General features: G+C 38.1%; 1 protein-coding gene, 1 long non-coding RNA gene and 1 pseudogene across 6 annotated transcripts; 2 read left to right on the top strand and 1 right to left on the bottom strand.

Moving 5' to 3' along the window:
• The first annotated feature begins 45726 nt into the window (after positions 1–45726).
• LOC110129129 (uncharacterized) lies at positions 45727–71560 on the top strand. The gene is made up of 5 exons (XR_002311387.2): positions 45727–45939; positions 54263–54339; positions 69173–69386; positions 69492–69773; positions 71350–71560. It is a non-coding gene; the product is annotated as an uncharacterized lncRNA (long non-coding RNA).
• Positions 71561–78355: 6795 nt separating this feature from the next.
• VPS13C (vacuolar protein sorting 13 homolog C) lies at positions 78356–248226 on the bottom strand. 5 transcript variants are annotated; one of them, XM_070469190.1, is made up of 85 exons: positions 248029–248222; positions 236514–236557; positions 235824–235866; positions 232117–232212; positions 229490–229591; positions 224663–224725; positions 219706–219771; positions 219296–219405; positions 216380–216439; positions 214205–214264; positions 213060–213140; positions 212104–212161; positions 209150–209277; positions 207490–207596; positions 206770–206941; positions 205577–205639; positions 199276–199405; positions 198620–198714; positions 192825–192967; positions 191470–191662; positions 189979–190093; positions 188908–189044; positions 187834–187957; positions 186122–186239; positions 184404–184533; positions 181624–181702; positions 180811–180950; positions 176539–176692; positions 175552–175631; positions 173955–174014; positions 172502–172664; positions 171694–171810; positions 170588–170691; positions 170233–170400; positions 169320–169624; positions 166873–167020; positions 166005–166113; positions 161905–162041; positions 159519–159675; positions 158060–158139; positions 157519–157578; positions 156685–156841; positions 154928–155044; positions 150128–150231; positions 149552–149719; positions 147871–148175; positions 146580–146727; positions 143955–144105; positions 140226–140335; positions 135968–136137; positions 134388–134635; positions 133133–133362; positions 131497–131589; positions 128840–129205; positions 128360–128446; positions 126475–126630; positions 126039–126303; positions 125261–125421; positions 124138–124259; positions 123343–123637; positions 121362–121751; positions 119860–119964; positions 118979–119143; positions 115877–116005; positions 115460–115593; positions 113326–113452; positions 109149–109384; positions 107007–107148; positions 105731–105871; positions 102715–102796; positions 102534–102603; positions 101796–101907; positions 101577–101690; positions 99281–99420; positions 97599–97680; positions 96275–96388; positions 95401–95476; positions 94818–94981; positions 93465–93510; positions 91848–91971; positions 91020–91134; positions 85673–85761; positions 81995–82118; positions 80549–80632; positions 78356–80259 (listed from the first exon to the last, which is right to left on the bottom strand). In XM_070469190.1, the coding sequence occupies exons 1-85, from the start codon at positions 248126–248128 to the stop codon at positions 80158–80160; spliced, it is 11259 nt and encodes a 3752-aa protein (XP_070325291.1). In that variant the 5' UTR covers positions 248129–248222; the 3' UTR covers positions 78356–80157. The 5 variants fall into 5 exon arrangements, with proteins under 5 accessions (XP_070325291.1, XP_070325292.1, XP_070325295.1 ...); XM_070469191.1 differs by lacking the exons at positions 219706–219771; positions 224663–224725; XM_070469192.1 differs by lacking the exons at positions 78356–80259; positions 80549–80632; positions 81995–82118; positions 85673–85761 and adding an exon at positions 86431–90294 and having other exon boundaries at positions 248029–248226.
• Positions 248227–260738: 12512 nt separating this feature from the next.
• Positions 260739–262615, top strand: LOC110129131 (C2 calcium-dependent domain-containing protein 4A-like; annotated as a pseudogene).
• Positions 262616–288358: the final 25743 nt, after the last annotated feature.

Below are 288358 nucleotides of genomic sequence, written 5' to 3'. Positions count from 1 at the left end.
AGCAAGCAGGCTCCACAATAAAGAGGAACCATAAACTTCCAGCCTACAGAAAGGGCACCACAACACAGGGATCTAAACAAAATGAAAAGGCAGAGAAATATTCAGCAGGTAAAAGAACATGATAAATGCCCACAAAACCAAACAAAAGGAGGTAGGGAGTCTACCTGAAAAAGAATTCAGAATGATAGTAGAGATGATCCAAAATCTTGAAAACAAAATGGAGTTACAGATACATAGATTAGAGACAAGGACTGAGAAGATGCAAGAAATGTTTAACAAGGACCCAGAAGAAATAAAGAAGAATCAATCAATAATGAATAATGCAAGAACTGAGATCAAAAGCACTCTGGAGGGAGCCAACAGTAGAATAACTGAGGCAGAAGATAGAATAAGAGAAGTGGAAGATAGAATGGTGGCAATAAATGAAGCAGAGAGGAAAAAAGAATTAAAATAAATGAGGACAACCTCAGACACCTCTGGGACAATGTTAAATGCCCCAACATTCGAATCATAGGAGTCCCAGAAGAAGAAGACAAAAAGAAAGGGCATGAGAAAATACTTGAGGAGATAATAGTTGAAAAACTTCCCTAAAATGGGAAGGAAATAGCCACCCAAGTCCAAAAAACCCAGAGAGTCCCAAAGAGGATAAACCCAAAGCAAAAAACCCCAAGACACATACTAATTAAACTAATGAAGAACAAACACAGAGCAAATACTAAAAGCAGCAAGGGAAAGCAACAAATAACACACAAGGGGATCCCCATAAGGATAACAGTTGATCTTTCAATAGAAGCTCTTCAGGCCAGAAGGGAATGGCAGGACATACTTAAAGTCATGAAAGAGAATAACCTACAACCCAGATTACTATACCCAGCAAGGATCTCATTCAGATATGAAGGAGAAATCAAAAGCTTTACAAACAAGCAAATACTGAGAGAATTCAGCACCACCAAACCAACTCTTCAACAAATGCTAAAGGATCTTCTGTAGACAGGAAACACTGTAAAGGTTTCAAACCCAAAACAACAAAGTAAATGGCAATGGGATAGTACTTATCAATAATTACCTTAAATGTAAATGGGATGAATGCCCCAACCAAAAGACAAAGACTAGCTGAATGGATACAAAACCAAGACCCTTATCTATTCTCTCTACAAGAGACCCACCTCAAACCAAGGGACACACACAGACTGAAAGTAAAAGGCTGGAAAAAGATATTTCATGCAATTGGAGACCAAAAGAAAGCAGAAGCAGCAATACTCATATCAGATAGAATAGACTTTGAAATAAAGGCCATGAAAGGAAACAAAGAAGGACACTAGATAATGATCAAAGGGATCAATCCAAGAAGAAGATATAATAATTATAAATATATATGCACCCAACATAGAAGCATACGTAAGGCAAATGCTAACAAGTATGAAAGGGAAAATTAACAGTAATTTAATTACTGTTAAATAATAGTGGGAGACTTTAATACCCCACTCACACCCATGGATAGATCAACCAAACAGAACAGTAGCAAGGAAACACAAACCTTACATTATACAATGGACCAGTTAGACCTAATTGATATCTATAGGACATTTCACACCAAAATAATGAATTTCCCCTTTTTCCTCAAGTGCACAGGGGACATTCTCCAGGATAGATCACATCCTGGGTCATAAATTTAGCCTTAGTAAATTCAAAAATAATTGAAATAATTTCAAGCATCTTTTCTGATCACAATGTGGTAAGATTAGATGTCAACTACAGGGAAAAAGACTATTCAAATTACAAACATATGGAGGCTAAATAACACACCTATGAATAACCAACAAATCATGGAAGAAATCAAAAATGAAATCAAAATATGCATAAAAACAAGTGAAAATGAAAACACGACAACCCAAAACCTATGGATTTCAGCAAAAGCAGTGCTAAGGGGAAGGTTCATAACATTAAAGCTTACCTCAAGAAACAAGAGAAAAATCAAATAAATCACCTAAGTTTACACCTAAAGCAACTAGGAAAAGAAGAAATGAAGGACCCCAGGGTTAGTAGAAGGAAAGAAATCATAAAAATTAGGGCAGAAATAAATGAAAAAGAAACAAAGGAGACTATAACAAAAATCAGCAGAACTAAAAGCTGGTTCTTTGAGAAGATAAATAAAAAAGACCAACCATTAGCCAGACTCATCAACAAAAAAATGGAGAAGAGCCAAATCAACAAAATTAGAAATAAAAATGGAGAAATCACAACAGAGAAATACAAAGGATCATAAGAGGCTACTATCAGCAACTATATGACAATAAAATAGACAACTTGGAAGAAATGGATGAATTCTTAGAAAAGTATGACCTTCCAAAACTGAACCAGGAAGAAATAGAAAATCTTAACACACCCATCACAAGCTTGGAAATTGAAACTGTAACCAAAAATCTTCCAACAAACAAAAGCCCAGGACCAGATGGCTTCACAGGTGAATTCTACCAAAAATTTAGAGAAGAATTAACACCTATCCTACTCAAATTCTTCCAGAAAATTGCAGAGGAGGGTAAACTGCCACACTCAGTCTATGAGGCCACCATGACCCTAATACCAAAATCAGACAAAGATGCAACAGAAAAAGAAAACTACAAGCCAATATCACTGATGAACATAGATGCAAAAATTCTCAACAAAATTCCAGCAAACAGAATCCAACAACATATTAAAAAAATCATACATCATGACCAAAAGGATTTTATCCCAGGGATTCAAGGATTCTTCAATATTCACAAATCGATCAATGTGATACACCACATTAACAAATTTAAGGATAAAAACCATATGATTATCTCAGTAGATGCAGAGAAAGCCTTTGACAAAATTCAGCACCCATTCATGATAAAAACTCTCCAGAAAGCAGGCATAGAAGGAACATAACTCAACATAATAAAAGTCATATGATAAACCCACAGTAAACATTATCCTCAATGGCAAAAAATTGAAAACATTTCCCCTAAAGTCAGGAACAAGACAAGGGGCCCACTCTCACCACTACTATTCAACATAGTTTTGGAAGTTTTAGCAACAGCAATCAGAGAAGAAAAAGAAATAAAAGGAATCCAGGTTGGAAAAGAAGAAATAAAACTCTCACTGCAGATGACATGATCTTCTACATAGAAAACCCTAAACACATCACCAGAAAATTATTAGAGTTAATCAATGAATATAGTAAAGTTGCAGGATATTAAATTAACACACAGAAGTCCCTTGCATTCCTATACACTAACAATGAGAAAACAGAAAGAGAAATTAAGGAAACAATTCCATTCACCATTGTGACCAAAAAAAAAAAAAAAAATACTTAGGAATAAATCTACTTAAAGAAACAAAAGTCCTATATATAGAAAACTATAAAACACTGATGAAAGAAATCAAAGATCTCACAAATAGATGGAGAAATATACCATATTCATGGATTGGAAGAATCAATGTAGTGAAGATGAGTATACTACCAAAGCAATCTATAGATTCAATGCAATCCCTATCAAACTACCAATGGTATTTTTCACAGAAATAGAACAAATAATTTCACAATTTGTATGGAAATACAAAAAAAACTCATATATCCAAAGCAATCTTGAGAAAGAAGAATGGAACTGGAGGAATCAACCTGCCTCACTTCAGACTATACTACAAAGCTACAGTCATCAAGACAGTATGGTACTGGCACAGACAGAAATATAGATCAATGGAACAAAACAGAAAGTCCAGAGATAAATCCATGTACCTATGGACACCTTATCTTTGACAAAGGAGGCAAGAATATACAATGGAGAAAAGACAATTTCTTTAACAAGTGGTGCTGGGAAAACTGGTCAACCACCTGTAAAAGAATGAAACTGGAACACTTTCTAACACTGTACACAAAAATAAACTCAAAATGGATCAAAGATCTAAATGTAAGACCAGAAACTATAAAACTCCTAGAGGAAAACATAGGCAAAACACTCTCTGACATAAAACACAGCAGGGTCCTCTATGACCCACCTCCCAGAGTAATGGAAATAAAAGCAAAAATAAACAAATGGGACCTAATGAAACTTAAAAGCTTTTGCACAATGAAAGAAACTATAAGCAAAGTGAAAAGACAGCATTCAGAGTGGGAGAAAATAGTAGCAGATGAAGCAACTGAAAAAGAATTAATTTCAAAAATATACAAACAGCTCATGCTGCTCAATACTAGAAAAATAAATGACCCAATCAAAAAATGGGCCAAAGAATAAAACAGACATTTCTCCAAAGAAGACATACAGATGGCTGACAAACACATGAAAAAATGCTCAATATCACTCATTATCAGAGAAATGCAAATCAAAACCACAATGAGGTACCATCTCATGCTGGTCAGAATGGCTCTATCAAAAAGTCTACAAACAATAAATACTGGAGAGGGTGTGGAAAAAAAGGAACCCCCTTACACTCTTGGTGGGAATGCAAACTAGTACAGCCACTATGGAGAACAGTGTGGAGATTCCTTAAAAAACTGAAAATATAACTGCCATATGACCCAGCAATCCCACTGCTGGGCATACCCACTGAGGAAACCTGAACTGAAAGAGACATGTGTACTCCAATGTTCATCGCAGCACTGTTTACAATAGCTAGGACATGGAAGCAACCTAGATGTCCATCGGCAAATGAATGAATAAGAAAGCTGTGGTACATATACACAATGGAATATTACTCACCTATTAAAAAGAACACATTTGAATCAGTTCTAATGAGGTAGATGAAACTGGAGCCTATTACACAGAGTGAAGTAAGTCAGAAAGTAAAACACCAATACAGTATATTAACACATATATATGGAATTTAGAAAGATGGTAATGATGACCCTATATGCAAGACAGCAAAAGAGACAGCTATAAAGAACAGACTTTTGGACTCTGTGGGAGAGACGAGGGTGGGATAATTTGAGAGAATAGCGTTGAAACATGTATTTTACCATATATGAAAAAGATCACAAGTCCAAGTTTGATGCATGAAACAGGGCACTCAAAGCCAGCCCACTGGGACAACCCAGAAGGATGGGATGGGGAGGGAGTTCGGGATGGGGGACACATGTACACCCATGGCTGATTCATGTCAATGTATGGCAAAAACCACCACAATATTGTAAAGTAATTAGCCACCAATTAAAATAAATAATTTTTTTTAAAAAGCTAATCAAGGAAGTCAAATGTAATACTTAAATGTAGCCAAATAATAAACACAAATTTCAAAACGGTAGACTTAAAGCCAATCACGTCAATAACTCATTAACTGAAAGTGGATTAAGACTCTAATTTAGAGTTAGAGAATATCAGACTAGATAAAAAATAAAGATCAAGCTATGTGTTGCTTATATTTTTAAATATAAAGATATATAAAAGTTCAGAGTAAAAGATGGAAAATATTACACATGCAAACCTACTCATGTGACTTTGTAGGCAACAAACTGGTCCTCAAAACAAGGACCAGAGATAAAAAGGGACATTTTATAATGATAAAGGTTTCAGCTCAGGGAGTAGATATAATAGTCTTAAATATGTGTATATCCAATAACAGAGATTCAAGGTATAGAAGCAAAAATTGATGGTATATGAAGACATAACTGAACATACCACCTAAAATTTATATGATATCTTTACACACCTCTCTCAGTAAATCAACAGAAATAGACAAAAATCAGTAAGAAAAGAAATATGAGCAACATTATCAATTAATTTAGCCTAACTGATATTTATAGAATGCAGCACCTGTATAACAGCAGAATGCACATTCTTTACAAGTCAATGTGCAACTGAAGTAGGCCATATGTTGAGTCATAAAACATAGCTTTATAAATTGAAAAAAGTAAAATCATAAAGAATGTGCCCTATGAGCACAATGAACTTAAACTAGAAAATAGTATATAATATACAGAAAGTCCTCAAATATTTGGAAATTAAGCCAAACATTCCTAAATAACATATGTCAAAGAAATTATTTTGGTAGATATATATATTTCTATATCCAGATTTACCCTAGATATTATAATATATGCATCTTCCTATCTTACTATAAACCCTTGATAAATATTCATTTACCAGTGCAAATATATCATTTTTTGAGTTTGTAATTCAACAAATCATGTCCTTCTTTTTGGATATATTGACTGTTTGGGGTTTTCTAAAATGTCTGTAACTCTGCATGAATGGATTTATGCATAATGCTTTTTCTTTCATATTACTTACAAAGGATGGTAGTAAGATAATTAGTTGAAAGGACTTAAATATTTTTAAGGCTCTAGAAAAAGACATGGAAGAATTACATTCCATTAGGATTGTTGCAATTTACATACCTATGTAATAGCTCCTAAAGCTAGAAAAGTTGGGTTGAGGATATAGTCTAATTTCTGCACTGAGTGGAAATATAATCTGTGTTAAATGCTGACTTAAAATCTTAAATTCAAGGGAAATTTTAAAATATTTAAAACTGAATGATAATGAAAACATATCACTTGAAAATTTGTGAGATATAAATAAAAATGCTGTAAGTGCTTGTATCAGAAAGGGGGGAAAGTATAGAACCACATATCTGAACTTTCTTCTTAGGAAACTAAGAAAAGAAAAGCAATTTTAAACCAATACAAGTAAAATGATGAAAGGAAAAAAAAAAGGCAGAATAGAAGTCAATGATGGAGAAGGCAATGGCAACCCACTCTAGTACTCTTGCCTGGAAAATCTCATGGATGGAGGAGGCTGGTAGGCTACAGTCCATGGGGTCACTAAGAGTCAGACACGACAGAGCGACTTTACTTTCACTTTTCACTTTCATGCATTGGAGAAGGAAATGGCAACCCACTCCAGTGTTCTTGCCTGAAGAGTCCCAGGGATGGGGGAGCCTGGTGGGTTGCCATCTATGGGGTCGCACAGAGTCGGACACGACTGAAGAGACTTAGTAGCAGCAACAGAAGTCAATGAAATAGGAAATAAACAAATGCTACAATAAATAAATATAAGCAAATATTAGTTTCCTGAAAATATAAGAAATGTTATAACCCTTTTAACTAGATTGACCAAAAATAAAAAACAAAACAAAGTCACCAGTATTTAAAATAAAAGATGACATCATCTTAGATGCCATAAAACAATAAAGAAACAAAATAGTAAAGGAATATTAGGAAAAACTTCACACCAATAAAGTTGATAAATTAAATGAAATAGACAAATTCCTTGAAAGATATAAATCAGTGTCACTGACATGAGAAGGTGCAGATAATCTGAATAGCCCTTAATTTAAGAAATTAAATTATTAGAAATCTTTCCACAATAAAAAGACCATTTCCAGATGCCCTCTAAGTTTAATTTTATCAAACGTTTAAAGAACAAATAAAATAGCACCAACCACACATGATTTCTTTTGGAAACCACAGAAGAATTAAATTTTTCCCATAAAACTATTTTATGAGATTAGTGTAACCCAGATATCAAAAAATGAGTTTCATAAGTGCAGCACAAACCATGAACATAAAACAAAAATCTTTAATAAAATTTAAAGAAATCTATCTAGAAACACATAAAGGGTTAATACATCATGACTATGACGGTTTCCTACAAGGAATGCAAGGTTGGTTCAACATCTGAAAGTCAAAATGAACATGGTATATTTTTCAATTTGATTTAACCATTCTCAGCAATATTTTGTAGTGCCTATTGTGCAGGTCTTTCACATCTTTCCTCAAGGTTCTTCCTGGATACCTCTTGTTTTGATGCTCTTATAAAATATAATTATTTTAAATTTTCCTTCCCCAGTTGGTCACTGCTAACATTTAGAAATACAATTTATTTTTGTATATTGACTTTGAAGTCACCAGTCTTGTTAAATTCACTTATTGGTTTTAGTATTTTTTTAGATTCTTTTAAGTTTTCTATGAAGATAATCATGTCATCTGCTAATAGCAACAGTTTTGCTTGTTCTTTTCTAATTTCACCCCTTTTATTTTTTTCCTGGCTTTTTGCACTGGAAATAAATAATGAAAAACTGTCTAGAAGGTATCAAACTAACATTATATTTGGGCCTGAAATTTAACTTATATTTTCTGACAACCAAACTGACAAGGGAAATATGCAGTGATATGTTACATTTCTCTCACTGTCTTTAAGCAGTAACATACCATTCCTCAAGGAAGGGAAAAATTTTCCCCTGCATATAACTAGTAGTTTGACTTAATGTTTATAAATATCTTTGATTCACAAATATGTTATAGAAATCTTATTTTTTTATTGTTCTATAGGCTCCTAAGGTTGTGTATATATTTTTTTATCTTTTTTTCTCCCCATTATTCAAATTGGATAGTTTCTATTGATCTATCAAGCTCACTGGCTTTTTTCTCTGACAAGGCCATTCTGCTATTCCATAGGGAAGGGCTATTGTATTTTTTAGTTCTAGAGACAGGGCATGCAAAAAAGGGGGGATATCCCAAAGATTTCTCCCACTTTCTGTAATCTGAAGATACTCTTTTCCTGCTCTTCAGACCAGAAGAGAAGAGTTCTCTTCAGTTTTTGTTTCCACACCCAGTATGCATCTCTAGGCTTGTGGCTACCTTTGAATCCAAATATGTAGCTATCAGAGGGAAATAAAGAGAAACTCCCTCACCACCAGTTTGGTTGAACTTCAAGTTCTGGTCCCTTTCACAATCTGTCTACTACCATTTACTTTTCAGAGTCTTAAAACAGCTGCTTTATGTATTCTGCCCAGGATTTCTTATTGCTTTTAGTGGCAGAGACAGGGTAGAGTGTGTTAACTCCATATGCCTTAGGACCAACATTCACAAATCTTATTTTTAAAAAGTTTTTATTTATCAAACTCCTGTAAAGCATGTTGACATGCAAATATGCTACATCCCAAATTTTAACTTAAAGGAAAATACCAGCATGTTCACTGGAGCTTCCAGGTAACTTCATTTTTATTGAGCCCTCAGAATAAAGCTTCCCTGACCTTTCCTTTTAGAGTATTTTGAGATTGTAAAGTAAGCTGTTAGAAAACTTAACAATTTTCAATTACTGACCAAAGTAAATGTGGCTTTTCTTGATACAGTATAACCTAAATATGGAAAAATAGAAATAAAGTGGATGCTGAAACTGATAAAAGACCACAACTGTCATCAGTCACTAGCAGTTTCAAATTTCTGTGTTCCCCAAACATATTCCTGCTCTCACTGATTAACTATATCAAGTAATGACCTTAAAAAATACATTCTGCTATTAAAATACTTTCCAATTTATGTTAGATATGTTAGTTTCTTATGAGATTTTGACAACAGGTTTCTGCTACTTAAAGAAAAAACAAACCAAAAAAAAATATCTTGGAAATCCATGACACTAGAAAAGGACAATTTTGCTCAGGTTGAGAGCGCCCATCCCCCACCTCTCAAGGGCACACGGTTTTTCACACAAATACAGACACACACAGAGGGTCAAAATTCCCATAAACAAAATACATTTTTATCAGCCGCTAACTCTATCACTAAAAATCACCCCCTCTGAGTTGAAATCAAGTAGCTCTAAATGTTTTCTAAAACTAAACTGAACCCATTATTCCTTTCAGCCAGGACCTTGGCTCAACAAACACATACCCCAGGGGAACTCAGAGTTCATGGAATGACAATGTCATAAACAAACTCCCTTCAAACCTAGGTGAATAGGTCTGTAAAAGATTAATCGTGCACTTCCTACAGGAACTCCTAAGGTAGGAAGTATGGTGGAAGAAAAATGACAGTGAAGTCACAAAAACGACAGAAGATGCGGGTGTTGTACTTGACACAGATGAAGGTCATGGAATCGGATTTCCTTAATGCATCTCAGTTCAGGTTGTTTCCTCATATCTGTTTAAATGCTGTGGCCATGTGCTCTGGAAGCACTCTCCTGTGGATTTAGACTTGAAATATGCCCAGTAGCTCTCAGAAGGACAGGGTCAAATATCTGGGAGGCAAATGCAGGCTCTTTCTTCATGTGTCACATGGCCACTTCCCTTTTGCTGGGAAATAAACAGGTTGACTATCACTCTATTCACCAGTGTGAAGTATGGACACAGAGGGAGCATTTATCTTCCCAATCGACCTTTATCCAGGACAAAGCCCTGTTCTTGCCTTGCTTCAAAGTCACCTACTTACACACACATTTCCTCAGAAGTCAGAATCTTTTGCTTAATAGGGGAGAGGTGAGTTGGCTCTGGAAGAAAAAACCAGAAAGCTGACTTGCAAGGCACTCGGTAAGCCCTTCCCAAAGCCATATGCACACACTGGGCTTCACTTCTCTCCTTCACAAGGGCACAGGATCACTAATAGCATTAATGAAAGTTTCTCACAAGCAATAAGTGCTTAAAAGTAGATCCCTTAAGGCTAGCAGATAGTAAAAACTCCTCTAGAGTTGGAGTAGAATCAAAGCCTACTCTTTTCCATTAAAACATCCTGCTCATTGAATTATTTCTTTAGTAGTCCTCTTCGAGGAACTTTGCACAAATGCAAGTTTCACACCATGATTTATGAACTCTTGGACATGAAATAACCTGGGTCAGAGAAAAAAATGTAGGCCTGTATATGAGGAATGGTTTAGAAGCTTCTTGGTAGAATAGCATCCCCTGGTGGCATAGGTAGGGAGTGAGTGAGGCCCTACGAGCCTGTGGTGGCAAAGAGTACCAACACCAGGAAATCTACAACTTCAGGTATTCCCACTCTGTCATCCTTAACTACCCCATTTCAGTAGAATTCTTTCATGCTGTGTGTCCAGGAATTTTGTCTGGTAGACATTTCTATCGAACACTTGCCCAACAAGAACTTAGTTCAACTGTGAAACAAGAACTATGCTAAGTTTCTAGTGACTGGAAAAAGCGTGGAACCTGCATTCATAAGCTAAGACTTACAATTTAATATTCAGCAAGTTCTGTGTTCAAGGCATACATGGGGCACCATAAGGACACACAGAAGGAAGTGCTGCCCAGATAGAAACTTCAGGAAAGCCTTGCCCAATGGTATGCTTGTACAGTGTCTATAAGGGCGGCTACACCAGTTAAGTGAAAAGTAGAGCAGGAGAATATATGATACAATGGAGAGTTCTGCATAACTCATGCTGAGAACCACACATTTTTCATACAAGCTGAAGAAATACTGTGAGGTTACAGTGCACAGGGTGTTTATGGGAGGGTGATGATAAATGAGAATAAAAAAGTAAAGGCCAGAGCAGGAGGAGAGGATGGTGTTAATCCTATAGGCAATGAATGTTGAATACTGAACATTTCTGAGCATGACAGTGCCATGAGGATGTGTGCATTTATGATAGGTCCACTCAGCAACAGTGGAAGCATCAGGACCCATCAGAGAGATCCATTCTAGCATCAGAGAGAAACATCAGGGTTGTCTCTTTAATACAGGCAAGTGATTGTGTGGACCAAAGAGAAACAGTGGGTATGCAGAGGTAAAGAGAGATGTAGGAGTTTAAAAAAGAAACAATTTGTTTGACTTTTTCAACTGCTTGTTAGTGGTGTTGTAGGCAATGAATCAATTACAATACAGCTATCAGGGTTAGGACCCAGGTTGGAAGGTGGAACCAGTTCCTGAAAAAGAGAACACAGGAGGAGAAGCCATTTGGAGGTGCCAGAGAGACACTTTAAAAAATCTTTTTTAAAATTTTAATGTGAGATTTATTGAGGTATAATTTACATGTAGCAAATGCACCCATTTTTGGTGTTCAGTTCTGAGGTTTGACAAACATAGTCATGTATCTTCCGGTACCGTCAGGTTATAGAATATTCCCATTGCCTTTCTTTGAAGTCACTCTCTTTCCCTTACCCCAGATCTTGCAACCACTGATTTGATTTCTATCCTTACAGTTATTTGCATTTCCAAAATTTCACAGAGTGGAATGTATGCAGTCTTTTGTTTGCCTTTGCACTTAAAATAATGCTTTTGAGATTCATCCATATAGTTGCTTGTATCCAGTTTGTCCATTTATACTGCTGTGTAGCTTGCCATTGTATATACCATAAGTTGTTTATCCATTCACCAGTTGATGAACATTTGGGCTATTTCCAGTTTGGGGCTAATATAAACAAATTTGCTGTGAATACTCAAGTACAAGTCTATATGAATATATTTTTCCATTTCTCATGAGTAAAGGCTCAGAAGTGGGACTTCTTGGTTTTATGGGAGGTATATATCTAACACTATAAGTTGTCAAACCTTTCCATGGTACATGCGACACTGAACCCTCACCAGCAATGAATGAGAGTTCCAGTTGTACTGCGTATTTACCAAAGCTTAATATTGTCAATATTTTGTGTCAGCCTTCTAATAGGTGTGCAGCAGTGTCTCACTGTAATTTTTGCTTTTAATTCTTTTTTTTTTTTTTTTTTTGGCCACAGCATGTGGCATGCAGGATCTTAGTTCCTCAACCAGGGATCAGACCCACACCCTCTGCTATAGAAGCAGAGAGTCATAACCACCCAACCACCAGGGAAGTCCCTTATTGTTGCTTTAATTTACATTTCTCTAATGAATAAGGGTGTTGAACAATTTTCACATGCTTATAAGATCATATCTCTGGTAAGGGTTATTCAACTTATTGGCCCATTCTTTACTGGGCTGTTTGTTTTAGTAGTGAATTTTAAGAGTTGTTTATATATTCTAAATACAAGTCCTTTATGATAAGTTATTTGCAAATATTTTCTCCTATTCTGTGGCTTGTATTTTTCATATTTCTAATGATGATTTCAAAGAGTAGAAGGACTTAGTTTTGACATCATCAATATACTTTTATATCAGAAAGAGGATTGTGAATCCCTAATTCAACTATAGTGCCATCAAGACAGAGATACATTTTGCAAAGCTTCTGAAGAGTTTCCAGGTGTTTTCCGATTTCTTTTCAAAGAAAAATGACAGAGAATTTTGTATCTCAATTTTACCTTGGAAAAGAAACTCCTCCAGCTATTGTAAGCTTGCAAGGACACTGGCCTTCATTTTGTTGTTGTTTTTTTTTCTGTATGAGTAGCTAAAGGCAAGAAAGTTTTTTCCAATTTTTCAGTAACATCTACAATGATAACTTCAAGACCCTGAATTCAAAGATTTCTCCTATTTATATAGTAAAACATATCTTCAGGGTTAAGTTAATTCATGGATGAAATTCTTTCAGAAAGGTTCAAGGATGTTTTGTTTTGTTTTTTTCTTTTTCCTTGAGAAAAGTATTTAAAATTTTGGCTTTACTTTGTTAGCTGTGGCCAGCAGTCTCTCTCTCAGCCAGAGCACCTCTCTGTGGGAGAAAAGTTCTTCATATCTTGCTCCTATTTCTGGATAAAATATCTTTCAAATACTGTGATCTAGAGACCTGCTCCTGATAAAGCTGATGTCTTTATGGCTATTTATCAAACTTCTTTCAGGATTTCTGGAAGCATCTAGACATGACATAAACACATGTCTGTGTGAAAAGGAGTAAGTGACACAAATGAAAGGAGCTTCTAGCTTCACTATATACCAAAAGCAGATGCATCATCAGGTATACATAAGCACCATCTGTGCAAAATCTGAAGCTTTGATTCCCAGGCAAAGTTATGTTTGGGGGGAAACAAAACTTTTTACCATTTCCAACAAAAAGGAATTTAAAGGGGTTATTCTAATGGCCAGTATACATGTGCATGATCCCAAAATCTGGGAGTAAAATATTCTGCTGATACTCAAAAGAAATAAAGAGGAGTAGGCTTCAAATCCAAAATACTTGCTGGAGTGCCATTTGGTACTCCCCTGTGCAGTGGTCTTGATCAATGAACACAATGAAAACAAGATTGCCAAGGCTTCTGATCTTACGGGAAAAAGGTTCTGGTATCTCGAGCAATAAAGTAAGTTAAAGAATCTCATGTAACCTATGGGTCTGGAAAAGGGTAAAGGGAACGTGGAATTGTGGTGAGAGAAAATAAATATGATTATCACTGTGAACCTGAAGACTAGCTCAGAAGCAAAGACTGGAACATCTGTAATTTAAGTTACTTAATATTTCATGTCTCCCCTCCCCCTGTCCAAAACTACCTAATACAAAGAATATCAGCAGTGGCTAGTAGGTTAAGATTCCCGTGTAAGTAAAACTGAATTGATGAATTTTTGCATTCGCTCCTTTAGGAATATTAACTTTTCACACACAGAGAACAAGAATGGATTCTGCAGGACAAAAGAGGTGGACTGCACTTAGTATTTTCCATTCCTCCTCCAGATCTACCCTCCCTCCTCTTCTGTCTGCCCTGTTCTCTGCCCCAAGCTGATCCACTTGAATCTCAACAACGAAATTCCCCTGTCTTCTGACATGTGGTTGGGTGTTGACTAATGGGGAGCTTTAGCAGGAGATCACAGGAAGGGAAGAGAGGGCATCCAGAATGTCTATTTGATTAGCTAGGCCTGATTCTCTCTAGATGTCCTTTTACACATAACTTTATGCTTTTAGGTTTGAATTCTGGGGGCTTCTCCCTTTCTTCATCCTTTTGGACTTAAGAGATGCTTATATGCTGTCCATTTTTCTTTGAATGAGCCTACTCATTGGAAAAGACCATGATGCTGGGAAAGATTGAGGGCTGGAGGAGAAGAAGGAGACAGAGGATGAAATGGTTGGATGATATCACTGACTCAATGGACATGAATTTGAGCAAAGTCCAGAAGATAGTGAAGGACAGGGAAGCCTGGCATGCTGCAGTTCATGGGGTTGCAAAGAGTTTGACATGACTGAGTGACTAAGCAACAATTCCTCTCTGAATAGTACCTCTATTTCTATTGGGAACTTTATTAAACCCTCCTGAAATTACTGTAATGCGAGCACACCCTTTGTTTCCTTTTGGATTCTTGTGTGATACAGCTTCCCTGAGGAGGTGAACGTCAGACTGGATCTTTCGGGGTACATGGAAGATTACCAGGACAAAGTGCATATGACAGAGAAAGGCATCTATTTCATCAACATTTTGGGACCTACAGGACTGACAGTGCCAAATATGTTCTAGAAACCACAAAGTTAGCTAGGGCATGATCTTGGCAGGAACATGATGGAAGATGAAACTGGAAAAAGCATAGACCACGAAGAGACTCAGTGCCAATACATGGGATGCCATCCTAGGAGGGGCAGGAACAGAATCCAAAATTGTTTACTTATTTTTGTGGCTAAAAATTTTATTATCTTCTGAAAACCATTGCCTTACTGGAAATAAATCCTCATAATGAATAAAAAAGAAAGTCACTTTTAAAAGGGCAATGACATCCCCTGTATATTTGGCTCAGAAACGACTCTTACCCTGTCAGATGCCAACATGATACATGGAATCACCACGGTCCACTCCAGTCTACACCAAAAGAACAATTTCCCCTCTTTCATCTTCCCTTCTCCATGGAGCAGCTGAGCAAGCCCCTGGGAGAATCCTGACTCTCTTGACTTGGCAGGATCTACAGACATGTACAGAATAGCATTCTTCGCTTTGTTTAGAAACATCTGTGGGAAATCATGGGCATCAGTGCGGCACTGATGGCAAGAGCTCAGGCTTCTGATACAAAGCCCTTTCTCTGGGCTGAGTGGCAGCCCCTGCAATTCTCGGGATTCCTCTGGTAGACCGTTGACTATCTCTAATACCAGCTGGCTTCAAAGCCCTCAGCTGGCTTTTACAGAGTTCCTGGGCCAATGGGTCTTAAGTTCCCATTGTGCTTTCCATGCCAAGCATTTCTGGACTTTTGAATGTCACCAATATCCTTCAAAGTACATGGTCTACTGAGGGAAGCAATTGTCCACAATATTCTATTTACTAAATAATCCCCTCTCTTGGTAAAAAGAGTGTTTTTCCAAATTCCTAAATGACCATCTGCATCCCATTACCTTGGGCAAATCTGCGGATTCAGGGCCCTCCATATCATTCACATTACTTGGGAGCACAGTTATTCTCTTCAAGGTGCTGGACCACAGGATCAGTGTGGCATCCAGATTCTGGAAGCCAAGGCTCTGATCTCTAAAGCATCCTCGGCCACCTCTGCTGCAGAGTGGGCTTCATCGCATTAACGGCCCTGTTTTTCAGCTGTCCAAGGACTTGATTTAATTACATTGCAAGTCTCTGTCTTCATTGGAAGTCCCCACACACGCCGTTTGCTCCATTATTATGGATTGCGTTTCCTCTCCGCTGCAATGTCTCATTCTTGTCCTTCCTTGGGCTTTAGTGGCTCGTAGACATTTGCATTAATTTTCATTTCTCCTGGTGCTTAATAAACATCCTCTTAGGCATTCATCCTAGAAGAAGGAAATCATCTAGTTCATCCAGAAAGCTGAACTTCAGACTCGGACTAGAACCGAAACCTATCTCTCAATTGCTATGGTCCCCCTACCTCTCACATCATCCAAGGAAAGAGTTCAGGGACCTCGCAGAGACAATGTCCTTGCCTAATATGCTTACACCCTGCTGAGGTATTCTGGTTGCCTTTCCTTAGGGCTTCCCAGGTGGTTCAGATGGTAAAGAATCTGCCTTTAATGCAGGAGACCCAGGTTCGATCCCTGCATCAGGAAGATCCCCTAGAGAAGTGCATGGCAATCCACTCCAGTATTCTTGCTTGGAGAATTCCATGGACAGAGGAGCCTGGTGGGCTACAGTCCATGGGGGGTCACAAAGAGTCGGACATGACCGAGCGACTGACACTTTGCTTAGTGTACCTTGTAAAAGTCACACACATGCATGCAAACATACATACTCTGTGTATAAAGTCCATTGCTGCATCCAGTGACCCAGGAATGGTTAAGTAAACTATGATACTCATTCTACAGAAGATTGTGCAGTTACTAATATGATATATATAAAGATTACATAAAATACTGTGAGAAAATATTCATGTTGTACTGTTAGCAGGAAATGAAATGATACATACAGCATTATCACCATTATGTTTTGAAACATATATATCCCCATGCCTAAGAAAAGGACAGGAACGTGATATACTAAAATATTTACATTGGTTGGGCTGGGATTAGAATCTCTTGGAAAGAATTCTTTCTTTTTCCTTCCGTTCAAAGACAGAATATTTATTTATTTTTAGGACGGAAAATAATAACCTTAAAAAAAAGACAATAAACAAATATATTTTCTCATCATTGGAGATCCCAAATAATTAAGCTCAGTGGATATAGAGGATGAAACACAGAAAGAGATGCAAACTGGGACCACTGGACAGACAACTAGGAAATTTAGGAAAATGAGGAGCAGAGTCTTCAAATCAAGAAGATTCCAAGAACTTTATTTAACCCCAAGATCTGTCTCTTTTGCAGACATACCATGACTGTGTTAAACTATCAGTGGAAGGAGCTAGAGTTTGCTGCCCTCACCATTATGTAGAGGAGAATGGGGGGTGAGGTTACAGAGAAAACCATTCCTTAGGAAAGAATGGGACAGGAAACCAACATCTATAATAGACAGCCCTTCAGTGCCTTTGACTACAAGATTAAGAATACGAATATAAGTACAAAAATGAATATTAAAATAAGAGAAATCACTGTAAGTTATAAGAAGTTGACAAATACAAAGCACCAGAAAATTCATTAAAAAAACAGTGTTTTTCTTACTTAGCTATTTGTTTTCTTGCTTAACTTGGGTGTGTATTTTCTACACACTCGATAATATTGTTTTTCCTGCAATTTTGACTGCATATTTTGTCATTACCACTTCATGGGACAATTATAATATTTCCTAACTAAAGATTACAAAGGTAACTCAATATTTCCTCTGGTGCAGCTAACTGAAAACTTAAAACACTTATTTTGAAATAATTTTAGACTTACAGAAGAGTGGCAAAAACAGCAGAAAGCGTTCACCCAGCTTCCCTTAATGTAAACGCTCCATATAGCTATAGGATAATCATGAAACAAGAAATTAACCCTGGTATAACACTATGAATGAAACTACGGACTTTCCTCGGATATCACTAGTTTTACCATTTGCGTCCTTCCTCTGTCCCAGGAGTCGATCCACACTGCATTTAGTAGCTGTTCCTTTAGTCTCTTCCCATGTATGGCAGTTTCTCAGCTTTTCCTTGTCTTTCATGACCTTGAGCTTTTTGAATGGTACTAGTCAGTTACCTTGCAGAAGGTCCCTCAATGTGAATTTGTGGAGTTTTCTCATGATTAAACTGAGCATCTTCTTTACTGAAAAGAATTCCACAGAGGTGATATCCCTGGTGTATCACACCAGGGGGACTTGAGTTGTTCTGCCTTACAGGTGATATTAACCTTGATTCTCGGTTAAGGTGGCACATACCAGACTTCTCCACTGAAAAGTAACTATTTCTCCATTTGTATTTAATAAACATTGGGAAGAAGATACTTTGAGACTATGCAGAAATCCTGATTCTCTTTAAACTTTCCCCCTCTAATTTTATTATCCATTGGTGGAACTTATGTATAGAAATTATTATCATGGCAATACAGTGATTTTAAACATGATTTTCTATTTCTCTCATTCTTTATTAAAGCAGAATTCTTTATTTATTAAGTAGAATTCCCTATGAAAGCGTTATTTCCCCATATTTATCAGTTGCTTTTCATGTGATTATGGACTCATGCTTATTTATTTCATTCTTTAGGATATAATCCAGTGCTATCCTAATCAATTTTTTGTCAAAATTTTCCAGCTTTGACCGCTGAGAGTTCTTTGAAATTGACTTCTGTACTCTTCAACATAATCCCCCTTTTTTGGGGGGGTGGGTAGACTTCCATACTTTTTGTTATAGGCTCATCTTGTTTGTTCCCCAAGCTTGCTCTGGAATATGGCACTTCTCCAAGGAACTCTGACTTCTTTCTATGGAGCAGTGTTTAAAAATCAAGATGTGGATAGCAGGTTTGCTCATTGCTCCTGGGATGTCACTGCTCTGCTTCCAGGTCATGCACCACAGAAGAAAGTTAAATGCATATACATTAACCCTTGTGTGCACACACATCTATATTTGTGTATCTGTGTATTTACATGTGTATGTGTATGTTATATACACACTAAGAGTTACTAATAATTTTCTGAATTCAATCCAGACATGACAGTATTCAATCTACACTTTCCTCACTTTTAACTTCTTCCTCTTACAGTAAGAAAGCTCTTGTTCTTGACAATACTTGTAGTTTTTTGTACCCGAGTGTACACAGAAAGCACTTCGGAATTGCTAACCCAAATCTCCGTGGGAAAATCCCATGTGCATGAGCAATACTTTCTGTCTTTAGCTTTACAGTATCAAGTCAAAAACACAGATTTCCGAAAGTACTTAAGTCAGCTCCTTTCTTCTCAAACCCCCTTCACTGCAGTTATGTCTGTGGTTCTCAAAAGGAGCTATTTTGCCCCCAGGAAATGTGGCAATGTTTAGAGATATGTTAGGTTATCACAACCAGGGAAGTGACACTAGTATCTAGTGAGTAGAGACCAAGTATGGGCTTCTTTGATGGCTCAGCAGGTAAAGAATTTGTTTGCAATGTAGGAGACACAGGTTCAGTCCCTGGGTCAGGAAGATCCCCTACAGGAGGGTATGGCAGCCCACTCCAGTATTCTTGCCTGGACAGTTCCATGGACAGAGGAGGCTGGCGGGCTGCAGTCCATAGGGTCACAGAGAGTTGGACATGACTGTAGCGAGTGAGCACACATAAACACACAGAGGCCAAGAACACTTAAACAGTCTACAATGCCCAGGAGAGCTACAAATAAGAATTATATGGACTTAAGTGTCATTAAACTCGAAAATATATCTATTTCTCTTAAAGATATCTTTTTAATAGAATCTGGATTTTTTTTCTTGCATATTCTAACATCAGGAAGTAGAGAATTTTTATTGATATAATTATATATCTTATTGCATTTGTTACAGTCTATTAATCTTCATCTGAATTTTCTCATAGTTCTTTAATAAATGAAGACTACAAAAGAAAATAAGCTTCTTATAGGCCCAAATCTGGAATCCATAAATTCTTACTTGTTTATTGCCATATTCCAAATGATCTTTACAAATTGCAGTCAGACTGGCATAGTTTCAGACAACTTTCCTTTAGCAGAATCCCCAGCATGTTCATGGCCACCCCAGGCTCTCTGGACACAAAGGGAAGTGTGATAGAGGAGAAGCTGAATGGAAACAGACTGGTTTTAACCAATGGCTGTTAAAATGTCTTAGTTTTACAAATTTTACAAAAACATGTGAATGTGTTGTTAGGGCTTCTCCTAAGGCCTTGGATGAGATCTGAGACAAAGTATCGTCAAAGCTTACACTTCATTACTTCCAAAGAATTCTTTTCCACCCAAAAGACAGAGATGGTTACATGAAATCCAGGCTCTCAAGGAGCTTGTGCTCTAGGGAAGAAGGCAGATCCTGTTCAGAGGTGTCTCATGAGGCCCCTGTATGAGGGTACAGCCCGTCTCTTGCCTGGGTCTCCTGCATTCCAGGCAGATTCTTTACCATGAGTCACCAGGGAAGCCTCCATGAAACTCAACCCCTGTGAAATCTCTGAGTGCCCTCTCCTCCCCATCATCCACCAACACACAGCCTCCTCACACTGGCACCTAGGTGGCTCTGGAGGCCAAGGCAAGGCCGGCTCCTGAATTTTCTTTTGTCCTTTCATTTTTACACAAGAGTGCAGAGTAAAGTAAGAGCTTGAAAGAGGATAGAGTACATCAAAAATATCATCATCCTAAATACTGTGATTTGAAGTCATTTTTCACTGCCAAGAAAGGGGGAAAAAAACACAGTAGTCATGCCTCTGAAGGCAGTGTTTACTCTTCCAGGAAGAGGACATATGGGAGAGCTTCTGACAAGACTGTCAAAAGTGTGTTCAGCAATTTAACTAGTAATAATAGTGAAAAACAACAAATAAAGCTTTGAATTAATCCAGCACCTTTCATCTCCATTTATCAAAGGGTGTTGCCAATGTTCCTGATAACGACACGTCTGTGAAACACAGAAGTGGTGGGCACCATCATTCCCGGTGACAGATGAAAGAACAGAGAAGCTGAGAGACCCTCCCCTAGTGAATCAGCCAGGGACCCCAGGGCTTAGATCAGCCCCTCTCCAAGGAATCAGCAACACCTCCCTGGGCTGTCGGAGCTCTTCCTCTAAGGGATTTGGGTTTGAGAAGGGCCTGAATGTGAGCTCCACAGTGCATCTGTGGAGGGCATCGAACCTCTGTTCTCCAGAATGTGTCAATAAAATGCATCCATGAAGATAGCTCTGTACCTCTGCAGGTGGGTCAGCAAGACTTTTTTAAAGGTCAGCTGTTCATGGATCTGGGAAGGCACTGGCCCCACAGAGCCTACTGTTGGGGAGTTTGTGATACATGGAGCCAATAAAGGGAAGATACACACATACCTCTCAAACCCCACACTCCAGCCACAGGAAGCTGCTTGCAGTTCCCTCAAGTGCAAAAGCATGAGCTTCTGTGCCTTTGTTTATGCTGTTCCCTCTGTTTTGCTCATCCCCTCTACGACACTCTGGAAGTACCACTTACTCTATCAAACCATACACACACACACACACACCTTTCCTTCCTTTCTGTATCTCCCAGATTCTATACAGATCTCTGTCAAGGACCCTGTTAACTCTTGCAAATACTTGCTTACATGTCTGCATTCCCTACCAAATTCTCAGCTCTTTGTTAGGGGGGATGTATTGTATCTTCATATGTCCGGTGTCTAGCACAGAGTCAAGCTCATACCAGATGGTCAGGAACTGTTTCTGGAAAGAAACAAGGAAGGACAAGAGGAAGGAGTGACAGGGAAAGAAGGGGAGCTAATATCTACTGCGCAGCTACCATTTGTGTGCAAGGTCCTGTGCCAGACATACATTTGTTCAGTGTTTAGGGTGCACTTCTCATCTGACGATTTGTATCTTTTTTCAATTGCAGAATTTTCTGAGCTATTGTTTTGTTTTTTTTTTTGAATCAGTTCTAATGAGATGGATGAAACTGGAGCCCATTGAAAACTGCTTTTTTTCTATTCCTTCAATTCCCTATTTCTGGAAGCCCATCTGTTGGAAACTCTGTCTGTCCTCCACGTCTCTTTCCTGTTTTCACCTCTTTGTTTATGTGCCACATTCAGGTGATCACCCCAGTGTTACTTCCCAAATCACTGATGCTCTCTTGGGCACATCCAGTCCAGGGTTGATCTTGTCCCCTGGATCTTTCTTTACTCCAATTGCTTGATTTTTCACTTCCAGTCCCTAATTTGTTCATTTTCACATACACCTGTTCTTGATTTCTACCTGCCTGTTTTTGTTTCATGATTTCCTGCTGTTTAGGTGTTCTTCCTTCCTTTATATCTTCAAGGATCTCAAATGTACTCATTTTAAAGTAATTTTCATATTGCTCTATTCAGTTTCAATGGGAGTGAATTCTGCTGATTTTTGAGTTGTTGGCTGTCTTTCTCGATATCAGTTTACTCCATGGGCTTTGGGACTTCTGTTGGTAGGTTCATTTGGAATGTTTTCCTCCCATCATCCCTCACTCTCCTCTCATCCCTCCCTGTCTGGAAGTTGATCAGTTCCCCTCCTAGGACTCCTAGCCCAGAGTCAGCTCTGGCAATGGTAGCTCAGGTTTCCGTTTCCAAGGTGATTCTAGGGGTAGAACAGATCTAGTCACTGGGCCAGCAGTAGCTCCTGAGGTCCTGGTGGTGTGGTTTCCTCAGCTTCTTCCCTCTACCTAGGCATTCAGCTCTGCAACATCCTGCATCTCTAAGCAGTAACTAGTTTCTTCTAGTCCTTTCTGAAGAGTTGGCAGTGAGCCCTTCAGTTTCACCCAGTGAGCTCAGGTCGAGTTCCCAGTCATGAGTCTAAAACTTCTGGTCCCTGCCATCTCACAGCAGGTGTACTACAAGCCTCCTCTACCTATTCCCAAGCCCAAGAGCCTAGTAAGTCTAAAGTGTTGTTTCTGGCCCACAGAGGTGTTCACCTTATTGAACATGGCTGTTTGAGTTCTTTTTAACTATTTCATCTCACATTGCAATGTGTTTGACACATTGCAAGGGAATGTGACACATTCAAGGGAACTTTCAAGCATGAACTCCCAACACCGTCTTGACTTCAAGTTCCAGTCTAGACATTTTCACAGGGTCAGTGAGTCCATGAGAAATGATCCCCAGATGACCAAGATGTACCCAGTCACCTATAGGCTCAGTTCTCCAGGCCTTGGTCCTGGGCCAGTGAGAGCCAGACCTGGAAACACACAGAGCCCTACCCATGAGTGAGCATCATCTGCAAATAGACCCCAGCTCTCATGCCTGTGCACCTCAAGATGGAGCCAGCTCAAGTCCCCACAGAGAACTCAGCTACAGCACCCACAAAGCAGGAACACAGCCTTTGTGCCCACATTGCCGAAGTCTGCCCCAAAGGCTCACTCCCCTTCCCTCTTGCCCAGCCTTGTCTGGATTTTGTCAGACTCTCAAAAAAAAAAAAAAAAAGTATTCCCACTTAATATTATCACCTTTAGGACCTCTCAGAAGAGACCCCCAGAGCACTGAACTTGAATCTACTATTCCCAGCCTTGGTCCAGACACCAGGCCTTCTCTCAGACCCACCCTATACTCCTCCTGGCCTGGTCCTAGCTGATGCCTTCCCCTGGCAGCTCTCACCTCTATGAAGATGTCTACGCCAAATTACATCGTGTGTGTGTGTGTGTGTGTGTAGGGGTGGAAGTTCCCACACATCCAAATAATGCTCCCCACCAGCTGCGTGCATCCGTGCCCAGCTGCTTCACTCATGTCTGACTCTATGCGACCTCATGGATGGTAGCCCGCTAGGCTCCTCTGTCCATGGGATTCTCCAGGTAAGAATACTAGAGTGGGTTGCCACACCTGCCTCCAGGGGAGCTTCCCCATTCTGGGATCAAACACTCATCTCCTGCAGCTCCTCCTGCAGGTGGGCTTTTTACTTCTGAGTCACTGGTGAAGCCTCCCCACCTCCTGGTGTTCCTACAGTTCAACTCAATTCTGACCCTGTCTCCCTCCCTGGAGACGGGATTTGATCCCACAGGTGAAGGGCTCAGTTCTAACCAGACTGCCCCCACCCTACTTCAGACGCCAATCTCAAGCCCAGGTTGCCACCCATACTTCTGGACGACTTTCAGTCTGGTCAAGGGTTCCAGTAACCCCCTCCTTGAGTTTGATTAATTTACAAAAGCAGCTCACAGAACTCAGAGAGATACTTTACTTACTAGATTACTGGTTTATTCTAAAAGGATATAACTCAGGAACAACCAGATGGAAGAGATGCCTGGGGCAGGGTATCGGGAAGGGTCACAGAGCTTCCATGCCCCCTCCAGGCACACCACTCTAAACTGGGGGGTTTTATGGAGAATTCATTACATAGCAACAATTGATTAAATCACTGGCACTGGCAATTGAACTCAATCTCCAGCCCATTTTCCCTCCCCAGAGGTTGGGGTGGGGTCTCGGGGGAACTGAAAGTTCAAGTCCCTTAATCACAAGGTTGATTCCCCCAGCAAGCAGCCCCTATCCTTAGATGCTTTCCAAAAGTCGCCTTATTAACATAACAAAAGACACCTTTATGGGTCTCATCACAGACAATTCCAGGGGCTTGGGGAGATTTGTGCCTGTAAAGGACACAGAGAGCAAATATATACACATTTCTCATTACATATCACAGCATCACATCCATTCATCTGGGACTGGACAAGAGACAGCGACCATGCATGCATGTTAAGTCACTTCAGTCATGTCCAGCTCTTTGTTGACCCCATGGACTGTAGCCCACCAGGCTCCTCTGTCCAGGGGAATTCTCCAGGCAAGAATGCTGGAGTGGGTTGCCCTGCCCTCCTCCAGGGGATCTTCCCAACCCAGGGATTGAACTTGTGTCTCTGACATCTACCTACATTGCCAGGGGGAGTTCTTTACCACTAGCACCACCTGGGAAGTCTACGTTCAAGCATGCTCTTATGTAATTCTTACCACAGTTTTGTGAGTAGATATTGTTACTACTTTTACCTATCATAACTACAATGAGTAATATTTATTGTCTGCTCAGTGTTCCAGGATCTATACCTACTACCTCACCTGCAGTTCACTTAATCCTTGCAGCAATCCTATATTGGCTACTACTATCATCTCCCCATTCTCGCAGAAGCTGAGACTTAGGTTTAGTACTACATCTCTAAGACCCTAGAAATACTAGGTGCTGGAACAAAATTTTGAACCCCAGTTCATCTCAACCCAAAGCCCATGCCCTTAGCCAAATGTGTCTCTGTCAAATCCGTCTAAACATTGATCTAAGCTCTTTTAGCAATTGACACTATCACTGGTGCCTGCCTTCTAGAAGTGCCCCCTCCTTTATGGGCCTCCAGGAAACTGACCTGGACAGAGTTTCCTCTCACCCTGATCTCTTTCACAGATGCTCCTTGTTCTTCCCACAAACCATGATGTTCCCCAAACTCCCACCTCAATTTCCACATTTTAACATGTCCCATTCTCAAAAAACCTGTATGCAGGTCAGGAAGCAACAGTTAGAACTGGATATGGAACAACAAACTGGTCCCAAATAGGAGAAGGAGTACATCAAGGCTGTATATTGTCGCCCTGCTTATTTAACTTATATGCAGAGTACATCATGAGAAATGCTGCGCTGGAAGAAGCACAATCTGGAATCAGGATTGCCGGGAGAAATATCAATAACCTCAGATATGCAGATGCATCACCCTTATGGCAGAAAGTGAAGAACTAAAGAGCCTCTTGTTGAAAATGAAAGAGGAGAGTGAAAAAGTTGGCTTAAATTTCAACATTCAGAAAACTAAGATCATGGCATCTGGTCCCATCACTTCATGGCAAATAGATGGGGAAACAGTGGAAAAAGTGGCTGACTTTATTTTGGGGGGCTCCAAAATCACTGCAGATGGTGACTGCAGCCATGAAATTAAAAGACACTCCTTGGAAGGAAAGTTATGAACAACCTAGACAGCATATTAAAAAGCAGAGACATTACTTTGCCAACAAAGATCCATCTAGTCAAGGCTATGGTTTTTCCAGTAGTCATGTAGGGATGTGAGAGTTGGGACTGTAAAGAAAGCTGAGTGCTGAAGAATTGATGCTTTTGAACTGTGGTATTGGAGAAGACTCTTGAGAGTCACTTGGACTGCAAGGAGATCCAACCAGTCCATCCTAAAGGAGATCAGTCCTGGGTGTTCTTTGGAAGGACTGATGTTGAAGCTGAAACTCCAATACTTTGGCCACATGATGCAAAGAGCTGACTCATTGGAAAAGACCCTGATGCTGGGAAAGATTGAGGGCAGAAGGAGAAGGGGACGACAGAGGATGAGATGGTTGGATGGCATCACCGACTCAATGGACACGAGTTTGGGTGGACTCTGGGAAGCCTGGCATGCTATGGTTCATGGGGTTACAAAGAGTCAGACACAACTGAGTGACTGAGCTGAACTGATTCTGAACTCATTACTTATATCCCCACTTCTGTTCCTGGCAACATCATCCACCCAGAAGTCAGAGTTGGCCCTACAAGGCCTTGTCACTTCATCTCACAGCCCTTCAATGGATATGGCAGCAGATTCTGCCTCCTGAGCACCCTGAGGCTGTCCTACCTGATATCCCCACCACCTACAGAAGATAGCCCCAAGCCTCCTCCAGGCACTCAGGGTCCACTTTTCCATCCCCACCATTCACTCCCACCATCCACACCTAGAGCCCTGGAGCCCTAGCCAGTCTCCATCACCTGCCACGTCCCACATGGGAAGTGGGGCTCTCATGGTCCCAGGTCTTTTCCCTGCTGGTCCCTCCACACAAAGCATCATCGTCCCTTGTCCCCCCCCACTTTTAACCCAAATATCCTCTGCTCCATGAAACCATCCACAAAACCTTTCTCTCAGGTTCTGAGCAAGGACAGGGCAGTGATGTCTCTGCCCTCAGCTTCCCAGCGCCTCACCAGGACAGCCTGGTTGGACCTCCCTGTGATCCTCCTGCTCCAACAGCCCACTCCAGGCATCAGGACCCCTCCATGTGGCCAGGAAGCATAGAAACTCCCCCTCCCTTTCTGTCTCCAGCCCTGCCCCACTTCTAGTCTTCATCCAACATTGAGGTAATTAACTGACAACCGGCAACAGATACAAAAAAGCAATTTCTCACCCCAATGGGGGCATGTAATGTTCCATTCTATTTTTCTAAGGGCAGTGATCAGAAGCCTGTGTGCACAGAAGAGACGCTTTGACAGAGTCACCAACATATGAAGTCAGCAAGGAGGCTTAAATAAAAGAATTAAGAGAAACAGATCTCAGTTGGAGCTCTACACAGAGGGCTATGATGCTAAAATTTGCATTTAATAAGGACCACATGGCAGAATCATTCTATCATAACTAAGAGTGCCACAGAATGATATCAGAGGTGAGTCCTCAGTTCCCTAAGGCTGTGTCCCCGCCCCACAAACACAAAACCCCCCAGACATACGCTATACCTCACACACAACCCCCCACACAAACCAGAATGAGTCAGTTTCAAACTTCTGACTGACTGGCCCCCAACAGGTTGTTAAACTACATGTCCTGCTAATCCCAGTCTACTCCTTAGCAGTACAAATCCAAAAGTTGAAATACTTCAGGTGGAAAAGGTAACCAAAAAAGAAATACAAATGGCTAATAAACTTATTTAAAAATTCAACTGTAGGAGTAATGAAAGAAATACAAATTAGGATATGATACTATTTTTCATCTATCAAATTGGCAAAGCTAAAAGCAATGATCAATGAGGAGAGGATGTCAGTCACCTCCCAGTTGTGCCAAGTGTGGGTGATGAAGGAAGCACCCATACCGCTTGGCAGAAGAAATTTCAGTACCCCTTCAAAGGTCTTCAAGTCAACTCATCTGTCCTTAAACACTTCACTGTCAGCAGAGCCTTGACGAGCATGAGGTAGGTTACGTGTATGCTTGGGAAGGGTGAAGAGAGGAGTGGAGGGAATGATACCCCTCCAACACACATACACACACATAGACATCCACACTGTCTGACCATGAACGGGGCCATGCTTCATCCCACCCTGCCACACTGATCTGTTACGGAGAGCATGACCAATTCTGCCTTTATAGGCTTACAATTTAAAAGTGGAGCCAAGACTCATACCCAAATCCATAGAAAATAGGCAAACAGAATTAGATGCTGTCAGAGAAGAAAAACTACTGGGTACTTTCAAAAAGAGAAGATTACTTTCAACTAGGCCATCAGAGGGAACAGAATTTTATCAGCGCTATAGGGAGAAAAGTAGGGGCAGAGGAAAGATTAAGGTCACAGACAAAGACGTTTCCATATGCATTAATATAATCACTGAGGTCCTTCCCAGCCTTTACATTTTTATGATCTGATACTTCCCCTCCTGTTAGTTGGGTGAGTTCCAAAGACCCCCAAAAATGGATAGACAGTGCTAGACACTGTCCTTATACATTGTTCAGATAAGCTTGGTTAATTCTCAAAACAGCTTTAGAATAAGTATCCTTAGAACTGCTTTACAAATAAGGAATGTGAGGCTCAAAGAAGAAGACTTGAATTGCCCAAGATCAAGAGTTTGCCAGTGCTGGGAGGTCAGACATGAACTAATGTCCACCTGACTTGACATCCACCTGACCTCCATTCTTTCTTCTATACCATACAGCCTCACTTCAAGACCACTTTCCTTTTTTAAAAGTAAAGCCCCCAAATCAATCTATAAATTCAATGCCATCTTGATCATATCCCAGTAGGCTTTTTTGGTCAAAGAGACAAATTGATCCTAAAATTCATATGATAATTCAAGGGACCCAGAAGAGCCAAAATAATCCTTAAAAAAAACAAAGTTGAAGAACTCACACTTTACAACTTCAAAATTTCCTACAAAGCCACAGTAATCAACACTGTGTGACACAAAGTACTGACATAAGAATACACATATAGATCAATAAAGCAGAACTAAGAATCCAGAAATAATCCCACTCCTAGGCATATACCCTGAGGAAACCAGGATTGAAAAAGACACATATATCCCATTGTTCATTACAGTACTATTTACAATAGCTAGAACATGGAAGCAACCTAGATGTCCATCAACAGATGAATGGATAAAGAAGTTGTGGTACATATACACAATGGACTCAGCCATAAAAAGGAATGCATTTGAGTCAGTTCTGATGAGGTGGATGAACTTAGAACCTATTAGAGAGAGTGAAGTGAGTCAGAAAGAGAAAGATAAATATCGTATTCTAATGCACATATTGGAGAAGGAAATGGCAACCCACTCCAGTGTTCTTGCCTAGAGAATCCCAGGGATGGGGGAGCCTCGTAGGCTGCCATCTATGAGGTCACACAGAGTCGGACACGACTGAAGCGACTTAGCAGCAGTAGTAGCAGTAGCAATGCACATATACGGAATCTAGAAAAATGGCACTGAAGAACTTATTTACAGGGCAGCAGTGGAGAAACAGACACAGAGAATAGACTTGTGGACATGGGGAGAGGGGAGGAGAGGATGAGATGTATGGACAGAGTACCATGGAAACTTACATTACCATATGTAAAATAGACAGCCAGTGGGAATTTGCTCTATGGCTCGGGAAACTCAAACAGGGGCTCTGTATCAACCTAGAGGGGTGGGGTGGGGAGGGAGCTGGGAGGGAGGTTCTAAAGCGAGGGGATATGTGTATACCTATGGTTGATTCATGTTGAGGTTTCACAGAAAACAACAAAATTCTGTAAAGCAATTACCCTTCCATAAAAAATCTTTTAAAAAATCAACATCTTTAAAAGGAAATTGATTCTTGACAAAGGTGCCAAGACAATTCAAAGGGAGAAAAAAGACAGACTTTTGAACAAATGGTGATGGACCAACTAGATGCTGTGTTGTGCTTGGTCGCTCAGTTGTGTCTGACTCTTTGTGACCCCATGGGCTGTAGTCTGCCAGGCTCCTCTGTCCAGGGGAGTTCTCCATGCAAGAATACTAGAGTGGGTTGCCCTGCCCTCCTCCAGGGGGATCTTTCCAACCTAGGGATTGAATCCAGGTCTCCCGCATTGGAGGTGGATTTTTTGCCTTCTGAGCCACCGGGAAAGCCCATACTCAAATGCAAAAGAATGAAGTTGGAACCTTACCTTACATTATATAAAAAGATGACTCAAAATAAGTCAATATAAATGTAACAGTTGAAACTATAAAACTCTTAGAGGAAAACATAGGGGTAAATGTCTGTCACCCTGGATTAGGCCAAAGTTTCTTAGTATCTAAAGGACAAGAAACCAAAATAAATAAATAAATTTGAATTTTGATAAAAATTAAAAACTTTTCTCTTGCAAAAGATATTTTACAGCAGGTGAAAAAGACAACCTAAAGAATCTGAGAAAATATTTGCAAATTGTATATCTGATATGGGTATAGTCTCCAGAATATATAAAGAGCTCTTATAATGCAACAATAGAAAGACAAATAACCCAATTTTTAAGTGGGTGAAGGATCTGAATGGAAATTTCTCCAAAGAAGATATACAAATGGCTAATAATTACATGAAGAAGTATTCAATATTGTTAATCATTAGGGAAATGCAAATTGGAATTACAGATACACTCAATACCCATTAGGATGGCTAGAATAAAAAAGATATATAACAACAAGTATTGAGAAGATGATGAGAAATTGGAACCCTCATACATAGCTGGTGGGAATGTAAAGTGGTAGGGCTGCTGTGGAAAACAGTCTGGCAGTTCCTCAAAAATTTAAATAGAGTTACCATGAAAAGTGAAAGTTAGTCACATGGTCATGTCCGACTCTTTATGATCCCATGGACTGTAGCCTGCCCAGCTCCTCTGTCCATGGAATTCTCCAGGATATGATCCAGCAATTCCACATACATGTAAATATACCCAAGACAACTGAAAACAGATATTCACACAGAAAGTTACACATTAATGTTCATAGAAGCATTATTCATAACAGCCAGAATTTAGAAACAACCCAAATGTCCATCAACCAATTATGGACAGAAGAATGTGGTATATCCACACAGTGGAATATTATTCAGTCATAAAAAGGAATGGTATATCAATACATGCTACATGATGAATCTTGAAAACATGATTTCAAGAAAGGTCAGTCACACAAAAGCACCTACCTATCATATGATTCCATTTTTAAGAAATGTCCAGAATAGACAAACTTAGAGATGCAAAGTAGGAGTTGGGGGTGGATGCAGAAAACAGGGAAAGTTTCTCAATGGGTACAGGGCATCTTTCAGGGATCAGGCAATATTCTAAAATGGATTGTGATGACTGTACAACTCTGTGAATATACTAAAAAACACTGATTTATATGCTTTAAATGGGTGAATTATATGGTATGTGAGTTATATCTCAATAAAGCTGTTTAAAAATAGGCCAAAAAATTCTATAGTAAAATAGCACATGCTCACTGACAGTTGGAATATAGGGAAAGATGTAACAAAGGACAAAGAAGTCACTCATGATCACCAGAGCTAAGTGTTGCTCACGTTTTGGTTTCTTTCCTTCCAAAATTTATTTTCAATGGTTATGTTAATATTTGAAATTACAGGTGGACACTGTTTCACCTGAATTCACTTCTTGCCTCAGAGTACCCCTAGGTGCTCTTGTCCTTAGACACATAGTCCAAAGTTTGTCCCCATCTCTGCCCCGCCAGGTCCTGAGGACTGTGTTCTAATCTAGATGATGTCCTCTGACTGGAAGGCCCTTCCCCTGATCACCTGGCTGGAAACTAACTCCCTTTTCCCTCACTGCCTGCCCTAAAATCTCCTTGGCGAAAGCTTCCTCGGAGTCCAGCATTTGCTTCTATTGGTATGTCTCTCATTGATCACTCTTTGTTCCTACCACTGGCTTCTGACCCTAAGTTGGGCTCCTCAAGCACAAATTCAGGATTTATTCCCATTAGGAGAGCTGAAGGGAAGGAGAGCATTTGTGGGAGAGTATGGTATAGGATGGAATTCCAGTTGAGCTATTTCAAATCCTAAAAGATGATGCTGTGAAAGTGCTGCACTCAATATGCCAACAAATTTGGAAAACTCAGCAGTGGCTACAGGACTGGAAAAGGTCAGTTTTCATTCCAGTCCCTAAGAAAGGCAATCCCAAAGAATGCTCAAACGACCGCACAATTGCACTCATCTCACACGCTAGTAAAGTAATGCTCAAAATTCTCCAAGCCAGGCTTCAGCAATACATGAACTGAGAACTTCCAGATGTTCACGCTGGTTTTAGAAAAGGCAGAGGAACCAGAGATCAAATTGCCAATATCCGCTGGATCATCAAAAAAGCAAGAGAGTTCCAGAAAAACATCTATTTCTGCTTTATTGACTATGCCAAAGCCTTTGACTGTGTGGATCACAATAAACTGTGGAAAATTCTGAAAGAGATGGGAATACCAGACTACCTGACTTGCCTCTTGAGAAACCTGTTTGCAGGTCAGGAAGCAACAGTTAGAACTGGACATGGAACAATAGGCTGGTTCCAAATAGGAAAAGGAATACATCAAGGCTGTATATTGTCACCCTGCTTATTTAACTTATATGCAGAGTACATCATGAGAAACGCTGAGCTGGAAGAAGCACAAGCTGGAATCAAGATTGCTGGGAGAAATATCAATAACCTCAGATATGCAGATAACACCACCCTTATGGCAGAGAGTGAAGAGGAACTGAAAAACCTCTTGATGAAAGTGAAAGAGGAGAGTGAAAAAGTTGACCTAAAGCTTAACATTCAGAAAACTAAGATCATGGCATCTGGTCCCATCACTTCATGGGAAATAGATGGGGAGACAGTGGAAATAGTGTCAGAGTTTATTTTTGGGGGCTCCAAAATCACTGCAGATGGTGACTGCAGCCATGAAATTAAAAGATGCTTACTCCTTGGAAGGAAAGTTATGAACAACCTAGACAGCATATTAAAAAGCAGAGACATTACTTTGCCAACAAAGATCCGTCTAGTCAAGGCTATGGTTTTTCCAGTAGTCATGTAGGGATGTGAGAGTTGGGACTGTAAAGAAAGCTGAGTGCTGAAGAATTGATGCTTTTGAACTGTGGTGTTGGAGAAGACTCTTGAGAGTCCCTTGGACTGCAAGGAGATCCAACCAGTCCATCCTAAAGGAGATCAGTCCTGGGTGTTCATTGGAAGGACTGATGCTGAAGCTGAAACTCCAGTACTTTGGCCACCTCATGCGAAGAGTTGACTCATTGGAAAAGACCCTGATGCTGGGAGGGATTGGGGGCAGGAGGAGAAGGGGACAACAGAGGATGAGATGGCTGGATGGCATCGCCGACTCAATGGGCATGAGTTTGAGTAAACTCCAGGAGCTGGTGATGGACAGGGAGGCCTGGCGTGCTGCAATTCATGTGGTCATAAAGAGTCGGACATGACTGAGCTACTGAAATGAACTGAACTGAATTGATGGTATGGGAAGGCTGAATCTCCTCTCCTCAAGAGCCCCTCCTCCTTCCTGGCTGACGTCCCTCCAGGCACACGAGGGGAGGGCCCAGCAGCCTTCCCCTTAGGTAGGTCTTCCTAAGACACCCCTTCCCACCCTCTAGCTCTTCCTGGATTTTCTGCCCCTGCCCCACCTAGACACTGAACCAGTGGCTGACAGGCTGGCCTCCCCTTTCCCTCTCTCTAGGGCTGATGCCCGGTCAGCACTGGTTTGAGGGGCCTGGGAAGAACCCAGACCACAGGCTTAGTGGCCCCACCAACCCCTCAAGTTCCAGGAAAGGGGCCAGGTCAGTCAGACTGAGTCACCTAGGCACCTTCTTGACCACAGAACTCTGGGCCCAGCGTATTACAACTGCAACAAGAAGTCTCCCCTTCTCTCTCAACAGAGATGGAACATACTCCCAGATCTCAGCACTCAGGAAATAGAGCCTATCTCCTTGTTATCAGTGTAAAAACTCAGCTGAGCTATTTGTGATCTAAATCAAAATAGAACTGTGCCTGGCAAACTCATTTTTCTCAGGCCCCGGCAGCTCCCCAAGATACATTGTCTACTGATGGGAGGGTGAGGAGGGGACAGACAATGGCAACTGCCAGGAGCCATTGATCACTTGTTTCATGTGCAGAATGAATCCTTAATCACTGTCGCTTCAGAAAGAAAGGGGAAATTGAGATGGATTCCCAAGTGCCAAAGGCAGGGAGCTTGGTAATTGTAGCTCTTTCATTAAAACTTTGGAGCGTAATAAGTTAGCCAGTGGCTGTGCATCTCTGTCCACAGAACTCAACTTGGCTCATTGCTAAGGAACAACTAGGAGGAGTCCTGAGAGACACAGGTAACTCTCCTCCTGTGAGCTAAGGCGTTCAGAATCTCCTAGGTCACTGAGACTGAACATTTCAGGCTGGCAATTGGAGACCTACCTAATCACTGGACCCACTGACCCATCCAATCCTATCCCTTACTGCTCTCTCAGCCTGGTTTCCTAATTTGTGCATGCTAAGTAACTTCAGTCATTATCTGACTCTGTGTGACCCTATGGACTGTAGCCTGCCAGCCTCCTCTGCCCATGGAAATCTCCGGGCAAGAATACTGGGGTGGGTTGTCATGCCCTCCTCCAGCAGATCTTCCTGACCCAGGAATTGAACCTGTGACTCTTATGTCTCCTGCAGTGTTGGGCAGGTTCTTTACCACTAGTGCCACCTGGAAAGCCCAAATTTGTAAATGAGAGCAAAGCCTTGCAGTGCCTCATTCACCTATGCTATATTCTATTCTTCTGCCCCATTTCTTGCAGTAGCTTTTTCTACTGGTGGGGACACTTATTTATACATTCAGTCATTCTGCAAATAATGATCAACAGCTTATTATCAGCTTAAGAGTTAGCAGGAAGAGTCTCAATAAAAGGCAACGTTGCCCTTTGGTTCTGGGGAGCAGAAGAATATCACCACTCTTTTTATATATGAAGCCCAAGCTTACATGCAGTACGTACAGAGATATGCAGCCTCTTTTTACTTTCCATGAAGGAAGGTCAGAATGATTAAGAAAAAAAATGTCTGAAAAGGTTCCTTAGAGGAGAAATAATGAAAAGAAAGTCACTTGTCCACACTGGCTTACAGTGACTTTCTCCCCTTTTCATCTACCTCATGAGTCAGAACTCAATAAACGTGTCTGCCTCCAAGAAACTTTCCCCAGTTGATCTCCAATTCCTCTTTGCTCCCCTCACGATCTTCACACAGTTAGTTCACAACATTAACCTCGGTGCACCCAACTATGACTCTGACCCATGGCTCCAGCTCCCACACTGGTCTAGAGGATGCACTCAGACAAGACTCTTATCTTGGTCAATTTTAAATCTTTAGGGCCTAGAAGCATAGCCTACATAGTAGCTGATCAATAAATATTGAACAAATGAATCAATAAGTGAGTGACAATTCATATTTCACTTTGCTGTTCTGAAGGTACAGAAAAGAGGGGTTAAGGGAACCAACATTTATTAAGACCCTCCATGATAATCCACCAGAGAAGGCAATGGCACCCCACTCCAGTACTCTTGCCTGGAAAATCCCATGGATGGGGGAGCCTGGTGGGCTGTTGTCTATGGGGTCGCACAGAGTCAGACACGACTGAAGTGACTTAACAGCAGCAGCAGTATGATAATCCATAGCACTGCCTACTTCATGCCCATATTTACCATAATCTTGGAGATTCCAAGGCAGAAATTATTACCTCTGTGGAAATGAAGATTAAACAGTATTCCATGCAGCAGTGAACAGAAGCCAGCCCCTGTGACTCACCAGAAGCTACTAAATTTTCAAAAAATTTTCAAGCCAGTTTTTAAACCATTGACAGCTTGAAATCAGCCATGATGAAATATTTACACCATGGAAATTGGCAAACATTATAAATCAAGGCCATTTCTTTCCCCTTTGAGACCTAGTTTACTAGGTTCCATGCCTGGCCAGAGGTCTCCAGGAGAGAGTAGAGTTTTTCCATTGTACTATGTGACCTGCCTCTCAGTTGAGGGTGGGTGGTCAAAGGGAAATATCCATCTTTATATCGTAGGACTTCATCCAGTATCTCACCTGATACCTCTTGTCTTTCATTGAAATGCCTTTCCTTGCCTTTTAGTTAATTATTGTGAGGAAATGAACAAGGACCCTTGAAAATTGCCCTTTTGAAAATATAGGATCACCACCACTTTCTAGGAGGCAGAGAAGAGATCAGATGGGAGAGTTCTGGAACCCTCCTCCATAATTGATGCCCCGAAGCCAAAGTCCAACAGGCCTGGCAGTTCCCTCATGGGGAGCACTGCAGAAGCCTCGCCTAGGGACTGCAATCATATGTATATATATTTTTTGCCCACCTCTCTTGAGAGTATAGGTTCTTGAGGGCAGGGACCAAGGGTTCTTGACCTCTACACCCACCCCTAGAATACAGCTGTCACAGAGTTGGCACTCAGTGCCTGGGTGTGTTGGACAACACCCACCTGATCCAGACGCAGCTCATCAGGGGACTGTCCCAAGCTTAATCCAGGTAGTCCAAGCAACGCTCCAGTGGTATTTAACCTACTGAGTCAACCTCAAAGCTCAAACAACTGCCTTAATTCCTTGACCCTTTTGCATTTCCCATAAGACTCAAATGAAATTTTAAATGCCTTGAGAATGCTCTAGCTGTATGTTCTAAATGCTAAATGTCTTATTAGACAAAGGAGTTTGGGTCTGAATACAGATCTGCTCGGAGTAGCATCAGCAATACCTGGTGTTTCACCACATCACAGTATCATTAGCAACCAGACAGAGTTATTCAGCACATACCTTTTAATGTCGAGTCTCCGTTTTCTGACTGCTTGACAAGCCAGGGAGGATAAATAAAACAGGCTCCTAGGGCATCTGGTTTTCTCTCACATTATGTTCCGTGATGGGATCCCTGATTTAAGACCAGGATCCAATTGAGAAGCTGTGCTGATAGCACGATAAATAATAGGGAAACATCAGACCTGAACTGGCATTCTGTGTTAGTCCAGGACCATGCACTGTGTCATTATTTATATCAAGCAAACTCTTACTTTGGTTTCTAGAAAAGGGCATCATAGGGAGAATTAATATTGAAAATGGAAAGAAAAAGGCATTCATGGGAGGAAGAGTGTTTGTCCTTGTTGAGGAATAAGAATCAACAGGTAAAAATATTTTCTATGGACGTGTTCAAAATATTCATAAGGGACAGAAAAGGTTCTGCTTTTCCCGGCTGCTTTTGTCACGATTTCTACCTACAGCCTCTTGCAACTGACATCAGTAAAAAAGAATTAAAAGGATTCCTTATCAACAGTGATCAAACAGTCTAGAGTTTTGTTGTTGTTGTTGTTTTTGCACAATATTCCAAAATGCTTTGAGTCTTTGAAACAAAGATTATTCATTAAATTATACCAAAATATAGTTCAATTCTGTCCTTTCGTAAGACATTTCACAGAAGTATAGTCACAAATCAGAAAAAAAATTCATTATAAGCTAGTTTTTAAAGAACTATATGGCCTCCATATTTTTATTCACCCTTTGGCTGGCCTCCTCTCCTTTTAAAAGTTGCATAACAACCTGTGGGGTACACTGAGAGTCACAGATGAAGGTACTGGGGTACCCCTCTGCAGGGGTCAAGTTAATTACACGAAGTCTCAAGCCAGCAGGTGCTGAAGGGGTCTTCCATTCCTCAGTGACTGTCTCCAAGCAAGGGGCCCCCTCATCCTCACTTCCTCCTGCATCCCAGCCTCTGAGACCTCTCAGTCCCACTTGAAGGAAAGTTAGAGGGGCCCTAGAGATGCCCCTTGCCTCTTTCTCCCACAGGGTTCCTGCCACTTCCCAGAAAGCCTGGGTCCCACATCTATTAACCCAGTTCTTCCTCACAACAACTTTCTACAGTAAGTGGAATTGGAGGCCCCTGATTTGTATAAGGCAAACGAAGCTCACAGGAGTGTGGAGTCACTTCCCACAGTGAAAGTCACTCAGTCATGTCTGATTCTTTGTAACCGCATGGACTATACAGTCCATGGAATTCTCTAGGCCAGAATACTGGAGTGGGTAGCCTTTCCCTTCTCCAGGGGATCTTCCCAATCCAGGCATCGAACCCAGGTCTCCCACATTGCGGGTGGATTCCTTACTAACTGAGCCACAAGAGGCCACATGCAAATGGCAGAGTCAGGATTCAAACCTACCTTGGGGATTCCAAGTTTCCTCCATTTCTGCGCAACAGTAAAAGGTCCCCTGTGCAGGCAGCTTGTAGGGTGGCGGCTGCTTCTCCACACCTGTATGGTTAGGCAGACTGCTGACTCTGGAGTTAAAAGCCTAAGGGCAAATACTGACTGGAGACCAGGGCAAGTTGCTCTGGGTCTGAGTCCCTCATTCCTCAAGAAAGGCAGAAACGCCACTGGCCCGGGCTGTTGAGAAGCCCTTGGGTGACACCCCTGATACCCCAGCAAGGCCATACACAGGGGGTGGGGTGCTCACACGTCCCAGCCAGATCCCTGCCTCCTGCTGGGAGCTGGGGTGTGTTTAAAGCAGCATCCAGACGCGAAGCCTCAGCCTGTTAGAAGGAAGAGTGGGCACACTCCGGCCCCTCTCACCTGCATGGAGTTTCTTCTGAGTGCACTCGTCCAGCTCTGACAACAGGCCTCTCCTCGCAGGAATATCCCAGCCGGGAACCATCTCTCTAACCAAGGAGGGAAAACGAGGGAGCCAGAGCCAAGCTGACATGGGACACAGGGGCTGGAGATGTAGCACAGCCGTCGCTTGGGGCCTAATTATCCAGCAGTCAAAGCCCTGGTGACATCTGAGATCCCTATCAGCCCTGAAATACCCTCCGTTGCCTTCCAAGTCTGAATTCTCTCTCCAGGCATCCAAATTAAGCAAGGCACGAACGAGGTGGCTATGTAGTGGACTCCAGGGGCTATTTTCTAGCAAGCACCCTGTAACTCCCAGGCTCCTAGAGAAGCTGCGGGTTTGGGCCTGCAACAGAGAGGTGCCATCAAGCAGGAAAGACCCAGAGACACAGAACAGGAGCCCAGAACACATCCAATTAAACTTCCTAAATTAACAGGTGATGAAACTAGGGCTGGGAAAGGGAGGTAAAAAGCACAGCTTAAGCAGTGGTGCAGCTAAAGCCAGAGCCCCCAGCACAGCTTTTCCAGCAGGGCTCTTCCCTCCTCCACGTTGACTCTTTGTTACTTAGATTCTGCCCTCAGCAGAAGCCTATTCCTCCACTTGGAAGCCATTGCTGGATTTGCCATCACAAAGATGCACTTATGGCTCACTTATACCCTGCCATCCACTGCCCAACATGTCCAATGGCTCTCCCATGAGCTACTCAGTAAAGAACAAAATGCCTAGGCCAGCATTCAGGGGTCTCCTTTAGTGCAGCTTGATACAGTATTTCTAGCCTTATTCATTCTTCCTCTTCATTCATCCATTCCACAAATATTTATTGAGCAGTAAATTGAAGCAGACACCAAAGGATAAAGCATTCAAGAACAAAACTCTTTCTGCCCTTGTAAAGCTCCTGTGTGTGTGCTAAGTCACTTTAGTTGTGTCTGACTCTACGTGACCCTATTGACTGTAGCCCGTCAGGTTCTTCTGTCCATGGGATTTCCCAGGCAAGAATCCTGAAGCTGGTTGCCATGCCCTCATCCAGGGGATCATCCTGACTCAGGGACTGAACCCACATCTCTTATGTTTCCTGCATTGGCAGATGGGTTCTTTACCATCTGGGAAGAACTAGTGCCATTACTAGTGCCAGCTGGGAAGCCCCTTCAAAGTTTCTAATTTAGTATAAGAAACAGCCACATTAACAAAAAAGTACCATTATACTGTATTAAGACTCAAAGACAGATCCTTGCAGACCCATGAACCCAAAGAAGGAATTCAATCTGAAGAAGGAGGTTATATCTAGGAGAACCTTCCAGGAATAAAGATGCCTGAGTTGAATTTCAAAGTGAGCAATGACCAGTTATCAAGGAAGGACCCGAGAGGCACCACGAGAGGGCATAGCCGAAGCAAAAGAAAGCCATGGAGACTGTAAAGCCCACATCACATTCTTTTTCACCTCTGTGCTTTTGTGACTCAGAATCTAAGAAATTTGCTTCTTCATAAATGGTCACCAGGTAAATGGATGAGGCATGTGAAGAGTTTCAGGAAGGTCGAAGCTGTTGTGACACCAAGGAGTGGGACAGGTGGACATGACTACAGGTGAGGCAAGCAGCAGGGCCACAGGTGAGGCTCTGGAGGGCTAGGTGTATATTCAGAAAGGCTTACACTCGATCATTCAGATCAGGAATTTTTTTTAAATTTTTTGAAATACAGTTGATCTACAATGTTGTATTAATTTCTGCTGTACAGCAAAGTGATATGTACATTCCTTTTCACATTCTTTTCCATTTTCACAGAATATTGAATATGATTTCCTGTGATATACAGTGGGACCTTGCTGTTTATCCATCCTGTGCATAATAGTTTGCATCTGCTCATCCCAAAGGTCAAGGATTCTTGAAGCCTGGCCTTCAGGGTCCGGGTCCTTTCCCCTGAAGCTGTTACAAAGTTTTATGCATGAATTCAGCTTTTATCAGATTTCAAAAGGGATTCATGACTAAAGCATGCAAAGGATAATTGGGACAAGGGTTGAAACATGTTGGAAGGTTGTAAACCAGAAAGAGCCAGGGTGAGATTTATTATTTACGTGGATCTTGCTGATTTATGAAAATGGGGTCTATGTCTTTTTCACTGTTGTATTCCTAGTACCTATCGCCACGCTTGGCACACAATAAGTGTTCAATAGGGAAAGAACGACAATATTATGGAGGATGGGCTTGAGGACAAGGACCAGAGGCATGAAATCTGTTAGGAGGCTGCTGGCTGCTGAGTGGGGGAAGGGAGAAAGGATGGTTGTTGGTATAGAGTAAAAATGACATATTTGAAAATAAGTTTTGGAAGTAAAATTAATAGGACCTGATAATTTAATGAATATGGTCGGGGGAGGGGGGACAGGCGGTGAAGGAAACAGAGAAGTCAAGGATGATTCCCACTTGTCCAGCTTGAAAGCCTAACTAAATGGTGGGGCCATTAACAGAAATCATGGCTGGTATTTGGCTCTGTTGGGACGTGGCCAACAGGGGGTGCCTGGGTGTCATCCAAAGGGAGATACAAAGTAGGCAGTGTCCATGAGGCTGAAGTTTGGTAGTGAGATTTGAGCTCAGGACAGAGAGGTGGAGATCAGGAATATAAAACCATTGAAGCCCTGAGATTGAGTGAGTTCACACAGGGACACTGTAAAAGGAATAGGGAACAGTCCAAGGATAGAACCTTCTGAAAGAACCAGCATTTAGGAAGTGTAGAGAGGATCAGGGACCTGTAAAAGAAAAAAATTTCACAGGAAATACAACAGAAGCAAGGGAAAGAAACACTTGACAGAGGAGGAAGCATCCAATTCAGGCTGATGAGACTGAGGGTTCAGTAGGCTAAGGATAAGAGCTAGTCAGTGATTTGCCAGTAAAGAGGTTATCAATGGCTTTAAGGAGAAGGATTTCAATGGAGCAGAAGTGAAAGTCAAATAGTGTGTGATTTGATGGACAATGAAGAAATGGCTATCATTCAAAGAGCACCTCTTTTCACAGAGTTTACATGGCCAGAGGTAGAAGGAATTAGATTACATCAAGAGTGGACCTCAGGATAAAGGATAAATCTTTTTCAGATGAAAAGAACTTGACTTCTTGCTGTATTTCTCTCACTATATTATAAATTCTTTGAAAGCGAGGACAGCAGTACTTTTTTAATCCCCCTTCCTGTGATATCTAGTAACATCTGCAGAGAAAATATGAGCGCCTATTTATTCCTTCTTTATTTATTGAGCATCTACTATATGCCAGGTACTGTTCTAGGCACTCAGGCTAAGTCAAAAACCAACAAGATAAATTGCCTTCAGGACGCTTAATTATAGGGAAATGGTAGAATTTCCATTTTACCATAAGAGTAGGAAGCAGTGGGCCTCATTGAGGAAGCAAGATTTAAGCAAAGACCTGATGGGAACAAAGGAATTTGTTTGCCTGGTTGGAATGTTGGAGAAGAACATTCCAGAGAAATGTAGGACGATCAATGGCCTCAGTTTGCCCAGGACTGTGGGGTTTCCCAGGATGTAAGACTGTCAGAACCAAAAGCCTAAGAAAGAGACCAGCTAAAGGGCCAAGGCAGGAGTATGGGTAATGTGTCCAAGGCAGGAGTATGGGTAATGTGTCCAAGGCAGGAGAGGGATGGGGTTGGCGGTGGGGAGAAGAGGCAGCACAGATGCTCCCCAGGCCCTGGAGCCATTCATGGCCCCACAGCAATGAAGCCCCTATGTGTGTCGGTATGTATACAGAGCCCAGAGAATACATCCATTAATAAAAACAGGGGGGATATAAGCTGCACACAAGGGTGAAGGGCTGCAATGAACCTCAGGCAAACATACTTACCTTTCTCAGCAACTTCCAGACACATTTTCCCCTCCCTGGGCAGCAACCCCATCCCATCCCCGTGGGCTCCATATTCCACCCTCTTAGTGATTCTGCTGTCCACCTTCTTATCAGCTCCTTGGGGGAGACGGACTGAGCAGCAGGGCCAGCCTGACCCAAAGACAGAGTGGGACATCACCCGTCACACACCGTACCCTCTATACCCCACTCTGACAGCCTCCACTCTTCCCAGCTGCATGGCCCTTGAGGAGAGACAATGGTTCTTAAGATTTTTTGATGTGGACCATTTTTAAAGTCTTGATTGAATTTGTTACAGTATTGCTTCTGTTTCGTGCTTTGGTTTTCTGGACATGAGGCATGTGAGATCTTAGCTTCCCACCAGGGATAGAACACGCACCTCCTGTGTTGGAAGGTGAAGTCTTAACCACTGGACCACCAGGGAAGTCCCAAGACAACAATTCTTACAAGGGTGACCCATTCAGATGGCAGTGAGGAGGGTTTCTTCTGAACTTTTCAAGATTTCAAATAAGACACAGAAATAAGGCCCACAAATGTTCTTTTGTCTTATGAAGTATAAAGATGCTCGCATGTGTGGAACCAATTCCTACGAAGTTTGCTTCTTTCAGAAACATCTCATAGAACACGGGGCTGATAAGGAGAAGGAGGGGGGATGGATCCCTAGGTGAGTTAAAACTTCAGCTAAAATGGAAGTGTAATCTGAGAAAGGTAAATGCATTAGGCGATCATCATTTATTAACATCGGAGTGTAGATTAGCTGGTAAGATTAGCTGTTCACACATCAAAGATTCAAGTAGTACCAGAAAGGGAGAGAAAGGATGACTGGAGAGCAGGAAGAACCCAGACAATTCCAGATAGGAAACCAGGAGGAGATGTGGACCCAGCGTTCAGAGAAATATTCTAAAAATAGGGACTTCCTTGGTGGTCCAGTGGCTAAGACTCCACACTCCCAGTGCAGGGGCCCCAGATTCAATCCCTAGTCAGGGAGCTAGTTCCCACATGCTGTAACTAAAAGATCCCATGTGCCATTACTAAGACCCAGCTCAGCCAGAGAAGTAAGTTTTATTTTTGAGTCCTAAAAAAAATAACCACAAAGTGGTTTGACATTCTCTACTTCATTTGCCTCTCTCATCCAGGATGGCAAGAATTATATTATCCTCCAAGGAGTAGTGCAACATGGCAGACCCAGAAAGTGCTAGTCACTCAGTTGTGTCCAACTCTTTGCGACCCCATGGACTGAAGCCCACCAGGCTTCTCTGTTCATAGGGATTCTCCAGGAAAGAATACTGGAGTGGGTAGCCATTCCCTTCTCTGGGGGATCATCCCAACCCAGGCTTCGAACCCGGTGTCCTACATTGCAGGGAGATTCTTTACTGTTTGAGCTACCAGAGATGACCCAGACTGGATCTGACAGCCCAGCTCTGCCACTCAGCTGAGCTGTGTTATTGGGTAACTTACTTAACTACTCTGGGTCTTCTACTTCTCATCCTAAAAATAGAGATAATTATAGTACCACTCTTAAAAGCCTGAAACTCAGATGAGCTAAGTCATGAAACACTCTACAAACATGCTTGACACATGGTAAACACTCAGTAAATGTTATTTACTTTTAGCTGTTATTTATAAATGAGGATACAAGGCATCAGAAGGTAGAGATATTTCGCGAAGGCCACCAGCAACAAAGTAGCAAGACCTAGATTAGGAGGCTTCACCTTTCCGGGAAAACATCTGGGAACCTAGTTATGAGATGCAGATTCCCAGGCCCCACCCTGGACCTTCTGTGTGGGTAGAGCTGATGAGCAGGTGGAGCAGGTAGACTGTGCCACAGGAGGGCAAGAATCTACATTCACTGAGGACAGGTCGAGCCCAGGTGATTCTGCTAGAGAGGATTGACAGAGAACAGTCTGGGAAACCCTGGCTGGGACTCAAAAACTCCTCCCATGTCATGTGTCCCTGGACCGTGGGGCCGAGGCAACCTCCCCCGCCCCCTTGACCCTGCTGCTCCTGACTCCCTGTCCATTTTTTGTTTCTCTAGTTTCTAAAGGGAAAAGTGCTATATGATCATTTTCAGAGTTTTCTCCAAGAGCTTTCAAACCAAGCCCCACTTTAGAATGGATTTTACCACCGGGTTCTGTAATGGAAATGCTGACCTAATCTTAATTATGAGAGAATTTCTCTCAGATGGAAATATGGTGACCTAGAAGACACCATTTGCAAGTCCTCCTGACCTGTAAAAGAAGATGCCTGGTGGAATATTTTGGGTAATATATTATGCATCTACTTATCCTATGATCCCCATCTGTGGGCTTTAGCAAGGCAGTATTTTGAAGAAAGGGAGGAAAAAAAAAATATGAACACCAGGCTTGAGAACACTCGCCTGGATCACAGACCAGGGTGAGCTTTCTACTCTGCAGTGTTTTGCATTTCATATGAAGCGAAATCTATTTCAGGTGCTGCTGAAAATGCAGGAAAAGTACCAGGGACTAGAGCCCTAGGAATTAAACTGGCCTCAGCTCAGAGACACGGAGTGGTCTCATACCATCTTTTCTGCATATTCATAATTCACCAATGTGAAGAGGTCTTTGTGTTACCAAAAAAAAGAAGAAAGAATGAAACAAAGTTCCTTGGGAAGTATAATCTCATACGATTCCCTTCACCCCAGCCCTGGAGGTTCCCGTGTGTTATCAGCATTTGACTTTGTGCTATACCCCTGGCAGTCACTTCTTTGTCAAGACAGGGATGGTGTGGGCTGCAAGTGGCATATATTTCTCAGAAACCAAGGCTGCTTCCCCAGAGAGTGGGGCAGTATTTGCGTCTTTAGCTCATGGCTAGGATAACAGGGCAGAGCCCCAGGCAGGGATGGATGGCCACTGTGATTCTATTGCATTACAGAAAGCATAAGCCCCTGAGGCCATGCCCTCCTGAGAGCAAGGAGTCATCAGTACCCATATTCGATGGGCCACAACTGTTCTGAAAGCCCCCAGCTACATCACCTAAGTAGCATTAAGTCAACCCAAGATTTTTTTTTAAGTACACAGTTCAGTGAATTTGGGCAAGTCTATATGTTCATATAATAACATGAGAATGTTCCCATCAGCTCGGCATGTTCCCTTGTGCCGTTTTTCGGTCAATCTCCCCCTCTCCACGGGCACCACCATTCTGATATCTATCCCCACAGATGTATTATGCCCGTTCTAGAACAGTGACGTCAATAGAATCAAGCCGCCTGTGCTCTTGGTGTTTCTGCTTCTCTCATTGAACATGACGTCTGCGGATTCACCATGCCGTGGCGTCTGTCAGCCACTGGCTCTGGACCACCTTGTAAATGTTGGGAGCTCACTAGACAACCCCACTGCCCACAAAGGCACTTGCGTTCCTGAGCAAACAAACCCTTGGCATACCAGGAGCTCCGAGCACCAAAGCAGCAATTCTAGTTGTAGAGTTCATGGGATGTGAGGGACCTCGGCCTTCAGTGAGTCATTAACTTCCTGCCTCTTCTCTATCCTTCCCCACGGCCGCTCCCCAGTTCTGATGCAGAGCAGGGGTTTCCCAAGCAGCCTCTTGCAATCCCCAAGTAGTTCGCTTGGCGCATGCGCCGTGAGCAAGGAGGGTAAGCATGTGGAGGCGCTGACGGTGAAAGGTTTTATTAGCGGTGATAAGAAGCCAGTGGTGGGGACCAGGGAGGGCACTGCTTTCCAAGGCCTGCAGAGTCTGTGCTAATTTATCCTTCCTCTCAAATTGCCTCCAAACTTCGATAATAAGCACGCTGGTAGTTCGCTGATGAAATATATTCTTCCAAAGCAATTTTAAAATAATCGTAGTGTGTGCTAAACCCTTCAAAAAAAAAAAAAAGGGAGAGAGAAAGAGAAAACCCTGCAGCCAAGTCACCCTAGACTGAGCGGCAACGACAGAATTTCATAATTAGGAAATGCAGTGTCATTTCTGAACGTTATTGCACCTTTGAAAAACGGTATCAAACTGAGGCCTGCATATTTGATACCCGATTGATTTCAGATTGCAAGTCAACTGCAGCAAAATAATGAGCTGCCTCTGCCCTGAGCGGCTGAGCTCCAGCTCAGAGGGCCTGGGAGGGAAGATAGGAAGGGGGACCAAGCCCCAGGGCTCCAAGGCCTCTGAAACAAAGCTGGGGGCCACTGGGCTGGCAGGCAGGCAGGGCCACACACTGTCTTTGTGCTAATTTTTTTTGCCCAAGGGGCTGATTTTGAACTCTTCAACTGTGCTTCAATTTTGCTCACCAGGGCTGATGTTGGGAATCAGAGGATCAAAGCCCTAGATGAGAATGGCCTGCAGTTCTCCCGCCTCTTATTCAGGGCTGGCCCCAGCCCAGGGAGCCTGGGGGACATTGTGCACAGACCTCCAACCCTTCTCCATCACCACCAGGCTTGTCACCCAGTACTGGATGCTTCAACATCCATTAGAGTTTCATTCATAAAATGAGAGCATCTTGCACCTGGAAAGGAATAGCGTGTCGTTCTTTCCAACACCCTGATCAAAGCTAGAATGTCTCCACAGCGTTTCCCAGATCGAGTCCCTCAGGTCCTTATGCTGGGGGCAACACAGACTTGTGATGTCACCAATTCATGGAGCTCCGACTGCCAGCAAAGGCCTTGTTCCTTTCACCTCAAATTTGCTTCCTGTTGTTCTCACCCACATCACAGCCCTTCAAACATCCGAGGACCATTAGATGTCTGTACGGCACGTGTTGGTACCACATCTGTAGAGCCTTCCCACTATTGGTGTCCCAGTTGCGGGTCTGGGGCTCTCTCTGAAGCCTTGGCTTGACCCTGAGCACAGCCCCCAATCAATGACAGATGCCCCAGAGAGCTCACCCCCTAGATGGGATCACTGAGATGTACGTTCTATGCCATTTCCCAGTTTCTCTGCAGAATTAAGCCCCAGGTACCCACAGTGGGAGCTGGCTGGCTGACATCCATCACTGGCTGCCTCACCTTCACTGTCTTCCTTCCCCACTCCCCTCTGGGGTTTCTGTACTTCTCAAATAAAGCACATGCACCCAATACTTGTCTCATGGTCCATTCCCAGGGAACCCAACTAAAATGATGCTCTATTTAAGTGCTCTTCCTCAGGTTGAATAGCCCTCATACCTTCTCCTGTTCCACATGTGATGCTGTTCACAGACCTATAACTACCCTGGCCAAGCCTCTTGCTGACCATTTCACTTGCCAAGTTCTCTCCTACAATGTGGAGCTGAGCTGGAACACGATGCTCCCAGGATATCTCTCCAATACAGTGCAAGTCCTGGGGCACCTCATGCTCTGAGCACACTCTTCTCTTCCTGGTCTTTCATGACATCACACTCAGGGGTTATAATCATCTCCTTCTTGGTGTGACACTCCCAGCCTTCTGCCTTGAACTGATAATATGCCCAGCCTTATTTTACACTGGACTGGATGGCCATGCTCTCTGTCTTTATACAAAGATTTGATGTAAATGATAGCTAAGACAGTCTCCAAGACTTGACCCCACGGCACAGTACTAGAGATCTTAGGATGGCAGCAATTCATTAACCACATCCTGTGGGAACAGTTCATCAGCCTATGACACTTGTAACTAATTTTTATCATCAAATCCACATTTTCACTATTGGATACACAGGATATCACAAGAGACTTTGCAGAGGCCCTACTGAAAGCCTGGACCATAGTCTCTAAAACACTAGACAGAGAAAGAGAAATATCATATGATATCCCTTATATGTGCAGTCTGAAAAGAAAGGATACAAATAAATTTATTTACAAAACAGAAACAAACTCACAGACTTAGAGAAAAAACTAATGACTGCCAGGGTAGGGAGTTTGGGATGGACATGTACACACTGCTATATTTAAAATGGATAACCAAGAAAGACCTCCTGTAGAGCACAGGGAATTCTGCTCAATGTTATGTGGGAGCCTGGATGAGAGGAGAGCTTGGGGGAGAATGGATACATGTAAATGTGCGACTGAGTCACTCTGCCATGCACCTGAAACTATCACAACATTATTAATCAGCTATGCCTCAATACAAAATACAAAGCTTGCAAAAATAATATAAAAGCTCGATTTTCACTCATGTCCTCCATGAGTAAAAAATCTAACAATAAACAAAAGCTAGAATAAATCCCAGAAAGTTCCACCATGCCATGTGTGCTGTCTCCCCTTGTCTTCCCATGCTGCATGGTGTCACCTGCCACCAGCTATGCCAATATCAAAAGTGCTTTTTATATTTTGTTTCCCAGGTTCTGACATGGTTCCATAAATGTTCTCTGGTAGGACAGTAATCGTTAACATAGGAGCCCTAAAAGAACTGACCACAAGGCTAGAGAACAGAGGTCAGCATATTTTTTCTGTGAAGGGCCAGAGAGTAAATATTTCAACTCTGCAGGTTAGACAGTCTCTATCACAACTACTCAACTCCATTTTTCTTGCCCCAAAGCAGACATGGACGGTATATAAACAAAGGGCATGGCTGTGTTCCAACAAAACTTTATTTATGGGCACCAAAATTTGAATTTCATATCACTTTCACATGTCGCAAAATATTTTTTTCGCAACCATTATAAAATCCATTCTTAGCTCACAGAACATACAGAAATAGCCAGGGGCCTGGATTCAGCCCATGGCCATAGTTTGCCAGCCCTGCTGGAGAGTAAGAAAAAGGAACATAAGCTCTACTGATGTCCTGGGTCCTAAATGTCCAGCTGCGGGATCTCAGGCTGACTGTGTCCATGCACTCTGACTGTGCTTGGCTCCCAGAAGGGATACCGAGGGGAATAAAGAAAGGCAGCCCCGTGCCAGGGCTGGGAGGGTGGGGTGAGGAGTCTCTGTGCACAGGTGGGTGCTCCATGTCAAACCTGTTACCCCAGGCTACCTCCTCCCTCTGCAACTGTTATTTCTAAATGCTCAGAATTTAGTTTCTGAGCAATTTGGCTTGTAATTTATTTTAGAAATTGGCTAACGATTTATATCCAGTTATGTTCCCTGCATGAAAAGCTGAATGCTACCCTGCATCCCTCTCATCCCCTCTCGGCTCTCTGTGATCTCTCTGAATTCTCGACAGGCGTTCACCAAGCACATCCCCAGAAAGTTGCAGCAGCCTGAGTCATAATGGGTCTCAGCCGAGGGGCTGGTAGACTTCAAGGTGCACAGGTCTCTCTTCTTATCTTCAGCCTCAAATCTCATTTTTGATAACCTGCTTTGTTTATTTCACCAAATGTTGTAGACAACATCCATTCATTAAGAAATCTTCCTATGATTTTTAATGGTTGCACAGTATAGCATTGCACTATGACAATATCCCATAATCATTCCCTTAATATCCTTTTCTTAAGATGTTTAGGTTCTCTGCTTGTCTTACTACTATGCACAAGGCTTTGCAACAAAATCTTTGAACATATCCATGATGACTCCCTCAGGAGAAATTCAGGACTGTGTAATATTAGTAAAATGTAATTTAAACAAACAGAAAACACTCTGTTTCCCAGATCTTCATTCTTACATACAAGCTGAAGCTGATGGTTTTCAACTCTGCACTGTGACATGCATTGGAAATAGATCAGTAACTTTTACCACCTTATGTGGTATCAGATTTCTTTCATACTCACAGGCTTTCCCTATCCAGGTTACAGAGATTCCTCCTCAACCGAGAAGAAAGTGATCTGCATTCCGTTATACTCAGTTCCCTCTCTATCCACTGCACACTAATTCTCAGTGTCCCCACCGTGGTGTCTAGATGTCCTTTCAGCCACTTCCCACCTTAGCCTTCCTGGGGTTCCTCCTATGGCCAGGCAGTGTTCTTGAATTGGTCCTTGGCTACATGTTTCTGGTGATGGTTACTTACTTGTCAGTAGGGCTAAGTTATGGTGCCCCATGTTTGGGTCAAACTCCAGTACTGATGTTGCCTAGTTTTTAGATGAAAGTAAGATTTAAATCAATACATTTTGAGGGAAGGGGATTCCCCTCCATATTGTAGGTGGGCCTCATCCAATAGGTTGAAGGCTTTAAGGGCATAGACTGAGGTTCCCTAAAATAGAAGGAATTCTCCCCCAGACTGCAATGTAGGAAACTTGCCTGAGTTTCTAGCCTGCTGCCCTGAAGAATTTGGACTCTGGCCTGCAAAATCAACTTTCGTCTGAACTTCCAATCCAGCTTGTTCTATGGATTTTGGACTTTCCAATCCCACAGTCACAGGAGTCAATTCCTTAAAAGAATTATGTGGATGTGTGTATATAGGTGTGTGAGCAGGTTTGCGCGCACACGTGTCTGTCCTATTTGGAGAACTCTGACTAAGACATTCCTGCTATCCTTTTCCCTGTGGCTGTACTGGCTTCTTTGTGAGCCTTTTCCTCCTCTTTCTTTCTAGGTCACTTATGACTACATAAGCCATCAAGAGGCTCCTGCCCTTGCAACTAGGATCACCCTTTAATAGTTTAGGGAGAAGAATCACCTCTCTGCTCTCTGACACCTTTGCACCAGGTCCTGCTCACGTATGACTAACATGCCCCTCCATTCTCAGCCTCTCTTCCCTCCTAGATGGACCCCAAGGCTGGAGCCGCAGTCCTCAAGGTGCCTGTCTTCTCCTACCCCAAATAGACTCCTTCTTGTCCCAATTACCAGTTTTCCTCTTTGCTTTCTCTCCCTTTGGAGATGAAATTGTCAGCAAGGCAAGACAAGACGTTATCTGTTTTTAGCTGCCTGAGACTCCGACTGATGCCCAGATGGCTGAAGTCTTCCTTTACTCCTGGATCCTGCCTCCATGCCAGCTTTGTGTTAGGCCTTTAAAAAGTATGATCCATAGACTCTGAAAATAGGACTCCTGTTGCTCTCCACCAGCACCCTTCCTCCAGGTTGGGATGTGCACTCCAGTGAAAATTTGCTAGATTCCCACTCCCCTTCTTTGAGTTCTGATTCTATTAAATACATTATATGATATTCTTTCCTAGTATTCCATTGCTGAGTCCCAGAATCAGAGGACCCCAAGGTTAGAAGATGTTTTACAGTCATCAGACCCTGGGATTCCATCTTCTCTGTTAAAACCCCATCAAGAGGGACTTCCCTGGTGGGCCAGTAGTTAAGAATTCCCCTTCCAAAGCAGGGAAGAAGGGTTCAATCCCTGGTCTGGGAAGATTTCACCTGCGATGGGGCAACAAAGCCCACGCATCACAACTGCTGAGCCCACATGCTACAACTGCTGAAGCCTGCACCCCTAGAGCCTTGCTCCAAAACAAGGGAAGCCACTGCAACGAGAAGCCCAAGCACAGCAATGGAGCCCGTTCACCGCAACTAGAGAAAGCCCAAGAGCAGCAATGAAGACTCAGTGGAGCCAAAATAAATGAATAGTAATTTTTTTTAAAAGAATAACCTTAAAAAAATAGAGAGAGAGACTTCCCTGACAGTCCAGTGGTTAAGATTCCGTGCTTCCAATGCTACTTCCAAAGCTACTACCGTGCTTCCAATACTTCCAGCCCAAGTTGAGGAACTAGCATCACACATGTCATGCCGTGTGGCCAAAAATAAATATATAAAAATAAAGAGCTGTCTTCCACTGGAAATCAGGCTCTACCATCACCCAAGACATGTCGATCAAAGCCAATAAAAACTCAACTTTAAAAAACAACACATTAAGAGGTTTGAGCACTTCAGTGACTAGGAATTCACTTTCTGCCATCCTGTTGTGGCTCCTTCCTTTTTTTTTTTTTTCAAAATGACTTTTTCTCACCAGGGCTTGACAATAGTGGCACAGCCTAGAGGAGGACAGACAGGGTGCTCACAGTTGGAACACTCAAGCCAAGGTTTCCAAAATTAGTCTTTTCAAACCTAAAGATGAATAGAGAAGGTAAGAAAAGACTGGAGGGCTTTTTGCATTAACTTCCCCCATAACAAAATCTGGCCAGACTTCCACTTGGCAACACCTATGAAATGTATGTTTCTACTTTGTTACATTTTTTTTTTCCACTTTGTCACTCAATCTCTATTTACTGGTATCTCTGAGGTCCTACAGATTTTTCCTAGCTTTCTGCAGCATTAATTTAAATACAAGAATATGGGCAAAGAATTCAGCAAGGATGGTACATTATATAAAAACTCAGGAATAGAGAAAACTGAAATGACTTAACAGATTTTGCCAGATCAAAATGAAAACCTTATTTGAAAAGTAAAAAATATAGTAAAATAGATTATAATGCTCAAAGTGTTTAGATATCTTGCATGAAAAGATCTGTAACACATGTATAATAAAAGCACTTTATAGAAAAACTAGATAGAGGATATGAACAGAAGAGGAAATTTAAATGGCCAGTAGACACATAAGAAGATGCTCTAATTCATGTCAAAAAGTAACCAAAAACAATATAGTGAAAGTGAAGTCGCTCAGTTGTATCTGACTCTTTGTGACCCCATCGACTGTAGCCTGCCAGGCTCCTCCATCCATGGAATTCTCCAGGCAAGAATACTGGAGTGTGTTGCCATTTCCTTCTCCAGGGGATCTTCCCAACCCAGGAATTGAACCCAGATCTCCCACACTGCAGGCAGACTCTTTACCGACTTAGCCACCAGGGAAAAACAATGTGGAGGTTCCTTAAAAAACTAAAAATAGAGCTACCATATTTTCCAGCAATCCCACTCCTGAGTATATATTTGGAAAAGGTGAAAACTCTTACTTCCAAAAGATATGTACCCCGCGGCATTCATAGGAGCACTGCTTACAACAGCTAGAACATGGATGCAACCCAAGTCATCAATGGATGACTGGCTTAAGAAGATGTGATATAAAAAAAGAAGAAGAAGAAGAAGTGATATATACACACATATATATATTATTATATTACTTAGCCATAAAAAATAAAATATTGCCATTTGTAGCAACATAGATAGACCTAGAGATGATCATACTAAGTAAATCAAAGACAATTATTATATAACTTACATATGAAATCTAAAAAATAATACAAATGAATCTATACACAAAACAGAAACACATTTACAGACACCAACAACAAACTGATGGTTACCAAAGGGGGAAGGGGGGAAGTGATAAGTTAGCAATATGGGATTAACAGGTACAAGCTACTATACATAAAAATAGATAAGCAACAAAAACTTACTATGTAGCACAGGGAACTATACTGAATATCTTATAATAAACTATAGTGGGAAAAAATGTGAAATACACACATATACCTGACTCACTTTGCTGTACATCTGAAACTAACGCAATATTGTTAATCAACCACACTTCCATTTTTCAAAAGATCATTGAAATGCATATTCAACAAAACACCAGTTTTCACTTGCAAGTTCAGCAGATCTCTTTAAAAATGATAACGTCCAATAATGTCATGGTCTTGGAGAAATAGAATTGCAAATAAAAATTAGTAGTATCTTTTTGCATATTAATTTTTCAGTATTTATGAAGATCAAACTGTAGCTAAATTCTGGTCCAGACACCCCCATGTATAAGAATTTAGTCAGCAGAAAGATATGTAAAGATTTTTTTACATATGCAAAAAAGATTTAATAAGGCATTGTAATAGCAAAATGATAATAATAATACCTGAAACAAGTAAATTACCAATAAGCAAGAGGTAGAAAAATTATGTTGCATTTGCACATTGGAATGCTAAGCAGAAGTTGAAAGAATCAGGATCAATATTCAACAATCTGGAAAGTAGGATGTCTATATATGCTAAAAACAAAACAAGACAAAAATAGTTGCAGACCAAACGTGTGTTTGAAAGACATATCTGTTATTAACATAAATATATCTGTGTTGTGTAGGGGAAAGTCAGGAAGTTCAAATCCCAAACTGCTGCCTGAGATCCTTTTGGAACATGACACTGGATGGCCTGGTGAAGGTAAGGGGCTCTCCTATCTAATTTCACAAAATCATACCCACCACCCTGGAAGAGCTAGGGATTACAGGACCTTTTAGTTTAGGGTGTTTTTCTCGATTTTTCAAATTATTAAAAAATCTTATCACAGTACCTGGCATAACACAGGTGTTCAGAAGAGAGTAGCTATTCTTTTGACCATTATTGTTTCTCATACCAGCACAATTTCATTCTTCTACACAATTCACCTGGTCAGCTGCTGTATTCCAAACACTACTGTCTTCTTAGTAAGCAGCGTCAGTTTCTCCCTGAAGAGGCTCAGTCTCTGACTTAAGACTTTGCTTCCCCTTCTCCATCCCCCACCACCCATAGAGTTGGTGCATTTCTTTTCCACGTATCAAAAAGAAAGGGAGAGGGGACAATTGGTTGGATCGATGACTTTGGTAAAGACTTCATGTCACATCGGCAATGTCATTTAGTAAGACAGCCAAGCTCCAGGTGACACCAATCCTCTCCATTAACACAAGCTCTAACACAAGGAGTCTTGGAGCAGCCACTTTTGGGCTCTTGCTTCTGAGGCTTCCTGGCGCACTAAAGTGACCAGCACATTCCAGTTTGTCCAAGGCTTTCCCCATTTTAGCACTGAAAGCTCCACAACACAGTATCCCTTAAGTCCCACGCAACCCTGGCCAGTGAGTCGTCTTTTTGAACACCCATTACATCTGGCTCTGTGTTCAGCATGGGAGATGGCTACAAAGATGACAATCTCAAACCGTCCAGTGCCCTGAACAACCAGCCCCTTCCAGACGGGATTCCCCTAGTGGAGGCCCAGGTGACATGCCCTGGAGAGGAACCACAGGGAGGAGGTGAACTCTGCCTTCTGAGATCTGATCTTCCCCATGTTCTTGTCCTCCTTCCACCATTACCTCTTTCTCCTGCTGGCTCAGCTCCTGAGTCCTTCTCCCTCGGCACCTCAGGCCCTTGGAGAACGGCTCCTCCAGTCAAGCCAGCCGCTGCCTGTGGGAGAGAAAAGGAGTCAGGCCCTGGGGGTCACTGCAATGGTCCCAGACTTCTAGGTCTCTCTCTAGCTAGATTCCTTTGAGGGCTACCCTAGGGGCTATGCCTTGGTAAACTGGTCTCTGGGTCCCAGGATTTCAGCAGGCCCAGCCCCAGCTCCTTATCCTCTCCCTGGAAGCACAATTAATTCATTTGCATGATCCACCAGGGCTCAAGACTGACTTTCTTTAATAGACACCGTCTCCTCTCTTGGAGACAATCTTCCCAAAGGCAACCCTCACTTCCTCCCTGTGTCTGTTGTCCCTCCCCCTTACCAGTCCATCCTGAAGGAGATCAGTCCTGGGTGTTCATTGGAAGGACTGATGCTGAAGCTGAAACTCCAGTACTTTGGCCACCTCATGGGAAGAGTTGACTCATTGGAAAAGACCCTGATGCTGGGAGGGATTGGGGGCAGGAGGAGAAGGCGATGACAGAGGATGAGATGGTTAGATGGCATCACCGACTTGATGGACATGGGTTTGAGTAAACTCTGGGAGTTGGTGATGGACAGGGAGGCCTGGCGTGCTGTGATTCATGGGGTCGCAAAGAGTCGGACACGACTGAGCAACTGAACTGAACCCCTTCCCAGGGCTTCCCTGGTGGTTCAAAGATAAAGAATCCACCTACAATGCAGGAGGAGCAGGAGACTTCGGTTGGATCCCTGGGCCTGGAGAAAGAAATGGCAACCCACTGCAGTATTCTTGCCTGGAAAATTCCGTGGATAGAGGAGCCTGGTGAGCCACAGTCCATGAGGTCATGAAGAGTTGGACACGACTGAGCTACTGAGCACGGCTGCCCCTTCCCCCACTGATTAGCAGGCACTTTCAGCTCTAGGCATCCTCCCTGCCCCCACCAATTAAATCTGAGTCACAGGGAAAGGACTCAGGCATAGGTATGATTGAAAGCCCCCCAGGTGATTTTAATGTTCAGCTGGGGCTGAACTCACAGGCCTAATGCTCTTCTGCTTCGTTGAAGGGTAAACCGCCCAGGTGTGGTACCTAGAGGGCAGTGGTGATGCACCTGGGCTCCTCCTACCTGATGACTAGATGACTGAATGCTGTGTCTTCTCACCTGTAAAATGTGGCGAATGCCAGCATTTTCCACGAAGGGTGATTGGGAGTAGTAAACAAAATAATGGAGGTAAAAATACATCCATAGTGCCTCAGTCCTCTACTCTTTAGTATGAACGCATGTGTAGACCTTTTCTGACAGATGGTCTTGAAAGGGGAGGGAGAATGAGGAGCCTGTGTGTCTTCAGGAGGGAGCATCCCAATCAGGAAGAAGGTGAGGGCAGGACTGCAGGCCAGCTTTGCTGATGTCACAGGTTTGGCTCAAGGATGTCATTTGCACTGATTTGCTTTGTCGCTTTTTCAGGTCACCTTCCCTCTCTGGTTCCCTCATTCTTTATTTATGATTTTTTTTTTGACCCTGTGGCACCACATGCAGGATCTTAATTCCCCAACCAGGGACTGAAACTGGACCCTCTGCAGTGGGAGTGGGGCGTCTTAACCACTGGACCACCAGGTTTTCTCATTCTTGAGAGTAAAAGTATTCCTGAGGTAGAGAAAATAATGAGAAACAATGTCTTTTCTAAGGAGAATTATCGGCAGGGCTGTGTTGATGGGGGCTTCTCATTTCTGGCTTGTGAGGTCATTCTTGTGGACAAAGAGAAGAGACCAGAACTTGGCCGGCCAGAGACCCAGAGGCACCAGGCCAGTTCTGAGCTCAGTTTAATTTCAAGAGCCACGGATCTTTTTCAATGTCGTCCAACATATTACAGGCACTTGATGAATATTAAACAATAACAATAACAAATCACCATCTTCCACCTGCAGAGCCCCCTTTCAGCTCCAAAACCAGAGCTCGGTCAAGCATTTTTGGAAGGAAATTCTGCTTAGCTCCTTGTCCTCCCAACACTCTACCCAGGGCCAGAGAGCTGCTAGGCTACAGTGATTATGGACCATGGCCTTGGCCCACAGTGGACAGGGTCCAGCCCCTGCAGAAGTGGGCAGACACCCAGAGAGGACTGAGAAAGGAGCACAGCGGTGGCCCCAAGGACTGCCACCCATGACCAGAGACAGTCCCACAGTCAGTCCATGAACCCCACCATCAGCCAGAAGGCCTCCATCTGCCCAGCCACCATTTTGCCTTGGCTTCCCCTCCACCCAGGACGGCCAGTTCATTTCATACCACCTGTCAATTCTGATCCATCACTCATACTTGTCTGGAGAACGGAACCAAGAAGGAAGTTGTGGTGGGTGGGATTTCCTGGGAGAGGGGAGCGAGGTGGCTTGGGAAGCCAAGATGATACAGAGAAGGACCCTGTGGGGCTCCTGGGCACAAGAACCTTCTTGTGTCCCCCGTCTCTTTGATCATAGGCAACAGACTTCATTCAGCCTCCATGACCTTCCCTGAGTTCCGATAAGTGGGTTCAAACAATTGCTAATTATGAAAGGGAGGGGGTTCGAGACAAGGGAGAAATAGTCAAGAGAAACAATAGTGTAGCTATGGAGCAAAGTCCTGGTTCCCCAACAAGGGGATACACACAACAATATCTTTGAGCTGTTTTGCTGAGACTGAGACCCTCTCCAGGTGTGAGAAGTTAGCAGTTAAAGATGGGTATGCAGCCCACAAGGATGTAGACCCCAGAGTGTTAGAACCAGAAGGTTGATGAGGCTGATTCCCAATTACCTCACCACCAACCAATCAGAAGAATGCCCACGAACTGATCACGCCCTCTTCGGACCATTACTATGGAACTCCTCACTACCCACTCCAGCTGGGATGCATGGTTTTGAGGGTATTAACCCACTGTGGTCCCCTTTGCCTGGCAGAGTAATAAAGCTATTCTTTTCTATTAATACTTCACCCAAAATTAAATCTGTTTCTGAGATTTAATTTCAGTGTAGGGTACAGAGGCCAGACTCAGCTTCAAGGAAGGCATCTTGCTTGAAGATGAGCATCTTGCTTCTGGTCTGCCTGCACTTTTGCATCTTGCTGAGGTTTGAGTTATGGGCAATATAATCTTTTTTTTTTTAAAATTCAAATGCTTTAAAGGCAGGATGGAGAAGTTGCCTTTAAGAGAAATGGGACAGAGAACTGTGTTCTGTGGAGGGAGGGGCACAAGACAGAGATTTGCTGAATTTTAGGTTCTTCTTCATGGTTAACCAGAAAAAAACAAAAAATCCTGGTTGAGTTACAGATGGCAACGTGTGTTTGTCTTAGATCCCACCCCCTCCCTGTGCAGACTTTCAAATCAAGCAGAATCCTCACCCATCACTAATGAAAGTACCCCACCTCTGCCCTGTGGTTCTGCTTCTCCCTCTGTGCTCAGGGGAATAAAGGATAGAAAAAATAATCCAAGCAGGAAGATTAAAAAATAAAAGGTTCAGAAGAGGCAGGAAGCAAGGGAAACCAACGTTCAGAGTTTAGAAAATGGAAGAATGTGTCACAAAGGAGCAAAGAAGAAGAAAAAAAGAAAAAGCCTAGTGCCCTAAGGCATCAGCTGCACATAGTGAATTCACTGGTCTCCTGTGCACCCCGCACAGTCCTCGTTAGGAACCATCCTGGGCAGAGTTGAGAAAATTGTCACTGAGATTACTGTCTGTGTTCTGTGGTTCCCAGGAGGGACCCAGTGGAGAGGGGCTACATGAGACCATCCAAATAAGCAAAAGGGGCTCATCCACACAGCACAGACCCACACTTCCCAAGAAGCAGCGGGGCCATGGGACAGAAGCATGGATAACAATGATGGAGCTGCCCCCACTCTGATGAATATTTATGTTGTTTTGGGTTTCTTCTAGACCAGAAGCTTCGTGGGGAAATGGCCTTGCTCACTGCAGATTCCCCCAGCACCAGCCCAGCATGGGGAACACAGGAAGTGCTAAGACTCATAATGGAGATGAGCAGTGGTCCAGCATCAGCAGACTTGAGGAACACTAGGTTGGCTGGGGTTACTCAGCTGAGGGACCCAAAGGAAAACCCATTTTATAGATGTGAGAATGAGGCCAGAGGTAAAGCAGTCTCTCCCCTTCTCCACCAGCCAGCCAATGAGCACCTGGTAGGTGGCCACACATCTTGATCACGGCTGCATCCTCTAGACCGAGCCAGGACCTGGCATCTGCCTGTGTCAGAGGGCCTGTAGGACATGGGGTTCAGGAGAGAAATCCAGGGAGAGGGACGCAGCCAGGGTTGTCACCGTGATCTTGGAAGGGGGTGACTGATGCAAACACAGGCAGCATGCCCAATGCCGGGGAAGAGCCTCCTGAGGAATGAAGGGCCCCCTCGGCCCTGCCACGAGCCCCACCACACGTGTGTGCATACTGGCTCAGTAGTGCCTCACTCTTTGCGACCCCATAGACTGTATGTAGCCCGCCAGGCTCCTCTGTCCATGGGATTTCCAAGACAAGAATATTGGAGTGGGTAGTCTTTCCCTTCTCCAGGGGATCTTCTCAACCCAGGGATGAAACCCAGGTTTCCTGCATTGCAGGCAGATTCTTTACCAGCTGAGCCACAAGGGAAGCCCATGAGCACCACAGATCTCCCGTTATGCAGACTTTCAGCTCCAGGTGCTGGAGGAAAATGTGCTTTGGGCTGGGCATGGATGGGAGAGGCCCCAGACTTAAGGGCTTCTACCCAGGATGTCAGCACGCCCAGTCAACTAGACGGCCAGCACAGGAAACTGAGGAGTCTACGTATCTGGCTGAAGGAAAGGGTGTCACAGAACATGGGGCCCCAGAAAGCCCTCTGTGAGGCAGCAGGACATGGTCGGGGAGCGGGCTGAGGAGTTTGCTGAGATTCAAAACCCACCTGGACGTGGCTCCTGGAAGTTGTGCCTTGGCTGTGTAATGAGAATGGACAACCTGGGGACACTCCGGGTGCTCTCACCCGGGGAGACAGCGAGTTGGAGGCAGGCAGGGGACACAGTGGGAAGGCCTGGCTGGACCCTGCTGCAAGCCAGCCCCACAGGGCAGATCCTCTCTTCAGGGGTCACACTGCCCAGACACACCAGCTGGACACACTGACACTGGCCAGGCCCAGTGAGGGAGGCAGCATGGCGATTTTTCTCCCTATTTTACAGATTTGAAAACTGAGGCCCCGAACGGTGAGAGAAGCTGTTCGAGGCCTCCTGGCCAGCAAAGAGTAACTGGACACTTAGGCCTGGTCCCTGCCCTCCTGGGGGGGTTCTCCCCCATCCCTCTGGGCCTTGTCCCCTTCATCCTGTCTCCACCTCTGTCCAACAGATACTTTTGGGGTGCACCCCTGATGCCTGGCACTCCCTGCCCACAGGGTCACTCCCTGCCCATCAGTCACTGTGGTCCTGGGCTTAGGCCAGAGGAAAGTCCCGTGGGTCTCAGCTCATAGTCCTTGGGAGCCGCCCTGAGGGGAACTGGCTCACCCTCTGCCCAGAGCTTGGGTCCCCCACTCTTGAGCCAGGGAACTCAAAACACAGCTCCCCCAAACACACCTTCAGCCCCTGGGGCAGGCGTGGCCCCGGGAAGCCCAAGCTCACATATGCCAGCACTCTATCAGGCATGCCTTCACCCCACGGGTGCCAGCATGGACCTGTGTGCCCATTACCAGGCCCTGGAAGGCCACACAGGGCTCCCCGGCCTGGGGCTCTCCCAGAAACGTGAGCTCATCCCAGCTCTCAAGGACAGCCCCGGACGCCCTACCATCCTGGTGATGGGAGAAGGGGCCCTCTGTGTTTCTGAAGGTCACACTCTCCTTAGGGGACTTCAGTTTCTGACACAGAAGCAATGCTTCAGGAGGATGTAGGCTCACAGCCAAGCCACCCAATCACACCCTGGGTGACAGCCCCCTCCGTCACCCCTCACCTAGTTGGCCAGAGAGATGGGGTCATCTCTGAGCTCACTCTGTCACACCTACCCCTCCCTGATGGCCATCAAGATGTGTCACCTCAGCTCTCCCAGCTCCCAGGAGACCCTGTGTCCAGTTCATCTGCAGTCCCCCTTAGCTGAACTGTAAGCACATGGAGGATGTCTGTTAAAGAGGATCCCGGGGGACTTCCCTGGTGATCCAGAGGCTAAGACTCCACATTCCCAATGCAGGGAGCCCAAGTTTCATCCCTGGTCAGGGAATTAGATCCCATATGCTGCACCTAAGACCCAACACTACCAAATAAATAAAAAATGAAAGTGTTTGTCATTCAGTCATGTTCAATTCTTTGCAACCCCATGGACTGTAGCCCACCAGGCTCCTCTGTCCATGGAATTCTCCAAGCATCAATACTGGAGTGGGTAGCTATTCCCTTTTCCAGGGGAAATAAATAAAAACATTTTTTTTTTTAAAGAATCCTGGAAAATTTCAGGTGACAAAGAGAGGGAAGACTAGTAAGGCTATGTATTCATTGAGTTCTTTTTACGCACGCGATGAAAAGCCCTCTATGCTCATTGATTTGTCCTAACAACAGTTCACTGATGTGAGGACTGCTCTCATCCACGTACTGGGAGGAGAGAACTAAAGGAACGACACAGACAAGGAGAGTCTAGGCCGGATTCACAGCCAGGCAGCCTCGCCCCAGCCTCCCATGCTCAGCCGCACGGCACAGCCCTGCTTTTCCTACCAAATAAAGGACCAATTCCCACGGGTCTTTTTCTAAAAACAAGCATGGCTCTGATTCATTTTAATTTGTTTGGCACACAGTAGGTGTTCTCTGAATATCTATAAAAGATTAATAAACAAATGACATAAACATGGACACAAAAGCAAATACTGGAGGAAGGAAGAAGCTAAATATACATAGTCTCTGTTCTGAGACTTTAGCAGCAACACCTCCCCCGTTCTGTGTGTGTGTTACAGACGTGTGTGTCTCATACACAAACGCAGGCACACACACAAGTCTATGATCTCAAAGTTGAGAAGATGAATATTAATCACTTCTACAAAAGATGTCTGAGACTCCTCCATCCTTCAAGTTGTGCTTGAAAAATGTTCCCACAGTGAATTTCAACATTGCTTCTGCTAATCTTGCTAAGAGGACTATAGCTAATGGCACTAAACCTCTGCTATCTTTATATAGTGGCATCCGGGCTTGGTGAAACTGCAGGAGGTGAAAGCTCAGGGCTTCTCTGCAGGCCTCCGTGGGATCTGTCCAGCTCCTGTCCTCTCCATCTACCTGTGGGAGCCCAGGAGAGCCTGAAGCATCCGGGGACAATGGCTCACACCTCTGTGTCGCTCACAGCGGGCATGCAGGTGGAAGGGGCTTCTATGCCCCCCCTGTGTGCTTGCGTGCATGCGTGCACAGTGCCTGCATGTCCCAGGGAGTCCAAAGCAGTCCCACATTTAAAGGTTCTCTCATTATTCCCTTTAATACAGCCATGCATGTTAGAAACATACATCCAAATTTGGGATTCAGAAATGGATTGCTGCTCTCTCTGGGCTGGACTGTGCACTATCCTCCCTCCTTGCTTTATACACACTTAAGCCTTTAATAAATAATGAGTTTTAAAATGGGGGCAGGGCTTCCCTGGTGGCTCAGTGGTAAAAGAATACACCTGTCAATGCAGGAGACACAGATTCGACTCCTAGTCTGGGAAGATCTCACACGCCACGGAGCCACTAAGTCCATGGGCCACAATTGTTGGGCCCGTGCTATAGAGCCCGGAGGCCGCAACTGCTGAAGCCCGTGCTCCCTAGAGCCTGTGCTCTGCCACAAGAGAAGCCACTGCAATGAGAAGCCTGAGAACCACAACTAGAGAAAAGCCCCAAGCTGCAATGAAGACCTAGCACAGCCAAAAATAAAAGAAGTAAAAATTTAAAAAATAGGAAAGTGTTAGTTGCTCAGTTGTGTCTGACTCTTTGCCATCCCATGGACTGTAGCCCACCAGGATCCTCTGTCCATGGGATTCTCCAGGCAAGCATACTGGAATGAGTTGCTATTTCCTTCTCAGGGGATCTTCCCAACACAGGGATTGCACCTGGGTCTCCTGCATTGCAGGTGGATTCTTTACCATCTGAGCCAACAATCTAAAAAAAGCAAAACCCCATGAAAGAAAGCTCAGATGGAAGGGGACATGGAATTCTCCAGGACAAAGCTTGCTCAGCATCCTCCAGGTCAAGGGTCATCAGGTGTGTCTGACTTGGCTCACTTGGAGCTCCTTCCAAGGTCCTCTTCTACGGCTTCAGAATTAAGCAGTAGATTGATCTCAGTCCTTCCTGACACTGATGTTCTGGAAACAGAGGTCTTTCTGCTCCTTTTTAAAGAGGTTTATAAACATGAAGTCCAGGTTACTCTAAACAAGCTCCTAGTTGCTCCATTTTGCTCCCTGTGACAAGAGCCTACCTTTATGTCCTGACACGGAAAGGCGAGCAAGAAGCTTAAGTCACTCCGCTACCCTGTGGCCACTGAGAGAACTGCACTTTCCACACGGGTCAGAAGCTGGTTCCAAAACAATGACGTCTCAGTGCCGAAAACAATTTTAATCTATAATAGGGATGAGCACCTCATAAAAGGGTCCACGGTAGTTATTAATTGGACCTGGAAATTGCTTGTCTTCATAAAATTATCCATAAATGTTCTTGCTTTAAAAGGGACTGATTCGTAACAGTATGGTTAGAAACTAACCTCAGGGTTTGTCCAGTTAATCCTCCTGCCTCAAGGAAGGATATCCTTCAACCTTTCCAGGAAAAATATATCACTGCCATTTTCTGAAGAGGATCTGGAGGGATGTCACAATCTCCTGCTAACGCACATGTGAAGGTCAGAGAGACAGAGGTTTTCTTTGAAGTCAGTCCCAAACATGAGCAATCCCTTTCAAACCAGATTATGTGAGTTCAGGTTGGAGTGTCCAGCACTTACTTGCTCTAAGCCTTGTTTTTCTCATCTGTGAAGTGGGAGGGCTCCAGAATCATGCCTAATGGTGGTATCAAACAACATGTGTGCAAAATTATGTTGTAAAGCACAAAGTCAATGGAAACTAGGCTCCCAGTCATTCTCATCAAATGTTGCAAAGTGGCAGAAGTATTTCACACAGGGGCAGATGGTTCAAAATTAGGTCCTCAAACACAGAGCCAGGAGAAGAAAGAAGTGGAGAGACATTTATCACATATCCTCCTGTTTATAAAGCATGCAGTGTGGGAACCCACTTATGAAACAGTGACCTGTTAATTAGAATTCTAAGTCAAGAGTAATCACCCTCACCCACAGCAACACTGGCAGGGGGCAGGGAGACCCAGGGGCTCCATGACAGAGGGCTTGCCCTGATCAGGGAAAACATCTGTTCTTGATTTTCTGGAGTTCTGGTTTCAAATATTCCAGTCTATTGCTCCCATAAGGACATATGTGTTTGGAGGGGTCTAGCAATTGGGGTGCAGGAAATATAGTCCTCGAAACCCTGGAATCTGTCATAATTCACCCCTGCAGTGCCCTTCTGAAACAAAGAGACAGACAATTGAAAATGAAAACTCCTCACTGGGGTTTCTGAAATCCCAGTCCTGAAGTGTAGGGCTCTCACAGTCTCCAGCCTCACTAGGGAGTCTGTGGGTAACCTCTTGAGGAAGCAGTGGACCCCAGGCTGGACCCAGAATCCTCTCAAGTCTGTAGCTGACCCCAACTCTCTTTGGACCAGGACGGGTAAAGACCCCTCCTTGTAGCCCAGGCACAGCTGATAGCTGGGCGCCCTCTAGTGAACGATGAGGGGAAGACCGTCTGGAGAGATGCAAAATGAAACCTAACCACCCACAAGCCAAGCTGAGTTTTTCTCCCAGATTTTCTTTCCTCCGCTACAAAATTGCCAGTACACATCTGCTTCCACGTTGACTGGCAAGCAGATTCCGGTCCCTCCTACGATCCAGTCCAGAGAACGACCTTCAATTCATAACAAGTCACAGAAACCTTGGAAATTTTTCTGAACGGCAGCTCACTCCACCTCCAAGAAAAACAATAAAGTTGGGTTTGGGGAAGGCTGGCTCCCTTGATGTGTTTCTCACATGGTTCTCCTGGTTCAGGGAACTTTCAAGTCTGGGCATTTAATTCCGGCACAACCTTTTCAAATAGGAGGTCTGAAAACCGAGACAAATAGTGGCTGTTCTTTTTAAAACACATCACTTCATTTGCAAACCGTTTTGGTCTTTTTATTAGTCCCTTTAAAGCATAAAATCCACTCTGCCACGCACACCCATTCCTGTGAAATAAATTCCAATAATGCTTCAAGCAGATGCACTCTTCCTATTTTGTGGACATGCACGGAGGTGAGCCTACATTTTCATGGAAGTTTAAAATTGTCATCAAAATGGAATTATTTAAATAGGTGTTATTAATCTTTGTTTATATTTTTACAATTACTTTTTTCATGGTTTTTCAATATTGATACAACCAATTAAACGTAATAACAGTACTTGAATATGGATAGTTAACAGGAATATTGGATCAGATAAGAAAATCAAAGACCATCGGGATGTCATTATTAGTCATCTTATACTTGGTTTTCCTGAGTGTTGAGCACCTTGTCAGACTCCTTACATACATAATCTCGTTTAACCTCCCATCACCTCTATGAAGCAGGATTATTATTTCCATTTTATTGTTAAGGACACTAAACAGAGCCACTAAATGATCATGCAGGGATTCACACCACACCCATCTGGTGGGAAAGCCTGGGATCTTTCCACCCTGCTTTACTGCCTCCTTCCTAAGTATGATCACCGCTGGTAAGGACAGCCTACTTCCAAAGTACCCTAAACCAGAGGAAGCTGACTGAATAAAAAATATTTCTAAAGACAAATAGAATTTCAACTCAGAAAAAATAGATTAAAGTAATGCTTAATCTGACCACAACGGCATAAAACTAGAAATCAACCACTGAAAACGAAATGAGAAAAAAAAAAATGATTACATGGAAAAACTACAAGCTACTAAGAAACCAATGGGTCAACAATGAAATCAAAGAATAAATTTAAAAATATTTACCTTGAGAAAAATGACAATAAAATTACAAATATACAGAATCTACAGGATGCAGCAAAAGCAATTCTTAGAGGGGAGTTCATAGAAATATAGGCCTTCCTCATAAAACAAGAGAAATCTCAAATAAACAACTTGACCTGAAAGAATTAGAAAAAGAAGAAAAAGCAAAACCTAAAGTCAACAGAAGGAAGAAAATGTTAAAGATCAGATAAGAAATAAATAAAATAGAGATTAAAGAAACTAGAAGAAAATTTAAAAACCAAGAGCTGGTGCTTTGAAAGGATAAACAAAGTTGACAAACCTCTGGCCAGGCTCACCAAGAAGAAAAGAGAGAGGACCCAAATAAACAAAATAAGAAATGAAGGAGAAAGAATAAACAATACTGCAGAAATATAAAGTAAATGCTTAGAAGGAAAAGACTGCAGTAATTACATTCAGCAAAATGTTCTCATACAAAGGTGTCTTTAGAAATGTCCTAAATAGTATGTCCAACCCAAATTACACAAATACACTCAGAAACTTGAAGACCAAGATCAAACGGTACACAAAACAGTGGTACATATTCCCAAGAGGACACAACATCCAAATTCACCAAAAGCACAACTTTTAAATAACAGATTTGAAAACATCAACAAATGCTCTTTGCAAAAAGAAGACTTTGGCTTTTTTTTTGGAGCACTTACTAAAACATTATAAGTAATGTAAAAATAACTTAAAATGATTAATTAATCTTAAACTTCACCTTTCCTAAAGTTAAATGCCTCCAATCTAAGGGCCTGGCTGCTTGATTTGGTAGGAATTTCGTTAGCATTTATAAACTGTCAGTGTAAACTATCTCTTCAAGAGACACATATGATTATTTTAATTCAAGAAGCCAATTCAGCACTTATAAAAGGTAACTCTGTCGGCATGCCCATCCATTTTCTTTTGTATTAGTAAGACTGTGCTTCCTAATTTAATTCTGAAGTGTACAATTCTTTAATGATAATTATGCATATATTAATATATATTTATTTTATGGCAACAAATTAAAATAGGGAAACTATTCTCAAAATTTCAAGAGCAATGAAAATGATGTCTCGTTAGATCTGATTGTTTCTTCCTTACCTTGGTGCTTCTCCTGGCCAAATGGCCCCGATAAGCAGAGACTGGTTACCCCTGCATCCCCACCCAGCACAGGATTTGACCCATGGTTGGGGCTCACTGTTTCTTTAATGCACTTGTAACAACAACTTCTGGGGTGCAGGTTTGATTCCTAGCAAGGCCTCTAAATATCACCAAGGACAGACGTACCTACAAGATTATTGAGATCTGGCAATAAATAAGGGCTTTCAGAAGCAAACTGTTTGGTCCGCGTCAGGTGGACAGGCTCAGAGAGGTGAGGGCAGCCCCCAGCCCCATACCCAGGCCTTCCCACTGCATACCGGTGCTTCTCTCATAGGCCTTGCAGCTGGGGCCTCGGCACATGCCCACCTCCCAGAAAAGCAGCATCTTCAAGGTAAATCCCAGTAGCTCTTCTCTTCTACCATGGCTAACCAGCTGCCACGTTCTCTGAGTTGGGTAGCCCAGGCAAACACAGCAAGCAATGTGATGGGCCTTGCTTCATGTCCAGGTAGGTGAGTGCAGAGTGTCTTCTCTTTGGTGGCTGGCAACTGGGAAAGGGGGCAGATTTTTAAAAGGTGAATTTCAGGGAACAGAAGTGAAAATCAAAACGTGCGGTGACTTCCCCAGTGGTCCAGTGGTTAAGACTCCAGGCTTCCACTGTGGGGGGCACAGTTTTGATCCCTGATTGGGGAGCTAAGATCCTGCATGCCGTGTGGTATGACCAAAACATAAAATAAAAATAATAATGTCTTTTTTAAAAAAAGGGCAATTGAATGCAGGTCATGGAGATTTGTCAGTGTCGCCCCTTATCATACCCTCCACAAAGGCCTTGTGTTGGACTGGGTCTCTGGACTGGGACTCCCATTTGGATGATCAGCCCATGAAGACAAGGACCACTGTGGAAGTAGATGAGCAGCATTTCTTTGCACCCTATGTCTTTTGTCCCAGGAAGAATAAAAGACACGGCAAGCTTCCTTATAGAGCAAATGAGGGGAAGATTATCTTTCTACGGGAGGCCACATTATCCATGTTTATCTCTGTTTTGATAAAGAAGTTGAATCAAAAGCAAATGTTTCTAGAAGCAACAAGCTAACTACCCAAAGCCTTGGTTTCTTAATTAATCAGCTCAGCCCAAAGACATGTCTGTTTCCAATATGTGGGTTCTTCTTGAAAGAGGTAGATATTTCCAGTGGAAATGTTTAATCAGTGTCTAAACTGAGTTAAGCTTGGGGCTGGGCTGCCAATGGAAATACTAATGAGGGTCCGCAGAAGGCCATAAGTTTTCCGGATTTGAATCCAATTCCAGTCAGACCATACCAGATCCAGAAATATTTTCTTACCCAGAAAACCTTCTTAGCATGGATCACTGAAGTGATTCAAGCCATGCCTGGGCTCTATCAATGAAATTTAAAAGTTAGGTAGAGCTAATTAAGAGGGTAAAGTATCACTTAAATTACCTTTCAAGCATTCTCAATTACCTTGGAAGCAGCAATTGACAACCAATCGCTGTATGAGATATGAATCAACTTTTATCTAACTCATTAAAGTGGGTCCCCCAGAGCCTTGGCTAGACCATACCTTGATAGCCTAGTTTAAATGACTGAACCATTTGTACCTGAAAGTAAAAGAAGTGACTTTCCTCAGATGCTGCCTTTGGCGTGGTCTGACTGCGTGTTTTTATTTTACAGCCTTTCTGTCTTCAAGAGAACGAGCACCCGCGTTATGTGTAGTAGCAGATGTCTGACTTCTTTACCATGTTCTCCTGGGCAGGCCTGCCTTCCCTGGGACTGAGATCCTCGCTCTGGAAAAGAGGGGCCTCATCTCCCAAGTTCATGGGTCCCCTCTGTCGCAGCTGCCGTCCTGTGTCCAAATCAGACCCAGCCGCTTTTGCTGGAAGACCCTCCACTGTCGGAAATTTCTAATGCTGACACCTCCAAATGTTAGAAACCTCTTGGGAAAATCAGTTTCTCCAGAGGAAAAGAAGGTACATTCAGTGTCTGGGGAGCCTGAGGAAAGAAGGGGAAGCAGACAGGGGTCTGCTTCATTAAAACGTTAATTCCCTCCTAACAGCTTCCCTTTTTCACTGTAGCGCAAGCTGAGGTCAAGTTCTCCAGAGCACCACCTGCCTCCTTCAGCGTCCAGAGAAAGGCCATCAGCCAGCTCTGGGAGCCTAGAGATGAGATGGGGACAGAATCACTCATTTTAAGACTTCCGATGCAGTCTCCTCTGTTCAGTTCCACCCCAAACATGGCCTTATTTGTCCTCTGAGGCTTTCAGTGCTCATCAATGTCAGCTGCTCACTCCTTTTTGGCATCCTCCAAACCCTCCTGACACCACCTAAGCGGCAGCTCTATCTGGTTTGCTAAACCAGGTACAGTCAAATCTGTCACGTCTCCATCACTGTCCTCCCCTGGTAGGCTTGTTCCTTTTTCTTTCCATTGCCAGTTAGTTACTCGGGTGGGGCACTGAGGAGAGAACCTCCGTGCAGGTTTCATCTTGCTTTAACAGACATCCCAGGCGTGGGGTCCATGGTGTATTTGGTCCTACCCCCCCACCCCTGCTTTCCCTCCTTGACATTTGCCAAGACCCAGAGTCACTCAACATCTGCTCACAGCCCCCAGTCTCACCAGGAGCACCCCAACCCTTGCAGGTCTGTGTTTTCTTTAGAGTGCATGGGGCTCCCCAAAGAGAGAAAGCTCTTCTGTGTTCTGGGCTCCCGTCATCCAGGGGTGAGGGTATCCAACTTCTCCAGCTGTGCTAACAGTCCTCCAGTCCAAATATTATCACGGCCATCAAACCATGTTTTTCTTCTCACCCACTCTTTCCTTCCTCCCTCACTTCCTTTTTTTAAAACGTGAAATGTTTTGTGTACATGAAGTGTGAAAAATAATCTTATAAACATTCATGCTCTTGTCACCTGAATTGAAGAGGTATCAACATTTTGCTATTTTTTGCTAACAATCTTTTATGTGTGATGGAACAAATCATTGCAGATACACATGTCTGGGTCCAACTTCCTTTTTCCTGAAGGTCATCCCTTAGTGATTTTTAAAGAAAGGATTCCAAAAATATAAAAAATAAAAAAATAAGAAAGGATTCCATTTTTCCCCCTAAAAAATGGGATTATTTAACCCTCATTCTTGAATGATAATTTAGCTGATGAAAGACAACGAGGCACTGGGACTTCCCTGGTGGTCCAGTGGTTAAGATTGTCCTGCCAAGGCAGGTGGCACGGGTTTGATCTCTGGTTAGAGAACTAAGGACCCACATGCTGCACAGTGTGGTCATAAAAAAAAAAAAAAAAAAAGACAAACAGGCACAGAATTGGTTTTCTGTCAACAATTTGTAGATATGTCATTGCCTCCAGGGAACTATCATTGAGAATTCTGCTAATTGCTGATCCTGTGTCAGTCATCTATTTTTTTTTTCAATTTTTTCCCTTTGTATTTGCACAGCTACAGTTTCAACCCAATGTGTGTTAGATTTGGATTTATTTTTATTTATCCAGCCCTGGACTCACCTTATTTCCTACAATTACCAAATCAAATCTTTCTTAAATTCTTCTGGAATGTATCAATCATTTCTTTATACTTTCCTGCTAGGATTTAGATTAAAATTATGATAGATATTTTCAGTCCCCTATGTTGCTTAACTTCTGTTTTATATTTTCCATCTCTTTTTCTCTGCTGCACTCCAGGGAATACAATGAGTCAGTCCTATCTACCAATTCACTAATTTTTCCTTTAGCTGTATTGTGGCTGCCCACTGATTATTTTTATTTCTGGAAGATTTGCTTCTAATTTGCCTCTTCCTTTTTCAAAATAATGTCTTGTTTTTAATCCTTTATATCTATGTAGCATTTTTTACTGGATATTTCTAATTTGTCAGTAATTCAATCCTACCATTTTGCTGATTTGGTAAATTAACTTGTGATAATTCATCCACAGGTAATACTTGGAACCCTTTATCCAAAGGAAGGACTGCAACAAAATTTCAGAAGACAGGGATGGGCAGCAAGGGGATGCTCTGAGTGGATGACTGTCTTGGTCCATTTGGATTGCTGTAACAGAAATACCATAAACACGGTGCCTTATAAGCAATAAATTACTTCTCATAGTTCTGTATTCTGGAAAGCCCAAGACAATGGTGCCAGCAGATCTGTCCAGTGAAAGCCCACTTCTTCATAGGCAAATGGTGCCTTCTTGTGGAGTCCTCACATGCAGGAAGTGGGCAAGGGATCTCTTAGGGTCGCTTTCATAAGGGCACTAACCTCATTTGTGAGAGTCACATCCTCATGACCTAGTTACCTTCCAAAGGCCCCAACTTCTAATACTATCACCTTGTGGGTTACAGTCGCAACAACTGAATTTTGCATATGAACATAACACATTCAGTCCATTACAGTATTACGTCCTGGAGGGCCTAGGCTGGCCTGGTGTTATATAATGCCTACATGACAAAGCCTGGATGGTCCGACAACGAAAGGGCACTATTAAGGGTAATGCTCTGAGAAATACAATCAAGATTCCATTTGCAGAGCAATAAGCAGGCTCTGGACTCAGCCATTCTTCTTCTCAGACCATCCAGGGGGCTCTCTTTCAGCTCTCAGTTACCAGACCATTCTCACACACAATTAGCAACACTACTACACACTTCCTCTTCCTTTCCTATTAAAGGCTTTGTGGTTTAAAGAACTCACTGATTATTAAAAATATATATATTTAAGTTCTATGGGGATCCTGTGGGAAAGAGGAAATAAGAATACCTTCAAGTCACACATCTCACACTTTGAATTAACAATGACAAAACCCATCATTTTTTCCATATCTATAAAATCCACACAGAGCACAAAAAGGCAGATCTGGCCCAGAGGTCTTACTTCCAAATGAAGAAATTGAGGCCGAGAAAGGTAGAGGGATTGGGCAGAGGAGGGGATCTTTTGATTTTAAATTTATAGTACCACACAAATTCACTGTTTAGTAAAAGATAAAAGGGAAAACAACAATATTCTTCAGCAAAAGTTATGAGATTCATAAATTATAATCATGAGGAAAAGTAGTACAATAATGGGGACATTTTACTTTATGTAAGTTATTGCTCTAATAGGTTGGGATACTTATTATTATTAGAAAGGTAGAAGAAAATATGGGATTGCCCAAGTACCACTCTGCCTAAGTTGTTTCTGGCAACACTCATTCAGATAAGGTACAAATGTGAGAGAGACATGGATTAACTGTTGTGTTTAGGGGAGGGCCATCAAGATGATGGGATGACCTGAATTTATGTCTGCTAGAGATGGTTTAGGTAGAAAGAGATAACTTGAAGACTTACATGACTTACTGAATGAATGGACCTGAGATCAGCCTTCAATTCTATTACTCAGTGCGTCCATATACAGGCTTCCATTTATAAACAGTCATTGTTTTAAACAATCACTTACTGGGACTTCCCTGGTGGTCCAATAAATGGGTGGCTAAGATTCCACGCTCCCTGCAGGGGGCCTGGGTTTGAACCCTGGTCAGGCAACTAACAGGCTTGACAGGTGGCTAGTGATAGGCTTGACAGTGATAAAGGGAGAAGGCACCCCCTCCGGTACTCTTGCCTGGAAAATCCCATGAACGGAGGAGCCTGGTAGGCTGCAGTCCATGGGGTTGCTAAGAGTCGGACACGACTGAACAACTTCACTTTCACGCATTGGAGAAGGAAATGGCAACCCAATCCAGTATTCTTGCCTGGAGAATCCCAGGGATGGGGGAGCCTGGTGGGCTGCTGTCTATGGGGTTGGACATGAATTGGACATGACTGAAGTGACTTAGCAGTAGCAGCAGCAGTGATAAAGAATCCATCTGCCAATGCAGGAGACCTAAGAGAAGTGGGTTCAATCCCTGGGCTGGAAGATTCCCCTGGAGGAAGGCATGGAAACTCACTGCAGTATTCTTGCCTGGAGAATCCCATGGACAGAGATCCTAGCAGGCTACAGTCCATAAGGTCACAAATAGTCGGACATGACTGAAGTGACTTAGCACACAGCAGACAGGTTTCCAAGTCTTCTATTGTAAAAATGAAACTTTTCAGTTTAAGGAACATTATTTCACAGAAAACAAACCTGTATTTCTTCTCTCTGAAATATTAATACATATGTACTGCTGGGGGGAATGCATCCCATGAGAAGGACACCAGCCAGGAGAGGAAAGATTAGTTATAACTGGGCTTTGTCTATATAAAAAGTCATTCTTACTCTCATGGCCCCAAGGATTGGGACTGAGTTCAACAGACGGAAGCCACAGGAAAGCACAGTTATGCTTAATCTAAGGACCTTCCAACCACGGACTATTATAATTGTGTGAATTTAAGTACAGCTAAAACAAAGACTGCCAAGGGAATTACTTTTTCCAAAAAGTGAATGATAATACTAATTAAAAATTAATCCATTTGACATAAAAGTAAGCATTATTGGTGCTTCTAAAAGAGCTGCATTATAATTCAACATTAATTGATTGAATCATTAAATAGAAGGGACGATATATTCTTATTCAACAGTCTGAGTCATGGGTAATCAGTCTTCATGACCTCTACAAAACAGTGTTTTTAATAGTAACCATTCACCATCTGGATTGTAATAATCATCATGCAAAATTTCCGCTCTGTTCATTTGGGGTCAGTTCCAAAGGAGCATTTTCTAGGTCTCTAAGCTTTAAACAAAGGAATCTTTACACAGGCAAGCAGTTATTTCCTGCACAGTCAATAATTCCAGATATATTAAAATGTCATACAGACCTTACAACTAAATATGACTCCCTTATCTTGGCTTAAAGAAAAAAACCTACTACTTACATTCCAGATGCTGATACTTGAATGACTAGAGAGTCCAGGAAATCTTTAATGAAAAATTTAACTCTGCTAATACTCTTAATTCATGCCCCCTCCCTTTTCTTCCCCACTACTTTTGAAAGTGTGAATCACCCTGAATTGAATGAAGTAAGATTTGATCAGAAGTGTCAAAGTGGGTTAAGAATCTCTAAAAAAGCTCCATAGAGAAGGGAGATGTGTCCTGTTCAAGTGTGGCTTCTTAATTTAAACCCTCAGTAAGTGCATGCTTAACTGATGTGCAGCAGCAATCTCTAGCAAAGCATAAAGTGTGTGTTCACTACTATCTCAGTGTATGCTATCACCCTTGTTATTCAGTTGCTCAGTCGTATCTCACTCTTAGCGACACTATGGACCACAGCACACCAGGCTTCCCTGTCCTTCACTATCTCCCAGAGTTTGCTCAAACTCATGTCCACTGAGTCAGTGATGCCATCCAACCATCTCATCTTCTTTTGCCCCCTTCTCCTCATGCCCGATCTCCTTTATCACCCTAAAGGATCATGTTGGCTTGTTTCATTGCCATTCTAATTATTTTTGCACTAGGGGTCAATCCTGAAAACATTTTGTTCACCAGATATTTACTTAATTAACAGAGAAAGGGACAGAAACCATAGTAATGTTTCTGTCTCCTATATGATGACACCAATTACTTTGAATTCTTCACCAAAACAATTTGCCAGCAAAATTGAAATGAAACATTGACATGGTCTGAAGAGGGAAGAAAATTCTGTGGTTCTTTGTGGTCTCTCCTATTGTTTTATGATGTTTCCAAAACTCAGGATGGAGCTTTAATAAACAGATAATTTTGAGGTTATACAGACCTATAATTTATCTGAAACCCTTGGGGCCAGATGTATCTCACAATACAGAATTTTTCAAATTTTGGAAAGGCAATATGTTTCATATATCACAAGAGCTGGTACACCTCCAAGGGAGTCTGGAGTGGCACCCCATAATCAAATACATTAATTTTACTCCAGGCAAACTCATTGACATAAACAGAATTAAGACCACAATAGTGTCCTATCAGTTCAGTTCAGATTTTGCTGTCAAATGTCTCTGCTATAAACTTATAAAAAAACTTTTTAGCTTTCAGAGCTTTGTGAATCTAGGTAAGGGATTGAAGGTCTGCAATATGTAAGAAACAAAATGTGTTTCCAAAGGCTTTCTTAGTTCAAAAAGAAACTCAATATTGAGTATTAAATTCAAAAACAGTAAGCATAAGTTCTACTACATGCACAATTACTAAGAGAAATGGGCTCCCTCTGGCCCAGAGAGTCTCAAATTTCTTTTCAGAGCCAACATACACACAAAACACAGAACCCACTTTCATCAGTATTAACTGTCATCCTTGCAGTGATTCTAAACCAAAAGGGCTTGCCCCTCAAGTATGTATCATTTTAACATGAATAATCTCCTTAGTTCAGTCGCTCAGTCGTGTCTGACTCTTTGTGGCCCTATGGACTACAACACGGCAGGCGTCCCTGTCCATGAACAACTCCCGGAGCTTGCTCAAACTCATGTCCATCGAGTCAGTGATACTACTCAACCATCTTATCCTCTGTCCCCTCTCCTCCCTCCTTCAATCTTTCCTAGCATCAAGGTCTTTTACAGTGAGTCAGTTCTTCGCATCTGGTGGCTAAAGTATTGGAGTTTCAGCTTCAGTATCAGTTCTTTCAATGAAAATTCAGGGCTGATTTCCTTTAGTATTGACTGGTTGGATCTCCCTGCAGTCCAAGGGACTCTCAAGTGTCTTCCCCAACACCACAGTCCAAAAACATCAATTCTTCAGTGCTTAGCTTTCCAGAATAATCTCCAAATCCTTAAAAATTTCTAGAATAATCTCCTACTCCTTAAAAGCCTTTGGTTTTGGGTTTCCTTGGTGGCCCACTAGTAAAGAATTCACCTGCCAGTGCAGGAGACATGGGTATGACCCCTGATCCGGGTATATTCCACATGCCACCAAGCAACTAAGCCTGTGGGCCTCAACTACTGAGCCTGTGCTCTGGAGCCCGGGAATCGCAGCTATTGAGCCCAGGTATCACAACTACAGAAGCCCATGCTCCCTGAAGCCTGTGCTCTGCAAGAAGAGAAGCCAGTGCAATGAGAAGCCTGCATGCTGCAACTAAAGAAAAGCCCAAGCAGCAACAAAGACCCAGCACAACCAAAAATAAAAAAAATTAAATTTTATATATTAAAACCAACTTTGGTTTTCTCCCCAGTAATGAGATGATTCTTCTAGTCTGGCAGTACCTGCAATTCTGTAATTTAACTGGCATTGATACCTGCAGAGTTCTTCAGGAGTTTGATTACTTTAAATCCACAGTATTAATTTTTTTAGTCCCAGCTGTATCTTAGAAATACACATGGAGCCCTGTTAAAAATACAGATGTCCAGACAGCACCACATCTATGCACTTAGAGACCCATAGCACCAAAAGGGTGACAGTCCTCTCCCTTATACATAATTCAAAATAAAAACAATACTAAATCATGAGAAACATTGGGCTGGATGAAGCACAAGCTTGAATCAAGACTGCCGGCAGAAATATCAATAACCTTAGATATGCGGATGACACCACCCTTATGGCAAAAAGTGAATAACTAAAGAGCCTCTTGATGAAAGTCAAAGAGGAGAGTGAAACAGCTGGCTTAAAGCTCAACATTCAGAAAGCTAAGATCATGGCATCTGGTCCCATCACTTCATGGCAGATAGAGGGGTAAACAGTGAAAATAGTGGCTGACTTTATTTTTCTGGGCTCTAAAATCACTGCAGATGGTGACTGCAGCCATGAAATTAAAAGACGCTTACTCCTTGGAAGGAAAGTTATGACCAGCCTAGATAGCATATTAAAAAGCAGAGACATTACTTTGCCAACAAAGGTCCGCCTAGTCAAGGCTATGGTTTTTCCAGTGGTCATATATGGATGTGAGAGTTGGACTATAAAGAAAGCTGAGTGCCAAAGAGTTAATGCTTTTGAACTGTGGTGTTGAAGACTCTTGAGAGTCCCTTGGACTGCAAGGAGATCCAACCAGACCATCCTAAAGGAGATCAGTCCTGGGTGTTCATTGGAAGGACTGATGTTGAAGCTGAAACTCCAATACTTTGGCCACCTGATGCGAAGAGCTGACTCATTGGAAAAAACCCTGATGCTGGGAAAGATTGAGGGTAGGAGGAGATGGGGACGACAGAGGATGAGATGGTTGGATGGCATCATCGACTTGATGGACATGGGTTTGGGTGGACGCTGGGAGTTGGTGATGGACAGGGAGGCCTGGCGTGCTGCGGTTCATGGGGTCGCAGAGAGTTGGACACGACTGAGCGACTGAATTGAACTGAACTAAATCATGAAGCACATGTAAAGAAGTCCACCCTAGGATCGTCAGTACCATGTTTCTAGATTTCATATATATGTGTTAATATCCTAGATCACATTTTTCTTATGAATCTTTGAATCTTTTGTCCTTTTTTTCATTTTGATGGCCCCAGTTTTGCTATATTCCTCAGCCGGCACCTGTTCTTCATAACCCAGTACTGCAGAAGCCTTCAGACCTGTAGTCTGAGCTCCAAGTGAGATGGGTAGAGGGTGGGAGATAAAAAAGAAAAAAACAGAGAGACAGGGACAGACTGTGTGGAAGCCTCCCAGACTACCAAGCAGTCTAAAAAAGGTTCTGTAAAGCCACTGAGGAGTCTTCAAGCCAACATTAGCTATCAGAGGAGCTCCCTGTCTCCCAGGAGTGGGTGAGCCACAATATCCTTGCCATCCCCAGTTGGTGACTGATAGAAAGCATAGACAGAGAAAATGCAGCTATAAATTCAAAATGTGGCAGCCAGGTCCATGGTCACATCAGTTCTCCATATTTTCTTAGCACTGAAGATCTATACCCCCAGGAAAAACCTTCTCCTGCTTAGCATCTTTGAAAGCTCTTGAGAACTATATTCAATATCCTGTGACAAACCATAATGGAAAAGAAGATGAAAAAGAAGCTGAGTCACTTTGCCATACAGCAGAAATTAACATGACATTATAATTCAACTATACTTCAATAAAAATTTTTAAAAAGCTTTCCGTAACTATTACTCTAACGTGTCACAAAAAGTAAAAGCAAATTTTATTGAATATGAACACAAACCCACAAGGTTTTCACACCTGCAAACAATGCACCAAATGTTTAATTTCTCTCAATAGTTCATATCCAAGCAGTTGACTCCCAAAGCATTTAAAAAAACACAAAGACATTATTACACTTTACTAATGAATTACTTCTCACCCGGGGATTAAATCAAATAAAAATGGTACAAATATCTGGAAGTTTACTTCTAAGCCAACTAAGATGATGAATTTCTGGGTTTCCGTAAATTAATTTTTCTTAGTTCAATGTTTTGTACATGCCATCAATACAATATAATTATTTTAATATTCAGGATATTGTCAATAGTTGTGATTTATGAAAAATATAACTAGATATCTCAAATTCCTGATTAAGTCAGTTTTAAAGTCACAAAATATAAGTACACTTGAATAAACTGCAATTAATCACTGATACAGAAATTCTGCTTAAAGTTAAAAAGTTTCTTGACAGAAAAAAAAGTGATGTTGAAAAGGCAAAGACCACAATACTGAATCAAATATTTAGGGCATTAGTTATTATACCCTTTGTTTTGGAACCTACAGTAAGTTTGTAACTAGGAAAATTTTTGAAAGTTTTAAGGCCAGTCTTAAAAAACTTGAATAAGGATAGTAGAAATATTATCATAGATATCAAAAAAAACAGAGCAAACCAAGTTTGTACACAACTTCATTTCATTTCAGTGACTTTAAGTAAACATCATGCTCAAAAACATGAGTAAATGTTAGGATTAATCCACGGAAATGAAGAACTTTTGAGCATTTTAAAAAAAGCTTTAATAGGCAGTGCATCTCTAACCAGCATAAACAAGATTCAGAAAGAACAAAAATGAACTGACTGCTCACTCAAAGGACACACCAATGATTTTCCCACAGTGTTGCTAGATGCCTTATTTTATTCATATATAAAGCAACTAGAGATTTTTCATTCTTCCTACAAAGTATTTAAAATACATTTCTAGGTATGCGTTAAAATTAAGTGTTAAGTTATGATGCCCTTAAAAATCTTTCAACTTATAAAAAACAAGTTCTAGGTATATAAAAATATTAAATTTTTCATGCCTGACTTGAAAAACTTAAAGTGCAATAGTTTCATGCATCAGCACATTACAATTGTGCCACATAAGTTCATGTAAATAATACCCAAAACTTCCAGAGAACAGAGTACAGATATTTTAAGGTTTGATTTTCATTTGTCTTTATATTATAGTGCAAGAAGAAAAATAAGCACCACAGCAAGACATGTTTTTATTAGGAGAAAATAATGTTTTCTGGAAAAAATAAAAAAGAAATACGTCATTTCTCCCTTCAATGGTTTTTCTTAAGTCAACCACTCAGTTTACCAAAAATGTTAACATCAGTTCAATTACTGAACAAAATATATAACATTTTGTCCAAAGACACAATTGTCTAAAAAGCTCTCAGAGAACACTAGTCATTCTAGCCTTGTTTCTTATTTTTTAGTAGGGATTTTAATTAAAAACAAGTTTACTACCCTTGTTCCACAATTTTAACATTCATGGAAATTTCACTCTGAACTTAAAGTGGTATTTCTTTAACGGGACCATCGGGCGGCAGTGCAGACATGGACTGCTATCAAACACACAGCCAACTGGAGCCAAAACTACGGGGGAAGTGGAACACGAAGTACTCTAGAAAAAAATTCCAAAATTCTCTTTAGCCAGATAATGAAGAGTGGTTGACAGACAAGACGGTGATTGGTTTTTCTCCCAGGAGCAGCCCCTAGGATCTGTGATTAAGACAGTACTTGGGGCCTGAGAATTCTCAGTGATGATTGCTTCATCAAGTTTTGCTGGTGTCTCATTGACTGTCCTTCCTCAATGGCATGACATGCTCTCTGGAAAACAAAATATTTATCACAAATGGTATAGACAAGTACCAGCTCACATGGTGGAGAGCTCCAGGGTACGAGCTGCCCACACAGGTCCAAAGGGAAGAAGACACAGTCAGTACGTGTCATGCTAAGACTAGTCTGCCCACAACATGTTATTCCCAGCTTATCTATCCGTCCAAAGCTTTAACTTGAAGATCTTCTGGGGAAAGCAATGACTGTTGCTAATTATAACAGATTTTTTTTTTTGGTCTTTCAGCTAAAAAAAGGAGGGGGCATTCTTTAAATCATTTACCTCTGCTGTGGTGGTATCCTGCAGGTAAATTTTCTGAATGTAGCCTTGATTGGCACTATCTTTTTTTTGGAACAGACCTTGTTTCTGTTTCAAAACAAATAATGACAGAAAAGAAATTATTATGTGGAAGGAAAAAAACCTATAACCTTTAATTGAGTGCTTAAATATCAACTCTATTTTATAATCAGCAGACTAACCAAATACACATATTCAGGTCTGATGAGAAATAAATCGTTTTTGGTACAAGGATAGTGACTCCATATGTGAGTTGTCAGAATTTATGAAATTGAATGAGTATACATCTATCTGCATAAAATGATGGCTTTCTGCAGGCGATGATAAACAGCGTACAGAAATACCACTTGATAACTCATCACATCTGACAAATCAAAAACCCTCCCTTTATTTCCTTGTCTGATAGATAAAATTTGTACATAATGTAAAATACACTGAGTCAATTCTCACCACTGATGTGAAAGGAAAGTGATAACTGAGAGAACTGTAATATACATGCACACTGACAGGAAAGACACAGTCTTTCAGTGCTCTGAAAACTATGTTTCATATACCAAGGCACTCTTTCAGTTTTGAAACTCTACAATGAGGTAAGGCTGAAATACAAAATGGCATGGTTTCATAAGTGGTTTCTTTTACTTGTAAACTTCTATGAAAAGAAAGGAAACATAAATTAAAGGACAATAGTACTTACATCTCTTAACTCTTGACTTTTATAACTCAGTAAGCATTTTTCAGATAGTTTCAGTAATAGAGATAACATAATTATTGCTTAGGAAAAAATATAGAAATTACCATCTTTGGAATAACAATTTCTACTTTTTTTTTAAAAAGTGAAAATAGAATTATATCACATATAAGAAAGACTATACATTACAAAGTAAAATGAGTTTGAGAATTAAGCAAAAGATAGGGTATCACTTTTGCTAATTACTTGCTATACAATTAAAAAGTTTTTCCATAGAAAATGGAGAGGAAAAGACATGAAAGCATTATTACATACTTAAAATGCATTAGTCTTCTATAAATGCCAACATTACTAATTGTGAGTGTTCTAGACATAATGTTTATAATAATCTCCTTAAATCCTAAAATGGGGAATCTTTCCAGTATTTTATATTATAGCAAAATCATATCCATATGAAGTAAAACAAACAAACACTTCTATTCACTTCCATTCTTCTACCAAAAAGGAATCTAACTCTTTCAGTGAACAGATTTAATATTTCACTCAGTGCAATCAAGGACTGCCAGAAAATGAAGTACAGAGCATAAATTACATTTTCCTTTACTTTTCAGCATATGATAATAATAATAATCCTTCAACTACTTTATGCAGTTAACTGTAAAACAATAGTCAGAAAGCACTCCTGGTTTCTATTCATTTAACAAATTTTTGACTCTAAAGGTGTGTGATTCATGTTTTCTTACCTCAACTGATATTTTGAGCAGATTTCCATCGACAGTGGGAGACTGTACAAAATCTTCAAATAGATATTGCCAGTCTACGGACATATGACCTAGGATTTCAACTTCCTTTACACACAAAACTCGCCTATTTTGCAAAAGGAAACAGAAATATATAGGTATTGATAAAGACAGTTAATTATTCTAATATTTCACTCTACTAGATGCCATAGATTTTACCTGCTCAGTAAGCAATATAACCTGGCACACTAAAAAAATGTATGATTCAAAAAAAAATGTATGATTCACATTAAAAAAATGATTCACATTAAAAAAAAAAAGATAACTGTCAAATAAAGAGCAAACATAGCACAACTAACATAGCAGAACTTCAAAAATCCCCCTTCTGCCAATCTTACAAGATTCAGGAAAGTGTCATTTGTAAAAAACTGAGCAAAAAACTGAAATTATTCTCTTTAAAACACATAAGGAACAGGCTGTACTTTCATCCGGGAAGTAATAAAGGCAGAAGCCCCTGAAAATGTTTTACTTGGAAAATTATTAATTGCTTTTTACTGTCAATCATGTATGCCTTCTAATCAGGAAAGAAATGTCACAAACTTCAAACGTCAGCAAAGATTCACGTTAGGCCTACTAATAAATATCAGGTTTGAACATTTTAATACTGATGTACTATATCACAGAGGGAGCAGCTCATTTTACTCAACAGCAATTAAAAAAAAAAAAATCACAGAATCCTTAAAGGGCATCCACATTGATTTCCCAGTGTGAGATTCAGATTAGATACTGATATAACTATACTTGATTCCAAAGTTTCTGTAACAGAAAGCAAAACTAGGAAAGAAGAGCTGTTGAATCTACGAATGCGCATGGTGCTGGAGAAACAAAGACCCGGATTTCTACTTGAGAGGTATTTACAGGCTAAAAGGGAAGTGAAATTCACCCAGTCATGTCCGACTCTTTGTGACCCCATGGACTACACAGTCCATGGAATTCTCCAGGCCAGAATACTAGAGTGGGTAGCCCTTCCCTTCTCCAGGGGATCTTCCCAACCCAGGGATCGAACCCAGGTCTTCTGCACTGCAGGCAGATTCTTTACCTGCTGAGCCACAAAGCAAGCCCAAGAATACTAATGGAGTGTGTGGAAAACTCTCTTGGCACACAGAAGGGAGGGCTATTGATAAACTAGGTAGGGTAAGAGCTGATTCTTGAAAGGAGGAAGTTTTCTAGGTAGGAAAGGGAAATTATACTCCAGACAAAGGGAAGAGTGTCATTACATATATGGCAGTACAGAAAAGGAAAGATTTATCTGAGGAATGTGGAGGTCTGCAGCTGGAGTACTGGACACATACAGAGGCGAGAAAATGAGCGTGGCACCAGCTCTTGAAGGTTTTTTTCTTTTTTGGAGGGTGGGGTTGAGCGGGTAGCAGAGGCTGTTAGGAAATTTCTACTTTAATCTACAGATGACAGAAATGATAGGGTAAATTTCTCACTGAAGAGTCATGGCCAGTGGAGGAGAGACGGGGTAGACAATGAAGGTGGGAAGTGACTGTAACAGTCCAATCAGGAAACAGTGAGAGCCTCGTTTAAGGTGGTGGCTGTGAGAAGAAGAAAGAGATAGATTCCAGATGTTTAGAAGGAGGGGGTGAAGGAACTCGGGACTGAGGGGGTAAGGGCTGACACAGACCCCGGGCACTGTATCTTCCCGCACAGGTGCTCCTGAAACGCTGGGCATGTCTGGGACTGTGTCGAGCACTGTAGGAAGTATGGTGTTCAGGGCCCCAGCCCACCAAGAGCCTGCAGTGCCTTCAACCACTGCGACCACCTCCAACACTCCTACCCATTCCAAACAGTCTTTAGGAAGTGGACTCCAGCTCCCCTACCCCCAGCCTCCTGCCTAGGAGAGAATCAGAAGGTAGCGATAAGAGTTAAAGATAACTAATGCAAATCACTCCATCAAACGCAATTCACCATTTTGACTGTCTTAAGACTCTACTCTTGACCATTTCAACGACACTACTGTCCTCCCGCTGCCCTCAACCTCCTTCACTTTTTCCCTCCTGCACCATGTTTCCCAGAGTTCGAATCTTGGTCTTCTGAATAACACATTCTCTCAGGATGGTCTCTTGGATCTCAACTCCAGATCTTTATACAAACTCCGAGTATCTACACGTATACCTATTTCTACACATCTCCTTGACCTTTACTTTGGTATCTCAAAGCTATGTCAAACTCGTTAAGTTCAAAATGGAAACAAGTCATCATCTTTTCCTCCAAACTACTGTAAATGGTACTCAAGCCAAAAACCAGCAAAGCCATCTGGTATTCCCTTTTCTTTCATATTCAGTCATCCAACCCAGGTCTCTAAAGGCTGCCCCTTCATACCTAAGGGAGAGTAACTCACTGCGCTAGTCAGGAATATTATTTTACTAATTGTCTCCTGAAAGTCTCTACAAGTGATCCAATTTGAAATTACTATGATTTTTCTACCTATGATTTGAAATTACTATGATTTTTCAACGTACTTGAAGAAAAATAGATGCAAAATGTACATGTTAATATTCCTACCAAATGCCTAAATCAAACAACTACTAAAATACTACATCCAATCTCCAAAAGATGGTTTCCATTGCTTAGTATGGAATTACATAAAAAGTATAAAAACTACTCTTTAGATTGTTTAGTGAATATTTTGACTTAATTAATGGGCAAATCAGAGGACTAGCTAACTCTCTGTTAGAAACAGTTTGTAGATTTAAGCCTGAATTCTAAAGTTTTCCTTTCTCTCCTTCCCACCTAAATACATTTAAATGCAGCAGTAAGAAATCTAATATATAAATGTTACCTACTCTAAGTGCTTTGCTTTAGTCCTAAAAAATACATAACTTAGAATGTTTTGAAAATTATTTATCTGTAATTAGAATAAGTGATATAGGGTAGATCTCAGGAAAATAAACTTAGTAGTTTAGTCCAAATTCTTTTACTGGGAAAAATTATCTACCACTCCCAAAATATTTAGAAAGAAAATGGAACACAAAGATATAATAACATACTTTTAAAAAGGTATGCTCAACATCCAAAATAAAACCTAGTGAGAAAACAGAAATTCCTCCTCCATAACTGGATGTACAGTTCACATATGAAAGTATCACTACTGCACTTATAAACTCTAATCGATTCTGTTTCTCAGAAGGTGTGTAACTTGGTTAAGCCTCTAAACCATCCTTAGTCTCAGTTTCAGCATCTCCAAAACGAGAAGGTCAGAACAGATGATCTCAAAGGAACCATCCAGACCTAAATTTCTGTGATTATATGACAATGAGCAGGGGCTTCCCAGGCAGCTCAGGGGTAAAGAATCCACCCACCAATGCACAAGATGTGGGTTCGATCCCTGAATCAAGAAGATCTCCTGGAGAAGGAAATGGTAACCCACTCCAGTATTCTTGCCTAGGAAATCGCATGGACAGAGGAGCCTTGCAGGATACAGTCCATGGGGTCACAAAGAATCAGACACGACTTAGTGACTAAACAACAACAATGACAATGAACATAAACAACAACAATGACAATGAACATTTTGCAGCTGAAGCATAGTTATCTAAATCCACTGTCATTTTCATCTCCAAAATTCTTATAATATATACAGTTAGCATTTGAAAAGATGTCACTTGGAGTCAATACCTATTTGTAACCATAAGGCTTGCCTTCTTGTTCCCAGGAATAGCACAGTGGTATCGGTAAGTCTCTCCTTCTAACTTTTTGACATGATTCTGCAAAGAAAAGAAGACTCAAGACTTGTGTTGTAACATGCATCTGAACAGTATTTCCAATACTCTATATTAGTGCCAGTTAGGAAAAAATTATTAAAACCAAAAGCACAATTCTACAGATTGGCACATGAAGCTAGAAAAATGTTTACACCATTTTTATAAATAAACTTTCACTGAGACTCAAAGGTCAAGTAACTATTAAATGCTTACTAAGCGATCTAATAAAATATACTTTGTTGCGTGATAATTCTGAAACTCTTAAATAGTTTTACCAGAAATAATCACAAATTTCATTTATATGAACCAACAATAGTATAAAACTGGACATTAACATTCCATAGGTCCTTAACCTGGGGTCCTTGGAAGAACTTTGGAAGGCCTATGAAATACCATAAAAAAAAATACAAAATTTTGAAAATATGTTTCTGAACTTGTTTCCAGAGGACAGTTCATATTTTTCATCAGATTTTTAAAGTGGTCTGTTATCCTTCTCAAAGGTTAAGAACCACTGATCTACAATAATAAAAATAATAAAATTTCAAGATAACTAATATTGCTGAATATTTGGTCTTATATATTAAACACGCATGAGGAGTACAAGTATGTACTAGAATTATATTCCTGGTAGAAAAGAAAACTTAATGGCAATCTTAATACAAACATGAAGAATTTCTAAGATTTCAAACAGCTGGCACAATTTATTACTGAATACAATTACAAGCATAAAATAATTCAAGTATAAATAGCACATTAAAATACATTTAACTATCTCAAAACTATTGTGACCTCAATCAATAAACATTAAATATCAATAAAGTTACATTTATAATTAACACTAATAAAATATTGACATTATATAAATGCATAATTAAAAATTAGAAGAGAAAATATATGAAAATATAAAACATAAACATACCTAACAAATAAGATAATAACAATTTAGAACCAAGAATACAACATCAATATTATCAAAAGGATAATATAATCAATAATAATCACAAGCAGAGAACGCACACTTGTTTATTATTTCAATAGTAAAATACACAATTTTTTTTTAAAGATCCTTGGTTCCCAGTCATTCTTTGACCAATTACGAAAAGCGATGAACAACAAGATGAATCCCTAAAGAATGGGGGTCTCAACCTCAGAATGGACATCTCAACTTCAGAATGAATCTCAGAGAGAAGTGAAGTTTAACAGTTACTTGTTTCACATCTTCCTCGTGTGAATTAACTAATATCTTTTAATATTTATACCTTAATTCCTTTAAAATGAATATAAATGAATATAACAATTTAGTATATTTATTTTTAGCCTTGAAATTTAAATATGTTAAAATATTTAGATTTGAGATGAAATGTACAATACTACTCACTTTCTATCTTCTACCATCTTGTATGCATTTTCATTAGTTATAAGCTTTGCACTTTAAAAAACTAAAGCTTTTAAAGTATATTTTACCACCATAACACATTATAGAAACCTAGTTTTCAGCACTTCTGAAACCCACTACACTCTGAGATTCAGTCTCTGTGGCAGATGAGTTATATAAAATATTCACTCTTCCTTCCCAAAAATGCAACTGGAAGAATTTATAATATTTAACAAAAGCATTCAATTTTTTCAAGTAAATTAGAAGGAAATAATACAAGATATGAAAAAAACAATGTGTATAATGATGTTTATTACATCATTATAGTATCATTAATGTAAACTATATTATACATATATATAGTATCATAGTGTCATTAATGTAAAATAATGGCAACAGCTCTAATGTCAAGAATTGGGAATAGTCAAATACACGAGGTAAAGTTAGCTCAATAGATGATAATGCAAGAATTAAAAATGAAGCATTTCTAAGAACCAGGAAAAATATGATTAAGACAAAAATGGAAGGAATGCCATTTTAAATATTATATAATCATTAACTATGGGAAGCAAGATGAATAGTAAACAAAAACTGGCTATACATATATATATAAATTTCATATATGTCTCTGTGTAAGTACATGTGTGTGTGTGTGTGTGTGTGTGTGTGTGTGTAGATGGTAATTATCCTGGGAGAAGAGAGGATAAGTAGAAGAGTATAGCCTATGAAAACACAATATATAATTCAGTAACTTTCAAAGCTCACTCTTAAAGAATGCAGAGCAACAGTCAGGAGAAAAGGGGGTACATCCAAAGATTCCAAAATTATTCCAAATTATTTAGAGTGTACCCATATTATAGTAAGCGCTAAGGAGGATATAATTTTACCCTCTAGTGCTCTATAATAGTTACATGTTTTGTTATATTTGGTCCCTTAAGGACAGAAGTCTCATTTCATTTGGATATCCAGCACAGTCTAGATAATCAAATACTGTGTTCCTAACTAACTGATCACAGAAAGACAGGGAGGGATGAAACACCCTAAATTTCTTACCTATCCACGCCTACCCTTGCTACCCATGGAAAAAAGTTACCAAGCTTCTTTTGTTAATGTACAGTCATTCTATTTCTTCCAGTTCTCGCATCTTAATGAAACCTACTGAATCACACACAGTGACTATATTTAGCTAAAATAATAAAGTTTCTTGAAGTTTTGTGCTTACTGACATGCTGCTGGAAAAAAGGGAATTCATGAGAAAAAGAATAAGGTACAGAGCTACACAATCAAAAAGTAAACAATGAAGAAAAAAATTTTCCCAGAAGTCTCATTAAAATTGTATTAATAACATTTCCAGGAAAATTGAAAAATATTACTTTTACCTAAGAAGAAAGAATAATTATTAGTGATTATTTAAGACAGAATCTTGAATTAGTTACTGTGCTTGATTCTCAAAGAAACTGTATGAGGCACCATTTCTGCCAACCCTCAATTATCTAGGCACGAGAAGTTTGTCAGCTACAATTTTAGGCTAATCTTTGGATGTCATTCTTCTATTTTAAAGTGCTTGTTTCAAATAGGAAGCTTCCCTGGTGGTTCAGACAGTAAAGAATCCACCTGCAATGCAGAAGACCTGGGTTCAATCCCTGGGTCAGGAAGATCCCCTGGAGAAGGAAATGGCAACCCACTCCAGTATTCTTGCCTGGGATATCCCATGGACAGAGGAGCGTGGTGGGCTACAGTTCATGGAGCCGCAAATTTTTCTTTAAAGTGCTTGCTTCAAATATGAAGCATTCAAAATATTTATTATTTTGATAACTATAGTTTTAAAATATATAATGCAACTGAACTATTGTATGTTAACAGCTTCATTCTCTTTAAATGTAAAACACAATAAATCTAAGTTCATAATTTGTTTTTAATTTTGGGAGGAAACATGAAAGTTGCTAGATAAGATACTTCTAAATCTAACATTTTTATCAATTATAGAAAAAAGAGAAATCAAAATATAACATGTTGAAAATTTACTCTGGGGTCACTAATTTCAAAATCATAGTTTATACTTTTTTAATTTCCATTAGGATTATGCATCCTCTTGAAGGATTTGAAAGCAAACGAGATTGCTTTTTAAATATAAAGACATCTATCAATTCAAAAGCCACATAAGTAATCTGCTTAATTACATGTTCAACTTCTATTTTTACAACTAATAATTGTGAAATAAGCATAACCAATAAGGACACTTAATTTTTAGAAAGTATAAATACGAAGGGCTAAGACTGTACATAACATAATTAGAAAATGATTGCAATTTATCTAGCAAGAGTATAGAAAAGTTAAAACAGAAAAAGAGGCAAGGGAATAAATTCTCAAAATTGATGTGCCAACACTTATTTGAGGTTGAGGGACTGATCCAGAGCAACTGTTGTTTAGTCGTTCAGTTGTGTCTGACTCTTTGTGACCCCACAAACTGTGGCCTGCCAAGCTCCTCTGTCCACAGGATTTCCAAGACAAGAATACTGGAGTGGGTTGCCATTTCCTTTTCCAGGGGATCTTCCCAACCCAGGGACTGAATCTGAGCCTCCTGCATTGGCAGGCAAATTCTTTACCACGGAGCCACCAAGGAAGCCCAGAGCAAGTGATACTTCATTTGTTAAAATATATGCCCCAATCAATAGTTTCATAACTTGAGTAAATTTATGGTGATTTATGAAACACAGTTACGTAATTCTAACAGCAGGACTCATATACATAAAGAACACACAGATTGGACATAAGAATTATTCTTTTTTTTGGCAACTTTACCAGAAATGCATATGAATACCATAAGAAAAGGTGAACTTCTCAGGATGATAGTAAAAGTTCAATAAAGTATTCCTCCATTAAGTGTAAAACAAAGTTGATTTCCTGCATCTTTTCATCTTTTATATTGACCTCTTATTCCTGTACAATATTACCAGGAATATCACAGTTTTTATCTGTAGCCAAGCTACTACAATAAAAAGTTCAGAGAGAGGTAAGAAATGTAAAGATAATTTCATCAAAATGGACTCTCACTCTAAATAAATCAGGACAGTCAATTAATACCACAGTTTGTTTTGATTTTTAAGGATGAAATCAAGTAGTAGTATACAAAACATTTACTCCTGTATTTCCAGTTCTTGCTGTGTAGGCAGAAAAAGAAAGAAAATAAAGTTAGAAGCATGCAGAAAGGTAAAATGTAATCACATTCTATAAAAACCAAAGGCTAAGAACAATGAAGAGACATTTTATTTTAAAGTCAAAGTAGAAAAATGTTAAAAATTTTGGAGGAAAGCTAGTCATGAGAGAATAGCACTTTACATATGCATATATTGTTTACATTACAAAATTAAAACTAAAATATAAGCCAAAAAAAATTCCAAAACAGTTCCAAGGTTTTAAAAAAAGATTATAATTGCACATAATCTTTTTTTTTCTCTCCTCCAGCTTCTGTTTACCTGAATAAATCTAGATTTACAATACAGGCCAAATAAACTAATTTGGTTGAGAGAAAAGGAAGCAGTGAAATTCCAATAATTAGCTATAAGCAGAGGACTGAAGTTTAACAACATAAATGAAAGGTGCTCAATACAAACAGTAATAAAGCCTATCACTACTTTCAACATTATCCTTTCTGCACTTTGATCCTGTGCAGAAAAGAAAAAAATGATGTTACTCCTATTTAATACACTATGCTAATAAAATAAAACAAATAAATAATCAAATCCTACCCTGCATACCATTGTTTCCTGTGTAATCTTTAAAGAAGTTCATGAATCAGGAACTTTAGGAACCAACCATGAAGCTCTGACCATGGAAATCTTTAAAATTCAATTTCACTCATGACCGTAAAGAACAGAATTTATACCTCAAATATGTCATAGCCCTCAGACTCCTGTCGGTCATAAGGGCGAATGATGCCGTCTTCATGGATCAGGCGAGGGGAACGGAGCCTGGACACATCCTCTGTTGATTCTGCCACCCTGTGTAAGTACATGTAAGAAAACACATGAGAATCTCTCAAAATAACACACATGTATTAGTGCATTAATTCAACTACTATACTATGTAACACATGAACCATGAATACTGGGCTGAGTCTTGTCAGACTCTTGTGACCCAGGGACTATAGCCGGCCAGGCTCCTCTGTCCATGGGATTTCCCAGGCAAGAATACTGGAGTTGGGTTGCCATTTCCTTATCCAGGGGATCTTCCAAACCCAGTGATTGAACCTGGGTCTCCTGCATTGCAGGCAGATTCTTTACCAACTGAGCTACCAGGGAAGCCCCACTATGTAACACTATGTATCAATATTTGATAAACAGTAATTTTAAATAACTTGCCAAAATAATGTGACAAGTATTAAAACCAGGTCAGTTTGACTTCATGTTCCCCTACCTTTTCTTAATAATAAAGGCAGGGAGTAGGCTATCTACTCTTTGTATCCATGGTGTCTAGCACAGTGCTTGGCATATAGTAAGGACCAATAACCATTTATCAAATAAAAGAGAAACTGAGCCATAAAAAAAGTCTCTTCTTACACCTCTCTGGGGGAGCTCTACCTTGTGGACCAGTAAGAGCTCTCAATCAGACTTTAAGGTTCTTAAGGGTAGGCAGGGTATTTAGCATACTTATGTACTCCTAGCAACAATCAGCACATAGACACGTGGCCTGTACACGGTGTACATTTACTTACCTCTGAATCCCCTGGAAGGTGCTGCTGGCCATATCTATGATTCCACCAGTTGGACGAGCCACAGCACCCACAAGCCCTTTCCCAATCCCTTTGAAGAATCCAGCAGCTCCTTCCTTTTTGGCACCTTCATAAAACCAGACAACGAAAGTATAAAGATTTTAAAATCAGCAACTTTGAACTCAACAAAAGTCTACGTCAAACACTGAATGGTTTCACCCAGGAAGCTCCTAGAATCTGACATTCTAAAGAGGTTAAATTTAATCCTAACCTGTGATAAAACAGTGGTTTTCAAAGTATATTAAAAATGCAAAATTATTAGGCCCCACTCCCAGCCAGTAATCTGCAACTTTACAAACCCCCAAGGTAATCCTAAGGCATACTCAAGTTTTACAACTAGTTATCCAGGAATTTAGTTAGTAACTATGACTGGAGGATCTAAGAACTGAGCAGAAAATATTATTATTGCTGCCAACCATCAGGAGATTTTTCAAGAAGTGTACTTTTTAAAAAATATAAGAACTTTATAAAAATGTAATTCACATTCCATATAGTTCAGCCATTAAAGTATACAAATAAAATGTTTTTATAGTATATTCAGAGCTGTGCAACTATCATCATAAATCAATTTTAGAACATTTGCATTATTTTAAAAAGAAAGCCCATTAGCAATCATTTCCTATTTTTCCCCAAACCCTCTTCCCAATTCTATGCAATTTACCTCCTTCCTCCCTATCCTGCAGATCTAGGCAATCACTAACCTACTTTCTCTCTGTATGGATTTGCCTACTCTAGTCAAATAGAATCATACAATATGTGGCCTTTTGCAACTGGCTTTTTTTCACTTAGAATCATGCTTTCAAGGTTCATTCATCTTGTACTTGTATTAATACCTGACTTCTTTTTATAAATGGATGTTAACCCATTTGTATGGCTTACACCACATTTTGTTTGTCCATGCATTAGTTGATGGACACTTGGATTGCTATTACATTCTGGTTATTATGAGTAATATTTTTATAAACATTTCTGTACAAGTTTTTGAGCAAACAGAGGCTTTCATTTCCCTTGGGTATATAAGAGCGGAATTGCTGGGTCACATATATAAGCTCTATCTTTATATCCAGTTGTCCCAGTACCATTTGTTGAAAAGACTGTTCTTTTTCTATGGAATTATCTTGGCACCCCTGTCAAAACTCAATAGGCCATAACAATAAAGATATATTTCTGAAATTTGAATTCTACTCCATTGATCTATATGTGTATCTGTATGCCAGCAACACCTGTCATAGCTACTTTAACTTTACAGTAAGTTTTAAAATTGGATAGTATAAGTCCTCCAACTTCATTCTTTTTTTCCCCAGATGTTTTTGGCTATTCAGGATTCCCCTGAATCCCCATACAGATTTTAGAATCAGTTCATCAATCTCTGAAAAAAGAAGCTACTGGGATTTTGATAGGGATTATACTGAATAAAGAATATGCTTTTTTAACTAGGATTAAAAAAAAGTCAATTGCTATTGAGAGTCCAAGAGGATCTACTCTAACAATAACATCGATTACTTTTACCATGTATCAACTCTTCAGACTCTGTACAGAAAGGAAATATTCTCAACCTACCTTCCACAGGCTTTGTTATTATTCCAGTCACTCCACCAAAGACTCCCTAAGAGAGAAATCATAGATCAAGTCAAGCCTGAATGGAAGGTGCTTAATTTTAAACCAACCACTAGAGGTCTCTACAAACATATTATCACAGGAATAACTTTTTTTTTCTTTTTAAACAAGGACTTGACAGAGAATATGTGCATATAAGTGAGTTCTCTGATTTTTAAAATATTACCTCATAGCACATATTAAATGAAGCATTTTATAGAAGAAGAACTTTATAACAGACAGAAGAGTAAAGAAGGTGAAAATTTTTTACATCTGACTCTGACACCAATCACCAGTTGATGTGTGTGTGTGCGTGCTAAGCCACTTCAGTCATATCTGACTCATTGTGACTCAGTGGACATTAGCCCATTAGGCTCCTCTGTCCATGGGATTCTCTAGTTGATGCAATCTCTTTAAGTCTCAATTTCCATATCAGTAAAATGAATGAGTTGAGAAAATTAGAGATCTAATTATAAGTTCCAATGAAGTTACTCCATAATTTAGTGCATGTGTGGAAAACTGAAAATGAAGGGACCTGTCAAGGAGAGCAAATAACCTGACAAATAATGCGCTTTAAAGGAGACAATACACATTACAAATCACAGGCATAAACACAGCAGTTAACAGTCTACTGAATTAAGTTCAAAATTTAAAAAGTAATGTTTGCGCATTCTTTAAATAACTTTCAAGTAGTGTTAGTAACTAAAAATAGCTGCATATTACACAGAAAAAGAACTGAAGGATGTATACTATAGTGAAAAGATTAGATACCTCTCAGAAGAGGAGAGGGATAATCAAAGAGTACTTTATAGCCTTACCTAGGTTCCCATGACTCACTTAAAAAAAAAAACACTTAGAAGTTCTTATAATTACTCATAAGGAAGACAGTCATATATCACCTGTATAATTGAATGGTATAGTCCTGACAAGTAATAAAAGGTATTTCCTGGTTTATAACACATAACCTGTGCACCTGCCTTCTAGAGAAACAGCTGACTGGTGATGACCTGAAGACAGTGACTCTCTCCCTCCAGTTACCTCCACATTCCTCTGCTCCACTTCCCCACACACTAGGGCTAACCTGCCATCATTAGTTTTCACTCCAGCCCAAGTACCAAAGTCTAGGAATGGAGGGGGGCGGAGGTAGACTGATGGTGATAAAGGGAAAGAACAAAGAAGGAAACAGAAGTGTGCAATTTATCACTACTGCTGCTCTGATACTTTTACTCACAAGCAGTGTTCCAAGTGCCACACAACCAGTACATATGCTAAAGTGTATCTGTAAGGTAGTATCTCTTGAAGATTCAGCAGACTTACAAGCAGCAAGCCCTTTCCCCCTCTGGCCAGGCTGTCACCAAAATCTTTAGGCTGCCGACCCATCTCTTCTCTTCTTTTTTGCTGATATTCTTTGTCCATTGTAATTGCTGCCAAACCTTTTCCAACAGAGCCGGTGATTCGAGATACAACTCCTGCTGCACCACCTATCAAAAGGCCCAGAGAAGTAAATCACACTGGTTCTTTGAAAAGCATTATCCCAATACATAGCACATGGCTGCTTGAAACCAACAGGTGTTTAAAATTCTGTCTCCTATACAAAAAGGTAGATATTGATTGTATTCAGTTCCCACTTAGCAAGAAGAGAAATAAAACCATTGCAAGTATACTGATTAATAAATCTATGACATATTAAAAAAAAAAAAAACCTCAGCAGGTCACTGTCAAATTATTTTCCATTTAAGAACAAGTGAACACATCTTTTAGAAGGATTATTATACAACAAAACCCTCTTTTCTTAAACATAGTCATTTATTTTTTATAAACAATGAATTTAATAATAACTCATAATAATATAAATAATTATATTTCTACACATACACACACACAAATATGTGATACATACCTACTGTGTGTCCAAAGAGACTTTTTACCCCAATTACTAACCCCTCAGCAAATTCTTCAGGGCCTTGAACAGCACCCTGGTCCAAAAAAAAAAAAAAGTTTGCTACTTAAAATTTAAATACGTTTAAGACTTTTAATCTAGTATTTCAGAGTTTCCGTGAAGGTACAGAATCTGCAAAAATACGTAAACACTGTGGTGACAGTTTTCACCTTCTAATCCAAAAACTGATGGAACGCCTACTGCATCTTGAAGATACTTATAACCCACATGATCTTAGCAAACCCTTTAAGAGGACAAAACCTGGAGAGGAGTAAATCACTGGCTTCAATCAAAACTTGGAAGTTGGCCTTCCAGGACCACGTGCCATCAGACTGTTAAAGCAAGCCACACTGACAGCAAGACTGAGGTGAGGGCCCACATAGTTTGGGCTCTCTTGTTTTACCACTTATTCTTTTTGCTTTGTCCTTCTGAAACCCTCACCACACTGGGATCCTAGATCCTTTGAATGGAGGAGAACAGGTTAGACGAAAGCTTGACTATGAAACAAAGTCAGCTTTCAATGCCAGTTAGTTCTTTACACAGTGATGAGACAGTTTTGAAATGTTCTCAGTCTACTTAGCACTCTTCCTAACAACTACATTAAATCCTAGAAAACGTAGGCATGCTTTATTACCCAGATACTAGAAGGGCTCAGTTAGTTCTAATATAATCTTTTACTGTTATCTCTAGTAATTTTAAAAATATATAAAATTGATATACTTGGTATTTGAACATTATTTAGTTCTAAGATACAATTAAAATATTAATTATCTGTCATTAAAAGTAGAACATCCATTTTTCTATACTACACTTAAAATAAATAAAATACCAATACCTGGAAGGGTTCATAGAAAAAAGCTTCAAAGCCTTCAGATAGACCTCTAATTAATCCAAACGGGTTTCCAAGTACATCTAAGCCCAATACAAGGACGTACATCTGTTTCAAGAACTACAGGAAAATAAATAAATAAATGAAGTTATTTGCAACCGTTGTTAAGAAAATGTATCATGAACCAATGTGGAAAAAATGGGATACTGACTAAATTAGGTTGTTAAAGGAAAACTCTGCAGTGACGTTTTACTATGTTCCAGGCATTATGCTCATACTTTACATGGGACTTTCAAATGGGACAGAATTCAGGTTTGAGGCAAAGTCGGCCACTTCTCAGTTACATAACCTTGGATAACTAGTTACATAACCTTACATAACAAGTCACGTAGTCTCTATAGGCCCTGCTCTTTTCATCTGTAAACTGGTAGGTCTGTTATACTGACCTTGCATGGCTGAGTATGCATATTAAATGAATATATATTTCAATAACTGGTACTCATTTTTGTTACATTATTATCAGTATTACTATGAACTAAACGGGTTGATAACCAAAACAAAAAGACAAATGAAAAAATATCCTTATTTGAACATGTAAAAACCAAGTTTAAACAGTGTAAGAGGAAAGACCTTTCAGCAGAGGAAGGCAAGAGGAAGGTCACCCAGAGCAATGGCACTCGTGCGTGCGTGCTCAGTCGCCTAACTCACGTCCGCCTCTCTGCAGCCCCGTGGACAGTGGCCCGCCAGGCTCCTCTGCCCGTGGAGTTTTCCAGGCCAGGATACTGGAGTGAGCTGCCATGCCCTCCTCCAGGGAATCTTCCCGACCCAGGGACAGAACCTGTGTCTCTCGTATCTACGGCATTGGCAGGTGGGTTCTTTCCCACTCGCGCCACCTGGGAAGCCCAACGGTACTCTAGTGCCCCCAAACAGCTACCGTGTCTCTGTGCACAGACTTCAAACCATGGAGTAACAGGCGTCAGTAAGAGGAACTTGCTTTCCTCGCAATTCTACTACACTACGCTTAGAAACTATAGTCACCGAAGGAATAAAATGTAACGACCCTTAAATCACTATTCTTTCCCAAAGTGGTAAACATATAATTGCAAAAGGAAAATACACTAAAGGAAACTTTTAAAAAGGTTTATATAGCTGGGGGGGGAGGAATTAAAGAAATAGAAGTTAATCATTCCAGAAAAATACTAAGTAATGAGATTGTGAATTGCAGTAAGTTAGGTAAATGTCACACACTACAATCACACATAAATGCTTTGCTTTGGTATTTTATGAAGTATCTTCCATATGAGCTACGGTTAACATGACAGGAAGTTACCTGTTCACTGTAGTGTCTAACAACACTCCACATGAGCTGATCTCTGTTGTAAAACTGATACCGAATTTCGTAATAAGCAAGTCTGGGAGGAGAAAGAGTCAAAAGTACGAAGATTATTTTTGGGGAAAAAAAAAAAAAGACATAAAATTTCAGTGATAAATGAATCACTTCTAAGTCTCAATTAGGTTTGCACATATAATTTGAGACCTTAAATATTAGGATGCCAAAACTATGATAAAAATAGTACATTGTCACGCAAATCTTTTATAAACACACAGAGTAACAAGTTGACCATAATCCCACTACACAGTGAATTTTTTCTTTTAAACTTTTTCTTTTCCTCATTTTCCACTTCAAATTCTTTCTTTTCTTTTCTATGCAACTGAAAAATATTAAAACACTCTGTATCCATTTTTATACTCAACATTTTAGATAAATAGTCTTTTATGTTTTCAAATTTTGATGTAACCATTTTTAATAACATAGCATTCCATCATGTCGATGGGTCAAACAATTCTTTCATGATCAGACAATTCTAAATTTTGACATAATAATCAGAGTTGCCATGTGCATTCTGAATATAACTTTGGTTGCATTTTAAGATTATTTTCTGACTGAATTCCTACCCAAAATAATTACTGAGTGAAAGACTACAAAAGCATTTAAGACTCTTGATATATATCCCTTTCCACTCGTACATATGATTAAAAAAAAAAAGTCCATTTCTTAGATGCACCTCTCTCTAGTACTAGGATTTCTCATAATTTGAAATCTTTGATAATTTGCATGTATTCTTTGATAAGTAATAAAGCTAAACATTTCTAATATCTATTAGCCACCGTATCTTCCCTTTTATGAATTAGTTCACATTGTCCTCTGGCACCTATGGCATTTGAATTTTTAGGTTAAAAATTAAATTATTAATCTTTTGCTATACTTGTCATATCACCCCAGTTCTTTGTTTTTAATTATTTTCATTGATTTTGTTTTAAGAGTCTAATTTTTATGTAGTCAAATTAATTTTTATTTTTCCATCAGAATTTTTTCCATTGCTTTTAAACATAGGAAGGTTTCCTTTTATTTAGAGATCTGATAGCAATTAACTTCTGTTTTTCCTTAGTCTTTCTCTTTCCATTTGAATTTGATGTTTAAGCCTTTGATCCCTATAAAATTTGATAGTGTACAGGGTAAAAGTAGTATTAATGAATTTTTTTCTCTAATACCACTGTTGAATATTCAATTCAATAAATATTCACTGAATTTATATGTATCTGGCACACACAAATATTCTTTAATATATTAAAGGTAGCAAGGAGCTATTTATACTTTGACATAAAATTATACTGAAATTTAATCCTACTGCTATATATTTCTAAATATAATTTCACTTAAAACATGGCCCATTTATAACATAATACTAAAATAATTCAATGTTTATATTATATTCATGTATTATCTAGATGCTGATAACTGAAGAAAAGATTAGACTCTTTACCTTGTCTTTATGAGTAAAATAAGTATACCTAAAGAGCATAATTAGAATGGGTCCAAACTATTAAAAGTGTAAGTAGTAAGAATTACCACTTTTCTAAGGTAACTTCTACCACAGATGAAGAGAATGACTATCCAGAAACAGCATCCTGGTATAAAAATCTCCTAACACACTTCAAGAGAACTCTTACTTGAATATAAGGTCATCCACATCAGTCAGAGTAGCACCGATGCTTTTCAACAGCAGGTTGACAGAGTGAATTGGAATCATTTCCTGTTTCTCTTGGTTTGATTCCTCACCACCAGAACCCAAAGACAAACTCAAGTGCAACTAAAAGGAAAATAATGTTCAATAAATGAAAACTAAAAACAAAAATATGTACATACATGGACGCCAAATTGTCCAGACACAAACAAATGCATCTTTCAATTAGAATCCTAAAGAAAACTATTATTTGTTACTCTATATTACACAGAACAGCTCTGATCCTCATATTAACTTTCTAATAAAATACAAATCATCTGTCCCAAAAGCTGAATTATAATTTTATTCAAACTTTATAAATAACATTGTGTTTATATAGAGGAAACCAAAAAAAAAAAAAAAAACCAGCAAAAAAAAACACTTTGCAAAAACAGCATAATCATTTTAAGAGGAAAAACATGTCAACTGGCCTACCAACAGTCTAACTCAGAATAATGGATAATCATTTATACAAGATAAATAACTTTTAGTAACAATTAACAAGAATAACTGCAGTATAATTACATGATAACAAGTAACAATAGCATTACAATATGGCAACACTTCAGCAAGTTCCAAATAAATGTTAAAAGAATAATAAGGTTTTCAGCTTCCACAACCCCTTCAACTCAGGACTTAACCATGAGACTTTCACATTCCCATTTAGCTTCTTCTACTTTGTGCTGCATCAACATGCAGCGACATGCAGTGCGACACTGCCAGAAGATATAGGCAGAAGGTAATTCAATGTGTGTTAAGTAAAGCAGACAACTCTGCCTTCTCATTCTGCCAATTCTCTAGGCATTCATCCTCATCAACAGAGAGCTCAATAGAGGGGACCTGGGGAAAAGCCAGGAAAGCCTGGTGGTTGAACTTTTTCTCCCATGTGGACTTTTGTCCATCTGCAGACTTAAGAGAGGGCTGGGATCCAGGAAAGGCAATCTTCGGTGAAAAGAGATCCAGCCTTTTCCTAGGGCAAAGTCACCACAGAGTAAGAAAATGACCATGACATTCATGATTTTAATTATTCAACTTTATGGGACAATTCCCAGTATGCCTAAAAATATTGTTATTTAGTCACTCAGTCAAGTCCGACTCCTTGTGACTGAAAGGACTGTATCCTGCCTCAGTCCATGGGATTCCCCAGGCAAGAACACTGGAGTGCATTGCCATTTGCTTCTCCAGGGGACCTTCCCGACACAGGGATTGAACCTGTGTCTCCTGCTTGGCAGGAGGATTTTTACCACTGAGTCACAGTATGTATAGGTAAATTATAAATCTTTAATACCCCATGGAGATTATAAACCCCATGAAGTCATTTTATATCTTCAACAGCAATATCAATAGCAGGTTTTCAGTTAATAATTTGTTGAAGGTACTGTCCAATCTCATAAAGAACTGATTTTCATTTAATAATGAAAAAGAAATTATGTATAACTCACCACATAAAACAATAGCAATTTTGAACCTAACACTATAGATGTTTGATATCACCAAACTAATGTATCAATTTAAAATAATAATTTCATTTTATAAATCTACTCACTTAGCTGAAAGGATTCGTGAACGTAACTGACAATAATGTGCTGCTAACAGTTTTTGAGAATGTAAAGGATCATCAATATTTGTAAAGAGTTACTTAATTGTAAATCTGGCCCATTACACAAGTTTAGAGCTCTATGGATGATAGCATTTGTGGATTCTCTAAGCAGTCACCTTTCCCTAGAAAAGCTAAAAAGAATAACAAAAGGAGACAAGGAAATGGGTTCATAAAGGACAAAATCAGGCAAGTGAAAGGTATCCAATTTTCCACTCCCCTAGTTACAATCAAATTTTGGAAGGGTGAAAAACACCACATCAACAGTGGAACAGCAACTTCAGCGTTTTCACATTCTGGTTAGGACACCCATTATAGCTTTCTATTCAGACAGTGAGGAGTTACAAAGTGCAACCGCAACATTAAATGTTGGTGAGCACTTCTCTGCTTAATTAAGAAATGCTTTTGTCAGCTTCTTCCTTGAAGAAAGGGGTTATTAATTCAAGACTAGAGATCATGCTCTGGTGGTTTCTCTGTGGGAATTGTGGCTGTACATATGTTACAGAGAACTGTCTTAATTATTTCAATTAATCAAAGTTCCCCCCAAATATTTGATACAACAAATTAAAACCCACATTTGTATACAGATCCTTTAAAAGTTCTACAATACTTCTGTCAAATTTTCAAAGTAATAATTACAACAAACCTTTATAGGAGAAATATGGAAATGTTCAAAGAAACTAAGAATGGATGTATCAGTCACTGAAGTCCCCACTAATTCTGTGTTTATAGCATCAGAGTCTTCCCGGATTAACTCTGTCTGAAAAAAATTAATCAAGATATTCTATTTTAATTTTTTTCTCCAACAATTATTGAAAAGAATGGCTGATCTTTCATAATATTCCCAATAAGTAAAAATTATTACCCATTTTCTTTCAGCTTCAGGGTCAGTTGTTGGGGTAAACAGTGCAGTAATAGCTCCTAGAAATCCCTGATCAACTTTTAAAGCCATTTCCTGAATGAGAACCATAAAATACCTAAGGAAAAAAACAATTTTTTTAATAGAAAAAGCTTTTTTAAAGATGAAAAAGGTATTTTATCAAGCATTGTAATTTTCCATGTTAAAACTTTGATTTTGGCCAAAAACCACAGCAAGCTCTTGTTCTCTGATCTCTAAAAAAAGGGTTATGTTAACAAGATCAAAGTTTATTTAGACTGAGATCTTTTTTTTTTTTAATTAAAGTGAAAGTTTCACTAGGGGTAACACTGCTATATCAACACTTAGCATTTAAAGTTCCAAATTCTCTATTTATCATGTTATGGAAGATATAAGAACAATGATGATGTAGCATGTATTACCTAATTTTTAAAGTCCACAGGAATTAAAGAACACACCTCACAAATATATCATTTATATTTCACTATTTTATATTCTAATGGAAGTTACAAAGGGGAGAAGTGGTTGAAGGAATTTTACACTTTAAGATATATAGAGGCTATTATTAAAATAAGTTTCAACATATAAAATCACTTGACCATAAGTAGATTGATATGTTCAGGTGGAAATAATTTTTATACAAAAGTCACTTCCAAAACATAATGTATTTTCAAAGTAGATTCTCATTTTAAATTCCTTTAGATGAACAAGGGTTTCTTTACTTACTTGAACTGTAAGACTTTACTGTACTCATTAAATCTTGTGATGACACTCACATCAATGAAAGGTTTGGGCTCTAAAAGGAAGAAAGAAAAGGGGAAAAAGGCAATCAAGCTTTCTAGCAGGTCAAAATTATATCTATTCAACTTTTATATACAGGGTATATCTTAATTTAATTTTTTCTTACCTGAATCCAAAGCAATAGATTTTGGAGGAGCCACAGGATGAAATACAACAGGGAACACTGTACCTGGTAACTGACTATCAACCTAAAGAAAAGAAAACTGATTCAGCAGTACTTAATTTAAACTTTTGATTCAGAGACGTATTATAGAAGATGCCACTAATTACATCATAAATAATATCTGTATTTGTATGTGCTGCTATTAAAAGTTTCACTTTAAATCTAAATTTCTTATGTATCTTCCCCAAGGGCAATTTTCCACATACAGGAATATATAAACATCCTCAAAATTGCATTAGAATTGTGGAGCGTGAACATCATTAATGGAAATATTTGTATCAATGGATCATGTGAGATTTCAACTATCTATAATTTAAATAAAAATGTAAGTGAAGACTGCATATGAAATTACAGGTTAGGTATTAAGAAAAAGAGAAGAAAAATGTCCTAAAAAGTAGTAATCCATAGGTAAAAACAAGAGATGGAGGGAGGCAGGAAGGGAGAAAGCAAACAAACAGTTTGATAAAAACAGCCTCCAATAAAGCCCTAATCATTCCCATATAGAAGAATAATAGAAAATCCTAATTTGGAATTCCATGACAAATTCAAAGAACTATTAAAAATAACAATTTTTATAAGAAAACATATGGCGAAATTAAAGTCTCAGTGGTCATTTAGCCTTGGATAATTAGTATGGTGAATCTACAGGATATGAGGAAGAAGGAGAATAAGCTTATAAACAAAAAGAAAGATATCAATTCTGATGTATGACTTTTGTTGTTGTTCAGTTGCTAAGTTGTGTCCAACTCTTTTCAATGCCATAGACTGTAGCACACCAGACTTCCCTGTCCTTCACCATCTCCCAGAGCTTGCTCAAACTCATGTCCATCAACTCGGTGATGCCATCCAACCATCTCGTCCTCTGTTATCCCCTTCTCCTCCTGTCTTCAAATCCTTCCCAGGTTCAGGGTCTTTTCCAATGAGTCAGCTCTTCACATCAGGTGGCCAAAGTACTGGAGCTTCAGCTTCAGCATCAGTCCTTCCAATGAATATTCAGGATTGATTTCCTTTAGGATTGACTGGTTTGATCTTGCAGTCTCTCAAGAGTCTTCTCCAATACCACAGTTCAGTACCAATAGTTCTTCAGCACTCAGCTTCCTTTATAGTCCAACTGTCACATCCATACACGACTACTGGAAAAACCACAGCTTTGACTATATGGACCTTTGTCAGTAATGTCTCTGCTTTTTAATATGCTGTCTCAGTTTGTCATAGTTTTTCTTCCAAGAAGCAAGCACCTTTTAATTTCATGGCTGTTGTCACCATCTATAGAGATTTTGGAGCCCAAGAAAACAAAGGCTGTTACTGTTTCCATTGTTTCTCCATCTATTTGCCAAGAAGAGATGGGACCAGATGCCATGATGTGAGTTTCCTGAATGTTGACTTTTAAGCCAGCTGTTATACTCTCCTCTTTCACCTTTGTCAAGAGGCTCCTTAGTTTCTCTTTGCTTTCGGCCATAAGGGTTGTGCCATCTGCATATCTGAGGTTACTGATATTTCTGCCAGAAATCTTGATTTCGGCTTGTGCTTCATCCAGTCCAGCATTTCTCATGATATACTCTGCATATGAGTTAAATAAGCAGGGTGACAATATACAGCCTTGATGTACTCCTTTTCCTATTTGGAACCAGTCTGTTGTTCCATGTCTAGCGCTAACTGTTGCTTCCTGACCTGCATACAGGTTTCTTGCAGGTCAGGTGGTCTGGTATGTCCATCTCCTTCAGAATTTTCCACTATGCTTTGGCATAGTCAATAAAGCAGAAATAGATGTTTTTCTGGAACTTTTTTGTTTTTTCGATGAGTCAGCTGATGTTGGCAATTTGATCTCTGGTTCCTCTGTCTTTTCTAAATCTAGCTTGAACATCTGGAAGTTCACTGTTCACATATTGCTGAAGCCTGGCTTGGAGAATTTTAAGCATTACTTTACTAGCCTGTGAGATGAGTGCAATTGTGTGGTCGTTTGAGCATTCTTTGGCATTGCCTTTCTTTGGGACTGGAATGAAAACTGCCCTTTTCCAGTCCTGTGGCCACTGCTGAGTTTTCCAAATTTGCTGATATACTGAATGCAGCACTTTCACAGCGTCATCTTTCAGGATCTGAAATAGCTCAACTGGAATTCTATCACCTCCACTAGTTTTGTTCGTAGTGATGCTTCCTAAGGCCCACTTGACTTCACATTCCAGGATGTCTGGCTCTAGGTGAGTGATCACACCAGCGTGATTATCTGTATCGTGAAGATCTTTTTTGTACAGTTCTTCTGTGTATTCTTGCCACCTCTTCTTAATATCTTCCGCTTCTGTTAGGTCCCTACCATTTCTGTCCTTTATTGAGCCCATCTTTGCATGAAATATTCCCTTGGTATCTCTAATTTTCTTGAAGAGATCTCTAGTCTTTCCCATTCTATTGTTTTCCTCTATTTCTTTGCACTGATCGCTGAGGAAGGCTTTCTTATCTCTCCTGGCTAGTCTTTGGAACTCTGCATTCAAATGGGTGTATCTTTCCTTTTTTCCTTTGCCTTTCGCTTCTCTTCTTTTCTCAGCTGTTTGTAAGGGCTGCTCAGACAACCATTTTGGCTTTTTCATTTCTTTTTCTCGGGTACGGTTTTCTTGTAGCTCAGTTGGTAAACAATCTGCCTGCAGTGCAGGAGACCCAGATTCGATTTCTGGGTTGGGAAGATCCCCTGGAGAAGGAACTGGCAACCCACTCCAGTATCCTTGCCTGGAAAATCTCTGGACAGAGGAGCCTGATGCACTGCAGTCCATGGGATTGTAAAGAGGTGGACACAACTGAGTGATTAACACTTATTAACACTTACCTGTACAATGTTATGAATCTCCATCCATCATTCTTCAGGCACTCTATCAGATCTAATCCCTTGACAGAACCTTGTGAAAAAAAATTCAGACCCAAGATTCCCAAACTGATTAGATACACCCATTGAATAGGATGACAATGTTACCTGAAGCCAATACAATCTCGCCCTTAAACTTCTTTGGTGAGGGGATTGCTTATATTCAACCTGAATTCCTGATAAAAAATGTCGCCTTATAGAGCACCGAGAAGGGAGACGCATTTCCATTGGGTCCTTGCCAAAATTCACCTGGGAAAAAAGCAGATGTGCTTGTGACGAACTGGTATTAGCAATGTAGACCATTTTAAATATCCACTTAATCACAAACTGAAAAAGAAAAATACTCATTTCTACGTCTAATCAAAAGATCTACCTTAAGATGATCTACAGCTAAGATGTTTGAAGCAGAATCATCACATAACTAAAGTTATGCGAAAAATTTTCAGTGATATAAACTGTACTTAAAGAAAATAAGCCATGCTTTTCATTTTTTTAAAAACCTCAATGAGTGAGTTTGTGATAGTCGCTCAGTTGTGTCCAACTCTTTGCAACCCCATGGCCTGGAGCCTGCCAGGCTCCTGTCCATGGAATTCTATAGGCAGGAATACTGGAGTGGGTTACCATTTCCTTCTCCAAAAAACCTCAACAGTAATGAATAATTCCAGATAACACTTATGCTTTGTTTTAACAAAGTTAAACAGTGAATAGTCAATAGCTTACTTATGTCTGACACTAACTGAACTGTGTTCTTTCATTTCATGACCAACATTTACAGGGATGAGGGTGGGGGTGGGGAGCAGGTATGGTGATAATGCAAATGCAACCATCAGAGACAAAGAGTAACCCACACTGCATGACTGAAACTTCAGTCAAGCTTCTGGGCTCTTCTTGAAGCAAAAGTGACTTTCAGTTTTAATAATGTAGGGCCCTGTATAGAGCACATGTTTATTTGTGGACATCTACTTGTGTCCTACAATCATTTACATTAAATGCATTTAATTGGGCAAATTTTTCTATAGGGTTTTCATCACAGAGATATACAATTCTGCACAGCCTTTAGCAATATACTGATATCATTCAGAACAGAAGTTTCAATAAGTAATGTTGATTTCTCCATCATCTTCCTAAAAATAAGTTACATGAAACTATCTGCTTTGCAAATAGAGGAAATTATAAAAATGCAGATAACATTTAAATAATGTTTTACAGTATATGATCTACAGTATATTTTAATTTAAATGTGCTAATAAATTTTCTTAGTCATACTAATGCTACTAACAAATTAGTTTCTGCATACATATATTTACTGGATAGTGAAATTTTATTTACTACCACCAATGGCAACATAATACATAAATAAGAAAAAAAAACAAATTTGGTATACCTCAAAATTATCATCTAGTTTAATCCAGCCAAGGTCTCTTGATTCTAGATATTTCTTATAGGACTTTTCCAATAAAATTATTTGCTTTTGACTAAATGGCTTCCACTTCTGTTTTGGTTTCATCTCCCAAATAACACCAGAACTAAAATAATTCACAAAGAAAATTAATTAAATTAAATGCATAATTTAGGTTGTGGAATTTTCATTCAACTCCAAATTTTCCCAACTGTCAACTCCTATGAAAATCACATTTATGCAAGAGATTTTAAACACCAAAATACATCTATGTTTTATATAAAAGTGCATAAGGAAAAGAGGCAGGGGATATGTTTTTGTATCACACACTGACATCAATGAACTAAGGAACTGGCAAAACTTTTTCATATGGGGATATTTTAGGCAAAAACCCATCAAGATGGAAGACCTAAATATCAAACATAAAGCTACAACATAGGAGAAAATCTGAGTGACCTTGGGTTTGGCAGTGACTTTTACATCACTAAAAGCACAATCCATGAAAAAAAAAAAAAACAGATGTGGGACTTTCCTGAAATTGAAAATTTCTGCTGTGGAAGACACCGTTAAAAGAATGAAAAGGCTGGGAGAAAATATTTGTAAAACATATATCTGATAAAAGACTGATATGGTAAGTCCCCTACATAGAAACCTTTAAGCGTCAAACTTGCAAAGATATGAACAGGTGTTCACATGTCCAATCACATAAGTTAGTTACGTGTCTGGTGTACACCGTCACATGTGTGCATCTTCTACAAGCGGCTGTGCTTTTGAGTACTTTACTGCGCAGTACTGTATAGAGTATCTCTACTTCAAGGCCAGGATGTCCAGAAGCAAACATAAAAGCAGTGGTGATGCAGCTGGTACACAAGAAATGCCAGATGTTATACTGTACTGCTGTACTTTTCAAGGTACTATACTGTAATATTTAAAATATTTTTTGTTTTTTATGTATTATTTGTGTGAAAAGTATTATAAACCTATTACAGTACAGTACTATATAGCTAACTGTGTTAGCTGGGTACCTAAGCTAACTTTGTTGGATTTAAGAACAAATTGGATTTATGGACATGCTCTTGGAACAGAACTTGTTTGTATGCAGGGGACTTATTGTACCCAAAGTATACAAAGAACTCTTAAAACTCAACAATAGCAAAAAATATTAAATTGGGCAAAAGATCTGAACCTCATCAAACGAGGTTCGAATGACAAAAAAGCATATGAAAAGATGTTCAACATCACATGTAATTAGGTAGCTGCAAATTAAAACAGAGACCACTACAAATCTATTAGAATGGCCAAAACCTGCAACACTGACAATACTAAATGCTGACAAGGAGGTGGAACAACAGGAATCTCTCATTCATTCATGGCAGGGTCACCATATGGTGAGCCGCTTCTCACAAAATTAAACTGGCAGGAGCTGCACAAAGAGCATTACATACATGACCTCTGTGTTTTGCTTAATTTTGTACTTTACCAAACACATTATTATCGATAGACCCTATACTGGTTATACCTGATAATTATTTCCCTCAACAGCCTCCAAAGAAGAATGAGTCTTTTACCACAGTCAGTGTGATTGGAAAACCAACACAGATAAATTCAAGTATTTTTCTTATGTAAGTATAAGCAGAATCAGAGAAAAGAACTGGTTCCACCATTATTAAAATGTTCTAGACAACCAGCCAATAAGATCATGTACCCAGGTTAAAACACTGCCTCCATGAAACTGGCTCCAATCTATGTGATTCATTGTTGTCGGCTTCCCCAACCCACACCAGTATCTCCAGCCCCTACAGCGCCCACAGAACGTGTCCACACTTCTTTGTTGCTGGTTTTTTTTCAGTGTTTTTGTAATTCATTTAAAAAATATACACAAACAACAAGGAAAGAAACAAACCTCTTCTCCCACCAATTAATGAGTGCTGTCATGAGGGCAAAGACGTTATTTCATCTTAGGGGCTTTTCAACTAGCAGTGAAAGCAGCTGTTCGGTAAGCTTTGCTGAAAGCTATGTACAGTACATCAAATTCAAAACAGGTATTTGTCTACCCTCATCAAGCTTGATATTATGAACTTAATGCCTTTTAAAGATTTCTGATACCTTATCTTTCTTCTCCCATACCTGGTTATCCCAATATATGAAACTTCCTGCTTGGTTTCATTGTTGACCAGTGAAAGCCCAAGACTATGGAGAGAAAAAGTTATTTCGTGATTGGCCTGCTCCATTTCTTCTGCCTGCCGAGCTTTGGAAACCAAGGCAACATCATCAGTGAAAAGCAAGACTCTCTGGCGCCCATCGAGAAATGATACCCAGTGTATCTGGATGTTTGCATCATAGGGAAACTGTCCACATTCATCCTGTGGGAAAGAGAGACTTCATATTAAAACCACAAACAGTAAGCTTTTATTACATAAGGTTGAACTGCAGTAGCTAAGAAAGTATGACTATAAATCCGAAAACCACCAAAATAACAAATTAATTAAAGTTATAATGTGTTTTGAAACATCCTCACCAATTCTTCCAAACAGTAACAGATCAATAATGCTTATTTTTTTTTAAAACCTTAGTTTAAGTTACCTAGTTAGGCTCAAAGGGTACTCAGCAGGAATAAGAATCTCCTTCAAAGGCACCAACGGCAGAAGATGCTTACTTGTCTCTCAGAGAACAGAATGGTTTAAAACTTTACTGGAAATTAATCTCAGGTAAAATTATATTTTAATACTTTATAATGCTGCAAGTATTTATATAAATCACACTGTTAAATAGTCAAACTATGGTGATCAGTTTGTATTAACTTTCACTAAGAAAAGCCTTCTTGACTGACAGTCTTTTACAGCATTTAAAAATATTAGGCTTGATTTGGTGCGTGTATTCAGAGATTTAAATTACAATTTTTTTTCATTCTGGACTTAACATAAATAAAACAACAGTTCATTTCAATATGTGCTTTTCATTTCATGCTTTCTTGGAACACAAAAATCAAAAACAAAGGATGTCACCAAAACCACAGAAATGGGTTGGTCTTTGCTGTTCTCTGAAACTGATCTACAGTTTTTAACATATATCAAAGTAGACTGCCCAATTTTTTTACTCAAACATGATTAAATATTATAAATGTTTCAGAGCTATCTACTAAGGAAGGTGAATTTTCTCCTTGTAAACTACAAAATTTGATATGTATCTTGGTTCAATCTTAGTTATTATTCAAATGCTCTCTAGTCCTATTTGTTTTCAATCTATTGGATCTGTTAAAAATTAAATAAGGTATATTAAAAAGCTGACTTTCAACATTTTCGGTTACACATTTTGATACAATATTATTCACTGCATGAAGGTTTATGGCTATCATGCCTTCTTTGTCACATTATCATATTCTATCTAATGATTTTTGCTTTGAATCATAGTTAAATTGTTTTACTTTTGTTTACTTGTTAAATCTTTATCATCTCTTTATGCTTTTAACTTTCTGTGGTAGTTCAGTTAAAGCAGATCTCATGTACACGCATCTGGTTAGAAACTCCTTTTTAACTTAATCTGAATGCGATCTTTTAATAGGAGAATTTAACCCATTTTCATTTACTGACACGCTTGATGGGAAGCATGTTTTAGTGGGAAAAGTCCAGGGACTATGAAGTCAAGAAGATCTGGTTTTGAATTCTAACCAGCAGTTCTAAGTTATAAACCTAAGAATTTACGATACTATATAATAAGCGTTAAGATATGATATATTCAACAAAATGTACTGACATTTGTCACTTACTATATACTTCCTTAGGCTCCTACTTCTTTTACTCTAAGAGCAAATTTTGCTTTATTTTCATTTTCTCAATTGTTTTAGAATTTTTATTACTCACTTTGCTTCTATTAAATTGGTATCCTTTAAAAAAATCATCTTTGATCTATATTTCTGTAATTAAAATTTAGGATTAAATGGTGTTAATATATTATGTTCAGAACATACTATTTCCCTGCTCCCCCTTTCATTTTATTTTGTTGTCTTTGTCTTTTACTTCACCAACTTTCTCTTATCATAGCTGTCATATGTTTATAACTTTGGGACTCTCAGGCATACATTCCGAAAATTTTCTCTGGTCCTTCTTTGGTAAAAAAATTTTCAGAAGTGTGATCAGCTTCTGAATCTTTAGGATCATGCTACAGTTTTCTCCTCAACTATTTTTTCATAAACTCCATGTTTGTTTGTTTTTTTCCTGTTTATTCACACTTAATGGAGAAAGTGCTTTACTGTACTGTGTGGATTTTCTTTGAATTCCCTTTTCATGTACACCTGAGCCTCAGCAGAATTCCCTTCTCAGATCATCCAGGAGACAAGGAAATGGCTAACTGTCTTGTTTCTAGCTTAATTTTCATAACCTGGCAGATTACCAGCTGACTAAGGCAAAATAATCTGTTTCTTACTGTCCGGTTCTCTAACACCAATAGAATAGAAACATTTTAAAACCATAAGCCTGCGAATACACTACTGCCAGGATTCTTTACGATTTTGCCTTAATTTATAGACCTTGACATAGTTCCTCAGGATGGTGATACCATTCTTTCTCCAGTATCTGTCTACTACCTTCTGGGAGTTGTGGTTGCCGAGGAGCATGAAATGTGAGGAGAAAGAAAATAACACCAGCATAGTACAGGGACCCCTGGTCAAGCTAGCATGTCTCTGAGCCAGAGACCTGACTGTAACAGGGAACTTAAGCCCCTCTCTACCACCGGCAACCCTTGAGGGTCTCTCTGTTGTAAAAAGTAAAGCATAGCAGGCAACGGAGCTCCATCGAATTGTCATGGCGAAAATCACTCCAAGAATCTCATAACCATCAGTCTGATTTTTCAAAGGTCTATCTCTTTTATGGGTATTTCAGAGAGGATATAGGAGAGGATAATTTAGTCACTCTTGGCCAATTACTATTTTAAATAACCAAGAAAGCTTTTATGACAACTGGCATTATCAGACAGCGGAATATGACACTGTATGAACTTTTCAGCATAGAATACAATCCTACAGAAACTAGGTACCACTCGTAGAGGAGCAGTGTCTATATTGGAGGGAGGCTGGCAGATGAATTCTTTTACTTTTTTAAGTATTTATTTATTTGGTTGCACTGATTCTTAGTTGTGGCATGTGAGATCTCAATCTTTGTTGTGCACGCGAGATCTTTAGTTAAGGCATGTGAAGTCTTACTGTAGCATGTGGGATCTAGTTCTCTGACCAGGGATTGAACCTGAGCACCCTGCATTGAGAGCACGGAGTCTTAGCCACTGGACCACCAGGGAAGTTCCTGGCAGAACTTCCTGGCAGTCTAAGTTCCTGACTTAGACTTCCCAAAGTCTAAGTGTCTAGGAAATAACATGTTTAATTAATTTAGCTACCTAAATAGTATTTCAATAAGTAATTCATTATATTTCTTATATGGATAATTTGCTACTGTCATACTCCTTTAAAAAACCATATGGCTTTGATAGGGAAAATATGCTTTAAAAAATCTTACAGCTAACAATGGTATGCAAAATAAAGCTGTTATTCACTTAGCCTCAACATTCCTTCTTTATAAAAAAAAAGTAAATAAAAAAGTACTGGTCTTAGGCAAGCTGAAACAGGCCTATTTTTTAAAATGCAAATAAAGTATTTTGACTGATCTAGGACAAAATATTGGAGTGAACTATTTACCAACTAAAGCCCCAAAGCAACTTCTTTTGAAAATACTTGCAAAACAACAGCACCAAAACATGTATATTATCTAGGGTGAAACAGATCACCAGCCCAGGCTGGATGCATGAGACAAGTGCTCGGGCCTGATGCACTGGGAAGACCTAGAGGAATTGGGTGGAGAGGGAGGTGGGAGGGGGGATCGGGATGGGGAATACATGTAAAACCATGGCTGATTCATGTCAATGTATGACAAAAACCACTACAATATTGTAAAGTAATTAGCCTCCAACTAATAAAAATAAATGAAAAAAAAAATACTTGCAATTCATTTTTAGTTCAAAAAAGAAAAAGATGACAATGTGAAGCTAACCTGTCTACTTCCTGTGTTATTTAGGCACTTCCCTGGTGGCTCAAATGGTAAAGAATCTGCTGCATTGCAGGAGGCCTGGGTTCGATCCCTGGGTTGGGAAGATCCCCTGGAGGAGAGCATGGCAACCCACTCCAGTTTTCTTCCCTGGAGAATCCCCATGGACAGAGGAGGCTGGCAGGTTACAGTCAACAGGGTCGCAAAGAGTCGGACACGACTGAGCGACTAAGCACAGCACACTTCACATGACACCCATTCACATCAGATGATACCTTCAACAGATCATGTTCCCCAACATTTGCTGCATAACTCCATTTAAGCTTTCTGGTACCAGTGGGATCTTCCCAGGCAAAGAGTCGAGCTTGTCTTGGCAGCAACACCATTTCTTCCTTTGACCCGCTGAAACACAGCAACAGAGGGAAGATTAAAATGCCCTGGCCTTGAGAAACGCAGACCTGTGGTTTATTGAGGAGGGGACTGGCACAAACATGTTATAAAACTGCCTTTGTTAGTAAAACACAACTCTGCCTAAAAATAAGTACCCTAAAATGTCCAAATAACTAATGATTTTGAAGCCTGAGGGAAAAGAATATTGCTCTTTCTGAAGCTGCAGTATACTCTGAACTGATCCAGGTAAGATGGCACTAACAAAACCCACGAAGGTAAACAGACTAGTACCTCAGAATTCATCTACAGCAAAGGCTGTGAGCAGTAAACTTTTTAGTAGCAGAGAACTTTACTTGGTACTCAAATTTGAGATTTTCATCAAAAGCAGTGCATAAGAAGTAAGAGTCTCGGAAGAAAAAAACAACGGGTCTGTACCACTGCTACTCTAAGTACAGTCTCTGGACCAGAAGCATGAAGCATCACCTTGAGGTTTGCTGGAAAGTGCAATGTTCTGGGACCCACCTAAAACCAACTAAATCAGAACCTGCATTTTTACAGGATTTCTAGGAGATCTTAATATTGATATATAAGTTTAAGGAGTACTGGTCTAGATAATACAAGAGACTTTACAGAGAACTAAAATAAAACAAAAAGTAACCCATTTGGGGTTTAATCTGTATTTTCAAATCTCTCAGCAGATTCAAGACATGAGAGTTAAGAATACGTTAAATCTGAAAAAGCATTAATTTTTAAAAATTTATTTATTTATCTTTGTGCGGGGTCTTCATTGCTGTCTGAGGGCTTTCTCCAGCTGCAGTGAGTAGTGGATACTCACTGTAGTGTGCGGACTTCTCATTGTGGTGGAGTTCAGGCTCTAGAGCGCTTGGGCTTCAGTAGTGGTGGCCCTTGGTCTCACCAGTTATGGAACATGGGCTCTGTTGCCCTCAGGCATGAGGGATCTTTCCAGGCCAGGGATCGAACCCACGTCTCCTGCATTGGCAGGTGGACTCAACCTCTGGATGACCAGAGAAGTCCCAGCAAGGCATTATTTTTTATATATTTATATGCGTGTGTGTGTATACATATATATAATGGGTATTATTATTTTATATTATACATACATATGTAAAAATAATGCCCTGAAGATTTATAATAATAATTCCTTGCAAATATATTATTACATACTTTAAGAATCTAAAGCTGCCTTGTCTAATGGCATCACCCAAGCTAAACAGCACAGACAAGGACAACAAAACAACCAAACTCCTGTCAGTCTGCACTACAATACATTCAATATCACTATTTAATCTTCCACTTAAATCTGTCTTCAGCCCTCTGCCCTCCTGTTTAATATTCTACTATCCTACAAAAAAATACAATTTATAGAGAGAGGTTCACTGAGCATCACGAGACCACAAAAGAACGGTACTGCTTAAACAAGTTCACAGTTCCTTGTATGCAATTCTGAAAAGTAAAAAGCTTCAAAATTCCAAATATTTTTCTCTTAGCCAAACTCATGTGGCAGCAAAACTTGATCTGAACTGATGGGAAACTATTAATACTTTCATTTATCTCACTTATTATGAATGTTTACACGTTTTGCTGCAGGAATACTAATGTGTTGCTTACAGAGTAGTGCCTCAGAACTTGCTAGGGCTATTAGCAATACGCATCCCTATTACCTTTCTAAAATCTGAAAACACATGGAAGGTGAAACACATCTCAATCCAAGTATTTCCTAGAAGGAACTGTGGACCAGTGGGCTTCCTTTGTGGCTCCATTGGTAAAGAATCTGCCTGCCAATGCAGGAGATGCACAAGACCCAGGTTCGATCGCTGGGTCAGGAAGATCCCCTACAGAAAGAAGTGGCTATCCACTCCAGTATTCTTGCCTCAGAAATCCCTAGGTCAGAGGAGCTGGCAGGCTACAGTCCATGGGGTCGCAAGAGTTGAACACAACTTTAGCAACTAAACCACTGAAAACAAATCAGATTTTCTAAGAACCCTTTTTATTTCATACCTCTGTTTATATGTGAGGACGTCCCACGGTGTGTGGTTTATTATTAGGGCAGGTGCACACCCCTCATGGTAGTCAGAAAAGCTGATGACAGTTGAATGCGGAGCAGTATCTACATCCACCAAAATACCCCCATTCTATTGCAGGAAAAAGGAGTATGTTTGAAGTATTGTTTAAACTGACATGTTACATTTAGAATTTCAATCACTTATGCAGATATTAAAAAGTCTGTTTTCTTAAATTCTCACAGAAAATCACATTGGCTCTGATCTCTTACAGACATATGTACAGCATTATATATTGTTAGAGTTAGTATACCTTCAGTTAATTATCAGGATATTTTATAGCATGTCTTAAAAAATATTTTAAAGCAAACTTTAAAAATCAAAGATATTTTATTTTAAAAACAGGAAAACTTACCAGATCTTCCAAGCTCAATAAAGTGCCATTATCCTGTTGGTTATAAAAGAATGGCCTGGAGGAACCCTCACAGTTCACTACTCTCACACAAAGCTTGCCTGAAAATTTTTCAGGCCAAAATGGAAGGTTCTGAAAATATAAAAGTCAAACATCAGTCTTAAAACAATACTATGGTAAATAAAACAGTGGCTAATAAAGTTTTAAATTCTAATTAAAATCATAACTCAATTATCACTGTTTCTTAAAATAGCTCCTTTACATTTCATATTAAGATTATTGACAATATGATTATTTATGAAGCCAAAGAAACTCCATCAGAAGAACAGATGTATTAGTCTTTTCTTACTTACAGAATAATTACAATATGAGGAATTGAAGTGCTATTAAGAACATCTCACATATCTTAAATATTTAAAAATTATAATCTTAATATTTACTTTTATGAATTGCACTATGAATTCTTTCAGAGTATCTTGCCCCAGATAAACCACAAGGCAACTGAAGGCAGAGGACCTTGCTGGAACTATCCCCCCAATAGCTGTTTGATCTTAATCCTGACCTTTTTGAGCCTCAGTTTCCTTATCTGTAAAACTGAGATTTTAGTTCATAAAAGAAAAGTTCCTCACCTGTGACAATACTGGGTAAATTCTATTTCTGAAAAGAATACTACTACTATCAAACTCACATCAAAGATAAAAAGATAAGGAACACTTATTTGCTGCCATGTCTATGAAGATCATTCTAAGTGCCTCAGAAAACCATGCCTCTTAGAGGTCTAACACTGTATTTTAAGTAGAGTCCCTCAGCTTAAACTTTTTGCTATGCAATTTTAAAGATAATTTTAGAATTTTTTTTGATGTACAGAAAAACAGTCCTATCCTTAAGTCAGCTGGTTTGATTGAAAACTCAGACAAATTCAAACACTAATGCTTGTCTTTACACCTGCCCCCTCCCCCACTTTCCTTATTCTCTTCACTTCACCTCTTGTTGAGTCCGTGAAGTTTTGTTCAAATACCAGCTCTTCTACGAAACTTCTTCTTTTGATCTAGACCACAATGATCTCAACCTCCAAATAAACTTACTGACCTAAAAAATACTGAGATTCAATTTCCTTCTCTGTAACGTAAGGTGGTTGAATTTTGCGGATTTTTTTCAAGGAAACTTCCAGTTCATCTATTTAGAGATCCTATAACCACCTATCAGTCAGTTCAGTTCAGTCGCTCAGTCGTGTCAGACTCTTTGTGACCCCATGGATTGCAGCATGCCAGGCTTCCCTGTCCATCACCAACTTCTGGAGGTTGCTCAACTCATGTCCATCGAGTTGGTGATGCTATCCAACCATCTCATCCTCTGTCGTCCCCTTCACCTCCTGCCTTCAATCTTTCCCAGCATCAGGGTCTTTTGAAATGAGTCAGTTCATTGCAACAGGTAGCCAAAGTATTGGAGTTTCAGCTTCAGCATCAGACCTTCCAATCAATATACAGGACTGATTTCCTTTAAGATTGACTGGTTGGATCTCCCTGCAGTACAAAGGACTCTCAGAGTCTTCTCCAACACCACAACTCAAAAGCATCAGTTCTTCAGTGTTCAGCTTCCTTTACAGTCCAACTCACACCCATACATGACTAGTGGAAAAACCACAGCTTTGCCTAGATGAAGCTTTGTTGACAAAGTAATGTCTCTGCTTTTTAATATGCTGTCTAGGCTGGTCATAGCTTTTCTTCCAATGAGCAAGCATCTTTTAATTTCATGGCTGCAGTCATCATCTGCAGTGACTCTGTACCCCCCAAAAATAAAGTTTGTCACTGTTTGCATTGTTTCCCCATCTATTTGCCATGAAGTGATGGGACCAGATACCATGATCTTAGTTTTTGGAATGTTGAGGTTTAAGCCAAATTTTTCACTCTTCTTTCACTTTCATCAAGAGGCTCTTTAGTTCTTCTTTGCTTTCTGACATAAGGGTGGTGTCATCTGCGTATCTGAGGATATTGATATTGCTCCTGGCAATCTTAATTCCAGCTTGTACTTCATCCAGCCTGGAATTTCACATGATGTACTCTGCATATATGTTAAATAGGCAGGCTGACAATATACAGCCTTGATGTACTCCTTTCCCAATCTGAAAACAGTTTGTTCTTCCATGTCTGGTTCTAACTGTTGCTTCGTCAAGTGGGCCTTAGGAAGCATCACTAGGAACAAAGCTAGTGGAGGTGATGGAATTCTAGTTGAACTATTTCAAATCTTAAAAGATGATACTGTGAAAGTGCTGCACTCAATATGTCAGCAAATTTGGAAAACTCAGCAGTGGCCGCAGGACTGGAATAGGTCAGTTTTCATTCCAACCCTAAAGAAAGGCCATGCCAAAGAATGTTCAAACTACTGTACAATTGCACTCATCTCACACGTTAGCAAAGTAATGCTAAAAATTCTCCAAGCCAAGCTTCAATAGTACATGAACCATGAACTTCCAGATGTTCAAGGTGGATTTAGAAAAGGCATAGGAACCAGAGATCAAATTGCTAACATCTGCTGGGTCATCAAAAAAGCAAGAGAGTTCCAGAAAAACATTTACTTCTGCTTTATTGACTATGCCAAAGCCTTTGACTGTGTGGATCACAACAAACTGTGGAAAATTCTTCAAGAGGTGGGCGTACCAGACCACCTAACCTGCCTCCAGTAGCTTGCCACAAGTAGCTTGCAACATATTATCTTCTTCTCTATGTATTAATTGAAGAGAGTCTTAAGCCTTCCAAGATTGGATGCTTCTTGACTATAAAGACATTATCTTGACTACTGACAGAATAGTACATCATTTTTATGTACATTTTACAGTACATATCCACATTTATACACATAGGAAGAACCATAAAATGAGTGTTAACAGTTTAGACTAGGCTAGTGATAAATATTATCAACAATTTTTTCTTCCTTTTAACATATCCTTATAGTATAAGAGGAAAGTCTTTCAAAGCTGGCTGTCATAGTTTCACACACAAATATGGTAGCAAAGTGATTATGACAGAGAGATATTTAATTCTTATTTATATATCAATATTTACTTGTACATTTTAGGAGCCAGTTATATTAAATGAAAATTATTACCTCTGAAGAAGCAATATAGTTCCATTTATTAGTTGGCAGTGCACCATCAGATGCAATTTCACCAACTTCTAGTTCTAATGATGACTTGTTCTCAATGGTATAAAAGGGAGTCAAAGTAACTATTCGTGTAAGATTAAAACTGCTCATTTTGATGCTGACACCAACCTGTGGAAAAACAAACAAGTTTATCATTTCCCAGTACTTTACACAGCTTGAAACACATACAGACATTTACTCACAGTCTTCTTAAAGTATTTTAAAATAGGATTTCTTAAATAAAGTAACTAAGAAGAACCATATTCCATGACTGATTATCTTCTCACTAAGAAGAAAAATTTCGGTTCCTTAGTCTGGGTCCAGCAGAAACCAATTCAAGAAATATCAATCAGTAATTTAACTAATGATGACTTGTAATAACAAACTCAATTTTTAAAAATCCTTTACTTTTTAACATTTCAAAATAGACTGTTTTAAAATCTAAGTGTACAGGTTCTTTTGCTGCTATCAATAAAATCAAATAAAAATTTCAAAGAGGTAATAAAACAGGTTAACTAGTATCAGATTATTCAAATTGTTGCAGTGAAATTTAAAATTTAAGGTGTGTTGGCAGGGAGTGGTATGGAATGTGGATTCTAGTATATTCTGAATATTTACCAAATTCCTTCATTAAATGGATTCAACTCACTGTCTTAAACTTTGACAAATTTAGGCTTTGCTTTGATACTAACTGTACTAGAAATCAGTAGACAGACATAACCTAATAGTAGACATCCTCCACGTAATACTCTGAATTCACATTTCTATACCCCTGAGGATTTCCAGCTTATTTAGTGAAGAAAACGTGAATGAAATCAGAGGTAAATAAGCAAGCAAAACCTTACCAGGTATTCCATGTTGTTGGCAGGACACTTCACACATCCATAACTTCCCACTGTATCCAATGAAAAACCACTGGACCATGAACTAGTTGAAATTTTTAATTGTACCTACACCAGAGAACACAGACAATCATATAAGAAATCTAAGACACTGTATTCATTTTATTTGATGAACAGGTGCTAGACCACCAGAAATTTATTTAGTAACATGAGACCAAGAAAAGTATTATCAAAGGCATGCTGCAAATGGGTAAGAGAACCACAGGAACTCTAGAGGACAATACAATAAAAGCAGAGCTCTAAACTTCCCTTTGCATTCACCTCTGCGATGAGTATAATGAATTTAAAGATGTATACCAATGAGAACTTCTGTTACTTAGGAAGGAATTAAAATGTAAAGTGATATCTTCCAGTGTTAGGTTTTTTATATAGAGCTAATGAATTCTTAAACTTTTAGCACACACAGGGAATTTATGCTTTTATTATTCAGCAAACAATGAAAAGTGTTGTGATAAGCAGAATGGAAGACACAATACCTGTCCTCAATAAGCTTCCAACTAAACAGAGACAGGAAATACACACTAATAATTATAATGCGAGACTTAATGTGATAAGAGGGATAAAATCCTATCAAACTGACAGGATAAAAAGCTTACTTATGGCTATGGGAAAAGGTGAAGTTTTACAGAAGAGATCTAATTCTGCTCCTGTATTAACCTCCATCTACCCAGCAGATGATAAAAACCTAAGTACAACCAAAGGTCAGACACATAAACAGGTACAATATCAAGCATTAACCAACACCTTATGACAAAGGTTCTCAAAGTGTGGTCTCAGGCCTCAGGCCTGAACTGCACTATGGGGGCCTGGCTCAGCAGTCTGTTTTCAAAGCCCTCTAGGTGACTCTGTTGCACACTGAGACTGCGATTGGAGAAGCACTGCTCTAAGAGAACATGCACGGGATATCTAGCTCTGCTTTAGATGATCAGAAAATCTTTCACACATGTCAGGCTGGAGCAGAATGTCAAAGCATGATCAGTGATAACCAGAAAACAAGAGGCAGACAGGGAAAGTGTAGGGCAAAAGACATTCTAAGCAGGTGCAGCTACACAAAAGCCCAGAGGTGAGCAATACCAAGATGTGAGTTTGCAAAGGAAAGAAGTGACCAGAGCAAAAAGGATCAGATCAGGCCTTAGGCTTTGTTTTTCTCTCAAAGGTCTGCCTTAATCCTTCATACATATGAGGCTCAAAACCAAATTCAACTGCTCTCTCTTTTGAAATGCCACTGCATCACTGGTAACCTACATAAAGTCAAGCTTTCCAATTGACACTATGTCAAGAACAGAAGTAATTCTAGGAGCACTGGAGAAAAAGATACCTCAGCCTTGGGGCACTATTGTTGTTAGTTCCTAATACACCACTTAATCATGTATTCCTTAAAAGTAGTCTTGAATCTAATGCATACCAGAGACACTGAACAATTTGTTTTATTGACAAAAACACACCTTATTTTTACTAAAAATGTTCTTCTTCTTGAAAGAGAATAAAACAATATCCCTAAAATCAGCTGGATGTTTCACATGCGTATCTTCTGCACGATACTGGAGCACCCGAGAAGTCTTGTTGATTAGCCAGTAGGGACTGAAAATGGAGAGCTCCATCTGGCTGCCAATCCGCCTGACATGTACTGACAGGTCAACTGTCAGCGTTTCAGCAGAGTCAGGAGAGAAACACACAAGGAAGAATTCGGGAAGTGTGTTGCATATACGGAAATGTCCATTCCAGTTTTTGCCCTGATATTTCACCAGAACTAATTCCATAATTTCTCCACTGATTCGCGAATGTAGAACATTGGCTGTACTGCCTTCAGTCAGCTCATGAGTTTCTGCTGTTCCCTAAAAACAAACAAAAATTAAATTTGCTTACCAATTTTAAAAAAATCTCAGCAATAACTTCCCTATCTTATACAAATACTAAATTACCTACCAGATTCACATTAACTAAGAAGTCTTCAAGGTACCATCTTTACATATTATGAATATCCAACAATTACTAAGGACTAAAAAGAAAACACTGTATCATAGCCAAAGGCAGAAATTGTCATTCAGCCATCAGCAGGCCAATAGCTGTTAGTTCTGAGAAAAAGACAGACCCATGTCAAGAATCTAAGACTGGATTCAACAACACTGGCTATTTCCATTAAGAGATATGTCATTACACGAGCCACATAACAGCTTGGGCTTCAGCTTCATCCTTTATTCACATTCTACACTTAATGGTTCTCATACAAATAAAACAAGGAAAGTGATGTCAAACTATTCTGACAAGCTATATAAGGTGGAACTACTTTAAAAACGAGTAATGGCAATATAATAAACTAGGCTTCCTTACCAACAGCTTCTCTTGTAAAAATACTACTTGAAAATGAAAGTGAAGTAGCTCAGTTGTGTCCAACTCTTTGCAACCCCATGGACTGTAGCCTGCCAGGCTCCTCCACCCATGGCATTTTTTCAGGCAAGAATACTGGAGAGGGTTGCCATTTCCTTCTCCAAGGGATCTTTCTGACCCAGGGATCAAACCTGGGTCTCCTGTGCTGCAGGGAGACTCTTTTACCATCTGAGCAAGAGCTTATTAAATAAATACTACTTAGTTCATTTAATTAATTTTAGTCTCCACAAGTCAGGGGTGGCTTCTTGTCACACAAAGAAAATTAATTTAGGTTCCAAACACTTTTCAGATTTTTGTATTTTGAAATGTTGTGGCATGAACAAATTTAAAAGCATTTACTATACTTCATTACTAGAAAATGTTCCCTAATACTTCTTAGGACAGACTAATTATTTTTTGGTTCATCATCACTTTAAAAAACTTTAAAATTCACTTCATAATAAATTAAGATGAAGTATTTTCTCACTGGTGCTTTCCTGTACTTTAGCAAGAGAACTGTACTTAGATAATCAAGAGATTATTATAATTATTAATTTATAGCAGATGCAGCAGAATTCAGTGGTGAAGAACAAGGAATCGCATTGCTTTGGTTCAAATCTCAGTTCTACCATTTATCAGATGTGGGATTATGAGTCTGTCACTTTAACCCCTCTCAGCCTCAGTTTCCTCATCTGTAAAATGGGTCAAATAATAGCAACTTCTTCAGGAAGTTATTGTATGGACTAAATAATGCACGTAAAATACATGAATTAGTGGCTGGCACAAAGTAGATGCTATGCTAATTTTTGCTATTATTATTACTATTAAAGCATTATAAGTATGGGACGTAAAACACTGACCTCAACAAAAATACCATTTAAAAAAAAAAGAATTCACTCCATGCAATAATAAAAGTAAAACAAAATGCAAAACAGGGGGCATATATGCATACTTATGGCTGATGTATGTTGATGTATGGCAGAAATCAATACAATATTGTAAAGAAACTATGCTTCAATTAAAAATGAATAAATTTTTAAAAAAGCACAAAGCACATACCTCAAGTAAATATCTTAGAGAATATGGGAGAAAATTTCGCAAGGTGACAGTAGGGTAAAGGTGAATGATGTAAGCTGGATCCCAGTCTTCCCCCTGTGCACTTATATAGCTCAATTCATCAGGCACAGCAACTGTGTTGACTATGAGAGGTAAGAAGTTCATTTCTGTTGACGGACACTGCAGCATGCATCTGACTTCTTTGCTCCGATGAAGCTCTTCCTTCCAGGAAATGTAAGTGGTGGATTCTTTGTACTGATTCTCTAAAATACCAGCTGGCTGAATGAACAACTGACATCTAAAGAAGAAAACAGAGTGGGAAAAAATTTTTTATTAAGAACTTAAGAAAAAGAATTCAATTGACTCTTCTTGATGACTCTACAAGAAAAGTACTCTTATTCCTATTTCTATAGATAAGAAAAACAAAGCTAAGAAAAGTTAAGAAACGTGCTCAAAGTCACACAGCTGACTCATGGAGGCACTTTCTGAGAAAAACTACTCTGTAAAAAAATGACAACTAAAAAAAAAGTTAATTTCAAATACAATCTAATAAGTCTCATAAAATGCTGAAACATCAAATACACAACAAAAAAGTTTCATTTGGCAAATTCAATAATATAAATATATTTCTCCATATGTCTTAAAATTGGATTTTACAGATCTTTAGATAGTAAGAATTATTGTTATTGTAGAATACAGATGTTTTACTTTTTTTCTAGAATATAGATGCTAATTCACAGAATTAAAAATATATATAATGAATCTTTCATAGTTTAATATATTCAAGGAAATATCTACCTATATGAATCTAAAGGAACATGGAACTCCTCTTCAGGTCTGGCTATTCCAATGCGCTCCAACAGCTTCACAGTCTTAACATATTTATAGATGATGAAAGCAATAGAAAAATGGTTTTTAATCTGTTGGACAAAAAACATACAAGTTGTTTAAAAAGATGTAGACATTCAAAAAGAAAACTGTGAGCTGCACACAATTACATTTAGATCTAAAAAATTTCAAGCCCAAAACTGGAAGATATTTTTATGGTAATTGAAAACTTTTATTTATTTAAGTGCTATATATCTGAAACTTGCTGTTAAATGGAACCTAAGAATTATTAGGATATTCACATGTTCACATATTACATGCTGAATTTTAGTATATATTATAATCTTTCAAATATGTACTAATCTTTGAAGACTTCAGCCGTAATATTTTCTTCATTTTAACCTTTTCTCAAAGTACTATGTTACTAAACACAAAAGGATAGCAAAAGAAAAATGAGGTAAATAAATATGGTATAGTTCTTCCTTAACTTCAATGTAATATAGGTAGGACCTAATAGCAAACTTAGAGACAACAATGACCAGAAGTTGAAATCCTTTCATTTTCATATAATTTTATAGTTAAGAAGAAATGTTCTTTTGCTGACCATATGTTGAAATCTGTTATAATGCCCAGAAAAAGAAAAATCAATAGTCTTAAAAGTGAAAAAAATATTTATATAGATTAACATGCTAAATTATTTTTTCTGGGGAGATCATTCCAATATTCCTTCACACATACTTGAAAAATGCAATACAAAGAGAATGGAATGTAATCTTATTTGACCAACAACTATTATATTACTACAATACTCCTTAGTTTTGAATCTTCCAAGAAATAGACAAAAAGTTTCATTAATTTTAAACCCAGGAGACAACAGTAATCAACTTTAAACTAACAAGAGCATTTTATGAGATATTTAAAATGAAGAATGTTACTAAGTAAGCTGGACAGGAAACAGCAGCCAATATAAACTATTATTTATTTCTGAAAATCAGTAATGACCTAATGAAGTTTTATTATATTCCCATGGTCAGCCAAGTGATTTAATATTTCTTAATATACTAAAAGGAACACAATTCACTTAATGCATTACCTGGAGAGGAGAACGAAGGGTGATTACTTTATTCCCTTCAGTTGCATCAATCTGTACCACGAGTGAGTCAAAATGACTGGTATTAGGATTCCATACATTATACAGCCGCCGTCCAGGTCTGGCAATTGGGACTTTGGTCACTTCTGTATATCCATGAGGTGCTAAGGCAGAGCATTCCAAATACTAATTTACGTAAACTTTTATAAGACAGAATCAACAGAAGCACCTCAAAACAACAACAACAAGTGTATTCTTCCTCATGAGTAGAAATGATGACATCACAAAATTCTTGTCTAAGACACAGGAGCTAACAAAGAAAGGAAACTATTTATTGTTATAACATTTTCTGACCCAAAACAATTTCTCCTGAGGTGGAGGTTTGTATGTATTAAAATAAACAAGACCCAGTTCATTCCTTATTTTCCAATTCTATATAACAAAACAAATCGTCTTGCTTTCTGAAATGATGACATTTACTGTCAACTTTCTGAGACATCTGAATACAGTTACTTTCACTCCTCACTGAACTCCCATCCTTTCTGAAGCATACAACATACTGCACTATTTAAGCATATAGAGATAATTTAGTTCTTTAAGGTAATTTTTAAATTAATCAAGTTTAATTTTCTCAAGTTAAGAGAAAGAAAACACAAGATTGTCAACTATTTGTTTCAAGCCTTTAGAAATCTGCAGCAAAATATTTTTCCATATTTTACCAAAAATAAGCTGATATCAGTACTTCAAAAGATGCCCTTAAAAATAAAATAATACAGCATACCAAAGGTCAAGGAGAAGAGGGAGCTCTCTTGACGGCTGAGTATAGACAGTTTCCCGTGATGTGAAGGTTCCATAGTGGCATATTCCAATTCCAGAATCTGACCAGCATCAACATCACACACATCACTTTTCTCAGGGCAGCCCATCACTCTGAGATTATGATTGGGCTGCACCTTAATGGGAACACCTACAGAATTTGTTACCGTGAAAGGAGCCCTGTCTTTTAAAGAGTAATCAAAAGTAGAAGCAGTGCCCTCTGAAAATCCCTGAAAAGGAACACAACATCACAATTAAATGTTTGCAAACTACAAGTTTTTTTCAAAAACTAAATTATGACTATGTGTTTTTTAGAAACTAATGCTGATGACACACAAAAATAACACACACATTTCAATTTAAATCCCATTTGACATATTGCAACCAAGAACTAAACATACTTTTGCTAAATTGTTGAAAACATTAAGACAGCTTTTGGATATTGTTATATTCATTGTATCTCCTGAAGAAATATCAACTTCTGTTTGTGGCTCAGGAAGTGCACTAAAATCATCTCCTGGCATCAAAGTTTTATCTTGGACTGGGTTCTTCTTTACCTATGAGGGTAAAAACATAAGAAATTTATCAGCCAATGAATAATAAAATTAAAATACTCTTGATAAAGTTAAATTCTTCTAACTTTGTCACTTAATATCAAGGCCTCTCCAAATTCTCAAACATATTCAGTGCTAAACCTTGACTTAGCACAGATCAACATTCTTTCTTTCAGTCTGTAATCAACTCATAGGGAAATGTTTAGCAATGTGCCACTCCAAGTAAGTTATGATAGTAGTCTCTTTTCTATCCTCTAAAGAAAGCTATTAACCTAGTGTTACCTGACTAACTGGTCATTTTATGCTGATGAACACTCTTAAGAGGACACTGAAATCTAAACCAATCTGCACTGGAAGTAACACCTGGAATTTTTTCTACTTTTTACCAGTAATACCTATAAATAAGTAATACAATAAGCTTCCAATCAGTCATCAGATTCCATCATAGCTTTTATTCTAAAGGCATTTCAAAAATATTATAAAACTTTCTTTGTTAGCCCACCTACACCAGAGGAGGCTAGGTCAGAAATATTATTTCTACTTTACTGAGAGGAAATTGGGACATAGGTTAAGTGACTGCCCATCTTTAACATAAGAAATTGCTGAACCAATTTCAATGCCTCACACTTGAGTCAGGCTGCCCCAGAGAGATGGGATGGGATCATTCGTGAAGGGTATAAAAGTATGTTCCTGTTAATTTAGAAAGATGGGCTTCAGAATCTAGGACTCTGAAGGGTTTTCAAGAAGTACCGTAAAGAGGTAACATAAGGAATTCATGAACCAGAAGAGCAGCTCTTGAGTCTTTCGGTGTCTTAAAATGACTGAGGATCCTAAAGAGACTCATTTATGTGGGTTATTATCCAGCAACGTGCACTCTATGAGAAACCTTAACTGTTGCTGCTCCTCAGTCGCCCAGTCGTGTCCGACTCCTTGGGACCCCACGGACTGCAGCACACCAGTCTTCCCTGCCCTTCACTGTCTCCTGGAGTTTGCTCACACTCATGTCAACTGATTCTAAAAAATTAATAACTGAGAAATTTTTAAACATTCATTTAAAACTAACAATTACATGTTAACAAATAATATTTGAATGAAAAATAACTGATACATAATAACTAATACATAATAAATAATAATAATAAATAAAAATAAATAAATGATAAATAAATAAATAATAATAAATGATACATAATAAATGATACATAGTGAGAAGAGCATTTACAAATCTCTTTAGTGGAAACCTTAGGAGAAGACAGGTGGATATTCAAAATGGACAATCAACAAAGATCTACTATATAGCACATGGAACTCTACTCAATGTTATGTGGCAGCTTGGATGGGAGGGGAGTTTGAGGGAGAACGGATACATGTATGTGTATGGCTGAGTCCCTTTGCTGTCTACCTGAAATTATCACAACACTGTTAACTGGCTATACCCCAATACAAAATAAAAAGTTAAAAAAAAAAATAGAAGACAGGTGGTCTCTCATTCTAATTCTGTATACAATCTGTTGCAGAATTACATGTTCTTTGGAAAATTCCACTGTTTGCTTATGAAAGAATGAGAACGAAAATGAAATACAATGACTGGATGTTATTATGAAAAGAATTTTGATCCCAGTGTCCTCTAAAAGGATCTCAAGGATCCTGGACTACATCTTAAGAATCTCTGAACCTTGTAAAAGAATATATATAAATGAATGTACACAATGACATTTTATGATCTCCTTACAGCAAGGCTTAAATTCCAAGGTCTTTTCTCCTCCACTCTCTCAATCAGCGGCTCCCAAACAGCATGGGTCTCGTTGTAATAATGAACCTGAAAAGGCACAGAATTAACAGAATTATAATGAGAGTCTTCAAACTTTAACTACATATTTCCATAACCAATATAAAAATACTAAATAGTGCCATATGTCAATAACCATTTTAAATACATACCTAAAGACACAAAGAATATACATAAAGAGGGTGCTTTTTATTCTACTCTCTTACTTTGCTTCATAAACAAATTATTTAGCAAAAGAACCCCTTAAAAATGATGGCCAAACAAAGAGTATTATATATCAACAAACTAAATATTAGACTGTATTATCTATTCATAGGTATACTTGCTATGATCACGCACACAAAAAAAGCTCACTTCTTAATTCGTCAGTTGTACTTTCAAGAAGTTGCCTCTGCAGGAAGGTAATAATTCATGTGGTCATACCTCTAATGTCATGTCAGCAGAAACAGCCATTAGGGAAGTCCAATTTTTAATATTTCCTGAAAACTTAGACTCTGCCAATAATAAAGGTACAGTTCGATGCCCAAGGCCACATTCTAAGGTAACCTGAACTGACTGGACAACAACAGCACAGTTTTCCTCTATCGATTGATTTTCAACGTCGCTGAAACTTTCTGTTAATTCTGTGCCCATGTCAACACCAAGAAACCAAGAGTTGCAGTCGCTAATAGATTTGAGGTCCCAAAGATTTTCCGTTTCCTTAGATGTATCTTTGGATTCATCTTCTTTTGTCTTTGGGGACATAGCAGCCATTATTGTCATCACAGTATTAAGAATTATGGGTGAAATCTTTTAAAAAAGAAAGCAGAAAACAATTCAGAGTAAATTCTTTCCCAGATGAGAAGAAAGAAGACATAATACAAAAATTTAAGTAACTAATTAAAAATTTAAATATATCAACTTTATAACAAAGGAAACACAAAAGAGAACACACACAAAATCACACGTTCAGTCAACTGACCTCAAACCAGTGATTTCTGCTCAAGTTATTCTAGAATTAAGTAACTAACATACATGTCAACTGTTGAAACCTAAAGTTAAATCAATTAATTCAGAGGCAAAAAGTGTCATGTGAAGAGAAAAATGCAGAAGCATAAATGAATTTTTCAACCAGCTGCATTAACTAAACCAAATTGTGTGATCCTCACCAAGATATACGCACATGGTTTTCATTGGTCTCACAGAAACAGGAAACCTGAGAATCACCATGGAACCCCTTTCACACTAAGACATGAGAATTCCACCTCCTACTATCTTTGGATAGTTTCTTTGCTCACCTCTTCATTCGAATCACTGTGCCTTAGTTCTTACGTCTTCCATGATGATGTCTTCCATGTCTGGTGAACACCATCTCAGCCCACCCTCCACATGATTTTTCTAAAACCCAAATCTGAACATGTCATTCCTATGCTTAATAAAATCTTCAACAACTCCCCCTCGCTTTCAGGATAAGATTCAAACTCTCTTTAAGTTAAGGACATAAACCTCTTTGTGACCTGATGCCTCATCAATTAGTTACCCATGACTTTCCAAAGCTTGAGCAATAAGTGGATTGCTTCAATGTTTACTTCTTACAATCCTTACTTATTTAATATGCTAAAGAAATACGACTACATCACCAAAAGAAGGATCCAGTATGTAGTGCTTCCCAAACTTATCTGTCAACCAAATCCTTTTTTTCCTTGCCCTGTTAATGTAACCTATAACTATTGCTCTCAGTCCCAACTCCACTATACCATTCTCCCCAGACCTAATGGGATCACCCCTTCAAGACCTTAGAAGATTTTTCAAACCGGCACCTTTATATATATATGTAAAGTGATATACAAAGACATGGAAAAACAACCCCTCAGCATCTTACCCAGTGTCTCAGACTAAGTGCATACAAATCCAAGTTTTCTCCCCATTTAGCAGTGTAAGTCTCAACAAAATACCACCTAAGAAAAGCTACACTGAGAGAAAACTAAACTGTTATTTACATGGTAATTCAAATGACAATGTGAACCTTGGTTTATTCACTATTCGCTATTTACCTAAATAATAAAGCTACTATCAGAATTGCTATTAACCACCTCAACTTTGTGTCCCTTGGACAGAGAGAGAAACAGATTTTAGAAAGTGTTCTGTACTGTTCATTTGTAATTGACCAAGAGGTCATACTTAGAGAATGTGAAAGGCGTTGGAGAACAGATTGCTTTTTCAATACTACAACTGTAAGAGATAAAAAAATTCTAATACTTTATTTCTAGCATCCATGTCATTAAAATATTTTATAAGACATATAAAACATTTAATGACATAAATATTAAATTCAACCAAATAGCACCCCAAATAAAAGCCTAAAAATAAAACTGCAAATAAAATAACAGCAACTTCATTTTTCCATCCTTCCCTTCTCTTTCCACTTCGTCTCTCTTCTGCCCATCTAAACCCAATCTCCAACACACAAGCAAATATACTAGATAAAAATTATTCTGACCATCTGTATACATTTAAAAGTATAGTTCACACTGAATAACATGGATCTGAACCATGAGGGTCCACTTAAATATGCCGATTTTCAATAGTAAATACTATGGGAACTACACTATCTGCATTGGGTTGCATCTGCAGATTTAGAACCTCAGACATGGAAAATCTACCGAGGCCTGACTATAAGTTCAGTTCAGTTCAGTCGCTCAGTCGTATCCGACTCTTTGCGACCCCGTGGACTGAAGCACGCCAGGCCTCCCTGTCCATCACCAGCTCCCAGAGTTTGCTCAAACTCATGTCCATTGAGTCAGTGATGCCATCCAACCATCTCATCCTCTGTCGTCCCCTTCTCTTCCCACCTTCAATCTTCCCAAAAATCAAGGTCTTTGTGACTATAAAGTTAAGCACTCCTAATCCCCCCATTGCTCAAGAGTCAACTGCAGTCTTTCAAAGAAAACAGAAACAAACATTTGCATTAAAGAAAAATGGATTGGGGTATTTACTGATTACTAAATATGTGACTAGCATAAGTGCTCTAAACATGAGAGAAATCAAAAGATAAGAAAATAAAAATTGATTTTCACCCAAATAATATGATAGCCACTAACCTTAATTATAAATTCTTCAACTTTAATATCTATATTTTCTTTTCCTGATGTCTGTGTACATTTTTTCATAAATAAAGAACAGGGCTGTAAGACCTACAAACAGATAAATGAAATTTACTTAAGGACATGTCTTACTTAATTTGAGATCTTTAACTATAGCCTATTACTACAAGCAAAAAGGCAAATTAAATTATCTGAAAACCTCTCATGAGGGCTCCTCCAAACTATGGCAAGTCTATGATCACAGTAAAGGACTTTCAGCAGTTGTGATGAATTCCTTTATGCCAAATTCTTAAGTAGTAATGCACATTTACTAGCAGAAGTCTAAAATATCTTTTAAATGAAAGTTGTTCAGTCGTGTCCGACTCTTTGCAACCCCATGGACTGTAACCACCAGACTCCTCTGTCTATGGCATTCTCCAGGCTAGAATACTGGAGTGGGCAGCTGTTCCCTTCTCCAGGGCATCTTCCCAAACTAGGAATCAAACCCAGGTCTCCTGAATTGCAGGCAGATTCTTTACCATATGAGCCACCAGGGAAGCCCAAAATATCTTTAAAATGATGCCCTGCACAGAATAGACTTCAAAGATATCTATAAAAGTGAGCTACACAAGATCTTACATTTGCAAAGAGGCAAATGAAAAAATGAAAGAGGTATTTCATTATAACTTTTATGACAACAAAATCACTTGAAATTGTTATTCTAAACAAATAGTTTTGTTAACATTTTTATTTAAAAAAAACTATATGGTAAGGTAGGTAAATGAACAGCTTCCCAATAATTAACAACAGGACAGTCTTGAATTTCCTGTCATGTCCTTATTAGAATAGATTGCAAATCTTCAAATTCAATGATTTATTAAAATTATGAAGCCTATATTATTAAATATCATTAAAGAAACAAATAAAATACATCTGAAATGAATGAGGGAATTAGTACTAAACAGCTTTCATTTTTAAAAAATTAGGATGAGTTTTAAATAGAAATGATTAATATAAACTTTCTGTGACATGTCAAGACAATCCCGCTTAAGAATGTTTCATGATAAAGTATAGATTAAGCTCAGCACTGTATTTCTTTACACAAGTCACTTTATCCATCAATTTTTTTTAAAATTTGAAATAACACTGCAAATAAGTCACATTATATAATGATGCTCTTTAACATAAAATAATCAATTTAATATTAAAAACCAAATGGTGTGGTAGTTAATTCATTTAATCAAAATCACATTTTTCAACAATAATGTGAAAGCACCACTGAAGTTAATTTGTAATAAAGAAAAACAATCTCTTTTGGGCATGTGACTCCAATGAATGTTTGGTTCATTCATCCATTCAGTCATTCATTGGATATATAGTGGCGAATAAAAGCAAAGTTGAAAAGGAATATTGATTTGTACTAAAATTCAAATACTGTTCAGCAAAAGATGGTATAATGAAAATTAGTCTGGAGGTAGTCTATAGTTTTGTCACTACAAACACAGGTAAATCATTTAACATCTTTGGAATTCAACATCTTTATCTGTGTAATCTCAAGCTGGAGTAAATACAGAGCTCTCATATTCTAGGATTCCATGAATCAACCATTTCTGCCATCCTTCAATTCAAGCCTAGGATATAAAGTCATTCTTACTGTGGTAATATTTTTTCCTCTCTTTTCTCTGAGAAAAGGGCAAGCAAGCACTTTAAGATCTCCCACAGAAGCTGTCATTATCTGTTCAAGTTCGGATGTTGATAGAAAGAAGTCACACTGGAATGAGGCTGTTAGAGCAGGAGCGTCAGCCTTTGTAAGGTTGGCAACAAAAACCACTTCTGGATCCGTGATCTTGGCATTTAAAGTCATATTTGGTCTTAGGGAGTCATCTGAAGAAACATAAATAGGAACCATAAAAGTTCTAGTAAAGTAAATCTTGTCACTTGTGTATATGTATCTGTAACTTTCTATATTGCTTCTCATATCTTGCTGTTAGGGATATAGTGAAAGTAACAATATAAATAACTTATTGGTTAGGACTAACAATAAATAATTATTAACTAATGCTGATTATGTGGGATAATGCAATCTTGATCCCTGTTATAAGACTTTGACCTAACAGAAATAATCTTGTTTTGAAGTTCTTTTTGTCCGAATTTATGTGTATATGCAATGCATATATATACATCTGAGTGTGTATTATGCTGCAAGAACAGGGAAGGGAAAACAGGTGAGGGGAACATAGGAAGAGGACAGGAGACCTGCTAAAAGCACACAGAACATTTTACTTGTTTCCTTTGATTTTACCCTAACTATATAGTCAGTGTCATACAATGTACAGTATAAATATATTACATGTATATATGAATACAGAGATTTCACATGACTACTGTTTAAGAAAGGTAAATGGAAAAATTAAATTCTGACCTTGCCAATTAACAGCAGTTTTCCAATACTGCTCAACTGCACATTAGAGAGAAAAATGCATGACCTTAGACAATTACAATTTTTTTTTTTTTTAGACAATTACAATTTAACAGAGAAAAGAAATGTTAATGGCAGAGCTGGAATAAGAGCAGAGGCTTCTTGGCCCCTGATCCAATACATATTTCTATTCCTGTTGTTTAGTCGCTAAGTTGTGTCTGACTCTCTTTGACACCACAGACTGTAGCCCACCAGGCTTCTCTGTCCATACAATTTCCCAGGCAGAATACTGGAGTGGGTTACCATTTCCTTCTCTAGGAGTCTACCTCTCTCGTAAAAATTGATGCTTACTAAGGTTTTTCTTCTGAACATATTTAAATTTGAAAGAGTAATTTTACATTCTTAAACTCTCCATTTCTCTTTTTCCCTGTTTGCAATTCTGGTAAAATATAAGACAAGTTATCATCTGTGACAAATAAATTCTGCTAACCTTTCTCCATCTTGATTTTTGCTAAGGCAGTCTGTCTCAGTGGAATCTGTGATTCTTTAGTCGTATTTTCTGGACTCTGAGGTATAGCCTTGATAAAGAAATCTGCCACAGTCATCAGAAATTCCACACTGGCACATACATACAGCTTGTCAAGAATAGCATCAATATGACTTTCATTTCTGCCTTGTTGGTAACTTATGTCAATCATAGAACTGTTGTTCTCTTGACCATTCTTCTTATCAATCATTCTGAAAAAAATTTATGTACATTCATTATTTTATTCCTGCTAAAACACTTAAAAAGATGAAAAATTTTCTAATTATCTTGTAATAGTTTCTCTTTCACCTTTCAGTTTCCAACCTGTATAGAAAACAGATCATTGTTAACTGGAGTCTAATTAGCTAATCAGCAACCAAGACAGGGTCTCCTAGTCTCCACAGCCAAGGTTCATGGTAGTAAGTACTCATAAGAGCATTTTATAATTATAATGCAATACTAGAAAAAAAAATCAATGACCACTGAAAGAAAGTTTGGCAATTAACAAAATACATTATTGTAGCCCCATAAAATTTAAAAGACAACCTCTTTATTTTATAAAATAAAACCTCCTTGAAGGAATTTATCTCCAAAGATTATCCTATACAACTGGCTACCAAGTTAGTTCATGTAATTCAAATCTCACAGTGTTCATCAAGGGTCTGCAATGAATTTCCACACAGCCTCAAGCATGCTGCAAAAAGCAGGCTATGAAACAGAAGCATGGTCTTTATCACCCTTGCCTAGACTGCTATGCCAAGACACAAAGTTTGCAAACTAGAAAAGCTGGATGCATGAAAGCACTCTTCCCTCATTTATTCATCTCTTAGAAAGACAAAGGGCTCACAAAGGGCTCAAGCAGCAGAAGTTATTCTCCAAAAATAATCAAGAACAAAAATATTACGTATATCATTATTTGTAGAAGGAATAAAAATATAATTAGAGCTACTAAAGTTGCATATTTCTCACTTTGTAGTAAGGTGACATGGATTACTCTTTCAAAAATGAGCTGATAAATGTGAAAATTAGGGATTCCATTTTTGCTAAAACTTTCTTTAATCCTGTAGGGTCTTTTCTTTCAACTTAAGTATAGTTGATCTACTAAAACTTTTAAAGAAATTTTACCGAACTGTTTTAAAACATATATACAAAAGAAAGATCCATAAATTGAAGGCTTTTTTGAAAAAAGATTCTGCCTACTGAAAACAATTTACAAAAATATACCACTAACGAACCACACCACGTGGAATTCACTATTAAAATTCTTACATTTTCTCAGTTCCCACTTTTAAGACAATATTATTAAACTTCCCTTTAATTCAAACATAAAAGCAGCTGAATCTGAAATTAGCACAGTTTCTTGATGCACTTCAAAATGAAATATGACCAAAGACCTACGTTGATAATCTCAAGGAACAGAATCCCTAAAAGGATGATCAAAAGACCCCTTCTGACCATCTGAAGCCAATCAATCAATGTCTGTTAAACAATGCCAAGCACAATGTCAACCTTTTACATGTGCAGCAAATTGAGAAATGACAAACCTTGATGTTGCTCTCTCAATTCCTTCTCTGAGATCATCAAGAGTGCAGGTCTTAAGTTTAATACTGACATTCAATGAGCCATCCTTAAACATCTTCCCTGAAGAGGCCATAAGATGGAGCCTGAGTTCACCGAGCCGGAAACTGTCATTATGAAATGCAAGTTTGGATTCCTGTGGTATATTTTTCAAGCAAAAGAATCAATTATCTTCAGGTGTCATGTAATTACTTTTAAACATATTTCTTAACTCAGAGATTAAGAGAAAATTTTTAAAGTATGAGTATTAAAACTGGAACAAAGAATAATATGCATGTTTGTGATTGTATATGCACATGCAAATAAATACCTAAGTGTGTGTGCTGATATTCAACAAGGGTTAATACATAAAATTTTCTGATTTACAGTTCAATGCAAAAAGAAAATCAGGAAACTGTCAATTAATCAATCTAACTTATAAATATTTAATGAGCTCTTCTGTAAAACACTCTGTGATAGGAACTAAAGGCTTTATGAGAAAGGATAAAGCATGGTACGTGATCTTAATAAAATTATACTCTAATTTAAAAAAAAAATGGAAATTTATTACAAGGAACATCACAAGGAGATGCTATAATTTGTAAGCAATTAAAAAATTATATATTGTCACTTATTTATTCATACTTACATCTCCCCATATTCCACAAAGAATATTAAGAGATTAGGTAAAGAATAAAAACAGCAAAAGCTCATAGGGTCAAAGAGATAACTGGAAATGGCTGGGATTTTTCCCAGATGGCTGGGAAAAATTCATGGAGAACATGAGAACTAACTGAACTTCAGAGATTGATTGGAATCAGGCGAAGAGGGGTAGAAGGCATTCTATCAGACAAAGAACATGAGTAAACCGTTCAAGATGCTCTGGGGGCATAAGGTACATGCAGGCATCTTAGGCTTAAATATTTCAATAAAAGAAAAGTAGGGAAAGAAGTCTGGGAAGGAATGTAGAGCACTACCCGTGGTCTCAAACCCTCAAGATTTAAACTTTAAGGAAAAACGAACTCAATATGTATTCCACAATAACACATAGAAGACTCTTGAGAGTCCCTTGGACTGCAAGGAGATCCAACCAGTCCATCCTAAAGGAGATCAGTCCTGGGTGTTCATCGGAAGGACTGATGCTGAAGCTCAAACTCCAATATTTTGGCCACCTGATGCAAACAGCTGACTCATTGGAAAAGACCTTGATAGTGGGAAATATTGAATGGCAGGAGGAGAAGGAGATGACAGAGGATGAGATGGTTGGATGGCATCACCGACTCAATGGACATGGGTTTGGGTGGACTCTGGGAGTTGGTGATGGACAGGGAGGCCTGGCATGCTGCGGTTTATGGGGTCGAAAAGAGTCTGACGTGACTGAACTGAACTGATAACACATAGCTCAAATTTCTGTAGGTGTGCTGAGACACTAAAAGAACAAAACCCAACCAACCAAGCAAAAAAACAACAACAACAACAACAAAACACACAGAGAGAAAATCTTTGGGGAAGTAGGATTTTCAGTTTAGCAGTAATTGCTCACTACAGACCAGTGTATTGATATAAGGGTGCTGCTGGTGGGCAATTCTTGGCACCATGGTTCTAAATGTCTATCTTCTCTTACTCAAAACAGTACAAGGCATGTAAATGGGTCAGAATGAAATTATTATTGGAAACTTGCAATGCCTTTAATTTATAAAAATACAGATAATTCACAAACTTGTGATTTGTAACTATTAATAGAAATGACCAATGACACATCTACTAATCACAATAGAGTTTCTGGTATGGTTACTGATGTAGACAATTTGGAGGCACTGCATGTTCTTTTTTAATAAGTAAATTCACATAATGTAAAACTGAATGTTTTCTAAGTACAATGGGAATCTGTAAATGGCTCCATGACAATGAGGAACCTGAACTCGTGCCAATGTCTAAGCTGAAAAAGGACAAACAGCAACAAACAAGGAAGCCACTGCAATACTGTGTGAGCTGCTGCTGCTGCTGCTGCTAAGTCGCTTCAGTCGTGTCCAACTCTGTGCGACCCCACAGACGGCAGCCCACCAGGCTCTGCTGTCCCTGGGATTCTCCAGGCAAGAACACTGGAGTGGGTTGCCATTTCCTTCTCCAATGCATGAGAGTGAAAAATGAAAGGGAAGTCGCTCAGTCGTGTCTGACTCTTAGCGACCCCGTGGACCGCAGCCCACCAGGCTCCTCCGTCCATGGGATTGTCCAGGCAAGAGCACTGGAGTGGGGTGCCATTGCCTTCTCCGACTGTGTGAGCTAAGAAGCCTCAAATGATGCAGCAGTGAGAACTTCCAGGAAAGAACAGAAGTTCACTCAAAGAAAAAACTGACAGTACTCAGTGTCCAAATGAATAAAGAACATCAACAAAGAAGCAAGTAAAAGAAAACAAGAGTCTAAGGCTGGGCAGCCAGTAGATTAATAGTACCTTAATTGAAATGAAGAATATATTTAACTGTTCATTTTGGATTATGTCATTTTCTGATCTTTTATTAACATTAACATTAAACATTAGAAATTAAGGCAGTCACCTCACACCAGTCAGAATGGCCATCATTAAAATGTCTACAAATAACAAACTGCTGGAGAGGGTATGGAGAAAAGGAAACCCTTCTGCACTGTTGGTGGGAATATAAACTGGTACACCCACTATGGAAAATAGCATGGAAGTTCCTTAGAAATTTAAAAATAGAGTTGCCATATGATCTAGCAATCACATGCCTAGGCATATATCCAGACAGAAATACATTTGAAAAGATAAGCAACCCTATTTCATACAGCACTATTCACAATAGCCAAGATAAGGAAACAACCATTGAATGGATAAAGAAGATATGGTACATATATACAATGGAATGTGATTCAGCCATAAAAAGGATGAAATAACGTCATTTGCAGCAACATGGATGGAACTAGAGATTATCATACTAAGTGAAGTAAGTCAGAAAGACAAATACCATATAATACCACTTATATGTGGAATCTTAAAATGTTGACAGAAATGAACATATCTACAAAACAAAAACAGACTCACAGATGTAGAGAACAGACTTGTGGCTGCCAAGGATTGGAAGTTTGGGATGAGTAGATGCAAACTATTATACATAGGATGGATAAACAAGGTCCTACTGTATATCACAGGGAACTATATTCAATATCTTATGATATACCATAATGGAAAAGAATCTAAAAAATGAATATATATAACTGAATCACTTTGCTATATAGCAGAAATTAATGCAACACTGAATCAACTATACTTCAATAAATTTGAAAAAAAAAATTAATGCTGTCTATTGCACAAATGAAAGATACTTGCCCAAGGTCCAATAATAATAATATATGAATACTGTATATCTTAGAAAACAATATGAAACATAACAAAATATATACATGGACATAAACAATAGATATAATACTTACAGTAAGTGCTTATTATGGGTATAATTATATTATATGCATGAGTATTATGATGATATTAATTAACTGATATAATAAAAAACACTTATTAGAAGACACTATATAAAAAAGCTTTCTAAAAAAGTATCAATGACCCATTATGTGGTTCAAATCATAATGGCACTTGACCTTGGTTCCTCAATTCACTAATCAGTATCCTTAACATATTATCTACTATATAAAAAGTTTATTCAAGAGAAACATAATTAGGGAGGGGGGATCAGGATGGGGAACACATGTAAATCCATGGCTGATTCATGTCAATGTATGGCAAAAACCTCTACAATACTGTAAAGTAATTAGCCTCCAACTAATAAAAATAAATGAAAAAAAAAAGAGAAACATAATTAATGCTTATATATCATGGATAATCATAAATTTTAAAATAACCCTCTAAGGTTCCAAAGCCACTAAATTATTTTCCTTAAATAATTAAATATGCATGTATATATAACTATGTAATAAAACTGTACATATAGCTAATTATCCACATATAAAATATTTCTCCTAAAGCTAGGTCTAAATATTTTAGTGCTGATAATGCTTGGAAAAAAGTAAAAAGCTTTCCTTAGCCTAGAAAGATTAAAAACATTAACAAAGTACAAACAGAGAGCAAGACCAGTGCATACTCCACAGACCAAATAGAATTTAACAGGCATCAATCTTGAGAAGAAAAATCACATCAAAAAAAAATGACAACATTCTAAAATTGAATATCAAGAGCTAAGGACCTTCTCCTAGATATAGACATTAACTACATACCTGGCTGGTATCATTGTTATAAAGTATAACAGAAAGAGATTCAAAGTGAAAGTCAAACTGGAGAGTGACACTCTGGTCCAAAGCAAGCTTTGAGTCTGTCACATCTTGTTCTGATGGTTCAAACATAAATATGAAAATTAGTAAGATTTTAAGTATGTATATGAATTTATACATATTTTGAAAGCTAGGATAATAATTTATTGTTCTATATTTATATTATACTTTCAAGAATTATTTAAATCATGATAAAACAATGAACAAAAATGGCAGTATATCCATAAATATTTAGTACAGGGCAAAATGACAGACACACACTACCTACATTAAAAATAAAAAGACGGCCCGGCAAAGACTATTAAGACAACTTTTTTTTAAAAAGTCCTACAAATGCAAGACTACTTCATTGTAGTTTATAATTTTCAAAACATTTCACTTAACTGGTTACAGGGCACTCTCAAGAGATTATGAAATTGGAGCCAGAGAAGAGTAAAATACTTTGTCCAAGAACAGACAGCTAGTCAGTAAAAGATCCTCTGCCAGTGTAGTTCACGTCTCACTATCTTTAATTACCTATGTCATCCATTCCATTACCTTTGATAGAATAGAATATAACTAAAAAAAAATAAAATTAAATAAAATTTAAAAAATTTAAAAAAGAATATAACTTAAAAGCACAGTTGAAGAGACCTCAAATATAATGTGGGACAGAGAGTGGGACAGGGAGTCTCTGGAATTTTGAGGTGAAAGAGACTTCAAGAAGTAATGCAGTCTTATCCCTCATCTTTAGACAGAAACTTTTTAGACAAAGAAGAATACATAATGCTTTCAATCCCGCTTACAAACTGATTCTGCGGTCTCTTTTAGAGATGGATTCTATTCCTTTGGTCATTTATAGGAAACCCTATTCTTACAAGTTATTGCAAGAGCAAACACAACATAACTTTAACTACATAAAGGCTTCTCCAAGTTTTTCAAGTTGGAAAACTCTAGGGTTTTTCCCTTTACCTTTCCCGAAAATAAGTTACATTCCCATCTTCATTATCTCTGTAGTTTTTCCATCAGAACTTTTTTTGTTTTCCCAAGCACCACATTAACTATACAGCTTGAACCAGGGACACAAACTGACCACAGCTGAACACAGTGAGATTGTTAACCACATAAAGCTTGCCTGCTACAGTTTATTCATCTGTACAGTACACAGTTCCTGTCTAACTATGGCAACAGCCTACTTATCTAGCATTTGTCTGCACGGCAGCATGAACTTAGTCTGGGGAGAGATGCAGGGGGGCCTCACGAAACTCATATAGTGCTCATAACTATCCTGAACCAAAAACCTTATTTTGCACACTGCTCTAGGCATTTGTTTTATGACTTCAAAATACACCAGACCTAACTATAGGAGAAGCACTGCTGGCTTAGTATTATTTACTGGCAGCTTAATTGCTGCCATAACTAATAGTCGATGACTTAAGCATGATAAAAGCACAGCAGTCTGGGGTCATTTATTAAATGGACAAGGAACACTCCATCTCACTTTAGCCATGAAAATACTAACTTATTCACAGTCTAAAATAAAACATGATATTCACATAACAATTTTAAATGATGAAAAAGAGTGAAATTATAAAATTATTCAATAAACTTGGCCAAGAAAGCAAAAAGGAACCTTACATGTTAGAAAAATTGTCTTTTAAAAATGGCTGAATTTAAAAGGTTCAGTGCCTTTGAAAGATAACAATTTTAATAATCTGGAAAATTCCATTATGTATCTGACTATATCACTCCCCAGTAAAGACAGATAAGCAAAGCTGTTACTGAACAAGAATACCTTCCTATTTCACGGACCAGTCATCTGAGTATGATACCAGTTCCTTTTTTCTCTTATTTATTTTAGGATCTTATTGTGCTGCGTCCCTACTTTGCTTTTTCTCTCAAAGTGTACTACCTCAGTTCAGTGCAGTTCACTGCAGTTGCTGAGTCTTATCTGACTCTTTGCGACCTCATGAACCATAGCACACAAGACCTCCCTGTCCATCACCAACTCCCAGAGTTTACCCAAACTCATCTCCATTGAGTCGGTGATGTCATCAGCCATCTCATCCTGTGGTCCCCTTCTCCTCCTGCCCTCAATCCCTCCCAGCATCAGGGTCTTTTCCAATGAGTCAGCTCTTCGCATCAGGTGGCCAAAATACTGATGCTTCAGCATCAGTCCTTCCAATGAATACCCAGGACTGATCTCCTTTAGGATAGACTGGTTGGATCGCCTTGCAGTCCAAGGGATTCTCAAGAGTCTTCTCCAACACCACAGTTCAGAAGTATCAATTCTTCGGCACTCAGCTTTCTTTACAATCCAACTCTCACATCCATACATGACCACACCGGAAAAACCATAGCCTTGACTAGACGGATCTTTGTTGACAAAGTAATGTCTCTGTTTTTTAATATGCTGTCTAGGTTGGTCATAACTTCCCTTCCAAGGAGGAAGCGCTTTTTAATTTCATGGCTGCAATCACCATCTGCAGTGATTTTGGAGCCCAAAAAATAAAAGTCAGCCACTATTTCCACTGTTCCCCCATCAATTTGCTATGAAGTGATGGGACCAGATGCCATGATCTTAATTTTCTGAATGTTGTGCTTTAAGCCAACTTTTTCACTCTCCTCTTTCACTTTCATCAAGAGGCTCTTTAGTTCCTCTTCACTTTCTGCCATAAGGGTGGTGCCATCTGTATATCTGAGGTTATTGATATTTCTCCCAGCAATCTTGATTTCAGCTTGTGCTTCTTCCAGCCCAGCGTTTCTCATGATGAATTCTGCATATAAGTTAAATAAGCAGGGTGACAATATACAGCCTTGACATACTTCTTTTCCTATTTGGAACCAGTCTGTTGTTCCATGTGCAGTGCTAACTGTTGCTTCCTGACCTGCAAACAGGTTTCTCAAGAGGCAGGTCAGGTGGTCTGGTATTCCCATCTCTTTCAGAATTTCCCGCAGTTTACTGTGATCCACACAGTCAAAGGCTTTGGCATAGTCAATAAAGCAGAAGTAGATGTTTTTCTGGAACTCTCTTGCTTTTTTGATGATTCAGCTAATGTTGGCAATTTGATCTCTGGTTCCTCTGGCTTTTCTAAAACCAGCTTGAACATCTGGGAGTTCACAGTTCATGTATTATTGAAGTCTGGCTTGGAGAATTTTGAGCATTACTTTACTAGCGTGTGATATGAGTGCAATTGTGTGGTCATTTGCGCATTCTTTTGGCATTGCCTTTTTTAGGACTGGAATGAAAACTGACCTGTTCCAGTCCCGTGGCCACTGCTGAGTTTTCCAAATTTGCTCACATATTGAGTGCAGCACTTTCACAGCATCATCTTTTAGGATTTGAAATAGCTCAACTGGAAGTCCATCACCTCCACTAGCTTTGTTCATAGTGATACTACCTCAATGTCTCTTGCATTGGGCAAATTCAACTTTCACAAATAAAGGGCAAGCATGCATCATGCAAGTAATAAGAGGTGGGCCCTCCCTTTAGAGCAATGAGCCCACTTCCTTCCCCTGGGAGCTTCAAGGCAGTCTCAGCCCCTTCTGACCTTCCACAGTAAATAATACAGCATTTGGTCAGTTCACACCACATTACACTGGACAATTAAAAAATATAATGTGGCTAAATATAAATGTGGCATTAACATCTAATTCTTCTCAACAATCAAAGCAAAAATCTCCATCAATTTATACCTATGAAGTGGTCAGGTCTGCTAGAAACGTCTTGTCTGACTCTCACAGCCTCCTGGGTAGACTGCATAGGGCTTGGCTGTGAAGAAGCTTCTCCAAGATTCTCTAGCAAAATTTTCATTAAAACTGTTAAGTCGTCTCTACTGAGAGCAACCTAGAAACCAACAATAGGTTACTGTTAATATGAAGTAATAAATGATGCAAAATATCTATGTCTTAACTTACAGTCTGTCAAATTAACTGTTCATCTAACTAAAAACAACGAGTGAGTTGGGACCATAAATAGCAGGATGAAAGTATTTTATCTTGTACAGTATTAGACATTACTCCTGTGTGTAAACATGCTTTTGCCTCCACTCATATGCAAGTCCCTGCATCCAGTACTCCCCTCCTCCTGCCTTAACTGTTACTGTAACTCATTCTGTTCTGGACCTGTGTTCCTCTCCCCTCTCCCCAGCTCCTCATCTCCATTCTGCTTCTCTCTCTTCTCGTCCAGTACCAGCATCCTCCTCTACATTGTTTAGTCTCCCCCAAACTCAAACTGAATAGAATGCTGTTCAGTTTCCAGTCTCCATCAAGAAGGAAAAAGACGCGCTCCTGCAAAGTAGTCTTATTCTCCGTACATGCATGTCTGCATATACTTAAATCATTTAACCTATCAAGATAATGCCTCCTAGAACAGTAACAAATGCATCTACATAGAATTGTTAAAAGCCAAGACACAAGACAAGATGAGCATCTTGCTAATCTTCAACCTTTATAAAAAGGGGATATGCGGCAAAAAAGAAAAAAAAAAAGGCAAGAGATTTTGAGTCAAGTAGATATGTGTCAACTATACCACTCTCAAGGTGTGCTGTTGGCTAAGTTTCTTAGCCTCGTTAACTCATTTCTTAATCTTTAAAATAGGAATAATGTCATCTTCCTCATTGGTGGCTGCAGAACAACATGAAGCTGCTAGAATAAACTAAGATGCTACTGGCTGCTAAAACCCATTAAACCTTTCCATCCTTCCATCTTTTGTGCATTTCCCCTGCACATATTGTGGCTTCCCTAGTGGCTCAGAGGTAAAGAATTTGCCTGCCAATGCAGGCAATTCAGGTTCGATCCCTGGGTCAGGAAGATCCCAGGAGAAGGAAACAGCAACCCATTCCAGTATTCTTGCCCAGGAAATCCCCTGGACAGAGGAGCCAGGGGAGCTAGAGTCCATGGGGTTGCAAGAGTCAGACACGACTTAGCAACTAAATAACAGTAATAACCTACACATATAGAGGTTCAAAGGCCTTTCTGAAGGACCTAAACCCAAAACCGAACAGGTGCATTCACACCATCTTTTCTTCTGAACACTGCAGTACCCTGCGCCCCTCAAGTTGTGCCCTATCACCAAGGGCAACACCTGATTCCCAGCCTAAATGAAAGTGTGGCAATATTTTAGCATGAGATGATGACCAGGGATTTCTTATTTGCTCCAAGTCCCAGTCCTTAGAAAAGAGACATCACTTTAACTCCCCAAAACTTCTTTTTATATTCATTCCCACTTGTGCTACCAACTGAGATATCATAGTCTCCTGAAAAACAGCTAACTTCACCACCTCCTAGTATTTGAAAAGGATCCAATATTAGTTCTTGGATCTAATATGAGCAAGGGAGAATTTAAGAGAAAAGTACTATATCCTAGAATAGCAAAGTCAATACTCTCAATAAACACATGCTCTTCTTTATATATTTACTCATACTACGGATAAGGATCTCTCATTCCTACAACAAGCCTCAATTTTAACATCTTCACTAGTAGAACTCGGCTCCTTTGACCCTTCTTGTTTTATCTTAGAACTAACTCTGAAATAGTCACAGATATCAAAACTCACTACACTACTGAATTTTCACTCCTCTTTCACACATTCTGTTTAGTCACTCCCTCCTTCCCTATCCCTTACTGCTTGGCTTCAGCAATTTCAAACACAGGCACACAAGAATCCTAAGGTTCCTACACTTTGGTGACCTTCTTTGACCAGTATCATCTCTTCCTGTGAGCCTACCTACGACCTGCTAACTACAATATTAAAAAATACTGCTGTTTATATGCATATCAACTAAATATATTCACCTACTGAAAATGTCTGCTTTTCTAATTAAAAGTGTTTCTATACATTAAAAATACTATTTAAGGTGCTTTCGATGTGCTATCTAAATATCACTTTACAGGGACTTGCCTGGAGGTTCTATACTTAAGATTCTATACTTCCAATGCAGGGGGCACAGATTCAGTCCTTGGCTGGGGAACTAGGATCCCGCATGCCATGTAGCACAGTCAAAAAAAAATTTTTAAATAAAACTTAAATATCACTTTTCTTTTATCATTTGTCTTAAAACTTGAACAGACTCTTCTAAAATTACTAACAATAATCTCAGTAGACTCCCTAGCTTTGAACCTCAGAGTTCTTGCTGGCGTCACCAAATATCCAACTAATAAGAAATAAAGAAAAGTGTGAAAAACTACAACACCTTCATTTTCAGTTAACAAAGCATTCACTTTTAAACATTTTATCACTTTCTGATGTACATTAGAACTACGCTGTGATCAATGATAAAAGTCTAGCTAGTGAGCAATTATTTTATACATATACTTACTTGCATAGGTTTTAGTCTTCCTTTTACCTCCATTCCTGGAATTTCCACATACCATGATGCTGCTAAATTCCGTTGTATGTATAAAAGCATGTTGACTGGTTTTAAAATTTCAATGTCATGCTGTGGTAAGTCAGCCTGCATAATTGTCCTGAAAGATAATTAAGAATTTATTTTATATTTCTAAAATCTACATTTTAAAATGAAGACTATCATCATGTATACCAGTTTCCACACAGCATTTTTCCAAACACTAAAGGCTGCTATCAGAATTATTTTAGAACATGCTTCTTTTCACAAATCAATCAGAATAAGTTTATAAAGCAGAGCTACGTAACACAAAGCCCATGAAATGCTGATTTCAAAGAAACAAACTGCATGAGTATGACTACTGTTCTATTCACTATCTTTCCCAAAGACTAATAATAGCTACTAACCAATGTCGTACAAACAAATGTTACATCCTCCTAACACTTCTCTGAAGGACAAAAAAAATGATGCTGTACTAAGCCCCTAGGTTTATGCTATTAGTACATCTCCAAACTCAAAGGGAAAAGCTCACCAAACCTAGAAGTTAAACAAGCATATTGTAATAGTCATTTCTAGCCTGCCAGCCAACAAATATTTGAACCACCAAATAATTCACTCTTGTCATCCAACAGAGCCAATACCTTCCCATTTTGATTTGATAATCCAGTAGATATCTTACTGAGAATTCCTATATGTAACATGCTTTGGAAATGAGAAATAAATCTTAAATTTTATTATATTTTTAAGAAGCCTTTGTCTATGTACAGCTATGTGCAAAGCAAATAAATAAATATATAAATATATATAATCTTATAATAGGAAATTTTTATAGAGTAGAAAAACATATCATAAATTTAGTAAGACAAAGTATAGATTTTATGAGGTCCATCACTATCAACTGCTAACCAAAAACCAATGGTCAAAGTTTCATGATTAGAAGAAATAAGGAATATGAACCATGAACCACTAGAGTGTTTTACCCTGACAATGATTTTATGAAAATTCTATTTCTAGTAAGTAATAATGCAGTTGCGGCTTCCCTGGTGGCTCAGTGGTAAAGAATCCACCTAAAATGCAGGAGATGCAGGTATCTCCTGGGTAGGGAAGATTCCCTGGAGAAAGAAATGGCAACCCACTCCAGTATTCTTGCCTGGGAAATCCCATGGAGACAGGAGCCTGGTGGGCTATAGCCATGAGATGGAAAAAGAGTCAGACAAAACTTAGCGACTAAATAACAATATGCAAATGGATTATATATTTATACCTGGACAGCTTTAGCTGAGTGAGTTGGATGTCCATTTTATCAATGACAGGGGGTAGAGAATGATGTCCCCTAGAAACTACATTAAATCGGTTTTCAACTGTGATTAAACCCAGATCTGCTATAATAGCATTAGGTGATACTGAAGACTGAGGAATGATAATAACTGGTGCTTTTAAGTTGATATCCATCAAAAGGCGGAAACTCTTTTCGGCCAAGTCTTTCATGCTGGAAGCAGCTCTTTCTGCAGCCTGGGCCGTAGCTGAGCTCAAAGCTTCTTTGGCAGTTTGAAAATTGTTGAGGAAGTTCTGTGGGAAAATACTGGTATTTAGAGTTACCCCCAAAACAGGGATTTATTTTTTAAAGGAAAAACTTTAAAAAAGAAAAGCTAAATAAAAGAAGTGATGTAAAAGAGATGTTATTTATGACCGTGTACATGAAATAAAGTTTAGAAAGATACACTCTGAGGTAATTAACATGAACAAGAGTCCCTTCACTTTATGTATTTCAGAATTATTTGTTTATTGACAAGTTTTGGTAGCAATTCTTTTGTGTGTGTGTGAAAATAACAATGTTTATTGAGGACTTGCTAAATGCTTTACATGTTTTTGTTTATTTCATATTTTTAAAATTTATTTATTTAAATTGGAGGCTAATTACTTTACAATATTGGGGTGGTTTTTGCCATACATCGACATGAAACCTCCCTTTCACTCATTTAAAACCTCCCTTTTACTCATGAATGTTGGCCATTTTAACCTAAATTTACATAAAAAGATGGGAGGAAAAAGCTTTACAGCTCCCAAAGTAGCTTTGAATCTGTACCTCTAGGTCATATGAATAAAGTCTAGTTTTAGAAACTAAGGTTTTGCCTGCTTATTTCAGAAGATTTTTTTCTTAAGTGTACTTCAACATGAGCAAAGGTGCTTAAGTGTTTATAATCTTGTTACCACTAATAAGAGTCAAATTATTTATTTAGAGTAAGATACCATTCATCTCAATTTCAATTAAAAACAAAGACTTTTCCCAACAGAGAAAAGATCTAGAAGCAATATTCTTGATGCACATCCATTAATAACACAGATGGCTTATTTAATTGTTTATTTAACTAACCCCGCCTCCAAATAAATTACTTTTCTGAAAAATAAAACATGATGGTTTACATAGAAATGTGTGATTTGAAAGCTTTGATTAACAGTCCTACTAAAAGAAAGGCATAAGCAAATTAAACTCTTCACTCCACGAAACTTACATGGAAATAAATAATTTAAAGAATTTTATGGCCTTGTTGATGGTAATTATAATCAAAGCTGTAAGTTCCAGTATTAGCCCTTCCAATGCCTGATCATCTCCTTAAATGATTCTTATAGCTAAACATCTTTTAAGGGTCTCTCTCAAAACAACTAACACTGAAAAGCTGTAACTGAAACATCAGAAAGTATTTTCAAACTATGTAACTATGTTAAAGAATGATCCTTCATAGTTGGTTCAAACCAATGATAACAAAAACTCATTCAGTTATCCATCATGTAAAGGATTTCCTTAACTGTAATAATCTGTTCAGCATTTGGGAGTTTATCACACAACCTTATTTAGTAAAGACTTTGACTATCTAGATTCAGATACACAGGCAAAGATATTTAGGCTTCAGGGGGAAATAAATATATTTTTAAAATAAACTTACCAAAAGAGACATGAAGAATTTATGAACATATACAATCTGAATACAACCCACTTTGAGACTAAGTTTGCCATCTACTTTAGACATATCAGCATAGGCCTTTCCTTCTGTGGCATCTGGATAAAGAGTCATTTCAAACCTAAAGACTTCATCTCCCAAAATAGAGACAGCCTAAAAGTATTAAATTAATTCGTTATTACATCGAAAGAGTTGTATCACTGTATTACAAGGTTTCTTATTACGGAGTCCTTGACATATAAAGAAGCATCATTTATATCTAAGCTTCAACAAAATACTAGTTAAAAGCATTTAACTTGACAATAACATTTTCCTAAATCTATTAAAAAAAAGTTTTATCAATGGAGATATCAATCACTTAATTGGTCAAAAATAACTTTAACACATCATCTTGTCTATATACAATGTGAAAGCAGACAATGACCATATTCAGGGCCAATTCCCAACAAACTGCCTGACACATGACAGATACTACATAGGCACTGAACAAATGATTAAAGACATCTCCAGACACAAAAAAACAAAAATGAATTTCAATATTGAAACATATTTTTTAATTACCTTTTTGTGAATGGATGTTAAATCAACATTTGTAACTATGATATCCTTAAGTCTGGCAAACATGTCAGTCTGCTTTGGCCTCACAGAGACAGAGGCATCCATTCCTGTGGGAAACACAACACTTTTAATCTAATCCAAAGGAACTAATTCAGAATTATTTAAATTCAATAATATACTACCAAGATACAGAACAGATAAAATTACTATTAGACATATGTAAAGTAACAACTTAGTTTTTAATAGTTTTTAAAAAAATTTTTGGCTGTGCCATGTGGCATGTCAGATCTCAGTTCTCCAGCCAGGGATCAAACCAGTTCCCCCTGCACTGGAAGCACAGAATCTTAACCACTGGACCACCAGGGAAGTTCCAAAGTTAACAACTATTTTGTATGAGATACCTAACAAATATTATAATATCTTTAAGTGCTAGAAGCATTTCACCCATAAAACTTGTGAAAATTTTAAAACAAAAGTAATCGAATTTCAAAGAAAATTTTTTTTTCTATTTTTAATTTTTTCTTTTTTTTAATTTATTTTATTTTTTGTCCATTTATTTTTATTAGTTAGAGGCTAATTACTTTACAACATTGCAGTGGTTTTTGTCATACATTGAAATGAATTAGCCATGGATTTACATGTATTCCCCATCCCGGTCCCCCCTCCCACGTCCCTCTCCACCCAATCCCTCTGGGTCTTCCCAGTGCACCAGGCCCGAGCACTTGTCTCATGCACCCAACCTGGGCTGGTGATCTGTTTCACCCTAGATAATATATGTGTTTCGATGCTGTTCTCTTGAAACATCCCACCCTCGCCTTCTCCCAGAGTCCACAAGTCTGTTCTATACAGCTGAGTCTCTTTTTCTGTTTTGCATATAGGGTTATCGTTACCATCTTTCTAAATTCCATATATATGTGTTAGTATACTGTAATGGTCTTTATCTTTCTGGCTTACTTCGCTCTGTATAATGGGCTCAGTTTCATCCATCTCATTAGAACTGATTCAAATGAATTCTTTTTAATGGCTGAGTAATATTCCATGGTGTATATGTACCACAGCTTCCTTATCCATTCGTCTGCTGATGGGCATCTAGGTTGCTTCCATGTCCTGGCTATTATAAACAGTGTTGCAATGAACATTGGGGTGCACGTGTCTCTTTCAGATCTCGTTTCCTTGGTGTGTATGCCCAGAAGTGGGATTGCTGGGTCATACGGCAGTTCTATTCCCAGCTTTTTAAGAAATCTCCACACTGTTTTCCATAGTGGCTGTACTAATTTGCATTCCCACCAACAGTGTAAGAGGGTTCCCTTTTCTCCACACCCTCTCCAGCATTTATTGCTTGTAGACTTTTGGATAGCAGCCATCCTGACTGGCGTGTAATGGTACCTCATTGTGGTTTTGATTTGCATTTCTCTGATAATGAGTGATGTTGAGCATCTTTTCATGTGTTTTTTTGCCATCTGTATGTCTTCCTTGGAGAAATGCCTGTTTAGTTCTTTGGCCCATTTTTTGATTGGGTCATTTATTTTTCTGGAGTTGAGCTGGAGGAGTTGCTTGTATATTTTTGAGATTAATCCTTTGTCTGTTGCTTCGTTTGCTATTATTTTCTCCCAACCTGAGGGCTGTCTTTTCACCTTGCTTATAGTTTCCTTTGTTGTGCAAAAGCTTTTAAGTTTCATTAGGTCCCATTTGTTTATTTTTGCTTTTGTTTCTAAAATTCTGGGATGTGGGTCATAGAGGATCCTGCTGTGATTTATGTCGGAGAGTGTTTTGCCTATGTTCTCCTCTAGGAGTTTTATAGTTTCTGGTCTTACATTTAGATCTTTAATCCATTTTGAGTTTATTTTTGTGTATGGTGTTAGGAAGTGTTCTAGTTTCATTCTTTTACAGGTGGTTGACCAGTTTTCCCAGCACCACTTGTTAAAGAGGTTTGTCTTTTTTCCATTGTATATCCTTGCCTCCTTTGTCGAAGATAAGGTGACCATAGGTTCGTGGATTTATCTCTGGGCTTTCTATTCTGTTCCATTGATCTATATTTCTGTCTTTGTGCCAGTACCATACTGTCTTGATGACTGTGGCTTGAATTTCAAAGACAATTAATCACAGGTCTCCAAACACAAGTATCCTGGGCGTTAGCATGATCAGAATCGGTCATTTAGGACAACAGCTAACATATGTTGAACAGTCATTTTATAAACATTATATAATGAAAACTATTAATCTGAAAACTAGGAATAGATATCATTTGATGAATAAATACTATTCTTTCTACAATAAACTGTATCCAAAACACAATTTCTCTCCAAAAAATGTTTGTCATTTTAATGATTTCTAAAGGCATGATTTTTAAACACTTCTCAAAGTGAATCGGAGAATGGCTACAGCTCAGCCCCAATAATGAACCTAGATCTTTACCACGCTACCCATAAACAGATCCTTAGTAGTATTTGCTGAATGGAACTGATTTTCTAACCCCTGTTAACTGCTTATTGTGTACATGACAGGCATTTTTCTTAATATATGCAAACTTAATCCTCACAACAATCCCATGAATATTATAACAATGTCCATTTTATAGAAGAGGAAACTCAGGCATGGAAACATAAATTAACTTGCTCAAGGTCAACCAGTAAGTTTTAGGGCCAAAATTTGAACCTTGACAGCCTGTTCCAGAATCCATGGTAAAATCTGAACTCATCTTTCTATCAGGCTGATGATGAGTAAAGCTTATAAAATTTCTTTTAGAAACCTCTTTTAATGATGTTATATATGCACAAAGGCAAGGGCAACAAGACAGCGACATTTTCTTTACTTGGTGAGATGTTACGCTATTCATTTCTCAGTTTAAAATCATATTATTCTGCAAACGCAAACAGAATATGAGACTAAATCTTAGACTTATTCTGAAAAAAAATTTTAAATATAAGAAACGTCTTGTATCAGTCATGAATCATAACAAATTTACTTCTAACATTTCAAAGCGTATCTCTGAAAAGTTTGTAGGCATCTTCAATATAAATAAACCCAAAGAGGACTCATGATGACCTAGAGGGGTGGGAAGGTGGGGGGAGCTTCAGGAGGGAGGGGATATATGTATACATACGGCTCAGATGGTAAAGAATCTGCCTGCCAATGCAAGAGACCCAGATTCAATCCCTGAGCTGGGAAGATCCTCTGGAGAAGGAAATGGCAACCCACTCCAGTATTCTTGCCTGGGAAATCCCATGGACAGAGGAGCCTGGCAGACTACAGTCCAGGGATACACAAAGAGTCCAATGTAACTAAGCAACTAACACACTCACTTTTTATAGCTCATTCACTTTTTTTTTTTTTAATGACTGTGCTGGGTCTTCACTGCTGCACGCAGGCTTTTTTCTAGTTGCGTTGACTAGGGGCTACTCTTCTTTGTGATGCTAGGGCTTCTCGTTGTAGAGGCTCCTCTTGTTGCGAAGCATGGGCTCGAGAGTGCATGGGCTTCAGTAGTTCTGGTGCAAGGGCTCAGTAGCTGTGCTTCCCGTGCTCCAGAGTACAGGCTCAACAACCGTGGTGCATGATTAGTTGCTCCACAGAATTCAGGTATCTTCCTGGAACAGGGGTAGAACCCATGTCTCTTGCACTGGCAGGCTAATTCTTTACCAGTGAGTCACCAGGGAAGCCTACTGATTCACTGTTTTGTACAGCTGAAACTAACACAGCATTGTAAAGCAACTATACTCCAATAAAATATCTTAAAAATAAATAAATAGGGCTTCCCTGGTGGTTCAGCAGTAAAGAATCTGCCTGCAATGCAGGAGATGCACACGGGAAACGGGTTTGATCCCTGGTTCGGGAAGATCCCCTAGAGAAAGAAATGGCAACCCACTCTAGTATTCTTGCCTGGGTAATTCCGTGGACAGAGGAGCCTGGCAGGCTACAGTCCATGAGGTCCCAAAAGAGTCAGATGCAACTAAGCAACTAAATAACAAATACACAATAAAGTTTACCATTTAAAAAATAAATAAATGGAAAGTCATACCATGCTAATGAATGAGAAAACTCAGTTATCATTAAGATATCAATTCTCCCTAAATTGGTCTACAGATGCAATGCAATCCCAAGTAAAATACTACAAGACTAAGAAGAAAAAAAAAAAATACTACAAAGCTTTTTGTTGAAATTGGCTGCTGTCCTTGAAGTCGCTAAGTCATGTTCAATTCTTTGTGACCCCATCGACTGCTGCACACCAGACTCCTCTGTCCTACACTATCTCCTGGAGTTTGCTCAAATTCATGTCCATTGAGTCGATGATTCCATCTAACCATCTCATCCTCTGCTGTCTCCTATTCTTTTTGCCTTCAATCTTTCCCAGCATCAGTGTCTTTTCCAGTGAGTCAGCTCTTCACATCAGGTGGTCAAATATTGGAGCTTCAGCTTCAGCATCAGTCCTTCCAATGAATATTCAGAGTTGATTTCCTTTAGAATGAACTGGTTTGATCTCCTTGCAGTCCAAGGGACTCTCAAGAGTCTTCTTCAACATCACAGTTCAAAAGCATCAATTCTTCAGTACTCAGAGCTTTCTTCATGGTCCAACTCTCACAACTGTGAAGTTGGAAAGCTAATGGTAAAATTTACATGGAAATACAAAGAATGTGGAACAGCCAATCAGATGAGGGGAAAAATATAATTTTACTAACTGTTACTGAAATCTTAGGAAAAAAAAAAAAAAAAGACAAGCCATGAGAAATCTACCATGCAACAAGCTCATTCTTCCTGAAGGTCTATGTAAAGAAACAAAAATACCTACACCAAGGAAGAACTACTTACCATGTATTCTAATATCAGCAATGTTACACTTCTGGTCACAGACAAAAACATTAAATGCATTTAATTTAGCGGTGACCTTTAAATCAAACACATCATCTTGAGAAGAGGTGCTGGATACTGAAAAGTAACAAAATCCTTGTGATCAGGATCAAAATGTAAAGACAATATAGCACATAAACTAATTTCAAATTCACTAAAGTACAATATGAACTGTGAAGAACCAAAAAGGTCTCCATTAAGATTATACATAATTAATATTATTTTTAAATCAATTTTCAAATGCCAATCAGACAAAAACTAGCATTTTTCCACCCAAATTAAAAATAAAGGCAACCTTTATTAGCACCTGGTAAGTTCAATTTTGTTAGATGGAAAACTTTACTATAACTTTTCTTCTAGGAAAAAAAGAAAAATCCCTATAATAGAATTCTAGGATCCCATTAGAAATAAATTTTGATTTGGAGCTTCTTTTCACATCATATATTAGATCAAAGAAAAATATTTCATGAAAAACTGAAATGGTGAATTAGTAAAAATATGTATTATTAACCGTGACACATACATTTTATTAACTATACAGCCAATTTCTCTAGATTGTACTCTGTTTCTCCATGAAGAATCCTAAGATAAAGTGTATAAGAAATGAACATAAAGAGCTAAAGTTAAGGAACAAAAAGTTACTTTATAACATGTATTGGTGTCTGTGTACATGTGGCTAATAATAACAATCAAATGGATTCCCTTAATCTATTTTAGTTCAAGTCCTGATTGATAAATATAAGATATAATTTCCTAGAGATGTGTCTTGACTGAAGGAAACAATGTTTCTTATAAAACTGTAAAGGTATGGGGACATCAGTCCTTAATCACCAAGATGATAAAAGAGTTTGTTTTTTTTTCCTTAAAATTTAAAGTAGCATAATCAAAGCACAAAAAACAGCTACACAGCATAACTAGAATATTGTTTCTTTGGATTAGGATTTTTTTATAGTTTATTGTGAGCTTAAATATTCCCTATATCAGACCTAATATTACTAACAGCTTTATACTTTAAAGATGCCAGTAATATAGATATAATGCAAACAGATAATGGCTTGAAAATTAAATGATCAGATGTCAGATACTCACATCATATGATATGAAAGAAAAATAATTAAAATAATATTTGACTTAAAAATAGGCACATGTTCACTCAGGCTACACTACATCTAATATTTTCAGGGCACAAGTCACGGCATGTGCCCATACCTCTATGTGACTTAAATACAGTTTTGGTTAGAAACCAAAGTGAGCATGTCTCTTCCATGAGATTATTCCTTTTGTGTCTTGTGAAGCTTAAACCTGTTGAGTACCAAGTAGTTTTAACTGACTGAAACGGGCCTTTGTTACTAAGCATGACAGTGATCATACTTTAATTTCTTCCTTTCTCACTTTCACTAGAATGAAGGCTATGGGTACATCAATGCAAAGTATATACGACTTTATTTTATGAAAAAGCAAGACAGTGAAATCAAATATAAATACATGATTAATATTAAACACTTATTTAAAATCTCTCACTAAATTTATATCAATACCATAAGAGTAAAATCTGCTTTCTTTTGAAACCAACATAATCTGTTAAAGCACCGGAAACATTAAGGTGCTAAATGGTCATCTTATCTTAAAAACACAAGTTATTCAGTTCAGTTCAGTTATTACATATGATTATTAAAGTTCAGGTAGAAAGTATGAGACCATGACTCAAAAGTTAATACCAGTTTTGGCAATGATACTTCTGGACTCCCCCATAAGTGGTTTCAGCTCCGAGTCCTTCTTAGAAGGTTCAGAGGATGGAACGGCAGAGGACAAAAAATCCATGAAGGACAGTAAAGCTTCCAAATGAAGAACTAAGTCTAAAGATGAAAATGAAACCTAAGATAATGAACAATTAGAGAGGCAAATTTCAGATATGGAAATATTTTTATGTCAAACTTCAACATATACAAGTAGCCCAAGAATAGTTCAACGAAGGACCTTTTTAATTTGAGAAAAAATTCACTATTACTTTGTTAATCCTTTACCAGACAATAAACTAACACTGCTAACTTCCACACATAACCATACTTCTAACCTCAACAGAACTTGATAGGTTTTAAGTAAAGATTTAGGAAGTATTATCAGCCTTAGCTCAGTCCCCTTACAGATGGTTCCAAGAGCAATGTCTGTACTGAGCCATACTTTCTGCCTGACCCTTAATGTTTTTTCTAATCCTAAAGTCGTTAACAAGTTAAGTGCTTAATGCTTCCATTAATAGGACATCAAATAAGAGTTGTGAACAAAATTCCCTTAAAAATGTATTATTTTGTCCTCAACAAGGAATCATTAATTTTTACCTGGGAAACAAATAGTCTTTTAGGAAATCAAATAAACTTTTGTAATAATTTTATCTCAGCTCTATATTCATTTCTCCCATCTACAAGATTAAATCTATTATTATTACCACTCCTACTTTAATTTTAGAACTCAATCTTACAGCTAAAGATGGCTTTGAAGCTATATTCAATCATTAACATATACCCTAGCCTTATAGTGAGTTAGAAAAGACATACCTCAAGTGTTTGTTTGGTATTGTCATGAGTAGTTTTAAATTCTGGTCCATCAATGTCTGCCTACAAATAATGGAGGATAAAAACCCAGGTTGGAAACAATAAAAATTCACACATTGCAATATATATATACACAGAGTCTTTACTTTTCAAAGCATGCTATGAAAACACCATAAAAAATTTTTAAAAGCAAAGAAGAATATGCCAAAAACATAACCACATAAGTAATTCTCACATTCTGTAAAAGCAAAAACCCAAACTAGGAGGAAATGCTAAAGGTAGGGAAAATGCTAGTACATCTGGATTATATTTTGCTTCAAATTACAATGGAACTTTGTGTACTTCCACTTATTCAAAAACATACAATTAACTCTGAAGGTTATTGGAATGATCCAAGACTGTCAGATGCTTGCATAATGCACTATAATCAACCAGTTTTAGAATAAAAACTTTTAGGGGAAAAAAACTGAGATATTAAATATGGGGGAACTACATAACTTCATACATTCAAATAGTAACGAATTTTAGAAATGAAACTAGGTACCTTTGTCAATAACATTTTCAGAAGGGGTTCATCTGTTACATTGGAAGAGTTAATAATGTGAAGAGGTCCTCCTTTAGAGTCTAAAAGAGAAAGAGAGATCATTAAGTCTTTCGGATGTTTCAAATATATTGAAAACAGATCAGCCAGATACACAACATGTACATTTCTCAAACCTCAAGAGTTGGGTGGTGCGTGGATAAGAACCCACCTGCCAGTGTAGAGGACACAGGTTCCATCCCTGGTCCGGGAAGACTCCACAATGCTGTGGAGCAACTAAAGCCTGTGCGCCCTAGGGCACTTGAGTTACAACTACTGAGCCTATGTGCCGCAACTACTGAAGCTTGTGTGCGCAAGAGCCCGCACTCCACAACTACTGAGCCTGCGGGCTGCAATTACTGAAGCCCTTGAACCTAGAGGCCGTGCCCGGCAACAAGAGAAGCCACCACAAGAAGTCCCGCGCACCAGAACGAGGAGGAGGCCCAGGCCACCCCAACTAGAAAAAGCACATGCAAAGCAATGCAGGCCCAGCGCAGACAAAAATAAATACTGAAAATTAATTTTTAGAGAGTTCAAGAGCTGTATGCTAAAAATGGTGACTTTTACTATATGTAATCATATCTCAGTAAAACTGACTTTGAAATAAAATCCAAGATACTCCACAAAGACAAAAAACCCAGCACTGGCCAATTACAAATGATATAATATTTGGTACCACCGGTATTACTTATTTCAACAAATAAGAATATATTAAAGAACAAAGCTATAAAATACCTAAAGTAGGGCTTATTCTCAATACAAGTCTGCTTTACTTAAAGTGACCCCATAGAACTCCAATGAACTTTAAACACTCGTATTCACTTTAAAAGTTACTTTGGTGCTATTTAGAAAGTGAATTTGAAAGGTTGAAGAGACTACAAAAGAAGGCTAAATTTTTTCCTCTATATATTTCTGTATTGCTTGTTATTTTTTACAAGTATATATTAATATTATTAAACACAAAAAACACTTCTGTAATTTAAAAATAAATTTAAAAGTCAAACAAAAAATTTACTTTCTAGTAAACTAACTCACCTTTCAAAAAGGGTCCTTGGGCTCTATAACTGAGTATTGTAGTTGGGTTGTGATTTCCTAATATGTCAGTTCACAGAGAACAGTTATAATATAATGTTGCCTTTTACAAGTTCTGAAGTGTTTTATATAGACACTGGAGGGCTCATTCTCTTTTAGATATACTCTACTTTGTGCTAAATATTTAGATATAGATTTACTTTATGATCAATTACTACACAGATAATGAATTTTTAATTTTTAAATATCAAATTACTTTCTATTAAATGTAATAAATTTAAACTAATTAAATAATTACAGTGACACTAATAGATATGCTTAAAGTTTATAAAAAGGTAGGGACCTCTGCCTATTACATGTACGATTTACAGAGACTATACTTCATACTTACCAGTGAACTCAAAGCATCGCATACTAATCTTTTTTAGATAAGCTTCAGCAGTCAGGTCATAGGCTTTAATTCTAGCTTCCAGTCCAAGCTGCAGGACATTTAGTTCATGTAAAGGCCTTCCTTTCTTTTCTGCTTTTTCCATCAAAGTAATCACAACCTAGAAAAAGATATCAGTATTACCACAAACTATTTCACTAATATACAATGAAGGTAAGTTTACAATTTAATGACCATCCAGAGTGACATAATAAAAAATTCACACAATGTGCACTTCTATTTGTGTCTGGAAATTGCCTAGGGTTATTTACTTTGGAAGGCACACTTACCTGTTCAGACTTTTAAAGCACAGCCAATATATTCTAGTGGATTTCAAGACAGCTATGAAAAAAAAAAAGTGGTTCTGCCTAATTCCCAGTAGTCCTAGTCTGATGGACGGTGTCAGACTAAATCTCAAAGTCTGAGATATACAGTCAATTTTTAAACTACTCCTAAGGCAAGGTTTCTCAACCTTGGCACCAATGGCGTCTGGGGCTGGATCACCCTTTCCAAGGAGGAGCAGTCCCAAGCACTGCAGACTGTTCAGTGGCTTCACCAGCCTCTGCCCACTGGCCGCCAGCAGGCTCCTCTCTCTGGACAGCAACAGCCCACAGTCTCTCCAGACGATGCCTATTATCGGCAAGCTGCTTCCTCCCACCCTAGTCACTGTCCTCTCAAAGACAACTGTAATTACATGTATCACAAGTGATATTAAAAAGGATTTACGGGTTTTTCTATGTACATGTTAATGAAGTCCATTTGCAAATAGAATGATTCATCTATCAATGTTTCAATTATCAAAGCTTAAAAATCTTCAATAACTCTTAATAACACCAGAAAAAACAGCAGAGGTTTAACATTAAGGAAGTTTGTTTCAAAGCATATATTTCAGATTTTAAAAGTAGCATTCATTTGTTTAAAACTTTATTATGCTTAACTCAGAGACAGAATATAACCTCTACACAAGTACTTAACAATGAAGGGATTTTTAGAGAAAATGTTTTTCTTCCAAGTCCCTCTATGTGTGACGCTTTCCCACATATAAACATGTTTACATCTGGTTCCTCTCTCTACCCTGTCCCAGTCCCCTTCCTGAATCCTGTTTCTCAGACTCTATTTTATTACTCTTTAAAAACGCAACCCAAATCTCACTTCCTCCAGGATATCTTCCCTGATCTTCTCAGACTGCTTAGATGCCCTCTTCCCACTATGGGGCCACCAAGGATGGAAACCACCTGCCTTGGCTGGTGCCACGGTAACTGCGTGCCTGAACTGTCTCACAACAGAAGGTCTAACAAGGAAAACAGAGCTTCCCCCAGAAACGAATGGAGAGACTTCGGGATAAAAGGAGGGAGGAGATGCCAGTGAACAAACCTGTAAGAATTCAGGCAGGGCCAAAAGGCAGAGTGGGGAGACAAAACATCCAGCCAACTTCCCAGAAGCCCTCACATTGCTATCGACATTGGCCGAGTCACGTGTGCACCATCAGGAAGGACCCTGAGTTACCAAACATCTTTGGTGAGCAAGATGGCTGGCCAGAGATAACCCTGAAACTAACCCCATTACCATAAACCCGAAACTGGGAACCATGTGACGAACAGTTCTTCTAGGTTCCCTTATCCTACTGCTCTTGGTCCAGGCATCCCTTCCCAGTAGTCTCTTGTGTTGTCAGGATATGTGTCTCCTCAGACAATATATTACTGTTAGACACTCTGGAACCCTGGAAAGGGTCCCCCACCCTGTAACACTCCATTACTGCCACAAGCTCCCTAGGTACATTTTTAGTGGGAATTAAAAAAATGTAATTAGTGGGAATATAATTTAATGGGATTATTACAAAAATGTTAACGGTTTTCTTGTTTGAGTTGAGTCTATGCCTTTAACCTTTGTTTCCTTAGCACTCAGCACATGCAATGAGTATTTATTATATGTGTGAATACAGAAGAGGAAAATTCATTTAAGAATTCATTAAGAATCTGCAGATGGACAGCAAATTAAAAATAAGATAACATCTTTTAAATTTATACACATTTTATTACATGTATTAATGGCTTCTAAAATTTGCAAAGAATTTTCTCAGTCCTCTTCCTGTCTTTCCTATACAAAATCCATACCAAGCCACATTCCATCCGTCCTAAAATCATTTGAAAAGTATGTTAGAGGGCATACTACCATGTTCTCTATGAAATTATATCCTCCAAATATAACTCATCTTTAACAAACTCTCAAATTTATAAACATTACATCTACATACAAGTTACAAATAGCCTATGTAAGATTTTTAGTCGAGTAATTCCAAATACCATTATTTATTCACCTCATTTTATAAAAACAGATGAAAATTACACACCTCTTTAACTTCAAAATTCAACAACATATTAATGATGTCTACAGATTTTATTTCTTCCACTCCAGTTGTTGAAGTATCTTGAAGAACATGCACATCTTGTTTTAATGTAGAGATTTCAAGTGACTCTTTACTTTCACCTAAAGATGTTTAAAAGAAATTCATTTACCTCTATTCACACATTTCCTACATGAATACTCAGTGAGGACTTAGGCAAGTACTCCAGACTTGGTGCAAGCATTCAAAATCTACAAATCAGAATTATACAGCCCCAGCCCTTAGGGAGCTCAGTTTAGTATAAGATACATATAAACACACACATACATAGTACAAACAAAATAAGCAGGCTTCAGCTGCTTATTAAAGACACATTAAACAGACAAACGTTGACAGACTCTATGTAAGTGGATAGAAACCACCTAACTAGGCAAGACACTGCCATGAGGAGGTCAAGAAAGTCTTAATTGGAGAGCTATCATTCAAGCGGCACTGGAGGATCTCCTCAAACAGAGGAGACATTCTAAGAAAATAAGAGGCAGCAGAAAAATCAGAAAAAGAACACATCGGGACAGGTTTTGCAAACAGAATGGAGTTTGATATGGTTAAATCATGAGGAGAACAACAAGAATGAAGGTTTGATAAGAAAAAAAGAAGCAGAAAGTTGAAGCTTCTTATGCCATACCAAGAACCAAAAGTAAAACCAAATGATTATGGGCCTGTTGTCCTGAAATTCATACCCAGAAACACAACAAAATTTGCTCTCCAAATTGTAACACACAACACTAATAACAGCTATCACTTGCTAAGTACTCACCTCTGTGTAGGATGCTGTGCTAACAGATGTACATGGACTAGCACAGTTAACTCTCAGAACAATACGCTGAGGTAAAAACTTTATTGTTCTCACTTCCCAGATGAGCAAACTGAGGTCCCAACAGACTCAGTACCTTGCTTAGTGTTTTCCACATGGAAAACCACTGCTGTTAATTATTAACTTTGAGAAAGCAGTACACAGGCCAAGGTTTCTTAACTATCACCTTATTTTAGCACTGTTTCAGGCATAATGAGATCCAGGGGAAATAATCCTAGCAAATATTTTGCTTTTAGAAAACAATTACTAGAATAAGCAAAGATTTCTTAAATAGAAAACAAAAAGCCCTGATCATTTAAAAAATACGTATTAAAGCTCATTAAAAGTAACTAATTCTATTAAACAGAAGGCAAATTAAGAGTGAAAAGGTAAACCACAGATAGAAATTTCTACACATATACTAACATATATACATCCTAGCAAACGTAACCAGCAAAGGGCTGCTATCCAGAATGAATAAATAATTCCCATACACCAATTAGAAAAAAAGACCACACCTTAATAAAAACAGTCAATAGACTTGAAAGTGTGTTAAGTCCCTCAGTCGTATTTGACTCTGTGCAACCCTATGGACTGTAGCCTGCCAGGCTCCCCTGTCCATAGAATTTTCCAGGCAACAATTCTGGAGTGGGTTTGTCATTTCCTTCTCCAGGGGATCTTCCCGACCCTGGGATTCAACATGCATCTCTTTTGTCTCCTGCATTGGCAGGTGGATTCTTTACCACTGAGCCACCTAGGAAGCCCCATACTACACTTGATCTTAGTCAAAACGCTGAGAAGACTTGAATGATCATGTCGAAAAAGAGAATATCCAAATAACCAATAAGCATATGAAAAGATCCTCAATTTCATTAGTTACCAAGGAATAAATAAAAACCACAGAGATACCACTATATAACCAACAGAACAGCTAAACTTTACAAGACTGACAATGGCCTTCCTTCCTGGTGAGAATGTGAAAAAACTGGAACTCTCATACATAGCTGGTAGCAAAGTAAATTGATTCAACCACTTGAAAAACTAGTCAGTATAACCTGGCATAAGTTACTGAAGCTAAATGTAAGCTAACATATAACCCAGTAATTCTACTCTTAGTTGTATGTTCAAAACAAAAAAAGTAATGTAACTGTACCAAAAGATTGTGCAATAACTTTCATAGCAACTTTACTCATGATAGTCAAAAACTGGAAACAGGAATAAAAGGAACAAACTAGTGCTAGATATTCCAACAGATGAATCCCACAAACAAAATGTTGAATGAAAGAAGCCAAAAAAGAATGAGTAATGTTTGTATGATTCCATTTATATGAAATTCAAAAAGAGAGAAAACTGCTCTATCTATGGTATTACAAACTAGAATGGCAGTAAATTCTGGGTAGATCTTAGGACAGGGTGGGAGTTTGGTACTGACCAGGAAAGAGTGGAGGGCTCTAGGGTGCAGTACTGGAAATGTTTTATATCTTAATCATGGTGATTACACCAGTGTAGCCATATATAACTAAGTTTACTGAACTGTACACTTTACTATATGTATTAACACACTGTAAAAAAAAAAAAAAAAGACGCCTCCCTAGTTTTTTGTGTCGTGTGTGTCTGTGTTTGTTGTTTTTGAGATACAACTGACTTAAATTACAGAACCCAAACCCAAAGCTGGTGCTCTGTGACAACCTGGAGGGACACGGGTGGGAAGGAAGGTGGGAGGGGGCGCAGGAGGGAGGGAACACATGTATGTCTACAGCCAATTCTTGTTGATGTATGGCAATAAGCATCACAATACTGTAAAGTAACGATCCTCCAATCAAAATTTTAAAATATTGTATTAGTTTTAGGTAAAAAAAAAAAAACCTTTAAAATTGAAAAAAAATACAGTGGTATACCATTTTTCACTCAGCAAATTGGCAAAAATTTTAAAATCTGATAATATGCTGTGGTAGAAAAGGCACAGAAAAACAACCTGATAGGAGTACAAAACACTCATACTCATTTTGCATGTAAGTTCTACGATGTTCAACTGTCAAAACAATAAGTGAAATTAAATTTTACTACATGTAATAATGTAATATTACATTTATTTATTTATTACATGACTAATTAAATTATTATTTTAACAAAAACTAAATACTCTCTTATCCAGTAGTTCTGGTATTTTACCAACAGATAAACATGTACTTATAAAAGTGTATGCACTAGAATAATTACTGCAACATAATAAATGCGAAAGACTGAAATAAATCTGACATGTCCATTAATAGGGACTTCATAAATTATGATACTTCAAAAGAATTTAATACCAAGCCTCCATTAAAAAGAATGAGTTAGATCTATACATAGAATATATACAGATATGGAATGAACACCAAGATACACTATGTATGTGGATACGCTGCTAAGTCATGTCAGTTGTGTCCTACTCTTTGCACCCCCATGAACTGCCTGCCAGGCTCCTCCGTCCATGGGATTCTCCAGGCATGAATACTGGAGTGGGTTACCATGCCCTCCTTTAGGCTCTGTGTATACACATACATATAAAACAGCTTAGAAAGTAAGTCTGGTCATTACTTTGCCTCAAGTGAAAGGACCACTATATCTAATAATTTAAATTCTCTTGCATTTATATTGCAGTACAATATTTTCAGTATCTTTGTCTAGTGGTAATTTATCAACCACCTCAGTTTTTACACCTGTATTACTAGTGTGTGCATGCTCAGTTATGTCCAACTCTTTGAGACCGCATGGACTACAGCCTACAAGGTTCCTCTGTCCATGGGATTTTCCAAGCAAGAATACTGGATTGGGTTGCTATTTCCTTCTCCAGGGAATCCCCCCAATCCAGGGATAGAACCTATATCTCCTGCATTGTCACGTGGATTCTTTACCACTGAGCCTCCACGGAAGCCCCAGGTATATTACTACTAAATCTTATTTAAAAGTCAGATCGAGTATGCTACACAGCATACTGTCAACTTAAATTTTTTTCTTTCCTATATGTGCAAATTCAAAACTTATTCCAGCAATTCACCACTGATCTGAAACCTTTCTTTCTGGCCTCCTCCTAACTCATGCAACTTAGAAATAACTGACAGTTTGTTTAACTTAAAAGCAAATTGCTGTTTTATTCAACAGTATCTTATTTATTTTCTTGGTAATACAAATCACAGTTGTAAATATGTGTCTATCTCCCCTACTAAATTGTAAATAACATATATTATGCCACCTATCGTCAGCTTCTTACCTGTCTCCTGTATTCTTGGTTTTACTTTATTCAAATCTCCAGGAGCCTCACCAAGATTTTCTGCTAGTATTCCAAATAAAAGATTAAGATCTTCTTGATTTAGATTAACCTGTGAAATACAATGTTCCAAGAAAAGATAATTTCATTTTTAATGAAACAATTCTAATACAGAAAATAAATCCTTAGTAACAAAACACTAAGAACCAAATAATCTTAATGCTGACTAAAAAATTATATACTCACTATACACTCAAGTATTTCACTACTTATTTCATGTTGAAAATCTCATTTTCAAAGACAAGACAGTGTCTGAGAAAAACAGTATGATTTATGAGTCAGTATTAGTTTCATCTACTTAATATGATTCTCAGTGAAAGTTAATAATGATTAAAGAAATCAGATCACCTTTTTTTAAGAAGTTAATTTTGGAACATAGGTGCTACTATGCACACATAAATGCTATTTTTTAAACAGTAACAATTTCAATGTAATAGAAAGGCCATCTTCAATATAAAAATAGGGTTCATTCAATGCTGTAATTATCTAATGGGTACTTAGATATCCCTAAAATAAAAGGTTGTGTATATAATATATAGAAGAAATAGAATTATAATATACTGATACTAATAATTTACAAGTAGATCTCTGCTAATGTGTACATATAACAAACTTAAAAGCTAAAGAACACTCAACTAAAGATTAAATTCTACTAAAAACAATGAAGATACTGTTGGACAATATCACACTTGAAATTTTTCTTACAACAATCAGTAAAAAAAAAAAGTTCACATTTCATTTGGATTTATAATTAGAAAATCTTCAGAGTCTCAACTTTCAATAACAAGGTTTTTTCCACTCATATACTCACATTCATTGACTCAAGATGTCCTTTAATTTCCACAACAGGCACCTTGTGGTACCAAGATGCAGCTAGATTCCGATTTACAGAAAACTCCAAGTTAATTGGGTGCAACAGCTGAATATCAGGATGGGAGATTCCTGGCTGGATCACTGTCCTAAAGGGAAATATAATTGATATATATGCATAACCATAGGGGCAAATGCAACATATCATTTAAAAAAACATAAAGTCCAAAGTTGTTGCTCTAAATGCAGATTTGAAACACGATGCTGTTTTAGTGTTTTCTAAACTTGATTTATAGTTAATCTACAATGCACCAGCACAAACAGATTAAAATACAGCTGACCTTTGGACAACACAGTCAAAGGGGTCGTAAAGAGTCGGACATGACTGAGCGACTTCACTTTCATTTTCACTTTTGAACAACACAGGGCGGCTGGGTGGTGGGGGCGGTGGGGGCTAGTGGTGACAACCCTCCATGAAATCATGTAACTTATACTTTGGCCTCCATATTCTGGTTCCTCTGTATATGCATTTCCTTCACAACTGTGGCTCCAAACAACCATGGACTGTTAATACTGCATTATTTACCACTGGGAAAAAAAATCTGCTTATAAGCAGAATCATGCAGTTCAAACCCATGTTGTTCAAGGGTCAACTGTATATGATATACAATTAGCCTTTAAGAAAACTTTTTTTCTTTAAACAGAAGATAGATGACAGTAATTTTTAAAAAGAAACTGATATCACTGACAATATGGGGAATTATCAATATAGTTGTTCATACTCTGGTATAGAGACTAGAGGAAAAAATAGCAAGATGAAAAGCAAGCTATTTCTAAGTTTATAAAGCTCTTCACTAGGATTCTTTTCCTGCCTTATAATCATTGCTTTTTTACTCAAGATAATTAAATATCCTTGGATGGGGTAGAAAGTGATTTTAAAATGAATGGGACACACACAAACAAAAAAAAGGAATGGACACATTTTCAAATGTCCTCTGGTGTGAGCCCAAGAGATACATCATAACTTACACAGCATTCCTGCCAAAAATGTATAAGCTCAATTAAATCATGAGAAATCACTCAGACAAAACTGAGACTCATTCCATGAAACAACTAGACTATACTCTTCAAAACTGTCATCATCACGAAAAACAAAGAAAAGCTAAAAAAAAAAAAAAAAAACCAACAACAACAAAGAAAAGCTAAAGAACTATTACAGAATAAATATCTACCAGTACAGAAATCCCCCTCACTAGTACAAAATACAATTTGATGACACATGTTACCAGGGACTGAAGGGCAAATTCTTGGCCCAACTGGTAAAATCTGAATATTGAATGCATGGGCTATGTGCTCTGCCCATGGGATTTCCCAGGCAAGAATACTGGAGTGGGCTGTCACGCCCTCCCTCCAGGGGATCTTCCTGACCCAACCTGCAACTCCTGCCTGCACTGCAGGCGGATTCCTTACCACTGAGACAGTGGGGAAGCCCTATAGTACCCATATTGGGTACCCATAAACTTCCAGAATTTGCTAACTGTGTGATTATGTAAGAAGATTAAAGTCCTTGCTCTTAGGAGACACATGCTAAAGCATATAGGGGCAAAGGATAAGATATCTATTCTCAAATAGTTTAGCAAAAAATGTTTTAACTTCCAGTTATGAAACAAACCTTGGGGATGTAATGTATAGGATGGTGACTATAGTCAATATCACTATATCATATATTTGAAAGTTGCTAAGAGAGCAGATCTTGAAAGTTCTCATAACAACAAAAAATTTCTGGAATATGTGTGTTGACAAATGTTAACTAGACTTACTGTGGTGACCATTTTGCAATACATACAAATATCAAATTGCTATGCTGCATATCTGAAACTAATATAATATTATCTGCCAACTGTATCTCAATAAAAATAAAATTTTTAACTTTAACATATTTTAAATAATATAAGTATATACACAGAATTAAAGCAAAGGTAAACAACTGGTGAATCCAGGTGAAGGATTGTATGTGAACTCACAGTATTACTTTTGCAATCTGTCTGCAGGCTTGAGATTTTTCAAAATAAAAAGTTGATTTAAAAGACTTCCCCTGTGGTCCAGTGGTTAAGAATGCAGATTCACTGCATGAACCCATGCAATGGGACATGGGTTCAATCCCTGGTCAGGGATCGAGGATCCCACACGCCTTGGAGCAACTAAGCCTGTGCACCACAATCAGAGAGCCTACGCACTTCAAAGAAAGTCCCGTGTGACGCAACAAAGAACCCTCGTGACACAACTAAGACACAACACAGCCAAAAGATAAATAAATATTTTAAAATAACTGATTTAAGATACTGCTCTGTGCAACGCAAGTATGTTGAGTGTGAATTTCAACAGTCATAAAACGTCACAGACAATATTAAATAACACTTGAATACATAATTATTGAAAGAGCATTACCTAGAAAGCTTCAGTTCTGTTAGCTGCACATCCATTCTATCAATCACTGGAGGGTCTGCGTAGTTTTCACCAGATACCAGACTGAACTGATTCTGAACTCTGATTAACCCAAGATCAACCACTACTGCATTGGTGGAAATGGAAGACTGTGGGATGACTATAACTGGTGCTTTCAAATCAATATTGATGGAAACACGAAAGCTCCTCTGGGCAAAATCTTTCACGCTTGTGGCGGCCTTTTCTGCAGCCTGAGCAGTAGCTGTGCTCAGAGCCTCTTTCGCTGTCTGGAAATTGTTCAGGAAGTTCTGGAGACACGAAGTAAAAGGAGAAATTCACACAGGAGGACAAGCACATCATTTCTAACACCATCTTCTTTTTATTTATGTGCTAATGTTTTCCCAATAAGTAACTTTCAGTTGAGTTCTATTTTTCTAACATTAGGAAAGAATTACTGACTATCCATCCATATGCATGAGCTACCTGACAACGGCTAATTATAAATAGATAATATAATATATATTATATATTATATCTATTATAATATATATGTACAATATATATATATATAATATCTATAATATCTAATAGATATTATATATCTATTATCTCAGCCATATATATAATATATGGCTGAGAAACAGAGAAAAAAATTATAATAGTTTTTACACTAGAGAATTTAGATTCACTATGTTCCAGCAAAAACAATTTCAGTTGTAGACAATGCCAGACAAAAATCATTAAATGATTTCAACTGTTAAAGAGAGGTTTTGACCTCCACATTAATCCATAAATAACATCAATAATCAAATCAATGCACATCCTAAAATTCAAAGTTTTAAGATTGCAATCATAATTATCAGATTTGTTTAAGTACTTCTAAGTCAAAAAATCTATACATAAATGGTGATTTTACCAGAAGTGACATGAGGAATTTATGGAGATAGACAATCTGAATACAGCCAACATTCAGTGATACCACACCATCCACCTTGGACATGTCAGTATAGGAATCCCCCTCAGTAGCATCCGGATACAAATCCAGGTTAAAATGAAAGACTTCATTTCCCATTATTGACACAGCCTGAAAAGCAGAAATGTGGATGAATAATGACAATGACAAAATAAAATCCCTATTGAAAAGAGCTTATAATCATTATAGAAACATTTTTCTGTCAAAATATATTTCATTAGCATTTAAAAAATATATATATATTTTAAAATAAAATCTCTCATTCACCAAAAAACATTAATGATTTACTGTCACCTACTTTTTTATGAACTGTCTTAGGATCAACATCTGTGACAATAATATTTTCCAGTCTGGCAAATAGTGACTGCTTTCTTGACTGAAGAGAAAGGGAAGAATCGAGTCCTGAAAAGAAGCGTTATTATTTTAATTTCTATAGACACCATAATAAGATCTTAAGATTTTTCTTCTATTGCATAACTTTATTTTATAGGTGCTATTTTTATAAATTTAGCAATGTCTGAACTCCCAATTGATAAGGGCAATATTAGATATTTTTGGTTTAATAAACAATGAAGCATATAAATTCATTAAAAAATAATTATTTGAACTTTCAACCTTGTGAAGAAACTACATTTAGTGCAAATAGATTATCTTAGGATTTTAGTAAACTCTTTATACCTTATATCCAGTCATTTACATGGAGACTATAAAAGTTTCATGAATCAACTTCAGATTAGTAGATGCACTGCCAGTTCAGAAAAAACAAAGAAAAAGCCTAGTTTTCTGGGTTTTAAGGTCTTTAAGAATTGTATTACACATATTTTTTACCTTTACCAGATCCCAAAGAGCTTGTAAAGACAGAGTCAGAGAAAAAAAGCTAGACTCATTTAGCAGCTTTTACCTAAAAGAACATAATGGGCCTTTAGGATTTGTTCTTCATAAGGCTGCTTTGTATTTGCACCAAGATAGAGCATATTCACAGACCTTAAACTGAATTCTGGGTTGACACTTAGCTCAGCTTACCAAGAGCATCCCTACACTGACACTAGTATTCCTTTCACCTCTGAGACAACTCTCGTGTGCGCGTGCTCAGTGACTCAGCTGTGTCTGACTCATCGTGACCCCATGGACTGCAGGGCACCAGGCTCCTCGTCCATGGGATTCTCCGGCAAGAATACTGGAGAGGGTTGCCATTTTCTTCTCCAGAGACAACTCTCAAAAAGATCCAAATCACCAGTATATGTGGTTCAGCTCTTGAAGAGTTAAAAAGAAAGTATGCAGTCCAATTATGTCATAAAACAAGCCAGCTTTCAAAGCTCAGAGGCTTCCATCTGTGTATATGCTTTAGCACTGCAAAAGAAAGCTTATCTTTTCAACAATTTTTAAGATCATGAGAACTTTTACCTTGAATCTTGATTTCAGCAATGTTGTTCTTCTCATCGCAAACAACAACACAGAAAGCGTTCAACTTGGCAAACAGCCTGAAGTGAATAATGTCACTGTCTTTAGAGCATACAATCACTGCAAACAAACAAAGCAACTCATCACAGTGGGAATCTAGGAGTACATATTCTGTGCAGAATCACAGAATTCTCAAGTTCTTAAAGATTTCAAACACTTTTTCACTTTATATATTCTGCAGTTTGCATTTGCAATAGTCAGGTGTTACTTTTATAATGAAAAAGCAAGAAAACATTTAAATAAATATAAAGACACTGAAACTCAAAGAAGCTAAATAATGTGCCTATGGTCCCATAGTTTAAGTAGCAGAGTCAGGATTTAAACTGAGTTCTTTATGATTCAAAAGCTGGGCTCTGTTCCAATTCAATGATATCCTTCTACCCTGGCCCTCGTGTCTCTGGGTCTTGATTTCCTTATCTGCAAATATTAGATATGATTAATCCTCTATGGAGCCCATTCAAGAGACACTAAGAGAGGGGGAAGAGCTCAAAATCAACACAGGTCCTCTTCCCTTAGTCCCTTCATAAAGGCATCGCCCATCAACAACAAAGTAAGTACAGAAACAGACATTAAAAAAACAGTATTAATCACATTTATCTAACATATCAGGCACCCACATATGACTCAGTTTGAAGAAAAGAACAAAAGGAGGGGAAATGGCATATAAATGACTAACTAGATGGTCTCTAAGATTCATTTGGCTCTACAATTCTACAACCCTTTCTAGCAGGAAACAAACTGTTTTTCATACCCTTCTGCAGAGCTGAATTTTTTTGCTGCTTTTCAGGAGAAACCTGTATGTCCTTGGTATCACTCATGTTTTGGCCATCTGATGGAATAATGGTTGTCAGGTAGTTAATAGAAGAGAGAAGAGCTTGTGTATGCAGCAACAGATTTAAAGATGAAAAAGCCACCTAGAAATATTTTAGAAAGAAAATTACTTTCCCAGGCCAGCTGCACCAGTAGTCTCTATACGATGAATGCACAAGGCTCCTAACTAGGTTTACATCACTGCCTTATACTGCTTGGAAGGAAGAAAGAAGAAAGGAAGACTTACAACCCACAGTCCTTAAATAGGGACTATATGCAGAATAAATTACACCTAATACATTCTGGGGATCAAGGTAACCTAATTACTCCACTCCCCAAGCCTAATTATCATAGAGCAGATAATCTGCCAGTAATGGTCATTCTAATATTCAACATATACATGGCTTTTTGAATCTCCAGTGACTGTTTATTATGATTATATAAAATATGTTAGCACATGAAACTCCAGAATCACCATGTGTTACCCCTATGTCAAGAAATTATTTCAAATGTGATATGCATGAGATTTAAATATAAAAAATGCAATTAAGAGTGACTCAGTCACTAATCTTCTACCACAATTATGATCTTATCATTAAAAAAATACATAACTCATAGGAAAAAATATATTTTTTAAAACAAGAACTCCAGAAAGCTAAAATAGAACACAAACTGCTTCAAAGAATATATGATTTTCTAAAAGCAAATTGATTGTTTTTTAATTTATTTGGCTCTACCAGGTCTTAGCTGTGGCATGCAGGGTATCTAGCTCCCTAACCAGGGATCAAACCCAACCCCCTGCATTGGGAGCAGGGAGTCTTAACCACTGGACCATCAGGGAAATCCCAAAGTGAAATTTTTTTTTTTAAACTCACTTTTTTTCAAAAGAATTTGTTTTCATTGCTTCAAAACACTAAGTGGACATAACAATTATTAAAAGGAAGAATCAATATTTAATAGATTCTCCCACATCTCCAAGATATAATCTGAAGCTCATTTCTCTCATTTTCTTTTTAATGTTTCCTAAAACTAGATTTTGCCTCTTCTTCCTCTATTTGAGTACTTTAGTGTCGCTCCAGAGTACTCAACCTCTCTCCTTGTATTTCACATTCTTTCTGAGCCCTGCATTAAATGATAGCATCTGGCTTGTTCAGAATCCTGTTGGTTCTTTGTCAGTTAGAGTTCCCTTAGCTACAGCATTCCCTCCTTTAGAAATAATCTGGATGTGATACAGTGAGTTAAAATAAGAGCATTATTATCCTGAATCATAAACAGAATATGAAAGACATTTATGAGGTTAATTTATAACTTTTAATGCTTCCTCAAAGGATACTTAAGACTTCCAGAGTAGGTTATTTCCAAATAGGATGTATTCTTTTAATAGAATTTCTTACCTTAAATGTTTGTTCAGTTTTTTCAAAGGTAGTTTGAAAACTGGGTCCATTCTTATCAGCCTAAAAAAAAAAAAGTTCTAAGGAAGGAATTTAAGACCAAAGTAAACAAATCACTTACTTATAATCATCAATTTATTTATATTCAGTTGCAACTGTATTTTTAATACATTATAATTTAATTATCACTATTTTAAAGTTACATCCAAATCTACTTATTTTAAAAGTACAAATTTGTCCTCCTCCTTCAAACAGAGGAAAGCATGGTATCACTTACTTTTGGGAAACGGCTAGGGATCAGAATGATAAACTATGAAGGCTAGAAGGTTTCAAGGTAGTCTAGCCAATCTATTAGAAAGTGAAACAAAGTGAAAGTTGCTCAGTCATGTCCGACTCTCTGCAACCCCATGGACTACACAGTCCATGGAATTCTCCAGGCAAGAATACTGGAGTGGGTAGCCTTTCCCTTCTCCAAGGGATCTTCCCAACCCAGGGATGGAACCCAGGTCTCCCTCATTGCAGGTGGATTCTTTACCAGCTGAGCCACAAGGGAAGCCCAAGAACACTGGAGTGGGCAGCCTATCCCTTCTCCAGGGGATCTTCCCAACCCAGGGATTAAACCTAGGTCTTCTGCATTGCAGGAGGATTCTTTACCAACTGAGCCACAAGGGAAGCCCAGCCCATCTATTACCTAATGTTTAAATCCCATTAGAAAGTCTTCAACAAAAGTCCTAAAGTTCTAAAGTCTATTTTAGGATATCTCCAGGAAAAGAAATCTCATTTTCTTAGAAATCAAAACTTTAGAGAACTTTGATTTAATGAGGTTTTCACACCGAATCAAAAACCCATCTCCCATCATAATTACCAACTGGTTCAAGTTCTGTCCCTTGGGAATATATAAATTCAAAGTTTTACCTCCTGTGAGAAGCCTTCTGGCTAGATCAGTATCGCTGCCTCCCCTCTCCCACAGCGCTTTGTGCTCTTCCTTATTAAAGAATCAAACATATTATATTTTAATTGTTTTTTACCTACCTCCCTACTGGTCTACATATTCCTTAAGAATAGAAAATGTTTTTCATCTCTGTATCCCAAATACATAACAAAATTTGAAACAAAAGACATTCAATAAATAGTTATTGAATGATCAAACAGATCAACTCATCTTGAATGAAACTAAATGCCATCAGTTCCTGCAGCATTCTTCATATAACATACTTTTGAGTCCCTTCCAAACCCTGGCAGTTCTCTACTCAATCAAATCCAATTTGACTGCATCCCTTCTGAGGTAGGATACCCAGCCAAATGTCACCTACACAAGCAATGAATGCAGGTAGATGACTGTGCCCCAGAAGATAGGAGAACTTATTTCATCCCAGGCTTCCATCTTTGTAGACAAGAAGTCTGGCTTTGTAAAATCCTAGTCTTGTACTTGAGTGAAAGAGAAAGAAGGTGTACAAAAGGGAAGAGAAACAGTAGATATCCCTGTGATTCAAAGCTATGACACAAAACAACAGCCTTTAATAATCTACTCTCATCTTTTCCCTCCCAGAGGATAGTTTAGAATATTAAAATAAATATATAAACATTGTATGACCCTTACCTTAATGTACTCCACTTTTAAAAGATCTAACCCAGGTTTGTCAGAAGAGCTAATCAAGTGAAGTGGCTTCTTTTTAGATCCTGGATTAAGGAAAAAGAAAAAAAAGAAAAGTACTTCAAATAAACTGGTAACAGGTACTATCAGATGTCCTCTATACCCTCATGGAAATATACCAGTCACTGCCTCCAGAAGCCAGGGAAGGAGACGTGATTTATCCACTGTTTTATCCATCTTTTATTATTTGCAGTCTTATAACTCCTGTTTATGAGATAGCTCAGAATTTTCCACTGGAATAATCTTCTCTAAGGGAAATAATAGCCTAGGAAATTACTGTGGATTCATTCCTTCATTCCTCAAACATCCAATGAGTACACAAGATGTACCCTGGAATGAATAAACCATAAAAGCTACTGAGAGAATTAATTTTATGTCCCATCATTTTAATTTTTATAACCTAATGCTGTTTCTGATATACAAACACTACTGAATTGAAAGAACAAGGGTTTCAATATTATAAGATGAGACAAAAATTCTAAGTTTGCCATTCATAAAATGCATAATCTTGAGTAAGCCACTTAATCTCTCTCTATTTAACCTTCCTTTGTTTGTAAAATGGGAGTAATATGCCCTATATAATGGGGATTTATATGGACTCTCTGAGACAGAAGATCATAGGAGTTAAGAATCCAGACCCCAGACCAGATTTCTAGGGTTTTTAATCATGGTTCAGCCACTAACTGTCAGTGTAATCTTGGGTAAATTATGTAAGCAATTTACAACTTCATTTTCTCTTGTGTAAGCTAGAGATAATACCATTGCCTATCTCATAGCATTGCTATAAGGGTTAAATGTGTTAATATTTATAAGATGCTTAGAACAGTTCTATTATTTATTATAATTATTACTAAGTAAATATAAGTGTTTCATATACTCAAAAGTGATACTAAAGCTGTTATTGTCTATTATTTCTGTTTTTATGGCTATTACCTTGAATTTCATGGTAATCCAAGCTGATTTTCTTTAAATAAGATACCGCAGTTAAATCAAATGTTCTCATTGTAGCCTCTGTTCCTAACTGAGTAACATTAAACACTAGAATTGTATCTTCTTCCTTCTGTTGTTTGGTAAATTCCAGAATTACCTAAAACAATCAGGACAGCCAAAGAAAGTACTTTGAATCATACTTAAAAAAAACACAAATTCTTTCTTCATATATATCATCAAGACAATAGTAGAAACTTTGCTTACACTCTTCTATTACCATCAAGCTATTTACCATAATCGGATGTTATCATCTTAAGCTATATAATTGAGAATATAACTACATCTATCTAGAAATTGTGACGAAATTTTATAACCTTATCAATTTACTCTTTTAATTTAGTAATAATAGAACTACATGAATTCTTCCTTAATATGATTTTCTAAAACCTATACATCAAAATTAAAAGTCATGTTTGGTGATAAAAGAATCATCTCCATTAATGTAAAAAGACAAGAATGTTTACTATTACACTGCTATTCAGATTTACTGCAGAAACGACAGTATATTTAGCCAACAAAAATAAAACATATGTTTTTAAAAACATGCAAGCTCTTTGATCTCCATCAAGAGATGGAGGTCTTTGTCCCCTCCCTTAGAATTTGAGCAGGGTTATAACTGCTTCAATCAATAAGAGTACAGAGTACTGTAAGGATTTCCAAAGTCAAAAAGGCCATGAAACATCAACCTAGGCTTTCTCATTCTGGGGGAAGCTAGTTGCCAGATAAAAAGTTCAACTACCCTGAAGCTGCCATACTCAGGAGGCCAAGAGTTGGCACTGTGGTCAACAATCCCAGCTGAGCCCCTAATCAAGATGCAGGATCGACTGCCAGCTCATGAATGAGCCATCTCTGAGGCCCTCTGAGTGTTCATTCAGGTCACTGCTACTCCAATGAAATCTGACTAAAGCACATGAAAGACCACATGCAAAAATTACTAAATGGGCTCTTCCAGAATTCCCAACCGACAAAATTGTTAGCAAGATAAAATGTAAATATATATCTAAGAAAAAATCAAGAGTGTCAACTGAAAAACAGAAACAGTAAAACAGTCCTGTAAGATAATACATAATTGAGATACAAAAATAAATTTCAAACATATCAGTAATTTAAATCAAAGCATTCAAATCATATAACAATAAATAAAGTCATGGGAAAATACTTTTGTTATTGTTCAGCTGCTCAGTCATGTCCAATTCTGTGTGACCCCATGGACTGCAACACACCAGGCTTCCCCTTTCTACACTATCTCCCAGAGTTTGCTCAAACTCATGTCTATTGAGGTAATGATGCCATCCAACCATCTCACCCTCTGTCTCCCCCTTCTCCTCCTGCACTAAATCTTTACAGCATCAGGGTCTTTTCCAATGAGTCAGCTCTTCACATCAAGTGGCCAAAGTACTGGAGCTCCAGTTTCAGCATCAGTCCTTCAAATGAATATTCCAATGAATATTCAGGAAATAAGTACTTCTTTTAGGATTGACTGGTTTGCTCTCCTTGCTGTCCAAAGGACTCTCAAGAGTCTTCTCCAGCACAACAGTTCAAAAGCATCAATTCTGTGGCACTTAGCCTTCCTTATGGTCTAACTCTCACATCCATACATGGCTACTGGAAAAACCACAGCTTTGACTAGATGGACCTTCATCAGCAAAGTGATATTTCTGATTGTTTAATACACTGTCAAGGTTTGTCATAGCTTCTCTTCCAAGGAGCAAGCGTCTTTTAATTTCATGGCTACATTCACTGTCCACACTGATTTTGGAGCCGAGGAACATGAGCTGATTCCATTGTTCCACCATCCATTTGTCATGAAGTGATGGGACCAGATGCCATGATCTTAGTTTTCTGAATGCTGAGCTTTAAGACAGGTTTTATACTTTCCTCTTTCACCTTCATCAGGAAGGTCTTTAGTTCCTCTTTACTTTCTGCCATTAGGGTGGTGTCATCTGCATATCTGAGGTTTTTAATATTTCTCCCAGCAATCTTGATCCCAGTTTCTGCTTCATCCAGCCCAGCATTTCTCACGATGTACTCTGCATATAAGTTAAATAAGCAGGGTGGCAACATACAGCCTTGACGTACTCCTTTCCTAATTTGGAACCAACCCTTTGTTCCATGTTCATGTTGCTTCTTGACCTGAATACAGGTTTCTCAGGAACCAGGTAAGGTGATCTGGTATTCCCATCTCTTGAAGAATTTTCCAGTTTGTTGTGATCCACACAGTCAAAGGCTTCAGCATAGTCAATGAAACAAAAATAGATGTTTTTCTGGAATTCCCTTGCTTTTTCTATGATCCAACAAATGTTGGCAATTTGGTCTCTGGTTTCTCTGCGCTTTCTAAATCTAGCTTGTACATCTGGAAGTTCTTGGTTCACATACTATTGAAGCCTAGCTTGAAGGATTTTGAGCATTACCCTGCTAGCATGTGAAATGAGCACAACTATGTGGCAGTTTGGAAATTCTCTGGCGTTGCCCTTCTTTGGGACTAAAATGCTAAACACATCCTAAAGCTAGAATATAAAGAAAAAATTTTGATAAATTTCACTATATAAATATTTTAAAATTTGGAACGGCAAAAAAAAAGGTCAAATTGGAAAAAATATTTCAAATAGCACTATTTTTTCTTAGATGATTTTGACTGCTTATCACTTTAGTTCATTAATTCAATACTTTAAAAAATATTTATTAAACTTCATCTTCCATGTATAAGAGAGTGCCAGCCAATTAGAACATCAAGATAACCGGACAGACAAGGTCCTTGTCTTCATGACGCTTACATTCTAGGGACGTTAGGGGAAAGCAAAGGTTACTCTGTGTTGGGTGGTCAGGCCTTTCTAGTAAGTTAGCACTTCTGAAGGAAGTAAAGAATCAAATCATATAGGAAAAGAGTTTTCCAGGCAAAGGAAGCAGCAAGCACAGAGAATATGTGCTGGTGCATATAAGAAAGAAAAAAAGCAAGCATAAGCTCCACATGGCAAGAAAATTTGCTCACTGCTGTAGCTCTATTATTTAAAATGATGCCTGGTACTTGATGATATTGATAAATATTTATGGAGGGAATGAATGAAATGTGGCTGGAGCAGAATGAGCAAGGCAGAAGAGAACTGCAGATGAGCAGTTCTCTCAAGCAGATGAGTAAGCCAAAGAAGTCACATGGTGTGACTTACAGATCATGTAAAACACTGTAGCCATGGGAAGAATTCAGCCCTTTACTGTGAGTGGGATGGAAAGCCTGTATCGGGTATGAGCAAAGCATGGCATGATCTGACTTTCCCTATCAAAGGATCACGCCAGGTAATGTGCAGAGAACAGAGTACATGGTAGAAGCAGAGAGACAGTTAAGAGCCTTGTGCAATAGTCCAAGCAAGAGATGATGATGACTTGGGCTTTGCAAAAGCAATGGAACAGAAGGGAAATCATTTGACAATCTTTTGAAGTAAAGTCAAGGGGTTGCCTAATATGTTAGATGGAAATATGAGAGACAGGTAAGTCAAAGAAGGTTAAACACAGAGAACACATCTTTCTTTAAACAAATCCCCATAATACTCAGGTATAAAGCAGTCACTAAGAAACATCTCCTTTTCATACCTTTTCTGTTTTATTCCAAAGCAATAAATTTTCATCCAAAATTTCTTAGTACATATAAAAGCAAAGAGGCAAAAACGAAAAACTATTATCTCACTGTGCAGAGGGGAACACTGTCATTTATTTTAAAAAGGTGTGTTTGCATGTGTTTAATTTCTAAATGGAATTATATCCTTGGAACTGTAACCTCTTTTTTTTTCCCCCAAATAAAAATATGCTGTGAACACTGTTCCATGTCAATATTTCCTTTTATTATTACATGACTTAATGACTATAAAACAATGCTGCAAATTTAGGGTGCTTGCATTTTTCTAAATTATAAGAATGAAAATAAACTATATTATTTAGATTAAAAGTTGAAAAAACTGAAGTAAATATGTCACAGAAATTTTCTACAGAAAAGAAAATCCTAATTGAGTCTCAAGAATAGATCAGATATACTGCAGATCACACATATCAAACAACATTTTATTTTCTTAGAAATGTGTGTGTGTGTGTGTGTGTGTGTACACACACATGCATGTGTGTGTGGCAGTAGGGAAGATAGAATACCACATTTTAAATATATTTAATGTTTGGGTCTAGCATGAGACAGTTTAAAGAATATATTTATGGACAAATAAATATACATACCTCTTTAACTTCAAACTTTAGTAGAAGATTAATGAGCTCCTCATTTGGGGCCTCAGGAACTTTTTTTACATCTGACGCTTTCATACTTTTACTAGGCTGTATGTCTTCATCCTCAGCATCAAAATACTCATCATCAGATTCTAAAGGAAGAAAACTGACTTGAGAGAATGTCCATCGAAAACTGCATAGAACACTCAAACTGAAATAGCTCAAAAGCAAACTTCATTTACTAGATACAACCTTCATATTCAGAATCATAATACAGCTTCTTTCTAAGTCCCACAGAATAACTCAACCTGGCATGGGATAATCATATATAAAATCAAACCACCCTTCTATTTCCTTCCTCAACATTTCTGATTGCTTTTCACTTCACCGTATTCCTTCACTTTTCAATAAAATATTTATTGGGTATCATCTATCACATATCAGTCTATACCAGCCACTATGTATACCAGAGTGACCAGGACAGACATTATCCTTGCCTTCATAAAGTTTACATTCCAATTCTAAATCAAAAAAGATCAGTTAGACCAGAGATAAAGAAAAGACTCAAGCAGAGATCAGGGCAAAAATAAAAGGAGCTTATTTAGAATCTTACATACTATCAATCACAAAAACACTTTCATACAAACAAAGAAACTCAGCCATAAATAAAAATAAATGATTTAAAGTCTCACTGTTGGTTAGTAGCACAACTAGAAATAAAAGCAGTCAATTACTACAAGACTTTCACAATTCTTTTGTCAAAATTGTATTTCAGTATACTAATTTATAGATTTTAGTTAATAAAGAACATTTTACTCTCCTTACCTGATTCAATGCCATCCAGCAACAAGGGCGTACCAAGTAGGCCTTTTGTTCTAGTTGATATAATAGGAACTGAGGATACCTAGCAAACACAAAAAGGTTTTTAAACATACTAATTTGCAAATATACATAAATGAGATAAATACTTAAAAAGTAACAAAAGTGAGTGAGAGCTGGAAAGACACGTATACAACACACAAATCTTCCAACAAAGCACACTTTACAATCAACTAACTAATGGTTGGCTGGAGTTTACTTATTATTAAGACTACCACTTGCATTTAAAAGGGCAGAATCATGTATAACTAGTAGGTAAGTTTGCCTATTATTGCATCATTCAGTTGCTGTCTGTTACAATATTAACCCTACATCTTTTTCAAGATTTCTGGGAAATAGTATCAATATTAGTTAGCTATCTAAAATTTCATTTCAAAATATATGGAAGCCCAACACATATTTTATATTATAAAGATCAATTCCAAGTAAAGTGATCTAGGACTTTTAAGCCTAACACATATGAAAATTTTATAATGATCATTATGTTTTGCAACATTTTAAAGAAGATTTCTATGTCTCTAGTTCAGTTCAGTCTCTCAGTCGTGTCTGACTCTTTGTGACCCTATGGACTGCAGTACGCCAGGCTTTCCTGTCCATCACCAAGTCGTGGAGCTTACTCAAACTCATGTCCATCGAGTCAGTCATGCCATCTAAACATCTCATCCTCTGTTGTCCCCTTCTCCTGCCCTCAATCTTTCCCAGAATCAGGGTCTATATAAATGAGTCAATTCTTCTAATCAGGTGGCCAAAGTATTGGGAGTTTCAAGTTCAGTATCAGTCCTTCTTTTGAATATTCAGGACTGATTTCCTTTAGAATGGACTGGCTGGATCTCCTTGCAGTCCAAGGGACTCTCAAGAGTCTTCTCCAACAACACAGTTCAAAAGAATCAATTCTTCAGTGTTCAGCTTTCCTTACAGTCCAACTCTCACACCCATACATGACTACTGTAAAAACCAAAGCTTTGACTAGAAGGACCTTTGTTGGCAAAGTAATGTCTCTGCTTTTTAATATGTGTCTAGGTTGGTCACAACTTTTCTTCCAAGGAGCAAGAACTTTTCTTCCTTTTAATTTTATGGCTGCAATCAATCATCTGCAGTGATTTTGGAGCCCAACAAAATAAAGTATGTCACTCTTTCCATTGTTTCCCATCTACCTGCCATGAAGTGATGGGACCAGATGCCATGATCTTAAGTTTTCTGAATGCTGAGTTTTAAGCCAACTTTTTCACCCTCCTCTTTCATTTTCATCAAGAGGCTCTTTAGTTCTTCAATTTCTGTCATAAGGGTGGTGTCATCTGAATATCTGAGGTTACTGATATTTCTCCCAGCAATCTTGATTCCAGCTTCTGCTTTATCCAGTCTAGCATTTCTCACGATGTACTCTGCATATAAGTTAAACAAGCAGGATGACAATATACAGCCTTGACGTACTCCTTTCCCAACTTGGAACCAGTCTGTGTTCCATGTCCAGTTCTAACTGTTGCTTCTTGACCTGCATACAGACTTCTCAGGAGGCAGGTCAGGTGGTCTGGTATTTCCATCTCTTTCAGAATTTTTCATAGTTTGTTGTGATCCACACGGTCAAAGGCTGGCATAGTCAATAAAGCAGAAGTAGATGTTTTTCTGGAACTCTCTTGCTTTTTCGATGATCCAACAGATGCTGGCAATTTGATCTCTGGCTCCTCTGCCTTTTCTAAATCTAGCCTGAACATCTGGAAGTTCATGGATCACGTACTGTTGAAGCCTGGCTTGGAGAACTTTGAGCTTTACTTTGCTAGCGTGTGAGATGAGTCCAATTGTGCAGCAGTTTGAGCATTCTTTGGCATTACCTTTCTTTGGGACTGGAACGAAAACAGACCTCTTCCAGTCCTGTGGCCACTGCTGAGTTTTCCAAATTTGCTGGCATATTGAGTGCAGCACTCTCACAGCATCATCTTTTATAATTTGAAATAGCTCAACTGGAAGTCCATCACCTCCACTAGCTTTGTTCCTAGTGATGTTTCCTAAGGCCCACTTGACTTCACATCCCAAGATGTGCAGCTCTAGGTGAGTGATCACACCATCGTGGTTATCTGGGTCATGAAGATCTTTTTTATATAGTTCTTCCATGTATTCTTCCCACCTCCTTTTAATACCTTCTGCTTCTCTTAGGTTCATACCATCTCTGTCCTTTATTGCGCCCATTTTTGCATGAAATTTTCCCTTGGTATCTCTAATTTTCCTGAAGTGATCTCTAGTCTTTCCCATTCTATTGTTTTCCTCTATTTCTTTGCACTGATCACTGAGAAAGGCTCTCTTATCTCTCCTTGCTATTCTTTGGAACTCTGCATTCAAATGGGTATATCTTTCCTTTTCTCTTTTGCCTTCCACGTCTTTTCTTCTCTCGGCAATTTGTAAGGCCTCCTTAGACAACCATGTGGTTTCTATGTCTACTTTTACTTAAAACACATTTCCTAAAAGTGAAAAGTATTTTTCCTTTATGTATTTTTGTTTCTGTTATTCCCTACAAGAGACTTTATACCATCACTCCAGAACAGTAGCAACCATAGGCTAGTCTTTATTTACTCAGTGTACACAATCAACTGCAATAAACCTCAAAAATGTATCACATAAATGAAACTGGCCGTAAAGGGTACCGAAAAACAAAACAGGTCACAAAAAGATGAAACAAACTCACCATATAGAAAGATGTAAAGATATTTATAATTTTTATTATCTCCATTTACCTGTTTCTCTGGAGACGGTGCAGATGATTTCTGTGGCAAGGGTATACTGTTAATCAAACATAGCACATCTTTCATCTTCTGGTCAGAAATTCTCACGTGCATCAAAGGAAGCCCTCCAGATACTTTAAATCTAAAAACATAATTAATTAAACTCTAAGGTTTCAAGGTCCAGCTCTTCTATATTATGGAAGAGGGAAGGGAGTGGAGAGATTACCTTGTGGGGTCAAAGTTACCCTGGATATGTTTTAATCTAATTATATTAATGTCTCAACACTGTCAGGGAATAGGAAGTTCTATGCAAACCAAGTTTTGTATCCTTCTTAACCAGCCAAACTATCTTAAGGAAAATTTATTTTTTAGCAAGATATTGTGAACACAAATTGTCTATGTTTTAAAGCCTAAAACACTGTACATAACTTATTTGCTGGTGTTAAAGATTTGTCATTGTAAACATCAAAGAGTACCCACCCCATCATTTTCTACCTCCTCACCTCCCTTTAATTAATTTTACAGCATTTGTCAGCACCTGACATAGTGTTAAACTTCCACACAGAAAGAAAACTCTAGGCCCAAGAGGTTTCACTGGCAAATTTTACCCAACGTTTAAGGAGGAAAAAAACACCAGTTCTATACAATTTCCCTCCCTGAGACCTGATACACTGATGTCGAGACAAGAAACTAAAAGCACAGGTCAACAGCCCTCATAAACAGAGATGTAAGGTTTTAACACTTCATGACAAAATTTTAGCAAGCAATTTCAACATTTTAAAAGAAAAAAACATTACTACTAAAGCAGGTTTTATCTCTAGTAATGCATGGCTTGTTTAACATTCAACTGATAAAGAGTACCAATGAACTGATACACTCAAAACAAATAAATCTCAAATCAATTATAATGAAAGAAGTCAAAGAAAAAAAGAACTGAAATTGTAAGATTTTATTTATATAAAACTCCAGAAAACTCCAACAAACTGGGAGTGTCAGAAAGCAGATCAGTGTTTCCTGGAGACCGAGGGGAGAGAAGAGAAGTTGGCAGGAGGGATGTGAGGGAGAGACTATAAAATAGCACGAAGACTTCTGAGGATGAGGGATGTGTTCATAAGCTTGACTGTGGAGATGGTTTCACAGAAAAACACTTACATCAAAACTTATCAAAATGTACGTTTCAAACAGATGCAGCTTACTGAATGTCGATAATACTTCAATAAGACTGTTCTTAAAAAGGCAACAAAAATATCTCATAATTATTTACTTAAATTCAAAATTCAGTTTCTACTTTCCATTCCCTTAGATTATTCTCAAGATTTCTATGGCTTCATAATCAAAAGAGCTTGCAATTTTTAAAATTTTCTTTTTTAATATAGAACCTTGAATTTGATCCATCCAAAAACACACGGTATACATACTGTTGATTCACTTAGCCGCAGAGCAGAAATTAACACAACATTGTAAAGCATCTATATTCCAATAAAAATTAATAAAAAAAAAAAACAGGGATAACCAACTTTTACAGGATGTGAAAGCCCAAATGCTTCTGAAATAAGAGAGGTGATATATAATTCAAATAAACATTTTCTTTAAAATGTATTTCTGCTATAAGACAATCATTATTTTTTGTGCCCTTTAGAAACCTAGCTGTGGTTTATTAAAGTTCAGTCACTGATGCAGAACTATTTCACCTTGTTGATTTTATAATATAAAGGAAACTCATACATTACCTTGCCATTCTAATGTCTTTTTCCACCATTGCTTTGGCCAACTCAACATGAATATCCATGGGTTGCAATATATGCATAGTAGATGGATGCTGAAATCGACACTCCTTCCAGTTTTCATCTTAAAAAAATGTTTACTTAAATGACTATTTTTATTTATTAAATAATTATTTTTAGATTATCAGATGTTCTATGGGAAACTGATCAGAAATAATTTACAAATAAATTCAATGATACTGACTTTTACTTCTTTCAACATACAAGCTAAATGACCTATATTTTTTAACTGACAAAAGTCAAAGACTATGATATAAAAATAATTCTAAATATGTATTTGAAGAATTTTTTAATAACATCTTACATTTTAAAGCTAACAGAGAAAAAAAATCTAGGAATTTACTGCCTTTGATTCCAGAATTAGAGATCAAGACTGGGGAGCTGCAGGAAAAGAAAAAGGAGAAAACGGGGGGAGGGGTCTCTGGCAATTATTCTACAGGAAAAATGAGTTTTATCAAGCAAGATTTTATGACAAGGAAAGTATAATCGTCACTTCTCTTCCAAATAAGAAGGTTCTAAAGATAAACTTCCAATGATTAACAGAACCCTACACATATCTTAATTAATGGCAATAAACTTCTTTTATTACTTATAAATCAAACAATTATTATTAAGTACACACAAAAGAAAAGGCAGCTTTAATGGTCTGTAAAGGTACTTCTCTTCAAGAAATTAATATTCAGGCTCAATCTATAAGACTAAGTACAGCATTATGTATTTATATTTTAATAAATCTCAGCACTCCCACTATAGTATATACTCTGCATATAGAAGCCATGTCTTTCCTCCAATGACCTTCCACAGAGTGATATATACTCAAGGATATTTTGCAAATATTTATTGCTTCTAGATACTAAAGAAGTATAGAGAACCAGCAATCTTCATTTAAGCAGTAGAAAACACCAAAGCTTTTGGAAAATAAGTTCACTACCTTTAAAGATTATATCCATACTTCTCAAGTATCAAATGTAATACTACTCAGATAAAGACTAGGCTGATAGTAAAATATTTTAGAAGTGAAGGCAGCAAGGGAAAACAACCCTGAGACATCCCAAACATACTGGGATAGAGGAATGTGAGCTAAATGCAACTTCTATTTTGTGTTTATGGGAGTTTTACGTCACACTAAAAAAAAAAAAAAAGGCAGTGATTGGACTTAGATACAAACAGTACTAAGGACCCAAAGATGAACAGCCATGTCTCTATTTGAAATTGTGACAAAGATTTTCACTGAGGGGCTCCTATTTGGTTCAGTGACCAACAGCATACATGTTCAAAATGTCATCAGGGATGACATACATGCAAACATACATATCTATTTACTAAAGCTATTCAACATACGGAGAAGGCAGTGGCACCCCACTCCAGTATTCTTGCCTGGAAAATCCCATGAATGGAGGAGCCTCATAGGCTGCAGTCCGTGGGGTGGCTCAGAGCTGGACACGACCGAGGGACTTCACTTTGATTTTTCACTTTCATGCATTGGAGAAGGAAATGGCAGCCCACTCCAGTGTTCTTGCCTGGAGAATCCCAGGGAAGGGGGAGCCTGGTGGGCTGCCGTCTACGGGCTCGCACAGAGTTGAACACGACTGAAGCGACTTAGCATAGCATAGCATTCAACATAATTTCAAGATCCTGAAAACTGAGCAACAGTTTACCTGCTCTTGCAAAGAGTAGCTGTACACTTTTTATTTCAACATCAAACTTGTCATATGCCTTATCCATTATTTCTTCCAGAGATGAATTACTAGTCTTCTGCAAACCTTGATTTTTACTGTTAAGCTAAAATGGAGAGAAAACTTAATTTTTTAACAGAAAAATCTATATATCAATATAAGTTGTTTTCTTAAAGCCTAAATAAAATTAAAATATCGCTCTTAATGAATTCACGCTTTGCTTCAGTTTCTGATAGTTATTAGCAAATATTTTATTCGGAATAGACCATATCAGCATACATCTCTATTATGTTTGGATAATAGGTACTCAGCATGCTGACATTAATTAGAAGATGAGTTACAACAACTCTGTATCTCGAGCTAAACATGCAACAATTTCTGGCTCTCAGGAGTTGTCACCACTTGTGGTTCAAGTTCCCCTACAATTCATCTTAGACTCTCCACCATAAAACAGAAGGTTTCATTCCTTCCTCTCCCCACTACGTAAATGAATAATTAGGCCATTAGAATTCAGCTCCAATCTCAACTTCCTTTTCCCTCTTCCCAAAGAAATCAAGCATCAATTCAGGACAACAGTTTTTGAAATCTTCACTTTTTCTCAGAAGACTGGAATGCTGGGAGGTTCAACATCCAAGCCCTTAGAGTTCTCTTATTCTAACAGTTGTTGTCAGTGATTTAACAAATATATAATCATATTTGCATAATTTTCTATTCTCAAGATATATAAATGAACAAAGAAAACTATGTCATTTGATTTTAGAAACCTAGGAAACGCTTGAAAACTAGAAGTCCATCTTTCTAATTAGGAAAAGACAGCAGTAACCCAGCCTTCAATATCAAATCATCCACCATTTCAGAAAATGTAAGGTTTTTTTTTTTTGAATAGCCATAAAATACACATAAACTACACAATCTATGTTAAGCATGACAAAATGCTTAACAAGAGGTAAGTCTAGGTTTAGTTTGAGTGAACTCTGAGAGAAAAACAGCAAACTCTCTGACAGCTAGCTTCTAAGCTGAGCAAATATGGGCAGGCAGAAATGTATACACACCTACCCGAAAGGTACCAAAATCTAAGATGAGAAGATTTGACTTTTCATGGTGGAAGCCAGTCTGTGGAACTATTAGATAAGAAGGCTTCAGATTTATCCTTAAATCAAGAACTTTTCGGGTTTCAATAATATGTGTAAGTCCTACAAGAAGAAAAAGAAATGACTAAAAACAGCCAAATTTAAATACATTAATATAATCATATTATTAATGAGAAAAAGAATATCACTTTAAAATTATGTTGGTGAAGTTCTTTTCACAGATAAGGCCCTCCACTTGGCATGTTAGTTTCAATTACATGTCATCAATGGGAAACAATCACACTCCATAATACAATAAACCCAACACACCTAGTATTTAGTCAGAGATTGAAAAATTTGTTATTTCTTTAGTTAAGTGGGTTTCCCTGATAGCTCAGTTAGTAAAGAATCTGACTGCAATGCAGGAGACCCGGGTTCAATTCCTGGGTTGGGAAGATCCGCTGGAGAAGGGATAGGCTACCCACTCTTGGAGAAGGGATAGGCTACCCACTCCAGTATTCTTGGGTTTCCCTTGTGGCTCAGCTGGTAAAGAATCTGCCTGTAATGCAAGAGACCTGGGTTCAATCCCTAGGTTGGGAGGATCCCTTGGAGTAGGGAAAGGCTACTCACTGCAGTATCCTGGACTGGAGAATTCCATGGACTGTGTAGTTCACAGGGTCACAAAGAGTGAGATATGACTAAGCGACTTTCACTTTTCACTTTAGTTAAGTAACCAGATATAGTAGGTAACTTGAATATAGAGGCCATGATGCACAAAAGTATGTATCTTTAAAACTCGATTCACATACAGCACGGTGAAAAGTCACTTAAGAACTGAGACAGGGAGCTTTTACATTTCAAATTTACTCTGCAGCACAGGTTCCTAAATTGAACAGCTGACAGAATCATCTATGCCCCGTATCATTCTCTTTCTCATCCAGTCTGGCAGGTATAGTCAAGAAAAAGCTACCTACACTTATTTCAAATGTAGTGTTTACATTAGAAGAGAAAAAAATATTTGAGAGTTGAGATGTTGCTTCTGCATCAAATTCTTTACCTGAAGCAGTTCTCTCTTTAATTTCCTCCAGCTTCATCAATGTAGCTGATGTTATTTGCTCAAGATCCAATCCCCTATTTGACTGAAAGAATTCAACCACTGCATTGATGGTTTTCTGTAAAATCATTGAAAATATAAGCAAATTATACACAGTATTTTCCATATTATAAATTTTAAAGTTACAGTTTAATTCTAATCAAATCTGGCTCTGAACTGAGACGGCACTTCCAAAGATAAGCTACCCTCCTACATCTCGTTCTGGAGGGAAAGAGAATCTGAAAAAAGGTATAGGCCATTTAAGCTTATTGAGAAGGCAACAAAGGTGTGAATATCATTAAGGTGACCTTGAGTATGTTTGGTGGTATCATGTTGATGTGGCAATGGGGTATTACTTCTAGTCTTAGCCACCAGAATGTACACCACAATTGGATTCCCCTGTGCTCTGAAGTTTAGAAAGGAAATAGGAAAACTGTTCTGCCCTTACCTACGTCTAAAACTTCAACTTAAAAATCAGACATTTTGCAAGAAGAATGAGTACTGGGGACTGAATGTACAACAGTGCAAATGTACTTAACACTTCTGAACTATACACTTAAAAAATGACTAAGATGGTAAATTACATGTATTTTACCACAATTTAAATTTTTTAAAAAATCAGAGAAAACACTAAGTTCTGCCTCTTACCCACACTGTGAATTTATTTCCATAACTGTACAGTAAAAATGAGTCAGAGATCTTAAAAAACAAAGTGGGCCAACCAACAAGTGATGGAATAATGAACCACAACCTTCCACGTCTTGGCTAGCTCAAGATGAATTAAGAGAGTCTGAATAAAGATGGAACTATAGATACTGGAGTAAGCCTTTTCAATGAGAAATGACAATGCTTTTTTCTCATGTGATCAGTATCTAAAATTCTTTTATTTGCTCCTAAAGTTCCTTAAATTGGTTACAAACACTGAGAAGAAAGGGAGAATAAGCAAAAAGAAACTGGAATAGAAAGTATATAATTATTTGTGAGTAGTTAGTTGGTATAAAAGGCATAGACTTCTTTAAGAATATATCACCATTTAAAAAAAATTTAACACAAGCATAGGTAGTATACCTTAGAGTAGGGAAAAAAAACTGTAGTATATTCAAAATCAAAATTAACTGCTGGGACTTCCCTGGTGGTCCAGTGGTTAAGACTCCACCTTCCAATGCAGGGACTCTGGTTTGATCCCTGGTCAGGGAACTAAGGTCCTACATGCCACGGAGCAGATAGGCTCACATGTCACAACGAAGATTCCACATGCCGCAACTAAGATCCAATGCAGCCAAATAAATAAATATAAAAAACTAAACACGTACTGCCCTTTAAACAAGAGAAAAGTATCACTAAACGGAGCTGCTAGATAAATAAAGGTTAAATATGAAAAAAGAAAAAACAAGAAACCATTTGTCAGAAGCTTAAGATGTGTTTGATTAAGATTCACTTTCTCCTTGTACTCACAGCATCGTAGATGACCTCCACAGGCTGAGACTGAACCACCAGAGTCTGGTCAGCAGTACCACTTTCTGGATTGGTTTCAAATTCAATTTTAAGCAAGGATGATGCAGTATCGCCAATTGAAGCCACAAGTGATGGTATAATATCTTGTTGTCTTAGACCTGTTATATACCAGTGTTCTAATTTGGCTTCCACTCTACAATCCAATGAGGAAAAAAGAAGTATTACAAATAAGATCCTTTGTAATATAACAGTTTGAAGTACAAATTTCCATTTAAAAAAAGCTCCTTTGAAAATCAGCACCATGTCTATCTCGCAGAGTTGAAGTCCAAACTCCTTAGCCTGGCATTTAACTACCCACGAAATCTGGGATTCTTTTTTTTCCTGATTTGGTTTATTTTTTTGTTCTCCTAATCCTCATGAAAAACCCGCTGTGGCTAGCTTCACAACACTGCAGGACTGTCACATGAATACATGCTATACTCAACTCATGGAACTCATCTCCCTATTTCACATAACCCTAAAGCTGTTCTCCCTCATCCCTGCTTCTGCCGGTCCTTCCAATCAGTTAAGCTAAGTCCCAGTTCTTTGGGACCAGTTATTCCCTTCCACAACTGAGTTTGTATAGCATTAATCCTAAGGTATTTAACATTATAGCTCCTTATGACTTCTGAGCTCTGAAATACTGAGTTGGCCAAAAACTTTGTTTGGAGTTTTCCATAATGCGTGCATACTAAGTCACTTCAGTCATGTCTGACTCTATGCAACCCTATGGACAGTAGTCTGCCAGGCTTCTCTGTCCATGGGATTCTCCAGGCAAGAATACTGGAGTGGGTTGCCTTGCCCTCTTCCAGGGGATCTTCCCCACCCAGGGATCAAACCCACATCTCTTATGTCTCCTGCATTGGCAGGCAGGCTCTTTACCACTTTCCCAGCACCACCTGGGAAGCCAAAAATATCTTAAGGAAAAACCCAAACAAACTTTTTGGCCAATCCAATTATTGTAAGATCTTAAGTTAAATTTCTGTGTTTCTTCTCTTATCCAACTATACCATAAACATCTTGAAAACAAAAAGTTACGGTTCTTATGCATAGCCTTCATAGTAACAAATCTATGAACTAAACACTATACAAGAAATATTTGTGAAGGAAACAAGCAAGAGGAGAACAAATAATGAGCTTCCCACATAGTTTCATAACAAAACAAACTCAAATAAAATGACCATACTCACATGCTAAAGGAAAAAAAACAGAGAGGAATTACTATTAATCAATTTTTTATGCTAACTACACTATATTTTTTTGGCCTGAAGTTAACCTAGAAATAAAAATTGAAATAATACATTTTTAAAACTTACTTAAGTGCTTGTGCTCCTGGTCGCTGAGACACTTGGGTGCCAAGACCAATTATCTGAATTTTCAGTATTTCTGGAATATTTCTATTTTCTCTTATTGTAATTGAGGTGCTTACTAACTTCAGTGCCACTATATAAGCAACATACTAAATGAAAAAAATGAATGAAAATGGTTAAATTTTAACTTTATTAAATTATTACTTTATTAAATTATTACTTTAATAATTTCTTCATATTTAAAATTGTTAAATTATAAAATGGTCTAAAAAACATGGTTGGTCTTTGCATCACTATGTTCATAAAAAAAAAAAAACATCAGAAAACCCAATAATACAAAATTGCCTGCTTAAACAGGGCATTTACAAAAGATTCAAAATTAACTTCTCTTAGTTTTTAAGGTAATAAAAATTGAAATGATAAAATATTTTGTGATCTAAATATTCAATTCAGCAGCTTTCACTAAAGTAAATTAATTCAGACCAATCATCTAGCTCAAAAACTGAACAAAATTCTTTGAATTTTGTTCAAAGAATATCTGCTTGATGACTTTGGAGAGTTAATAAGACATGGGAGAGAAAAAAAAAATCCTGCTCACAAAATTGATAGGCCAAGACTAAAGGTAGGATAACCAGATAACCAGAAAGATAATTCTTATCAAACCACACAAGAGAAGGAACACAGAATCTATAAAAGAGTCAGAAAACAACTGACAAAATATAAAGAGTAAATCTTTATCTATCAGTAGTTACTTTAAAAGTAAATGAATTAAATTTTCCAATCAAAAGACAGAAACTGGCAAAATGGATTAAAGGAAAAAAAAAGATACAATGGTATGCTGCCTACAGGAGACTCACTTTAGCTTTAAGGCCACACACAGGCTGAGAGTGAAGAGATGGAGAAAGATATTTCAAGCAAACATTAACCAAAAAAAAGGATAGCTATACCCATACCATAAAAAAAATAGACTTTAAGTTAAAAATGGTCAGAAAAGACAAAGAAGGTCATTATATAATGATAAAGGGGTCAAACTGTCAAGAAGAGGAAACAATTATAAATACATCATGTACCCACTGGAGCACCTAAATATATAAATCATATACTAACAGAACCAAAAGAAATAGACAGAAATTAACTGGGGACTTCAATACTCCATTCTCAAAAAGGGAGAGATCATCCAGACAGAAACAATGAGGAAACAACGGATATGAATAACACTACAAGCCAAATGGACTTCTCAGACATGCATAGAATGTTCCACCAAACAGCAACAGAATATTCTTCTGGAATACACTGAATATTTGCTAAGATAGATCATATATTCAACCACAAAAAAAAAACCCTCAAAATATTCAAGAAAGTACACATTATGTATTGTATCAAGTATCTTTTTCAACCACAATGAAATAAAACTAAAAATCAATAATGAGAACACTACAAAATTCACAAATACATGGAAATTAAACAACACACTTCTGGATATACTCCTGGATCAAGAAAGAAATCAAAATAGAAAACAAAAACTATTATGAGACAACAAAAATGGGAATACAACATACCAAACTTACTGGATGCAGCAAAAGCAGTTTTAAGAGCAAAGTTTATAGTGATGAATGCCTACATCAAGAAAAAAGAAAGATCTCAAGTAAACAACCTAGCTTCATACCTTAAAGAATTATGAAAGAACAAACTAGGCCCAAAGTTAGAAGAATAATGGAAATCATAAAGATTACAGCAAAAATAAATGAAACAGAGGATACAGTAGAAAAATAAAAACACAATGGAGATGAACAAAACTCAGAATTGGTTGTTTGAAAAGAAAAGCAGAACTGACAAACATTAGATATACTAACAACAACAAAAAAAGACAACACATAAATAAAATGATAATTTAGAGACATTACAAAAATACCAAAGATCGTAAATGATTACTATGAACAGCGATCCTCCAGCAAACTGGAAAATCCAGAAGAAACTGATAAATACTGAGAAACATATAATCTACCAAGAATGAATCATGAAGAAACAGAAAATCTGAATAAACCAATAGTGAAGGAGATTGAATGAATAATCAAAGAAAGAAAGGAAGTGAAGTCACTCAGTCGTGTCTGACTCTTTGCAATCCCATGGACTGCACCCTACCAGGCTCCTCTGTCCATGGGATTTTCCAGGCAAGAGTACTGGAGTGGATAAAAAGACCATACACCATAATCATTTAGGATTCCTCTCAAGGATGTGAGGTTGGTTCAACAAATGAAAATAACTTATGTAACACATCACATGAATAAAAGGATGAAAATCACATGACTGTTTCAATAGATTAAAGAAAAAAAGCATCTGACACAATTCTACACCCATTCAAAATAAGAACTCTCAAGAAATTTGGTATAGAAAGAATGAATCTCAGCATGACAAGCCCACAGCTAATATCATACTCAATGTTGAAAGGTAAAAAGTTCTTCTTCTAAGATTATGAACAAGACAAGGGTACCCAGGCTCACCACTACTATTAAACATAGTATCTGATATGATAGCAAGAGCAATCAGGCAAGAAAAAGAAACAAAATGTATCCAAATTAGAAAGGAAGAAGGAAAAATTCCTATCTTTGCACATGGTATCATCTTACATAGAGAAAATCCTTGATTCCATAAAAAAAGAACTTATGAAAAATTCAGTAAAGTTGCAGGATACAAAATTAACAAATGAAAATCAGTTGTGTTTCTATACACTAATGAGTTATTTGAGAAATAAATTTTAAGTGATCCCATTTACAACAGCAAAAAGAAAAAACAATAAAATACTTAGGAATAAACTTAACCAAAGAGGTGAAAGATCTCTGCACTGAAAACTAAAAGACAGTCATGAACGAAACTACAGAAAACATCAACAGAGAAGCTATGTCTTATTTATGGACTCTTAAAATGTACATACTACCTAAAGTAATCTATAGATTCAACACAATCCCTGCAAGACTGCAATGGCATTTTGCACGGAACTACAAAAGACCCTGAATAGCAAAAGCAATCTTGAGGAGAAAAAAAAATACCCAAAGCTATAGGCATGACATGTCCTAATTTCAAACTATATTACAAAGCTACAGAACTCAAAACAGGATGGTGCTAGCATTAGAACAGGCACATGGACCAATAGAACTTAATCAAGAGCACAGACATAAATTCATACACATAGGGTCTATTAACATTTTACAAAATAATCAAGAATATTCAATAGGACAAAGATTTTATTAAGTGGTGCTAAAAAAAAAAAACTGGATATTCATGTGCAAAAGAATGAAATTGGTCCCCTATCTTACACCACTCACAAAAAATAACTAGAAATGGATTAATGACTTAACTGTAAGACCTGAAACTATAACTCCTAGAAGAAAACAGAGAGAAAAAGCTCCTTGGCGGCAATCTTGATAATGATTCAATGGCTATGACACCGAGCAGAAGGAAGAGAAGCAAAAATAAGCAGGACAATATCAAACTAAAAAGCTTCTGCACAGGAAAAATAAAATCACAAAATGAAAATGCAATCAACAGAATGGGAGAAAATATTTGCATACCACATACCTGATAAGGGGTTAGTAAGAAAAATACAAAAGGAACTCATATAACTCAACATCAAGAGAACAAATAATCCAATTAAAGGTACAAGCTATTATATATAAAATAATAAGCAAGAGGAATACATTATATGTCACAGGGAAATGGAGTCAGTATTTTCTAAAAACTTTAAATGGAGGCTAATCTATAAAAATATTAAATCACTATGATGTACACCTGAAACTAACCTAATAGTATAAATCAACTCTACTTCAATTTTAAAAGATTAAGCAATAGTTTTATATGGAGGAAAATACAGTCAATGTACTTTAGAAAAAAAAAAACCACAATGAGGTATCCCTTCATACCTCTTAGAACGGCTATCATTCTATGCCAATTTGCATTCCCACCCTTGTACACTGTGGGTGGGAATGTAAACTGGCATTGTTGTTTAGTCACTAAGTCATGTCCAACTCTTTTGTGACTCACAAAAGGGAGCCCACCAGGCTCCTCTGTCCATGGGATTTCCCGGGCAAGAACACTAGAGTGGGTTGCCATTCCCTTCTCCAGGGGATCTTCCCAACCCCAGGATCAAATCTGAGTCTCCTGCACTGGTAGGAGGATTCCTTACCACTAAGCCACCTGGGAAGCCCATAAATCGGTATCATCAGTATATAAACCAGTGAGGAGGCTTCTCAAAAATTAAATAGAGAAGTACTAAATGATCCAGCAATTCCACATCTGGATATTTACCTGAAGGAAATAAAATCAATATCCCAAAGAGAAACGTGCACGCCCACATTCACTGCAGCATTATTCACAAAAGCCAAGACACTGCAACAGCCTAAGTTTCCAAGGACAGATGAAAAAATAAAGAAAATGTGGTGTGGATATACATGATGGAATATTATTTAGCCACAAAAAGGACGGAAATCCTGCAATGACATATATGTAGCTTGAGGACATTATGCTAAGTGAAGTAAGTCACTTATATGTGGAACCTAAAAAGATAAGATTCACAGGAACAGAGAATAGACTGGTGGGTACCAGGAACAGGGAGCAGGGTTTTGGGGAAATACATAGAGGCAGTCAAAGCTACAAACTTCCAGTCATAAGATGAATAATTTCTAAGGATGTCATGTAATTTAATGTAACAAATACATAAAAGGCTTCTACAAATCAACAAGAAAAAGCCAACCCAATAAGAAACAAGAGATTCAAAAGTCACTTCACAAAAAAGGATATACAAAAAAGTGAAAAACCTCTTCAGTTATCCAAGAAATACAAATTTAAATCACAATGAAATACTACATATTCACCATTTAGAATGGATAAATTTAAAGGATTGATAATGATAAGAGTTGGTAAAGACGTGGAATAATGAGAATCCTCATATACTACTGATAGAAATGTTTTTCACATTGGAAAAGTATTTAGCAGAATCTATTGGAAGTTAAATATACTCATACCCTATGATACAGCAATTCCATTCCAACGGATATAATGAGCAGAAAACCTCATATGCCCACTAAAAGACATTTACAAGCAGTTAACAGTGTAACAACCAAAAAACAGGAACAACCCAAATGTCAATCAACAAAAGTATAAATAAAGTGGTATTTCCAAATGAAAATACCTACACAGCAATGAAAATGAGCAAAATACAACTAGTCAAAGAACAGACACAGATCTCATAATAATGCCCTATCTATTGCAAGGTCCATAAATTAACCTTGATGGTAATTACATAGTTGTGCTTTATGACAAATCCAATGAGCAACACATTTTGATTTAGCTCACTCTTTCATACAGGAGTTATATTTCACACACACAAGAAAGATAAAATTTTAAAAGACTTAATTACCTCTGCAATAAGTACTTTTTATCAGGTTAGTCTCACACTCATTAAAGCAAGTAAATCAAAAGTTGGAGACAGTTTTAAATGGTAAGGTCTGACCGAAACATTTAACAAAGAGTAAAGCAAAACTTCCACACTGTGGTGCTGGAATAGCATCACCAGCTCAGTGGACACGAATGTGAGCAAACTCCTGGAAGTAGAGGACAGAGCCTGGCATGCTGCAGACCATGAGGAGGCAAAGAGTCCCACACGCCTTAGCCTGAACAACAACAAAGCAGAAACAAACTGCAACATGCTTTTACCAGCTACTTTAAAAACCAATAACTTGTTTAATCCAGTTCAAGATAATACAGAAAAATGAAACCACCTGAATAGTTACCACCTAAATAATTACCTGCTTGGGTAAAGTTAGGTTGTGAGTGCTCTCACTATAACCAATGGCCGTGAAAAGCTTATCTTTTTCCTCTGGTGTCATGAGGTCATCAATAGCTATAAAAAGACAATATTTTAAGAAATCAACTGCTTCAGTCTTACAGAGACTGTGAATAAAATCAAACCAAATTAACAGCTGGCCTAAATTTATACACACAAACACTGAAGCAAAAGCAGCAATGTAATTTCCTCTAGTATACTATGTTGACTTGTTAAACATCATGTATTTTGCTTATTTAGGTCAAGAAAATGCAGATATAACATCAAGGCAACTCATGTGTCATGCAGCAATTTTACAATCTCCTAAGTATTTTAAAAATTAAGTGAAACATCTAATTAAATATCTATGTACAAAATAACAATAAAGAATGCTACATGTGAGATTTCTGAATTTCAACTTTCAAATTTTTACACAATTGACTTTTCTCAAAAATTCAAAGTCTCCTTTTAAATAAACATGGAAATGTTCCATCCTGATGTATCTGCTTATATGTTTACTATACTGAGCTACTTTTACTTCAAAATTATTACAAAGTAAAATTCAACTAACTAGCTAAAGCATAATTTATATATTTTTTCCTTACCAGCGTGCAATAAGTCATATGACTTGGAACTTACTTTCAGGAATCAAAGATTCTTCATCTTTTTTCTTAGATTCCTTCTTACCCCAAAACCCACTAAACCAGCCTCCACGTTTCTCGGCTGTGTCAGTAGACTTTTTCTTCAATTTTTGTCCTGATCGAATCACCTAAAAATTAACAATCAAAAAGTTTAATTAAAAAATAAATGCCCTCTTCACTTTCAGGTCCAGGCAGGTAAGAACAGTGGTTACATTTTTTTAACACTACATTAAGTTTTTTAAAAGCAGTCAATACAGCTAGTTCCTTCTGAACTGATTCTCAGCATTATCTGGTTAATACAATCTCACTATTAATTACTTCCCACACGTACTGACAGCTTTCTGATGAAGTTGCATGTTGTGAGTGATTCAGAAAAGGTTTCAAGTAAAATTCTTCTGAGCAATGTGTCTTCTAAACTTATAAGGTAAGAGGTCAAGCGGACAGCAAGGTTTTAAAATGAAAAGTTCCCTGAAAGGAAGATACTCCCACTCTCGAAAGTAAAATTTAACAATCTTATTTCATAATTCATACACACGGTTGACTTGCTAACTATGAACATAGTTTGGGGACAGAATATAAATAAAATTAGAAAGTGCTGAAATCTCATTTCATCCTCTTTCTCAACAAATCTTGGCTTATCTGCCGCTCCTTTTCTTCACCCCTTTCTAGTAAAATACAGATGAATAACTCAAGAGTAGAAAACAAAAGATTAAAAAGAATAAAGGGTTTGAATAATTTAGACTCTATCTTCTCATTCCCTGAATAAGTAAATAATTTTCCCACTTTAAATTTAAAATATTTTAAATTGGAAGTGAATTGGTAACATACTGCAAGCTTCAGTGTATACCAAAAAGTGAAATAATCCAAAAGAGAAGTTAAAGAAAAGAGCTGAATTATACAGTAAAGAGAACAGTTTGATTAACAACTCAATTTAAACTATCTTTGACAAGTAGATATTATATAGGGAAACAGGTCTATATCTGTCCACAAAATCACTGATGGTCTCAGTTATATCTCAGCTGTAACTATCTTTTGTCAAGCTTAACCCATCTTCAAGAGTCAGAAATGTAATGGGTAAAAGAAAATACATAGCTGGTTGGTTTATATTCTACATGAAATAATATTTAACTTCTTTGTTCTCCTAGCATAGATTAGTATGCATTTTTATTTTTCACAGTAAAATATATCTATATGAGACCAAAAAGAACTTTTACAGTGTATATAAAACCTAATATGAACAGGGATGCAGATCCCTTTCACTTTTTCCTAAATACCACCTCTATTGCCTTCACTTCCCTTCCTTAGCCAGCTAAGGGGCCAAGGTAAATAACTTCAGCCAATCCTCAACCTACATTCTAAACTCTCTGGCCCTGCAGATTTTTTATTATAATGAAAAAGCATCAATTTTGGATGAATCTAATTGTCATCTCTTCATCTACATCCCACCCTTCTTTAGCTACAACAACTAATAATTTATCTTCTTACTTCAATTTTCAAGCAACTGGTTAAGTGTTATTAAGAATATCTAATTAAATTGAAGCCACTTAATTTAAGGAGGATTGGAATTAACTGTTTCTCTGGAAAACTACTCCTCTAATTCACAGGAACAATCCACAGCAGTAGCAAATACCTTTTTTTTTTTTTCCATTTATTTTTATAAGTTGGAGGCTAATTACTTTACAACATTGCAGTGGTTTTTGTCATACATTGAAATGAATTAGCCATGGATTTACATGTATTCCCCATCCCGGTCCCCCCTCCCACCTCCCTCTCCACCCGATCCCTCTGGGTCTTCCCAGTGCACCAGGCCTGAGCACTTGTCTCATGCATCCAACCTGGACTGGTGATCTGTTTCACCCTAGATAATATATATGTTTCGATGCTGTTCTCTTGAAACATCCCACCCTCGCCTTCTCCCACAGAGTCCACAAGTCTGTTCTATACAGCTGAGTCTCTTTTTCTGTTTTGCATATAGGGTTATTGTTACCATCTTTCTAAATTCCATATATATGTGTTAGTATACTGTAATGGTCTTTATCTTTCTGGCTTACTTCGCTCTGTATAATGGGCTCCAGTTTCATCCATCTCATTAGAACTGATTCAAATGAATTCTTTTTAATGGCTGAGTAATATTCCATGGTGTATATGTACCACAGCTTCCTCATCCATTCGTCTGCTGATGGGCATCTAGGTTGCTTCCATGTCCTGGCTATTATAAACAGTGCTTAACATTGGGGTGCACGTGTCTCTTTCAGATCTGGTTTCCTCGGTGTGTATGCCCAGAAGTGGGATTGCTGGGTCGTATGGCAGTTCTATTTCCAGCCTTTTAAGAAATCTCCACACTGTTTTCCATAGTGGCTGTACTAATTTGCATTCCCACCAACAGTGTAAGAGGGTTCCCTTTTCTCCACACCCTCTCCAGCATTTATTGCTTGTAGACTTTTGGATAGCAGCCATCCTGACTGGCGTGTAATGGTACCTCATTGTGGTTTTGATTTGCATTTCTCTGATAATGAGTGATGCTGAGCATCTTTTCATGTGTTTTTTTGCCATCTGTATGTCTTCCTAGGAAGCAATGTCTTCCTAGGAAGCAAATACCTTTTAAAATACTCAGACACTCTCTGACCCACCTTGAGGAATTTGTCCTTAAAAAAATAAGAAATGCTTCAGAAAATGTAACGACAAGGCTACTCACTGTAGTGTCATTTATAATTAAATATAACCGGGAGAAAACTGCCAAGCAAATTCTAGTACACAAACAGAATGGAATACTGGTCAGTTATTCAAAATTATATTAGATAAACAATTCTATGGAATACTATATAAAACCGAACACAATTTTTTTTTTAAGAAACAAAAGTGTTAGTCACTCAGTCATGTCCAACTCTGCAATTCCACAGACTGTAGCTCATCAGGCTCCTCTGTCCATGGAATTCTCTTGGCAAGAATACTGGAGTAGGTTGCCATTCCCTTCTTCAGGAGATCTTCCCTACCCAGGGATTGAACCCAGGTCCCCTGCATTGCAGACAGTTTCTCTACCGTCTGAGCCATAGAAGTAATTTAGAAAACCTTTCCTTGACTCCACAATGCCCACCAGTTGCCACCCTTTATCTTATTTTCCACTTACAATGAAGTATCAGGACTACCTGCGCTTACTCTCTCCAATTCCTCATCTTCCACTTTCTCTCATTCCTATCAAATTTCTACCTATAATATCCTATAAAATTTGCTTTTTAAATGATTTCTTTATGGCTAAATCCAATGATGAACTTTCAGTTCAGTATGAAACTGATCTAAACGAAAGCAGCAAAAGTTTAGAGACCTGAAGCAGGATATAAATCATCTGCATGAGTCTCAAACTACTGTATTACTCATGTGCAAAACAGACTCAAACCATCACACCAAACGCTGAAAGAACAGAACTGAGATTTAAACCACTATCCATAGAAGGCAAAGCACAACTTAAAATCAAAACCAAACCAGACTGTGTGTTAAAACAAAATATCAAACATTTTGCAAAGGACATATAGTATAATAATCACACCATCCAGAATACAATCCAAAATTATTTGACATAGAAAAACAAAAGAGACAAAGAAAAATGTGACCATTTCTCAAGGGAAAAAGTCTACAGATGCCAATAGTCATAATCAAGATGTTTAAACTATCAGAGAGTCACTGTATCCATGTTACATGAGATAAACAGAAATAATCAGAAATTACTAAAAGGACTGAAATTTTCAGTAGAGAAATGGAAACTATAAAAAGGAATTCAATACGAATTCTAGACCTGGAAGATACAATATCTGAAATAAAAAAATGAAGATGGGTTCAACAGTAAAATGGAGATGACAGAGGGAAAAGTGAGCGTGAAAACAGATTAAGAGAAACTATTCAATCAGAAGAACAGAGAGGAAAAAAAGATTAAAGGAAAAAAAATGAATAAGACCTCAAGAACCTGTGGTCACATACATGTGTTGTGTTGTGTGTGTGTATATGTGTGTGTGTGTGTGTGTGTATTTTATATATATATATATATATATATATATATATAGACACATTTGAAATTTGGAAACCAAGAAGGAAAGAAGGAAGAAATAAGAACTAAAAAATTATTTGAAGAAATAATGGCTGAAACATCCCAAATTTGATAAATCCTCTTTCCTCATTTCAGTTGACCAATGAGATGCACCTGTCACAGCTGATCACTCCCTGTCCCCTGACATCCTTTCTTCACCTGACTTTGAGGTTATTACAGTCACAGAGCTTTCAGCCCACCTCTCTGGCAACTCCTCCATGGTAACCAAGGCTCTCACTTCTCTGACCTATAAACAATACAAATACTTTGGGTCTTTGGACTCCAGGTACTCTAAGCTCCGGGTACTCTAACTTCTTAGGTGATCTCATCCAATGCCATGGCTTTTTAAATAACATCTATGTGCTGACCCCTTCTAAATGTGTATATATATCCAGCACAGACCTCTCTTCCAAACTCCACATTCACGCATCCAACCACATACTCCCTATCTCCAAGTTAATGTATGATAGCTTAAACTATCAGTCCCAGAAAGAACTCCTGATCTTCTCCCATCTCACCCAAGCAAGTTCCATCCAGTCATCCCCATCCCATTTCACTGCAACTCCATCCTTCCCAACTCCTCCAAGCCAAAATCCCTATAGTCACTTCCAACATCTCTTTCATAAAACCCGTTATCTAATCAGATGAGAAACATTGGCTCTATCTTCAAAATATTTCCAGAATCTGACCCTTTCTCATCACCTCCACTGCCACTATTCTCAGCCAAGCTTCTATTATTTCTCACCTCATATATTTCAATAGCATCCTAATTGTCCTCCCCGTTTTCATCCTTGTTGTTCCTCTATCAGCTTTTGTTTTCAAAGGAGCAGCCAGAGTAACATTTAAAAACCTACATTGGACTCTTATCATTCTGTTCTTAAAATAGCTCCTCAACTCAGAATTTAAGCCCAAATCCACACAACTGCTTGTAACACTTTACACAATCTGACATCCTGCCCAATACTGACAAGCGCCTCTCCCACTCCTCTACCACCCGACTTCTCTGACCTCATTAGCCACAGCCACGGGTGTCTCCTCTCCTTCACCACTCTACTTAGCTCCCTGAATGAGTCAGATGTGCTCCTAGCCCGAAACCTTTCAGCTTGCTCCGCGACTTCTGCCTGGTACACTTCTTCCTCAGGTATCTTTCTGGGTGACTCCCTCATGTTTTCAGCACTTTGCTGAAATGCACCTTACAAGAGCCAACTCGTTGGAAAAGGCCCTGATGCTGGAAAAGACTGAAGGCGAGAGGAGAAGGGGGTGACAGAGGGTGAGATGGTTGGGTGGCATCACCAATGAAAATCAGACAAACTCTGGGAGGAGGTGAGGGAAAGAGAGCCCTGGTATGCTGCAGTACACGCGGTCACAAAGAGTCAGACGCCACTGGGAGACTGGACAACAACAAAGTCGATGAACAGTGCTGTGACAGACTCAGGTGAGCAGCAAGGGACTCAGCCATACACACACATGCGTACATTCTCCCCCAAACCTCCCTCGCATCCAGGCTGCCACATAACATTGAGCAGAATTCCATCTGCTATACAGTAGGTCCTTACTGGTGATCCATTTTAAATACAGCAGTGTGTATATGTTCATCACAATCTCCCTAACTATCTCTTAATTTCCAAAAAAGTTACGTTACAGAATAATAGAAATGACAAGGAACAATGAGAAGTTACCAAGTAACGTAAGTCGGTAATTATTACTACAAAGAGATTGTAAGTACTGAAAATATTACAAAGAGACTGAATCCAATTTTAGAAAAATAGAAAATGAAGGAAGAGAAGAGAGAAGGAGGGGAAAAAGAAGATGGGTGAAGGAAGGGAAGGAAGAGGAAATAAAGGGAAAGAAATAGGGGCTAAAAAGTATAAGTAACTAGATACATATGCATGAGAGAAAAACTGGAAGCCTACATGTCAAAATGTTAACACCAGCATTCTGTATTGCTAGGGCTACGTTTGACTTTTACTTACTTTCTTTTGGGGAATTAGCAAAAATTTTGTTATAAAATTAGAAATTTTTCCCCTTCATACTACTGAGGTTTTTTTCCCCCAATATTCCAATTTTATTTCTTCCTGAGACTGAGCCATGAAAATTCAACCTTTATTTTCATTTGAGTAAATCTAAACAACTCTCTATGCAACTTAACTTCTTGATTCCAGGTTTAAAGGAGTAGTAATAACCCATTCAAAACATAAAGTCAGCTAATAAAAATGATTACCTCAACTTGTGCTTGTTGCCTTGCTAAAATTATGTTAAAAACATCTAGTGTCTTCTCCAAGTCCTATAAAACAAAGGGACAAAAGAATATGGTCATTAAACAAAATTTTTTCATCTATATTTCTAGGCTTATTCCTGTCCATGAACAAACAGTATCTGTGATCTAATGAAAGTGTAAGCATAAATCTGAACAGATATTTGGCTTTTACATTCTTACATTTTGCAATGTGAGAACAGTTTTGCAAAAAAGTTAACTCATTAACTATGAAAGAAAGAATTTAATGAAATCACAACAATACAGAGACAGATATATGCAAATGGAAACAAAAATATTTAAGAGGGGGACCTGCTTTAGGTATTAGCCTTATGGTTGTTACTTTGGACTCCCTCTTCTCTGTGCTATTTTAAAATCATTATACTTAAAGGCACCTTAATAAAATACAAAATTTAAGAATGTAAAATTCGTCAAATCAAGTATGCTAAAGCAGAAACTGACTTAGGGAATTTACTTAAGGGGAATCTAACATGAACTGGGTGACCTGTTTATCAGATGTTCTACCTGTTATTTCATGCAATTCCCACAACTGTGTAAGATACATACTATCTCCATTTTATACATGAGAATAACAGATCTAATATGTTGAGAAAATTGGCACTTTTTCTAATATATAATACTAGTGATTGTCATATATTTCAGAAAAACAATTCTTTACATTATGAATTTGTGGCAAAAATAGTGATACAATCAAGACCAGATGATATTCAGCAAATTATATATTTAGTAAAGTGTTTTTCTATATTTCAAAAGAGGGTAAATAAGACTCCTATCTTAAGGAATAAGAACTATTTTTTTACAAATACTTTGACCTCTTTAAAAAAAAGCCCCTAACAAAACAAACAATACATATTTAGCTAATAATAATTACACATTTAAACAGCTCTGACACTAATTTTCTAAATATTATTATGATAAAAACTAAATACATTTCTCCAAATAGTTTATAGTAAGCTGATATTAGGAAGGTATTTTTAAAAGGAAAAAACAGATAAAAACACTTTGCATTTTCCATACAGTTCTCTCAAAAAGAACTCCACATTATTCCTCCTAAAATTTTCTTTTAATTTAAATCTAGAAAAATTAACACTTAAGGATGATTTAACAAATGACAGCTTCCCAATACATGCAAGATATACCTGAATTTGTTTCTGTATTTCTTCTGGGACTTTAGTCTGGGTTAGCTTATTTTTATAGGCACTTTTATAATTCTTGAGCAATTGCCTGTGTTTTTTTATGTTACTCCATGACCACATCCGTGTATACCTTCTTATATGAACTTCAAGAACAGAATCGATTGCGTATTTCCACCTGCAAATCAAATTTTGTTAATTTACATTGGAATACGAAGGTTTAAAAAAGCAGGAAAATAGCACTGACATTTTACAGCTACACTGTTACTGTTTCTGTTCTTATTAACTATATTCTTACAAAGGTTCAGCCATAACATTTCAGTTCCCCAATACTTCAATTTTCTGACTTAAATACATTATGAAATAAGCAAACCATTCCAGGAAGAGGGTATGTCAAAGCAAAATAATAAAGACAAAATGACATGCTGTGTGAAATTAATAATATTCCAATACATTTGTGACACTGAGTTCACATGCATGACTGAAGGGCAACATGATCAAAAAAATGTTGAAAGTCTTGAATACTAAGTTAAGAATTTAATCTAGGAGCAAGAGTATGAGAGAATGTGTTTATAAAAAAAAAGTAACAAGGACATAATATAAAAGATAGCCCTCTAATGTCTGTTAAAAAAAAGTGGCTTCATTACATGTCTTTAAAGGCCTATTAGCTCTGAGATTTCCTAATCATATGATTACATAAAATATTTTTTAAAAATTCTAACTCACCATTGTCGACCATTGGTATGAAGTGGTAAATAAGGCTTATATTTTCGGTAAGGAGCATTTCTAACCATGTAATCCACTGACTCCAAAAGGTCGATCATACTTAAGTACTATTAAAACAAAAATAAAGTTACATCTGTTACATCACAACATGGGTAAACACCAAATTTTATTATATTTTCTGCCTAGTGAGACTTGAACAATGAATACCACAGTTGCTTGGTGATTCAATAATATATTTCATCAAATTTAAGAAACCACCAATTGTAAGATAATATTAAGCACTGCCGATTAAACATCATACCACCAATAATAATATACATCCTATTTTCACATATATTAAAGTGTGAAATAAATGTAAATCTTAGAACCAATGAAATACGGTGTCTGTTACTACTGACATGAAACTCGCTTTAAACATACTTTCCTCTGGACCATCATTTCAAGTAGTGGCAACCTATAAGCTAAGTTTCCAAATTGCTCCAGGGAATTATTGCATAACTAAAGCAAGATAAAATTATTTAACCACCAATACAAAACAGCTCAAATGGAGGAAAACACACACATCGAGAAGACAGATGAAGAAAGAAGAGGTCTAACCTAACAGTTACCAGTACTTAACATGTGGACAGCAGGAACTGAAATGTATTTCTAAGTGTAAAACATACCCCAAATTTTGAAAAGTTAAGAAAAAACAAAAGGATATAAAATAGTGTAACAATTTTTAATTTTGATTACATGTTGAAATGTAATCACCACTTCCCTGGGGGCTCAGATGGTAAAGCCTACAATGTAGGAGACACGGGTTTGATCCCTGAGTCAGGAAGAGCCTATGGAGAAGGAAATGGTACCCCATTCCAGTACTCTTGCCTGGAAAATCCCATGGACAGAGGAGCCTGGTAGGCTGCAATCGTGGGGTTGCAAAGGGTTGGACATGACTGAGTGACTTCACTTTCACTTTTCACATGTTGAAATAATTATATTTGAGGTATGTTAAGTTACATGCAATGTTATTAATTTTAGTAACTAATTTCCTCTTTTCTTACTTTGCTAATGTAGTTACTAGAACATTTAAAATTACACATATGACTTGCATTATATGTGTACTGGACTGCACTGGGCTAAAAGTTCAATTAACTATAAACCCCTCGTCCTCCTTTCACTTCCAGTTCTCCAGATTAGTTATTGAAACTCCATAGGCACATAACCAAACTTGAGAAACAAGTAAAGGAAAAAAACTGCCAACACAGCTGTTCTAAAAATTAAGCAAACAATATTTAATGTAAAAGTGTCTGCTATTAAAATCTGAGGAAGGAAAATAAAACTATTAAAACCTTCCATCAAGAACTGGGAATTAAATGGAACCATGTCATGCATATATATGTCCTATATATAGGAACCTATATATAGGAACCATGTCCTATAATTCGGTAGGACTCTCCACCAATAAGGTGAAAATCAGAAAAAAAGAAAGAAAATTATTTCTTATATTTGGTATTCATTTTATTTTAAAAATATACATATAATCTATTTTTAGGAGTCAAAACTCAACAATAACAAACCAAAAGAAACACCAGAGCAGTGAAGTAGGAACAGTCACAGAGGACAAAAGCTGTTGAGATTCAAGGCTAGTCAAAGCTGTAAATACTTAAATGAATCTTACCTGAGGTTTGGTCAGTTCAATAGCAATATTTTGTACTTCTATGTTCCAATCAAGTTTAGGTGTTTTGAGCTCTGTTTCTGCATAAGGATTCATGTAAAGTTTTGCAGAGGCGGATATTGGCTGAAAAACTTACACAACATGGGAAGACATAAGATATGTATATATGCCCTTACCTATGAACAACTGTAAATAGTTATGTGAACACTGTTACCCTGAAAGTAAAGAAAAATGACCAAAAATATATTTTTTAAAATGAAAAAAAAAAAATCACCACCAAAAACTATTTAAGCATCTATTTATCTACATAATAAGAATTCCCAAACTCAATGGTAAAAGTGGAATCTCCAAGGAGGAAGATGGTGTTCTATGCTTCTAAGTAAGAAATGCACAAAATATACAAAATCTAATCTTGATTATTTACAACTGTGTAAAACTGTTTATCTTCCTTGCTGCAAGATATTTAATGATTTTATTATTTATTAAAAATACTAATACAGGGGTATGGATAAATTGGGAGACTGGGACTGACATATACACGTTACTATAATATATAAAACAGATAACTAATCAGGGAACTCTGCTCAATACTCTGTAATGGCTTATATGGGAAAAGAATCTAAAAAATGTGAATACATATATATATATAACTGATCCACTTTGCTGCACACATGAAACTAACAAAACATTGTACATCAACTCTACTCCAATAAAAATTTTTGAAAAATAATCATTATTGCCTGAGATGCCCCCACAAAAAATAACAATACAAGATCGGAAATAAAACTTAATTAATTTTAATCTTATTGAATCATAGTTAGAATTTAGGAAGAGAATCATGAATGAAATTCATATTACCCAGAAAAAATTGCCTACTACTTTATAATTTTCAAAATGATTATTACAAATATAGTTTTAGACTCAAAAGAAGACAACATTCTTGAAGTTAAGTAGTATAAAAAAGAGTATCAGGGAATATGACAGAGCAAAGTAATGTAATGAATTGTAATTGTGAACAGTATTAAAATTATATAAATTGTGATATCTTATAGTATTTATAATATACATAAGATTGCATAAAATTTTTTAACTTATTTAGAGGTTATTTATAACTGAAACATGCCCAAGAATAAAGTTGGAGATTTTTCTGAACAAGTTCTTTCATTAATGAAACTAAATGCTCTCACAAACTAACAGCATCTGAAAGCTTTACCATCATTAAATAGACACGCTTGTGGACATAAAGAGAAAGTGCCAACTCTCATATAAAGGCAGTTAGCTATAAAAGAATAAAAACAAAACAATAGTGAACCATAGTAGTATGGAACAGAGAAGAACATGGGCATAAAAACTGAGAAGAAACATAAAGAGGTACACTAAATATATACAAAAGAATAGCAGAGAAAATGTATGGGATAAATAATACAGGCAGCTTTGTTAGAGATCTACTTAAAAAAAATAAAGGTAAGGATGCCAAGAAACAGAAAAGATCTCTGGAGAAATTCAAATCAAAACAATAGTGAGTTTACCCCCGACATCTGTCAGAATGGCTACCATCAAAAAGTTTACAAATAACAAATGCTGGGAGAGAATGTGAAGAAAAGGGAACCTCAGTGCATTGTCAGTGGGAAATGTAAACTGGTGCAGTCACTACTGAAAACAGTATGGAGGTTCCTCAAAAAACTAAAAATAGAACTACCGTATGACCCAGCAATTCCACTTTTGGGTATATATCCTGAAAAAATAAAAACACTAATTTGAAAAGACACATGCACCCCAATATTCACAGCAGCACTATTTACAATAGCCAAGACATTCCAGCTACCCAAATGCCATCAAGAGAGGCAAGGATTAAAATATGGTATGTATATAAAATGGAATATTACTCAGCCATAAAAAAGAATGAAATACTGCCATATGTAGCAATATGGATGAACTTAAGAGAATATTATGCTTAGTAAAATAAGACAAAGACAAATATTACATGGTATCATTTATATACGGAATCTAAAAAAAAACACAAATGACTGAATATGCAAAACAGACACAGACTCACAGATGCAGAAAATAAACTTGTGGCTACCAAAGAGGAGAGCGAAGGGGAAGGGACAAATTAGGGTATGTGATTAACATGTACAACCAACAACACATAAAACAGATAAGCAATAAGGATTTACTGTATAGCACAGGGAATTAGACCCAATATCTTATAATAATCCACAATGAAGTATAATCTGTAAAAACACATTATCTATACTTTGTATACCTGAAATTAACATAATACTATAAATCAACTATGTGTATGCATGCATGCATGCATGCTCAGTCAAGCCTACTCTTTGCAACCCCATGGACTGGAGCCCACCAAACTCCTCTGTCCATGGAATTTTCCAGGCAAGAGCACTGGAGGGAGTTGCCATTTCCTGCTCCAAGGGCTCTTCCTGATCCAGGGACTGAACCTGCAACTCCTGCATCTCTTGCACTGGCGGGCAGATTTTTTACCACTGTGCCACCTGGGAGGCTACATTATCATCATCTATACTTCATTTTTCACAAATCTCTGGAGCAGTTTGTCGTAACACTACAATACTGACATGTTCAAGGTAATCTGAATATCAAGACCTCAGAGATTTCATTATTAAACAAAGAAAAGAAAATCTAATTCCTAAAACAAAGCAGATGATAACAAGATAGGGAAAAGACATGGAGGTCAAGGCGGCCAGCTGCTGGGGGGAACTGTAGCCACACTGCCCTTCTCTCTCTCTCCAGTAGTGTAAGTGTTACAAGCTATTTCTAAATACCAAGATATATACCGAATACGCAGTATCATGACACTAACATATAAAATGAATACTTTCTCTTTGTCAAAATAACTTTATCAGAAAACATATATATTAAAATAAAGTACTTAATTCCATGTTTCCTATAACATAAAATAAACTTTTACCATTACTTACTATATTGATGGTTTGGGGGTATGTTGTTACTTGTAAGAATTTCACTTTTCAGCTGATCCTAAATAAAAAATTTGAATGATATGAGAATGAAAAAGAAAATGTATACATTCTCAGCACCCCTGACACAAACATGCACATAAAATTTGGTTCTAAATCAGTATCTTTATTCCCAACTTTGTAATTATTAGTCCATAAGAAAAACACACTGAGCACTATTTACAGATAAATTTCTTTAGAGTATTACTTCAGTAGATAATTTTTATAAATTCTAAATATCTAGAAACAACATAAGACTGTTCCACTCTGACTTAAAATGTATATAATGTGTATACACACACGTTCATAAATTAGGATCTCAATCACTTTCTAGACAAAGGCAAATTAACCATTACAGTATCTTTCTGAGAAATAAAAGAATCTTGGAATTAATTCAGTTCAGAAAATTCAACTGTTCTTTTCTCTTCTAAGTAAATAAAATGACTAAGACTGCTTAGCTTTAGGACATGACTTAGCATGCTTAGTTTTGAATCAATCATTCACTATGATGCATCATTGTAAATGCTTAAAATATATGCTACAGATACATTTTTTAAAATCTGACAGGTATCTTTCTTTACAATCCTCTTCAAATAATCATTCTCATATGAAACTCCACAATGCAACCAGAATGCTATCAAAATGAGTGTGAAAAACCATAAATCCAGTTTTAATTAATAGTATAGGTTCTCATCTCACTATCAAGTGAAAGATGTCACAAAGATCTTCAAAAACAAAAATGCTATTCTTAAGGTAGAGTCAATTCCAAAAACTGTGTTGCATATTTCTGACTTAAACTTAAGTTTTGTTTAAGTTTACAACTTAAACAAAAGACCAGTATCTTGTCCTCATTAGAGACCTCGTATGTAAAATAAATCTCAGGGGGACAGTCAGCTATTCAGGGGACAAACTGAAATTACCAAGATCTCTTCCCTTGATCCCTGGTAAGACATGCTGCAGTTAACATTCCAGTAGGCGCTGAGACTATCAAGTCGTATCAGCTATAAAAGAAACATTGGAAAAATCAGGCAACTAACAAATTGAAGTTATGTATCAATGTTAAAAGAATATACTCATGCTCACTATACCAAAATCATCCAATTGTCATTTTGAACTTTTAAAGGGAAGAAGATAATACAAAACTGGAGGAAAACGAATGTATGTTAGTCAGAGACTTTACTATTAATCTGGGCTTCCTTAGTGGCTCAGATGGTAAAAAAAAAAAAAAAAAATCTGCCTGCAACCCAGGAGACCTGGGCTCAATCTGAGGGTCAGGAAGATCCCCTAGAGAAGGAAATGGCTATCTACCCAATATTCTAGCCTGGATAATTCCATGGACAGAGGAGCCTGGCGGGCTACAGTCCATAGGGTCCAGAGAGTCGGACATGACTGGGCAACTAACACTTATTAATCTAGCATTTGCTGAATTGTGCTTGCAGGAACACTGTTCCCAAGGGGATTTACCCATTCAATAATCAAATATTTATTGAGAATTTAGTATTTAACAGACTCTGTAAGTATTTCAGTGAATAAGAAAGACATGATTCCTCCAATGAATACAAATGGCTGTTTCAAAGGAAGGGTGAAGGGAAGAGGATTCTATGATCAACAAAGGTGGAGAAAGGTACATACAAAATATCCCTTTGGAAGATTCAAAGTGTTTATTAGCATATTTAGAGTATTGTGAATTCCCGGAGTTTAAAACAAAATAAAATATACCTGTCTAACTATGAACAGCTCTCTGTTTTAGTCAGTAATCTTACTTGACCAGAGAATATTTTTTCAACAAATCTAATATTATCTCAATTATCTAATGCCCCATCAAATACAATTTGGGAAATATTAATTTTATCCAGTTTCTTTATATTCCAGGTGAAGAATCTAAACCTCAGAATAGGTAAGTGATTTTAGAAGGTAACATAGTAAGTAGCTGAGCCAAAACTAAACCCTAAACTTTCAACTCCCATTCCAATGGTATATTCTGCTCTATCAAGGTTTCTTGAAGAAAATACATTAAATGTTTGTACTTAGGAAAATAACTAGATTAAAAAGTCTAGTCTAGTACCTTGTATATAATTTTTTCTGCTTCATTTAATATGCACGGTGTCCAGTGTTTGTTTGCAGTCTAAAACAAAAAAAAAAAAAAAGAATAACTGTGAAATGAAGTATATGTATCACAAAACAGTGCTCTAATAACTGTAACAAAATAACTTAGAAATAACAAGACATCTAGTTAACACTGGCTAATGTGAGTTACCTGTTTTTCACATACATATATTACAAAATCAAAGGAACAGTGAAAAAGAGAATTGAGGAGGTTCTAATTTAATTGAGTTCATTCATCTAGAAAATAATTACTGAGCTATTCTGTGTCTGAGAGTGGGTATGAATAAAAAAAAAAAAAGAGCTAGCTAGGCAGTAGTTAGATGTCACTGAGTGGAGTAAGAGGAGGTTAAGGAGAGGCTTTTTAATTTTAATATAAAGGAGAGACTTAAATGCACTTAAATGGTTAGAAGACAGCGGTGGGCAGGGAAGAAGAGTTGAAGATTTAGGAAAGAAAAGGAAATTGACAGAAATAAGGAAGAAAGGACAAAAGGTAGAAGAAATGAGAGAAAGTCGGGGAAAGGCTCCTAAGGACATGGGAAAGGATGGGATCCAGTCAGAGGTGGGGAGATTATCTAAGATTTAAGAGTTAGTTTGCATTTGAAAAGATGGAAAAAAGGAATGGTACAGATACAGAAAAAGGTGAGTCTGCTATTATTGTTGTTATAATAGTCAATGTAGTAGTTCAAGGAGAAATTCAGCCAATGTGCCAAATACTTTATTCAAACTATTTAATGAAATCATCACAACAACACTAAAATACAGGTACTCTTGTATTAATGAATGGCGGCTGGATAGAAGGAAACCAACATGGTAACCAGAACAGTAAGGTGTCACAGGTGCTCTGATAAAATACAAAGGGGAATATTAAAAAAAAAAAAAAAGGAAGAGTAAATTCTAAAAGTAAAAAAAAAAAAAGAGAGAGAGAGTGAAACAGGAATATCTCAAGGAAATATTAAAACCTGAATAGAATCACCAGGCAGTTTAAGGGAGAAGAGTAACACAGGCAAAGAAAACCGTATGAAAACTCTGGGGGAAGATACAGAGGACCCGACGACAGCACACCGTGAGGACCACACCTCGTCCTCTGCCCTCGTACTCCTGTGATCGGTCAACGCAAAGCAAGCCACACGACTATTCCGTGGTTTTCATTTGGTCTGCTAGAAGCTCAATATTAAATACTGACCTTTCTTATGACTAATATTGTTAGTCTCATTTCTCTGGAACGATTACGCCTCTACCTTTCAGAACACAGATTCTGGTTCTTCCAAAGTGTTATAGTATTATTTCTTTTTTATTGAAAGCTACTTCAAATTTATTTTGGAAACAAGCAGAGGATAAACAGTGTATTGAACACTCGCTTCCTTGACTCCCTTTCCTTTACTTCTCCAACACCTGTTAATTCTTTTTGCTTTGATCTTCAACTGATGTATATCTCTACTTCTCTGTATGCATGTATCATTCTTAAGGAGTCCATGGAACAGAGACCTTTTCCTGTTTAATAGACTACTTCTCTTTCCTTTTTCCTTCATCCTCTTTCCCTCCTAAGGCCCTCTTCACATAACTAATCAAAAAGCAAAAATATACCCAATGTGATTTACTGCTCACTGTCCTTAACTTTAAAACATGTTTCCTACCACTCAGTTGTCCAGAATAGAAAAAAAAAAAATGTCCAACCAGGATATACCCACCCTATATACTAAGGACCATAAAAGAAAAAACAAACTGCACTGCAAAATACTTAATCAAAATAAATTATCTTATGTACACTTCAATATAATAAACACACAGATACATACATATAAACAGATACACATGTACAAGCTATTTGGAAATTATACTGTGGATAAGAACTTGACTCTATGGAAATCTATCTTCCCCTAATTTACTACACATTTAAGATACAGCTTTTAAGACTTTCAAAACACTTGTTCTTAATATTTTTATATTTGTTAAATACAAAGATAAATCAAAATAATTAGAGAATATAATAAAAGTATCGCTAAAATTGTAAATTTCTAGAAAAGTTACACATAAAAATAAAACAGCTATTTGCAGCAATAGCTGATTTAGGAAATTCACCCTGAGAATAATATTTTACAGATTCCACAGAAATTTTAAATAAAGTCAACTTTACCAATAGACTAAGTTCTCCCAGCGTGACACCAAATGAAAGAGGCCGCTCTGGATCTGATATCTGTTAAAGAAAAAAAGTGACATTAAAATGCACTCCTAGTGAGCGTAAATCCATTTCACACTCTACAACAGGCAACAAAGGACAATGAATTTACAGGTAAGTTACACAACACAAATGGATTTGTGGAGAAGAAAGGGAAGGAAGACACTAACATGGCTGAGATTCTCCATATTCTGTAGGCATGACAAAAACATGATACCTTCCCACTGGAGATATTTTTTTACTAGAAGTGAGAACACTCACTAAGACTAAACAGATTCTTGTCCAGATAGTTTAAAAGAGACAGTCTCTTTATGTATAGCACTAAAGATGTTCTCCATAAATAAATAAAACAAGGAGTTGTAGATAAAACAGTGCCACTAAATTATTTTTTAAAAGATTTTCACATTTAGGAATGTGAACTCTCTCTCTACACCTTTAATTTCCAATGACACTTTAAAAAACTGTTAGAAGATGCTCAAGATCCTTAATATTTAATTCTCCCAATCCCTTAACCCAAAATCTGCTATTATTAAACTGATCTATTTCTCATTTCAATATCTAAGTAATATTTATACACAGTGCTTAAACTGTGCCATTGTGTGTATGATGACTTTGTTTTTGACATCTCAGAGATGTACAAAAATTAGTGCTTCATGGTCATGAAAGAAAATAGGGAAACTAGAGACAAAAGAAAAATCACATAATGTTCTAAATCATCCATTAGGGACTTGAGTCACATACACCCTTCTCAAACAGGAAAACCATTATCTGGTATAGCTGTAAAGCGTGAGCTTTGTTTTTAATATCAGATATATTATGGTTTGTGGCAAAATATATTTCCTTCATTCCCATATTCATCTTTTTAGGCCTATGGATACCAAGCTCAAGATAATTTGCAGCTAATTCAGAAGGAACTTTAATAAAACACAACTCCTCAGCTGCTAATGCACTCCCCATAAATTACTGCTCTCATACAATGAGCATCTTTATGATAAATTAAACTCCCCCTACCCTCATTTCTATATTTTAACTATCTCTCCACACACAAAAATTAAGGTAATCACACTGAAAGAGGCAAGATACAAGGAAGATGCCTTTGTGCTTTTAATTTTTTCTGTAGATTATTTTAATATATTTTGTCACTGACACCAACTTAAATTTAATTGCTATTATTTGTCCCACTCCTGTGCATCTCTGTGTTTTTTCATTAAAGAGAAAGAAATAATGTACCTTTCAAATTGTACTTGCTCAGTAGAAAAGCTTAGCTTAAGTTTAAACTGAAAGTGGGAGGGAGGGTCAAGAGGGAGGGGACATATGTATACCTACAGGCTGATTCATGTTGATGTTTGGCAGAAACCAACACAATACTGTAAAGCAATTATCCTTCAATTAAAAATAAAAAATTTTTAAAGCTGATTGTTATTCATCAACATACCACTGGCTTTAAGAATAATTCTTTTAACTTCCATGACAAGTTGAGTTCTAAGTTTGTTTTAAACAAGGCAATTAATACATTAGGCTTTTTAGACACTGGTTTGTAAAATTCCGTCTACTGGACTTTCCAGGTGCCTCAGCAGTGAAGAATCCGCCTGCCAATGCAGGAGGCATCTGAGTTCGATCCCTGATCCAGGAAGATCCCACATGCTACGGAGCAACTAGGCCTGTGTGCCACAACTATCGAGCCTGTGCTCCAGAGCCGGGAGCCCCAGCTACCGAGCCCATGTGCTGCCACTACTGAAGCCTGCACGCCCCAGGGCCCCTGCTCCACTGAGCCCATGTGCTGCCACTACTGAAGCCTGCACGCCCCAGAGCCCCTGCTACGCAACTAGAGATGCCACCGCAATGAGAGGCCCAAGCATGCAACTCGAGAGTCGCCTCTGCTCACCACAACTAGAGAAAAGCCCACACAGCAAGGAAGACTCCAGATAGCCAAAAAACATTTTCAGTCTAATGATGAGCTAGGTTTCTCAGACATTTGTTTGTTAGCAAAGTTCAGTCTAATGACTACAGAAAACCAAAACATAAAGTTGGTATAAGATGGAGATGGTATATCTTGAAAAACTACAAGTGTATCTTACTGAATATGACTGAAAAAAGGGACTCATCAGGAAAGTAAAACAAATTCTCTATATGGCAGTATGACTTTAAATGTAATCTAAACTTAAAGCAAACTAAAAACAAAAAAGAAAGCAAACTCATTTTTGGAAAAGATGAAAAAGCATTTCCAATTCATTACGTAAATGAAAAAATTCAAGGGTTTTCATTTACGCTTCAAACTTTAAGACAAAGAATGCCTATTAAGTTCAAAATATTATGTTTAATTAAAATTAATCAATCAAATAGTTCTTAACCAACTAACATTAAGCTCTTAGTTATCAGTAAAGTGGTTACTAAACATTGCTCCACATGTGTGTGAGTAGCTGTGTGTGCTAAAATCCTGTGTGGTAGAATGTAAAGTACATGAGACTAGCAGCCAAGTGACCTGGGTTTTAGTCCCCTTTCTACCAACCAGCATTGTAACTGATTACTTCATTACCTCTGGGAACCAATTTTTTTGTCTTTGTAAAAAAAAAAAAAAAAATTAGTTCCTTAAAGCTTTATTAGTCTAGGTCTTTAAACAAAATTCAAAATAAATAATAAAGGAAAATCCAAAAATCTCTTAAATTAGCTTTAGAAATATACATATGGAGGTTTATGATATATTTACACATTTAATGAAAAAAGCTTAATGCTAGTAAGGAATTATGGTAGTGTACTAATCAGGAAAAACTTAATCTTGAATTTAAAACTGCCATGTATGGGTAAATCAATAATTAATAATAATAAATGTCATAAAACACACAATTACTAACTTAGACCAAGTAAACTACTTACATCATCTTCATATTTAATGTGAATGTCTGTGATTTTTACTTGTACATTTTTAATTACTTGAGTTGCCAATTTTTCCAAAAATGTATCCTTTTTGGCTTCTTTTGGTTTATCTATAAAAAATAGAAAAATACAAGTTCAAGAGTTGAAAGAATCACATAATTCATAATCAACTATCGAAGGATAGCTAAAGTACTACTCAATGGGAATTACAACCTATTCCTTGCTTTATTTTAGATTTTAATATGCATTTCCAACTTAAAACTTATTTTTCATCCACTATATCAACAGGGAAATCCCTAAAACTTATTTTGAAGTTACATCATAATCTAACATTTATTTTACCTTTGAAGACAGAAATCAAGTGGCAATGTGTATAAATAACACATGGCATAAAAACCACTTTTACCTACCTTTTGAGCGATCAAGACCTTTAAAAGGTTTCTTAAAATGTTTTTTGTGCTTTTTACGTTTACGTCCTTCTCAGTGGAAGCATTTTAGTGAGAAAAGGATAAAATTCAAGTTAGCAGACTAGAGGACAGAAAAGAAAACAAGAGACTTCTTCCTGACAGAAAATTCTGGTACAATTCACCGTATTTTATTCGAAACTGACCTGTTATTTCAATACAGGCAGAAATTCACAAACTTTTTTTAGTCTAGAATAACCTTCTGTAATAAAATAACTACTTGGCAGGTGCAATTACACAAAAATTGAGTAAAATATCTGTACACAGGGCCCTTTAGAATATTTATGACTGTTTATAATATAAACTTTAATTTTTAATTTCAACATTGCCAAAATATTGGAAATGTAATAATGAGAGAATATGTATGGTAGGAGCACAAATGAAATGAATGGGTAGGATGCTGACAGATGACTTCTTCTGAATGATACACCTCACAAAAATAGGATTCTTTACAGTCTTGAGGCTATAAAGAATACAAAAAGGGCAAAAAAAAAAAATGCACACAGAATTTTACCTTTGGCTTAATAATTCCTTTAGCATCTCTTTTATTTGGCACTGCCTAGTTCCAAGGCATTAACCCAAACCTATCTAACCCAACTCACAAATCTTTACATTCAACCGCCTGCTACACATCAAGTCCAGTCTTCACTCTTGGAGCAGCCTCCGTGTGGTCTCCCCTTCCTCCGACCTCCACTCTTTTCTCTGACCTAACCTCCTCTGACCTAATACTACCAGATCCACATCTCCTAAAATACTATTCACAGCCTGTTAATCCCTGCTCAAAATTCTTTTAAAGGCTCTTTGTAGCCTGCCAAATAAAATGAGAAAGTGTTTGCAAATGACACAGAGGCCCTTCCCTGATCGAATCCCTATCTCCTCGTCCTGTTCTATCTTCTGCCACTCATCCTTGCACTGGACACTTCAAGAAGACTACTGCTACTTTCCAAAACAAACTATAACTTAAAAAAAAAAATTTTTTTTTAATTTGTCCTAGGGTATAACTGATGAACAACGTTGTAACTGTTTCAGGTGAACAGAAAAGGGACCCAGCCACACATACACACGTGTCCATCCTCCCCTAAATTCCCCTCCATCCTGGAGGCCACGTAACACTGAGCAGACTTCCATGTGCACAGCTGTAACTTTCTAACGCCTTAATGCCTCTACACGTAGTAGATTGCCTGAACTTAGTCTGCTCTCCCTGAAGCTCTTCAGATAAATTCCCAGGAGGCTTTCAAATCTCAGGTCCAGCACTACTGCTTATGTAACGCCTTCTTCAACTCTTCCAAGAATCTCCAAGGCCATCCACCCTGGTACCTTATACAGACTTCCACTAAGCAATGGATATGCTATATTTGAAGTATCTGCACAACTGTTTTGTTTCTAGTCAGGAGGAGTCCTTCATTAGGACAAGAATTATCACAATATCTAGGCGCAAAGCATATCATATGTTATCTGTTCAACTGAATCAAAATTATCTACATCTGGACATTAAAATAAAATATACAAGCTCAATTAATGTCATAGAGCAGATACTGAGATTTAGCATGAAATTTTAAATTTGTTCTTCCTTGATATTTTAAAGCAAATTATCCTGCCACTACAAGAACTAAGAATCAAATTATCAAGTCCTAGATTTTTAAGCCTAAGACCCTAAATTTCAAGAAGAAAATATTTACTAAACCTGTAACAAAATCTGGACTTTGCTATTACCAGGAGTTCTTGTCACAGTCATGGTTCCCTAAATCTTTTTCATTTACAAATTAAACATTCAGCAAAGTTCTCAGAGAAATACTATTTGAAAAGAAATAGCTAAGAAAGCCAGAGAAGCCCTGAAAACCATCCCACTCAGGTAGAAAGCTTTCAGAGACAGGATTCAGCTGCCTCGGTTTAGAGTCTAGAATAACTCACTCTTCTCATCTGACCTTCTATTATCCTTCTGGTTTCACATTTGTCCTAGCACCTTGTTCTGTCTTTGATCTCAATGTTAGATGTACCATGTTTCAAATGGTTTCAAAATCTAATCTGAGTACTACAGAGTCTTCATTTAATCTGATGGATAATAAATGTATGATCCCCAGTCACTTTCTAAAGCAGTTCTCAAATGTTTTGGTCTTAGGGTCCCTTTAACACACTTAAAACAAGAACCTTAACCAGCTTTTCATTAGGGTGGGTTGTAACTACAGATACTGATATTTACCATGTTGGAAATCAACACTGAAAAGCTTTTTAATAGTTATTAACTTACAAAATAACCCACTATGCAATAGCACAGGTAACGTGTATTTATGAAAAATAACTATGTTTTCTGAACAAAAACTTGTAATGAGAAGATTGATATGGTTTTATAATCTTACAAATCTCCTTAATGTCTGGTTTAGTAGGAGACTGCTGGATACAAATACCTGCTCTTGCCTTCGCTCTTTTAGGATCTATTGTTTAGATTGAAGTAAGTAAGGAAAGTCTGACTAATTACAGAAATGTAATAGGAAACAGAAGGAACATCTTCATCTTTTGCATATGAACATCTTTTCATGTAATTATGGACATTACATCAAACTCAACTGGAATCTGAAATCTTGGAATCTGAAATTATCAGTAAATTTTTCATCTAAATTAAAGCTGGTCTACCATGCACTTTAATACATTCATAGTATTTTACCACACTTTGATAATATGGAAATACTGCTTCATTGAATTATACAGATCTTACAAATGTGGAGTCACTTTATTTTTTTAATATAAAAAAACACACTGTTAATACCACCAAAAATCTCATCAGAAAAGTCTCTGAGTACGGGAAGCTGTGAAGCTCAAAGTGGCAAATACAAATTCCCCCAAATTCTAATTTTTGTTCAAAAGCTCAAATTTTATTGCTGGTAACAAACACTGTCAGTTCTTTTTTCTTAAAGCTGTGTTGTTGAAATGTCTACCAAACACCCACATCTGAGTAGTAACAGTCTGTCAGCCATTCTTCGAAGTAAAATGGCTTTCCATGAAAAAAGTACTAGTTCCACTGCAAACCCAAACAACTGCACAAGTATTTTCCCTTGAGACAATTATCCTGTTTCAGTCTACAGAAGCGCAATGTATGCTTCCTCTTTTGTCACAAAACTACAATGACAAATATACTCAAGAGCTGTAATCTATTAAAATTAAATGGTTTCTACTTCATCAATGATTTTCTTAAGTGAAACTGGTGCTTCTTCCATTCCGTTCTGCTTCTTACTGTGAGTGACTGGCAGGGAACAATACAATGGCTACTGGCAGTAGGGTTTGGTGCCACTACCTGAAATCATGCTAAGGCAGCCAGCAATCTAACACAACACTGCTTTTGCACCATCAGTACCAATGTCAAAACAGAGGGAAAAAAAAATAATGTCTTAGAATTATTATGAAAATAGTTTTGACTTTTTGAAAATCATTGCTCCAGAAAAAAAAATTTTAATGAGTAAATATACACTTTCAAACAATCAGACACAACTGAGCAACTCAACAACAACAAATATACACTCAGAAACTGAAAAAATGAAAGCATTATAAAGAACACATTAAGTCCTGGGCAACTAAACAAAAGATACCTGCCACAAAATTAACTATCCTCATTTCAGAATCAAATTTTAGGCCAAGTTTAGTTTTTTGTCTTGTTTTTTTTTAATACAGGCTAATACACATTTTTGGAATAAAAAGAAACTCTGAATCATGAAGTTTTACTTTAGAGTAACCTCTGTCTGTTTTGTTTTGTTTTTTAAGCACTGCTGCCCAATGATTTTTTTACATATTTAAATAGGCCACTAGAACTCATTTGTATCCTGGAGGCAGGTTGCACCTAGTAAGATCAGAAAACACTGCCCCTGGCAGACTATAGAAAGTTGGTTCAATTAAAACCCACAAAATTGGACAGTGAAGCATGAGTTATCTTTTATATTAAACAAAGTGACTCTAAGACAAAGAGTCAGTCACTCTTACTCAAGGGGCAGATTTGTTCAGAGAAACTCCTTTCAGGGTAATTTCATTCACGCTATGAAATCTGCCATGCAACTAATTCTTCCATTTGTCATAATGAACCTAAAAATTAAAGAAGTTTCTAGCAGCAAAAGTAATTCTATCATAATGCTTAACATTGTTTATATCTTGAGATAGAGATGCCACTTGCTTGTCATTTAATCAAAACAAATTTTAAGTGTGACTAAGTTAATATAACAAGTTCCTAAAAAGTTATAGAAAATAAGAGTTAAATAAAATTACTGTTTAAAATATTAGAACTTATTTTAATGTGTTTGGTAAACTTCCTAAGATACCAAAAAATCCTACTGTAAATCCTAAAGCAGTCAGCCTTCAGATCTGCCTTTTTTGTGAGGCTGTCCAGGACAGTAGTCTGCACATGCTGTCAAGCTACTACACAGGTGAAGCAAATCAGGGAGGATAAGAGAAGCAAGTCAGGGAAACATCTTTTATCAAGGGCCTAAATAAAGTCTCACTCAAAAAACAAAGGTTCCATTTTATTGCTCTTTACAAGTTTGAAAACCACTGCTACAGAAGATATTATTTAATTGAAAAACTACTATACTATAGAACAAAGTCAAAAAAGGTAGTCCTGATTTAGAAGTTATCCACAGATCAAACTGTAAACTGCATAAGGGCAGTGGACTGGGTCTGTTTCACCCCATGAACACTGAGCATCCAGCATGGTCTTCCTACTAGAAGACATGAAGCGTTTGGTGAGTGAATAAATGGATGCAGAAGGTGGAAGAAAGAAAATGACAGTGAAGGGGAAAAACATGAATTACATTTCCATATTTTATAAAAGGATGACATGCCATATAAACTCCATTAAAAGCACACACATGGGTAAGAATATAATTTTGTATGTAGCTCAGTATAATTAACCATGCATACCCACCAGGCTTGATGTCCTTGTAAACAAAGTTTTCCAAGCCATATATGAACTCCCCAGAATGTGTGCCTGCATCCGCACGGCAGCAATAACCAAAATGCAAAGCATTTTAAAGACATCCTGAATTTCACATGTAACATATGTCTGAACTTAGTTCAAAGAATTAGACATTATGTAACAGAGTAAGTAAAATGCAGTGACACTAAAGCAACTTACTTCTACAGAAATATTCTCAAGTGACACCATTTCCATTCTTTCAACACACAAGCTTTGTTTTCATACATTAAAACAAAAACTCTTAATAATTAAAATGATAACAATTAATACTTTCAAGTTAAGCAAAACAGACAAACACCAATTATGGCTAATGTCTCACTGATTTACCCCATTTTCAAAGAGAGCAAAAATCTGCTATTTTGGTTCCCTTTCTGCCCACCATTTGTTCATTTTCAGAACAAAACATTGCTGCAATATTTATGCTAATTTTAGGGTTAGCTGAAATGAATTCATCTTATTTTAGTATCATGTTCCCTTCAAGACACACTGCCTGAATCCTTTCTATTCATTTTTGTTAGTTATGGTTAGGAAGCACCATCTTCCATTTTGCTCCCCAAATCCAGCTTAGGTACCACTACCTAAAATACAGCCATGATCAATCACATTGCTCTCCAGATTTTTAAAGAAAAAGTAACTTACTAACTTTCTCACTGACTATCAATCAAAGTCCACTATAACGCAGAGTCAAGAACCAGACTAAGTTCAAATTCTAGCTCTAACATTTTCTAACAGCATAACCCAGAACAAGCTTTTAACGTCCAGCTTTCTCGACTATAAAATGGGAACAATAAAAGCCTTTATAGAATAGAATTATGACTATTAAATGAGTCAGTTGATATTAACCACTTTGAAGAGTGACCCATAAACAGTAAATTCTCAATAAATGTTAGCTGCTATCATTATCACCATCACCATCATGGTATTTAAATTTCTCAAAACTGATATAAACTTAGCTTTCCAACTCCTCTCGAGCTACACTATCAAAGTCCCAAATTCTTAGCAGCTCCCCATACATACTCTACACTTTTTCATTTCACTATTGCTTTAACCTAGAATGCCCTCTCTCCCTTCTGCACACTCAGCTGAAATACAGACCTTCAGAGTGTCCGCCCTGATCTCTTGACTGAACATGATAAGCCCTTTATGAACTTCTGCAATACTCTAACTATATCTCACTAATGAGACTCAACATCCTCTCCTGCCTATTACTATACATGAGGTCTCTGACAGTAGGCTACAGGAATTTTCTAATTTTTGTGCTTCCAACAATGTGTTGAACGGACTGGCAGCAGACTTCTCAAAAGTACCTGGAAGTCAAAAGATTTTTACACTTAAAATTCTCATTTTAAACGCAATATTCTATCCCCAGCCAAATCAAACAAGTGTGGAAGTAAATTACAAAACTTTCAGACTTGTAAGGATCTTAAAAATTATATCCAGTACATCCTTTCTTAAAAGCTATCAGAAATGCTTCAGCTAAACAAAGGAACAAACTAACAACAAAAGGCAAGGGACTCAATGAATTAAAAACAGAAGAGCAGTGAAGATCAGTTCTAGGATGACAATTATACAGCAGAACTAAAACAAAACAAAACAAAAAAAACCACAACCAAAAAAACTGCTCATCAAGAGGGAAAGGGGGAGAGGGAAAGGACAACAGATGTGTTTGGGCAATTGGAAAATAACACTGATAGCCATATGATTGCTAGATTTCATGTAGCACACAAAAGAATTTAAGGTAAATTTAAATAGAAGGAAAGAAGCATTTACAAATTTAAGAAAGAAAAACAAAAGACTGGTGCAGAGGAAATAAAATCACAGTATATTATCTGACCCATCCAGTGAACAGTAATTATTTTGTCACAGTAATGTAAATTTTGACTCATAATTGGCCAAAAATTATGATATGGCCATATTATGAGAAGATAGAAAGAGGAATTAAGGATGAAGGAAGATGGTAACAGAGGTAAATTCCTTGACTACTGTCATAGGAAATGCAAGACAGTGCCTTACATTAATAAATTAGACAACCACAGAGTGTTAATATTTCTAAAATGATGGCTCCCTCTAAGGAGTGAGTCGAAAGGGTAGAGAAGGGTGAAACAAGAAACTGACATTTTTCATAAGTCTTTTTGGAAAAAATGTTTGATTTCAGAGTCAACGTTAACTCTAAAATTTTAAGTGTTTGATAAATTAATATTTTAAAATATAGAATCTATATAGCATTTGAAAATCTTTTGACTTTACTAGGAATTTACTATTACCCTTTACTTTACAATTGCCTTTCCAAGAAAATAAATTTACTACAATGAAATAAAAGAAGAAAAATATCAAGAAGCTTATTTTCACAGTTAACCAAACTCTCTAGAAATGAACTTATATTTCAATTTTCTTTTTTTCCCACATAATAGTGGGCAGGCACTCTATTTTATCAAATGAAACAAACTGAGTAAAAAAGTACATCTTTAAAGCAGAGCAGACTAAAGACTCTATTTTCATTTTTATCAACTGCTGCTTATAGTTAAATAATTTCCTCTCCTTACCTCTGAGTCTCTATACATAAGGGATAGTGCTTTTGTGCTTTCAAAATCAAGAAATAAGTGGTAAAATAATAAGTATAAAAAATAAAGTCTAGTAATCAAGTCAAAACCGTTAATTAACAATGGTGAAATGGAAAGCACATAAAGGCCAGGGTTGTTTTTAATCATTCACATGAACAACATTATATGAAGACAGGGTCTATACTCATATAAACTAGAGAAAGTACTTACATGCAGTCAAAATGACTAAATGTATTTCTTAGTAATTGAGAAAAAAAATCTCTGTCAACATATTTCCCAACTTCTAAATTTATCTCTTTTATACTTAGAGCACTTTGTTGACAAACCTAATACAATAATGTTAATGAAACTGAGTTTCAATTTCTGAATCTTAGTTCTATCCTAACAAAAACTAAACTTATTATCCAAGAAGCTACAATATAATGATTATTTATAAGCCTAACAGCCCCATTAATACAAGCTTAGTACTACAGATGTTGATCCTCTATAGATTTATCAAATCATCCTTAACAGTCTCTCTGTGAGACCCAAAAATAAGTTTCCTAAGTATTAACAATCCAGTAGTCAAAATTCACAAGCACTTAATAAAAAATGTATAGCAAATTACCATTTTGCTGATTAAGTTGTCAACTACTAAAACGGAGAAAGTATATACTATGCTTTCTCTTATAGTTCACTGGAAACACTAAAATACTTTGAAAGCAATCACAGTTATTGCTACACCAAAAAAAAGAAAAAAATGAGTTTGGGGTTTGTTTCTCAAGAGGGAAAATATAACTTAATTATATATATTAAATTAAAGAGTATCCAAGCAATATATCCAAGCATATATAAATACACCGATTGATGACTACATATAACTATATGTATGTGTATTAACAGATTTAATCTGAACTGATTTAAGAAAGAACTTAAATTCTAGTGCTTTCTAAGCCTTTTTCCTCATTTTGATAAAACTATTTCTAATTAACCAATATTGAATAAAAAGAAATATTCACACTGAATTGGCATAAAACAAAACCACGACCACTTTGCTTTGTTTGGCACATAAAAGTGACAGAAATTAAGAAAACTGTTTTCACGGAAATACAGATCCTTGAGTTTCAGCAGAAACATAAGATATGGTTAAATATGAAAAGAGAAAGGAAAAAATGTTTAGACTTTTAAAATTTTCTACCATTAAAACAGCCTCTGTATCTGAAATATTTTAGTACTTTTCTGTAAAAGAATCAGTAATTCTGAATAAGGAAAAAACATGCAAGGAAAAAAGAATTAGAATCATTGACAAAGAATTTTAATAAACAAGCTATTTTAAGAGAGATTTCTCTCTTGATTTAATTAAATATCAGCAGCTTAAGCATCTTATTATAATATCTAAATATAATTTCTATCATTTCTAACATTGGCCATATCTTTTAAGAGAGACCAACGAGAAATGCATTTCTAGTGCCATCTTCTTCCATCATAGAAATACATAAACATGCTACCAAATGATGCAAAAATGATGTAAAATGCTATTAATTCTCATACCCCAATTGGCAATCAGAGTATGATTCGACTTGAAAGAGAAAAACAAACTTGCAAAGGCTTGGAAATGCCTTCAACTCACCATCCTACGACCATTCTGTTTTATCCTATCCTTATTCTTGCTCCATAAACCAAATTAAAATAGTAACCAGATTTATTTTTAGATAAAAACAAAATATTAAAACTTAAGATGTTAAAATGTTGAAATCTGAAAAACCAATTTTTAAAAAATATCCTGTACAATATGAAAAGATACAGCAAGGAAAAGAATTACAGCACCATTTCCTCTAAACATTACTTCACTATATTAATATGCTGAACTTTATTATCTTTCAACAACACAGGTGAAAATGCAGACAAAGAAACCATTAACCTTTGGCAAAAACAAAGAGGACTACAAGAACTCAAAGAATTTGGGAAGTCACCATAAAGTAGCATAGTAGAAATGACTACTTAAGAAAAGTAAGAAAATTTAACTGGCAGTGAGATAAAATAATCACAAAAGCAATGATTCCTAAATGTGAGTCATTAAAATCTTTATAATCAATATTATGAGATATGACGTTAAAAGGAGATTCTTTGGAACAATAGCTTATGAAGGCTTATGAAAGAATCCTCTTTACAGAGTATTAAATGTATCTAAAACATAGGTGTATGTACATTTACCTAAAACATAAACATATTGTACCTTTCTCTGCTGCTTTTTGAAGGGCTTCTTCAATTCGGGATAACTCTCTCTGTTTAATATCTTGCAAGGATTTTTCTTCCTTTTCAGCATCATATTTAATACCTAAAAATATATGTAGTTAATTCACACATCAAGAAAAGCAATAATAAATAAATAAGAGAAGTTCAGCCTCATTATATTGTGTGTATGTGTAACAGGTAATTTTTTAAGCAAAAAACATTTATATTTTTTGGATTGGTTTTACAAAAAGCTTACATAAATGATTCTTATCTATTTAAAAAGTTCACATCAAAAAGAAAAGGAAGGAAGGAAAGGAACTAAAGGGAAAAAGAAAACAGGAAAAAGGATGATTGGGGAACAGGGTGAGTAGGAAGGGAAAAGGGAAAAACAAAGAGAAGGCAGAAAATACATCAAAAAATTTCCAGTTATTATATCTGAGTGGTAAAATTTTGAGTACAAAAAACATGTAATATCCAATGTCAGCTGGTATCAATGTAACACTGATTTAAAAAAAGACTCTGAGAAAGAAATTCAAGAATATGTATCAACAATCATAAAATACATAAAATCATATCCTTTTAATTTAGTAATCTCATTTCTGATCATGTACCTAAGGAAAAAACACAAAATAAGAAAGATACCTATAAGAAGGATGAGTTTATAATGTTCACTGTAACAGCAAATACCAGTTGGCAGTCCATAATAAAATATCATATAGCCTTTCAAAATTGTCACTATCACCACGGAAACTGTGGTTTCCATATTTCATCAAAAATAACCCTTTTGCATTGTCGGTGGGAGTGTAAACTGATACAGCCACTATGGAAGACACTAGGAGATGCCTCAAAAAAAGTGGGAGTAGAACTACAATATAACCCAGCAATCCCACTTCTTGGCATATACCCTGAGAAAACCAAAATTGGAAAAGGCACATGTACCCCAGTGTTCACTACAGCACTATTTAGCTAGGACAGGGAAGCAACCTAGACGTCCATCATCAGATGAATGGATAAAGAAGCTATGGTACATAAATACAGTGGAATATTACTCAGCCATAAAAAGGAACACATTTGAGCTGGTTCTAATGAGATGGATGAACCTAGAGCCTATTATACAGAGGGAAGCAAGTCAGAAAGAGAAAAACAAATACCTTATATTAATACATATATATGGAATCTAGAAAGATGGTACTGATGAACCTATCTTCAGAGCAACAATGGATATGCAGACATAGAGAACAGACCTACAGACGAGGGCAGGGGAAAGCAGAGGGTGGGATGACAGAGAGAGTGACATGGAAGCAGACACACTACCATGTGTAAAACAGGTAAGCAATGGGAATTTGCTGTGTAGCTCAGGGGACTCAGACCAGCACTCTGTAACAATCTGGAGGGGTGGGCGATGGGAAGGAGGTTAAAAAAGGGGGGACACAGGTGTACCTGCGGCTGACTCGTGCTCAAGTATGGCAGGGGCCAACACAATATTGTGAAGCAATTTTCCTTCAATTAAAAACAAGTAAAGTTTGGAAAAAATATATATACACACACTAAGTAGAGAAGCCGGATCCATGTTACATATATAATGTGATAAATGCTATGTTAAATCAAGTATGACTTTATACAGGAAAGACTGGAAAACAAAATATAAAAATAAAAATTGTCTTTTATAATTGATAAAACAAGTAACTTTTCCCTAAAATATCTAAACTTTTCTTAACATTATACTGATCTCAAACTGAAAAAAACATTAATAATGAAAGATATTACTTTTAAAAACATCACTACTTTAAAAGTCATTAAAAATTAAAATACTATAATGTACGATGAGAAAATTACCTACTTTATACATGCTTTTGAAAGAACATTCACTCAAAATCAGAAGCAACAAAATGGGAAAAAAAATTTTCCAATCTGTAGATTAACATGACAGTACATTTTTAAAAATTTATTTACTTGAAAACGAGACACAGATGTACAGAACAGACTTCTGGACTCTGTGGGAGAAGGCGAGGGTGGGATATTTCAAGAGAACAGCATCGAAACGTATATTATCTAGGGTGAAACAGATCACCAGCCCAGGCTGGATGCATGAGACAAGTGCTCGGGCCTGGTGCACTGGGAAGACCCAGAGGGAGTGGGTAGAGAGGGAGGTGGGAGGGGGGATGGGGATGGGGAATACAGGTAAATCCATGGCTAATTCATGTCAATGTATGACAAAAACCACTGCAATATTGTAAAGTAATTAGCCTCCAACTAATAAAAATAAATGAAAATAAAAAAATTTTAAAATAAATAAATAAGAAAAAAAAATTTTATTTACTTTCATTCTCAAAAGTAAATCTGTCTAATGCATCTCAACAGAAGACTTAGTTGTAAAATAATTATTCACAGAGAATAGAATAAATTTCACAAATGGCTGAACTTACTCTTTCCAACAACAGTATAAAATATGTCATCTAAAATGTGGCTATATATGTACATGTAAAATGCATGTGTGTACTTATATGAATATGATTAGTTTACTTAAATTATGTTCTGTTTTAACTAAACATATTAAAATATTTAACCAAAGTAACAATTTAATTTTACTATGACTTTACTGAATGGTTATAATCTAAAATAACTTACTTGCTCCTGGGACAACAAGCAGGTATAATCCCTCTAGAGTTGCAACAACAGCTTCGCCATAAAGGTTCTTCCAAGGAATCTTCAAAGTTAATTTATCTAAACAAACATGATTTCAACTTTCTTATTTGGATGCTCAAAAAGATATACATTTCTCACTTTCCATTAAGAGAAGAAGTATACAAAACCTTTCAGATATAGAATATGAACATCACTCAGAAGAAAAAAAAACTAACACAGTTTAAAACATCTTTTCCATATTATATTACTATTAGAAATAACTATTTACATCGTGCTTTATACTTTTCAAACTTTTTGATAACTATTACTTCATTTAATATTCCCAAACTGAAAGAAAAACAAGGCAACTATTACTTTGGTTTTGAAAAAAAGAAAACTCAGTCCCAGGCAGGTTTAATTATTTGCTTAAGTCCACTCAAGTCATCAATCGAATCAGAACTGATAGTCTAAATACGGTACATGCTGTTCCTAGTCACACCTGCAACCTCATCTCTATAGCATCAGTGTAAGAGAGTATCTGTTCAAGATCCCAGGAACTGAACCAGCAACACATATCAGAGCACCAAAGGAAAAGACGTTGACAGTATGCTAAATTGCTACAACTAGAAGAGGCCAACCCTAAAGGCAAGGTATACTGTTTTATGATTACCAGTATTATAAAGTGACAGGCAGTTCAGACTAGCTATATTCCAAATATCTACTTATAAATCACATAAAAGGCAGAACACATCTTCTCCGTTAGAAACAATGGTGTTAATATCAAGTCCTTCAGAGGCGGGCCTACAGAAACTTTCTCGCCCATAAACTTTCTCGCCCATAACGTAGATGAACTCCCCTAAGTGTCACTAAGCCAAGTTTGGAGTCTATAGGAAAAAGCTACGCAAAGCAGGAGACAGAAGAGGAAAAGGGCATATTTTCAGCTAAAGTTTGAAATGGGCAAAAACCTGTCTTTGGTATCTTTCCACGCTATTTCTTTACTCTCTTCCCAATCACTAGTATGCCCTCTTTTCAGGTCTCCAGGCAGCAAATGTCCCAATCTACCCTCAAATGTATCAGAGCAATTCTACCCAAACCTTTTTACCCCTACAGTTTCCCATGTTCCAAAATTAAATATCTTCTCTCATCACAATTTTTAAAAAATGACCCTATAAAAGCTATAGTTCTCTCAGTACTGCTGATCAGATTCTTAAGACAAAAGAATCTGATTCAACTAAGTCATGCTAATATATGAGTGACTAAACTACTTACACCATCAGAATCACTGGCATTTTAAATCAAGATGCTGAAAGCTCAAAGAATTGCTAAACAGGATAAAAAGCTGAAGAGGAAATAAAATAATGTAATGTAAGGGAAGATATTTTGCTTCACCTGGATGGCTATGGAGGCAAGCCAGTTTTGGCTGGGAATCTCTTACCTAGGTTAAAATCCAGAATTATTTCTCCATCTATATTTTTACTTTTCTCCAGTTTGTAACCCTGATGAGGTCCTTAAACAGTAACTACTTCAGAGGAGCCTACAGCCAAGGGCAGTACATTTCTGGGTCATTTCTAAGTCTGTTGATTTTATAGTGAGCACCACTTATATTTATAATAGATAGTGTTTTAATTGTAATTGTCTCATCAACTCCTAAAAATTGACTTGATTGCCTTCTTGGTGAGCATGAGATTGAAAAAGTGGGAAATCTTCTTTAATACCAAAAATAAATTATCTGTTCTCTAAGCCTTTTTTCTCTCCTTTTACCATAACTCATTATCCTCCCATCCTTGACTATTCTATATTCCACTGAAATTTCCACTGCCTTCCTTTTATAAATCAGGAAATTTTTTAAATTTTTAAGTAAAAGCAGTATCCACAAACATATCTAGCTCTTAGAAAATCAAAACATCCTTGGTGTACTAGCCACACTAACTCTACAGGTTAGGTGTAATATTTTAAGCTAACAGTAATTTAATAACTGTTAATTTTAAGCTAACAGTAATATAAGGGCCTGATAAACCTCGAAACAGAGACAAGTGTAACGAAAATATGCTTTGCATCCTTACATGCAAAGTATCTCTCATAACAGTGAGTAACCTGGAAGAAAGCCATTAAATTCTTATAATACTTTAGAAGCAAAGAAAATAAATTCAGAACCATTGAAAACCTCTTCCAAAATATAAATTTTGTTGTAATAATACAACGAATAACATGTAAGCTATTTAGGCAAATATAACTCATCCATTAACCTGAATATGAGGCTGCAATATTTTGTGCTAATTTTAGATCTCTCTAGTATCTTTGAGGACAAAGATACCACATTTACCCTTGCTTCTCCCATAGCTACGTATCTCAAAGATAGAAGACTGAATGAATAGCTATAACTTCACTGGAGGATTTCAATTAAGCATACAGGGCTACAACAATACATCCACAACACTGCTAAACAAGGCTCTGTGTAACAGACAAACAAAAAATATAATGTATGCCCTAGCGATATCTTCAAGCCAAGGGAGTATCTCCTGTTTCAAGAGGGAAAAAAAGAAAATTTACATTAAAATGTTTTAATTTATATAAAAGGAACACATATTTATGAAGTAATGCAGATTCACAGAAGTATTCAAGTAATTACTAAAGATGCTAGGACAGTAAAAGACAAAGCCTTCCCTGGATACAAAATAATGAATGAAGAAGGAAAGCAATGTGGTGAAGTAGCAGGATGATAGGGATGAAAGGAAGGATGGTGGCATAAGTAAAAATTCTAAAGTAAGAAGTCATCTAGGGTTGCAATTTACAGTTTTTAAAAAGTAAAAACCAGGCAGCATGGACAAGTTGAAAGGACTTGCTATATTAAACTTCCTATTGAAAAATTCCTCCAAAAAAGATGTATGCTTAGTTATGGATGATCTTAGTGTAAGAGTTTAGCTACACAGACTTTCAACTTAACAGAACATATCCTTTATACCACATTGCTGCACAATATATCAAGTGAAATGGCTGAATAAAACATAAGGGAAATTAGCTATACTTAAATTCTCTTTAGTCAATCCTAAAGAAAATCAACCCTGACTATTCACTGAAAGGACTGATGCTGAGGCTGAAGCTCCAGTACTTTGGCCACCTGATGCAAAGAGCCGACTTGTTAGAAAAGACCCTGATGTTGGGAAAAATCGAAGGCAAAAGGAGAAGAGGGCAGCAGAGAATGAGATGGTTAGACAGCATCACCAACTCAATAGCCATGATTCTGAGCACACTCTGACAGATAGTGAAGCAAGGGAAGCTTGGGGTCCTGCAGTCCACGGGGTTGCAAAGAATTGGACACAACTCAGCAACTGAACAACAACAAATTCTCTTTACTAGAGTCTGCAAATTATACTACTTTGAAATTTTAAAAAAAAAAAAATTTGCATATCAACTTTGAAAATGAAGATACTTTTCTTCATTTTGTGGTGGAACCAAAGCCTGAAAAATATCACTGCAGTTCAAATGTCCTTCTAGTTTAGACGGTAGTTTTCTACACTTGGCTCAAAAACTTTCATAGATGTACTAGGTATAGGATACATTAGGCTCAGAACTCGGAAAGCTCTAATCAACATAAGCCAAAAACCTATCACATTTTGTTCAAGTTCAAAAAGATGTCTGAGATTAAATAACAGGAAAAATAAAAAACTAAAAGGATGAAGAATAACTCAAATGAAGAGTGAAGTACTTACCAATTTGGCCAGCTTTGACTTTAAAAGGAACATCCAATTCACTCTTCAGAAGGAAGGAAAAAAAAATTGAACATCTTAAACTATTAAGTGCCCCCAAATCATCTTTGTAATAATTATTTAAATACACAATTATCTCTAAGGAAAAATAAAGTTTTTCATCTGAGAAACTCATACAGGATATGTTTCATAGGTGAAAAAATGTTTTTAGTAACTTAAACTTGACTTTAAAGACAGAATTCATAAGAGAAGCAAAATATAAATAAGAATAATAGAAAAAGAGTTTATAGTTAAAGAACATTCCATTTTCCAAGAGATAATATTTCAATCATATGGAAAAAAATTTTTTTCTAAATCTTCCATCTCAGATTTTCCTAGAATAAATCATTAAACGAACAATCACTTCATCAGGTACCCAGTAACCAGGGTTTCAAAGAGCTTATTGAATTAACTGGGTGGTCAACATAGTAAAGAATCTGCCTGGAATACAGGAGACTCCGGGTTCAATCCCTGGTTTGGGAAGATCCCCTGGAGAAGGGAATGGCTATCCATTCCAGTATTCTTGACTGGAGAATTCCATGGACAGAAGGGCCTGGTGGGCTACAGTTTATGGTGTTGCAAAGAGTCAGACAGGACTGAGCAACCAACATTTTTACTTTCAACATAGTTTACATTCAAAAAAAAAAAACTTACCAGAGCATTTTCTTTTATCTGTAGATTATCCAAGGCCACATTACCTTTAAAAAAAAAAAAGACAAAAAATATAAAATTAATACACCAATTAGTAATAGAATACCCTGTCTTAATGCAATACAAACACTCTGCTAAACGCTAAGAAGTAAGCAAAGCAAACTTCAAGAATTTAAGAAGCTAAGGCACAAAAGAGTTGTTCTATATAGACAAGAAGCATTCGTTATGGCATACTTTAGGTGAGCCCAATGCAAAAGAAATTATAAAATATTTAAACTGGCTAGCATTTAAATAGACAATGAGAAAGAAACTGATGCCTTTCAGATTAAAGAACTTAGAACTGAAAATATCCATATATCCATCATTTTGAATGATTAAGCCAAAATCTTAAAAGAAGCAAATAAAGAGGTTACTATTAGAACAGATAAATTATCCTGTAACCCAGGATCTTTTCCTTAATCATAGTGTCAGTGAATAATTTCTATAAGAATACAGTGCTGCTCTTTTAAACTTTTAAAACTTCAAACACCCTACTTTCCCAGTAATTGTTTATGGTTCTACTAGCCTCTCATTAGTCCAACTTTTTAAAAGTTTATTCAGATATTAAGTTATAAAAATGAAAGCCATAATGACACTATTGCATGACTCAAATTTTAAACACTGCATCTATATGTTCATACAGAATAAGTAAATATTCTTGTTTACATAAAAATATAAGCCAAAAAAGTTTTCATTTCATGTAACTTCTCTAAAGGTTACTAAAATGCAAGTTCCAACATGAAATACAAGTATAAATTATTTAATTATGCATTTTCTTAATCACTCATGACACATTTTTTTTTCCAAAAAATACTATGCTTCCTACGCTCTCTCGAAACATTTTTCAATCAAGTAGTTTCTTCCTGGTGGTATTCTAAAAAGAATTAAAAAGTATATTCAACTCTATTATGCCACTGTTAAGAGAGTCGGTTTCTCCCAGATCTCAGATTTAGTCAAGCAAACATTTATTAAGCACCTACTCTGAGTCAAGTGCTGGAAAGAAAGAGAATAACAATCCTGCTGGTGAGAAGTTCACAGCCTAGCAGAGGAGAGCAAATTTCTAAAATTTGGGAAATATTCTATTGACATCCCAACAGAATAGTGCATAAGATGCAAGGGAGGAACCACCTAGTTCTGCCAAGAGAGATTAAGAACTTCACACAAAAGTTTAGGCTAGAAGACTGAAGAAATATTGACTGGGTGGATAAGAAGAGAGAACAAAGGGCTTCCCTGGTGGCTCCGCGGTAAAGAATCTGCCTGCCAATGTAGGAGACACAGGTTTGATTCCTGGGTCAGGAAGATCCCCCAGAGTAGGAAAGAGCAATCCACTCCAGTATTCTTGCCTGGGAAATACCATGAACAGAGGAGCCTGGTGGGCTACAGTCCATGGGGCTGCATGAGTCGGGCAGACATGACTTAACAACTAAAGCACCAAGAAAAGAAGGCAACAGACATCTCTGAGTAAGATATATTTTAGAAAACACATGTGGTTTTTTGCAGCTGGTTGCGGGGATAGGAGATAAACCCAGAAAGGTTGGCAGGAACTAGGCTAACCAAGAGTCTTCAGAATCAGACTGGCTACGAGAGAGAGATGAAATATGTACAACAGGGATGACAAAATCTGAGCTAGAACCATTATTCTTTTGTCGTAAGAAGTGAATCTGTCCAAATAATTGAGCCAAAGATACTGCAGTATTAGTTACAAAAGCAGAAAGGACTGATGGAAGGGAGGACCTAAATAAAGAACTGCAAGTCCAGGAAGACAGCATACATCATCATAACCCATAACAGAGCAACAAAACACAGACAGACATGGGAACACGCTCCTAAACAGGTTTAAAGTAAGGGCGAAGAATGCCCAGACTGATCTATACATTTAAAATTATATATATGCACATATAGATAACAACTGTAACACTAGATACCGTAATAATCACAGCTGTTATTGCCATATAATAAAGTTCATCTTCTTTATAAATGCACATTGTAAATTTTCTATAATAAACTTAAAAGCTGTAAGAAAAGGGAAGTAGGAGGTAAAAGCTTCACAAGTGAGAAGAAAATACTACAGCATAATAACAGGAGGGAAATTTCTACAATATACTGAAAAGAAATTAAAACCTGAACTAGGCAATAACTTCAGGGTCAAAGAGACAGATGAAAAAGTTATTTGGGGGCTAGAACTGACAAGATGTCATCACTGACCAAACATATGATTAATATAGTAGTCATGGAAAACTGACCAGTGTTTGAGAATTATGAAAAAAAAATCTTTGAAAAGTATTATATGCATAAAAATTAAATAAAGTGGGAGAATATTCCTGGACTTAATTCTGTCAGATGACGAATTACAAAAAACTACAAATGGGAATTCTATTTGAGTCAAAAGAAGTGATGTGCACAGAAGTTAGTGCACATGTGAAGCTGTACATACCAGTTTAACAAGACCTAAGACCTCAAGGGAGGCTTGTAAACTTGCTCGTGAATTTTGCTTGTTCCTCCCCTTGATTTTCAACTAGAGAGTCAAGGGTCACCAGGAATGCTCTCAAGTAACCTGCAGTAGATATAAAGCATTTTCTAACAATTGTTAAGGCACTAACATAATATATGTAAAAATATTAGTGCTCTCATAAAAAGCACACTTTCTACCACAGTGCCACTGTGGTTCTTTAATAAGTGATAGATGCTATTTAAGATGTGAAATAGTAAAGCTGCCAATATGGCTAACAGAGCCGAACAAGTACATTTAGAAAGGCAGATTAGAGAAAGGTAATAGTGTTTATTGCTAGGAGGTAGAATTAAGGATTTTTTAATTCATGTTCTTCAGTATTTTCTAGTTTGTACAATAAATAGATATTACTTTTAAGTTAATACTATTAAATTACAATATGAAATGGGGAAACAGGCTAAACTCTAACGTCAATATGACCTTAATATGTTTTATATAAATTCCTCCTATATTTACCATTTACTATCTACAGAAACATTAAAAAAAAGATCTATTTCTACTACTTAAGAGTCCAGCAATCAAATGCATACTTCCTCTCTAGAAAAAATGTAAATGTTATCTAACAAATAGTAACCATAACAGTGATAATAAGAATGATACATTCTATAAATTATTTGCACTGAAGGAGGAGTCACTACTCCTAACACAAAGAAAAGGGGAGGAACGGCAGCATATTTCTGATTAACACCAGGATGAAAGTGCACTCATTCACTCAGCTGGTAGATGAGTGCCTTATCTAACTAAGGCACTGTGCTCAGTGTACTCTTCCACTAAAATGCATGTTTTCTGCAGATACAGAAAGCACACTCCCGCCTAAATATCAGCCACTTTATATTTAACTGACTGCTGAGGGAAAAGTTAGGATTTAGTTTTCCATTTCTATTCAAGATAATATAATTCTATACACATGCAAGTAACTTTAATAGCTATAATCAGATCACCCCGGGCTAAGAACACAGAGGTCATAGGAAGTTCCTGAAAACCTAGAGGAAGGGTAAATATTTGTGTCTAATCTTTAACAACCCCCCCCCAAAAAAGGGAGGAAAGAAAGACTAATAATTGGAGATGGATAAACTTAACTCTGCCAGCGAGGAAGGCACTACAAGCCAATCCCACAACCAAGTGTCTCTAACCCCACAAATTTCCAAGGAGACCAAGGTAGAAAGAAGAAAAGAGGTTCTGTGAAATGATTTCCTTCTATGATGGATTGCCAAGTCTGAAGGATGAGAGCAAAAGTTAGTCTAGCTTCAGAAGACAAGGTTTCTGACTTTGACCCTACATGATGAAAGTAAATGATGGCCCACCAGCTACCCAGGCCTCTCAATGCACTCACTATATGATGAAAGAAATGTATGCACTATATGATGAAAGAAATGAAAGTAAATCATGAATAAACAGAAACATTCTGGATGAGCGCACGTGACCAGAGTGTCACATATAAACTTTCAAAGCTAATCTTGAAGGATATTTCAAAGAAGCATCTTAAAAGAGTAAATCCTCAATCAAAATTTAACTTAATAATCTTTAAGAATGAACCAGAGGAGAGAAATGAAAGTAAACCCATTAAATTAGCAAATGAAACCAAGCAGGCGGAGTTGGAGCCAGCTCAGAAAAGTTTCAAAAGAAAAAGACAGGACTGCTAAATTATAGAAAATAACAAAGTTGGTACATTTGTGAATAAAAATCCAATGCCACTGATATAATGTGGAGCAAGTTCACCTCAGTCCAAGAATAGCTTTTAAAACACATAATGGCCTACAAAATAAATGTAAGAAATACAGTGCTGATGTTAAATACCTCCAGTCAGAAATAATCTGAACTTTCACAGAAGTTTCACTACACAATTCTTATGGCACTTAACACTCAGGTATATAAATCCCCAACCTGACTTCAAACTCATTGATTCTCCTCATGGCACTCGGCAAACACACTCCGTTCATTAGAATGCCTGTGTGTGTGTTAGTCGCTCAGTCGTGTCCGACTCTTTGCAACCCCATGGACTGCAGCCCACCAGGCTCCTCTCTCCATGGGATTTCCCAGGCAAGAACACGGAGTGGTTGCCATTTGTACTGAAACAGAAATGACTACATTAAGAACATAAATCTTTCTATGTTATTGATAGAAAACACTCTCAGATCTACCACATTACTTGATCCTCACAGCCTCCTGGGTGTAAAAGGAGGCAGGAATGTAAAAACAAACAGGGGCTCAGAGGTTAAATGAATGGCCTAAGAACACTATGTGAACATAGTAAGCGGTGGAGCCAGGGCTCAAGTCTCCTGATGCCCCATGCTGTATTAAAAACATTACACTATCTCCCAAAGAGCACAGATAGGTTAGAGAATCTGATGATAATTCCATCTTTCTTGAAGAAAAAAAAAAACAAAAAACAAATGCCATATAAGAACTGGACCCCACATTGAGAGGCCTGGATAGCTGGTGGGCCATTTTTGGTTTTTGCGTTTTTAAAAGAATTTCTTTAGAAACCCAAAGCCAAAAAGTGTAACTAAAATCAGTTGTTACTAGCAAAGACATAACCAGAAAGTAAAGGAAAGTCAAGCTTTATGTTAAGAAAAAGAAATGTGTCTCCGTGGAAAACACAGAAGCAGGAGACAGCATTGCAAAGGGTCATTTCAGTACTTTTTAAAAATCTACATTTTTCCAAAAACAGAAGAAATTCATAAGTTATGATTTAGAGCTTTTTAGGACCATGAAGACCTTAAAACCTAATCTGCTTTCACTTTGTACATGAAGAAATCTTTTAAAGAGACTGGGTGGTTTACGCAAGGTTATACAATTAATACATAGTAGCTTCCCAGGTGGCTCAGCAGTAAAGAACCTGCCCGCCAGTGCAGGAGATGCCTGCCAAACAGGAACTGCAGGTTGAATCCCTGGGTCAGGAAGATCCCCTGAAAAGGAAATGGCAACCCACTCCAATATTCCTGCCTGGGAAATACCATGGACAGAGGAGCCTGGCAGGCTACAGTCCACGGGGTGGCAAAGAGTCGGACATGACTTAGCAACTAAACAGCAACAGCAGCAGTGCTCAGAATAGAATCTATGTCTCCCGACTCCCTGGTCAATGTTCTTAATATAAAACACACAGATGAACACAAAACTGGGATTAAAAACAAAAAATCAACCAATAAATAAAAATGCCCTCAGCCATGAAACTAGCTTTGCATGTCATAAAATGGTGAAAAAAGAATATGTGGTGCTATTCACTTTTTATTTAAGATTCCCTTTGCTTATCTGTAACATAAACTCCCATTATTTATTTGAAAGTATATATAAATATTCAAACATATTCATTTCCCAAGGACATGAGCTAAAGTAAGTGAAAGTGTTAGCCCTTCTTCGTGTCCAACTCTTTACAATCACAGGGCTCCTCTATCCGCAGAATTCAGGCAAGAATACTGGAATGGGTAGCCATTCCCTTCTCCAGGAGATCTTCCCAACCCAGGGATCAAACCTGGGCCTTCAGCATTGCAGGTAGATTGTTTACCATTTGAGCCACCAGGGAAGCCCTAAGCTAAAGTAAATGAATGAACATTTCTAAAATAAATCAAATTATTTTGATAACTATTGCTTTAGTAAAAATACTTTAAAATATTATATCAACTCATTTCAGTTGAATCTAGCTATTTAACCCAAATTACTTCATCTAGAGTCCTTTTAATAGGAGTTCACAGTAACTTTGTCTTGAGAGAGTAAACTGGGGGAAGGAGAAGAAACAACTCACTCTCACCCTCCCATTTCCCTATGGAAACAGGAAGTCTCAGCAAAGAAAGTTGGAAAGCTGCCAAGTCACCACTGAACTTTCTCCTTTTCAAATACATTTCAGGGCTCTCATAAAAGTAAGTAGTGTGGCAGAGCCCCTTCGCAGAATGGTTACCCAAGTACCAACTTCCAGCTCTATTTGTAGAAAGGGGTGAAGTTTTAATTTGCCATACTATTCAAATATGTGGAAAGTTGTTTCAATAATATTTTAAAGCATTGTTTTAAATAATGATATTTAAATGCTTAAGTATGTTACGATATTGAGCTTTTTTCACATGTAAACACATGTGACAGGGCAAGCTAATGACAAGTGTGGCTTTCACTAGGCTAAGTGTCGGCTGGGAGGAGAGAAATAAAAAAAATTCCTCAACAGGTTTAGAAATACTGAGATATTGCTATGTTTTATGGATTAAGGTTAGAAAGAAGCAAAGAGGCCTGTTTTTTCAGGCTGCCCTTCAGCTACCTGTTAAGACAATGTAATATATAGATTTGGATTTGTGAATATCAGCATGAAGCTGGAACTTCATTCTTCCTGTCATACGTCATGACTGTGACTCTGCTCACCAGTAGTGAGTGAAGAACAAAAAGGTAAACATGATTTGACTATCATTTCTCACCATGAATGCAGAGCAAGTGGGAGTACTTAACAAAGGAGCACATGTGGATCTGGCCTTGTTCAAGTCACGAAAGTTCAAAGCCAGAAGAAACGACCTTGCCTCGCCTTCTCATTTACAGATAAGAAGCTAGTAGTCAGTGGGCAGTGACTTGCTAAAAATCAATGAACCAGGCAGTACTGGACATGTAATTAGATCCCACGTTTCCTCCTCCCTTATGCTGCTCAGCTCCAAGAACATCTGGCAGCTGATGGAAAAGGGTCAAGGGTGGAATGAAGGACAATAGAGTAATCAGCACAGGCTTGGCCTTGTTTGCAGAATTAAAATTCTGAGGGTACTCCACCTGCCTCCTACTCCTGCTGGTGGCCAGAAGGTCACCACAGTCACCTCCTGCATCCAGCTCTTCACAGCCTCTATGTATAGTCTACCTATCAAATGGAAGCGAGAGCAGCAGAATTCTGAATGGAGATTTTCTGATGACTTTTCATGGCAAGTCACCTTGAAAAATCAAACTGAAAAAGGTTCTACATTGCCACAATCCTGCCTAAACCAAATTGCAAAAGATCCGGTGTTTCAACATACCTTCTCAAACATGTTACTCTTAAAACAATTAAACCCTGGACCTGCCTCAAATAGCTAAAGGCTGTGCAACTTATCTGCTGGTACCAGTGTATGGGGAACAAAAACCTAGATAAGCCTTTCCGCCTGCATTGACAGCAACATGCCCACCAGGCACTTTTCTGAACCTTTGAAAATCTGACTTACAAAACACCCAGCAAGTAGTACAAGTACTATAAGTGTAAGTTCAAATACAAATAGTTTTTTTTTCTTTTAAGAGCAATCTTTGGAAATGTGGTATTAACTCTACACAAAATTATTACACTGAAAAATGTGAAAACCTTAGAGGTCATACTTATGAAAATATAGGCATCGCTCATTTTACTGCACTTCCCTTTACTGAGCTTCATAGACACTGTTTTTTACAAATTTTTTACAAATTGAAGGTTTGTGGCAACCCTGTCAAGCAAGCCTACCGGTGCCATTTTTCCAACAGTATTTACTCACTTCACGTCTCTGTGTCACATTTTGGTAATTTTGGCAATATATCAAATTTTTCAAAAAATATATCAAAATTTTCATTATTATTATATTTGCTATAGTGATCAGTGATTTTTGATGTACCTACTGCAAAAAGATCATGACTCACTGAAAGCTCAGATAATGGGTAGCATATTTTAGCAATAAAGTATTTTAAATTAAGTATGTACATTTTTTGACATAATGCTATTGTACACTTGAAAGACTACTAATCTTTGTTCCAAACATTAACTTTAATAAGCACTAGAAAACGAGAAAGTTCGTGTGACTTGCTTTGATATTCACTTTATTGCAGTGGTCTGGAACCAAATCCTCAATATTTCTCAAGGTATTTGTATAAAATTAAACAAGCACGCTGGTTTCCATCACTCGGCTAGGTTTGTGTATCATCACCATTACTATCAGTATTAACAATTTAACAATTATAATTACAAAAATTTTTCATATGATTTACCTTACAAACAGTGTTATTTCCCCATTTTAAAAGGGAGATAAGAAAACTAAGGCTTAAAGAATTAAAATGTTTCTCCTATATCCCACAGCTGGTAAATAAGTTTTCATTTTTCTACCACAACAAGAATTTTTTAAAAATCATTAGGTGTAAATCACTTTTAAAACTATAGAGGAACTGCTTGGCATTAAAAAAAAATCTTTATAAGAATAAAAACAGAAGGAGATGACAAAGCTTTTGTGTGTGTGTGTGTGTGTGTGTGTTGCGATTTAAGGCAATATTCACAATAAACTTTCAGATTCTAGGCCTTCCAATAATTCTCCCCATCCTTCTCACTCTAATTTTTTGTTTATTGTGGATTTCATTGGGAATGCCTATATATGTATGAATATATGCACAGCAATTTTTCAAATTATATCAACACATCATTTTTATTTCTAAAATTCCTTCCTGATACCATCCAAGCAAAGATTATGCATTTTTACTGACATGATACCGAGTCACTTCTTAAAACTTCTGTTTCTTTCTTAAGTTAAAAATTTCATGAAGCATATAATTCCTCTAAGTACCTTTTAACTTCCTTCTACAACCTATTCAGCACCACAAGGTCTACTATAAACGCAAAATACAACCTCAATATTCCCCTTAGACTAGGGTTTCTCAACCAACATTTTGGGCTGAGTACTACAATCCATGGGGTCACAAAGTGTCAGACATGACTTAGCGACTAAACAACACTTTTTGCTGTGGGGAGCTGTCCTGAGTATTGTAGAACATAACTGTCTTTAGGGGTTCACCCAGGAAATACCAAAAGCACACATCTCCCCACAGCATGACAATCAAAAGTGTCTCAGATATGCAAATATTCTCTTGGAAGCAAAGTCATTACTGGTTGAAAACCATTGCCATAGATTAGTCAAAGAAGTATCAATTTACTCCTTGTTTGGAAAGAATAGTAGATCAGCTGTGCGAAATGTTTGCAGATGGAATTCTTCCCTTTCTCAATATATGAAAATTTAAGGAAAAAACTGAAAAGGTCAAACTCTATGACTCATAAACCTTATCTGCTAAACCAGTTTTCAAGTAATTATTACATAAAATTTTAAATTCTTTATAAAGTTTGTCAATGTCAAAGATGTCATAAATATCAGCTGTTTTCTTAATAATAACTGAATAATAATTTCATTTGTTTTACTATAAAAAGTGTAAGATAAATTTATTCAAAGAACAGAAATCACCAACTCACATTTTTGCCTATTTTAATGAGAGAATTAGCATTATAAACAAAATATTTGAGAAGTTGCTGTAAAAGCTCATAACATTTCTTTCTTTATGCTTATCACAAAAATAAAAGGCAGCAAAACTTTATACAAGTTTAGCTGTGGTCTGATAAACGTGAATGGACTTCCATCAGGGGCATTTCCTAAAAGAAATGGGTTTATTTCTCAGGGCCTATTATAAAGTTGATGCTGGCCATGGGCATAACGCACTGAGTACCAAGTCACTTCAGTTGTGTTTGACTCCGTATGACTCTATGGACTGTAGCCTGCAAGGCTCCTCTGTCCATGGGGTTCTCCAGGCAAGAATACTGGCATGGGTAGCCATTCCTTTCTCCAAAGGCTCTTTCGCACCCAGGGATGGAACCTGGGTCTTCCACACAGTAGACCAACTCTTTACCATCTGACCCACCATGGAAGCTCAAAAAGACATGGAATAAATTCTAATGGTATATTTTATTTAACCCAATATATTCAAATATTATTCCACCACGTAATCAATATAAAAAACTGCTGAGATATTACACTTTCTCCTACTGAGTATTTTCAAAACTTGCTGTGTACTTTATACATCTGGCACACCTTATTTTGCACTAACTACATTGCAAGTGTTCTCATAGTGGCTATACTATAGGACAGCTGTAACGACTTGCTGACTGAATTAAAAGCAGATACACCCATTCGGCATCACCGACTCAATGTACAGGAGTTTGAGTAAACTCCGGAGTTGGTGATGGACAGGGAGGCCTGACGTGCTGCAGTCCACGGGGTCGCAAAGAGTCAGACAGGACTGAGCGTCTGAACTGAACATCCATTTGAGTACTACTTTAGATATCCCTTCAAAGCTGACAAAATTCCCAAAACTCTTCTGTAGAGTAAGGAAGTATCCCCAGTGTCCCCAGAGCTTTTCAGGTAATTGGTGCAAATAAGCTTTGTGAAGATGGAGAAGCACACTAATCTACTTCTATACACAACCTCTAGGCTAGAAGCGTTGTTGTCAAATCAGTGTGCAACCAAGCAGCACCTAATTAACGATGATGTAGGTCGTGGCTTGAATTTCTCTCTGTTGCTCCAAAATAAAATTGAAATTCCTCTTCTTAAGAGGAAAATCAATCCTAAAGGAAGTAGTCACTTTCTCAGTAGCTGAGAGTATTATGAGTTAAGAATTTCTACCGACGAGCCTCTCCTAACGATCTTCCCCTACTTGCCAATCGTTTCCCAAACGCTTTAGCGAAAAGCCAGTTCCTGAGAGCTATCAACTGCCAGAAAAGATAACTGCGAAATACAATATCCTGTTTCTCCTTCCTTGATGCCACTTTGGGCGTGCGGGACCACGCAGCCAGTTTCGCTCCACCTGGAGTAGAACAGGGAGGGTTCTGTGGAGTCGAAGGGGCAGACCGAGAGCAGGCAGAGGTCCCCCAAGGTGGGCAGGTGGGACCTGGCAGGGACTTTGGACTCAGGGACAGGAAAGCTGGGAATCTCCGCGCAGCTGGCGCGATCCAACCGAGCCTCTCCAGACCCTGCGAGCGCCCAGGACCCGGTGGCGGTGGAGGCGGGCACAGGCCTCCCCACGCCCCGCACCTGCGGCCCAGGAAGGGGGCCCCACCGAGCGCCCTCCCCGGAGGCGGAGCCTCAGACGGCAAAAGGAACTCGGCCCGGGCTGGAACCAGGAGGGGAGCAGCCTGCGGCTGGGGCCCCTCGGCCAGCGTCTGCAACCCCCAGCAACTCGCGGCCGCGCCCTCTCGCTTACCGCCCCAGATCCCCAGCTTCAGCTGGGACTTGTTCAGGTTCTCCACGTAGTCCCCCAAAAAGCGGTTCAGCAGGTCCGCGACCACCGACTCCAGCACCATGGTGGGACCCAGGCGCAGAAGAGGGAGGAGCCGGAACCGACCGGCGCAGCTGAGAGCGGCGACCAGAGCTGCGAATGACAGCCCCCCGGGCGCCGACCCGCCCCCACGCCGCGCTGCACCGCGCGTGATCCGGCTGTGCGCAGGCGCGCCACAGCCGCCGCCGCCGCTGTTGTTGCCGCCGCCCGGAGCTGGAGCTTCGAGGGCGGGTCGCAAACTCGTGATCCCCTGGCCGCAGGCCGCCAGGGCACCTGACAGCAGGCGGAGCGGCGGAGAAGCTGCTTTGGGGCTTGGCTCAGCGGCCAGCACCAGAGGAAAGAGATGTTAGAGAAAGAAAAGGGACGCAGGAGTTACTGAGCACGGGGACATCTTTGTGGTCCCTCTGCTTCCTCTGAGTCGCCTTCTTTTGACTTGAGGACCGTAGGACCCCGTCGTCAGGGTGGGAAGCAGCTGTGCGGTGCCGGAGCCGACCGAAAGGCTACCCGGCGCTCCCAGGCCTGCAGTCCACACTGAACAGCCTCATAACTAACCATCCGTTCAGGAGGGGAAAATAGGAGACCCTGCACCCTCGTCCTGCTACACATCAGCCGCACCTGGCACCAGCTCTCTGCCTCCTTTTGCTTCCGGAAAACACACATCAGTAATTTACAAGTGGGAGGAGGGGAAACAGAACTGCTTCGTAAGATGGCAGAATGGGAACTCAGTATGCATTTCGTTAACTCTTTCTTTTACTCCCTTCTGTACCTGATGGGCATTTAGTTAATTCCGGAGTCACTTCTTAATTACATACTAACTTAAGGAAATAAAGAACAAAACGACGTAGTATTTCCTTTTCTTCCCCCCTTTAAGTGTAGGTTAGCTGTTAACTTCATCTCTTTCAATCATTGAACTATTTCGGGTGTGCCAAGACTTTTTGAAAGTGAGGCTTTTATAATTCAAGGACTTTTAGTAAAATTTAGCCACTCATTGACAAGCCAATTCTCTTTAGAGAACAGGACATTTTTTTAAAGTTTATTTCAAAAAAACTGTTGAGATAGTTTACAAACAAACCTGAGCGATAATAAGATTATTTGCGGTCACATGTTTATTAAATGCATTGCTGCACATGTCTGAAAAACTAAGTGTGAATTGCTCTTAAACAACTTATATAGGCATTGTGTAACCCCCAGATTCAAATGTTGAAGTTCTTTTTATTTAATTGAAGGATAATTGCTTTACAGAATTTTTTTGTTTTCTGTCAAACATCAACATGCAAATCTTGAAATTCTAACCTCTGTCATGTATTAGGAAGTGGGGCCTTTGGGAGATAATTAGGTCATTAGGTAATTAAGTAGAGCCCTCATGGATGGGATTAGTACCCCTATGAAAGAGACCCCAGAGAGCTCCCTCACCCCTTCTGCCATGTGAAGATACAGCAAGAAGACTGACATCTATGAACCAGGAAGTGGGCCCTCACTAGACCGAATCAATTGGCACCTTGATCTTGAACTTCCTAACTTCAAGAACTGTGAAAATTGTATTATTTTTAAACTACCCAGCCTGTGGTATTCTGTAATAGCAGCCCAAAGAGACTAACAATAGAATCAAAAAGAAAAATTATTCCTTAAATACAAAGTTCACTGGAGAAGAAAGTCAAAATATCTAGAATTGGTGTTATGTAAAATGGATGTAAAAGAATCAACACTAAGCAGTACTAATGCTATCAATAACCACCTTCATCCTTCACTCCAGCCCACAGAAAATAAAACCTTAACCATTTGTTAGCTTAGTCACCCTGACAAAATACCTAGGATGTATTTTGAAGCACTTCATACTTCATTCCCTGACCATCACAACCAATTAACAGCCAATCGTGTGTCTTCTGCTTTTGCATATTTCCTAAATTCTCTTTATATCTCATCCAGACTACACAATCACCTGCTAACCTGTCCCAAACTTGTTTCTAATCTGCTCCCAACCACCTCTCTCCCCTTGTACATGCTCACCAACTATGCACTGGGAAGAATGAAAAAAAAAGATGTATAGACAGAGCCATATAGATACCCATACATTCTTACTGAGATAGGTGTGCACCAGAAAAAGTTGAGAAACAAACAATGCAAGGATATATAAATAACTGTGCAAGAGGATAAGAGATGTCACAAGCCGAAGAGTGTGGTCAAGGAAATGGAACAGAAGGGGAAATCTGCTGGGAGAAGTGGGCAATACTAATGCCTGCATAACAATAACTTATTGTACTTGTATGGTACTTTACACTTTTGAAAGAATGTAACATAATGCATATGCCTACCTTTATAAGCATGATTCCATTTTATTAATACGTCTGCAGTTGTACCTCATGAGCTATCATTCCAGTATTATGCCAAGGTATACATTTTCAAGTAATCCTCACAAAAGATCTGCGAGACAAGTAATGCAGATAATAGTACTGTCTTCATTTATAGGAAAATTAAAGTCAATGATTTACATAAAATTAACTGATTTACATAAAACTACACAGCAGGTATTTCTTTCCCTTAGCTCCCTGAGCACTGACACTTTTTCTCTTTAAATAAATTGAGTCAAATCACCACTAGGCTAGTAATAATTCTCAGAGATCTTGTTTTCAAAGGGTACTGACAGAATGGAAAATCTCAGAGTAGAAAAATTCAGTTCAAAATTGTCAGTACAAATAATGCTATTACCATATAGGATAAAAAGTTTTAAATTTTTAATATTTTACCTTTTAAGTATATTTTAAGGAATTGGTTATTATGTGCATAGAGTAATGCTCCAAATTTCATATACTTCTTGAAAAGATCCTAATCCAAAACAAACCATAACTAATGAAATAAGCATCATTAGCCCTGTAACACATTGTACCAAAAGGAATTTGGACACACAGGTTAACTAAAAGACATAAGCATTCTATTAATTATAGCTCTTATATTCATTCCAGCTTCAGGACAATGAGAAGTTTAACAAAGGCAATCGCAAAGCTACACTGCAAGGAGGGATTGAGCAATAAAAACTGATTAGCAAATATTTATGTTTTTTTTTAAAGTCAAAATTAGGGACACTTTAGAAATTAATGACTTTCGCTTAAAGACTGAAAAATAAGAAATTGTAGTGTCACACTACTACCTCCTACCCACACCCCATTCCTCCTAGTCCTCAACTTTGTTTAGAAAAACAAAGGGATTTGGTGGAAAAAGGAAACGCAGGAGAAAACTAGAGAATAAGAATGGTACTGTGGTTTTTCAAAAAAGTTGGAAGTTTAACTGGGAGAAGGCTTGTGAGAGGATTGCAGAATGTCAGAGAAGATATCAAATATCATCTGGTTAATCCAACCCCCTCCTTTGGCAAATGGGGACACTTGAGTGCGAGAGAGAATTAAGGGACTAGACAAAGTCCCTCAGGAAGTTACTATCAGAGCTAAAATCCAAGTGTCCCAATTCCCTGGTCTGTGTACTTTGCATTACTACACACTCTAATTCTGTTGAACGAGATGAGTAAGTCAGAACACCAGTATTTTATTTGGTTATAAACTTTCTTCTTGCTTTCCTTGACATTGATATGTTATCTTGCAGGTCTGCTTTATTTTTTAATATTTATTTATTTGGCTGAGCCAGGTCTTAACTGTGGCACACAGAATCATTAATTTTCATGGCAATATGTGGGATATTTAGCTGCGGCATGTGGAATCTAGTTCCCTGACCAGGGACTGAACCTGGGCCCCCTGCATCGGGAGCATGGAGTCTTAGTCACTGGACCACCAGTTCAAGGTCTGCTTTAAATGGTCTGTCTTCTACTCCAAGAGCACCGCTGACCTCAATGGTGAGTGATCTATTTATGCTTGCTTTGCAGAATTGTTTTCCAGCTCTATCACTGAATGTTCCCATAGCTGTGAGTTCAGATAATGACAGTCTTCCTCTGAATAGATTTGGGTGTTCCATGAACAGAGCCTCATCCTGTTAGACAAACCACCTGAATACTGCATGAATCATGCTTCCGAGGTTAATAAAACATTAGGCTTAATGTGGTCACAGGGGACCAGCCATGCAAGGGCATGTTTCTGCTGTTTTCAAGACATCTTATATAGGAAATGTTTCCAAAGTGTTATTGAAGAAGGTGATTTATTAATAAAAACAAAGCAAATCTACTTGGCTTGGTCAGAAAGAGAAATGTTTTTACGGGAATCCATGTGTGAATCACCTAATCCTTAACCAAGCAGACTCATATAATAATAACTGCTAAGTGATAGCCAACGCTTACTATGTATCAGGTATTTCGTGCATTTAACCCTCACAATGATCATGTGTGGTAGGCCTTGTAACTGCCATTATACAGCTTCAACTCAGAGAAGTTAATTAACTTGCCCACAGTTCCATAGTTAAAAAGCTGCATAATATTTGAACCGAGGATGGATAACTCCAAAGTCTATGTTTCTTTACCCCTAATTCATCTCTCCCTCCACAACACAGCTTTGCTTAACCACTTCTCAGATAGCTTCTCAGACTGTAAGCCTCACTATTTTAATCCAGGGTTCTCTGGGCTCTCATTTGCAGAGCTAACAGCATCTTGCCTCCTGAGAAAAGATGAGTCAAAACACAATCACGTGACCCTTGAGTGTATAATTGGTAAACGTTCTCCCATAGGTTTAACAGTGATCTAAGGCAAAAAAAAAAAAAGATACCCCACATCCAAGGACAAAGGAGAAGCTGTAACGTGACAGTAGAAGGGGAGCTGCTGCTGCTAAGTCACTTCAGTCGTGTCCGACTCTGTGCAACCCCACAGACAAGCAGCCCACCAGGCTCCGCCGTCCCTGGGATGCTTCAGGCAGGAACACTGGAGTGGGTTGCCATTTCCTTCTCCAATGCATGAAAGGGAAAAGTGAAAGTGAAGTCGCTCAGTTGTGTCCGATTCTTCGCGACCCCATAGACTGCAGCCTACCAGGCTCCTCCGTCCATGGGATTTTCCAGGCAAGAGTACTGGAGTGGGTTGCCATTGCCTTCTCCAGAAGGGGAGCAATCATGTTAAAATCAAACCCCATACCCTCCAGAGACACTTGAAGTGCCCAAGCAAAACCTGGTGTGCACCAGGAAACAGGAGAAAGGAGCAGTGACCCCTTTTGAGTGTTGGAGGGTCTCCTGCAGAGGTGTAGGTCAACAATGGCCTGCCGCAGGGCTAGAAGTGCAGAAGGCCTAAGAGGCATGGCCTAAGTCCTCTTGGAGGAGGTCGTCATTAGCCCTACCATAGAGACTGCATGCAATGTGGGAGACCTGGGTTCAATCCCCGGGTTGGGAAGATCCCCTGGAGTAGGGCATGGCAACCCACTCCAATATTCTTGCCTGCATAATACACATGGACAGAGGAGACTGGCAGGCTACATAGGGTCCATGGGGTTGAAAAGAGTCGGACACAACTGAGCGACTAAGCACACAGAGACTGCATGCTCAAGTTCTGGGCCACCTCAGGTCAGACTATAGTGAGGGAGCACAGTGCCACCCATCAGCAGGAAGTTGGATTAAAGATTTACTGAGAATGGCCTTGTCTACCAGAGCAAGACCCAGCTTTCCCCAGCCAATCTCTCCCATCGGGAGGCTTGCATTAGCCTCTTATTCTCATTCATCAGAGGGCAGACAGAAGAACCAAGAACTACAATCGGATAGCCTCCAGAGTGGAAACCATAATCAAGGAAAACTAACCAAAATGATCACATGGATCACAGCTTTGTGTAACTCAATGAAGCTATAAGTCACACTGTGCAAGGTCACCCAAGACAGATGGGACATGGAGAGGTCTGACAAAACGTGGTCCATTGGAAGGGAATGGCAAACCACTTCAGAATTCTTGCCTTGAGAACCCCATGAATAGTATGAAAAGGTAAAAAGATATGAAACTGAAAGATGAGCCTACCAGGTCAGTAGGTACCCAGTGTGCTAATGGGAAAGAGTGGAGAAACAACTCCAAAAAGAATGAAGAGGCTGAGCCACAATGGAAAGGACACCCCAGTTGTGTATGTGTCTGGTGGTGAAGGGCTTCCCTGATAGCTCAGCTGGTAAAGAATCTCCCTGTAGTGCGGGACACCTGGGTTCAATCCCTGGGTTGGGAAGATCCCCTGGAGAAGGAAAAGGCTACCCATTCCAATATTCTAGCCTGGATAATTTCATGGACTGTGTAGTCCATGGGGTTGCAAAGAGTCAGACGTGACCGAGAGACTTTCACTTTCACTAGTGGTGAAAGTATATTCTGATACTGTAAAGAACAATATTGCATAGGAACCTGGAATGTTAGGTCCATGAATCAAGGTAAGTTGGATGTGGTCGACAGGAAATGGCACAAGTGAATACCTACATTTTAGGAATCAGTGAACCAAAATGGACGGAATGGGTGAACTGAACTCAGATGACCACTGTATCTACTACTGTGTGCAAGAATCACTTAGAAGGAATGGAGTAGCCCTCATACTCAACAAAAGAGTCTGAAATGCAGTACTTGAGTGCAGTCTCAAAAATGACAGGATGATCTCTGTTCATTTCCAAGGCAAACTATTCAATATCACAGTAATCCAAGGCTATGCCCCAACCACTGATCTGAAGAAGCTGAAGTCCAACAGTTGTATGAAGAACTACAAGACCTTCTAAAACTAACACCCAAAACAGATGTCCTTTTCATTATAGGGCACTGGAATGCAAAAGTAGGAAGTCAAGAAATACCTGGAGTAACAGGTAAGTTTGGCCTTGAAGTACAAAATGAAACAGGGCAAAGGCAAACAGACTTTTGCCAAGAGAATGCACTGGTCATAGCAAACACCCATTTCCAACAACACAAAAGGGGAATCTACACATGGACATCACCAGATGGTCAATACCAAAATCAGACTGATTATATTCTTTGAAGTCAAATATGGAGAACTCTATACAGTCAGCAAAAACAAGCCTGGGAGCAGAGTGTGGCTCAGATCATGAGCTCATTATTACAAAATTCAGACCTAAATTGACAAAAGTAGGGAAAACCACTAGACCATTGAGGTATTTGACCTACATCAAATCCCTTATAATTATACAGTAGCAGTGACAAATAGATTCAAGAGCAGAACTATGCAAAAAAAGATCTTAATGACCCAGATAACCACAATGGTGTGATCACTCACCTAGAGCCAGCCATCCTGGAGTGCGAAGTCAAGTGAGTCTCAGGAAGCATCACTACAAACAAAGCTAGTGGAGGTGATGGAATTCCAGCTGAGCTATTTCAAATCCTAAAAGATGATGCTGTGAAAGTGCTGCACTCAATATGCCAGCAAATTTGGAAAACACAGCAGTGGCCACAGGACTGAAAAAGCTGTTTTCATTAAAATCTCAAAGAAGGGCAATGCCAAAGAATGTTCAAACTACCACACAATTGCACACATTTCATACGCTAGCAAAGTAATGCTCAAAATTCTCCAAACCAGGTTTCAGTAGTGCATGAACTAAGAACTTCCAGATGTTTAAGCTGGATTTAGAAAAGGCAGAGGAACCAGAGATCAAATTGCCAACATCTCCTGCATCATAGAAAAAGCAAGAGAATTCCAGAAGAACACCTATTTCTGCTTCATTGACTATGCTAAAGCCTTTGACTGTGTGGATCACAACCCACTGTAGGAAATGCAAGAGATGGGAATTCCAGATCACCTTATCTGCCTCCTGCAAAACCTGTATGCAGGTCAAGAAGCAACAGTCAGAACTGGACATGGGACAATGGACCTGTTCCAAATTGGGAAAAGAATATGTCAAGGGAGAATATTGTCACCCTGCTTATTTAACTTATGTGCAGAGTACGTCATGAGAAATGCCATGCTGGATGAAGCAGAAGCTGGAATCAAGATTGCTTGGAGAAATATCAATAATGTCAGATATGCAGATGACATCACCCTTATGGCAGAAAATGAAGAGGAACTAAAGAGTCTCTTGATGAAGGTAAAAGAGGAGAGTGAAAAACCTGGCTTAAAACTCAACATTCAGAAAACTAAGATCATGGCATCTGGTCCCATCACTTCATGTCAAATAGATCGGGAAACAATGGAAAGAGTGACAGACTTTGTTTTCTTGGGTTCCAAAATCACTGCAGATAGTGACTTCAGCCACAAAATTAAAAGGCAGTTGCTCCTTGGAAGAAAAACTATGACAAACCTAGACGAATATTAAAAAGTAGAGACATTATTTTGCCAACAAAGGTCTATATAGTCAAAGCTATGATTTTTCCAGTTGTCATGGATGGAAGTGAGAGTTGGACCAAGGCTGAGCACTAAAGAATTGATGCTTTTAAACTGTGGTGTTGGAGAAGACTCTTGAGAGACCCTTGGCCTGCAAGGAGATCCAACCAGTCCATCCTGAAGGAAATCAGTCCTAAATGTTCATTGAAAGAACTGATGCTGAGCTGAAGCTCCAATTCTTTGGCCACCTGATGTGAAGGGCTGACTCATTAGAAAAGCCCCTGATGCTGGGAAAGATTGAGGTCAGGAGCAAAAGGGGATGACAGAGGATGAGATAGTTGAATGGCATCAGCAACTCAATGGACATGAGTTTGATCAAGCTCTGGGAGACAGTGAAGTACAGGGAAGCCTGGCATGCTATAGTCCATGGGGTCGCAAAGAGTCAGACATTACTGAGTAAATGATCAACAACAGTGGACCAAAAAAACAAACAACAACAACAGTGGATGGAGGTTCATAACATTCTACAGGAGGCAGTGATCAAAACCATTCCCAAGAAAAAGAAATGCAAGAAGGCACAATGGTTGTCTGAGGAGGCCTTAAATAGCTGAGAAAAGAAGAGAAGCCAAAAGCAAAGGAGAAAAGGGAAGATATACCCATTTGAATGCAGAGTTCCAAAGGATAGCAAGGAGACATAAGAAAGCCTTCTTAAATGAACAATGTAAAGAAATAGAGGAACAAAATGGAATAGGAAAGACTAGAGATCACTTCAAGAAAATTAAAGATACCAGGGAACATTTAGTGCAAAAATGGGCACTAAAAAAAAAAGGACAGAAATGGTAAGGACCTAACAGAAACATAGAGATTAAGAAGATGTGGCAAGAATACACAGAAGAATTATATAAGAAAGGTCTTAATGATCTGAATAACCATGATGGTATGGGCACTCACCTAGAGCCAGACATCTTGGAGTGTGAAGTCAAGTGACCTTACTTTGGCCACCTGAAGTGAAGAGCCAGCTCACTGGAAAAGACCCTGCTGCTGGGAAAGATTGAAGGCAGGAGGAGAAGGGGACAACAGAAGATGAAATGGTTGGATGGCATCACCAATTCAGTGGACATGAGTTTGAGCAAACTCGGGGAGATAGTGAAGGACAGTGAAGCCTGGCGTGCTGCAGTCTATGGGGTCGCAAAGAGTCGGACACGACCTAGCAACTGAACAACAACAAGAAGAAATTTGGCCAGGAGTGGAGCTCATGTAAAGACAAAGAAGTAGGTAGTCAAAGGCATGGCAAACTCAAGGATGTACCAACCCTGCCCCCAGGCTAGATATATAAACAGTGTTCAATAGTCTCTTCTCATTTCTGCCTCAGCCAGGCAAAGTTCAAATATGCCACCCTCATTATTTCATTCCTCTACTTACAGATGTACATAGCTAATATGATCTTGTACAACAGGATCTACCTGCCTAGCATAGTGGCTGGAAGCCAGGATGCATCCAATCAATATCACTTTGAATGAATAAATGGACTAATGGACATTTGCTCTCCTTTGTACTAACAATAAATACCTGACATTGTGTATATCAGGCTCTATGCTAAACTTTTCATCTGCATTATCTTATTGTATGGGCTTCCCTGGTGTCTCAGTGGTAGAGTCCTCCTGCAATGCAGGAGACACAGGAGACGCTGGTTTGATCCCTGGGTAGGGAAGTTCCCTGGGAGAAGGAAATGGCAACCCACTCCAGTATTCTTGCCTGGCAAATCCCATGGACAGAGGAGCCTTGGAGGTTCCTGTCCATGGCATTGCAGAAAGTTGACCACAACTTAGTGAATAAACAAGAACAAGAACAATAACAACAGGTAGATGGGTATTATTACTACCAGAAGGGGGAAGGGAGTTCTCCTGGGTCTCTTTTTTAAGGTGACTAATCCCATTACCCTCTGAAGAGAAGAATAAGAGGCTTATGGAAGCTTCCTGATGGGAGAGACTGAATGAGGAGGAAACGGTCTTGTTCTGATGGGCGGGGCTATGCTCAATAAATCCTTAATTTTCTGTCAATGGGCGGGGCTGTCTTCCCTCCCTGTTATTTGACCTGAGGCCAGACTATGGTGGAAATAATAAAGATAATGGTGACCTCCTTAGAAGGGTCCCATGCTATACTCATTGCCCCCAACCCTGCAGCAGGCCACTGCCAACCCACGCCTCTGCTGGAGACTCCTGAACACTCACGGGCAAGTCTGGGTCAGTCTCTTGTGGGGTCACTGCTCCTTTCTCCTGGGTCCTGGTATGCACAAGATTTTATTTGTGCCCTCCAAGAGTCTGTTTCCCAGTCCTGTGTAAGTTCTGATGGCTCTATGGTGGGGTTATTGGTGACCTCTTCCAAGAGGGCTAAGACATACCAAGATTTACGGCACCCAGAGCCCCTGCCCCTGCAGCAATCCAATGCTGACCTGTACCTCTGCAGGAGACACTCAAACACAGTTCTGTTTCAGTCTCTGTGGGGTCTCTGGGTCCTGGTGCACACAAGGTTTGTTTGAGCCCTCTGAGTGTCTCTGGTGGATATGGGGTTTGATTCTAAATGCTATTTCGCCCCTCCTACTGTCTTGCTGGGGCTTCTCCTTTGTCCTTGGGCATGGGGTATCTCCTCAAAATCACTCCAGTGCCACACAGCCAACTTGTCTAACTCAGTGAAACTATGAGCCATGCCGTGTAGGGCCACCCAAGACGGACAGGTCATGGTGAAGAGTTCTGACAAAACATGGTCCACGAGAGAAGGGAATGGCAAACCACTTCAGTATTCTTGGCTTGAGAACCCCATAAACTACTATGAAAAGGCAAAAAGATAGGACACTGAAAGATGAACTCCCCAGGTTGGTAGGTCCCCAATATGCTACTGGAGATCAGTGGAGAAATAACTCCAGAAAGTATGAAGAGATGGAATCAAAGCAAAAACAACACACAGCTGTGGATGTGACTGGTGATGGAAGTAAAGTCCAATGCTGTAAAAAGCAATATTGCATAGGAACCTGCAATGTTAGGTCCATGAATCAAGGCAAATTGGAAGTGGTCAAACAGGAGATGGCAAGAGTGAACATCAACATTTTAGGAATCAGCAAACTAAAATGGAGTGGAATGGGTGAATTTAACTCAAATGACCATGGGCAAGAATGGTCATTCTATGGGCAAGAATCCCTTAGAAGAAATGGAGTAGCCATTATAGTCAACAAAAGAGTCTGAAATGAAGTACTTGGATGCAGTCTCAAAAGTGAAAGGATGATCACTGTTGGAGTTGGTGATGGACAGGGAAGCCTGGCATGCTGCAGTCCATGGGGTCACAAAGAGTCAGACACGACCGAGAGACTGAACTGAGTCTTAAGCATAAATAGCATGTTGCTGTTTAGTTGTTAAGTCTGACTCTCTTGCTTTGTCTGACTCTTTTATGAATTGTCTGATTCTTTTCTTAGTTGTCTTAGACAACTAACTCAGTTAGTTGTGTGACTCTTTTGAGACCCTATGAACTGTAGCCCATCAGACTCCTCTGTCCATGGGATTTCCAAGCAAGAATACTGGAGTGGGTTGCCATTTCCTTCTCCAGGAGACCTTCCTGACCTAAGGATGGTACCTACATCTGCTTTGCAGGCAGATTCTTTACCACTGAGCCACCAAGGAAGCCCAGAAATAACATACACTCAAACAAAATGCCTCAGATCTCTTTCAACCTAAGCTAGTTGGAAGAAGGCCACTTAGAATGTGAACTTAGGTCAGTTTTCAAAAGGAAGGAAAAGATCTCTCAGGTGAGCACTGTCTAGAAAGGCCAGATGTGGTTAGGGTGCCTCCAAAAGATGGGTCCAACAGCCCAGCTGTGTGCAGGAATATAATTTCCAAATTTAAAAATCAGCACACAAGGTTTAAGAATCGGGTTGTTATTGTTTAAATTGAGGTATAAGATACATAATCTTATATCTAATCTTAAATGCATGCTAGAATATCTTTTTCATATGAATATCTTTTTCAATATCTTTTTCACCCAGATCAAGATGCAGAATATTTCCAGCAACCTATAAGGTTCCCTGTACACACTATGGTTTGTAGTCAACAAAGGAAAATGATTTAAAATCAGAACAGAAAGCCAGAAGGCAGGTAGGGAACTTTGAAACCTGGGCAGACTAAAGGCTGGACTGGGGGGAGGATATTAACTAAGAATGAGACAAACTCGAGTTTTGTATCCTCTTCATGGTGGGGTAGAGAGCTTCTGTGATTCAATTCAGTATGCCCATTGATCCTCACAGTGACTTTGCCATATAGTAAAGACTGAGCCCTCTTTTGCACATAAGTAAACAGAAGCACTCACATTCAGAACTGAATGCCTAGAATTTGCACTGCGGATTCAGCCACGTGGCAGAGTGAAAGTTGGAAGGCTTGGCGTCAGGTTACCTAGCAGTACCAATCCGGCCCGCCCATTGGCAGGCTTCCCAGGCTTCAGGTATAAAGGTTCAGGCCGACGGCCTTTAAACTTTACTGAACCCCGCAGGAGGAACTTTGATTTCCCCAGAGGCCGTGCACCTCTACAGTTTGGTGCCCCAGGCAGAACGGTGCGGAGACCTGTATGACGCTGGACCCCAGGTATATTAGGATAGGCCATAGCCTTGCTTAACTCTCCCCGGGACTCGTCTGAGGCTCTTTGAGCTTAAAAGCGGGGAGCAAGCCGAATATCCTAGAAAGAATAATAATTATTTTAAATCTCTCTGAGGATTAGAATGCAATAATCCAAGGATTCAGGAAACTATTGCACAAGTATAGTGCCTCTTGGCACCAAGGACAACGCGAGGCAAACATGTTGAAAAGCTCTGACTTAGGACAGCGAGGGCAGGTCTAGATTAAGGCAACAAACCCAAAGTGTACAGCCCTGAGGAACAGAGAAGACATCAGAGAAACACTGAAACATCTGCAATAGCAGCGTGAGGGGCAGTTTGCCGGGTTCCAAGGAAGGCAGGAGGAGCCACCCCGTAAGTAGAAGAGACCAGAGGCCGGAGCTCCTGCGCCCTGCAGCGATCACCCTGAGATCCGTGTGTGCTTGTGCGTTGCAGGATGACCAGCCCCAGCGGAGCTTCCTCAGGAACCGGCACCTGCTGCCTGATGTGGTGCCTGGAGCGGCTCCGCCTGGGACCCGAGCGCCTCCTGCGGGGCAGAAACCGGCTTTACCAGGATGCAGCCCGCCGAACCACGGCCCTCACGCCCGCCCGGTGCGCAAACGTGCTCACCCCGGACCGCATCCCCGAGTTCTGCATCCCCCCGCGACTCGTGCCCTGCCCGACTCTGACCGCAATCCGAGACTCCTGGGGAGAACAAGCAGGGATGACGACGGCGCGGGCCGCACGGACTGGGACCCGCGCTCGCAGGCCGCACTCTCGCTGCCGCACCTGCCCCGGGCGCGCACCACCTACGGCTTCTGCGCGCTGCTCGAGAGCCCGCACACCCGCCGCAGGGAGTCGCTCTTCCTCGGGGGGCCCGGGCGCCGCCGCGCTCCCGCCCGCGCCCCGTCCCCGGGCCCCCACCTACGGGGGCGGCGGCGGAGACCACCCCCTCACGCCCTGGGCGAGAGCTCCCATTGCGCCTCGCGAGGCCCGCAGTGGCTCCCTCCTGGACACGCTCGGCCCCGGGCCCCGCTGCCGCCGCTTCCTGCACACTTCCGAGGAGCTGCTGCGCCGCGTGCTGCGGGCCCAGAAGAACCGAGACCTGGCCCGCTCCTGCTCTGTTTCCAGCACGGACGGAGACGACGAGGACGAGAACGAGGGCCCCCCCGGCTCCGGCTCCCCGGAGCGGGCCCCCGGCGCGTCCCCCTCGCCAACTCCCAACTCGCGTCCCGAGCGCCTGGAGGCCGAGGGCACCGTAACTCTGGGCCGCGCCGGGGGCGCCCTGCGCCTGGCCGCTGAGTACAGTAGGGCCAGCGGGCGCCTCCGCGTCCGGTTGCTCCGTGCCGAGGGCCCGACTGGAGGGGCCGCCGAGCCCCGCGCCCCGGTCGGCTGCCGGATCAGCTTCGTCCTGAAGCCGCGGGGCGCCGTGGTCCGGCGGAGTCGCAGGGCCGTCTTGGAGCAGGACTTGTGCTTGGACGGGCTCTCGGAGGACGAGGTGCGCCGCCTGGCCGTGCGCGTCAAGGCCGAGAACCGGGGCCGCGGACTGGAGCGGGGCCGCCTGCTGGGCCAGGGCGAGCTGCTGCTGGGCCCCCTCCTGCTCCTCTGAGGGCGCGCTCTGCCGCGGAGTCTCTCGGACACTGATAGCCCCTTTGTACAAAATAAATGTGTTTTCATTCTTCTCAGGCCTTTGTTTACTCAGGTCCAGTATTGGCAGAGATGATACTGGATTAATTACCATGATAAAGGATGCTATATTTTGTGTTGTTCAGTCGCTCAATAGTGTCGCAGTCTTTGTGACCTCACTGACTGTAGCACTCCAGGCTTCCCTGTCCTTCATTATCTTCCGGAGTTTGCTCAAACTCATGTCCACTGAGTCAATGATGCCATCCAACCATCTCATCCTCTGTCAGCCCCTTCTCCTTCTGCCCTCAATCTTTCCCAGCATCAGAGTTTTTCCCACTGAGTTGGCTCTTTGCATCATGTGGCCCAAGTATTAGAGTTAAGGCTTCAGCATTGGTGCTTTAAATGGATATTCAGGATTGCTTTCCTTTGGGATTGCCTGGTTTGATCTCCTTACTGTCCAAGGGACTCTCAAGAACCTTCTCCAGCAGCACAATTCAAAAGCCTCAACTTTTTGGCGCTCAGCCTTTATGATCCAACTCTCACATCCATACACGACTATTGGAAAAAACCATAGCTTTGGCTATGAGGGGGCGTCCCTGGTAGCTCAGACTGTAAAGAATCTGCCTGCAAAGGATAGGGAAGATCCCCTGAAGAAGGGAATGGCAACCCCCAGTATCCTTGCCTGGGGAATTCCACAGACAAAAGAGCCTGCAGGCTACAGTCCAAGGGGTTGCAGAGTCAGACACAACTGTTACTAACACACACACATTTGTCTATGTGGATATTTTGTGTAGATACTGTCAACATTCTTTTTTAGTAAACGGTATGGAGTTTTGCAGTGGTGTTTCCCAATGTGGATAACCAATGGCATTTCCTGTGTTACCCAGGGTCTTATTGAGAGATAATGAATCACAGGAAGTATTAAAGTTAGAGGGTTTCCTGCTGGTCTCTTTGCTCCAATATCCTCATTTTGAAGTTTGTTCATTCCACAACATCCATTGAGACCATCTTAGAACATGAATTACTTTTGAAGCATTGTTTTAGACCTTGATCGAGAAAATGAGATGGAGAGAGAGAAACTGACTTGTTAAAGGTCAACAGTGAACTGTTAGTAGGAACTCTGATCTCGTACTCTTGGCTACATCTTGGAAAAACATAGAAGAATTGAAACCATTTTAATATTCTGAGCTTAAATAATAATTGTAATAGTTTTACAAATATCAACTTATTTAATTCTTAAAAAACAACCTTAAAAACTGGTATGGCTTTATCCCCATTTTACAGATAAGAGTATGGAGGTACAGAATAAAGACAAGCAGAATTTGCACCTAAGTTATCAGTATTTTCCTCATTAAGCTGTATAAGTAATCCTACAATGTCTGAAAGGCTTATCTTACTAGTGTTGTGAAACTGCAACTTATATCTGAAATTGTTGACTCTGAGGCTGAGGTCTCACGTTTCTCACCCTCCAGTAGAAAAGCAAATACATTAAAATGAGTGATTTATCATCTCAAGCTGCTGACATCAGGCATTGAGATGAGCTGGGTCTACGATTGTCTGAAGTGGAAGCTAAGGACCTCAGAGTCATAGAAAAAAGGGGTACCAGACTTATTGACACCAGGTGAGCTAATGTGCTAGAGCAGAGTCAAGAGTACCTATAATGTTATTCTTCCTCCTCTGGCTTCTGATGGTAATAATAGGTTTGCGTGGTGGTTTAGTCACTTGGGCTTCCCTGGTGTCTCAGCTGGTAAAAGAATCCACCTGCAATGTGGGAGACCTGCGCTCAGTCCCTGAGTTGGGAGGATCCCCTGGAGAAGGAAATGGTTACCCACTCCAGTATTCTGGCCTGGCGAATTCCATGGACTGTGTAGGCCATGAGGTCACAAGGAGTTGGACATGACTGAGCGACCTTCACTTTTTTTTAAGTCACTAAGTTGTGTCTGACTCTTGCGACCCCATGGACTGTAGCCCACCAGGCTCCTCTGTCCATGAAATTTTCCAAGCAAGAATCTTGGAGTGGGTTGCCACTTCTCTCTCCAAGGGACCTTCCCAATCCAGGGATCGAACCCACATCTCCTGCATTATGGGCAGATTCTTTACCACTAAGACACGAGGGAAGCCCAATTAAAAGTTTACTATGTTTTAAAGGATGTTTTCCTTCATCCCTCAAATTCATTGCCAGCCAGGCATATTACTTCCTTTCTTATGCATATAGGAGGAAAATGTATCCTAAATGAGGGCTGAAAATATTTAAACATGTGGTGTACTGATAAATATGACTGCATTATCAGTCTGGGTTTGGAAATGGTTTCTGCTTTTACTAAACTGCTGACAGTTTTATCCATTGGTGCTCATGAAAAATGCTATTTAGAAAAGAGATTCGGTTTTAATAATAGCTCAGGCATAAACTGAAGGTGGGTTATTATTATGGATATTTATAATGACATTCACTGAACAAATGTGAACAGTGTGAATTCATTGACTGTCAAAATTAGTCACATCTGGAAGCTCAAAGTGATTGATTGACTAAATGATTGATGACATCACGGTAGTTCATATTTTTAACATATTCTTTTATCTACTCACAGTCACTGTTTCCTTGGTCTTCAAATCAATTCTTTAAGAAAAAAAAATATATGTATATGGCTTCCTTGGTGGCTCAGACAGTGAAGAATCCACCTGCAATGAAGGAGACCTGGGTATATAATATATACAAAACTTTCTTAATCATTTAGAATTTTGGTACAGTGGCTAATACTGAGTTCACATATGCAGTACTTTAAAAGGAAAATATTAATAAATGGAAACTAAGAACAACCTGGGTATTTACAATAGCATTATGTTTTTATTTTTTAAAAAATACAGATTGCATTGATGGCTCAAATCATAAAATTTATTCCAGAAAACACTATAACCATGATTGTCACTAGATTATATACAAGTGACAATTTGGGGACAGAAGTGTAATTTTATTAAGAAGGTAAATCAGTGCAAATCAGGGACCTAAGTCTTCCATGAAATAACAGTTCGAGAATACCCAAACAGAATCTCCATTAATGTTAAGTCACAGTTGATTAAATAATATAATAGCCTAATCAAAAAGATTTTAAATGACTTAAATAGAATCATTAATCATAAAACCATGTAATTTTAGAGTTGAAAAGAATGCTGAGAATCATTTTGTACAAATCCATGTATCATAGAAGAGGACCAGAGAGGCATATTGTCAATTGCCCCATATACAATTAGTAAAAGAGCTCTTCACACAATTCTGTCTTCATTTTGCTCTTGGACCAGTGTTTCCAAGAAAGGAAAAATACTTGTGCCTAAATTATTTTACGACTGATCTAATGTGAATTTTTTGCGTTTAAGGAATCATTTAGAGCGCATTTTTGTCAGGACATGTCTTTCTAGGGGCAAATTTAGTTTGTATTTTGCTGCCCTCTAGTGGATCGCTCGAGTTCTGGCAGTGGGTCTGTCTTCTTCCTATTGGACCATTTCAACCAATCCAATGCCAGAACACAATGACCTTGAAAATGTGTGCTAATACCAGATGACCGCAAGAGTCACGTCACAAAAATAACTAAATATAGCTATCTGAGCATAAAAGGTGCCAAAATATTTTAGATTAAAAAAAAAACCTTCCCAGTAATAATGAAGCTGGATGTGTGTGGCAACAGTGTGTTGATTGCAGAAAACTGCTTTAAGAGTTCTCATGTTTCTGGCTGAGTTTTAGGTACCCATTATCTTTCCCGTGAATGACACAGCACAATCCTGTCTCTTTGTGGTTTAATATCTGAACATATTTAAAAAAAAAACACTATACAACAATAGGAAATATGTCAATTTAAATAACATTAAGTGAAAATTTAAAATCAAATCAACATTTTGGTCACTTAGCCTTGCTAAGACAATGCATTCTACATCTAAAATATTAGCTTTAATATGACTGAAACATGCCTAGAATATTGCTTCTTTAGAATCTAATTTTCTTTTACCCAGACTTCTACAATTCTCCCTAAACCCATCCCCAGGACCTAGGTAAAAATCTGTTAGTCAAAGATATTTGAGAGACAGAGCAAGAAGCGGGTACTATGTGATCCCTATGACATTAAAGTAATAAAAATATATAAGTGGATAAAAAGGTACCAAAGAGATTCATTTAGAACATCTATCATGTTCAAGATGCTACGTTTGTAGATGTAAATAAAACATAAAAGGTCCTTGCTCATAGGGAGTTAACTTTCCAAAGCAAGGGTAAGAGACAATAAACAAATAATTTTAGTAGTTTTTAAGAAAATTAAATGTGCTAATGGTGAAGACTGTGACTTGGATGAAGCGGTACCTTAGATTGGATGGTTAAGAAAGGCCTGTATACTGACGCTGAGCCTCTTATGGTCACATACATATTACTGTCATATTTTAACCCAATGTCCTGATCTGAGGACTTCCTGACCTCCCAGGAGACCTGACAAGTGTTTTCTTACAAATTCTGCTAGTAAGTTATCACTAGTGAGAAATACTTCCTGTGGGATTCAGCATTGCTATGTAGGAGATCTGCCTCCAAGCTTATTAGTTCAACAGATGAAATTGACTTGAGGCAGCCAATAGGGTTTATAAACCCACTTTTCACTACAGTGCTTAATTTAGCATGGCAAAATCCCATAGCTAAGGATTTATTATGGTGCCATGAATAGTCTGGCATTAATTTGAGAGAAATACAAACTCTGGTCAGATTAGGCCTTCAGGATATTAGGAAGCAAATAGCAATATAATTTTTTTTTCTGCAATGTTATAATTTTCAAACAAAAATTTTAAAATATGTATTTACTTTTGTTTATTTGGCTGCATGAGTCTTAGCTGCTGAATGTGGGATTTAGTTCCCTGACCAGGAATTTAACCCAGGCTCCCTTGCATTGGAAGCATGGCGTCAGCCACTGGACCGCCAAGGAAGTACTTGAAGCAAATTTTTGTCCTTGTATGCTTAAATCTTCTCATAGACTGTTTGGGCTAGTTACTCGCAGTGTACCTGGGGTAGATGCTGTAGTCTGGCTCCTTCAACACACAATCCAAACCCTTATGGCTTTCATTTATGTGCTCTAGAGGCTAGAGAACGAAAAGTTGCCTTCCCAGGCCGCTTTTCAGCTAAGGACAGCCAAGCAACTCACTATGGCCAGTGAAAGATGGGGAGAAGTCAGCAGATGGTGTCTCTGCCCCTTCCCTCTCCCTCCTGGGACGCAAGGTATCTGAGAAATGGCAGATATCGTGAAGGACAGTAAAATAATCTTTGTTGTTGTTGTTCAGTCACTCAGTGGTGTCCGACTTTTTATGACCCCATGGACTGCAGCATGCCAGGCTTCCCTGTCCTTCATCATCTCCCAGAGCTTGCTCAAACTCATATCCACTGAGTTCCTGAGGCCATGCAACCATCTCATCCTCAGTCATCCCCTTCTCCTCCTGCCTTCAATCTTTCCCAGCATCGGGGTCTTTCCAATGAGTCAGTTCTTTGCATCAGGTGGCCAAAGTATTGGAGCTTCAGCTTCAGCCTCAGGCCGTCAAATGAATATTCAGGATTGATTTCCTTAGGAATGACTGGCTTGATCTCTTTGTAGCACAAGGGACTCTCAAGAGTCTTCTCCAACACCACAGCTCAAAAGCATCAATTCTTTGGCACTCAGCTTTCTTTATTGTCCAATTCTCACATTCATACATGACTGCTGGAAAACTACAGCTTTGGCTAGACAGACCTTTGTTAGCAAAGCAATGTCTCTGTTTTTTAACATGCTGTCTAGGTTGGTCATAACTTTTCTTCCAAGGAGTAAGCATCTTTTAATTTCAAGGCTGCAGTCACCATCTGCAGTGATTTTGGAGCCCAAAAAAACAAAGTCTGTCCATTGTTTCTGTCCTGTTTCCATTGTTTCCCCATCTATTTACCATGAATTGATGGGACCAGATGCCATGATCTTTGTTTTTTGAATGTTGAGTGTTAAGCCAACTTTTTCACTCTCCTCTTTCACTTTCATCAAGAGGCTCTTTAGTTCTTCACTTTCTGCCATAAGGGTGGTGTCATCTGTCTATCTGAGGTTACTGATATTTCCCTCAGCAATCTTGATTCCAACTTGTGCTTCATCCAGCCCAGCATTTCACATGATGTAATCTGTATAGAAGTTAAATAAACAGGGTGACAATATACAGCCTTGACGTACTCCTTTCCCAATTTGGAACCAGTCTATTTTTTCATGTCTGGTTCTAACTGTTGCTTCCTGACCTTTTTTGTACAGTTCTTCTCTGTTTTCTTGCCACCTCTTCTTAATATCTTCTGCTTTTGTTAGGTCCATACCATTTTTGTCCTTTATTGTGTCTATCTTTTCATGAAATGTTCCCCTGGTATCTCTAATGTTCTTGAAGAGATATCTAGTCTTTCCCAAATGATCTTGATTCCCCAATAATATCACCAATCCTCCAGGCTAGCTCTGGACAGCCTAAACCCAAAGTTCCTGTTTATGAGACAAATACATCCTTTACCTGTCTCAGCCATTGTCAAGTATTCAAATCTATGTGAACACAATCTTAACTGATACAGACAATATCCATTTTACAGAGAAGGACATTTGTACTCAGAAGAATTTAAAAAGTTTCATGAGGTCTTGCACTAACTAAATCATGAATTTCATTACAGACCTCTCAGACCTCCATGCTTACTGCTTTTTTCACATCTCATCATCTTTCCTCATGTAAGCTATTAAAAAAATTTTTTAAGTACAATTGGCATACAATAAATGACACTTGTTTCAAGCATACAATTTCATGAGTTTTGACATACACATGCACCCATGAAACCAGCACCAAAATCAAGATAATGAACACGTTCCTGATTCCCAATAGCTTCTTTATGCTCCTTTGTAATCTCTTTCTCCTGCCCTCTTCACCTCCCCTCTCAGGGAACCATCTGCTTTCTTCACTACAGATTAGTTTATAAAATTTTATGTAAATAGAAAAATTATATATTTAGAGTCAGTGGAAAGATTACCTTCTTTCACATAGCATTAGTATTTTGAGGTATATCCCTATTTTTTCTATATCAATAGTCTGTTTCTTTATATTGCTAAATGAAGAGCTATTGAATGGATAAACTACAACGCTTTTATTTATTCACCTGTTTGTAACTATTTTCTATTCCTCATACTTGTTATTTGTTTTTTTTTTACCCCTCTTTCCTTCTTTTTCTGCATTGTTTGCTTTTAACTGAGCATTTTATAGGATTTCATTTTCTCTTCTCCCTCTTCATATCAATTATATTTCTTTGAAAAATTTTCTTTAGCGGTTGCCTTGTTGCTTGCAGTATACATTTACAACTATTTGTGTGTGTGTTAGTCACTTAGCTGTGTCTGATTCCTTGCAACCCCATGGACTGTAGCCCGCCAGGATCCTCTGTCCATGATATTTCCCAGGCAAGAATACTGGAGTGAGTTGCCAGTTGTGTCTCCAGGGGATCTTCCCAACGCAGGGATCGCACCCGGGTCTCCCGTATTGCAGGCAGATTCTTTACCATCTGAGCCACCAGGTAAGCAGCTAGAGAAAAGTTGACCCCCAGATGGATAAGTAGGCCCCCAGCAAGGCCCTACTGTATAGCACAGGGAACTATATCCAACATCCTGTGAAAAACCATAAGGGAAAATCACTTTACTGTAAAGCAGAAATTATCATAGCCTTGTAAATCAACTATACTTCAATAGAATACATTGTTTTAAAAAAAGAAAATCTGACCCCATTTAGGAAGCTAGACTTCCAGAATCAGCATTCACTTATTAATGGAGATTTAGATTGTTTCTAGCTTTTTACTATTCCAAATAAAGCTACTGTGACTAATCATGTACAAGATTTTGTGTGAGCATGCACTTTCATTTCTCTTGCGCAAATACCTAGAATGGATCATCATATAAGAAAGTGACAAAATGATTATACCATTTAAATTTCCCACTAACATGTCAGAGTTCTGTTTGCCCTACATCCTCACCAAAGCTTGCACATATAAAGATCTTTTGAAGGAAACACATATTCAAAGTTTCTATATATATTTTTTTTACATTTTACAAAGTTTCTATTCTGTTGCTTATGTGTTGTTATAACCATGTACCTCAGTCCCCTCAAGAATTTTGATGACAGTTTTACTTTAATAATTAAAATGTAGCATTAATAATTAGGCAAAGGTCTCAATTAGGGCAGAATTTCAAAGTAATGTAACCATTATTATATTGGTATAACATATCTATAAAATATCTGGGTACATTAAAAGAATTCTAGAACATCAGAATTTTTAAAATATTCAATGGCAATTTCTTTCAAGTTTCATGAATCACTGAACTTCTTTCCCAAAGCCAGTAATTTAGTCACTTAAAACAATTCAGATAAAAGAGATTTATCATAGATCAGGATCAAATTCTGTGAGAGTCAGTTAAAGGAAATAATTATATCACTAGAGAAAAGTCTGAATAGATGCAGCTTAGAGACACTTTTACTTTTCTGGTAGGTAGGTTAACAGAAATCATCTTTGTCAAGGGATCGACAATCTCTTCTTTCCTTTCTGTATCACCCTGAGGTTGGGGGAGCAGAAATATGAGCTATCTGATGCCATCAGAGCTAGAACACAGCTGCAGAGCCAGCTTCTGACAGTCATTAGTCCACTCCACATACAAATCTGGGCCTGGAGACTGCAGCAACTCGCCAAGTGTTGGTCACTGACAGTAAATTCATTTTTTAAAAGAGGAGTTCATATTCAAAGTCAGAGGGACATGGATTCCAGATCTCAGCTGATGTTTACTATCCATGTCTCTTGGTCACGTCAATTAGCTTTTCTAAATGTCATTTCTTCGTTAGAAGAGACGTAATAATGTTACCTACCACATAGGATTTGTGTAAAGATTAAATAAGATAATGAATTCAATGTCCTCTGCACAGGGCCTATTATGTAGAACCACTCAGTAGATAGCAGTTCTATTTCTGGTTTCTTCATAATCAATGATGTTTCTGGACTTTTCCCCCAAGCTTCTGGAATGTTTAATAGTTGCTTATCCTGTAGCTAGAACCTGACATCTAAGGGATTTAGTAGATAAGTTATACTCATATGACTCGTTTGAGGAACAATACAAATTGCCAAAGCAAATGTTACAGATGATAGTGCTCTAGACAAGGATTCTTAAAAACGGGAACTGAGAAATGAGAAAGGCTCTGACCTTTATTTAATACTGATGTTCCAGACATTATACTGGAGGCACAATCAGTGTTAGATATCTTTGTGCCACTGCAAAGTGATAAAAAGAGCTTTTAACAGCCAGGACATGGAAGCACCCTAGATGTCCATTGACAGATGAATGGATAAAATGTGGTACCATATATGCAATGGAATATTAGTCAACCAGAAAAGGAATGAAATTGGATCATTTGCAGTGATGTGGATGAATTAGACTGTGTCATACAGAGTGAAGTAAGTCAGAAAGAGACAAATACTGTCTATTAATGCATATATGTGGAATCTAGAAAAAAAATGCTACTGCTGAACCTATTTGCAGGACAGGAATAGATATGGAGACGCAGAGAACAGTTGTGGACATGGGGCAGTGGGAGGAAGGAGAGGCTGGTATGAAGTGAGAGAGTAGCGCCCGCCGCTGCTGCTGCTGAGTCACTTCAGTCGTGTTCAACTCTGTGCGACCCCATAGACGGCAGCCCACCAGGCTCCCCCGTCCCTGGGATTCTCCAGGCAAGAGCACTGGAGTGGGTTGCCATTGCCTTCTCTGAGAGTAGCACTGACATATGTACAATACCAAGTGTAAAATAAAGAGCTAGTGGGGAGCTGCTCTATAGCACAGGGAGCTCAGTACTCTGTGACGACCTAGGGAGGTGGGAAGGGCGGGGTGGGAGGGAGGCTCGAGAGAGAGAGGATGTGTGTATACTTACGACTGATTCACATTGTTGTGCAACAGAATATAACACAGCCTGTAAAACAATTATACTCCATTAAAAAAAAAAAGATTCTGATGCCCGTAAAAGATGCATTTCATACAGCTGGTAAAAGGAAAGACACTGATTTGGAACTGAGTACATATGACCACTTCACGGGGTCACAAAGCATCGGATGCGACAGAGCCACTAAACAACAACAACATATGACCATACGGCCTCTACTAGACTCTGGGTACCCAAGAGGAGGATTGGATTTGGGTTTAAAGAGAAAAGTGGAAAGAGAAACCTTAAAAAGGAATTAAGTTTTGAATCCATGATGAGTGAACTGTGTTCTGGAAACACTGCTTCTTAAATCCCCAACAGCCCCTGGGAGCATCTTTGGTGACCATGTCCCACCTGTGGAGAACTTTGGCTTGCTGACGTCCTGGCACATAAACTAACTAAAACATAGATACCACTCTGCCTTGCAACAGTTAGCAGAGAGCAGCTCATCCTATGTTAGCAGTCAAGATTTATTCACTCATAATATCATGTCACCCATGGACAATATTATTTCTCCATCTTTTAAAGATACTTTAATGCACAGTTAACTATGTATCCAGCAGTAGGTTCTAAGTATGAGCTTTTCTGGAAAAAAAGGACAAATCAAAGGTTTTTCACTTAAGAAAAAAATGACTGATTTTGAACCAAGACAGATATATTACTTTTTATGTTATATAACTCATTTCTCTAAACTTGGCATTGAGGCTTAAGAGATCTTTTTTGGACCAAGGCCCTGAAATGTGACAAGTATTTACCATCCTTAAACATTTTAAAATATTTGACTTTTTTGTTTTAATTTGTATTGGAGTATATTGATTTACAATGTTGTGTTCCTTTCTGCTGCATCACAAACTGTGTCAATTATACATATACATATATCTACTCTTTTTAAGATTCTTTTCCCATATAGGTCATTACAAAGTAGAGTTCTGTGCTATATAGTAGGTCCTCATTAGTTATCTATTTTATACATAGTAGTAAAACACTTTCAAAAATGTCAATTTAGATAAAGAAGAATGTAAGTCTGTGAAGATAATAGAATTTAGATCAACTTAGAAAAATGCTGCTCAGTGTCCTCATTTTATAGATGAAAAAAGTGAGATCAAACAGTGAAAGGATTTTGCAGAATCATATTGTCAGGTAGTGACATATCTTGACTCCCAATTTAGAATCCCTTCTCCCTTCATCTGCCATAATACTAACCACACTGGTAAACTGTTAAGTTTTTGTATTATTAAAGAAAATTTTAACAAATGATCACAACCACAGTTCTGCTGACCACTGCCAAGGACAGACCCTCTAGTCATCTGTTGCAATCCAAGGAGGCCAGTCCACACGGCAGGCAATTCCGAGTTTCCACTGAGTCAGGGATCTCCACTGTGTTCTTCTGCACTGGCTTTTGGAACTCAAGTAAAGGCCCTTTCATTTCGGATGAAATTCATCTTGATAGATTGGACCTAGGCTGGTCCTTGGAGAGAGATCAAGCCCTGAGCCTTTGGAGAGGGAGCACTGACTCCAAGACCCTAGACTACCAGAGAACTAACCCTGGGGAGTATCAGATAGTGAGAACTCACACAAAGGAGGCCACTTGAATACAAGACCTGGCATCATGCAACCACCAGTAGCACCTTGTGCGGGATACCTCATCTAAACAATAAACAAAACAAAAATACAAACCCAGTCATCAGCAGACAGGATTACCACCTCACTCAGCCTTGTCCATCAGAGGGAAAACAAACCAACAAAAACTCAGCACAAATCTCACCCTACACAAAGCTTACACAAACCACTGGGCCAACCTTAGGAGGGCAGAAACCAAAAGGAAGAAAGAATTCAACCTTGAAGCCTGGGAAAGTTTGGGAGACCTCAAACACAATAAGTTAAAAAAAAAAATAATGAACAAGCAGAGAAATACTACATAAATAAAGGAACAGACTAGAAACACAGAAGTCCAAATAAATGAAGAGGAAATAGGCAAAATCCCTGAAAAAGAATTCAGAATAATGATAGTAAAGATGATCAAAAACCTTGAAATCAAAATGGAGAAAGTGCAAGAATCAATTAACAAAGACCTAGAAGAATTAAAGAATAAACATGCAGAGACAAGCAACACAATTACTGAAAGTAAAAATACTCTAGAAAGAATCAACAGCAGAATATCTGAAGCAGAGCAATGAATCAGTGAGCTGGAAGATAAAATGGTGGAAATAACTTTTGAAGATCAGAATAAAGTAAAAAGAATGAAAAGACCTGAGGATAGTCTCAGAGACCTCTGGGACAATATCAAACACACCAACATTTGAATTATAGGGGTCCCATAAGAAGAAGAGAAAAAGAAAGGGTATGAGAAAAATTTTGAAGAGATTATAGTTGAAAATTTCCCCAACATGAAAAAGGAAATAGTCGATCAAGTTCAAGAGGCACAAAGAGTCCCATACAGAATAAACCCAAGGGGAAACATGCCAAGACACATACTAATCAAACTAAAAAAGACTAAACACAAAGATAGAATATTTAAAGCAGCAAGGGAAAAGTAACAAGTAACATACAAGGGAAACCCCATACACTTAACAGCTGATCTTTCAACAGAAACTCTGCAGGCCAGAAGGGAATGGCAGGATATATTTAAAGTACTGAAAAGGAAAAATCTACAACCAAGATTACAGTACCTAGCAAGGATCTTATTCAAAATTGAAGGAGAAATAAAAAGATTTTCACACAAGCAAAAGTTAAGAGAATTCAGTACCACCAAACCAGCTTTACAACAAATGTTAAAGGGACTTATATAATCAAGAAATACAAGAAAAGAAAAAAGATCTACAAAATCAACCCCAAACATTTAAGAAAATGACAATAGGAATATATGTATCAATAATTACTTTAAATGTAAATGTATTAAATGCTTCAACAAAAAGACACAGACTGGTTGAATGGATACAGAAACAAGACCCATATATATGCTGTCTACAAGAAACCCACTTCAGACCTCAAGACACTATAGACTGAAAGCAAGAGGATGGAAAAATAAATTCCATGCAAATAGGAAGCAAAAGAAAGCTGGAATAGCAATCCCCATATCAGATAAAACAGACCTTAAAATAAAGATTACAAGAGCTAAGAAAGGACACTACATAATGATCAAGGGATCAATCCAAGATGAAGACATAACAATTGTAAATATCTATGCACCCAACATCGGAGCATCTCAACACATTAAAAAAAACACCATAACAAACATAAAAGGAGAAATTGACAGTAACACAATAATAGTAGGAGACTTTAACACCCCAGTCACACCAATGGACAGATCATCAAAAGAGAAAATTAATAGGGAAACAGAAGTCCTAAATGATACATTAGATGAGATGAATCTCATTGATATCTTCAGGACATTCCATCCAAATGCAGAAGAATACACCTTCTTCTCAAGTGCAGATGGAACATTCTCCAGGGTAGACCACATCTTGGGTCACAAATCAAACCTCAGTAAGTTTAAGAAAATTGAAATCTTTCAAGCATCTTCTCCAACCACAACACTATGAGACTAGGTATCAATTACAAGAAAAAACCTTTAGGAAACACAAACACATGGAGATTAAACAACACATTTCTAAATAACCAACAGGTTACTGAAAAAATCAAAAGGGAGATCAGAACATTTCTGGAAACAAATGACAATGAAAACATGACAACTCAAAAGCTACGGGATGCAGAGAAAGCATTTCTAAGAGAGACGTTTATAGCAATACAATCCTACCTCAAGAAACAAGAAAAACATCGAATAGACAACCTAACTTTACACCTAAAACAACTGGAAAAAAGAAAAACAGAAAGCCCCAGAATTAGTAGAAGGAAAGAAATCAAAAAGATCCGAGAAGAAATAAACGAAAAAGAAATGAAAGAAACAATAGTAAAGATAAATAAAACTAAAAGCTGGTTCTTTGAGAAGATAAAATTGACAAGCCTTTAGCCAGACTAAAGGCTTATCAAGAAAAAAAGAGAGAAGAATTGAATCAACAAAATTAAAAATGAAAAAGGAGAGGTTACAATAGACAGTGCAGAAATGCAAAGGATTATAAGAGACTATTTTGAACAACTATATGACAATAAAATGGATAACCTGGAAGAAATGGATAGATCCTTAGAAAAGTTCATTTTCCAAGACTGAACCAGCAAGAAATAGAAACTATGAACAACCCAATTACAAGCACTGAAATTGAAGCTGGGATCAAAAATCTCCCCCAAAACAAAAGCCCAGGACCAGATGGCTTCACAGGAGAATTTTATCAAACATTTAGAGAAGAGCTAATGCCTATCCTTCTAAATCTCTTTCAAAAAATTGCAGAGGAAGGAAGATTTCTAAACTCATTCTACAAGGCCACCATCACCCTGATACCAGAACCAGACAAAGACAACACAAAAAAAGAAATACACGGGCCAGTCTCACTGATGAACTTAGATGCAAAAATCCTCAACAGAATTTTAGCAAACAGAGTTCAGCAACACATCAAAAATCTCATACACCATGATCAAGTTGGGTTTATTCCAGGAATGCAAAAATTCTTCAATATATGCAAATCAATCAATATGATACACTGTATTAACAAACTTAAAGATAAAAACCATATGATCATCTCAATAGAGGCAGAAAAAGCCTTTGAGAAAATTGAGTACCCATTTATGATTAAAACTGTTCAAAAAATGGGCATAGAAGGAACCTACCTCAACATAGTAAAGGCCATATATGATAAGCCTACAGCAAATGTTATTCTCAATGGTGAAAAACTGAAATCATTCCCCCTATGATCAGGAACAAGACAAGGGTGTCCACTTTCACCACTATTATTCAACATAGTTCTGGATGTCCTAGCTACAGCAATCAAAGGAGAAAAAGAAATAAAAGGAATCCAGATTGGGAAAGAAGAAGTAAAGCTCTCACTGTTTGCGATGACATGATACTGTACATAGAAAACCCTGAAGATAGTATCAGAAAATTACTAGAGCTAATCATTGAATTTGGCAAAGTTGCAGGATACAAAATCAATACACAGATATCACTTGCATTTCTATATACTAACAATGAAAAATCAGAAAGAGAAATTAAGGAATCAATCCCACTCACCATTGCAACAAAAAGAATTAAATATCTAGGAATAAACTTACCCAAGGAGACAAAAGAACTGTACACAGAAAATTATAAGACACTAATGAAAGAAATCAAAGACGACATAAACAGATGGAGAGATATTCCATGTTCCTGGGTAGAAAGAATCAATATTGTGAAAATGACTATATTACCAATCACAATCTACAGATTCAATGCAATCCCTATCAAATTATTAATGGCATTTTTCACAGAACAAGAACAAAAAATTTCACAATTCATATGGAAACACAAAAGACCCCAATAGCCAAAGCAGTCCTGAGAAAGAAGAATGGAGCTGGAGGAATCAACCTTCCTGACTTCAGATTATACTACAAAGCTACACTCATCAAGACAGTATGGCACTGGCACAAAAACAGAAATATAGACCAATGGAACAAGATAGAAAGCCCAGAAATAAACACATGAACCTATGGGAAACTCATTTTTGACAAAGGAGGCAAGAATATACAATGGGGCAAAGACAGTCTGTTCAGTAAATGATGCTGGAAAAACTGGACAGTGACATGTAAAAGAATGAAATTAGAATACTTCCTAACACCATAAACAAAGATAAACTCAAAATGAATTAAAGACCTAATGTAAGACCAGAAACTATAAAACTCTTAGAGGAAAATATAGGCAGAACACTCGATGACATAAATCAAAGTAAGATCCTCTATGACCCACCTCCTAGAGTAATGGAAATAAAAACAAAGTGGGACATGATTAAACTTAAAAGCTTTTGCACAGCAAAGGAAACTCTAAGCAAGGTGAAAAGACAACCCTCAGAATGGGAGAAAATAATGGCAAATGAAACAACTGACAAAGGATTAATTTTCAAAATATACAAGCAGCTCATACAACTCAATACCAGAAAAACAAACAACCCAATCAAAAAGTGAGGAAAAGACCTAAACAGACATCTCTCCAAAGAAGACATACAGATGGCTAATAAACATATGGAAAAATGCTCAATACTGCTCATTATTAGGGAAATGCAAATCAAAACTATAATGAGATATCACCTTACACCAGTCAGAATGGCCATCATCAAAAAGTCTACAAACAATAAATCCTGGAGAGGGTGTGGAGAAAAGGGAAAGCTCTTGCACTGTTGATGGGAATGTAAATTGATACAGCTGCTATAGAAGATGGTAAGGAGATTCCTTAAAAAACTATGAATAAAACCACCATATGACCCAGCAATCCCACTCCTAGGCATATACCCTGAGGAAACCAAAATTGAAAAAGATACATGTATCTCACTGTTCATTGCAGCACTATTTACAATAGCTAAAACATGGAAGCAAACTAGATGTCCATGACAGATGAATGGATAAAGAAGTTGTGGTACATATACACAATGGAATATTACTCAGTCACAAAAAGGAAAGCATTTGTGTCAGTTCTGATGAGGTAGATGAACCTAGAACCTATTATACAGAGTAAAGTGAGTCAGAAAGAGAAAGATAAATATCATATTCTAATGCATATATACAGAATCTAGAAAAGTGGTACTGAAGAATTTATTTTCAAGGCAGCAATGGAGAAACAGACATAGAGAATAGACTTATGGACATGGGGAGAGGGGAGGAGAGGGTGAGATATATGGAAAGAGTAATATGGAACTTACATTACCATATGTGAAATAAAAAGTCAATGGGAATTTGCTGTATGGCTCAGGAAACTCAAACAGGGGCTCCGTTTCAATCTAGAGGGGTTGGATGGGGTGGGATAGGGTGGGATATGGGAGGGAGGTTCAAAAGGGAGGGGATATATGTATACCTATGGCTGACTCATGTTGAGGTTTGAAGGAAAACAACAAAATTTTGTAAAGCAATTATCCTTCAATAAAAAAAATAAATTAAAAAAAAAACACAACCATTCTTCTGCCACTCTGATCTATTTAAATAATTTTTGTCTTTATTCACTACTTGCCAGTCTTTGTTGGTAAGTATATCAGTACTTACATAGTTTCAAGAATAGTTTATGTACACATAGAATTTTTTCTATTTTTAATTTACTTTATTTTTCATTTAATTAAATTATTTTTTGGCCATGCCTTAAAGCATGTAGGATCTTAGTTCCCTAACCAGGTGTCAAACCCATGCCCCCTGCATTGGAAACATGAAGTCTTAACCACTGGACCACCAGGGAAGTCCCTATTTTTTCTTTATGATTATAATTTGAGTTGTTCATGTTGCTGTTGGTCTTTGGTATTAAAGCTCCTGAAGTAGGCATATAATAATTAATATCACATTATCCCTATTGTTGAACATTTTTCACTCTTCCCAATCTTTTTCTCTAATTTTTTTTTCTTGAATAAATTCTAAGTGATGTGATTTCAGGATTAAAGGCTATGAACAAGGTGATCTCTCCTGTGTGTGCTCAGTCATGTCTGACTCTTTGCGACCCCATGGACTGTAGCCTGCCAGGCTCCTCTGTCCATGGGGATTCTCCAGGCAAGAGTACTAGAGTGGGTTGCCATGACCTCCTCCAAGGGATCTTCCTAACACAGGGATCAAACCCAGATCTCCCATATTGCAGATGGATTCTTTACCAACCATCTGAGCCACCAGGGAATCCTAATACACCTTAATAAACTGTCTTTGCCAGTTTGCTATATTTTCTTTTACAAAGTGAAATGGGGAAGAGAAGTACTGTGAGGAGAAAAACTCTAAGTTTAATAGGCTTGTAACTAAAGAACTGAACGCATTTGTAGAAGGCACAGTGTTTTCAGAGACAGCACAGCAATTGAAAAGGAATGAGTATGGCTTGGTTACTAGGGTAGGTAAAACTACTGCCATATGTTAATGGATAGTAAGGATTTTCTCAAAGGATTTGCTGGTCTGAACTGCTTGTGAGCATGGAAACCTTCCTCTCCAATCTCCTTTTTCCCATGTCAGGGTCTAGTTTACAACAAGAGGCCCCAAAGAGCAAAAATGCTATTTCCCGTGGGATTTTTAAAACCCTATTGTCTTTAGTTGCATTTTGTTAAGCACCTTTCTAAGCACCTGGAAAAAGAACTGGGAAGAACAATTTGTTCATAAGCAGCAAAGTCAGTCTTAAATCATTTGGAGGAGAATAAACTGATTTGGGGCAAATATGTTTTTAGACCTAAGCTTTTTAAATCTAATGCTCATTATGATTGCGATTGATATACTTTTTCATATTTAACCAAGAAGGTTTTGTACAACTATAGACTCCATTTGCATGACTGATATAAGACTTGCAAGTGGTGAAAGGGGTTATGTATTTAATAGATTTGGGATATCTTTTGTAGATCTCATTACAGGAGGAAAAGACTTTGAAAACTACAAATTTGAACTGAGATGTCAGATAATTCACAATCATGAATTAAGCTGCCACCCCAGGCAGAGCCAATGATATTAAATTACAGTGTCAATAACATTGTGAAATACTCTGCTTTCCAAACACCTGAGTAAACTCAACCCTGAGAAAGATGGTCATAAGTGTTTGTTGAGCACCCAGTATGAACTTAGCAACTGTGTCAGGCACCCTTGGGGATATTAACAGCAGTGAAGAAAGAAGATGACAAGAAATAGGAGACTCAAGTTCTAGTTCTAGCTATGCGTGCCATGAGCAAGTCACTTCCTCTTTGGGTCCTAATTTCCTCATTTGGAAAATGAGAAGCTTGGAGTAGATCCAGAATGGCAAGTAGGTTTTATCTCAGTCATAAGCTCCACTGAACTTATAGTGGTGGCCTGGAGTGCTATGGTGAAATGATTGTTAAGACAACATCGGACTCAGCAGCAAAGAGTGCTATTGATTGATTAGCTATGTCTGTGTAGCTTCACACAGAAGTATGGATACTTGTGCTACTATTTATTGACCCTGGTCTCAAGAGTTCTCCAACTCTGCTATTCTTTGATGTTAATGAAGATAAGATTTGTGCCCTAAGTAACTTAAAATCTGCTTGAGGAAATAAGACCAAGCACCAGAAATTAAATAAATTGAATAAATCGAGGTGGAAAAATTATAAGGCCTAATTTGTGTGGTATAGATGATAAATGTCAAAACTGACAGAACACAAAGATCAATTTATTAATTCAACCTTGGGTTGCTGTTGTTGTTTAGTTAAGTCGTGTCTGACTCTTTGTGACCCTGTGGTCCCTTCAGGCTCCTCTGCTTGTGGGATTTCCTAGATAAGAATACTGGAATGGTTTGCCATTTCCTTCTCCAGACCTGGGTAATCAGGGATATTTCTTGGACTTGAATTGAGTCTTAAAGAACAGGGCAAGATAAAAATAATATAAATACTAAAAAAGATGATATATTTTTTACTATAGCACTTTAGAATTTACACATCATCTTGGAATACATTATCAAATGTTGAGAAGATTTCAGAGTTTTGAGAAGTTTACAGAGTTTTCACAACCATTGTAACATTTAATCTTCACAATAACCCTAGAAGTAGGTGTCATTCAGTTCAGTTCAGTGCAGTCACTCAGTCGTGTCTGATTCTTTGCTACCCCATGAATCGCAGCACGCCAGGCCTCCCTGTCCATCACAAATTCCTGGAGTTTACTCAGACTCATGCCCATTGAGTCAGTGATGCCATCCAGCCATCTCATCCTCTGTCATCCCCTTCTCCTGCCCTCAGTCCGTCCAAGCATCAGGGTCTTTTCCAATGAGTCAACTCTTCCCATGAGGTGGCCAAACTACTGGAGTTTCAGCTTCAGCATCAGTCCTTCCAACGAACACCCAGGACTGATCTGCTTAGGATGGACTGGTTGGATCTCCTTGCAGTCCAAGGGACTCTCAAGAGTCTTCTCCAACACCACAGTTCAAAAGCATCAATTTTTCGGCACTCAGCTTTCTTCACAGTCCAACTCTCACATCCATACATGACCACTGGAAAACCCATAGCCTTGACTAGACAGACCTTTGTTGGCAAAGTAATGTCTCTGCTTTTTAATATGCTATCTAGGTTGGTCATCACTTTCCTTCCAAGGATTAAGCGTCTTTTAATTTCATGGCTGCAATCACCATCTGCAGTGATTTTGGAGCCCCCAAAAATAAAGTCTGACACTGTTTCCACTGTTTCCTCATCTATTTCCCATGAGCTATTTCAAATCCTGTATCATTAGCCACATCTTAAAAATGAGGAGCAAGACATTTAGTAAAGGTAAGTAAATTTTTCAAGAAATGTCACAACATTAATAAGGGGCATAGTGGGAAACAGACCTAGAATTCAGAACTAAACTAAGGTGAGTGTATTGATTAGGACTGAGCCTTACAATACGTTCCCATTAACTTTAGGAAAAGACTGGTATATAACTATGGTAATGAGAAGTCACAAAAACTGGTATTAAACCTGTTTCCTTGATCAACAACTTGCCGCACTGAACATACTTGTAAAACCAACCAATCAGTATCAATCCTCACTTCTGGAGGCTAGCCAATCAGAGATGAACTCACTTCCGCAAGTCTGTCTCTAAGTGACTGCTGCTGCTGCCGCCGCTAAATCGCTTCAGTCGTGTTCGGCTCTGTGCGACCCCAAAGACGGCAGCCCACCAGGCTCCCCCATCCCTGGGATTCTGCAGGCAAGAACACTGGAGTGGGTTGCCATTTCCTTCTCCAATGCATGAAAGTGAAAAGTGCAAGTGAAGTCGCTCAGTCGTGTCCGACTCTTAGCGACCCCATGGACCGCAGCCCACCAGGCTCCTCCGTCCATGGGATTTTCCAGGCAAGAGTACGGGAGTGGGTGCCATTGCCTTCTCCTCTGAGTGACGACCAGTCAACAAGTATCTCAGCTGTATCAGCCAGCGGCTGCAGAGAACGTCATCAGTTTTGCCTCAAAAAGTCCTCTAATCCCTGACCTCCATGCTTTCCCCAACGCCCCTAAAAGATATTAGCAGCCTTCTCTGCTCAAAACGGATGTGCCTGACCAACTCAGCCCTCTACCTATAGTGGGCAATAATCTCACTTTTGTTTTTCATTTCAGATATTGAGTGGTGGTCTCATCACTTGTTGACAGGTCCAATCATGAAAATAAAACCGATTTGGGTATTTCAAACAAAGATAAGAAAATATAGTGAATTGCTTCCACAGGGTGGGAAAGACTGTGTCTGCAAAAAAAAAAAAAAAAAAAGATGTTTAGGTGACCCAGAGATGAACAATTCTAAATGAGGTACAAGCTTCTAAAACATGGTTATATGAAAGTATGCGACTCATGCCAAGCCTTCTTCCAGGCACTGGAATACAGAAAGGAACAAGAAAGAGGGGTCCTGGATCCAGGGGATTGGAGACAGACAGTAAATGAGTTTTTAAAAATAGCTAAACAAGGTATGGGAAGTAACGTGAAATGACGCAAGAGTGATGTGATAGACAGGCGACAGGGAAGCCCTGTCTCAGGTAACGGTGGTGATATGGAGACCGAGGTAGGCCAACCGTGGTAGGCCTGGGGGCGAGGCATCTCAGACTGAGGGAAGAGCCCCTGCAACCGCCATGACCACCCATCCTAGAAGGAGGGGTACCCTTATAATGCTCTGTCATCAGCAGCATGATATGGTCCTTCTGGTCAAATTGTTCACTCCAGAACATCAAAATCTCACTGAGATAAGCATTAGCAATTCTTTTGTAGATTTTTTTTCCTTTTTATTTAAAGTTGGAAACAGGATAAAGCCCAGGAAGGGTTTATAACTCCAGCTGACTGATTAACCAACTGTTTTTCTCATAAGATACCATAAAAAAGAAGGGAAGGAAAAAAAAACAAAAAACAAAATCCTGGGGAGGAAAATACAGAACAGATGGTGATGTTTATCACTTCATTAACCTTTGCATATGTGAGAAATGCTTGCGAAATTTCTAGGAACTTGGCATAGCCAGAAGAATATAGATATTTATGTAAGCTAATTGCTGGTAATAACCGCATCAATAAGCCTAATCACACCTGAGGTGGTTGAGCTGGAAACAGAAAACCCAGCTTATCACATACTTATAAACCTGTCACTTATGGTAACCGGAGCTTAAAGAAGCAGAGGAGGAGGGTTTTCGGAGAGTAGCTCCTGCTGCTATTCCTCAGCAGCAGAACTATTGATTGAAATAATTGTGAAATGCTTCTTCTTTAAAAGCAGGTGCAAAGAGATAAGGAAGAAGTAGGGAAGGCATTAGGCGGGCGTGATGAGAGTGAAAGACTGAAGAAGGCTGAGATTATAAATCAGAGAGATGGTTCCTCTTCCCCTTCTGCTGTAACCAGACCAGTGACTCCTCTGGGCGCTGTCTCCCTAATATATGTAAAGGGAGCCTTGGACCAGGGTGGTGGTTTCTAAATGGACTTTTTCAAATGAAATTTTATGAAGAGACTCTGCAAATGAAATCTTACAGAGAGATCTAACATCAGTGCTCATTTTAAAGATGAAGTTGCTCTGGTTGATGAAGAGGTGAGGGACCCAAAAATCCATTCATTTATTCATACACTATTTCAGCAAATATTTTTTTGAAATCCTATTATGTTTCAGGCAGTGTTCTAACGGCCTAGAAAACATCAGTGAGCAAAACAGATAAATATCCCTGCCCTTATGAAACTTCCTTCTTAGCGAGAGGGCTGATAAACAATAAACAGAGTAAAAAATGAACATATAGTAAATATATGTAGTATGTTCGTAAATCTTGATGAAACAATGGTATAAATAAAAGGTGATAAATAAAACAGGAAAGAGAAAAGTAAACTAGAGGAAGGAGAATCCAGAGTGCCCAGCTGATGTGGGGGAAAATTGCAACAGAGAAGGAAGTCAGAGATGTTCTCATAGAGAAAGTGAGGTTTGGACAAATATTTGAGAAGGGAATGAAGGTGTCTGGGAGAAGAGCACCCAGGAGAGAGAATGGCCTGAGCAAAGGCTCGGCGTGATAGCACAGCTGCACAATGGAGCAACAGCGAAAATACCAGGGTGGCAGGAAGGCAGTGAGTGAGGAGGAGAGGAACAGGAGAAGAGATTGGAGAGGTAAAGTGGGGCTGGACTGTGCAAGGCCTTGAAGGGTCTGGCCAGGAAGCTGGCCTTTATGTTGAGTGAAGTGGGGAAACCACTGCAGGGTTTTGAGTCAAGGAGTTGCCTAATGTGACTTCTATTTTAACAGACTCACTGTAGCTGCTGCATTGAAAATAAACTAGATGGCAATGAGGATGAAAGCACAAACATACATTCAGGGCAGAAGCACTAGAAATGTGTCAAGGATCTGGACACAGTTTCAAGCCCTACCTCTCAGTCTCCTATTCACTCCCATAACTGCTTCCAGCATCCTCCTGGAGTCCCTCAGACCTCAAGAGTACTCTTGGCAAATCCATGGCCGTTCTGACCTGCTGGTTTCCCTACTGCCTCTGGTCCCCATCTCCAGTAAAGCCAGAGCACTAATCGCCATGTTAAAGGAGCTGCCGAGGGGATGGTATGAACCACTGGACCTAAATTTTCCTCCAAGCTAAACATTTAAATTTTGGATAATGAGAAATACTTTGGCTTCTAAGTCAAAATCAGAGTCTACCTCAAGCCTCCACACCATTAGTTCTGGCTTGGAGAATGACCTCGTGTGTAATACCTGGAGTTATCGCCAATATGACAATACAAAAAGCACAGAAGCAGTCTGTAGAGGGATCTGAGGGTTGTGGTGCCAAGGGCATGCTGTTCCCTTTCTGTTGAATGAAAATCTGGTAACATTCACCCAGCCATTTTATTCATTGCCTTTTGACATCATCTCTTTCATAGAAGTTATTTTTTGAGCACCAAATGTTTTCAAGGCACGGTTTAGGTACTTGCCATATATTATCTCAAATTCTCACCACAACCCACCCTTTATATCTGTTTTACATAGAAGACTGGATTGTCACACAGGTACAGGCAGAAGATCCAGGTTCTGAATCCACCTCCAATTCTTTGTTCTTTCTTTCAAATTTGAAATTGGCGCTTTAAGCTCATTCACATAATTTGCAGAGATAAATTGCCTACTAATGGATGTCACCAGCTGACAAATAATGAAGTTGTTCATCTCCAAGATGACTCTAGTAACATAAGCCTGGTGATCTTTGTGATTTCACTAAGTAAAGCCCCTAGGGCTATTAACCCTGATTCAATAAATGCTGAAGCCCTTACCCAACCCTTTGTTTGCATCTCTTCAATAAAATGAAAATGTCAGCTGGATGTGACGCGCCTCATTCTGCTGGTGATATTTTGAAAGAGATGACTGTTTTCTCAGAGCTCATATTTCCTCTCCAGTTCCCTCCCTTCCCTGGTCCTCCCCAAGCCACCACCTGTTGGATGGTTGCTGGGAAGGTCAGGCTTTCATATGCTGAGCCAGAACTGGGGAACTTCCCAGAAAGTGTGCCTGATTTTCAGGTCTGATCTTATAGGGCAGAAACATAAGGCTTCCCTGGAGGCTCAAACGGTGAAGAATCCGCCTGCAAAGCATGACACCCAGGTTTGATCCCTGGGTCAGGAAGATCCTCTGGAGAAGGAAATGGCTTCCCACTCCAGCATTCTTCCTGGGAAATCCCATGGACAGAGGAGCCTGGCAAGCTGCAGTCCATGGGGTCACAAAGAGTTGGACACAACTGAATGACTAACACAACAACATTTAATGTAGGTTTCCACTGTCATAGATAATGTGAATATAGGGCATGAAAAGCAAAATTCCAAATGAGCATTTTTGCCTTGAAAATGAAAGTCTTTCAGTTGTGTCCGACTCTTTTTGACCCCATGGACTACATAGTCCATGGCATTCTCCAGGCCAGAATAATGGAGTGGGTAGCCTTTCCATTCTCCAGGGGATCTTCCCAACCCAGGGATCAAACTCAGGTCTCCCACATTGCAAGCGGATTCTTTACCAGCTGAGCCACAAGGGAAGCCCCCCACCCTTTTTTTTTGGCCTTATGCATCTTTAATAATGCTTATGAGACAGGACACTGAGTCAAAAAATAGAAGGCTTCACCCACAGGCATTTAATCCATAAGTGCCTACAGTGTTCCTCCTCACACACTGTGTGGTGTATCATCAGCCTCTTTGGAGGATTCTAGAGGGACAAGGGATTCAGACCTTAAACTCTACACAGAGAGGCAACATGGACATCAAAAACATTTGGAGAACATTAGGATGATAACAACAAATACTTACATACTAAGAGACAGATCCTTCTCTAAATGCCTTACCTATATTACCATCTTAATGCATGCAACAATGTCAAGAGTGAGGTACTATATTTTTATCCCCATTTTACAAATGAGGAAACTAAAGTTGAGGTCACTAGAAGAGGTCAAGCTAGAATTTGAACCCAGACTTTTAACCACACTCTGTGTTGCTTCTTGTGTTAACCACTTGGAAAAGTGGCTACAAGTGTAAATAAAGCTGAGATAATAAGGAGTTTAATATCACCTCTGTGATGCAGGAGGGCTTCAAGGAGGAGTCATGAATTCCTGTGTCTGCATCTCTCATATTGGAATCTTGGAAACCCCACTGAGGCTGTGGGGTGCAATTTCCTAACTTCAAATGTCAGCTGTCTCTAGAGAATGTAGTCTTGGACACATTTCTTAACTTCTCTGTGTCTGTTTTCTCAACTTTAAACTAGAGGCAGTATTTCTGTTAGGCTGTAATAATTCTTTTGTTGACTATGATGGCTACTCCATTTCTTCTAAGGGATTCC

Source organism: Odocoileus virginianus, chromosome 6 (genome assembly GCF_023699985.2).
Source record: "Odocoileus virginianus isolate 20LAN1187 ecotype Illinois chromosome 6, Ovbor_1.2, whole genome shotgun sequence".
NCBI classification, from domain to species: Eukaryota; Metazoa; Chordata; class Mammalia; order Artiodactyla; family Cervidae; genus Odocoileus; species Odocoileus virginianus.
The sequence above is the reverse complement of the archived record's forward strand: the minus strand, read 5'-3'. Positions and strand labels throughout refer to the sequence as shown.

Excerpts from the sequence above, each read along its gene's own strand:
- VPS13C (XM_070469190.1), bottom strand. The coding sequence starts at position 248,128 with ATGGTGCTGGAGTCGGTGGTCGCGGACCTGCTGAACCGCTTTTTGGGG. Across the intron at positions 199,406-205,576 it reads GGCAACAAGCACAAGTTGAG|GTGATTCGATCAGGACAAAA; the intron begins GTAATCATTTTT and ends GTTAATTTTTAG. Across the intron at positions 134,636-135,967 it reads ATTGAGAGAGCAACATCAAG|AATGATTGATAAGAAGAATG; the intron begins GTTTGTCATTTC and ends AATTTTTTTCAG.